Source organism: Acanthochromis polyacanthus, chromosome 8, assembly GCF_021347895.1.
Source record: "Acanthochromis polyacanthus isolate Apoly-LR-REF ecotype Palm Island chromosome 8, KAUST_Apoly_ChrSc, whole genome shotgun sequence".
Classification (NCBI taxonomy): Eukaryota; Metazoa; Chordata; class Actinopteri; family Pomacentridae; genus Acanthochromis; species Acanthochromis polyacanthus.
The window spans coordinates 38145665-38374477 of NC_067120.1; the positions used below are offsets into that span (position 1 = coordinate 38145665).

Sequence of the window (228813 nt, forward strand, 5' to 3'; positions counted from 1 at the left end):
CGCTGCTGCTGAGAAGCACTTTTTTGCTGTCTGTGGCAGGCACCGTTGCTATGGGGGCCATAGCAACCGCCCTTACACACGCGCAGGCATGCTCCCACGCACACACACAGACTCATTGGTGTGCCACACCCACCTTCACGCCCAATACCTAAACAGAAGCTGAATTTCAGCCTGAAAATCAGTTCAAACTCTCAGCTTCACACAGCCTTTAGAGCAGGGGTGTCAAACTCAGTTCCAACACACCTGATTCAAATGATCAGGCTCGTTATCAGGCTTCTGCTGAGCTTGATGATGAGCTGATTATTTGAAACAGGTGTGTTGGAAGAGGGAAACATCTAGAACATCGAAGACAGTTGACCTCCAGGAACTGACTTTGACACACCTGCTTTAGAGTAACTCCAATCCAAAGTTTGACCAGGTGAGATCTTCCTGTCTTTCCCTTTCAAAATAAAAGCACAGCACAATTTCAAAATAAAAGCCTGTGATGGGCCTGAAAACACCAGTTCAACCTCTCTGCTTCACACAGCCTTTTGAGTAACTACAATCCTCTATGTTTTAGATGTTTCCCTCTTCCAAATCACCTGATTCAAATGATCAGGCTCGTTATAATGCTTCTGCTGAGCTTCATGATACGCTGATCATTTGAATCAGGTGTGTTGGAAGAGGTAAACATCTAAAACATAGAGGATAGTGGACCTCCAGGAACAGAGTTTGACACCCCTGCTTTAGAGTAACTCCAATCCAAATGTTGACCAGGTGAGATCTTCCTGTCTTTCCCTTTCAAAATAAAAGCACAGCACAATTTCAAAATAAAAGCCTGCAATGGGCCCGAAAACACCAGTTAAACCTCTCAGCTTCACACAGCCTTTACAATAACTCCAGTCCAAATTTTGACCAGGTGAGATCTTCAAATCCCTGCCTTTCGAAATAAAAGCACAGCACAATTTTAAAATAAAAGCCTGTGACGGACTGGAAACGCCAGTTAAACCTCTCAGCTTCACTCAGCCTTTAGAGTAACTCCAATCCTCTATGTTTTAGATGTTTCCCTGTTCCAAATCACCTGATTCAAATGATCAGGCTTGTTATAATGCTTCTGCAGAGCTTCATGATAAGCTCATCATTTGAATCAGGTGTGTTGGAAGAGGTAAACATCTAAAACAGAGAGGATAGTGGACCTCCAGGAACTGAGTTTGACACCCCTGCTTTGGGGTAACTCCAATCCAAATTTTGACAGGGTGAAATCTACCTGTCTTTGCCTTTCAAAATAAAAGCAAAGCACAATTTCAAAATAAAAGCCAGCGACAGATTGGAAATGCCAGTTAAACCTCTCAGCTTCTCACAGCCTTTATAGTAACTCCAATCCAAATTTTGACCAGGTGAGATCTTCCTGTCTCTGCCTTTCAAATTAAAAACACTGCACAATTTGCCAGTTCAACCTCTCAGCTTCACACAGCCTTTAGAGTATCTCCAGTCCAAATTTTGACCAGGTGAGATCTTCATGTCTCTGCCTTTGAAAATAAAAACACAGCACAATTTTAAAATAAAAGTCTGTGACGGACCGGAAAATGTCACCAAAACCTCTCAGCTTCACACAGCCGTTAGAATAAATACGCCTGTCCGGACATGCACACATCCCGAGCCCCTCCCACGATTTCCGCGAGCGGGAATTGTCTAGTTAAACTTCTTCACGTTTCCGCCGTTTTTCGATTCGCTTCTCGTCCTAGGGCTTTGAGAAAACCAAAATAAATTATATATCAAAACGTGCGACTTCATCGGGAATAGTGTGCTATGACTTTTCTAAGAAATTCGTCATTTTTTCGCAGAATTATTCGCAAAAAACTGCGCAAAAATTCCCATAGAAATGAATGGGGAGTGAAAAAAAATCGGCTTGAAAAATGCACTGTCTTCCAAACGCCACTCCTACGCCATACGTTCACCTAGAAACTTCATTTAACCATCAAAACGCAGTGATTTTTCTTGTCTTCGCAGGAATGTAGTTTATGTCAGGCTGACATTTACAGTTTTTGATCAGTGAGTCCTCAAAAAAGTGAAAATTTTCAAATTCTGCTCTGTTTAGAGTGCGGCATGTCAGTTGGTAGAGTGGAGGAGAGGTGAAAAATTCGCCTGAAAATTTCCCGATCGCATCGCCCTCACGACCAAACCATAAGACATAGGACAATGAAATTTGGTCAGATTGTAAACAATTTTCCTGGGATTCAAATGAATCCAAGTTTGAAGATCTAGCTCTTTCTGAAGAGAAATGGCAGGCAGCAGTTTAGACCAAAGTTGCACCGTTCTCTCCATAAGAACCAATGTAAACTGAATCATCTGCCTCATGGAGGGACAGTGTTTTTTAAATCGCTGTAACTCGGTCATTTCTCACAATATTTGGAAAATAATTACATTTATGGAAAGCCACAGCCTTCCTCTCGCTCACGGTCATTTTAGTTTTCAGCTACCATTCACGGTTAGCCCACAATTAGCGCCAGAATGAGACATTGCGCGCTGCTGCTGAGAAGCACTTTTCTGCTGTCTGTGGCAGGCACCGTTGCTATGGGGGCCCATAGCAACCGCCCTTACACACGCGCAGGCACGCTCCCACGCACACACACAGACTCATTGGTGTGCCACACCCACCTTCATAACCAATACCTCCACAGGAGCTGCATTTCACCCTGAAAATCACTGAAACCTCTCAGCTTCACACAGCCTTTAGAGCAGGGGTGTCAAACTCAGTTCCAACACACCTGATTCAAATGATCAGGCTCGTTATCAGGCTTCTGCTGAGCTTGATGATGAGCTGATTATTGGAATCAGGTGTGTTGTAAGAAGGAAACATCTGGAACATAGAAGATAGTTGACCTCCAGGAACTGAGTTTGACACCCCTGCTTTAGAGTAACTCCAATCCAAATGTTGACCAGGTGAGATCTTCCTGTCTCTGCCTTTCAAAATAAAAGCACAGCACAATTTCAAAATAAAAGCCTGCGACAGACTGGAAACTCCAGTTAAACCTCTCAGCTTCACACAGCCTTTACTCCAATCCAAAGTTTAACCAGGTCTGATCGTCCTGTCTCTGCCTTTCAAAATAAAAGCACAGCAGAATTTCAAAATAAAAGCCTACAACAGACCAAAAAATGCCAGTTAAACCTCTCAGCTTCACACAGCCTTTAGAGTAACTCCAATCCAAATGTTGACCAGGTGAGATCTTCCTGTCTTTCCCTTTCAAAATAAAAGCACAGCACAATTTCAAAATAAAAGCCTGCGATGTTCCTGAAAACACCAGTTAAACCTCTCAGCTTCACACAGCCTTTACAATAACTCCAATCCAAATTTTGACCAGGTGAGGTCTTCCTGTCTCTGCCTTTCAAAATAAAAGCACAGCACAATTTCAAAATAAAAGACTGCGACAGACTGGAAATGCCAGTTAAACATCTCAGCTTCACACAGCCTTTAGAGTAACTCCAATCCAAATTTTGACCAGGTGAGATCTTCCTGTCTCTGCCTTTCAAAATTACTTTACAGCACAATTTGCCAGTTAAACCTCTCAGCTTCACACAGCCTTTAGAGTAACTCCAATTGAAATTTTGACCAGGTGAGATCTTCCTGTCTCTGCCTTTCAAAGTAAAAGCACAGCACAATTTCAAAATAAAAGCCTGCCACAGACTGGAAACACCAGTTAAACCTCTCACCTTCACACAGCCTTTAGAGTAAATATGCCTCTCCCGTGCCGCTCCGGACATGCACACATCCCGAGCCCCTCCCACGATTTCCGCGAGCGGGAATTGTCTAGTTATTAGGGGCTCGGGCTTCGACACGAGCCACTCTCCTCTCCATTGCAAAGCAATGGGAGGAGAGTGGCTCGTGGCGAAGCCACGAGCCACTATTGTTCTCCTGCTGCGTTTATTATTATCTTTTCTTCAACATTCCGCCGTTTTTCGATTCGCTTCTCGTCCTAGGGCTTTGAGAAAACCAAAGCAAATTATACATCAAAACGTGCGGCTTCATCGGGAATAGTGTGCTATGACTTTTCTAAGAAATTCGTCATTTTTTCGCAGAATTATTCGCAAAAAACTGCGAAAAAAGTCCCATAGAAAATGAATGGGGAGTGAAAAAAATCGGCTCAAAAAATCCACTTTTTTCCAAACGCCACTGCTTCTCCATACGTTCACCTAGAAACTTCATTTAACCATCAAAACGCAGTGATTTTTCTCATCTCCGCAGGAATGTATTTTATGTCAGGCTGAGATTTACAGTTTTTCATCAGTGAGTCCTCAAAAAAGTGAAAATTCTCAAAATCTGCTCTGGTTAGAGTGCGGCATGTCAGTTTGTAGAGTGGAGGAGAGGAGAAAAATCCGCCTGAAAATTTCACGATCGCATCGCCCTCACGACCAAACGATAAATGTTTAGGGAATGAAATTCGGTCAGATTGTAGACAATTTTCCTGGGATTCAAATGAATCCAAGTTTGAAGACCTAGCTCTTTCTGAAGGGAAATGGCAGGCAGCAGTTTAGACCAAAGTATCACCGTTCTCCCCATTAGAACCAATGTAAACTGAATCATCTGGCTCATGGAGGGACAGTGTTTTTTAAATCGCTGTAACTCGGTCATTTCTCACAATATTCAGAAAATAATCATATGTATGGATAGCCACAGCCTTCCTCTCGCTCACGGTCATTTCGGTTTTCAGCTGCCATTCACGGTTAGCCCACAATTAGCGCCAGAACGAGACGTTGCGCGGTGCTGCTGAGAAGCACTTTTCTGCTGTCTGTGGCAGGCACCGTTGCTATGGTGGCCCATAGCAACCGCCCTTACACACGCGCAGGCATCGTCTCACGCACACACACAGACTCATTGGTGTGCCACACCCACCTTCACATCCAATACCTCCACAGGAGCTGCATTTCAGCCTGATAATCAGTTCAACCTCTCAGCTTCACACAGCCTTTAGAGCAGGGGTTTCAAACTCAGTTCCAACACACCTGATTCAAATGATCAGGCTCGTTATCAGGCTTCTGCTGAGCTTAATGATGAGCTAATCATTTGAATCAGGTGTGTTGTAAGAAGGAAACATCTAGAACATAGAGGATAGTGGACCTCCAGGAACTCAGTTTCACACCCCATCTTTGTAGTAACTCCAATCCAAATGTTGACCAGGTGAGATCTTCCCGTCTTTGCCTTTCAAAATAAAAGCACAGCACAATTTCAAAATAAAAGCCTGCGACGGAGTGGAAAACGCCAGTTAAACCTCTCAGCTTCACACAGCCTTTACAGTAACTCCAATCCAAATTTTGACCAGGTGATATCTTCCTGTCTTTGCCTTTCAAAATAAAAGCACAGCACAATTTGCCAGTTAAACCTCTCAGCTTCACACAGCCTTTACAGTAACTCCAATCCAAATTTTGACCAGGTGAGATCTTCCCGTCTTTGCCTTTCAAAATAAAAGCACAGTACAATTTCAAAATAAAAGCCTTCGACGGACTGAAAACGCCAGTTAAACCTCTCAGCTTCACACAGCCTTTACAGTAACTCCAATCCAAATTTTGACCAGGTGAGATCTTCCCGTCTTTGCCTTTGAAAATAAAAGCACAGCACAATTTCAAAATAAAAGCCTTCGACGGACTGAAAACGCCAGTTAAACCTCTCAGCTTCACACAGCCTTTTGAGTAACTCCAATCCAAATTTTGACCAGGTGAGATCTTCCTGTCTCTTCCTTTCAAAATAAAAGCACAGCACAATTTCAAAATAAAAGCCTGTGACGGACCAAAAAATACCCCTCTCCTGCCCAGCTCCAGACATGCACACATCCCGAGCCCCTCCCACGATTTCCGCGAGCGGGAATTGTCTAGTTATCTTTTCTTCAACATTCCGCCGTTTTTCGATTCGCTTCTCGTCCTAGGGCTTTGCGAAAATCAAAGCAAATTATACATCAAAACGTGCGGCTTCATCGGGAATAGTGTGCTATGACTTTTCTCAGAAGTTCGTCATTTTTTCGCAGAATTATTCGCAAAAAACTGCCAAAAAAGTCCCATAGAAAATGAATGGGGAGTGAAAAAAATCGGCTGAAAAAATCCACTTTTTTCCAAACGCCACTGCTTCGCCATACGTTCACCTAGAAACTTCATTTAACCATCAAAACGCAGTGATTTTTCTTGTCTCCGCAGGAATGTAGTTTATGTCAGGCTGAGATTTACAGTTTTTGATCAGTGAGTCCTCAAAAAAGTGAAAATTCTCAAAATCTGCTCTGGTTAGAGTGCGGCATGTCAGTTGGTAGAGTGGAGGAGAGGTGAAAAATCCGCCTGAAAATTTCCCGATCGCATCGCCCTTACGACCAAACCATAAATGTTAGGGGAATGAAATTTGGTCAGATTGTAGACAATTTTCCTGGGATTCAAATGAATCCAAGTTTGAAGGTCTAGCTCTTTCTGAAGGGAAATGGCAGGCAGCAGTTCAGAGCAAAGTTGCACCGTTCTCTCCATAAGAACCAATGTAAACTGGATCATCTGCCTCATGGAGGGACAGTGTTTTTTAAATCGCTGTAACTCGGTCATTTCTCACAATATTTGGAAAATAATTACATTTATGGAAAGCCACAGCCCTCCTCTCGCTCACGGTCATTTCGGTTTTCAGCTAGCATTCACGGTTAGCCCACAATTAGCGCCAGAACGAGACGTTGCGTGCTGCTGCTGAGAAGCACTTTTTTGCTGTCTGTGGCAGGCACCGTTGCTATGGGGCCCATAGCAACCGCCCTTACACACGCGCAGGCATGCTCCCACGCACACACACAGACTCATTGGAGTGCCACACCCACCTTCACACCCAATACCTCCACAGGAGCTGCATTTCAGCCTGAAAATCAGTTCAAACTCTCAGCTTCACACAGCCTTGAGAGCAGGGTTGTCAAACTCAGTTCCAACACACCTGATTCAAATGATCAGGCTCGTTATCAGGCTTCTGCTGAGCTTCATGATGGCTAATCATTTGAATCAGGTGTGTTGTAAGATGGAAACATCGAGAACACAGAGGATAGTGGACCTCCAGGAACTGAGTTAGACACCTCTGCTTTAGAGTAACTCCAATCCAAATTTTGACCAGGTGAGATCTTCCTGTCTCTTCTTTTCAAAATAAAAGCACAACACAATTTCAAAATAAAAGCCTGCGATGGGCCTGAAAACACCAGTTAAACCTCTCAGCTTCACACAGCCTTTAGAGCAGGGGTGTCAAACTAAGTTCCAACACACCTGATACAAATGATCAGGCTCGTTATCAGGCTTCTGCTGAGCTTTATGATAGCCTATCATTTGAATCAGGTGTGTTGTAAGAAGGAAACATCGAGAACATAGAGGATAGTGGTCCTCCAGGAACTGAATTTGACACCCCTGCTTTACAGTAACTCCAATCCAAATTTTGACCAGGTGAGATCTTCCTGTCTCTGCCTTTCAAAATAAAAGCACAGCACAATTTCAAAATAAAAGCTGGTGACTGACCGGAAAACGCCAATTTAACCTCTCAGCTTCACACAGCCTTTAGAGTAACTCCAATCCAAATGTTGACCAGGTGAGATCTTCCTGTCTTTCCCTTTCACAATAAAAGCACAGCACAATTTCAAAATAAAAGCCTGCGATGGGCCTGAAAACACCAGTTAAACCTCTCAGCTTCACACAGCCTTTAGAGTATCTCCAATCCAAATTTTGACCAGGTGAGATCTTCATGTCTCTGCCTTTGAAAATAAAAGCACAGCACAATTTTAAAATAAAAGTCTGTGACGGACCGGAAAATGTCACCAAAACCCCTCAGCTTCACACAGCCTTTACAGTAACTCCAATCCAAATTTTGACCAGGTGAGATCTTCTTGCCTCTCCTGCGCTGCTCAGGACATGCACCCATCCCGAGCCCCTCCCACGATTTCCGCGTGCGGGAATTGTCTAGTTAAAATAATCGTTAGTTGCAGCCCTAAATTTTTGTTTCTATATTTCAGTTCATTTTTTATTTCAACAATTTATTTTGAATAATTCAGTTTAAAATTACAAAATTTTATATTTCGTCAAGCTGAAAATTTCAAATCAAATTATGAGATTCAAATTTCAATTTTTATTCATTTATTAAAGCTTAAAAAAGTCTGAAAAATGATTGCAACAATTCAAGTTCAAATGACAAAATTAATGCTCAAACCTTTATTGAATTTACCCAAATAGAGAAATTCAAATGACAAGATTCAAATTTAAACAGAGGCTCAATAAAAGAATAAATTAAATGCCCCAAACTCTTCAAACTACCAACAGTAACACGTTTTGAGCCTCCTGATAACTGCTTGTTGTCATTTTTCATGTAGTTTTAGTCGGTTTCTTCTATCTGTGGTTGTTTTTTTATCACTGTGTCGTCATTTGTAATCTCTCTATGGCTGTTTCTTATGTGTCTGTGGTCATTTTGTGGTCATTTTGTGGCAGCATCTCATTTAAAACCAGTTCAGATTCATTCTCAGCCAGCAGATGGCGCCCAAATGTCAGTAATCTTCTGCTGATTTCTCACAATCACGGTGAATGCATGAAGTTTTATGACCAATAATAGTAAAAACTGAGTTTATTTCAACCTTTAGCACCGTCATTCTGACATTTCTTATGAAACTGAAGTAAAAACAGGTTAAAAAAACAGGTTGCAGCTTCATAAATATTAAGATTTCATTTTTTTCCTCCTATATGACTCTAAACTGGATATATTTGGACAAAATGAGACATTTGAGGATGTCATCTTGGAAATTTTGGTCATTTTTCACAATATTTTGACATTTTTAAACCTTATTCAGGAAATAATGAATGAAAATAAATGTTTTTGTATGTTTGTATCTTTATTCCCTATTTAGCTTAATGCATGTAACGTGAATTCCATGATTGTAGCTTCTGAAATGTGAATATTTTCTGTTTTCTTTCCACTTTTATGACAGGAAACTGAATATATTTGGACAAAATGAGACATTTGAGGACGTCATCTTGTACATTTTAGTCATTTTTCACAATATTTTCACTTCTTTTTAGACCTTATCTAGGAAATAAAGTAATAATAAAAAATAAAGTGTAATTTTCAGTATTTTCTGGTTTATTTCCTCCTGTATGACATTTGAGGACGTTTTCCTGTAATTTCCAGCTGCTCGTGTTCTAAACGTTAAACCTGCAGGACGTTAGCTGGAAAATAAATCTGACTGAGAAAACATGACGTTCTCAGAGACAACAGCTGCCCTGAAGGGAATAAAAACACATTCAGGGAGTCTGAGAGCTCAGAAAAACAGACGTAAAACACAAAAAGTGAAGCGTTTTACTGATTAAAAGAGTAAAAGTTGTTTAATCAGCTGCACAGACGACAGATTTAAAGGTGTTTAGATGAGAAATACTAACTCTAAAGTCACATTTAGTCACGTTTCTCTGCAGATATTCCTCATTTAAAGGTAAATCTGTGCAGCAGAAACATCAGAACACAGCGTTCTTCCATCAGCTGACGGTTCAATTCAGTGTTTCTGAGCTGCAGCAGGAAAAACTGAGCTGTTATCCTGCAAGTTCAGGACCAGCTGCTGCTTTCATGACTTAATTATGCTGGAATTCTCCTTACAGTCCTCACAATGCACATGTTTTACTTTATCTCTTGTCTCTTTGTAGCCATTTTGTGTCTCTTTACAGTCATTTTTGTCTCTTTACATTCATTTTTTAATCGTTTTACGCTCACTTTGAGTGTCTTTATGATAACTTCACAGGGCTGGTTGTTATGTATCTCTTTACAATCTTTTTTGTGTCTTTACGGACATTTTTTTCACCTCCTAGAGTCATCTTTTAATCGTTTTCTGCCTAATTTGTGTCTTTATCACAATTTCACATGTTCTGGTTGTTTTGTGTCTCTTTACAGTCATTTATTGCCTCTTTATGATCATTTATTGTCTCTTTACAGTCATTTTCTGTCTCTTGGTCATTTTTTTTGTCACATTACGATCAATTTTGTCTCCACATGCGCTCGTTTGATGCTTTGTTAATTAAAAAAAAAACACTGATTGCTGCAACTTCACATACTAAATAAATTAAAGGACACCTTAAATCTACATAATATCTTGAATAATAACAATATTTTGTAGGAAATGTACTAAAAAGTAGACTTTGATTCATATAGAACATAAAAATTGACCCTCCAGTCCACATTTAGGGGAAACTGCTGAGCCTTGATGCTTTTATTTTGGCGCTGAAGATGTAAATCAACATGATTTATGGTGCAAATTTAATTTAAATGCTTACATTACACAGTTTTTAGTTTTTTGTTGTAATTTTTTGTCACTTTACTGTATTTTAAAAATTCTTTTATGCCCACTTTGTGTGTCTCTATGATCATTTTACATGCTCTTCTGGTTGTTTTGTGTATCTCTCTGCTAATTTCTTAAGTCCATCCTTCTGAAATCCGTCGTTCTGCAGCAGGACAATGGGAGTGAGGAGAGTTTATCAGAGAACAGCTGCTGCCTCCTGCTGCTGGCGACACAATGAACCCAAACAGAGACGCTGGAGGCCAAAAAACACCAGAAATCAGCTGGAAGATGCTAAAAATACCGAAATATCTGCAGATTAATTCAACAGTTTAACAGCAGAGCTGAAGGGATGTGCAGAAACCTTTTTTTTTTCACATCACACATGATCATTTGATGCTTTGTCAATATAAAAAATATGGATTAATGCAGCTTTACGTTTATAAATTTGTTAAAAACACAACATAAATCTAGCATATTACAGTATTTTGTAGAATAATGGACTAAAAAGTAGGGTTTGATTCACATAAAGATGATATAAAAACTAACAGGGGGCGGCATAGCTCAGTGGGCCGTCTCACAACCGGAGGGCTGCGGTTCTATCCCCCGGCCCGTCGAGCTCATGTCGAGGTGTCCCTGAGCAAGACACCTAACCCCTAATTGCTCCTGATGGGTCGTGGTTAGTGCCTTGCATGGCAGCTTCCGCCATGAATGTGTGAATGTGTGAATGTGACGTATCCTGTAAAGCGCTTTGGATAAAAGCGCGATATAAATACAACCATTTACCATTACAGTCCACATTAAGGGGAAACTACTGAGCTTTGATGCTTTTATTTTGGCGCTGAAGATGTAAATCAACCTGATTTAACTTCTCACTTTAATTTTGGTCATAAATACAGATCATTTCTTAATAACATTAAATAAAAACTGCAGGAAAAGGCTGCAACTAATGATTGTTTTCATTTCTGATCATTCAATTAATCAAGAAGGTTTTGGTCTCTAAAATGTCAGAATATGATCAACAATGACAAGTGATGTTTATTTTTTTTAAAAAAAGTCTTATTTTGTCCACAATCCAATAATATTCAGTTTACTGTCACAGAGGAGGAATAGAAACCAGAAAATATTCACATTTAAGAAGCTGAAGAATGAGAATTTAGAGTTGTTCTTTAAAAATGACTCAAATTAATTGGCAATTAATTAAATATTTTCATCTTTTTTCACATCACACATGCTTATTTGATGCTTTGTCAACATAAAAAAAGTATTAGTTCAGATTTAAGTTACTAAATTTGAAAAAAAAAATACACCCTAAATCAACATATCTTGAATATTAAACAATACTTTGCAGAAAAATGAAATTAAAAAGCAGGTTTTGTTCAGTGTTTAATAATTAACCCTCCAGTGCACCCCGATGCTTTAATATTGTCCTTCCAAACACAGATGAATTAAAATGTCATCATAAAACAGTCAGAGAATCTAAACACAGACAGCGGTCAGTAGTTAATTTAACTCTAATCAAATCAACATGATTCAACTACTCACTAAATGTTTCCATCAAACTACGCAAAACACATTTAGTTTATCGGCAGAATCAATTAAAACACACAAAAACTGCAAAAATCCTGTAAACAAAGATAAATAAAGACACTGGGAGCTCCAGAAGCACGTTCACACTGAACCAGGTGGAAAAAAAATCCACTCTCACAGCAGAAAGAGCAAAAAAAAAAATCAACTTTAAACATTAAAACCAGAACAATAAGTTAGAGTTTGAGGCACTTAGATGGATAAAGATTCTCCTGCAGCAGAAAATAATCGTTAAATGTGTGAGTTAAAGGGTTTATTTGTTACCTGCTGAAGGAGTAAAATGATCCAACTCTGACCAAGAACACCTGGAGGATAAAGGAGATGCTGATTCCCTGCAGCGCCCCCTGCTGTCTGGAGGTTAGAGCTGCTCAATAAACTAAACTATCACAGAAATACAGGTTTTAAATCAATAGTATAAAAAAACTACTAATATGTGACATAAAAACATTTAAATTCACTGCTGGTTTAATAAAGTTTTTAATAGAGCTCTAATCTGTAAAAATACATTCATTTGTGACTTTACTTTGCAAAATCTTCACTAGAAAAAAGTTTGTGGCAAAAAGATGCCACAAAAATCACAAATGTATTTAACGTGTCTCTATGCTAGCTTCAGCTAACAATGCTAACAACTTCAGTAAGTGATTTATTGCTATAAAAAATTTATTTGAATGTCATTATGAGTGTTTAAGTCACTAATGATGTTTCTGTGATGGTTAAAAGAGCATTTTTTAAAATAATAAACCCAGGAATATAAAGTCATGCAGAAATAAACCACCAGAGTAAAAGTAAAAGTGCTTCCTGAGCGTCTCAGAGACTCGGTCGGCCTTCAGGGACGCTGGCAGGACGCCCGGCTGAAACAATGAGCCACCAAATGAGGGGAGTTCAGATTATTTGTGCCTGACGGCGGCAGATCCACCAAACATCCTGCAGACCTGCAGAGCCGCCGTTTAAACCCAGACTCACTGTGTGCAGAGGAAAACAGAAGCTACGCAGCATTTTGAAACAAGAAAAACAAGCTCTCTGTGCTTGTCCCACAAATGTAGTTATCACATGACATTTCCAGATGAATTATTTGCATGTGAGGCCATGTGACTAATAAGGACTATAATACATTTTATCCTGGAGGTGTAACTGCAGGAACCAGCAGGTTGTTCAGAGGCAGTTTTAATCATTCCTGTAGAACCTTTTCAAAGGCTGAAAAATGTTCCTATTCCAGGGAAAGACAACAAGCTCCACTGCAACAAGCAGTTCTGGGAATCTTCTCTCAAAAATACGATCAGTAAAGTAAAATTCACAACATATTCTGATACAACATACAGCAAAAAGTCGTTTTCACTGCACAGAGTAGCAGGAACCTGCAGGAACTGTACCTATAGAACCTCTTTTGGAGCAGAAAAAGTTCCTATTCCATGTTAGGTACTCCTGATTGGCCCTGAAACTCTCTGCTCAACACTGATTGATTTAAAAACATCACAGCACCAGTATACAAGATTCAGGACTACAAACAGAAACAAAAGTTTCCATAACTTCAGAAAAGGCAGTTTTCCACTGCAGGAACTTTTATAACCTGTTTCTGAGGCAGAAAAAACACTGACTCTGAGGAAGGTACTTCTGACGAACCAGAAAGACTCAATTGTAGCCATCCGTAATGTAAAATTTACCTTTCTTTGTCTGCACTAACTTCTTGTTTGTTCTGGGGCCGTGGGAACCTGCAGGAACGGTTCCTATAGAGCCTCTTTTAGGGCAGAAAAAAGTTCCTAATCCAAGGAAGATACTTCTGAGCCACCCTAAAACTCTCTGTTCGACACTGATTTAAAATCATAACAGTACCGTTTTACAAGATTCAGGACTACAAATTTTCAGAAGAGGCAGTCTTCCACTGCAGGAACTTTTACAACCTGTTACTGGGGTGGAAAACAGTACTAACTCTGAGTAAGGTACTTCTGATGAACTGGAAAGACTCAACGCCTGCTGGTTAAACTTGGAGAAAATAAAGAAAACAGAAATGGTAGCAGTCAACCCAAAAGTAAAAGAAATAAGTTGTTTTTCACTGAAGGAACTGTCCCTATGGAACTTTTTTAAGACAGAAAAAAGTTCCTACTCCATTGTAGGGACTTCTGAATTGGTGGTTAAAAAACACCAGTTAGCAACATTTAGCTCTGCAAGTCTCATCTTTAAAGTTGCTGTACTTTCAGTTTTCCTCTGCAGGAAGAAAAAGACAAAAAAGTACCGACTCTGAGAAAGGTACTTCTTTAAAAGGGCAGGGCTGAATGCTTACTGGATTAACTAAAAGATAAAAAGCAACATCTAAAAAAACAGCAATTGTAGCCATTTTTAAAGTAAAATTAGCCTTTTTCCAACTGCACTAACTTCCTGTTTGCTTTGGGGATGTGGGAACCTGTAGGGACTGTTCCTGCAGGTTCCCACTGCACGGAAGAAGCCCTTCATCAAGGAAAGCCAGAGAAAAGCCCGGTTACTGTTTGCTGGGATCACAAGGATTGGACTGTTGATGATTGGACTAAGGTTCTCTTCAGGGATGAATCCAGTTTTCAATTGATGCCCACTCTGGACAACTTACTGGTTAGGAGGAAGCCTGGAGAAGCTACAAACCAGACTGTCTGCCCCTACAGTAAAACATGGGGGTGGATCAGTGACCATCTGGGGTTGTTTCAGTCTGGGTGGAACAGGGCAAATGAACCAGGTCATGTTTGCGGCTACTCTTGAAAACACTCAGCTGGAAAACTCCTTCCTCCCTCCAATGACTGAATTTTCCAATAAGACAATGCCCCTTAGCACACGGCTATATACCAATTGAAAACCTGTGGAAAATCATCAAATGCAAAATAGAGAACTGCAAGCCCAGAAACAACGTAAATTTGTTTGAATTTGTGCAACAGGAATGGGCTGCTGTGAGAGTAGAACAACGTCAGAAGCTGGTGGAGAGCATGAAGAGATGCATGGCTGCAGTCATCAGAAACAATGGTTATGCAATCAAGTTCTAACTCCTGTGTGGATCCTGTGACTAAAACAGACTGGAAGCTGTTTTTTGCAGAACAATGGCATAGCTATTGATGGAAGAACTTAAGTGGTTTTGGTTATTGTCAAGAAAACCATGGAACATGTCTGATATCAGCTCTGAAGAGCAACTGTTGTTATCATTATATTTGTCCAAACAAATGTACCTTTAGTTGTACCAGGCATTAAAATGAACAAGAAACTGAAGAAAACAAGGGCGGTCTGATCATTGTTTCCATGACTGTATGTTAAATGGCCACATTTTATGTTGCCGTGATTCCTGATCATCAATAACTGATAAACAAATGCTGCATTCCTAAAAATGCCACATGGGGGAATGAACAACCTTGGTAGAGGACTGTGCTGTCTGACTGCTTTTCTTGTTTACTATGCCATGCAAATGCAAAACGTATAGTTTCACAACAACACCTGACATTTGCATCTGACAGCAAAAAGACTTTTAGTCAACACCAAACTTCAACCATAAGCCTCCAGCCGGTGTTCTCTCCATTCGTACAGTGGATCAGACTGTGGTACCGGTAGAGTCTTGAGGCCGATTCATGCTTTCTGCTTCCGCTTGAAGTCCAAAATATGTGACAGAGAAAACAAATGGAGCTCAAATATGAGGACAGGTGGGCATCCAGATAGCTCAGCTGGTTGAGTGGGTGATCCATGAACAGGGGCTACAATTACTGATGCAGTGGTTTGGGTTTAATTCCCTCTTATGGTCCTTTGCTGCAGGTCTTCTCCCTGCTTTCCTGTCTGCCTCTCTACTAACCTGTCTAGTAAAGCCAAACAAATAATAACTTTAAAATATCAGGGAGAGATCACTCACAGCATGATAAATATTCTTAAACAGAACTGAAGGAGTCGATGCCAAACAAGATGAAAAGTTGTAAATTCTCCAGATATCTCGTGCTACGTCGGCCCACTGCTGGAAACCCCTCGAGAATATTTACTGACACGGTGCTGTAGGGAAATCTGAAACCTGCTGCTGTATCCTGGTAAAATGCAAAGTTACAGCCGTTCAGAAGTGTTTCTCCGAGTTACTGTATGACAGGAAATGCGACCGATTGATAAAAATCTGTTGTGTTCTGAATGGAATCCAGTGAGCGCACCAGGATGCAGAAAGCATGAACTGGCCTTTCTAGAATCGTAAAGTCGATGGAGTCAAAACAAAACAAACACTTCAGTCCCGTTTAGAGTCTTAATGTTCTATCTTTTGCCAGGACGCTGTGTTTTGGCCGGTAACCAGCTAAACTGATAAGGCTCCCGAGGCACCAGCAGATCTATGTCGAGTCTTTTCTGCTCTTTATCGCTGTTGACTGTCCTGTAGCCGAGCAGTGACATGGCGCCTTTGCACACCTCCTGGATGCGTTTGACTTTGCTGTGTGGCAGCATTGTGCGCCACGCCTGAGACACGTCGGCAGCGTTTCGTGACGTGATTTTGAACGCCTCCTTCCTGCTTCCTTTGCCCTTCCCGTGGGTCACCCGGTAGATCCATTCCTCCAGCTGCTGCGTCATCTCCAGACCCACAAACTCGTACATGGCGATGATCTCCTCCAGCGGGTTGAGCGCCAAGTCCTCGTAGCGCACCATCTTGTAGCGGCCCTTCAGAAATGGAGGCGGCTTCAGGACGGCACGCTCGTTGATGCGCACATGGCTGCGGCAGATCTCCTGCATGACCTGGTACTGCACCTCGCCGGCTGGGATGCTGCGCTGCTCCAACACCACGGCATTATCGCTCACAAAGGCTTTGGCCGACTCCTCCCTGGACCGGACCACCGCCCGGGGGTCCCGGACCAGGTGGATGATGCGGAGATCCAGGCTGGGGTCCTGCAGAAGGGGGTAAAGAGATTCCAGCTCGAAAAAGCGCACCTCCTTCAGCACCACGTGGCTGTAGGTGTTGCAGGCCTCCTCAGCTCGCTGCAGGCCCTGAGTGTCGCAGCGCTGCATGCACTGAGTCTGGTTGCTGAACTGATTTCGTGGCGTCAACATACAAGCCGGCGGTGAGCAAAGGGCCCGGCTGTGGCTCCACATGAACAAGGAGGAGACGTTGTAGCGCTCTGGCAGGTAGGCCTCCATCACGGAGAGGTCGCACTGGAAGACGCTCCGCAGCAGATCCCTCACCGCCATGCGGAGCGACCGGGCGCCGGGTTTCTGCAGCCGGGTCCAAACGTGCCACGCCGGCTCCATGAGGTAGAAGACGGATGGGTGCTGGCTGAACACCTGGCCCAAGAAGGATGAGCCCGATCGCCATGACGACAGCAGCAGGACGTGGACTTTGCCGTTGGAGGGGGCGGAGCCACAAGGGCTGAGCTGGACGTACCAGCCGCAGAACAGCACCACCGCCGCCCCCTGCAGGATGACCAGGAAGATCATTGTGCTGAGGTTTACTCTGCAGCGTGGCATCATGGAGGCTGCTGGTCGATGTCTGGGGGAGCTGAGAGTCGCCTCGGCTGCAGAGAAAACAGATAAAAACACAAATGTAAATGTTTGAGCAGACATGCAGGGTTCTACAATTCAGAATTCTACTTGGAATTCACTTTTTCCAGTATCCACATTACTCAGTTTTACATTTCTCCAGACAGAAGGACTTAAAAAGCAAACGGCTACACTCTAGAGGAAAGAAGTCACAGATTCCACAGACTGTTATTTCTGGTCACATGATCAATGTGGTCTATAGCTGAAGGGAATAAAGTGGTTTAACCCCAAAACAATTTTACAATTTTATATCGCAGAAGCTTTAATCTAAAGCAATGTACATCTGAGAGAAAGACAAAAGGTAAAACAGTGAAAATATTGACAAATATCTGTCAAATTATTAGTTTTGCTGATCCATACATATATCCATACATTCATCCACTTTCTTCCCCTAATCTGGAGCTGGGTCGCGGCCGCAGCAGACGAAGTAGGTCATTCCAGATGTTCCTCTTCCCAGCAATGCTTTCCAGCTCTTCCTGGGGGATCCCAAGGCATTCCCAGGCTAGACGAGATATATAATCCTTCCAGCGGGTTCTGGGTCTTCCCCGGGGTCTCCTCCCAGGCAGTCGTGTTTCAAAAACCTCCAAAGGAATTCTTTGCCTTGCGGCTCAGCTCCCTCTTCACCACGACGGTTTGGTACAACATCCGCATTATTGCTGATGCTGCACCAATCCGTCTGTCCATCTTGCGCTCCATTTTCACATCACTTGTGAACAAGATCCTGAGATACTGGAACTCCTGTCTTTGAGGAAGCAACTCCCCCCACCCCAGAGGGAGCAATCCACCGGTTTCTGGCAGAGAACCATGGCCTCAGACTTGGGGGTGCTGATCCACATCCCCACTGCTTCACACTCGGCTGCAAACCGCTGCTGAAGGTCATGATCTAAGGAAGCCAACAGAACCACATCATCTGCAAAACGCAGAGATGCGATCCTGACGCCCCCAAATCAGTCACCCTCCTCACCCCAACTGCGTCTTGAGATCCTGTCCATGAACACCACAAACTGGATCGGAGACAAGGGGCAGCCTTGGTGGAATCCAACACCCACTGGAAACGTGTCTGACTTTGTGCCAAGTATGCGGACACAGCTCTCACTTTGGTTGTACAGGGACCGAATAGCTCATATCAACGAGCCTGGTACCTCATACTTCCGCAGTACTCCCCACAGAGCCCCTCAGGGGTCACAGCCATAGGCCTTCTCCAGATCCACAAAGCACATGTAGACTGGCAGGTCGAACTCCCATGACCTCCTCAACAGCTCCGCAAGAGTACAGAGCTGGTCCGCTGTTCCATGGCCGGGACGGAATCTGCATTGTTCCTCCTGAATTCTAAGTTCAACAATCGGTCGGAGCCTCCCTTCCAGCACCCTAGAGTAAACTTTCCCAGCCGGGAAGGCTGAGAAGTGCGATACACCTGTAGTTGGCACACACTCTCCAGTCCCCCTTTTTGAAAATGTGAACCACCACCCCAGTCTGCCACTCCACAGGTATCGTACCCGATGCTCATGCGAATGTGTATAGACATGTCAGCCAAGACAGTCCAACAATGTCCAGAGTCTTCAGCATCTCAGGGTGGATCTCGTCCACACCTGGCACCTTGCCACGAAGGAGCTTCTTAACTACCTCGGAGGCCTCTGCTACAGATATGGACAAAGATTCCCCCGAGTCTTCAGGCTCTGCCTCCTCCACAGAGGACATGTTTACAGGCTTCAGGAGTTCCTCGAAGTGCTCTTTCCACTGCCTGACAATGTCCCAGTATGGGTCAGCAGTTCTTCACCTCGACTGTACACAGCCTGAACAAAGCTCCGTCTCCCTTTCCTGAGGCGTCGAACAGTTTGCCAGAACTTCCTTGAGGCAAACCAAAAATCCTTCTCCATAGCCTCCCGGAACTCCTCCCACACCCAAGTTTAAGCTTCCACAACTGCCGCAGCTGCAGGCCGTTTGGCCGTCCGGTATATGTCAGCTGCTTCAGGTGACCCGCGAGCCAGCCAGGCCCAAAAAGCCTCCTTTTTTAGCCTGACAGCTTTCCTCACCACTGGTGTCCACCAGTGGGTTTTGGGTTGCTGCCGTGGAAGGCACCAGCTCCTAATACCGCCTCTGTAATGGAGGCTTTGAACATTGCCCATTCAGATTCCATGTCCCCAACCTCCCCCACGATGCAGGAGAAACTCTTCCGGAGGTGGGAATTGAAAACTCCATGGACAGGGTCCTCCATCAGACGTTCCCAGTTCACCCTCACTACACGCTTGGGTTTACCAGGTCTGTCCGGCAGTCTTCCCCACCATCAGATCCAACTCACCGCCAGGTGGTGATCAGTTGACAGCTCTGCACCTTTCTTCACCCGAGTGTCCAAAACATATGGCCAAAGGTCTGATGATACCATTATGAAGTTGATCATTGACCTTTAATCTAAAGTGCTCTGGTACCAGGTACACTTATGAGTAACCTCATACTTGAACATGTGTTTGTCATGGACAATCTATTACTAGCACAGAAGCCCAATAACAGAATACCACTCGGGTTCAGATCGGGCGCACCGTTCCTCCTAAGCAACCCCCTCCAGGTTTCTCCATTGTTGCCTACGTGAGCGTTGAAATCCCCCAGGAGAACTGTGGAGTTCCCAGATGGTACCCCCTCCAGGACACCACTCAGAGACTCCTAGAACGCCGAATACTCTGAACTGCTGTTTGGAGCATACGCACAGACAACAATCAGAATTTTCCTCTCCACAACATGAAGTCGCTGAGAGGTGACCCTTTTGTTCTCCGGGGTGAACTCCAACAAAGTGGGCCACCTTATCATGGTTGAGGGGTGTGAGTGTCCCTATGATCCTGGGAGCTGTGTTGTCCCTCCCTCAGGACCAAGGCAAACTGGTCCTGAGGGAGGGACAACACAGCTCCCTTTGGACCAGACAAAGAGGGATTCAGAAAGTCTGGATGAAAACACAAAAGGAAAGCTGCCACCTCGCCCAGATCACGGAAACCGGGGCGTCTCCCTGGAGCCAGGTTTGAGGAGAAGCTTGAAAGAGAGCACCTGGTGGCCGAGCCTTGGGGCCCCATGGGGCTCGGCCGGGCACAGCCCGAAAAAGTAACATGGGGCACCGCCCAGTGGGCACACCACCCAACGGGCAAGAAATTGGGGTCGGGTGCTATGTGTACCAGGCAGTAGGCAGGAGTGGGCATCTAGGTGCACCGCCCCCTGGTGGCGTAGACTAGCTCTGGGGACGTGGAACGTCACCTCACTGGCGGGGAAGGAACCTGAGCTGGTGAGGGAGGTGGTGCAATACCTGCTTCACACACAGCAAGGGTTCCAGAATCAAAATTCTGAAGAGGGGTTGGACTCACTCCTTCTCTGGAGTTACCCCGGGTGAGAGGGTGGGTGTGGGGATACTCACAAGGCCCCGGCTGAGCGTTACTTTGTTGTTTGTTTTGCTGATTTAAATTCAGCAAAATAGTAATTCTATGGTCACACACTGTAGAAGAGCAAATTATTAATGCTGTTTCCGATGTGGACATTACTTACTGAATTTAATTTTTAAAAAATTAACCAAAATTAGACTTGAAAATGTGCTATTCTCTTAATTTAAATCAGTAAAATTTAATATTGTGAAACACAATATTTGTTTTTACAGTGCAATGTAACAAAAAAGGTAAAAACTGTGAAAACATTGACAAACATCCATGAAATTACTATATTTTGCTGATGTACATTCAACAAAACTAATGTTATGCTGTAAAACACCAAATTAATATTACTAATTTTTTATATGGACATAATTTACAATTTCTGTATATTTTTTATGGTTAACATATAAAATAATAACTATTTTTTCTGTGATTTACTAAATGTCATTGGTAATCTAACAAAATAGGACAAATCTGTTAAAAAACAGTAAAATAATGAAAATAATTACAGTTACAAGTCTTTACATTTTCCATCCATCCATCCATTCATCCATCCATCCATTCTCTATACACCGCTTTATCCTCACTAGGGTCATGGGGGGTGCTGGAGTCTATCCCAGCTGACTCGGGTGAAGACAGGGGACACCCTGGACAGGTCACCAGTCTGTCACAGGGCTACATATACAGACACACAGTCACACTCACATTCACACCTACAGACAATTTAGAGTAACCAATTAACCTCAGCATGTTTTTGGACTGTGAGAGGAAGCTGGAGTACCCGGAGAAAACCCACACATGCACAGGGAGAACATGCAAACTCCATGCAGAAAGATCCCAGGCCCACCTCTTTACATTATCCATAAATCATAATATATAAGGCCAAAAATAAATAAAAGCTTAGAGTAAAAAATATAGTAATGGTGTACTTTTTTTTTAGATTTCTCTAAAACAACAGTTTTATTTCTAAAAATTATTTATAAGTTTTATTCTTTAATATACTTATTTTTTCCAAATAACTACAAATATGTGTAGTTGTAGTTTTTGCTGATTTAAATACAGTGAATTTCCACAATTTTACGATCATGAATAACCATTTTCAAAAAGACATTTTTTTCTTAGACACTATTTACAGTGTTCTAAGCTTAACATGTAAATTATTATTATCATTTTCTGTTATTTTATTCATTATTATCTATAATTGACCAAAACAGGGAAAATGTGAGAGAGAAAAAGGAAAAAAAATGGCGTTTTTTTAACAGTAAAACCACACATTCATCATTATTGGCACTGATCTGCAGGAAGAGCTGCTGAGATATTAGAAGGAAGGAAAACCAGTCGTGACGAAGCTTCCTGCATGTCAGCTCTCCCAGTTCTAATCTGAGTTTTACTGCATTTCTGTCGCTGGATGTCAGTAAATGTTAAAAACAGCAGCAGGTGTGGTTTTGGTTGTGAAAGAAACATTCAGACGTGACGTCAGCGTTAATTCATTCCTCTCTGATGTAATCTGGAAGGAGACACCTGATGCTGGCTTCCTGCTAAACAGACGTCAGATTTAACATATTCAGGTTATTTAAGGGAATTTTTTTGCTCGTGAAAGACATTTAACCCTCTAAACACCTGGTAGTTGTTGGCTCCTGTCACATTTTTCACTACAATATAAATTCCTGCAGCTCTCTGGAAACAGAACAATGAAGAAATGTTTCTCCATGCTGAATGTATCTTCCAACAACTTGCTCCTCTGTTCACTGTTTCTGAGACATGCTGCATTTACTTTATACCAAAGAATTTTCATTTTTGTACAGGATCTGATCTCTGTAAATGTTTTATTTTTACAAGCATGTAGCACAAAGTGATTTTCCTGACATGTTGCAATTAAAGAGTTCATTTGCAAAAACAGGTAACTCTGTTTTCAGAAAACTCATTTTTTATTGTTTACTTGAGATAATAATAACACTAATAATGTATTTTTTCTCTATTTTGTCATGTATTTTACTACTGAGTCAATACACTCAACTTCAGTTTGATTGATATTATCTCAAGTAAACAATAAAAAAAAAGTTTTCTGAAAACAGAGTTACCTGTTTTTGCAAATGAACTCTTTAATTGCAACATGTCAGGAAAATCACTTTGTGCTACATGCTTGTAAAAATAAAATATTTACAGAGATCAGATCCTGTACAAAAATGAAAATTCTTTTCTGAAAATTTATCAAATTTTGCAAATGAACTCTTCAATTTTAAGCTTAAATTTAGTCCATTTTTCTAACAGAACCACATGTTCTGTTAGTAGCAGCACCAAGCCAAAGTTGAAAATCTATCTTTTCCTTACAGGATCTGGTGTAAACTGTGTATTTTTGACAAATTTGGTTATTTGGAATTGGTTATTTTTCCCGGCAGAACTGCAGGTCACACATGAAACGTTCAAGGACCGTCTGAAAATTTCAAATCCCATGATTCTTTTTTTTTTTTATTTACAGTTTCTCGTTAGATGAACTGTGCCATTTTGGTGATTTTTTTAAACAAAACACGCCTTTAAAACTTAACAGGTTTAAGAATTTTCAATGCAAATTAAGTTTTTACCTTGTTCACATGCTCATATAGTGTTTTTTTTATATGTTAGAAGACCATAGAAGAGTGAAATAAACATATTTAGGAGTATATGCATGTTTGCACATGTTCAATGTCTCTTATTGTTCCTTGTATTGTATTGAGTGTTTTTTATGTTTTTTGTTGGGGACTACGGATGAAATTTAGCATGCATGCCAATTCCGGCATATTTACATTACATCATGCATGTACTGTCCATTAATATGCACTGTCCCGACTAAATAAACCAGAAAGTAAGTAAGTAAGTAAGAAATAACCAGTCGACACCATGGTTTAGTGTTTCCACCTTGTCTCAAAAACACAGATTCAGACTTCCAAAGTTCCAAACCTACAGAACAAATCCAGTCAATGTCCACAAAATCGGTTTATTTTCATGGGGGAAAAAAACTCTAAATGTGTAATTCTAATGCATTTTTAGGAGTTAAATCAACAATCAGACAGAAGATTTTGCAACTACAACTGATATATTTTATTCAATCATGTCACTGTGCATCGCTTAGTTGTGGTCATTAAACAGCGTTAAAATATCTATAAAAATAACATCGCAGAACTTGAAATGATTGGGTAATGTTGAATTTACAGAAGCAGTTTCACTCCTTTTTTGAAATAAATGGAAATAAAATGATGACGCAGAAACATTTTAGCGAATCAGAAACAAATCTCTTTTCTGTTTCAGCTTGAAATCATTCAATTTAATGCTAATAAGTTTACTTTAATGCCATTTTTGGTGCAAAAATGCGTACCGTAGGGGTTTATTAGTGACGATATTAATGATCTCAGCTGTAACTGATGTTGTTTTTTACATATATTTTTGTTGCTGCCTGCGTGACAATGTGTACAGCACTTAGATGGCTTTAAATGTCATTTAATTATCACCTGATAGAATAAATATGCAGGTGAAGAGGAAGATAAAGTACAGAAATGAATGTAAAAAGCTGCTGTCCACATGTGCTCCGTCTGAAAGGCAGGAAACATGAAAATCCACTGTCCAGAATGATCTAATCCTCTTCATGCCTTGAAGTTTCTCAGGATTCAGTGAGAAAGATGAACATTTTTCTGGCAAAACATCTGTCAGAGAAGCAGGTTGAAAGCGCCGAGTTGTGGAAATAAAAGAGACGAAGTGTCATGGGAGATCACCGCTCAACCATGCTAGCCATGTGCTGCTCTTACCGAGCAAGCCCCGACACGAGCCGCTCACCTCCAGACCCTCGGGAGACAAAAGCAAACAGCCGACTTCGTGACGGATCCGTCCTCCTCTTTCTTTCCTCCTCCCCCCTCCTCCTCCGTCTACAGCTGCTATTGCTCACGTCTCACTCTATCCAGTTTCCATCCAGTTATTTACCCAAAACACTCCAACGCTGTGAGAGAAAACAACTCGTAAAGGTTATCGTGATCTAATCCCTAAACCAGTTTTACAGCATATCAAACACTGTCCCATGATCCACCTTTGATAAGGATACAACCTTCCAGTCAGCGACGTCAAACAACGGGAACAAAACTCATCTTATTTCTAATAAACATGTTGGCAAACAAAGACGGATTCCTCACCTGTATCCCCGCTGGTCGTAAATAAACCATCACATTAGAGATATCCTGATCCGAGTCATTTAATATTTAGTGTCTGCTGATACCAAGTCCAAAACCGACACCGTTTTCCTGGATAAGAAACACTTCACGTACTTTTGGGTTAATTCAATCTCATGTACAATGAGTGTACTGATGCAAAGGTGTTCTAAAGGAAGAGCAGGACATTTGGGATGAAAATTCTGAATCATTGTCTCAGTAACCTGCAGAATTAAGAAAACGTATGGGTTGAGTTTCAGTCTTGAGGAAGAGAATTGTAAAGTTCTGGAAAACTGTCACTATTAGGGATGCAACTTTTAAACAATTACTATGAATTAGTAATCGATCTCTAATGTGGTTTAAGTACAACTTTCTACATCCTGATGGAGGTTCTGAGACTTTTGAGGTTAACATGCCTTGATTACAACGACCTACTAGATTCTAACCGACTGCGGATCAGGTGGTAGAACAGGTTCAATCCGAAGTTTCTTGTGATTTTTTTCAGACATATTGTCAGAAACTTTGAGTACCACTATGGTGGAAATGTGCTGATCCATTCTCACATGCAGCCCAGAACTTAGGCCTGAAACCAGTGACCTAATGTACATATGGATTTAATGCATCACATGTGCAGACAGAACCACGTCCATGTTGGTTTACATCTGCTTTTAGGGCAGCAACACATGCAGCCGATGAAACGTGACTTTGCTGGTGCATCTTTGTAGGATTGAATTCAATTAAAGAAACTTATGCTGGATGGAAATTGTAAAAAATCTGCAGGTTATCTTAGCTAATTGTGCACTGTTAGCCTTTTTAGCCTAAATTAATGTTGAATTTACACAAAAAGCTAGTATTTGTAGCATATTAAATGATTTGATGCTGTTTTTTTTTTAAACTGACATGATAAGAACAGAGTGGAGCAGAGCGGTCAGTTCTGTGATACACAACATTCGTCTTTTTGAGCTAAATGGGTCAATCCAGAATTGGAGGACATTTGAGTTTCAAAATGTTTGAAAAATTAACCCTCTTGTACAGTTTTCTGCTCCATATTCATCAATAACAGGTAATAAACTATCAAAGGATTGACTGGCTCAGCTCACACATCAATGGTAGCATTTTTATTCCATGTTTTATTTGTTGTTTGCTAACCCTACTCTGATCACAGTAACAAGGTTGCTAATCCACGCTAATGTTAGCTTTTTCTCAGCACCAGAAGCTAGATATTTAGCTAGCTGTTACTGCTGACCAAGAGGACAAAGTGACTGATGGAAAACAGTCAAGAAAAAAGTAAAAAGTCTGGACCACTATCCACTATCTCTGAAGCTCGTTCCAAGAAGTCTTAAATCAAAATACAAACCAAGACCAACAAGTCTCAAGTCAAGAACAACTACTCCTAAGTCAGGACCAGCAGGTTCCAAGTCAAGACCAACAATACCCAACTATTCTAAGTCCAGAGTCAAGACCACTACCACTGAAGTTTAGTCCAAGAAGTACCAAATCAAACAGGAAACCAAGACCAGAAAGTCTCAAATGGAGTCCACAGACAAGACAAGCAAGTCCCAAGTCAAGACGAATAAGTCTAAAGTTAACTCCCAAGTCAAGTTCCAAGGAGTAATAAGTTTCTGTCATTTTGTGTTTCATTTTTGAAATATTTAGTTTTGTTTCTGTTGTTTTTTATCTTTTGTCTGACTTTTGTCATTTGTCTTGTTTTCTGTTTCCTTTTTGTGTCGCTTGTGTTGTTAGTTTATTTTTTAGTTGTTTTGTTTCTTACTTTCATTAATTTTGTCCAAGTTTTTGTCTCTTTTTGTTTTGCTTCGTGCCGTTTCTCATTTTTTGTCATTTTGTTTCTCACTTTTGTGTCTTGTTTTTGTAATATTTTGTCTTGTTTTTGTTGTTTTTTGTCTAACTTTTGTCATTTCCTTTTTGTCTCGCTTATGTTGTTATTCTATTTTTTAGTTGTTTTGTTTCTCGCTTTTGTCATTTGTTGTCTAATTTTTGTCATTTGTCCTTTTTTTGTTGCTTTCTAAGATTTTTGTCTCCTTTTTATTTTGTGTCATTTGTCTCATTTTTTGCCGTTTTGTGTCTCGTTTTTGTAATATTTTGTCATTTTGATCATTAAGTATAAAACTAAATAGTTCAGTTTCACCTTCCTGTGACTAAATGTTGTTTCTTTGTAGACACTGTGATCTGGAAGTTGTAATGTGGAAATGATAAACTGAGGATGAATGTTGTTGAAATTGAAGTTCTTTTTCTTAAGAATTTTAAAGTTGTTTGTAAGGTTTTGTAAAAAGATAATTCCTTAAATGTGAACGTTTACATGAACATGTACATTTTTGCACTAAAAAAAGGAAACATTTGGAGTTTATAGGTTATTATGCTGTGATTTTATTGGTCACTGGAGATCAAATTAGGCTGAATGTGGAAGCTGAACTAAGATGAGTTGACACTTCTCGGTTAGAACCGGGAGTTTCTATTAGGTTCAAAGGTTTGTTTCAAAAATAACCGGCAAGAAATCATTTCCTGAAGAACGCTGCTGCATAAGAAGCTGCACCGGCTGCAGACTTTTACACTTGATCAGCGTTTAGCTGGCGTTAGTCGTTGTGCTGATGTGTTCACAAACTGTCCTGCAGTCTCTCAGGGTTTGTTTCAGGATGTTGTGCAGCTGCTCACAGGAAAAATAAACCTCTCAGCCGGACAGTCCTCCTCGCTCTGTCCCTCTAGTTAAAACACTAAACACTTCAGAGTGAGAGAAAGTGACTGAATGAGAGCCACTAAAGAGACACTAAACTGTTCTTCAGAGTCGTTAGTTTCATTTAAATGAGCAGAGTCAAGAGCTTTGAAAAAGTACGAACGATGAAGTGAATTTATCAGCGATAAAAACAGTCTGAGCTGGACTGTAAATCAATACACAAAAACACATTAATTAGATTATTTGATGACAGTCAGTGCTGTAATTGTCTGATTCCAGCTTCTTCAATGTGAATATTTTTTGGTTTCGTTCCTCCTCTGCGATGGTAAACGGAATATATTTGGACAAATTAAGACATTTTAGGGCAGCTTTTTAATTTTTCTGGACAAATCAATACATTTTAGGACAGTTTAATCGGTTTTCTGGACAAATAAATACATTTTAGGGCAGGTTTTTAATTTTTCTGGACAAATCAATACATTTTAGGACAGTTTAATCAGTTTTCTGGACAAATCAATACATTTTAGGACAGTTTTCAACAATTTCCTGGCATTTTATGTTTTGATCATAAAGAAAAATACTAGAATAATCATTGTTCTTTAATCATCTTGCGTCTCATTTTTGTAACATTTCGTCTTTTGTCATTTTTTGTTTGACTTTTGTTTCATGTTTTTGTCGCTTTGTTTCTCGTTTTTGTCATGTTTGTGTCGTTTATCCACTTTTTAGTCGCTTTCTAACTTTTTGTCAAATGTTTTGATCCTTTTTTGTTTTGTTTGGTGTCTCATTTTTTTGTCATTTTGTTTCTCGCTTTGTAATATTTTGTCTTGTTTTCGTTGTTTTTTTTGGTCTTTTTTGTCATAAATTATCCCTGACATGAAGACAGGAGGCTGCTAAACGGCTGTTTCTTCGTTCTGCAGAGAGGCAGAAGGCTCCTGTAGGCTCAGAACGTTCAGAACACAATGTGCTCGAGTCGCCTCCACCACCTCGTCCTGCTTCCGGAGTTTATTATGAGCCGAGTCACCGAGTGTCAAACCTCCAGAGACCTGCAGAACCAAGACGGCTCTAAAGCTGCACGTTCTGTCGCTCTTCACTGATTTATTTAAAAATTAGTGTTTAATTCTGCACTTTTGACCGTTTAGCAGCCTCTCTGTTTGGTTGCATCTATTAGAGAAATGCATTTTCCAAACATTTACTGCAGAAAACATCTGGTGCTGCTGCAAATAACAACATTTTGAGTTAAAATTTAGTAGAGTTGTAGCGACAAAGTCAGAAATCAGGCTGTATTTTATTCTGCAAATCGCATTTTTGATAATATTAAACAAAAATGTGTAAATTAGCTTTAAATTCTTTACTTTTAATCGTTTAGCAGCCTCTCCATCAGGTTGAATCTGCTATAGAAATGCATTTATCATTTACAGAAGAAAACATCTGATGCTACTGTAAATAACAAGGTTTTTAGTTAGAATTTAGTAGAATTGCAGCTGTAAAGTCAGAACTTAGACTGTTATTCACTCTGAAAGCTGCATTTTTTAATTACGGAAGCAAAAACGTTCAAAATTAGCGTTTAATTCTGCAGTAATCCTTTGCACTGCTTCCACCAGGCTGCATTTGCTATAAAAATAGAATTCTGAAACATTTACTCAAGAAAACATTTGGTGCTACCGTGAATAAGATTTTAGTTTGAATTTAGTAAAGTTGCAGCTGTGAAGTCTAAAATCAGGCCGTATTTTACTCTGCAAGTCGCATTTTTGATAATATTCAAGCAAAAATGTGCACAAACAGCTTTAAACTCTGCAGTTTTAACCCTTTTGCGGCCTCTCCATTAGGTTGAATCTGCTATAGAAATGCATTTTCCAAACATTTACTACAGAAAACATCTGATGCTACTGCAAATAACAACATTTTTAGTTAGAATTTAGTATAGGTGCAGCTGAAAAGTCAGAAATCAGGATGCTATTCACTGTGTAGGTCACACTTTTGATTATATGGAAGCAGAAATGTCAGTTTTTGAGTGTTTAAGTTGGAAATCTTGGAAAGTATAAACTGACTTTCCTTGAAATGAAGATGCTTTGGTGCAAAATTACCATTTAGTTCTGCAGTTTTAACCCTTTACACTGCTTCCATCAGGCCACATGTGCTATAAAAAGTCAATTTTTCAAACATTTACTGCAGAAAACATCTGATGCTACTGTAAATGACAAGATTTTTAGTTCAAATTTAGTAGAGCTGCAGCTGTAAAGTCACAAATCAGGCCGTTATTCACTGTGTATATTAGATTTTTGATTATACTGAAGCAAAAATGTCAGTTTTTGGGTGTTTTAGTTGGAAATCTTGGAAACTTCAAACCGACTTTCCTAAAATGAAGATGTGTTGTGCAAAATCAGCGTTTAATTCTGCAGTTTAAACCGTTTAGCAGCCTTTCTTGACATCACTCAGTTCAGCTGTACTTCTTCATGGCTGAAAACAGACTTTAGGTTCATTAGCGCCCCCTACTGGGCTGGAGTGTTCATCAGAGTTCTGGTGAGAAAAGTGTGATTAAATGCATTTTTATTTTTTTAACGCCCGTTTTTTTCTGTAATTAATTAATTATCATAATTTAGTCGTTAAAGTTCAGCCCTACTTAAAAAAAATCTGGTTTTATTATTTATTGTTTCTGTCGACTAAAATTAAAACTAGAAAAACGGAGGTTCACTTTTTCCTGTGAGATGTGAAGGACAGCACAGCATAGAAATACTCAAGTAAAGTAAAAGTACCTCCAGATTTAAGTGCAGTACTCGAGTAAATGTACTTTTCACCGCCACAAAACGACCGCAAAGAGACGACAAACCACCACAGAAGAGCTAAACGCTGCTAAACCAGCTCTAATAATGTGTATTTTTTAAACGCACAGATGTTTTTTAGAGTTTAAACTGAGAAAAACTGCCGTTATTATTCGTAAAAGCACAAATGAACCGGAAATTGTGAACTTTATTTTTTTTTAAACTAGCAAATCTACACATTTAACGAGGCGATAATTTGAGAAATATCTTAATAAAAATTAAATAATGTGAATTTGTAAAGTAACTAAAGCTGTCAGGAGAAAGTATCAGGAAATTTAAATACCTAAACGTAGTACAAGCACCTCAAAACTGCAGTTAAGTGCAGTACTTCAGTAAATGTACTCAGATACTTTAAAACTACTGCCAACGATCCACAATATGGAACTAAAATCAATCAATCAATTAAATTTTATTTATAAAGCGCCTTCCAACAGCCAAAAGGAGCACAAGGCGCTTAACAGAGTAAAATAAAATAAATAAGTAAAAGCATTTTAAGAAACACACAGTTCTAAAAGAAGCTAAGCGTCAAACGCTACACGGAACAAGTGCGTTTTCAGACGACATTTAAAACATTTAATTTAGAAATAGACTGCAAGTGCGATGGAAGAGAGTTCCAAAGCTTAGGGCCAAGAACGGCAAAAGAGCGGTCACCAAACTTTCTATATCTTGCCCTGGGGACAACCAAAGAGATGTTGTTAGATGAGCGTAGTGTCCTGTCGGGTTGGTAAATTGCCAACAGCTCTGAGATGTAGGCAGGGGCACGCCTGTTTATGGCCATAAACACGAACAATAGGACCTTGTACCGGACTCTAAGGTGCATCGGAAGCCAGTGGAGCGCTTGAAGGACCGGGGTGATGTGCGAGTGTTTTGAGGAGTTGGAGATGAGACGTGCTGTTGCGTTTTGAACCAACTGAAGTTTATGGAGGAGTGAGTGATTAAGTCCAGTGTAAAGGGCTCAACCGCAACTACCTTCAAACAGTAAATTAATAATATTCACAATCTTAGTTTAAAATTTTATTAATATTAATAATAATAAGGCAGCAGATTTCTTCAAAAATTAATTATCTGGTAATTTCTATATTACATTAATAATAATAACAATAATGCAGATTTTTCATAAAAAATATAATTTTTTGAATTTCTATACAGGGTGGTATTGACAAATGTGAATGTCCTGCCCAAACGGTGAGGGAAATCAAAACAATAATTAAAATCAAAGTTCCTTACCTTTAACCAATCTTTTTAATATTTGTCAGACCTTGGTGCATTGTGAAACGAGCAAGCAACAAGCAAAACGCAACAGGGTTTGTGATCTCCTGGATGCCCAGATCCCTCAGAAGGACATTGCCAAGATTGTTGGCATCAGTGAGAGGACCATTCACCGCATCCAGCATGCCAGACAATCCAGTTTGGGCACCAAGAGATCTCCAGATGGTCCTGGGAGTCTTGGGCTCAGATGGCAATAAGATGCCCCCCTACTTCTTCAAGCCAGATCAGAAAATTGGGGCTGATGTGTGCTACAAAGTTCTGAGATACACCGTTTTGCCCTGGCTGAAGGCCACCTACCCTGACAACAGCTATGTGTGGCAGCAAGACGGGGCTCCTGCTCACACATCAATCAAGGTCCAAAAGTTCTGTAAGTAGAATATGGAGAACTTCTGGTCCAAAGGCATTTGGCCCCCGAGCTCACCTGATCTAAACCCCCTGGATTTTTTCTGATGGGGCGCCATTGAGTTGAGGACTAATGCCACCCCTTATGCCAATATGGATTTACTTAAAGGCTGCTTTCTCCAGGGAATGGGAGGCCTACCCCAAGGAGGATATCAGGAGGGCCTGTGCCTCTTTCAGAGCCTGTATCGAGGCCTTCATCATGGCTGATGGAGGACAGATCGAATAAACATGTTCTGAAAGCTTTAAATTTGTGTTCTTCAAGAAATCAGTTCAAAATTCCAAAGAATAAAAAAGTTATACCCATTTATAGTTGTTTTTACCTGACAGGACATTTTTGCTTCCCCGCCCTGTATTATATTAGAATTAAAAAGAATAAAGCAGATTTTTTCATAAAAATTAAATAATCTTGTAATTTCTTTGATTAGATTAATATCAGTAAGATTAAAGCAGCATTTTTTTCAAAACCATGTAATAATAGTAAAATTAGAGTTAAATGACTTTTAATTAAATTAAATTCAACCAATAAACCATGATGACTTTTAGAAATTATTTTTTCTCTACAATCAAATGTATTTTTTATTTTGAATGTTTAAAACTGTCTGAATACGTTAAAATACAGGAAGAAACTGTCATTTCTGAACTCAAGATGATTAAGTTGCCAAGTTAATTAAACTAAAATTAAGCTTTATATCAACTACTGCAGTAATTTGAGTTTAATCTGTAAACTGTGACAAATTTATGCAACATTATTATGCAAATACAAACAGATTTCAAATTAAAAGTTTACATAAATCAATACATTTTAATTTTTAATCCATTTAATTATTTTCTAAGAGTGTGCTGCTGAAAATAATTTAAAAAGTTAATAATAAAGTATTGAAATATTCAAGTAAAGCACAAGTACCTGAAGATGTACTCGAGTAAAAGTACTTAGTTACTTTCCATTACTGTTAACGACCCTTAAATAACTGTAAATACAACCAATATTCAAATTAAAAGCTGATCTAAATTTATAAATTCGACTTTTTTATCCATTTTTTAAAATGTTTAATTATTATCTTTAAAATTGTAAATACTGAAGTACAAGTACCTGAAGATGTACTCGAGTAAAAGTACTTAGTTACTTTCCATTACTGTTAACGACCCTTAAATAACTGTAAATACAACCAATATTCAAATTAAAAGCTGATCTAAATTTATAAAGTCGACTTTTTTATCCATTTTTTAAAATGTTTAATTATTATCTTTAAAATTGTAAATACTGAAGTACAAGTACCTGAAGATGTACTCGAGTGAAAGTACTCCGTTACTTTCCTGCGGTGAGGAAAGAGAATAAAGCTGCAGTTGACGATCGGTAAACGGAGAAACTCTGTTGGTTCTAACCGATTAACGGAGGTTTAACGGACGCTCCAGACCCTCCAGCAGGATCCTCAGCACGGTACCGGTCCAGTTCTAGGCTCCGTCCGGTTCTCCGGTTCTTTTCTGGACGCTTTAGATGCAAAGTGCGTCGCAGAGTTTGTCCCCAGAAAGTAGTTCCAGAACAAACGGTCCAGCCGAGGAGCACCGACCGACCGGCGGGGCTTCAGCTCGGCTCTTCCCGGTGGTTTTAACAGTTTTGTTTTTTTTTTTCTTTTCTCTGCCGGTTCTCTTACCTTCGGCTCGGTGCTGCTTCGTGCTGCCGGGACGCGGAGCCGGTGCGCCGCGGTGCTCGGTGACGCTGCTCCGGTTGAGACGTGGCCAGAGGCTGCGCACCGCCGAGCGGACTGGAAGCGGCGGGGCGGGGGCTGCTGGTCATACAGGCCGGACGGAGGGCGGGTCCCGGCGGCGGCAGCAGGAGGAGGGGCCCGGTGGAAGCTGCGGGGGTCTCCGGCTACTGAGTCACTGTCTATACAGAGGGTCTGGAGGAGGCAGCCCGGGGTCTCAGGGGCTACGCAGGGACCCCACTTTTACAGGGGCCATAGTAACGTAAAGACACCAGAGGGGTATTCCACGAAGCTGGCTAAAACAGGCTGGGCTTACGCCGGTAAGCGTGGCTTGAATAAGCGGCAACTTTAATCTCAGCTGCAAGTAGTTCCACGAACGAGGCTCAGCTGTTTTTCAGAGACGCTTATTCAAGCCAGGCTGATCCAAGCTGCGGCTGAGCGCGCGTCCGGGGGAGATAAAAAGCCCCGACGTGTCGATCGTCGAAATGATGACATTATGTCTAAAAACAGAGCGGAGACTTTCTCTTCGGCAGAGCAGAAACTTCTCACGGAGTTGTACGAGGACTACAGGGAGATTATGACAAGAAAAGGCAACACGGTTGCGATAAATAAAGCTCGAGACGCTGCCTGGCAAAGCATTCAGGGCCAGATTAACACTCCACAGTGCCCCTGGGCAACAACCTGTCAGGCATAAGTTCATCAGCAAGGGAATTGTCCAGATCTTTAGGATAAGCTGAACTCAGCTTTTCAGCTTTTTCCGGTACATCACAATCACTGCAGTCTCTCTCAAATAAACAACCAAAAAGGTCACAAACATCTGTGTAGGCATCAATCCTTCTGGAAAGGCAGGGACTGAGTCTGTCAATAATGACATAAAATGTCTCAACCTTAAATCTCTGGCTTCCATCAGGGAAAGCTACTTCACTGTCATCATCAGATTCATCAGCAAACCTCTTCCTCTTTCTCAAACGTCTGATGTCAAACTGGTAGTCTTTTGTTGCACTGATAAATACCCCCCAGATATATAGGGGCCACAGTTATACAGAGACCCCAAATTTACAGGGGCCACAGTTATACACACTTCTACAGGGGCCACAGTTATACAGAGAACCCACTTCTTCACAGTTACTAGACAAGTGACTATTTTGACCTTATCTTCGTTTCATGCGTATTTTCCAACTCCAAACAACATAAACGTAAATGCTGATTGGATTTAATTACGATTAGGTGATGTGTATTTTGGTAACGAGGGAAGGTGCGGCCCAAAGTGATCAACACCCTAGAACACGGTGTGCATAATTATCAGGTGGGCCAATAGATAATTGTCGGACTTTTAGTATCATAGTTGACAGATATCACAGCTGACAATTTGGTTGTTTTCAGGCCTAAAATCAACATGGCCGCCTATAACCAAACACCACATGACATTTTTACAGAAAGATTTTTCTAAATTTTATATATACAATTGAGTAATATTCAAAGTTAAAGAAAATTAAAGCTGCAAGCAGCGTTGAACGGGTCCTCACATCCTCACTGGTCAGCGAATCCAAGCATGTCCACCAGGGGCCGCTGCGACTGAGAGTGTATTTCGGCCTATGGATGTGATGAGGGCCGGATTCTGATTAAATATGTGAAGTTTCAGACAGATTGGAGCATGTAGAGGCAATTTAGACAGCACTTCCTGTCCATCCATCAGGTGGCGCTATCACCGTGACTGTATATTGGTCTAGTGTGGGACGGTCGGGTACGTTTTCTCACAACACTGACACAGTTTAGTGAATTTCACTGGACTTCACGACTAAAATCTATTTTTATATATCCTCCTCACTACCAGTAGTTCAAATTTGTCCTATGTGGAGGACCTTTGTAAACCTGAATATCTCCCACCCACTGTGTACTACTGAATAAACTCCTTTTGCCCTCTGTAGAGCACATTTAGGGCTTTTCAATGATACCGAATGTGAAGGGGTGGGGCTTTGGTACATTTTTCTTTCTCATTTGGGAAAATGCCTTCCGTCAGCGGAAGCGCATTTTATGAAAGAGGAAGAGTAAGTGCATAAAACTTTTGAGCTAATTTTGACTTGAAATGTTGTTGGCATGTTTTATATAAGTCTCTTAACAACACATTAAAACATTGTCTGAATTATTTTAACCGTATTTTAGGTTAGTATTTAAGTGTTTAAAAATCGTCCTCTGCAGTGGACATTTGTAGTTATTTCCTCCATTTTGTTCTGTGTTTTTTCAAATGACAAGAAAGGGAGTGGTTGTCAGAAGCAAAATGAATTGTTGATGTAAACTGAGATATTGAGTTGTCTGATGAAGAAAATCAAGATGCAGTGTTTGAAGATAATTCAGAGAGCTCTGAGGAAGGCACTGGAGAACAAGCTGTTCTTCATTTGACCAAGTGTGTTCCCAAAGGAACCCTGTTCTTTGACAGGTTCTTTATAATGGTCAACCTCCTCGACAGCCTGATGACAAAAGGACTAACAGGAACTGGAACTACGTTATTGAAATTACGCAGAAGATGGTCCAAGAAAGACAGAAGATTTGTCCAGATGTCAAGGCCACTGGCAATTGCTAAGTACAAAACCAACATGAGTGGCGTGGACTTGATTAACTTAATGTTGAGTTTCAAAAGTATGGCCTCTGGCACTCAGAAATGGAGAGTGCGTGCAGTTCTCCACTTTTTTGATCTGGAAATCACTAACTCATGGCTTCAGTTTAAGAGTGACTGCAAGTTTCTGGGGAAGACACCACTGAAGTGTCTTGAGTTCAAACTGCTCTTTGGTGAAGAGTTGATTGGTCAGGCCCAAGCAGGAATTGTAGGCGACAGAGAAGGTGACTACACTCCCCCATGTCAAAAGTGGAAAAGAAGAGGAACTGCTTTTTGAAGTATCATCCAAATAAGCACAACAAAGGCAAACAATTAAAACAAAAGTGATGATGGACAGTTATGTAGATGTTAAACTCATTGTTGTATTGTCTTTTTAGTATTTTCTTTGGGACTAAATGATTGCCATCAAGGTTCAGTTTCACATGCATGATGCTCCGATGTCCACTGTAGTGGACACACGATATCTTAAAAATCAAAATTTATTTTCCAAAAAAATGTTTTCAGTATTCTAATTACCTTATAAAGATTGGGGAATTTTTAAAAATGTGATTGAACAATGTATTTTCCTGGTAGTCAGGAGGATATAATAATAATGTAAGCAGGACAGTTTCAGTCAGCTTTATTCCGCTCGGCACACAGTCTCTGACACGCGCTCACTCCCCGTGTCTCACTCCAAAGCGGTCGTACCAGAAACAAAACAAAACCGGAACCTACATATCCTACATATATCCAATGTTACAATAATATTCTTCAGCGGGATGACGTCTCAGATCTTCCTGGTCCACTCCTGATGTTTCTCCAGAACTAGAATTTTTCTCCTGGATCTCTGTGAATAGAGTTTCATCCAGAGGAAACGGATAAGGAAAAAGGATGCAGCTGCTTCCTGTTTCAGCCAGACTCACTTCCTTCCGTCCTGCAGACCAAAACAAACGCTTTGAATGGAGGAGGAGTTTTGACGGCGCTGGCCCCGAGCTGGTACCAGAACCAGTCTGGTGGAAGAAGAGAACCAAAACCAGAACCAGTCAAGTGTGAGAAGACAAAGTAAAACCATAACTAATCAGATGGAAGAAAAGAACCAGGACCAGAATCAGTCAGGTGTAAGAAGAGAAATGGAAACAGAACCAGTCAGGTCCCACATTCTGATCCATCCAAATTTGGCTGCACAATCGATAGTGTTACTTTGTCACTGGCTGAGGACTGGGTTCAGACTGTTTTGGACTTTTTTATAATTAGATTAGATTTGGTTTTGGTTCCAATTTTGTTCAGGTTTTTGACTGTTTAGGACCGGTTTCAGAATGTCTTGGGCAGGTCTTTTTTAACCCCAAGAACACCAAACCTACCATCAAGCATGGTGGTGGCAGTATCATGCTCTGTGGAACTGGAGCTTTAAACAAAGTAAATGGAATAATGAAGAAGGAGGAACACCTCCACATTCTTCAGGAAAACCTAAAACCATCAGCAGGAGGTTGATCTTGGACACAGTTGGATGTTTCAAAAAGACAATGAGTCCAAACACACATCAGACGTGGTAAAGAAATGGTTCCATCAGGCTGGAATGAAGGTTCTAGACTGGTCTCCCCAAAGTCCTGACTTAAACCCATCAAGAACCTGAAGAAACAAGTCAGAAAGACGACAAACTGAGTTGATCTGAAACGATTCTGTCCAGAGGAGTCAAAGACAAACCAGAAGATTGTGGACGGAAATCAGAAGAACCAAACTGAGATGGAAATGGACAAATATTAGCATTACTGTATGCATATTATTAACCCAACAGATTTTGTCATATTTCCAGAGGATCTTTAATAAATTTATGAAAGAACCACAATCCAGGGTTGTTTTAGACAAATATTCATGTGTTTCAATGATTCCAACATAGAAATTTCAGAGTTGTAGGAGTCATTGGAAACTCAAGACAGACTGGTCAAGAAATGGTTCCATCAGGCTAGAATGAAGGTTCTAGACTGGTCTGCCCAAAGTCCTGACTTAAACCCATCAAGAACCTGAAGAAAATAGTCAGAAAGACGACAAGTTTAGTTGGAATGACCCAATTCTGGTTCAGAGGGCCAAAGATAAACCAGAAGATTGTAGATCGAAACCAGAAGAACCAAACCGAAGTGTATGTATAGTTTTGACCTAACAGATTTTGTCATATTTCCAGAAAACCTTTAACAAATCTGTGAAAGAACCAAAATGCAGGATTGTTTCAGACAAATATTCATGTGTTTCATTGATTCCAACATAGAAAATTCAGAGTTGTAGGAGTCATTGGACACTATAGACTGTGATGATACACAAGATGTTTAGAAGTGGATGTAAACTTTGGTTCATGACTGTGTAATATACATGCGTGTTACAGCTCGTGGTGGAGAACCAGAGTGACAGAGTGTTCTGAGGTCAGTTTTAGGTGTAGTCCAGCCAACAGGGTGGAACGGTCTGACTCCACCCGGACTGACGGATTAAATGATCTCATACATTGGTGCTGGTTCAGAGCTACACAGCAAACCGGAGTCAGAGGGGAAATGAAAATAAATAACCGAAAGCAGGACGCTTGCCCCTGAAGTCCTGCAGATGGTCCGCTCACATGTCATGAATAAATAAAATAAGGCAGATTTTATCATGTTTTTAGCCCCAAACCTACAAACCAGTGACACACAAACAGCTGCTTTCAGTTTGAAAATGGTCAGAAGATGATGAAAGTGTACAAAGTGTTTATTATTCGTCAGCCTACAGCTATGTACAGTACAAAATCACTGCAATCACTGTCGTAAACATACAAATGGCAAAAACACAGTAAATCCGTTTGTATTTGTATCTGAATGTTTCCCTCAGTAGAAAACAGTAGAAACAGCAGAAGAACAGCTGAAGCTTCGTTCGTCGAGGATCTGCGTAGAAACCTGTCCAGGAAAAAGGTGAAATATTCATGAATGCGTGTGTTAAATAAACTGAAAAACAGACAAAGTGGTCAAACAAGCTGTGAGGCGCTTTTGTTTCCTTAGTGTTGTGTTTGGTCATTTTGTTGTTGTTTTGTGTCTCTTTGTTGTAGTTTTCTATCTAGTGTTGATATGTGTCTTTTTGTGGTGGTTTTATGTCTGTTTGTTGTTATTTTTCGTCTCCTTGTGGTGATTTGTGTCTCTAGTGTTCTTTTGTGCCTCTTTGTTGTTGTTTTGTGTCTCTGTTTTGGTTTGTGTCTCTTCATTGTTGTTTTGGGTCTTTTAGTGGTGGTTTTGTCTCTAATGTCTCTTTGTGGTGGTTTTGTGTCTCTTTAGTGTTGCTTTGTATCTTTTTTGGGGGGTTTGTATCTCTTTGTTGTGGTTTTGTGAACATTTATTTTTGATTTTAGGTCTTTGTGGTGGTTTTGTGTCTCTTTAGTGTTGTTTTGGGTCCTTTAGTGGTGGTTTTGTATCTCTTTATGGTGGTTGTGGGTCTTTTTGTGGTGGTTTTGGGTAAATGTGTGGTCATTTTGTCTGTATGTACTGGTTTGTGTCTCTTTAGTGTTGTGTTGTATCTTTTTGGGGGGGTTTTGTGTCTCTTTGTTGTGGTTTTGCGAACATTTATTTTTGATTTTATGTCTTTTGTGTCTCTAGTGTTCTCTTGTGTCTCTCATTGTTGTTTTGGGTCTCTTTGCAGTGGTTTTGTGTCTCTTTAGTGTTGTTTTGGGTCTATCAGTGGTGGCTTTGTGTCTCTTTATAGTGGTTGTGGGTCTTTTTGTGGTGGTTTTGGGTAAATGTGTGGTCATTTTGTGTGTCTTATAGTAATTTTCTCCTTTTTCTGGTTGTTTTGTTTGCTTTGTGGTCACCATTTGTCTTTGGTGTCGTTTTGCTTCTCTTGGTGTTTGTTTTTTGAGTTCTTCCATTGTAATTTTGCATCTTTTTGTGTTCACTTTGTCGTTGTTTCATGCCAATCTGTGGCCGTTTTGCGTCTGTCTAATGTTTGCTTCTCTTTGTGGTCATTTTGCGTCTCTTTGTTGTTGTTTTTGTCTCTCTGGTGGGATTGTGCGTCTCTCTAATGTTGATTTGTGTGTGTCATTTGATATTTCTTTGTGGTCGCATTGCGTCTGTTAGTGGCTGTGTTGTGTCTCTGTGGTTATTTTGCATCTCTTTAATTACTGTCACAGACAAAGCAAAAACATAAAAAGTCTGTTCACATGTTATGAACAATTCCATCACAAAATAGTGGAAACAGTAAAAGAAATGACTAAAAGAATACAGAAAGCACTTCTCAGAGACAAAAGATAGCTTCTCTGGTGACCTTTGCATTAAAAAGCACCAAACCTGAAGAAGTGCAGTTTCAAAGCTGTGACATGTTGAGACGTTTGAGATAACAGAAGTTACACACGTGGACAAAATTGTTGGTACCCCTCAGTTAAAGAAGGAAAAACCCACAATTCTCACTGAAATCACTTGAAACTCACAAAAGTAACAATAAATAAAACATTATTGAAAATTAAATAATCAAAACAGCCATTACTTTTGAATTGTTGATTAACATAATTATTTAAAAAAACAAACTAATGAAACAGGCCTGGACAAAAATGATGGTACCTCTATAAAAGATTGAAAACTATTTGACCAGAGTGACATGATTAACTCAGGTGTGTCATTTAATTGACATCACAGGTGTTTCCAAACTCATAATCAGTCAGTCTGCCTATTTAAAGGGAGACAAGTAGTCACCCTGCTGTTTTGGTGAAAAGGTGTGTACCACACTGAACATGGACAACAGAAAGTGAAGGAGAGAATTGTCCCAGCACATCCGAAAAAAAAATGATAGACAAACATCTTAAAGGTAAAGGCTATAAGACCATCTCTAAACAGCTTGAAGTTCCTGTGACAACAGTGGCTCATATTATTCAGAAGTTCAAGACCCACGGGACAGTAGCCAACCTCCCTGGACGTGGCCGCAAGAGGAAAATTGATGACAAATTGAAGAGACGGATCGTTGGAATTGTATCCAAAGAGCCCAGAGCAACCTCCAAAGAAATGAAAGGTGAACTCCAAGGCCAAGGTACATCAGTGTCAGATCGCACCATTCGTCGTTGTTTGAGCCAAAGTGGACTTCATGGGAGACGACCAAGGAGGACACCACTGCTGAAAAAAACTCATAAAAAAGCCAGACTGGAATTTGCAAAAATGCATGTTGACAAGCCACAAAGCTTCTGGGAGAATGTCCTTTGGACAGATGAGACCAAACTGGAGCTTTTTGGTAAGGCACATCAACTCTATGTTCATAGACTCAAAAACCAAGCATACGAAGAAAGAACACTGTCCCTACGGTGAAACATGGAGGAGGCTCAGTAATGTTTTGGGGCTGCTTTGCTGCATCTGGCACAGGGTGTCTTGAAAGTGTGCAAGGTACGATGAAATCTGAAGACTATCAAGGCATTCTGGAGAGAAATGTGCTGCCTAGTGTCAGAAAGCTTGGTCTCAGTCGCAGGTCATGGGTCTTCCAACAGGACAACGATCCAAAACACACAGCCAAAAACACCCAAGAATGGCTGAGAGAAAAGCGTTGGACTATTCTAAAGTGGCCTTCTATGAGCCCAGATCTGAATCCCATTGAACATATGTGGAAGGAGCTGAAACATGCCATTTGGAGAAGACACCCATCAAACCTGAGACAACTGGAGCTGTTTGCTCATGAGGAGTGGGCCAAAATACCTGTTGACAGCTGCAGAACGCTCATTGACAAATACAGAAATCGTTTAATTGCAGTGATTGCCTCAAAAGGTTGTGCAACAAAATATTAAGTTATGGGTACCATCATTTTTGTCCAGCCCTATTTCATTAGTTTGTTTTTTTAAATAATTATGTTAATCAACAATTCAAAAGTGATGGCTGATTTTGATTATTTAATTTTCAATAAATTTTTATTTATTGTTACTTTTGTGAGTTTCAAGTGATTTCAGTGAGAATTGTGGGTTTTTCCTTCTTTAACTGAGGGGTACCAACAATTTTGTCCTCGTGTGTATCTAACAGAAGCAGCTGCTGGAGTTTAAAGTTTTTTCTGCTCAAAATATAAAAACCCACCAGCCTGCTTCTCCCACAAACTCAGGCTGTGTTCCACATTTAACAGTTTTTCCTTTAAATTTCAGTTCGTACTACAGCTAAATAAAAAATAACAAGAGCAGCTGCCTCATATCATGTCGGTTCTCCTCAGATTCTGGAGGAGTTCTGTGGTATCAAACTGATCCTTTAAAATCCTGGAGCTGTGAGGTGGATTAGACAGAACATCAGACACTTATCCTGCTGAAAGAGTCCATCAGGAAACACAGCCGTCCTTAGCGTAAAAGGAACGTGATTAATCCGACCAGGACACCTTCTAGGACCGTTCAGTGGACCAGTTCTGATTGATTAAAGGAGCTTTCAGAGGACAGGAGGCAGCAAAAACATTAATCCTGACCCTACAGCAAGATTTTTGTGTTTCAGTGGAGGTTGTGTGTCTCTTTGTGGTGGTTGTGTGTCTCTTTGTGGTGGTCTGTGTCTCTTTTTAATGGCTTTGTGTCCATGTGGTGATTTTGTGTCGCTCTGTAGTGGTTTCTGTCTCTTTGTGGTGGTTTGTGGATGTTTGTGGTGGTTGTGTGTCTCTTTGTGACCGTTTTCTGTTTTTTAATATCACTTTGTGTCTCTTTGTGTCTTTGGGTGTAGTTTTAAGTCAGTTTGTGGTCATTTTGTGTCTTTCTGATGTCATTTTGGTCTCTTTCTGGTCATGTTGCATGATGGTTGTTTTGCATCTCTTCTGCATCTCTGGTGTCGTTTTGTGTCGATCTGTGGTCATTTTGTGTGTTTTGGGGTAATTTTGTGTTGCTGACGCTGTTTTGTGTCTTCTTTATGTTGTTTGGCTTCTCTTTGTTGTCAGTTTGTGTCTCTTTGTTGCAATTTGTGTTTTTTGGTTGTTTTGCATCGATTTTCCATCTCTTTGGTGCTGTTTTGTGTGTCTTTTTGGTCATTTTGTGGTGGTTGTACATCTGTACGTGGTCATTTGTGTCTTTTGGGCACAGTTTTGCATCAATCTGTTGTCATTTTGTGCCTTCCTAACATCGCTTTGTGTCTCCTTTATGTCGTTTGGCTTCTCTTTGTTGTCAGTTTGTGTCTCTTTGTGCCAATTTTGTGTCAATTTGAGGCTGTTTTGCATCAATTTTCCATCTCCTTGGTGTTGTTTTGTGTGTCTTTGTGGTCATTTTGTGTGTTTTTGGGGTAATTTTGTGTTGCTGACGCTGTTTTGTGTCTTCTTTATGTCGTTTGGCTTCTCTTTGTTGTCAGTTTGTGTCTCTTTGTGCCAATTTTGTGTCAATTTGAGGCTGTTTTGCATCAATTTTCCATCTCCTTGGTGTTGTTTTGTGTGTCTTTGTGGTCATTTTGTGATTTTCTGGTTTGATTTTATGTCTATGTGGTCATTTGTTGCTCTATTTTCATCTTGTGTCTCTCTGTGTTCATTTTGCATCAATTTTTCGTCATTTTCTGTCTTTTTTGTGGTCATCTGGCATGTATCTGTGGTCATTTGCGCCCTTCTGGTATCATTTGCGTCTCTGGTGTGATTTCATGTCTCTCCTGTGGTTGTTTTTTGTCTCTTTGTACTCCTCTGACTTCTTTGTATCGAGCAGCATTCAGGTCTTTAGCAGTTTGTGTTACAGTGGTTCTATTGTGCGATCAGATCACACCCACCAGGGCGGCCTTTACTTCCTCAAGCATCAGTGATCCTCCGGTGTCAGTGACCCTGTTTCTGGATCACTGAAGTCCTTCCTTCTACCACTGCGGTTGGTTCTAACCTCTGCATACCAGGAACACAACACCTGGAGATGATCCAGCCGTCTACCATCACAGGCCTCAGGGCTCTTACATCACATTTGTCCTGCCTCCAACACCACCTACTGCTGCCTTATTCACTGGTAATGGTTTAATTGATGCGACTGAAAGGTGCATTTATTAATTATTAACCAGCTGGATTACAAAACTGCACTTTTTTTCTGGATTGGTTTGAGGCCAACAAAGCAGGAATTAGTCTGAGGCAGCTGTGAAAAATGTTAATAAGTCATTCCCATCGCAGTAGCAATGAGTTCATTTACAACCTTAAAACATAAAGCTGATGTTCTGCTACGAGACACACTTCAAGTTAAACTGCTCTTGTGTGTCTCGTGGTCATTTTGAGTCCCTTTGTGCTTGTTTTTTCTCGTATAGTGTCATTTTCAGGCTCTTTAATGTTGTTTTGTGTGTGTTTGTGGTCATTTGTTTCTTTGTGGTCGTTTTGTGCCTCTTTATGGCTGTTTTGTGTGTCTGTGGTTGTTTTTCTGTCTATTTGATGTTGTTCTCAGGCTCTGTAATGTGGTTGTTGTGTGTCTTTTTAAAGTTGTTTTGTGTCTCTGTTAGTGTTTTGTATTTCTTTGTCGTTGTTATCTCTTTAGTGTTGTTTTGGGTCTTTTGGGGTTGTTTTGGGTCAACGTGTGGTCATTTTGTGTGTCTATATACTGCTCTTATGTGTCTAATGGTCATTTTGAGTCCCTTTGTGCTTGTTTTTTTCTCGTATAGTGTCATTTTCAGGCTCCTTAATGTTGTTTTGTGGTGTATTTGTGGTCATTTTGTTTCTCTTTGTGGTTGTTTTATGGATGTTTTGTGTGTTTGTGATTGTTTTTCTGTCTATCTGGTGTTTTCAGTCTCTGTAATGTGGTTGTTTTGTGTCTCTTTGTTGTGGTTTTGTCTCTGTTCAGTGTTGTTTTGGTTGTTTTGTGTCTGTTTAGTGTTATTTTGTGTTTCTTTGTCGCCGTTTTTATCTCTTTAGTGTTTTGGGTCTTTTTGTCGTTGTTTTGGGTCAATGTGTGGTCATTTTCTGTGTCTATATGCTGGTCTTGTATATCTGTGGTCATTTGAGTTCCTTTGTGGTTGTTTTGTGTCTTTCTAAAGTTGTTTTGTGTGTCTTTGTGGTCATTTGTAGTGGCGTTGTGTCTCCATGTGGTTATTTTTGCTTTCTTTTGTGGATGTTTTCTTTGTTTCTGGGCAGTTTTAAATTTTTTTGTGTCCATTTTAGGTCCCTTTGTGATCATTGTATGTCTCTTTGTGGTTATTTTGCGTCCCTTTGTGGATGTTTTGTGTGTTTCTGGTGCAGTTTTGATTTTTTTGTGTCCATTTTAAGTCCCTTTATGATTATTTTATGTCTCTTTGTGCTAGTTTTGCATCTCTCTAGTGTCATTTTGCGTTTCTTTGTGGTTGCTTTATATCTTTTTGTGGTTGCGTTGTGTCACTTTTACAGCAGCAGGAATTTAAAAGACAAACATGGGAGGACAAACCTGTATATTTGCATCAGGACAGGTGAGGTTTCCCCACTGAGACGGTACCGTTGTCAGAACCTGGTTCTGGAAGACGAACCTCTGGATGCGTTCGAACACCCAGAGGAAGACGAGCAGGACGCTGACGTACTGAATCCAGGCCATCTTGATGGTTTCCCAGAAGCCCGGACGATAAGTGGACGAAAGTTAAGGTAGAAATAAGGAGGAAACTTCACAACAGAGAAGACTAAAAACTAGGTTTTTAATGTTCTAAAGCAACTTTCTGAAACTTGTTTAACACGAGAGAACAAGTTCTTCAAACTACAACATGGAAAGTTGAATATATTAGCGATAAAACACTTTGCCCAGAGGTTTTGCCGTTTGCTCTTTGTGGTCGTTTTGCATAGTTTTGTGTCTTTTTGGGGTCATTTTGTGTCTTATGGGTGTAGCTTTACATCATTTGTGGTTATTTTGTGTCTTTCTGATGTCATTTTTGTCTCTTTATATGAATTTTGCATCAATTTATGGTTGTTTTCCATCTCTTTTGCATCTCTGGTGTCGTCTTGTGGTCATTTTGTGTCTCTGTGGTCGTTTTTGTCTTTTTCGGGTTATTTTCGTCTCTTTCTGGTCATTTTATGTCCCTTTCTGGTCATTTTATGTCTCTTTGTGGCCATTGTACATCTCTTTGTGGTCATTTTGAATCTCTTTGCCGTGGTTTGTGCTTTTTTTTGGGTCATTTTACATCTCTTTGTGGTCATTTTGTGTCTTTTGGGGACATTTTGTGCCTTTTTGGTGATCATTTTGTGTCTATTTGTGGCCATTTTGTATCTCTTTGTGGTCATTTTGTGCCTTTTGGGGTCATTTGTGTCTTTTGGGGTCATTTGTGCCTTTTGGGGTCATTTTGCTTCTATTTGTGGTCATTTTGTGCCTTTTGGGGTCATTTTGCTTCTCTTTATGGTCATTTGTGTCTCTTTGTGGTCATTTTGTGCCTTTTGGGGTCATTTTGTGTCTCTTTGTGGTCATTTTGTGTCTCTTTGTGGTCATTTTGTGCCTTTTGGTGTCATTTTGCTTCTCTTTGTGGTCATTTTGTGTCTCTTTGTGGTCATTTTGTGCCTTTTGGGGTCATTTTGTGTCTCTTTATGGTCATTTTGTGTCTCTTTGTGGTCATTTTGTGCCTTTTGGGGTCATTTTGTGTCTCTTTGTGGTCATTTTGTGCCTTTTGGGGTCATTTTGTGTCTCTTTGTGGTCATTTTGTGTCTCTTTGTGGTCATTTTGTGCCTTTTGGGTGTCATTTTGCTTCTCTTTGTGGTCATTTGTGTCTCTTTGTGGTCATTTGTGCCTTTTGGGTCATTTGTGTCTCTTTGTGGTCATTTTGTGTCTCTTTGTGGTCATTTTGCGTCTCTTTTGGTCGTTTTGTGTCTCTTTTGGTCGTTTTGTGTCTTTTGGGGTCATTTGTGTTTCTTTGTAGTCATTTTGTGTCCCCTTGTGGTTGTTTTGTGCATTTTTGGGTCATTTTATGTCTCTTTGTGGTCATTTCGAATCTCTTTGTCGTGGTTTTGTGCTTTTTTGGGGGCCATTTTACATCTCTTTGTGGTCATTTTGTGTTCTTTTGGGGACATTTTGTGCTTTTTTGGGTTATTTTGTGTCTCCTTGTAGTTGTTTAGTGTCTCTTTGTAGAGGTTTTGTGTCTCTTTGTGGTCATTTTATGTCTTTATGGGGTCATTTAGTTTTTCTTTGGGGTCGTTTGTGTCTTTAGGGGGTCACTTAGTGTCTCTTTGTGTCTTTTGAGTGTAGTTTTGCGTCATTTCATGTCTTTTTGGTCATTGTTTGCCTCTCTGGTGTAATTTTATGTCTTTGTGGTCGTTTTGTGTGTCTGTACTGATTATATAGTTGCAAGGAATGGATGATTTATAGTTTGTGAATGTGACCAATTATTGTCTTTGTAACAAAACTTTACCATAGAGAGTCTAAAAATGGTTATTTCTGATTTTCCTCTGAGAAAAGCTTCTTTTTCCTGCAGTTTTTAAAGGATATCTGATGACCTCCAGAGGGTAACGAATCTCAGCGTTCAGCTCGAAGGGAGAACCAGCAGCTCGACCGACGGTCCAGACGGGCATCGGACAGGACAGAACTGTGGACACTGAGGCAGAAAAAACAAAGAGAGAGTTAGAATAGTATTAATAATGCAGTAAATAATGCAGGAAAACAGAATATGAGTTCCCTCACAATTTCTGTCCTGGTAGCTTCTAATTATGTTGTCGAGGTCGTAGGAACTCGCAAAAGGACTCGAACCGTTGATGACTGAAACCTGAGAATAAATACAGAAAAACAGAAATAAAACAAAAATCAATCATACTATTACAAGGGATGTTAAATAGAACAGCTATATGAGGTTGGATTGTACAGTTTTTGTGTATTTTGACGCACAAATATCAGAAAATATGTAAAAATGGACAGAGAAGAGTGTCAATAATAATATTTAAAAGTTAATCGAATGGATTTTGCAGCTCTTTAAGTGTTTAACTCTTTATCTTAAATTGGGTGGATTAAAGTTTTAAGTTCCCATAATAATTACATTTATTTACATTTAAGCATCATTGCTATGCTGAATTAACTAGCAGCAGTGGTTATTTGAAGCACACCAGTGGATTAAACCCTAAATTCTGCACCTTGTGTCCTCAGAAAATGATGTTTTTTTTGTATTTTAAATGTTTTATTTTGGCTGATTTTGCCCAGTTTTGAAAGGCGGTCAAGAAGTAAAGATTTTTTAATCAGAATTATTGTAAATATTTGGCACAGAAGTCTTCATTTCTGAAATAAACTTTAAAAAATTGCTTGTAAATTATTTTTTTAATTTGTTTTGCTTGTGTTTTATTTATGTTTTAACTGTGTGATTTTGTAGCTGTGTTTTGCATTTGCTGCTGCTAATCTCAGTGGGATTTCTCTTGGTTAAAGAAAGGTTAATAAATAATTCTGAGGAAAAGCGTGTTGTTACAAGGAGCGTCTCTCTGTGCGTTTGTGGACTTTATTTGGAGTGAACTTCAGGAGCTGCATTAAATCTCCAAGAAGGAGCATACATTTTGACAAAAACTGCTAAAGATTTCATTTAAAATCAAATGTATTTGCTGTTTCCAGCTTTTCCTCTCCCCTTTTCCATCTGCTCTTCATTTCATCTCACATCTCTTTCCAGTCACACATTTGCTCTGATGAAAACATGCGACCCACAGAGTCTCAGTGTGTCGGTAAACTTAAAGGAAAAGAAAAGGTCAGTAAAGGTTTTACATTATAAACGTTGTAGAGTCCTCGGTGAGGCAGCGGAGTTCTCTGCTGCAGCTTCAGGTCTCCGCTGATGAACAACTTGGCTCCAGGAACAGAAGATGAATGTTGGACGTAAGCTAAACTCTGCATCACCACCGTGGACATCCGCTGAGAAAACATGGAGAAAAAGTTAGTTATTTCCATCTTAATCCATCTACATATCCATATTTTATGTTTTTTCAAGTGAATCAGACCTAAAATGGTTCTAAAGATGTGTTGATTGAGACTAAATGGCCCCAGTAGCCATTAATATGCTGTATTTAACATTAATATTTCAGATAAAATGACCATGAACATAAATCAGTGGTAGTTAATAAATACGTACGAAGAGCTGGTAGCTGAAGGTGAGCAGCAGCTGGATGCTGTAAATCTGCTCATCAGGCTTCAGAGGAAGCTGCAGCTGAAAGATCAGGAGGTCCAACTTCCCGTCCTGGTTCTGGTCCACCTCTCTCACCTGCACAGGAGGATGATGGGAAAAAACTGATGTTCCAGTAAACACAGTGAGGGAACGTTGAGTGGGAACTAGAATCATACAGAAACACACTAAACTGCCTTTTATTTAACTTGCCTGCATTTAATTCATTTATTTTAAACTTTTATTTACATTTTAGAACACATGCTACATTAATAAAACCAACCAAAGACTTTTCGTGTTATTTTTCATAGTAAAAAAAACAATTAAAAGATAAAAAAAATAAATATTTTGCTGTGTAAATTTAAAACTTCCTAATAACACACAGAAAGCAATTTAATAAATAAACCACAGAATAAAATATGAGGGGAAACTAGTAGGAACTATTTTACTGTACAGTTTGTCTCTTACATGCTTTTATTTTCTCATTTCCTGTCTCTGTTTAAGTCAATCAGTTTTAATAATTTTATAAATTTGTGTTTATTTTATTTAACTGTTTTCAGATAATTAATTTTTATTACAGATTACATTTCATTTTTAAAATAAGTTGCCTGTAAAGCCTTTTGAATATTTTTCTGTGAACCTGTGTTCACTTTTACTCAACTGTTTTCGAATTATTTAAATTTCTTTTTAAATATTTATTCAATTTTTTAAAAATATTTTTTGCCTCTAAAGCACCTTGAATATTATTCTGTAAAGCTGAGTTTATTCTATTTAATTATTAGTGAATAATACGATTTTATTAAATGTTTTATTTCATTTTTTTTTTTTTACATTTTTTAACTGTAAAACAAATAAATATATTTCTGCTGTATAAATAATCTTCCTTGGAGTATATATGAGACACAACTGGATTAAAAACTCTTACTGTTTGCACCAATAAACCAAGCAGTGATCTGCTGCTGGTTTAACTGGTCAATTAATTAATTAGCTAACTGACAGAATCTACTTTTTTTTTAAACAAAATGCCTAAAAATTTGACAGTTTTCTCTTCTTCAATATGAATATTTGGTTGTTTTTCAGGTTTTATATGACTGGAAAATCAAAATTTGTGTTAATCAGACAAAAAAAATCCCTGCTAACATGTAAAATTAGGCTCCACAGGATAATATAATGAGCATTTTTACTATTAAGTTCCTCACAGATTCAGGTCAAACCCAATAAATGTTGTTAATACTGGGGCTCCTGGATGTTTATCGTCTTTAGTTCTCACAGAGACAGCAGGGATCCTCAGGTTGTTTCCCAGCATGTTGTTCAGGTGGCTGAAGCTGCTCCAGGCCACAAAGTCTCCCTGAACGCTGGTCGCTGCCATCAGGAGAGTCTCGTACTGAAACTTCACCACCGGCTGCTCCTCATACGTGCTCCTTTTAACCCAGAAACCTGAAACCAGAGCAGAATTAAACAGCTTAATTAAGACTAACTGACAATGAAAATAATCATCAGTTGCTGTTTTAATACACAGGTAAACTCAACGTGTTTTCTAATAAAAATTAATGATAGAAAGAAAATCCGATAAACACAAATAAATATTCTACATAAATATAAATAACCATTAAAGCATTAATGTACAACACACACTAACATATATATTTTTTAAAAAGCTACAAGATAGAGATTTACTATTCAATTTATCAAGTTAAAGACACAATTACAAATAAAATCTGTAAATCTGGGGGTTTCTACTGAGCAGCTTCATCCTGATGTCCCAGTAAACTAATCTTTCATCTGTCCGTATTAATGCTGGTGAACTTCTGGTTGAACTTCTGTAGTTTCCTGTTTAGCTTCAGTCCTGGTGCTCAGAGCTTCTCTACCTTGACTCCTGTAGGCGACCAGCAGCGGAGGGATGTAGGTGAGACCCAGAACCACCAGCAGGAACACCGTAGCTTTAGTACAGACACTGGTTCGGTACCGAACCACGGCCGGATGGGAATAAACCTCGTAGAAAGCCATCAGCAAACACAAACACCCGGCTAGCCCGCTAATGCTACAGCTAGCACAAATGCTAACAAGAGGCTAACGCGAGTGAACCGACGGGAAAAACACACAAAGTAAACGCGATGTTTTGGTCTTTAAGTAAAGTCCATTTAACCGCCGCCGTCTTTAAGGTCGTTTATGACGGAAAAGGTGGAGTTTTAACAGTTATCAGCCTCCCAGCTAATGAAACAGCAAACAGGGCGCCATGTTTCAGGCTAATAGCGTCTCCAGGTTACCATGGAATCGGTGGGAGTCGTGGTGCCTTCAGGGACGTCGGGACAAAGAGAATTAGAAAATAATGAGTTTAGGTGTCTCTGTGGTGATTTTGTGTCATTTTGTGTGTTTTTGTAGTTGTGTTTCATTGTTTTGTGGTTCCTTTCTGTGGCTTTCAAAATATTTTGTTGCTGTTTTGAATAGCTTAGTGTCTATTTGTAACTGTTTTGTATGTCTACGGGCATCGTTTTACCTCTTTTTGTTGTTGTTTTGTGGGTCTTTTGGGTAGTCTGGCGTTGATTTATGATTGTTTCCATTTATAGTTGTTTTGTGTGCCTTTGTCGTTGTTTTCTCTCTCTTCTTGTTTCTTTGTGCGTCTTTGGAGTTGTTTTGTGTATATTTGTAACTCTATTGTGTCATTTCGTGGTAATTTTGCATCTCTTTTGGGATTCTTTCTGGGGGGTTTGGCACTTCTTCTGCAACTTGATGGCAACACCTTTGACCAATCGCACTTGAAGCACTTTTTGCATTTACTACAGATTTTTCCTTATGTCTGAATTCTTGCTTGTGTTGTACGTCGCTTTGGACAAAAGCATCTGCTAAATGAAATTGTAGAATTGTAGAATCTTTAGGATTATTTTATTCCTCTATATAGCGTTTTTGCATCTCTTTATGGTCACTTCATGTCTTTTTGGGATTATTTTGTGTCTCTTTGTGTGTGTTTGCATGTCTTTGTTGCTGTTTTGCATCTTTTTGGGATTGTTGTATTCATCTTTATTGATGTTTCACATCTCTTCACAGCCATTTTGTATTATTTTACAGTGATTTTGCATCTATGTGTATGTTTTGCTTGTTTTTGTTGCTGCTTTGTATCTTTTTGTCATCATTTTCTGTCAAGAATCTCTTTTGGGACTCACAGAACTAAAGAAATATATATTCTACAGAGAAAAAAAGATAATTTATTCAATTTATTTGCACATTTTTCTTCCTTATTTTATGAAAAAGTTTCGTTCTGCATCCTTAACTCCTGCCTGGACCCTGAACGCATCAGTCTGCTCAGTGCAAAACACAATGACGTATATATATTGTATATACTATATTGGCTTAACATATTTCATCTCTGGCTGCACCTGAACGCACCATCCCTCCATCGCCTCCCTTCAGTCAGACGGTGACGTCACTCCGGGCTCAGACGTCCAGCTGAAAGCTCCGGTAGACTCTCAAACACACGCACACACACAGGCACCGATCGGTCTGTTTTCTGCGCTTCTGTTCGGATTTTTGCGCACATTTTCTTTGTCTTTACTCCGAAACCATCCGCAGATCAGCAGCCGCCGCTCCGCAGCCGTCACGCCTCAGTGCGGGGATCCAGCAAAGATGAAATGGATGTTCAAGGAGGACCATTCCCTCGGTAACGGAGCCCCGGGGTTGTTATGAAACCGGAGATGTTCTTGTCATGTCATGCGCCCTCCTCCCGTCTGCGCATCCATTTCTGCCTCATCATCCCACAACAGGCGCACAAACAGACGCATGTTTTGCCTGAGCATCCATCATGGCTGCATGATTAGCTGCTGATGCTAGCGAGATAAACCTGGCTCACCTTTAACATCGCAGCAAATTAGTGCGCTCCAAGTGCTGCATGCAGACAGTCCGGCGCCAAAATCCATTCAGAAATCTGCTTATTTAACGTTTCCGTGAAAATGTGTGACCGCAGATAGAAGAAACATGGAATACAAAATATTTTTATATGCTTTCAGTTAATTCGGCTTCATAAATAACCCCTGGCTGCTTGTTAACACCTTCCAGGATGCATTTAAACACTTAAAGCTAGTCGTGACCACTACTGCATGATCCAGACCTGGTAGACCTAAAAATGGTAGAATTTTGAATGGGGTTTGGTGTAAAGTTCTCCAAAGTTCTATTTAAAAATTTGCTAATTTTAATATTTCCATGCATAAATTTAACCCCTGGTCTAAAAATCTATTTTTGTAGATACTTTCAGGTAATTCAGCATCATAAAATAGCACTTTAAACTGCTCGTTAACAACATTCAGAATATAAATAAGCAGTTAAAACTAGTCTTGACCACTAGTATATGGATGCCGAATTAAAGAGCTTCTTGGCTACAGTTTGTAAAATACTCCATATATTATAAATAATTCAAGGTTCCTGTGTAAATATTTATTTAATATAATTTTGAATGGAGTTTGGTGTATAGTTCTTACATTTATGACTTTCAATGGCTCACAGATATTTCAGCACCAAATTCCATTCAAAAATCTGCCAATTTAAAGTTTGCATGCATAGTTTTAAATCCTCGTGGAAAACCATTTGTTGCAAAGTGTTTTATGGATTCTTTAATTTAATTTGGCTTCATAAAATAACACCTGACTGCTTGTTAATACAGTTCAGGATGCATGTAAACACTTAAAACTAGTCGTCACCACTACTGTACAGTCAAGACCTGGTAGCCCTAAAATTGGTAGAATTTTAAATAGAGTTTGGTTTAAAATTCTCTCCACACTAATCCAACTAGAACAGGTTGTTTCAGGCCTGCAAGTTACAAGTTTTCACTGGAAATCAAATTATTGCTGGAAAATTAAGCTTCTTTTTAACATTTCTGATCAATAAATAAGTCAGAGATGTATTTTGTCCATTGCATGCATCCTCTGCAGCGTCAAATTCCACTTAAAAAAATCTGCTAATTTAAAGTTTTCATGCATTTTGTGTGTCCTTTTTATAAATTAGTGTCTCTAATTGTTTTGTGTGTCTTATGGATTTATTTAGTGTCCTTTGTTGTTGTTTTAAATGTCTGTCATTTTGTGTGCCTTAGTGCGTTGCTTTGTGTGCGTTTTGCAGTTTTTTGTTATTTTGTGTGACTTTCAAATAGTTTTGTGTCTTTTTTGGGTAGATTGGTATCTATTTTTGATTGTTGTGTGTGTCTTAAGGCATCATTTTGTTACTTTTTGTAGTTGTTTTGTGTTCCTTTGATGTTTTGTGCATCTTATGTTGTTATTTTGTGCGTCTTTGTAATTGTTTCACAGTTCTTTGTTATTGTTTTGTGTTCTTGTAGTTGTTTTGTATCTTGTTTTGGGGGCCTTGATGCTGATTTATGATTGTTTTGTGTGTCTTAGGGCATCATTTTGTGTCTTTTTGTAGTTATTTTACATTTCTTTGTTGTGTTTTTCTGTGATTTTCAAATAGTTTGGTGTTTTTGTGGTTATTTTGTGTCTCTTTTGTGTAGTTTTGTGTGCCCTTGTGGTTGTTTTCTCTCTCTTTGTTTTCATTTTGTATGTCTTTGGAGTTGTTTTGTGTACATTTATAGATCTATCGTGTCATTTTGTGACAATTTTCCATCTCTTTTGGGAGTCTTTAGTGTCTTCATGGTTATTTCATGTGTTTTAGGACACTATTTTGTTTTGTTTAGTGTTTTTTTGTAGTTCCTTTGTGTGCCTTTCAAGAATAGTTTTGTGTATCTTTGTGGTTGTATTTTATGTGTTTGAGATTTTTTTAACAGTTATTTTTACATCTTCTTATTGTTGCTTTATGTGTATTTGGGATTGTTTAGCATCCCTCTGTGCCATTTTATGTGTCTTTAGGATTGTTTTGCATATTTTTAAAAGAGCTAGATTGCATCTTTTTGTTGTTTTAAGTGTACTTTGGATTGTTTTGCATTTTTTAACAGTTATGTTTCATCTTTTTGTTATCTTGTGCTTATTTTGGATTGTTTTGCTTTTTATAAGTTATGCTGCATTTAAAAAACATTTAACATCTTTTTAGCATTGCCTTATGCATATTTCAGATTGTTTACCATCTCTATGGGATTGTTTTGCATTTTTTAAGTTATTTTGCATTTCTTTAAAGGTCTTTCTTGTGTTTTGTGTCTCTGTGTGATTGTATTTGATGTATCTGGCCTTGTTTTTTGAATTTTTTTTGTTGTCGTTTTATGTGTTTTTGGTGAATAAAACAATGTAAGGTTCCTCCGAGAATCTTCATTTTCTGGATTTTTTTGGATGAACTTCAGTCTAGCAGCTGAATTTGTCTCTTCCTCAGCTTCTCCTCAGGCTCCTTTTCAAAGAAGCACTTCCAAAAGTAGGCCTCTTATCTGGGCTAATGAAGTCCTGAACCTAAATGGATCTCATCACCGTCACCTCCTCATGTTTCTGGATTCATTCTGCTGAACTTAACCTGCTGTTTATCCTCCTCCTTTGGCTGGACGTGAGGAGTCCCTGCAGGCCTCGTCATCCCTCTAATCTCTGACTTTCTGTCTGTTTGCTGTCTCCTCCTCAGAGCACCGATGTGTGGAATCCGCCAAAATACGCAACAAATATCCCGACAGAGTCCCGGTGAGTGGTGGAGGCTTTAAAGAGCGACACAGAGTCTGCAGATAACGAGATAGAAGAGCTGATAGAGGAGGAAACAGCTCACTGGAGCAGAGAAATGAGACGCGTCCTGGTTTATAAACACCTAGACGTCACATTTATCTATAATAATGTAGTGTCTTTAACTTACTTAACCCTCAAACGACCAAGCTATTTCAGCGACTAAAATAACCATATTTTACACAGGAACATGTCTACTTTATTGCCTCTTTTTGTGCTTTCTTACCTATTCCACTCCACTGCATTTTAAGATGGATATTCTAAAATAACCTTCTGTAATTATTCATGGATTTTAATCATTTTTGACTCAGAGCTAAAGTAAAACCATATGAACAATATGATGCATGTTAAGAACACAATAACATTTATTTAGACACGCTTTGTCTGCCACTTCTTCTAAAACTTTATTCCTTTTGTTTCCTCAATAGTAAATCAAAAGAACATAAAAACAAAATCTACACAAACATCTTGTCTGTATGTGTGCAATGTAACATGCAGAGAAGTATTTAGATTAGGGGCGGCTGTGGCTCAGACACTTTACCCACCTTAGCTCCAGTGCTGCCACTTCCACTGGTGTATGAATGTGTATGCTGTGTAATGTTGGTGGTGGTCAGAGGGGTTGTAGGAGTGGATTGGCAGCCAGTCAGTCTGCCCCAGGGCAGCTGTGGCTAAAAATGTAGGTCTACCAGCTATAGTGCAAAACACTGAAATATAGCGATTAGAGGTAGAAATAAATAAATAAAACTAAGGCCTACAATAGTGAAAAACCTATACATCTTTCTGGGGTCATAAGTGACCCCAGACAAGTTTCCATTATCCTTGTCACACCAGTTGGCCGATCTCTACAAAAAACTATGAGCAGCTGTAGGACAAGTAGATTGACAAATTCATGGTAGGAAACATTTTTCAGATAAAAGATATAAAACCGGCAAATATAATTCTATGGCTGGGGTCATAAATGACAACACTTGGTCACTTGAGGGTTAATAATCTAAATTAGTTTGGTTAATTTGTATTTTATATACTGTCCAAGGATCTTAATTACTTTTAAAAAATCATTTTTTTCAAATGATAGAAAATATAAAAATATTAGAAAATATTTTGCAGATTTAAATTCAGTAAAATTAATTAAATTTTACAGTGAAAACAGGGAAAATCTGTAAAATTACATTTAAAAACTAATTTACCATTTTTATCCTTAATATACAGATTTATTCTTTCAAAAAAGAGAAAATCGGTTAAAAATAATTATATTTTTGCTGATTTAAATACTGTAGAAATGATGTCATTTTATGGCGAAGGACAGAAAAAGAATGAATTACAGATTTGACATTTTTTACACTTTCTGCCAGTTTTAAAAAATATATATTTTACAGCTACCATGAAAATTCATTTTTTTTCTGTGATTTTAGTAGTTATCTGTAATTTAAGAAAACAGGAAATTTTGTAAAATAGCTGTTTTAAAATATATTTTAAATGATTTTTCAACCGTTATTATGCAGAATTTGTCTTTTAACGCAACATAAAAAATGCAATTATAAATGGTTGACTACTGTAACATTTAAAGCCGTAAAAAATCTATTTAAAAAATTGTAAATATCTCTAAAATATACATTTTGCTGATTTAAATACAAGAGTGAATTACTATTTGTTAAAAAAAAGATTTACAGTTTTGACCTGTTTTTTCTTTAAAAAAAACAATTAGCATATTAATTAATACTTTTTTCCTGTGATTTTACTAAATATTGTCTGTTATTTAGAAAAACTGGGAAAATCTGTAAAATAACAGTGAATACTTTCAACAAATACAGTTAAACACAGTAAGAAAACATGACTTCTGCACAATAAAGCACCACAAATTCATCACTAATGTGTATCTGCACCCTCCATGGATCCACTCAGACCATCATGCCTTGCAGCTCGTCTCTCTGTCATGACAATCAAAAGAAATGCAGCCGCTACAGACTGTTTAATTGAGGCTTCCTGCTGAGCATAAAACTCCTCAGATGACTGAACTGTGCAGCAGTTTTTATTAAAACACCCACCAGAAGAATATGTGACACTTTAGCTGTCGATGTAAACCGTAAATATGTTGTTGGAAAATAACATCAGAGCTGCTGCTTTACAGATTTTTAAGTTATTGTCAGATACAATAAACTATTTTGTCTTAAAGGGGAATCTGAAAGTAATGAAGATTTTACAGCTCTGTAAAACCACAGACAACAACATAATAATATAAATAACAACAATAATAATAGGAATGCCTGCACACAAGCACAAATGTAAAAAAGTTATTTGAATTACTGCCAGGAAAACAATTAGAAACTTAACTAATATTCGGTTAGAAACTCTTCAAAGCTGATGGAATCCAAAAATCAGCTCATTTTACTGAAATAATTAAAGATAAACCACATTAATGATGATTCATGTCAAAAATCTTCACTAAAATGCCAGTTTTTGTCATCGTGCATGCAAACATTGATTATACTGTCATTTTTTTTTGACAATATAATCAACTTTGTGTGAGTAAAACCTAATAAGCACCGGCAGCATCTAAATAAAGCGACTTCAGAGACTCTCAGCTTCACCTGCAGCTCTTTGTATTTTAATGAATCTAACAGGTGACTTTAACACTTGAGCTCTACAAACATGAAGCCTTTTGTTTGGAGGAACAAAGGACGTTAAATTCAATCCTTTGAACCAGTTTAGCTGCAGTTTGCAGCTGTTAGCTGGAGGAAGTTCTTCCTATTGTGTCGCTCTGTTTGTTGGATTTCACATCAGACTGACGGGAAGGAAGAACGGAGGAAACTTTACATTCATTTTGATGTTCTGATGCTTTAAAGCTGCGCAAATCAACATTTTCTGCAATTTCTGTGGCATCTTTCAGCTCAAATTGATGGAAAATATGATCTAGTTTATGGCTAATTCTACATTTATTCAACAAATCTGCTAAAATATGATTATTTAGTAGAAGTAAAACCAAAGTAATAAACTCTACTGATGATATAAATACATATAAAACATGTAAATCACCTCTTAAAACCACTTTTTAGGCGTTTGTTTTTACGTGATGTCGTCTTTTTAATGGTCTAAATTGGGGGTGTCAAACTCACTTAGTTCAGGGTCCCGTTCAGCCCAGTTTGACCTCCAGTGACCAGTAAAACCACAGCATAATAACCTACAAACAACCACAAGTACAAATGTTTCCTTTGTTTTAGTGCAAAAATGTTCACATTTAAGGAATTATCTTTTTACAAAACAGCATGAACAACCTGGAATTTATGAGGAAAGATAGGTTCAATTTCATCCACATTCAGCCTCAATTTATCATTTCCACATTACAACTTCTAGATCGCAGAGTGTCTAAAAAGGAACATAACATTTAGTCACAGCTACGTGGAACTGAACCAGAGAGGATTTTACTTCATGATCAAAATGACAAAAGTCAGACAAAAAATAACAAAAACAAGACAAAATGTTACAAAACGAGAAACAAAATGACACAAAACACCAAATAAGACACAAAAAATGCTTTTATTTTCTTATCTAGTCTAGGTGTATTGTTTTATTTTGAAAATCTTTTCCCGTGTTTTGCCTGGCTGGTTTTTCTGCTTCTGTTGTTCAGTGTTCTTCCTGAGTTTCCTTCTTTTTTAGGTTGTCCCATCTGTAAAGCACTTGGTAAACTTTATTTTTAAAAGGTTCTATAGAAATGAAATTATTATAAAAATTATGTTATGAAACTGTGGAATACTACATTTAAAAACAGTAAGGTTAGCCATACAGCCTACAGCGCCACCTTCTGATGAAATACTTAGTTGATTTGCTCCAAAACAGTAAATGAAATGAAACTTAATTCACATTTTTTTTGCAACGTTCCAGCAATTCGTATCACCGACAGCCGTAGATATTTGGTCACAGCAGTGAAGCTAACGTTCTCCAGACTCTAGACCTGAGAGTTAAAGCGCCACCTGTGTTGGCTGCAGGTGATCGTGGAGAAGGTTTCCGGCTCCCAGATCGTGGACATCGATAAGAGGAAGTACCTGGTGCCGTCCGACATCACGGTGGCCCAGTTCATGTGGATCATCAGGAAACGCATCCAGCTGCCTTCGGAGAAAGCCATCTTCCTGTTCGTCGACAAAACCGTCCCCCAGTCCAGGTGAGAACCACATCACTTCCTGTAGAAACATCGGTAAAGGTCCAACTGTTTCCTGTCTGACGGTCATCGGGATCGACATCAAACTGCTGCCTCACAAGTGTCAAAAGTTAGAGCAAAGTTGTGGTGGGACGCTTTTAATAAGTTAGCTCTGGTTGGAGGTCATTAATCACCACATTAGTCTTTGTCATGGTGCCCGTTGCTAACTAAACTCCCACAATGCTCTCTGCTTTAACATAAACTATAGTCTAAGTGACGCCTCCTCTGGTCTCTACAGTATTAAACAGGAAGTGGCTCCACCTGGTGGAACAACCAGGAACTACAGCAGATCTATGATGCATTTACTGATGTGGAGAATTCAGGTTTTCTACATCTGCTGGATCTTGTAGGGCCACAGTACATCCTACCCTCTAATGCTGCATTTACCCTCTAATGCTATATTTTCCCTCTAATGCTACATTTACCCTCTAATGCTACATTTACCCTTTTATGCTACATTTACCCTCTAATGCTACATTTACCCTCTAATGCTACATTTATCCTCTAATTGTACATTTATCCTCTAATGCTACATTTACCCTCTAATGCTACATTTATCCTCTGATGCTACATTTACCCTCTAATGCTACATTTACCCTCTAACGTTACATTTATCCTCTAATGCTACATTTAACCTTTTACGCTACATTTACCCTCTAATACTACATTTACCCTTTTTATGCTACATCCTACCCTCTAATGCTGCATTTACCCTCGAACACTACATTTACCCTCGAACACTACATTTACCCTCTAACGCTACAGTTACCCTCAAATGCTACATTTATCCTCTAATGCTACATTTACCCTCTAATGCTACATTTATCCTCTAATGCTACATTTACACTTTTATGCTACATTTATCCTCAAACGCTACATTTATCCTCTAATGCTACATTTATCCTCTAACGCTACATTTACCCTCTAACGCTACATTTACCCTCTAATGCTACATTTACCCTTTTATGCTACATTTACCCTCTAATGCTACATTTACCCTTTTATGCTACATTTACCCTCAAAAGCTACATTTACCCTCAAAAGCTACATTTATCCTCTAATTCTACATTTATCCTTTGATGCTACATTTACCCTCTAACGCTACATTTATCCTCTATTGTACATTTATCCTCTAATGCTACATTTATCCTCTGATGCTACATTTACCCTCTAATGCTACATTTACCCTCTAACGCTACATTTATCCTCAAACGCTACATTTATCCTCAAACGCTACATTTATCCTCTAATGCTACATTTATCCTCTGATGCTACATATACCCTCTAACGCTACATTTACCCTCTAATTCTACATTTATCCTCTGATACTACATTTACCCTCTAACGCTACATTTATCCTCTAATGCTACATTTAACCTTTTATGCTACATTTACCCTCTAATACTACATTTACACTTTTATGCTACATTTACCCTCTAATGCTACATTTATCCTCTAATGCTACATTTACCCTCTAATGCTACATTTATCCTCTAATGCTACATTTACCCTCTAACGCTACATTTACCCACTAATGTTACATTTACCCTTTTATGCTACATTTACCCTCTAATGCTACATTTACCCTCTAATGCTACATTTATCCTCTAATTGTACATTTATCCTCTAATGCTACATTTACCCTCTAATGCTACATTTATCCTCTGATGCTACATTTACCCTCTAATGCTACATTTACCCTCTAACGTTACATTTATCCTCTAATGCTACATTTAACCTTTTACGCTACATTTACCCTCTAATACTACATTTACCCTTTTTATGCTACATCCTACCCTCTAATGCTGCATTTACCCTCGAACACTACATTTACCCTCGAACACTACATTTACCCTCTAACGCTACAGTTACCCTCAAATGCTACATTTATCCTCTAATGCTACATTTACCCTCTAATGCTACATTTATCCTCTAATGCTACATTTACACTTTTATGCTACATTTATCCTCAAACGCTACATTTATCCTCTAATGCTACATTTATCCTCTAATGCTACATTTATCCTCTAACGCTACATTTACCCTCTAACGCTACATTTACCCTCTAATGCTACATTTACCCTTTTATGCTACATTTACCCTCTAATGCTACATTTACCCTTTTATGCTACATTTACCCTCAAAAGCTACATTTACCCTCAAAAGCTACATTTATCCTCTAATTCTACATTTATCCTTTGATGCTACATTTACCCTCTAACGCTACATTTATCCTCTATTGTACATTTATCCTCTAATGCTACATTTATCCTCTGATGCTACATTTACCCTCTAATGCTACATTTACCCTCTAACGCTACATTTATCCTCAAACGCTACATTTATCCTCAAACGCTACATTTATCCTCTAATGCTACATTTATCCTCTAACGCTACATTTATCCTCAAACGCTACATTTATCCTCAAACGCTACATTTATCCTCTAATGCTACATTTATCCTCTGATGCTACATATACCCTCTAACGCTACATTTACCCTCTAATTCTACATTTATCCTCTGATACTACATTTACCCTCTAACGCTACATTTATCCTCTAATGCTACATTTAACCTTTTATGCTACATTTACCCTCTAATACTACATTTACACTTTTATGCTACAATTATCCTCAAACGCTACATTTATCCTCTAATTCTACATTTATCCTCTGATGCTACATATACCCTCTAATGCTACATTTACCCTTTAATGCTACATTTACCCTTTTATGCTATATTTATCCTCTAATACTACATTTACACTTTTATGCTACATTTACCCTCTAATGCTACATTTATCCTCTAATGCTACATTTACCCTCTAATGCTACATTTATCCTCTGATGCTACATATACCCTCTAATGCTACATTTACCCTTTAATGCTACATTTACCCTTTTATGCTATATTTATCCTCTAATACTACATTTACACTTTTATGCTACATTTACCCTCTAATGCTACATTTACCCTCTAATGCTACATTTATCCTCTAATGCTACATTTACCCTCTAATGCTACATTTATCCTCTAATGCTACATTTACCCTCTAACGCTACATTTACCCTCTAATGCTACATTTACCCTTTTATGCTACATTTACCCTCTAATGCTACATTTACCCTTTTATGCTACATTTACCCTCAAAAGCTACATTTACCCTCAAAAGCTACATTTATCCTCGAATTCTACATTTATCCTCTGATGCTACATTTACCCTCTAACGCTACATTTATCCTCTAATGCTACATTTATCCTCTAATGCTACATTTGCCCTCTAACGCTACATTTATCCTCTAATGCTACATTTATCCTCTGATGCTACATTTACCCTTTTATGCTACATTTACCCTCAAAAGCTACATTTACCCTCAAAAGCTGCATTTATCCTCGAATTCTACATTTATCCTCTGATGCTACATTTACCCTCTAACGCTACATTTATCCTCTAATGCTACATTTATCCTCTAATGCTACATTTACCCTTTTATGCTACATTTATCCTCTAATGCTACATTTACCCTCTAAAGCTACATTTATCCTCGAATTCTACATTTATCCTCTGATGCTACATTTACCCTCTAACGCTACATTTATCCTCTAATGCTACATTTATCCTCTAATGCTACATTTACCCTTTTATGCTACATTTATCCTCTAATGCTACATTTACCCTCCAATGCTACATTTACCCTCTAACGCTACATTTATCCTCTAATGCTTCATTTATCCTCTAATGCTACATTTATCCTCTAATGCTACATTTACCCTTTTATGCTACATTTACCCTCTAACGCTACATTTACCCTCTAAAGCTACATTTACCCTTTTTATGCTACATCCTACCCTCTAATGCTGCATTTACCCTCGAATACTACATTTACCCTCTAACGCTACAGTTACCCTCAAACGCTACATTTATCCTCTGATGCTACATTTACCCTTTTATGCTACATTTACCCTCAAATGTTACATTTACCCTCTAATGCTACATTTACCCTCTAACGCTATATTTACCCTCTAACGCTATATTTACCCTCTAACGCTGTATTTACCCTCTAACACTATTTTTACCCTCTAATGCTACATTTACCCTCTAATACTACATTCAGACAGTATCCTAACAGAGCTCTACAACAAGGGTCATGACCATGTACAGAACAATAACTAACAGCTTAGATGTAGAAATGCATTTTTAGATATTCAGTCATTAACGAGAGACACTGGATTGTTTTTACAAACTTTAATGTACTTGAAGTACATTTTCTAGAAAAATGGTATCAGATTGGGACTTTATATCAGCAGATACTGGATAATAAATGACTGTGATTGGATGCAATTACAGGATTTTTTAATTAATCAGTTTCAGCACCGATTAATCCCAATGTTCTATATCCGCTGTCACACTGCTGTCAGAAAGAGAAAGTACAAATTAAGATGGGACACTTCCCATAAAGTACAACAGCTGTGGTACAGGGGTCATTACATAACAGGTCTTTGTCATGGTGCCCCTTCACCAACTTAAACCCCTTTGATTAAATCTGGTCATCCGCAGTAACTAGGTTTTCAGAATAAATGTTGAAAGGATATAAGCTGTCAACATGTGACTTGTTATAAGATGTAATCGATCTTCCTGTGAATCAGGATGAAGACACACCTTCACTCTCAGTTTACAGTCATCCAGAAAACCCATACGTTTCTGCTCACAGCTGCTGACGCACTTCAGAGAGTTTATCTGAAGAATCTGACCTGCTTCTCACAGCTTTGTACTGTGGAAGAATCAGCAGCAACAGTTCAGTTTTGATAACACGCTTCGTCGTAGCTGAGTTTAGTCATAAATAGAACCAAACCCGATCACAACTAGCTGTGACTTATTTTAAAAAAATACTACATTAGAAAATAGTTTTACCACAGAGTGAATCGTGTTTATTAGATGATTCTAGTATCCTCTTCGTCTTCAGCCTTATTGGTTAATATATTGGAGCAGATGTTCCTGATGAAATAATTTAAACCCATTAGGGATGTTGCATCTGCACAACTCTTTGTTTACATCTCATATGATACACGTGTCGGAATACAACCACATAACATAATCAGGACGCATTATTTACGACAAAATAGTGCCAATTGGAGGTCATTAAACATCACAGAAGTCTTTGTCATTGTGCCCCTTCACCAGCTACATGATCATGTGAGCATTAAAAATAATTACATTTATAAAAATCCCTTCAATCACAAAAACTGTCCAAATACGCACAAAACTCTGACAGAACCAAATGCAAACATACAGAAATGGTCAAGAAAGAGAGGACATAAACAAAAAAACCTCAAGAATTTGACACTTTAAAGACTTGTTTTGGATGGACGGAATGTTTTTTGCTGCATATTTGGGCCTTTGGTTTTCATATTTGCTGTATTTCTTGAATTATATTGTATATATAGGTCACAGAAGTCAGGAAATATTAAAAAATTTCCTAATATTTCTATGTTCACTTCTCAAATTGCTTTTGATCCTGTAAAGGTTCTAATAATATTTATGAAAAAAGCATTGAATTAAAGCTAAAAGCTGCATCTTTAATCATTTTAGAGGCAAAATCAAGATGGAAAATTACCAAAAAAACGGTCCAATATGTATGAAAACAGACAAAAGAGGACAAATAGTGAGGCCATAAAGTAAAAACCTTGAATATGAAACGCTTTAAAGACTTGTTTTGGGTAGATGAAGCTTTCGTTTTTGCTGTATTTGTTGGCTTTTTGTTTTTCTACTCACGGCATTTCTTAAACTCTAATGCATGTAACGGTTCTAGAAACAGAAAGTACAAGTTATGACAGGACACTTAACGTAAAGTACAACTGCTGTGGTCCAGAGCTCCTTAAGCATCACAGAAGTCTTTGTCACGGTGCGCCTTCGCTCGCGAAATACGAACGTGAGCATTAAAAATAGGATTTATATTTGTATTTGTTTGTCAGGTTGCTTTTGAGCCTGGAAAAATGGAAGAACTAAACGGATAAAGCAACATTTTATGTCAAATCCCTTGAAATAAAGCTGAAAGCTGGACTTTTAATCATCTTTAGAGGCAAAATCAAGATGCAAAATTACAAAAAAAGTCCAAAAACGTATAAAAATGGACAAAAGAGGACAATAAAATGATTTCATCAACTAAAAACCTCAAATATTAGACACTTTAAAGATTTGTTTTGGGTGGACGAAGCTGTTTCTTGCTGCAGGTTTGGGAGTTTTGTTTCAGTATCTGCAGCATTTCTTGAATCATAACAAGTTCCAGACCTCAGGTGTCAGGAAGAGAAAGTGCAAGTTATGACGAGACACTTAGCATAAAGTAAAACATGTGTGGCCTAGAAGTCATTAAGCATCACAGAAGTCTTTGTCATGGTGGCCCTTCACCAGCTACAAGAGCATGTGAGCATTAAAAATAGCACTTATGTATTTCTAAAAATCACTTTAAACAAATCTGGAGGTAAAATCAAGACACAAAATTAGAAAAATGGTCCAAATATGGATGGAAATGGAAAAAGAGGCTAAAAAAGTGAGGCCATGAACTAAAAACCTCGAATGTTGAAGACTTTAAAGACTTGTTTTGGGTGGACGATGAGAGTTTTGTTTCAGTATCTGCAGCATTTCTTCAATTTTATTGCATTTCCTGAATGTTTCTGCAGCCACTTCAGCACCAAACATCTCTTATTGGAGGTTTACAAACTCCTACTGGAGAAGCTTGATGGTTTGATCTAACTGGAGTGTGGTTTCTGTGTTGCAGCCTGACGATGGGGCAGCTGTACGACAAGGAGAAGGACGAGGACGGGTTTCTGTACGTGGCCTACAGCGGAGAAAACACCTTTGGTCTCCAGGCCTTTTGTACAGTGCAGGGTTAAAACCTCAACGGCTTCAGACACATTCGGCACCTTTATTTATGCTCAATTTTTGATACTGATAAACACAAATTTATGCTGAAAATTAACACACAGAAAACAAAAAGCCAACGACAAACTTTTTTGACAGCTGATCATCGGGCTCGTCGGCCTTTCCGTCCCGATCGCTGTTTTAAGGTCAGCTGTGGAGAGAAAATATCTTTTAACACTGCCGCAAAACCAGAACAATCATCACATGTTAGTCATTAGAAACGTTTTCTTTGTCGTCACAGAACCGCTGTAATCATGTGACTAGAAGCATCGACCATGTTGTTATATCATGTATGAAACCTTCAGTAACGCAACGTCCAGCAGCAGATCCGGGTTAAGAATGTGAGTTTAAAAGGCTGGATGCTGTATTTGCACTTTGTTTTAGCCGAATGAGCACAAAACCAGGATTCAGACTCGAGAGCAAACCAACGCTTTACTAGAAGGAAGAGTTTTACCTTCATACTGAGAACATTTTCAGACTTACAGACCCTTGAAGTACAGTAAGTTTGCACTTTTTGTTTTGTTTTACAATTTTTTAGCCTCATACTGCAGGAAATACATCAATTAATTTTTTTGGGCTTAAAACTTTAGCTTCAACTTTACATCCACTCCAGGTGTCACATTCTCCAGACAAAATTAGATTTAATTTTTTTTTAACTCTGGAAGACAAACTAATGATGACACTAAAAGAAAAACATTTAGATAATAGTCACTAAGGAACAACCTGATGATTAAATGAATCCTTTATGATTTCTTCTTAACAAATTTAGCAGCAAAAACTACAAATTAATAAATATAAAGACCTTAATGTGTCTATTTCTGATACGCTACTGTCCCTTTAAGGCCGCCCCTTCACTAAAAGCCCACTTTCCTCTGATTAGTCGACTTCCGGAAGCCTGCAGTCAATGCATGTGAGCATTGCTGCCTGTACTTTTTTGGGTGTACTGTGCCTTGTGTAGACTGTAAATAAAAGAAAGCATGTGTACTACATAGTTAAAAAAAAAAAGAAAATGAAATATTAAGAAAATCCATTTGAAAAATGGCACAAATCTGACAGCAAAGGCGCCAAAAAAGTATAATTAAAAATGGGGGAATACTGTAACTTTCAAAATGTGTAAAAATGGTAAAAATAACAGCAAAAATCTGTAAAATTATGGCATTTTTAGCTGATTTAAGTACAGTAAAACAGCATAATTTTACGGTCAAACGTTATAAAAAGAACAGATTAGCATTCATAAAAATACAGATTTTTTTTGAATGCCATTATGTACAATTTTGACATGTTTTTTCACTTTCAGCATGTGAAATGTTTTTCTTTGTTATTACTGGTTACTATTTGTAATTTCCCAAAACAGGGAAAAACAGTAAATAGCTCAAAAAATAACAGCTTTTCAGTTAAACCCCCTTAACACCTGTGTTTCCCTAAATAGAATCATAAATGACAAAAAGCTACTCAGGCTCTATTGAAGGAGACTTTAAAGTAAAACTTGAGACTATTAAGTAATTTGGAAAATGTTTACTGAGGTAGAAAATCAAGTGACAAGTCAGGTCATTTCCTCACATTTATTCAATTCCTTTTCCAAACAGGAAACGCCCCCTGCTGGCTGTTTGAAAGAATACAGGTATAAGTCACTCCCACTTGACTTTCCAGACCTGGAGGTTATGCTGTTATCATGATTATATTTAGTCTATTGTCTGAAATGAACCATATTGGCTCCTTTCTCTTTAAGGCCCCCCTCCTTAAAGCCCACTCTTCTCTGATTGGCCAAATTCCGGAAGCCTGTACCCAGGGCTTGTGAGCATTACTTTGTGGTCATACTGTGCCTGAAGGAGATGACCATATGAATTGGCATGCAAATTAGAAAAAAAAAACACAATAAACGATAAAAACAAAGCATTTAGAGGAGTGCGAATGAGGAATTGATCAATAATCACATCTTATACGGATATTGATTATTATTAATCAAAATTAGCCCAAATTTAGAATAACATGACCACAAAACTGCACTGAAATGCCTTTATGTTTTACATGTTTAATTAAAAGAGAACTTCTTTACATTTATCCTTCAGTGTTGATTGGCTGTTATTAGTGGCATGTAGCCAGTAAGTTTGTGCAGTGGACAGGGAATTATTGTGTCAGAAAAAAGACGCGCATTTTAATATAATTGATCAGAAATTGATTTAAAAAGTGAGAAGATAATCAGAAAAATTATGAATATCTGATTTAATAATTAATCAGGGCTGCTAACTGGTGAATTCTTAGCCACATGCTACATCATATTATTGAAATTTATGCTTTTATGACTATATTTGATATTAACTTCTGACGTAATAAAATGACAAAAAAACAAAGGAAAAAATATAGGTGCTTTTTAAAGTATTAAAACGATGTAATTTTAAAAAATGCTCTGTATTTTTTTAAAGTATTGGAGACAAGTATTACTTTATGAGTATTTTATTAGCAGTTGTGAAATGAAGCTAACATTTATTCATTTTCATGTACTTGTACTTGACTTTTTCCACCTTTTACTTCTACGTTACTCAATGTTCCAGACAAATGCTGCACTTTTTATTCACATTATTAATATAAAACACATATTACCTAATATAAATTACAGTATATTATTTTAAAAAGCAGCTAAAATTAGCCCCTTGTGCAATATTAGTCACATTAATAACTCATAAATATAATGTTTTCTCATTATTATAGCTAATTTAGTTGTTTTACTTGAGTAAAGTTTGAATGCAGGACTTTTTTTACAGTGTAGTTTTGCTGCTTCTTTTACTTTTCACTGCTGGTCTTGACATTTCCACATCTTGTTCAAATTTTAATGATTAAAAACACGTCAGAAACGTTTGTTAATAAAGTCAATGAACCTCTATTTTTAGCCAGTGGACTTCTTTCCTTCTTGTAAAGGAAGAAACTGTTCAGGAATCCTTGGTTTTCTTCCGGTATAGTGTTTTCAGACCTTTGTTCTCGAGTCTGAAGTCGACGTTTTGGCTACAGTTTGTGGTTTTTTCGGTGCTGAATTGGATTTAAAACGTCCGCTGTGTTTCCACCTTTTACTTGACCCCATTGAAAATGTTCACGTTTGTGCACCTCGAGGCAGATTCGGGCTTTTCAACATGCTCTGTAGATGTGTAATACATTCAGGAACGTCTTATTTCATGCGTGTTGTGTTATCGTTAAATATATCCTAAAGGAATTTTAGATATTTGACAAAATGGGGAAGGTAGCTGGAAGACCTGACCAATAAAAAACAAATGTAAAACGGATTCCAGTGTGTTTCTGTCTGTTTTATTTGTTCAGAATTTAAGGCATCCTGTGCGGTTTTATGAAGAACATTTCTTGTGAATTTCAGATAAAACCTTTATGATTCGTTGTTAACAAACTAAGCAGAAAAACTAAGAATTGTTAAATATTAACCCTAAACCTCCCTAAAGGCCCACTTTCCTCTGATTGGTGGATTTCTGGAAGCCTGCGGTTAATGCATGGGAGCATTACTGTCTGTACTTCTTTGGGAGAAAACACCTTGTTATCTCCCATTAGTCTGTGTAATACATAGTAAATAAAAAAAATCTGAAAATACGTTGCAAAAAATGGCAAAAATGTGGCAGCAAAGGCGCTCAAAATTTATGAATTAAAAATAGTAGAATACTTTCAATTTCAATAACTGTGAAAATAACAGTAAAAATCTGTAAAAATGATGGCATTTTTAGCAGATTTTTTTTTACCATTAGCATGTAAAAAAAAATCTGTAACTACTGGTTGCTATCCGTAATTTAAAAAAAACAATTAAAAAACTATTAAAACTTAGCATAATATGTTAAAACAGTCAATTGACATGTCTAACTGGGCAGAGAATTCAATTTTCTGATGAATTATTATCCGTTTAAGCCATTTTTAAGCAAAAAAACTGATTAATTCTGAATATTTGCTAGTTCAGTGTGTTTTCTATGATCGTAAACTCAACATTTCTTGTATTTTTGACTGTTACTCTGAGATTTACAAAGATGTGTTGCACAAATGATCATTTCTTCAGTTGTTCCACGCACATAGATATACAATAATGACATGTTAAAATCTAATTTCTATTCTTATACTAGAAATGCAGTGAAGGAAGTGAAAAAGACGACTGCAAGCAAGAAAGCAACTGCCAAAAAAAGGCAGATTTCTTCCGTTGTGTTGTTGAAGTGAACCCAGGGGCGGATCCAGATTAATTGCTGCCGGGTTGGGGGGGTATTTTGGGGTTTTTTGGGGGGGCGTTACACAGTGAACTACAACAATCTGTACTCTTGATCTGTGGTAAAATAATCTGAAATGTTCTGTGTATTAATGTAAATTTTAAAATACAGTAAGTAGCACTCTGTACATTTAACAGTAAACCTGAGAACAATAATAAACAGTAACAATACTCCATATTCTTAAGTCATTTAATAGTTCACAGCTCAGCAAACATCATAGTGTTCTGCATGGAAATCACTAAAAGCTGCTCTCAGTAATCTTCCACAGTGAGCAGATGTTCTTGTGCTGCAGGTCCATGGTCCAGACGTGAACATCGAACAGGCCGGGGGGGTCTGGCACCGTGGACTTCCTAGAGCACCTCCTCTTTTTGCATTCTTCATATGGGATGGAAATAAAGTAACGTTGGTTTAGCACGTCCATCAAAGGCCTGTGAAGCAGGAAGCCCTCCACAGTGAGGATGTGAGTCTCCTCCTCCTTCAGGACCATCTCTGTGTCCAGGGTGTTATTAACGCCATGAGACTTCTCAAACTTCACCGGGTTCTCCAGCCACGCATAGATCCTCCTCATCATGGCGTCCATGTCCAGAGCAGTGATGACATCGTACTGCTTAAAGCCATCTTCACCAACTTCAGTCTGATCCTGGGGCTTGAAGAAGTCATCCTGATGGACCAGCAGCAGTTGGGGTTCAGTGAGTAAGGTAAGAGCAGAAAGACAGCTGCCACTCGTACGCCGGTCTTCCACCCAGAGAGGACCTCTTTCAGTCATAATGTTTTTTGAGCAACACACCATACTATGACGTTTTACAGTGAAGGTTCTACTATGGAACCAGTTTGACGTGTTCAGGTTTTCTTTGTGTGAAAATTCAGAGATTTCAGGTTCCAGAAGGTGGTTTTCAACTTCAGGAAACGTCTTCAAAGCTTCTTCAAATCCAAACGAAAACAGTCAAAAGATCAAACTAACGTCATCGGTGCATTCAGGTGCGGTCGGACAACAAAGTTGCGTTCAGGAGTGCCGGAAATCGGAGTATCAGTAATGTAAATTTCCAACACAAATTTTTGGGGTGGCCAATCAGATCACAGGGTGGGTCACTGCCTCCCCGTGCCCCCACGGAAGATCTGCCACTGAGTGAACCAGAAAAAAAACCAAAAACAGAACCTCTAAATGTGTAAATACCTGAGTAATGACGTTAAATACTGAATTTAAAGCATCCTGCTGCTCATCGTTGACTCACTACAGGAATCTGCTGAGGTGAAGCTAAAACAGAACCATCACTGATTTGGTTTCTGGTTTCCAATGAAGGAACGACTGTTGAGCAGAAATATTCAGCTCATTTCTTATTGTTCGAGGGAAAGTATGTCCCAGACAGATCGAATTAACGGCTTGAGGAGGCAAAAACAAGCTGCTGGACTCCAGTTTACACCCAGAAAAGTTCCTCTGGAGACAGAATCCAATACTGGTAAACTGAGTGTTTAAGACATTTTTCTAAGCAAAAAGCATCTTAATTGTTAGTATTTGCTCATTTCCAATCATTTCTGTGACGATATACTGAGCATTTCTTGCATGTTTGACTGTTGCTTAGACAAAATAAGACATGAATGGATTAGACTGAATTCAGGTCATAAAAATGTTTATTTTTGACTATTTTCTGAAAAAACATTACTGTCAGATGCATTAAAAATAAAAGAATTGTTGTTTGAAGCCTTATAGTTCAAGATATGATGAAATATTTAAACTTTTTATCTAATTTTCTGAGTTAATTACTTAAATTGGGGAAAAATGATCAAAAACAGTTGTTAAAAGATAACAAAATACGTCAATTAATATGTTTAACTGGGCAGAGAATTCTATATCCTGATGACTGATTAACGGTTTAAGTCATTTTTAAGCATAAAAAGCTTCTTAATTGTGAATATTTGCTGGTTTTAGATGTTTTCTATGATTGTAAACTCAACATTTCTTGTATTTTTGGCTCTTGCTCGGACAAAATAAGACATTAGATTGAATTCAGGAGATAAAAATGAGCATTTTTCACTATTTTCTGCCAAAAAATAACTGTCACATGCATTAAAAATGAAAATAATCGGCGTTTGAAGCCTTATAGTTGTCATATGATGATATAATACAACTTTCTACCAAATTTACTGTGTTACTAAGAATCAGAAATTAGACATAAAATCAGTGTTTTTATACGTTTAGATCCGTTATCTGGAGCAGAACCTGCACAAGAGCAAGTCAGAAGTTACTAAGGAAGAAGTTAAACCTCAAAATCAAACCCTGAAAACATCAAACCCTGCAGCTTTAGTCTCAACACAGCAAATAAAAACGTCTTTAAACATCCAGACAGCAGAGTTTCCCAACAGACCAGAAAGAAAGAAAAAAAACTCCAGAGGTGGTTCATCGTTTTATTAAAAAGTCTGACATTCCTGCCACTGAGGGTTTGAAATGTGTCAGAACAACAAAAACGAGACACAAAATGACAAAAATGAGACACAAAACAACATAAAGGAGACATCAAATGACAAAAACGAGACACCAAATGACAAAAATTAGACAAAATGACACACAACTGAGACACAAAGCAACAAAAACAACAAAAATGAGACAAAACAACAAAAATAAGACTCAAAATGACAAAAATGCAACACAAAACAACATAAAGGAGACACTAAACAACAAAAACAAGGCACAAAATGGCAAAAACGAGACTTAAAAATTACAAAAACAAGGCACTAAAATGAGACAAAACAACAAAAACGAGACAAAACGACAAAAACGAGACACAAAACAACATAAAGGAGCCAAATACTGAAAAGAACTAAACTCAAAACAACAAAAAAACAGACACAAAATGACAAAAGCGAGACACACAGCAACAAAAACAAGGCACAAAATGAGACACAAATTAACAAATTAACGACAAAAATGAGACAAAACAACACTCTGAGATCGACGGCTGGTTGGACCCTCCACTTCTCACTTCCTGTCACGATGAAGTCTGTGTTTTTTGGACGGAGGATGAGGAGCGTCAGCGGAACAGGAGGAGGTTTCTGTCACTACGAGGCCACAGAGGAAAAGCCTGGAGGAGGAGCTGCTGCTGGGCCTGCTGGTACCAGGAGGACGCCTGCTTGTAATCCCAGTAGGTCTGGAGGTCTGACCGCCTGAAGAGACGGAGGAAGGATGGAGGGATGGAGGAGGGATGAAGGATGGAGGTGGAGGAGGGATGAGGAAGGATGAAGGAGGGGGAGGGATGAGGAAGGACGGAGGAGGAGGAGGAGGAGGGATGGAGGGATGGAGGAGGGATGAGGAAGGAAGAAGGGATGGAGGAGGGATGAGGAAGGATGAAGGAGGAGGAGGAGGAGGGATGGAGGGATGGAGGAGGGATGAGGAAGGAAGAAGGGATGAGGAAGGAAGAAGGGATGGAGGAGGGATGAGGAAGGATGGAGGGATGGAGGAGGGATGAGGAAGGATGGAGGGATAAGGAAGGATGGAGGAGGGATGAGGGATGAGGAAGGACGGAGGAGGAGGAGGAGGAGGGATGGAGGGATGGAGGAGGGATGAGGAAGGAAGAAGGGATGAGGAAGGATGGAGGGATGGAGGAGGGATGAGGAAGGATGGAGGGATAAGGAAGGATGGAGGAGGGATGAGGGATGAGGAAGGATGAAGGAGGAGGAGGAGGAGGGATGGAGGGATGGAGGAGGGATGAGGAAGGAAGAAGGGATGAGGAAGGATGGAGGGATGGAGGAGGGATGAGGAAGGATGGAGGGATAAGGAAGGATGGAGGGATGGAGGAGGGATGAGGAAGGAAGGAGGAGGGATGAGGAAGGATGGAGGGATGGAGGAGGGATGAGGAAGGATGGAGGAGGGATGAGGAAGGAGGGATGAGGAAGGATGGAGGAGGAGGAGGGATGAGGAAGGATGGAGGAGGAGGAGAGGCTTCATTACTGTCATGATAAACTGGGGACTAATGGAGGTCATAAAGGAGAGAATGAACCAGATCTGAGCTTAAGAAGATGCAGTTTTAGCGTTATTTTTCTAATTAAAAGTGTTTAAAACTGTTAAAAATTTAATGTTTATTGTGTTCTGAGCATCATTCTGTGTCCATTTACGTCTTTACAGCAGTTTTTTTGTGTTGTTCTTATCTCTTTGTGTCTAGTTTTTGCAGTTTTGTGTCTCGGTTTGTTGTTTTGTGTCTTATTTATGTCATTTTGTGTTTCATTGTGGTGGTTTTATCTTCGCATACTACAGATATTTCACTGTTTCCATGTTTCCAGCCTCTCCAGACTTTTCTCTCCACTCTTTTCATCCTCCATAGAAAGATGTTTCTCCATGCTGAATGTATCTTCTAACTACTTGATCCTCTGTTCACCATTTCTGAGCCATGCTGTACTTATTCTGCAATTCAACTGGAGAACTTTCAGAATTTTTGTCATGTGACTGTCGGTCACAGCTGAGTAATTCATGGCTTCACAGTTGTGCCGAGAAGCGCTAAATTTTTTGTTTTTTAGAGAATCTGGTTGGAGCAAACAGTTTATTTTTGGCGATTTAATAAACAAGACCTGTGGAATACAGTAATTTTAATGAAATATAAAGATTTCGAGGTTCGCTCTGGTTAATTTTCCAGAAGAGAACAAATCAGTTAAGGTGGAAAACAGTGCTTTTTTTACTGTAATGCTGGCTGACCTGCTGGCTGGTTTGGGGGGTTAAACTCAAGCAGTAATGAGTTTAATGCTTCCTGTTGCACCAGAACTTTATTTTTCAAACTCAGAGCTTCTGCTACTTCCTGCAGCTAATATTTTTCTTGCATAGCAGCTGCTGAGATCTGATCACATTCCATCCCAGTAAAACCTGAAGGTACACCTGGACGAGTGTGTTTCACAAATGGAGTTTAATGTGGAACCGGAGCTGCTGCTTTAAAGAACAGACCGAAGAGTTATTACCTTCACTTTCTAGAACTGCAGACGACAAACACAGTTCAGACCAACTACTGTAGTTCTACTAAATCTGGTCATTGAGCTGCAGGTATCACTGTGTTACTGTGTGTGTGTGTGTGTGTGTGTGTGTGTGTGTGTGTGTGTGTGTGTGTGTGTGTGTGTGTGTGTGTGTGTGTGTGTGTGTGTGTGTGTGTGTGTGTGGTATCAGGTTATGTGCTGATGAACAGAGGTCCAGTGTTTCCCCCTGAGGAGAGGATTCTCAGCATCAACACACTGTAAAAAATGTTCATTTAAAGCTATTCACTGCTGTTTTACTGATTTTCTGTTTTGTTTATTTACAGATGATAATAAAGAGTTAATCCTCCTGTTGTCCTCATTTACAGGCACCAAAAAATACAGTTTCCTTGTCTGAAAAAAATCCCCCAAATTTCTGAAAATCTTCAAAACCTTCAGGAAGAAAATTCCAATAATTCCTTTAAAGTTTCCCTTAAAAGTCCCCTTTGATTATTGGTAGTATTTTTACTAAAACTAAGTAATTTTTATTCGTATTATTGTATTTAGATCAGCTAAAACTGATAGTTTTGAACATGACAGTTTTTTCTGGCACTCTTGCTGTCACTTCTTTTTTTTTTAACTGTATTTTTTTACAGTGCACACAGGACTGTATAAATTCCCTGCAGGCTGACTCTAATCTTAAACCCTCACTGTGATGATTTATGCTGCAGGATTTCCCTTTTTGTTCCTCGACAGTATTCAGTTTAACAGAAGAAGATACAGACGCAGAGAAACACCTGAAGCAGGTGAACACAAACAGACCAAACATGAAACCTTCTTTTCTTTTCTTTTCACATCCACTAGACGCAGCTTTGGGCTTTGATTTGGTAAAAACTGCTTTATTTCTGCTCGTTTTCTCCTCGGTGGGATTTTAAGATTTTGATTTGAAAAGTGAAATGTTTGAGGTTTGATCCTCTGAACCCCAAAAACCTGCTTTTAAAAGCATAAAAATGTCCAAAAACACACCATTTATAGCAGAATTTAACTGTGAAAACAAAACAAATCATCTGATTTTCAACCTTTGGTGGCTCTGGAATGATTTTTTTCACCATTTTTTGACATTTGATGAATCGATTAAACCTGAATATTATCAACAAATTAGCCAAGAAGAAAAATCACAGTTAGTTGAAGCCTTATTGACTAATAATTAGTTTAATTAATGACTAATATTCAACAAGGATAATCTTCAATCAGCCCTATGAGACATTTACAGACGTCAACTTCTTCGATTTTATACAATTTTTTCACTTTTCGTCGCAGATAAACAAATAAAATCTTTTAATTTCATAAGTTTGCTGTTAAACAGCAAAAAAAAGTTTTTAACTTAAATTTGAAGGCTTTAATAATATTTTTATTAAAAAGTAATCTATAAACTACACACATTTCCTTTATTTTCTTAGTATAATGTACATTTTTACATTTTATCCTCATACTTTTCCACTTATGTTCATATTTTTTTTCTAATTCTGATTTAACATCTTTTCTTTAACTCTAATCACTTATTGATCAGTTTTCTATTCTTCTGCTGAACCAAACACAAAAAAACCACACAGTAAAAACCCCAAACACACTCTGAAACTGTTTGTTGCGTAATCTTTACACCTTTCAGGACATTTTGTGTTCGACCCCAGAATAAAAGACGAACAAAAGCACAAAAAGGTCGAACACAATAGCAGCAGAAGTGACGCGTTTCGATGAGAAAGAGTCGAGTTTCAGAGTACAATAGTGAGAATTATTCCCTAGTCTGAATGTTGTTGTTTCTCTGTGGAGTCGATGCTTTTTGGAGGTTTTTTCAGGCTGCTCAGACGCAGTTTGAGGCGGTTTGAAACCACGGCGAGGTTATGAAAGAGCCTTATGTCTGTTACCTGAGAGAGTCTGGCAGCGCTGACGGATCGGTTGCCGAAACCAGAGACAGGAAGGAACGGAAGAGCTCCAGTTTACACAGAAGAGATCTGAAAAAAAAACACAAAAATACAGAGAAACATGTCTGAAAGGTGGTTTTTCTGACCTTACTGAGGTATGATGGAGGTGTTTGAGGCTCTACCTGGCTTTAGGAGTTCCCAGGGCCTTCCTGGTGACTCCATGTTTGTAGCCGTTAGCGGTGACATCTAGTGGCTGCTCTGGGACATTACACCAGCTGATGGCTGAAACACGCAATCACCAGAAAATAAAATAAAATAAAAACACGATCAGCACAAAATAAAAAAAAATTAAAAACACACAATCACCAGAAAATAAAATAAAATAAAAACACGATCAGCACAAAATAAAAAAAATTAAAAACACACAATCACCAGAAAATAAAATAAAAAAACACAATCACCAGAAAATAAAATAAAATAAAAACACGATCAGCACAAAATAAAAAAAAATTAAAAACACACAATCACTAGAAAATAAAATAAAAAAACACAATCACCAGAAAATAAAATAAAATAAAAACACGATCAGCACAAAATAAAAAAAAATTAAAAACACACGATCACCAGAAAATAAAATAAAATAAAAACACAATCACCAGAAAATAAAATAAAAACACAATCAGCACAAAATAAAAAAAATTAAAAACACACAATCATCAGAAAATAAAATAAAAAAACACAATCACCAGAAAATAAAATAAAATAAAAACACGATCAGCACAAAATAAAAAAAAATAAAAACACACAATCACCAGAAAATAAAATAAAATAAAAACACGATCAGCACAAAATAAAAAAAATTAAAAACACACGATCACCAGAAAATAAAATAAAATAAAAACACAATCACCAGAAAATAAAATAAAACAAAAACACGATCAGCACAAAATAAAAAAAATTAAAAACACACAATCATCAGAAAATAAAATAAAAAAACACAATCACCAGAAAATAAAATAAAATAAAAACACGATCAGCACAAAATAAAAAAATTAAAAACACACGATCACCAGAAAATAAAATAAAATAAAAACACAATCACCAGAAAATAAAATAAAAACACAATCAGCACAAAATAAAAAAAATTAAAAACACACAATCATCAGAAAATAAAATAAAAAACACAATCACCAGAAAATAAAATAAAAAAACACAATCACCAGAAAATAAAATAAAATAAAAACACGATCAGCACAAAATAAAAAAAATTAAAAACACACAATCACCAGAAAATAAAATAAAATAAAAACACGATCAGCACAAAATAAAAAAAAATTAAAAACACACAATCACCAGAAAATAAAATAAAAAAACACAATCACCAGAAAATAAAATAAAATAAAAACACGATCAGCACAAAATAAAAAAAAATTAAAAACACACAATCACCAGAAAATAAAATAAAAAAACACAATCACCAGAAAATAAAATAAAATAAAAACACGATCAGCACAAAATAAAAAAAAATTAAAAACACACAATCACCAGAAAATAAAATAAAATAAAAACACGATCAGCACAAAATAAAAAAAATTAAAAACACACGATCACCAGAAAATAAAATAAAATAAAAACAATCACCAGAAAATAAAATAAAACAAAAACACGATCAGCACAAAATAAAAAAAATTAAAAACACACAATCATCAGAAAATAAAATAAAAAACACGATCAGCACAAAATAAAAAAAATTAAAAACACACGATCACCAGAAAATAAAATAAAATAAAACACAATCACCAGAAAATAAAATAAAAACACAATCAGCACAAAATAAAAAAATTAAAAACACACAATCATCAGAAAATAAAATAAAAAAACACAATCACCAGAAAATAAAATAAAAAAACACAATCACCAGAAAATAAAATAAAATAAAAACACAATCAGGACAAAATAAAAAAAATTAAAAACACACAATCACCAGAAAATAAAATAAAATAAAAACACACAATCACCAGAAAATAAAATAAAATAAAAACACAATCAGCACAAAATAAAAAAAATTAAAAAACACACGATCAGCACAAAATAAAATAAAACACAATCAGCACAAAATAAAGTAAAATAAAAACACACAATCACCAGAAAATAAAATAAAATAAAATAAAAACACAATCAGCACAAAATAAAAAAATTAAAAACACACGATCAGCACAAAATAAAATAAAATAAAAACACAATCAGCAGAAAATAAAATAAACTTTACGCTGTGTAATCTGGATTCTAACCAATAATATTTAGGGTTTTCTTTAGCAGTGTGTGACTGTAAAATTACAGCTTTACTATATTTAAATCAGCTTAAAAAAATCATTATTATACAGATATTTAATTTATTTAAAAAATGTGTCCTGATGTCAGATTTATTGAAGCTGTAACTGAGTGCATTACATTTATTTATATTTATTATATTTACCTGGACATTTTACCTGTTAAATGTCAGGTTCACCAGCAAAAACAATCTCATCTCCAAAAGGCATCGAGTCATATAATTATATCCTAATTACAGCGTGGATGCTGCTCATTTAAACAGAGAGACTGCTGTTTAAAATGACATTTTCTGCTCATTCATACCCCTCCTGTTTTCTCATTATTCTTTCTAATGTTTACCTCTGTTTACATTTTTCATTTCTCTTTTTTATTGTAAATTCAAGCACAAATTTGCACCTTTTTTTCTTCTACCAGTATGATTTACTTTACACATTTTGCTTGTGGACACTTTGACTTTCCAGAGGAGGCTGAATAAATTGCCTATCTATTTAAATGTATTCAGATTTTCTGTGGTCCTACCTGCCCCACAGGGGGAGATCCGTCCCTGTCCGTCCCGGTGCTGGAGCTCCGTTTGGGCCTGGCTGAAGGGAAACTCCAGGCTGGACTGGAGCAGAACCGGAGGATGAACGGAGAAACCAGCAGGGAGGTCTGATACCTGAGAACACCTGAGATAACAGCAGGAAAACATACAGGAACGTCTGAATCAGAAAATGTTATTTCAAGAAGCTAGAAAAGAAAACGCAGACCGGATATTAGTCAGAGAACAACCGAGAGAAGCTGGAAACTGCAATAAATCCATTTTCCACAAGAAAGTAATCAGGAGTTAAACTGTAAAAGTTACCAACAGGTTGTCAGAAAATAAACAAAAACAGCCACAGCTCCATCCCAAAGTCCAGAGAAGTCTTAGAAGTGTCTGATTTATTGTGGATCAACAGCGCAAAACCTAAAGATAGAAAACTTGCAGTGACATCTATTAATCCTCTGAAATCCACGACCAGCCGGTAGGTTTAAAAGACATTTTATCCTTCATAAGAATCACCAAAGTGACACCATAAATCAGCCAGAAATTGGAAAAGAAACAAAAGAATCTTCAGATTTACAACTTTCCAAGGTTGGATGTGCAGTTTTGTGGGGAAAATTAAAACGGATATTTCATTTAATTACTTCATTCTTTGGGTCTCATTCAAAATATTGCAAAAATAAACCTAACTACATTCTATAAAAAAAAATAAAATTACACACATTTTGGCACAACTGAACAGAGAGTTGGAGATACATTCAGCAGGGAGAAACATCTTTCTACAGATGATGAGCAGAGTAGAGAGAAAAAGTTTATAGAGGCTGGAAACATGAAGACAGATAAATACCGATAAAATGTGGAGACAAAACCACCACAAAGAGACGCAAAATGACAAAAATAAGACACAAAATGACATAAACAAGAGACAGAAAAACAAAAACCCTGAAATAAAACAACACAAAAGAGACAAAATGACAAAAAAACACACACAAAACTGAGACGACAAGAGAGACTGAGAGGAAAATCAAAGCTACTGGATGAATAAAATAGTCAGCATGGCTCAGAAACAGTGAACAGAGGAGAGAGTTGTTGGAGATACATTCAGCATGGAGAAACATCTTCCTACAGTTCCTCACCTTGTGACCAGAGCTCTGAGCATCACCTCGGGGCTGTAAGGACACCGTCCCACCACCACGGCTCTGAAGTAGAGCGCCTCCTGGAGGTAGTGGGCCAGCAGAGCTCCCTGGAAGCCCAGAACCCCCCACCGGGCCAGTTTGTCGCTGCAGGACAGGGACAGGGTGGGTTCTCCTCGGCCCGGCTTCACCCTCAGAACCCCAGTGCTGTGGTAGCCCACCCCGGGGTGCAGGGGGTCCGCCGGGCCGCCAGGGACACACTTGGCCCCGGTTCTGTGGACGTCTGGAACCTGAGGAACGCCGTCGGTCATTTCCACTAATGTTTCTGTAGAGTCGGTCCTGGATTCAGACGGTTCTGTGTCTCTGCTGTCTACTTGTTCCGTCTCTTTTAAATCCAGTCGGATCATCTTTGGGTTCTGATCTTCACTCGGTTCCTCGGCTTTTCTTTTCCGGTCTCCTCCTGCTTTATGAGCTACCTGTACAGGTGTGACCGGAGGGCAGGGCTGAGACTGGACGTCTTTCATGGGGATGATGGAGGCGTCTCCACCTGGAATAACAGACAAGTTCAGATGGATTCAGTGCTCTCTACCAGCAGTATTCACAATCATTTTGATCTACGTATGCTACACATTGCAGCATTGAAACTTCAAGAAATGATGAAAAAATGGTCCAAAATGGCTCAGAATGGTCTAAAATGAGTTCAGATTTTTAAAAAATGCATCAAAATTTGTTCAAAATGGTTGTAAAACGGTCCAAAATGAAGGTCAAAAGAGATTTTTTGGTGAATCAGATTCTGAGATGTTCTGGTCAGTCTACTGGGAACAAACTGGACTTACAGGGAGTGTGACTGGTGAAGAAGACGAAGGAAACTCCAGGTCTAAGCTTCCACTTTCCTCTCTGGTCTGATGGACAAAACACTGAACTGCTGCGACCGCTGACAGCTTCATGAAGCTGCTGGATCAGATATCTACAAACACACAAATATACACAACATTGGCAGCAGAAACTCGACTTTATTCATCCTATGACGTCAGAATGAAGCTCCAGAAGCAGTAAAACAGGTAAACACTCACCTGATGCAGCCTCTTCTGGCTATAACTTCTGCATGACTGTCATTAAGTACATCACCTGAACGAATTAGAGAATAAAAACAACAATAAATGCAACTTATAAATTAATAAAAGGCAGGTTTCCAGAGTGGTTAAAGATAAACTTGCATTATTTTACATTTTACATCATTTAATATTTCCTAAAATTAGTTATTTGCTAAGTTAATTCACATTTTATAGATTTTATGAGACATTAAGTAGAATTTCATGCAGCACTGGAAGAAAAAGTGCCTGTTTCAGTTCAATATTTAACATTTTTCCAAACCAGCTGCATAAAAACTTGCGTACAAAATATCAATCTGAGGTTCAAATTGTGTAAAGACTCACAGAGAAACAGAGAACAGTGTGAAAACTTTCTCTGCTGCCAACAGAAACTCTGCAGACTGAATGGAAGCTGTTCATAAGGAAAACCAAAAACAGGAAAAACCCACCCTTGGGACTCATCGCTCTCTGTCCAATACATTTAGTGCCGGTTCCCATGGAAACGACCTCCTTCTCAACTACAAAAGAAGGAAAATTAATTCTTCTCATCTTTATACTCTTCTTTTCTACACATTTCTACCCTAGATTCATGACTTTTGTGCACCAATCAAGGCTGAAAAGTCATTTTTTTCAAGTATTCTCTAAAAAAATAAAAGGATTGTGTAAAATAGCTGTAATTCCTCAATAACTAGCACAGTATTTTAGCTAATGGTCATTTTAAATCTTTTTTGTGGCTGTAAAGAGGAAAACTTCTAAAACATAGATCACTACCTAAGTATTTATGGACCCAGATGCACATAATAAAAGGTAATCAAGTCATTACCAAGGTAGAAGCTACACAGAAAATTAATATTCTCCTTATTTTTGCAGTTTTATTGAGACTGTATTGATTTATATACGTTTTTAAGTGTAAACTAATTGGATTGAAGGTTTCAGGATATTTATTTTATATTTGTAAAGCACTTTATAATAATAGGAGCTACAGAAATAAAGTTTATTAGTATTATAATATAATTTTATGTGTTTATTTTGACTAAAATTCGGTGCAGCTACATGCTAACTTTACTAAATGCTAATTTTAACTTTAAAATAAGCTAGCTTAAAAGTTAGCGGCAAAAAGTGAATAAAGTTCAGATAAAAGGTGAGTTTTCTGGCCGGTTATTTTATATTACTGACATTAATAAATCAAATTCACACGTCGTGGTTCTTTCTGGAGTCCAACCTAAGTCTGGGCTTTCTCTCCGGGTGACTTGGAGCACCGCCGCCAGTAGGGTCCACTCTCTTCCCGGCTCAGGCTTCCCTCTGCGGGGAAGCTGCTGGAAACGCTCGTAGCACAACCGGGAGACTTCATCCGGGTCCAGCATGTTCCACCGAACCGGTCCGGAAGACGTGCAAAGCGTTAAAAATATGATTTCAGTTAATTATAAATGTATTATAGACATTATACTAACGGTGTTGTGGTAAACTTGGACGGCTGAGCTGCTTGGAGGATTCCGGAAAAAACGACGAAGGTACTTCCGGGCCGAGCTGAGAAACGAGTCCCTTTCATAATAAAAGTCGTTTATTTACAGAGAAAATAAAATTATTATGTTTTGGTTTCATTATATTTTCCATTGATGGAGTATGATTATTTTATTTTAGTTATATTATCTTAGTTGTTTAATTTTATTTCACTCTGGTTATTTCATTTTAGTTTAGTGTGGCTTTATCTGAATTGTTTTTACTTTTGTTGTTATTTCTTGTTTTAATTTCATTTTGTATTTTATTTTAGGCATTTTATTTGTTTATTAACAAATACCTTAATTATTGAATTTATTTGGGGTTATTTTATTATTCGTTTTTTGTTATTTAATTTTATTTTTAACATTTAATTAATTTATTTATCTTTATTAGTTTTTTCTTTTAGTTTAAACTACATTTGTTTTGTATTACTTTATGCTTTATTCAGTTTTATAGCCTTTAAATTTTCCATTATTTTGATTATTTTAATATAGTTTAATTCTTTAAATGTTTTTTTATTTAGTTATTTTACTTTGTGTAGATTTTTAAAAGTGCTCCATAAGTAATGATTATTATTACAATGCAACATACATTCCATCAAAATTTCTTTCAGCATTTTTATAGTGTAACTACTGTAATTTCAGAGAACCTTGAGGGAACCTTTCCTGCAGGTTATTTATGGTAAATGTCTGCAATTCACATTTTAAAAGAAAGAAAAATGTTAATTTACCAGCAACTACAGTTAGAATTCATGTTAATTACTGTGGCAATGCCAAATATTTTCATATATATTTTTTTATACATCTTCTAGCCTTTTACACCTCACTGTGTTATATTGTGTAATGCGCTGCTTGGATACCTCAATTTTAGAGATTAATAAAGTACATTTTCATTTGATTTGATGTAAGTACACTATATTATTTTAAATCCAGTTACAGTATCTAACAGTGAAGCCCAGTGCTGTAATCCGTTGTGCAGCAATTAAACAGAAATTTAGATTTTAGAAACCAAGAAAAAAAATAAAAATTACTACAGGAAAAAAAAATGTGACCGGATTGAATCTAAAATAAAACATTTAAAAAGAAATTTAAATCTCCGTTTTTTGGTATTTTTTTTCATTGATGTCTCTTGTAATTGTGGGGACATTTTTTTAATCAACATTATATTTTAAATAATAATCATTGTGCATGGAACCGATGTACCACAACAACCCTGATAGCTTTTTTCCTAAGGAATGAGCAGAGCAAAGCTATGTCCTCTCTTCTGTTTTTCATATTTTCATTGTCAGCCTTGATTGAATGTCTCACTCTACCTCATATTATCAGAAGACTAATTCTTTTGGAGGTAGTGGCCTTGACTCTGGATTCGTCTTGTAACTAGCTGGTCCTGATTTGGGTGTGTTAGTCTTGACTTGAGATGTATTAGTCTTGACCTGGGATTTCCTTGTCTCGTCTTCAGACTTGACTTGAGAATTGCTGGTTTTGATTTGTGATTTAATTTGGTACTTCTTGGAACTTGACTTGGGAGTTAACTTTAGACTTATTCGTCTTAACTTGGGACTTGCTTGTCTTGTCTGTGGACTCCATTTGAGACTTTCTGGTCTTGGTTTACAGTTTGATTTGGAACTTCTTGGACTAAACTTCAGTGGTAGTGGTCTTGACTCTGGACTTAGAATAGTTTGGTATTGTTGGTCTTGACTTGGAACCTGCTGGTTCTGACTTTTGAGTAGTTGTTCTTGACTTGAGACTTGTTGGTCTTGGTTTGTAATTTAAGACTTCTTGGAACGAGCTTCAGAGATAGTGGATAGTGGTCCAGACTTTTTACTTTTTTCTTGACTGTTTTCCATCAGTCAGTTTGTCCTCTTGGTCAGCAGTAACAGCTAGCTAAATATCTAGCTTCTGGTGCTGAGAAAAAGCTAACATTAGCGTGGATTAGCATCCCTGTTACTGTGATCAGAGTAGGGTTAGCAAACAACAAATAAAACATGGAATAAAAATGGTATCCTTGATTTGTAAGCTGAGACAATAAAGCCTTTGATAGTTTATTACCTATATTGATGAATATGGAGCACAAAATTGTAAAATAGAAGGTTCATTTTTCCCAAACATTTTGAAGCCCAAATGTCCTCCAATAAACACTTTGCACATGAGGCTACCAAAATAAAAGACGCCGACACAGACCAAGACTGAAATCTTATTTATTTTAGTTATGTACACGAGAAAAAATGCTGAATTTCATAATGAACAGAGGAATAAAAAATAAAATCACATCTGATCTGCGTGTCCTCTGCGTGGTGATAACACTCGCTGCTCTGTCGGGTTAAAAACGTACGTCTCTCTCTGTAGATATGTCGTTATACTGCATCTGTGGGTTGCTGTGAGCTGCTGCTGACATTAAAACTATCATGTCTGGTTCTGGTGCGGTTCTAAGCAGAGGTGTGGGGGTGGATGTGCCGTCCGGTCAAACAAACGCACACCGTTTATATGCATGTACACAATGGCATTAACGTGAGCAACCACACACACAATCTCTCTCTCTCTCTCACACACACACACACTCACACACACTTCCTCCATCATCTCCACCTGTAAATGATCCATCATGACGCCCTCTCTCTCCCTCTCTCCCTCCCTCCCCCCAGGTGAGGAGCTGCAGGTGATTTCAGCCCTGTGGTTCACAAAATAAGAACAATAACAGAAACTATCGGGGTGAAGCTCCTCCTCCTCGTCACTCCTGGCCGAAGCCCTCCGTCTCCTCGATGGCGAACAGCAGCTTCTCTCTGAGCTGCTCCAGACTCCGGTAGGGAGGGAGGTCCAGACGGTTGAAGCTGCAGGAGGAAGAAACAGAACAGAGGGATTTAGAACCTTAACTTAACATGGAAACAGATTAATGGATGTTGTTGGAAAGAAGGAGAGAGAAAGAGAAGAAGAAAGAAGAAGGAGAAGGAGGAAGAAGGCAGGAGAAGAAAAAGAAGAAAGAGATGAAGGAGCTGCAGCAGGAAAATAAGGATGAAAAAAGAAGATAAAGGAGACAAAGAACAGGAGAAAGAAGAAGAAGCTGGAGAAGGAGAAGAAATAGAAGGAAGAGAAGAAGAATAACAACAAGAAAGTGAAGATGAAGAAGAGGAATGAGAAGAAGGAGAAGAAGAAGTAGTTTTCTTCACCATGTGTGGCTTCTTGGAAGCCAAGTCTCTTTCCCCACTTTGTCTATACAGAACTTCTGGGGACCGTTACTTCCTGTAGGAGACAGAAGATCAAACATCAGCTGGAATTTTTCATCATCACGATGTCTGTTTCCACAGCAGTAAATCCTTCTAGTTTTTCTACTGTTTGATATTTAAAAGATCACATTCTGAACCTTTACTGGTTCATAGATGTATTTTGGAGGTTGACCAGAACATGATTAATCTTTCTTTATTCTTCAAAAACATTTGATTTTCTTAGTACTGTACAAACTCTGCTGCCTGAACGGCTCCTTTTACCTCCTCCTTATATCAAACTACACTTTGATATACTTAGATACATGTAGATAAATGTATCCTTTCTGTACCGATGAGCTCAGCGAATCCTCCGACCGGCAGCCGGCAGGTTCCTGTTACAAACTGCAGCAGACGGATTCTCTTCTCGTTGTCCATCTCCTTCACCACCTGCAGGAACATCAGCATTAGTTAACCTGTTATAACAGGGGAGTGTTTGTGTGTCTGAGTTTCCAGGTGATTTCCTACCTGCCAGAACCAGTGGATCTGTTTGCTGTTCTTAGTGTAATGTCTGTAGATGGTGTTCTTCTGCCAGTCGGCCAAATCGATCTCCTGCATCCCGCAGAGCATCAACTGAAAACACAGCAGAGAAATAACGTATTAGTTATGAATGAATGAACCATTTTTTTAAAAAATGCTTTATTCTCCATATTTGTGTCTGACTGACTGATCAGAGGCCAGAAGAAGACGTTCACAAAGTAGATCCTCACCTCCAGCTCCTTCTCGTCGAAGTATCTCAGCCACTCCAGAGGAACCACCTCGTTGAATCCGTCCAGGAAAGCTTTGGTTTGTTCCTCGACTCCGCGGGTGAATCTCCAGTCGGTCAGCAGGCTGCAGGGAAACAACGGGAGTTTAACTTCCACCTCTGACATTTCTATTAGGGCCCAAGCCAAGGTGAATTTTTTCGGCCAAAAGAATCCCATATTCGAGGCCTAAACACGCTCAAAAACTCAAGAAAGTTTGCAAACGCTTCAGAACTGGTAACAAATTTGATATTTTATGTGAATTGTGCGTGGCAAAATGGCTGCATGGCGTTCCCTGCAATACCTGTAACGTCTACTATGGGCAGGACCAAAAAAGCCTCTTAGATTCATACTCTCAACTCAACAGGAAGTCCACCATTTCGAATTAACTGTGAGAACTCTTCCTAGGGGGTAACTCCAAGAGATCTCACATTTCACCAGAATATAAAACAGGCCTTAATGATGAAAAGTTGTTGCGGTGTTGCCATGGTGGCCCCCTGAACTTTGATGCTTCGCCATGAAACAGGAAGTGCTCTCTAACTACCCTGTACATGCTCCAATTTGCCTCAAACTTTACATGTTTGATCAGAGTCCTGCCCTCATGACATCTAACTGCCAATATCCATTCATAGTCATAGCGCCACTTGCTGGGAACAGGAAATGTCATGTTTCCCACTTTGATGGACTATTGATAGCCAGTTGACCATATTAGCCTCAAATGTGGTGACACTAGCCTTAAGACGCTGATGATGATTCATGGAGAAAATGGTGAGTTGTCATCAAACATCCTGTCTGTAGCGGTGTGGCGAATGTCAATGTCTTGCCATGACTACTGAAGTGTTTATATCTCAGCTGCATGTGATTAAATCTGGACCAAATTTCATTTACTGGAGTCCCGGTCTGAAGACATCCACGTCCCAACACTGAGTCACAGTCAAAGCGCCATCTTCTGGCAACAGGAAGTTACAGGCCGTTGCTAAACTTGCAGCTTTATTTATCCCCGTAGCTCTCAGTGCTTCTTCTGCTAACTAACCCGATGTATTCTTCCTTGTTCTCTTCGGTCACCAACACGTTCTCTCCGTCGTCCTTCAGCTGGTGGGTGGAAACTTTCCCCAGAATCTCCATGTCCTGTGCAAAGTAGAGTTCCACGCCACACTCCTCCAGGTTGTTCTCTCTGAAAAACACAAAGTACAGCAACAAAAACCTCAAAAGAGAACAGATTCTACTTTAAACTTCAGTGTGTTATTAAACACAATCTCTCAGAGTTTATGAAAGATAAAAAACAGAAATTTTCATCATGATGCTGCCACCACCATGCTTCCATCATGATGCTGCCACCACCATGCTTCATGCAATGATGGTGCCACCACCATGCTTCATGCAATGATGGTGCCACCACCATGCTTCATGCAATAATGGTGCCAGAACGATATTTCACATCATGATGCTGCCACCACCGTGCTTCATGCAATGATGCTGCCACCACCATGCTTCATGCAATAATGGTGCCAGAACGATATTTCACATCATGATGCTGCCACCACCATGCTTCATGCAATGATGGTGCCAGAACCATGCTTCACATCATGATGCTGCCACCACCATGCTTCATGCAATGATGGTGCCACCACCATGCTTCATGCAATGATGGTGCCACCACCATGCTTCATGCAATGATGGTGCCACCACCATGCTTCATGCAATGATGGTGCCACCACCATGCTTCATATCATGATGCTGCCACCACCATGCTTCATGCAATGATGGTGCCACCACCATGCTTCATCTTTTTCAAATGGTGCGTTTGTGTTGATGTGTTCAGAAGGTTAATTTTTCTTGAACTTTAATAACTGATTAAGCTGATTTGACAAGTTGTACCAAAAAACTAAATACTGATTCGTAAAAAAATGAAAAAATTAAGACCACTAATAGCAACTAAAAGTCACGAAATTAAGACCACTAATAGCAACTAAAAGTCACGAAATTCATTATCGTGATTCTTTAAGTTACAAAACTAACCGATCCACGCCATACTCCTCCAGGTTGTGCTCTCTAAAAAAAAAACAGATTTCAGCAAAAGAGTGTTTTTAAAGAGTACAGATTCTACTTTAACCTTCAGTGTGTTATTAAACACAATCTCTCAGAAATTATTAAAACAGAAATTTTCATCATGATGCTGCCACCACCATGCTTCACATCATGATACTGCCACCACCATGCTTCACATCATGATACTGCCACCACCGTGCTTCACATCATGATGCTTCCACCACCATGCTTCACATCACGATGCTGCCACCACCATGCTTCACATCATGATGCTTCCACCACCGTGCTTCACATCATGATGCTTCCACCACCATGCTTCACATCAAGATGCTGCCACCACCATGCTTCACGTCATGATGCTGCCACCACCATGCTTCACATCATGACACTGCCACCACCATGCTTCATATCATGATGCTGCCACCACCGTGCTTCACCTTTTTTGAATGGTGTGTTTGTGATGATGTATTCAGAAGGTAAATTTTTCTTGAACTTTAATAACTGATTGAGCAGATTTGACAAGTTCTATCAAAAAAACCTAAACATTTGTTAGTAAAAAGCTGAAAAATTAAGATCACTAAGAGCAACTAAAAGCCACTAAACTCATTATTGATTCTTTCAGTTACAAAACTAACCTATGAACAAGAAACTAGGCCTGAAAAGTGTCTTTATTTTGTGCTAATGTAAGTTTAAAGTATAAATATCAGTGTGCGCCAATGACGTCGGACCATCGGTCAAATCCGATTTGTGTACCAAAAGTCCGGTAAAACTTACTACATTACCGGTCTCATGTCCGGTGTAATTTTTTTCCTGTAAATCACCCTAAAGTCGCCGAGAATCACCAAGGGATAATGCAATGTGTGCAGCGGCGGCGGCGCAGCGACTTCCAATTGCTGGGCCGTTTACAATGGAACGACAGCTTGTTAACGTCGTTAGCAAGCTATCGTTAACGTCGTTATCATCTCGCGCGAGTATCAGCGACAATAAAGTGTTCAAACTTGAAATGAAATCCGCGGATCCGCGGAAAATTCCCATCCCTGAGTACAAATTCAAGTTTCTGCAGGAGCGTGTGAAAGTAGCCAAAACGAAGCTGAGAGCTGTTTTTCTGGTCAAATTGGACGTGTATGGTGAGTAATTCAATGGTAAAAGTGGATGGTGGTATGGTAGAATGGTGTGGGAGGGTGTAGTGACGGTGACAGTGCATGTAGATGGTAATTTACCAGGTGTACAATGAGAGAGAGTGGATGCTGAGCTAGATTTGGCTGTTGCTATGAGAGTATGGTAGATTATTCCATGGATTATGGTATTACATACCATAATCCATGGAATTACATACCATGGATTATGGTATTACATACCATAATCCATGGTATGGTATGCATAAAATATTCGGTCCAGTAAAAACTGTTTCGGTCCAGTAAAAAATTACTGTTTACTGGTCCACGGTCCAGTAATAAATTGTGCCCATTCGCGCAGACTGAAATATGTATGAAAGATGTGCTGCATTACTTACTTGACCCACATGATGGAGTTATAGAACTCCGGATCGATGGACTCCAGGTCCTTCAGGGTTGGTTTCTTGTCCAACATCCTCTTGTAGAAGGGCAGCGTGAAGCCGGTGTCGATGAACTTCCCGTGGTATAAAGCCTAAAGAAGGATTCATCATGTTAGACTCTCTCAGATCCACAGCGACTAGTCAGCTCCGATATTAAACAGTTATTTCATGGATTCTGGTGACACCTGGTTCAAATTAACGCTCCACAAATTGGGAATATTTTGGGCTCAGACATGATTCAGTGGAGGACCGCTGGTGCCCAGTCAGGTGTTAGAAACCAGTTAACAGCCAGTCGCTTTTACAGGAAACATGAATGGGGCTTTATTTCTGGAATCACTTATAAGAGGAGGACAAAAAGACTGAAAATTGGTTTGCTATTCAGCCTCATAAAGCTGCTGCTGTTCAAAATTACGTCTTTTATGCCATTATTTTTATGGTAGAAACATCAAGGACGAACCGTCTGAACCCCAAAATCTCACAGCGAGATTGAAAGTTGTTTTTAAATCCTCAAAATTACAGCATTTACAAGCTAGCTAGAAAACTCCAACTAGCTGCAATTACTGCATGCGTTCTGCACTGGAATACAAGCACTCACAGAAATAAATCCTGTCCAAATGGGAGTACAGTCAGTAAAATCAAGATTTCTTCTTCTATCAGGGAATATTTTAACCTTTTGTTGGATTTGTAATGCATGTTATCTTTTAAAAAAATGACCAGAATGACACTATTTATCAACCAGAAACTGTAAAAACACAAATACTAACCAGACATTAGACAATACAGTTGTGAAGCCGTGACCGATTCAGATATGTCCAACAGTCCTATGGCAAAAATTCTGAGTTTTTGATTTTTAAAGGTGCAGAATCAGAATTGTTTGATCAAACCTCATATCTATAGTGGAGTCTAAAACCTGTGGACACGTTTAAGTGACATTTCTACATCTTTCAGTAACAATTTTCCATCTTTAATGACATTTTTGCATCTTTTTGTATCATTTTTGCATCTTATAGTGACATCTTTGCAACATTTTGTGTCACTTTTGCATCTTTTATGTATTTTCTCATCAATTGGGGTAATTTTTTTCCATCTTTAAGTGACATTTTTGCATCTTTTAGTGACAATTTTGCATCTTTTAGTGAAATTTCTGTGTCTTTGAAGGTCATTTTTGCATCTTTTTTGTATTATTTTTGCATTTTTTGCAACATTTTTTCATCTTTTAGTGACAATTTTGCATCTTTTAGTGACATTTTTGCATCTTTTGGTGACATTTTTGCATCCTTTTGGGTCATTTTTGCATTTTCTATGGCAGGTTTGTACTTGTGACATTTTTGCATCTTTTAGTGACATTTCTGCATCTTTGAAGGTCATTTTTGCATCATTTTTGGATTATATTTGAATCTTTTAGTGACATTTTTGCATCTTTTTGTAACATATATTGCATCATTTTGTGATATTTATGCATCTTTTCATGACATTTTTCATAGTACAGTGACATTTTTGAATATTTTAGTGACATTTTTGCATCTTTAAGTGGCATTTTTGCATCTTTTTGTAACATTTTGGCATCATTTTGTGATATTTATGCATCTTTTCATGACATTTTTCATAGTATAGTGACATTTTTGCATCTTTTACCTGACATACTCGCATCTTTCTGTGTCATTTCTGCATCATTTGTGTAATTTTTTTTTATCTTTTTGTGACATTTGTGCAATATTTGGCATCATTTTTGCATCTTTTCGTGCCAGTTTTGTCTCTTTGTGTCATTCTAACTGTGTCACACCGACAGAAGACATTCCTTCACTCTCTCTCTTTCTTGTTTCTACAGAGCTGCAGGACTTTAGATTGCAGAGAAAAATGAAAACCGCAGTGAGTAAAGAAAGAAAGAGTGAGCTAGAGAGGGTTAAACCGTGGACAGAAATGTGTGCAAACAGCCTGAAACCGAGTCATAATCTTCCCTGGGCGAGTTTGAGCCTCATCCAGACGGAGCTGTTTAATGTAAAAAAGCCACAGAGGGCCGAGCGCTGGACGAGCCAACGACAACACAGACGCCTACCGGCTCACTGAGTCACCGTCCGTTCTGTCCGGCTGCATCCTGAACCTCCATCAGCCAGACGGACGGATTAAACACAGCCCAGGGCGGAAACCGAGAGGGAAAGGTAAGGAAAGGAGCAGCAGCTGGAGCATCTTTACAGTCAGCGGAGTGACTTCAGGGCTAAATATAGAGAGCTGCTGCTGCTGCTGCTGGGTGTTGGCTGGGTGGAGCAGTGAAGTCATGGAGGGTGGAGGTTCAGACCTACAGCTTCTTGGAGTTCATCCCAGAGAACGAGGCGTTACAACGCAAACTGGGCATGGAGGAGGAAATCTGCAGGGCTGGGAACATCTTTAAAACTAGAAAACAGTCGTCCAGCTTCACCCAGCTCTCACTCGTGTCACGAGGTTTTGGCATTTTGGTAAAGTTTCGTTTAATTGTGCCCCTGGTCAAGTATAGAAATGTATTCTTATGATTGTTAATATGGTGGAAAAATGTTGTACTTTTGATAATAAAAGACAAAAATAAATTATCAGAAAACAAAACAGTTCATTCAGGGAAAAAGCCAGATTAAAAAAAGTGTACATTAATAATATAAGAGATTTTCAGAAAGTATTTATTTAATTTAAAAAAGCTGATTCGGTTAGTAGTGATGTATTCTAAACGTTGATTTTTTACAAAAATATTGTTTTGTTGGAGCTATTTAACGTTTGATTTTAAATCAAGTGTATTATTTAGTTTTTTAACGTGTTGGTTGGTGGTATTTCAGTTGTAATAATTTTTGTGCGTTATGACTGTTTTATTACTGAATTATTACTATTACGATAGCTTTCATACAATTGTATTATTATGTTATTACTGAATTATTTTATTGCTACTACGGTTTATTTTCTTAAGCTTTATTGTCATGTTATTATGGGATTATTACTATGTTTTACCAAATTATTGCTTTATTACTGGTTAGTTTGTATTGCTGTATTAGTTCTCAACTATTGCCAAGTTACTATGGTTAGTTTAATTGTGTTTATTGTCATGTTATTACTAGATTATTACTATGTTATTATTACCTCTATATTATTGTGGTTTGTTTTCCTACGTTTTATTGTCATGTTATTACTAAATTATTACTGATTTATACTGTTATTATGGTTCGTTTCCTGACATTTTATTCTTATGTTATTACTAAATTATTACTATGTTTTACCTGATTATCAATTTATTACTGGTTAGTTTTTATTACTGTGATAGTTCTTGATTATCACTATCTTTTTATGGTGAGTTTATTGTGTTTTATTGTCATGTTATTACTAGATTACTACTGGATTTTTACTGTTATGGTTCATTTTCTGACATTTTATTCTTATGTTATTACTAAATTATTACTGTTTTACCTGATTATTATTTCATTGCTGGTTAGTTTTTATTACTATGCAGTACTAAATTACTACTGTGTTATTATTGATTTTTACTATGTTATTATTGTGTTTCTAGCGTGTTACTCCTATATTAGTGTTGGTCATTACCGAGCTACATTTTTATGTTGTTATGTATATTTTGGTAATATATATATATATATGTACAGAGAATGAAAGCTCTTATTTTCTGTACATTTTATAATAAAGGATTAAATAAACGATTTGCTAGCAGTATGTGGTTCTTGCAGAACTTTGTGTACGTCGGTCAAATCAACGTCGATGGTACATGGAGCTTCCAAAGTGAAAAAAATTGGTCAAATCAACGCTATAAATGGTGGAATCAGAAAATAAAACGAGCATCAGGTGAATCAAAAAGCGTTTACAAGTTGTTTTGATCCTACAGCTGCAATAAACCAGATTTGATGGACACATCATGTAACAGCAAGACTCCTGAGGTCCTGTCACTGATGACTAAACGAAGCTTTTTCACCTTCTTTAGATTCGTCTATCTTCAACAATTACTGGACAATAAAATTTTATCATCTAATCATCTAATATGCAAGAATTTCTCCGTTAGACAGGAAATGTTGTGAACATATTCTTAATATATGATTCAAAACTGCAGCAAAACTTCACTTTTTCAGGTTACTGCTGTTTTTCTAACCCAAACAAAAGAGGAGGAGAATAAACCCTTAAGACTTTTTAAGACTTTAACCAACATCCATTTAGTCGGACCTTCAGCTAGATAAGTTCGCTTACATGCTAATACCAGGAAGAAGTAAACATGGAGGTTACAAGTTCAGAGCTTCAATAAAATCCATCAAAAATGAGACGAGTTGTAGAAGAAACACTTCTGTGGTGTTTTAGTTTTATACCTGCTACCGTTGGCTTAATAAATGACCAACTAAGACTCAACAAATTGCTTTTTAATGTCACTAAAATGTGTCTGAGGCTGAATTTTCTTCAAAAAATTAACTAAACCAGGAAGCAGCAAAGTCTGAGAGCAGAAGAAGCGTCTCACCATGGCGATGAAGCGTCCGATGAAGCGGAAGTAGGTGAGGTGGTCGGGGTTGATGGACGACGCCGGGTTGATCTGCAGACAGTAGTTGTTCTTACCGGCATACTCAAAGAGGCAGTACATGGGGTTCAGGACTTCATGGGACAGCAGGAAGAACCACTCCCTGAAGAGCCACAGGACAGACGGAGATGTTCAAACCATCAGGAACCGATTATAGTCAACATTGTAACAACAACATGGATGATTATTGGACGATTCCGCAGTTAAACACGTCAGAACAATCATTTGGATTAAAAATACAATTAATTTCATGACTGACAAACAACAGAACACCTTATTTTTGGTCCGGATATAAGTAAAGACAACATCTTACAACAAATAATGACAAACAGCAACACAAGGTTACAGTTTACAGCAAAGCAACAAAGAAAATCAGTATTTTCAACAAAACAAAAACACTCATTGGAACAGAATCCTTGTTTTAAGTTGATCAAAAGTATTCAGAATATTTTATTCATCTCCTATTAAAGTATTTAATTTAAATTTTGGTCGATTCCAAAGATTCCAGCTTTAATACTGACTGAAGTTTTTTTTAAACAGATGATTATTTAAATCAATTATTTTGACTCCTGCTCTGTTCTAAAGGTTTACTTCATCCTCAAACAGATTTTCCCTCTGAGAATCAACTGAACAACTATTTTCTTTGTCAATGAATCCCTTATTTATCCTCTTGGTTAACTGATTAGTTGTTTGGTCGATGAAATGTGAATAAATGGTGACTAATGTCGGTGTTTACCATTGTACAGGAGGAAAGAAAACAGAAAATATCTGTATTTTACAGGCTGAAATGAGAGAATTTGGATTTTTCTTTCTTAAAAATGACTAAAACTGATTTTATTGGTAGTAGTACTGACATATTGGTTTGATCCTCAAAATTTGGTGGAAAGAAAATGCATGAAATTTCTCTTCTTGAGTAATTTATTTGTGGAAAGAGGCTTTTCAAATGTTTTTTTTCCATCATTTTAGTCTGCTTGATGGACAAACAGCAGCACAGACCAAAGAAATATCATGTAAATTTGACTTTTAACTGAATCCTGTGGATTTTTAATCAGTTTGTGGGTGCTTTAATCACATTTTTCTCCACTGTTGGCTCATTTTTCACAACAATATGAAATCCTGAACCTCTATGGAAACAGAACAACCATGAGAGAATGAAGAAAAATGTCCTCAAGTGTTACGAACAGTTGAAAAAAACATGGTCGATTTACTATCTCCATGTTTCCAGCCTCTCCAGACTTCTCTCTACTCTGCTCATCCTCCATAGAAAGATGTTTCTCCATGCTGAATGTATCTCCATCAACTCTCTCCTCTGTTCACCGTTTCTGAGCCATGCTACATTTAATTATTGATCCAATAGCTTTGATTTTTAGTTTGAAACTATTTGAAACTGGTCCAAAATGACTCAACATTGGCCCAAAGTAACAAAAAACGTTCAAAATGAGTCAAAAAAATGTTCAAAAATAGCCCAAAATGCTTCAAATTTACTTGAAAGTACCTGGAAATGCCTTTAAATCTTTCATTTTAAACAAGATTTGAATAATTAAGGTGAATTTAAGTCATTTTGGACGAGTTTTAAGCCACATTTCACTCTGCTCATCCTCCATAGAAAGATGTTTCTCCATGCTGAATGTATCTTCCAACAACTCTCTCCTCTGTTCACTGCTTCTGAGCCATGCTGCATTTAATTATTGATCCAATAGCTTTGATTTTTAGTCTGAAACTATTTGAAACTGGTCCAAAATGACTCAAAATTGGTCCAAAGTAACAAAAAAATGTTCAAAATGAGTCAAAAAATTGTTCAAAAATAGCCCAAAATGCTTCAAATTTACTTGAAAGTACCTGGAAATGCCTTTAAATCTTCCATTTTAAACAAGATTTGAATAATTAAGGTGAATTTAAGTCATTTTGGACGAGTTTTAAGCCACATTTCAGTGTGTTCATCCTCCATAGAAAGATGTTTCTCCATGCTGAATGTATCTCCATCAACTCTCTCCTCTGTTCACTGTTTCTGAGCCATGCTGACTTTATTTTATTGATCCAGTAGCTTTGATATTTCTCTCAAACTGTCTGTGGAAACACTGCCTGCAGTTCATCCTTTTGTCATGTGAGTATTGGTCACAGCTGAGTCAGTTTTGGTTTCTTAGTCGTGTCAGGATGTGGAGAATTCTTTGTTTCTTACAGAATCTCGTCAGAGCAAATAGAATTTTTTTGTGAATTTCTAGAATGAAGTATAATGATTTTAGCTTTGATTTCATAATTTTATTTATTGAATTTCATGTCACACATAATTCGATTAAGGACTGTTGGTGAAATAAAGTTGAAAATGTCATGTTTTTTTCTGTTTTTACAGTTTCTGGCTCTGATAAATGGCGTCATTTTGTTGATTTTTGACATATTTTCTAAAGATAGCATACCATTCTTTTTTGGATTGTTTTTGCTTTCAAATTTTGTTTTTTTTACAGTGTCTTGCTCCAATAAAAGCTGTAATTTTGAGGATTTCTTTTAAAAAGCCAGCCTGCAAATTTTGGGATTTGAATATTTAATCTCAGTGATTTCTTGATATATCAACACATGCAAAAAATATATATAAAATCAAAGATTAAAAATTGAAGCAAATTAGTTAAGTTTTGTCGATGATCATAGAATTTATATTTTTAGTTCATTTTTCAATAACAGATGTAGAATAAAGTCATTTTGATTAACCTTAAGCTCTTTTTTGGATATTTTTTCCTTAGAAAACACTGATGACACATTTATGACACGTGTTCAAAGACATTGAAAAGTTGAAAATATGACAATTATTTCTGTTTTTACAGTTTCATAGATCACAGAATTTTTATTTTTGGCATTTTAAAAATCACATGTAGAATAAAGTGATTTTGATTCACTACAAGCTTTTTTTGGATTATTTTTGCTGTCAATAACATCAATGCATTCATACAGTGGAAAAGCTGAAAATATGACAATTATTTCTGTTTTTACAGTTTCTCGCTCTGATTAATGATGCAATTTTGCAGATTTTTTTAAAAAGAAAACATTCGGAGGGTTAATAAAAAATGTGCATTTGTATCGTTGGACCTTGTTGACCGTCTACAGACTGGACTTTCCGTATTAAATTGCCCCCAGAAGGACGAATAAAGTAGTTTGAAGCGAACAGAAAACCTTTCACATCTTATTTTTATTTTATTAAACTACCCTGTAGAGGAACTTGGGTTAGAACATACAGTTTGAACCCAAATCTGACACAAAAATTACATGGAGACAGAACACAGGATCGATACAGCAGCAGGGCAAATTAAAAATAAAGACACAAAGGATGCATGTTAGACAGGATGAGGGACCCTCCACCAGCTGCAGAACCAGAACCAGAACTCCCCAAGGCCCCGCTGAAGGAACATGACGGGGGTGTATGGACTGACGGACGGACTGACGGACGCAGACACCTCCCAACATCCCGTCCGTGGTTCTACCCTGTGGTAGAACAGCATGATGTCACCTACCATAGGGTAAAACCACTGACGTGACACCGGAGACAGAGACACAATGCAAAACCAAAGAAAAAAAACAACAGGGAAAAATGGAAACGCCACCAACGGGAAAAAATAACAACAGAGAAGGAGGAAGACGGAGGGAGGATGGAGGGATACATGTGATGGAGGACAGGAGTGATGTGAGGAGGCAGGACAGCAACGTTTAACCCTTCAACACCGTCACACACCGCTAGAAGCCAAATATTAGTGTTTATTAACAACAACAAACACACAGAAAGACGTTTTATGGCATTTATGGAAAGTTACAACCATTTATAGACGTCAGAACCTGTGTTTGTTCCACCTGGATGAATGTTTTTCTGTCCTCTAAAATTTTTATGTTTTTGTCTTGTTTTTAAAGGCCGTCTTTGTCATCTTCATGCTCTAGTTCTGCTTCAAAATTGGTTAAAAACCCTCTAAAATTTAAAAAAAAAAAGGCCAAACAGACAAACTTCTGTATCAGTGTGTCTGAAGTTTGGGACAACATTGCCACCAGAGATTTTTCATGTTTGTCATGTTTTTTAAGAATGTCTTTGTCATCTTCATGTCCTAGTTCTGCTTCCAAGTGGCTAAAAAACTAATCTTCTTCTTCATTTTGCAGAGCTGTTCATCAAAACCCTTTTAAAAATATGCAGTTCTGCACTAAACCTGCCACCCAGGTGCTGCAGCATCATATTATGGCAAAAATAAGCGAAAAAGACAAATTTCTGTATCAGTGTGTCTGAGTTTAGGCATCAGAATTGTGGGACAACACTGCCGCCATCGGGTCAAATTGCGAATTACAACATTGTCCTCACTGATTTTCATGTTTGCAGGAAAACATCAGTAAAACAAAATGCCTTTTTGTCATTTTTTGACATTAGACCTCTGCTAAAGATACATAATTCGGGGAATACAACAGCTAATGTTATCCTGAGGCATGGAAATGAGTTTTAATGTCTTTACCACACTAATGTACCTTCAGACAAAATAAAAATATGTAAGAAATTGGTCTGCAGATAACATATTTCTTCATCGTTGCTTAATCAGTCGATTACTTTCTCAGTTAATCGATTAGTTCTTTGGTCTACGCTGACAAGGAGATATCTTCTAACGTCAACTTAATATGCTGTAGAATATTACTGTCCAAATGGGATTTTAAACTTTGCTAAGAAATCATCTAGTAATCAGAGGTTGTCTGAAAATCTGCCAATTTTTTTGCTTTATTTTCATCAACTAATGTTTATTTCCATCGTCGATTAATGTTTCCATTCTTTTCTGGACTTATCGATGTCAGAAAAAATGTGAAATGTGTCATGATTTATCCACAACCCAAAGACATTCAGTTTCACAGAAGACCAAAAACCCAGAAAATATCCACATTCAAGTAAATGTCGGATCCAGAGGAGGAAGCAGAAACAGACAAAACACACCATCACCAACATTTAAATTAAATAAAATGAGAACAAAAACAAACACAAAATGACAGATTGTGAGAAGAAGCTTCAGAAAGGTGCTTTGCTTCTGGTTTTCTCACCTGGCGATGCCTCCATAGTCCAGCCCTTCTTCTCCTCTCATGATGATGTAGAGGCGACGACGGAGATCGTATGGCTTCACATTCATGATCTGAAGACAGAAGATATCACTCATGTTTATTAGAGATGGAAAAGAAAGACAGGAAGTAAGAAAACTGTAAGCAAAAGTAGAGTTAAGTGACCTTGAGTGAGCTGATATTTTTGGGTTTGTGTGGGAGTCAGTCCTGAATGTATTCACGCGTATTTGTGTATCTAAAAGTAAAATTGTTGCACTTGTATTTTAAGTCTTTTTTTCAGGTTTGATTCCAAACGACAAACCAGAACTCAATTCTCGCACCTCTTCGAGGACTTTGAATCTTGTAGTTGTTTGAAAGTTTCAAACTGATGCTAAAGTCACCCTGAGGACCAAAAAGCAGATTTAATTCTTCATATTATCACTCTTTTCAGCCTCTGTTTTACTTATTTGTTTTATTTGTGGTTTAAATGTCCTGTTATTTCTTATTTATGTCTTATTTCTTTATTTCAACCCTCACTGTCTTTGATCTACTTTATTTAGGTACACACAATTTTCCTTCCAGATGTCTTTCTACAACAGCTTTTTATAGTTCTTCCTGGAAGATGGTGTTCCCAGGCCAGATGAGATACAAAATCCCTCTAGAAAGTTCTGTCCTACCCAACTATTTCCTCCTAGTTGCCTGGAAAACCTCCTCCTTATCTGATCAACCAATTCACTGCCGTTGATAATTCAACCAATTAAAAAAGAAGAAGGTCGTGCACGTCTGAAAATGTATTGCAGATTAACTATAGTTTGTTGGTTGTTCCACCAGGTGGCGGCTTATATTTTTTTTTAACACTGTAGAGACCAGAGGAGATGGCTACTTGGGAGGGAGCACTTTGGGAGTTTAGCTAGTAACAGGGCACCATGACAAAGACTACTGTGGTGGTTAATGGAGTCTACTCAGACAGTGGTACTACAGCTAAGTGGTCTTTGTTACCAAGTTATTTTTACAGCAAAAGTCCTGTGTCTGTGATAAAAACTAGCTTTACTAGCATCTAGAAAAACATCCACTGATGGTTAATTGCTGACTATCGATGAATTAATTTAGATGTTCAACCACCTCAGCTGGTTCCTTCCAATGAAAAAGAACAGCAACTATCCGGATGTCCGAGTTCCTACCCTTATATCTCTAAGACTAAGTCGAGCCTCCCTACAGAAAAAGACTAATTTCTGCTGTCTGTATCTTTTTGTTTTGGTCATTCTCCAGATTTCATGGCCACAGCTGAGGGTTAGAACCCAGACCGACTAGTAAATCAAAGGGTTTTGCCTTCTGGATCATCTCAGTCTGTACCATGATGATCCGGTACAACATCGACATTACTGCAGATGCTGCTACAATTAGTTTGTTCATCTCAAGCTGTCACTTCCTGTCACTCCAAAACAAGATCCCTAGATCTTTGGTTGTAGTACTTTACATCCACCAACAGGAAGTCATCTTCTCGAGGTGGAGCTACTGTGATCGGTTTGAGGGAAAGGACCCGATAAAGAGCGCCTCAAAGACCCCAAAGAATCGTCCATAAAGCAGCTTATCTGTGAATATTCATGATTCAACTGAATGAGGGAAGAGTAGTACGTGTACAGACCTGCTGAAATGAGTCTTCAAACAGCGTCTGTCTGGACACAGAGATCTTCACGTGGCTCGGCAAGGCGTTGGACTGCAGAAAAACCAACAACATTGACAAGTTAGAGGTCAACAAGTAGGAAAACATCGTAATTCTTCCACAGGTTCAAGTATGAAAAAACATTCCAGCTAGCAGCGCGCATTCACACAACAGTATAAAGCTGCAGCTACTCGTAGAATTTGTATTGTTGTAAAAGAAGCATTTGTGAAACCTAGAACGCATTGGTTAGACATGGTTTTCTGCTAATAATGAGATTTCAAGAGAGCGTTAATGGAGAGAACCTGATCAGTTAGTACTTTAGATACCAAAGATTTGGTTTTTCATTCCTAAATCTGACTTTTTATTGGTTGTTTGCTTTTTTTGTTCATGTGGACACACTATGACTTGGATATTACTGTCTAAACCCCCCCCCCCCAAGATTATCAGCAAACAGGAACAGAAAAGTTTTCCATGAAGGTAGGAATAAAACTGTACAATTGTGGCGTCATAAAGTTACGATTCTTACTTCAAATGTACAATTTATATATTAGACAATAGTGACAATTTGAAAAGCAGCTAACGAATGTCGACCTGTTTGGGCTTGGGCCACGACACTAAGGGTTGTTCCATCATTTTGTTCTTGTAAACTGCAGTAACTCACAACAACACACAGTTCGAGTCGAGGTAAAAGGAGAGTTTTATCTGTTCAACACTTACATGACACAGGAAACGGAACTGGTGATATTTCCACCTGAAGCTGCGATCGTAAGCGCCCGGTGATCCGCCCTGTCGAGACCTGCACACACAGAAAATACAGAATATTTTAAAAAAACAAACAAAAAACAAACAATCCTGACATGAGATTAATGATCTGAAACAAACAACGGAATTGACACAGAAGTGGTATTTCACGAGTCAAATATAAACCCTCGGAACCTTAAAACCGACTGACCAAAAATCTACAAAATTAACCCTTGTATCAGGAAAAAAAAACAAAAAAAGTCAGATATAGAACTTTCTAACTGTTCTTGAACTACTCATGTGTGTCCTGTCAGGAGCATTAATCAAATCTACGCTTAAAATCAAGATCTTTCGTCAAAATAATTTTATTTTAAACGTCTTCATTTGAAAAATCGGCAAAAATGAAGTGTTTGCTCTAATCAGATTCTGTAAAAAATAAAAAAAATCTACGTTGTTCAGTGCAACTAAGAAGCCAACACTGACTCCGCTGTGACCAACAATCACATGAGAAAAATTCAGAGAGTTTTCAGGTTGAACTGCAGGCAGTGTTTCCAAAGAGAAGAAAGATGATTCAGCTTTCTACAGATGATGAACAGAGCGGTGAGGATAAAGTCTAGAAACATGGAAAAAGTTAAATATCTACAGTATGGGGAGACAAAACCACCACAACATGACAAAAATAAGACACAAAACAACAAAAATTTGATGCAAAATGATCGAAAAGGAAGACAAAATGACAAAAAAAGACACAAACTGAGAAAAAAAAATCAGACACAGGATGACAAAAACGTGAAACAAACCAACACAAACTAGACAAAATTACAAAAAACACTAAAACTGAGATGTTTTAAGAGAGACAGAGGAAAATCAAAGCTACTGGATGAATAAAATGAATGCAGCATGGCTCAGAAACAGTGAACAGAGGAGCAAGTCGTAAGCTACTTTACATTAATATAGAACAGTTTTCAAGTTATTCTGGACAATTCTTTAGTCAGCTTGGACATTTTGTGTTACTTCAGAGAAATTTTAAGTGATTTGAGATGCGTTTCAAATGATTTTGGACAACTTTAGAATATGTTGGATGAATAAAATAAAGCCAGCATGGCTCAGAAACAGTGAACAGAGGAGTAAGTTGTTGGAGATAAATCCAGCATGGTGAAACATCTTTCTACGGACGATGTGCAGAGTTAATTATTCTCTTTTTTGTCATGATTTACAAGATTCCAACTTGGAAACATGGCTGTGCTGTTTCTATAGAGGTGCAGGACTTTATGTTGCAGTGAAAAATGAGTTTACAGTGACAAAAAAATAGACCAAAAAAGGAAAAAAAAACAGCCAGAAACTTCACTGTGTTCAGAGGATGAGCAAAAATTTCCCAAACTTGTCTGAAAAGCTCACATTAAATCTTAAATAAAGTGTTTTAAGAGACATTTTCACTGTTTTTTTTTTAACTTTTCAAGATATTCTACTTGATTTTTTCCTACTTTTATGCAGTTTATGGTATTATAAGTGTGTCAGGCTACACAGAAGACATTTCAGAGTTCTTTCTCGCCTTCTAGAAAGGAAAAATGAAAAAAAAAATGCTCAGAAGCTGGTGACAGCTGGGGTTCAGAGGGTTAAGACGGCCTGAGGTTCCAGTCTGCCGTCCAGTGTAAATATTAAATTCACACCAGCCGTCCTGCTCTAAATAACGGATCGGAGCGTCTGGGCCTGCAGCTGTGTTAGTATAAGCTCCACCAGCCCAACGAACACTCTGGAGATCTGCATCGTCAGCAGCACAGAGAGACACAGAGAATGAGATGACGGCAGGAGAAGAGGGAGAAGACGACGAAGAGGAGGAAGGAGAAAGACCAAAAAGAAAATAAAGAAAAAGAAAAGAAAAGAAGAGAAAGACGAAGAAGGAGGAGAGGACAAAGAACAAAATAGAAAGAAGAAAACGAAGATGAAGAGAAAGAAGACGAAGACAAAAAGAAGAGAAAGAAGGACAAGACGAAGAAGAAGACGAAGAAGAGATAGAAGAAGGAGAAAAGAAGAGAAAGAAGAAGAAGAAAAAGAAGACGAAGAAGAAGACAATGAAGGAAAAGAAGAACAAGAGGATGAAGAAGACAAAGAGAAAGAAGTTGATGAAGAAAAGAAGACGAAAAAGAAAAGAGAAAGAAGAAGGAGAGGACAAAGAAGAAGACAAAGAATAGAAAGAAGAACAAGATAAAGAAGAGAAAGAAGAAGAAAAAGAAGGTGTAGAAGAAGAGGAAGAAGGAGATGAAGGGAAAAAAGAAGAGATAGAAGGAGAAAAGAAGAGAAAGAAGATGAAGAAAAAGAAGACGAAGAAGACAATGAAGAAAAGAAGAACAAGAGGATGAAGAAGAAAGACCAAAAAGACAAAAGAGAAGAGGAAGAAAACAAAGAAGAGGAAGAAGAAGAGGGCAAAGAAGAAGAAAAGAACAAAAAGGAGAGGACAAAGAAGAAGACGACGGTGAATAGAAAGAACAAGTAAAAGATAGAGGGAGATGAAAAAAACAGAAAAAAAACGAAGACAAAGTAGAAGAAGAAGAGAAAGAAGAAGAACAAGTAAAAGAGAAAAAAGACGAAAACAAAGGCGAGAAAGAAGACAAAGAGGAGGAAGAAGAACAGGTAAAAGATGAAGAAGTAGTAGAAGAAGAAGAACAAGGAGACGGAGGCCTCTAGCTGCTAGTCACATCTCGGTTAGGAAATGGAGCACCGACCGCGGAAATACTCCTGCTGAAAACCAGCGAGGATCTTTTCAGGATCCTAAAAATACGTGCAAATATCAGCATGAAAAGCTTCACACACACACACACACACACACACACACACACACACACACACACACACACACACACACACACACACACACACACACACACACACACACACACACGGAGGCGTCTACAGCAGCAAACACACACTCGCATGCCGAGCGTTAACGCACAAAAACGGCACAAACACCCACAATGCCAGCGCAGCCTGCAGCGGCTCTGGAGCTGCACATCTGTCTGGAGCTGCACATCTGCACATTCTGCCGACTTCAAGGCAAAGATTCAGACATCCACAGGCTGAGGGGAAGAGCCGAGTGATCGAAATGTCAAAACCAGGCACAGAAATGACAGGAAGTGGGGGGGGGACAGGTCGAGATGTTTAGATCAAGCTTCAGTTTGGAGGCTTTCTGTTCCCCATTTATTTGTGTGAATTAAAAAGAGATCTGAGTGATGATTGGAGTCTACAGAGAGCAGCTCTGGGAGGAATATTTACCCTGACTCAAACCCGGGTCGGGGGTCTTTAAAGGTGGTGGTGCGCGAGTTGTGGTCCACAAAATATCGGACTCCCTCGGCGGTGTACTTCATCTCCCAGCCCGGGGGCAGGGGGTGCTCCTTGATCATCCTGCAACAGGGGAGAGGGCAGTGAGCACGGTCCCAGCCGGAGGGCCCCGTCCTGGGGATGAGACTAACAAACCTCCCCCCGCCAACCTGTGGAGCTAAAGCCGCTAACAGAGTCCAGCCTCGGCCGAGTTTAGCTCCTCTCCAGGCTGGAAATGTCATTGTTCAGGATTCAATCTGTGCAGTTTGTGCCTCTCGTGTCTGTTTTTCTGCAGAATGAACTGTTTTCTCCACATTTAGCTGCTGCTCTACAGGGTATTTTTTAAGATTTTTCAAATCATCTGAGTGGAAAATCATCAGTTTGCCCCAAAACCTGGTGACAGGTTTGAAAAGTTTTAGAAAAAAGATCCTAAAAATGACACCATTTGTAAGATAGAAACTGTAAAAACTAAAAGAATTGTTGTATTTTCTACTTACTGATAAACTAAACTTCTGCGTTCTGTCTGGAAAATGAATCAAGTCTAAGCTCAAAAGCATGACATTTTATCAAATCGTTTTATTCTACGTGTCTCAATTTGTCAGATATTCAACTTTCTGATGAAAGTTTTCAAACTTCACATGAAGTTTTGTCAGCAGAATGAACCAAATCTGAGTTTAAAATCGTGATATTACATGAAAATAACTTTTTCTACGTGTCTTAATTTGAAATATCAACAAAAATAAGCGGTTTAAACTAACTATATTTTGCAAAAAACAAAAAATTCTGCACTCCTCAGTCCAAATGTAAAGTCAACAATGAATCACCTGTGACCAACAGTGTCTTGACAAAAAAATGTTAAAAACTTTTGGAAAAAAATGACACCATTTATCATCAACTGTAAAAACTGAAAGAATCGTTGGATTTGTTGGAAAATTAACCAAATCCAAGCTCAAAATCATTTTACTCTGTGTCTCAATTTGAAAAATTACTAAAAATTAAGTCTTTGTTGGAACCAGGTTCTGTAAAAATAAAAAATTCTACATTCCTTGGCACAAATGTGACGCCACGATTGCCTTAATTGCGACTAACAGTTTTTTCACTAAAAATGCTAAAGCTTTTCGGAAAAAAAATGACACCTTTTTTTCAACTTTCTGCCAAATTAACCAGGAAAATTTTCATTAGGAAAATAAAATTGTGATATTTCATAAAAATAATTATTTTCTACATGTCTCAATTTGGGAAAAAATGGCGAAAATAAGCTGTTTGCTCTGATTAGATTCTGTAAAAAAAACAAAACTAAAAATTCTGCAGGGCACAGTGAAAAAGTGAAACCATTAGCGACGGAGCTATGACCAGCAGTGACTTTCTGGAAAACAGACAGAAGACAAATATGGAGTCAAATAAAAAAAAAATTAAGTAGCAAAATATCTATAATATAAGGAGCCACATTGTTTTTGTACATGTGAATTCCATGTTCTTCCTCATTTTTTGTGAAATAAATAATCAAATTCATCTTTTTCTGTTGTTTTTTTCAGATTTCTGTCCTTCCTGCTGCTCAGTAAACGTTTCTGAGGAGTTCTCTCTCCTTTGTGGAGCTGCAGGATTTTATATTACAGTGAAAAATTAACCTACAGAGAATAAAAATGAGACCGGAGCAACAAAACTATTTGGAGTTCGGAGGGTTAAAGGAGATTTTGAACACGACTGATGGATTAGAAGTGGACAAATGTCGTTTTGAGACATCGTCTTTGCTTTAAAATCTACTTTTTTCCACCCAGACGGTTAGAAAAAGGATGTGAAAGCACCTTTAGAGTGGCTGGAAGTGTTGAGAAGATAAAAAATTGAAGATTCCAAACCTGAAATGTGTGATTTTCACTTTGAAGTTCAACTGGCATGAGTGAGGGGAGAGTGGAATTACTTCTAAAAGCTCTGGAAGGGTTGGAATGCCAAAGAAAGAAGAGGTGATGCAAAAAAAACCCCTAAAGATCTCCACGTTTATCTGGTTGTTTAGGAGTCTGTGGAGATTTCAAACCAACCTTCAGATGCAGGAGATGATTGTTTGGTCTATTTGGAACCTAAGAACGTTAAAATCCAGTGAGTCGTTCATCCTCCATCCTGAGCAAACACCCAAAGAAAGCGACGTCTGACGAGCAGCCCGACTCATGCACACACTCAACCAACAAGACGTTTCTCCACGTCTGTCTCACCCTTGGGTCCGAGGATCGTCCCACTGAGTCGTCCTGGTGTTGTGGTTGACGAAGTACACTCTGCCATTGTCCTGACGCTTCTCTGTGGAGACACACAAAAAAAAGAACTTAGGAGGTTAAAGATCCACGAAGAAGAAGAAGACAAAGAAGGAGATGCAGAAGATGAGGAAGAGAAAGAACAAGAAAACGAAGAAGACAAAGATGAAGAACAAGAACCAGAAGAAGATGAACAAGACAAAGAAGACAAAGAAGAAAAGAACGAAGAGAAAGAAGACAAAGAAGATGAAGAAGAAGAAAAGAATGAAGAGAAAGAAGTAGAAGAAGATGAAGAAGAAGAGAAAGAACAAGAACACGAAGATGATAAAGGAGAAGAGAAAGAAGAAGACGAAGAAAAGAACAAAGAGAAAGAAGACAAAGATGAAGAAGAAAAGAATGAAGAGAAAGAAGTAGAAGAAGATGAAGAAGAAGAGAAAGAAAAAGAGCACGAAGAAGATAAAGGAGAAGAGAAAGAAGAAGACAAAGAAGAAAAGAACAAAGAGAAAGAAGACAAAGATGAAGAAGAAAAGAATGAAGAGAAACAAGAAGAGGAAGAAGATGGAGAAGAAAATGAAGAGGAAGACAAAGAAGAACAAAAGAAGAAGAGGAAGAAGATGAAGAAAAAGGACGAAGAAGGCGGCAAAAAAGTAGAAGAAAGATGAAGATGTAGGAGGACAAGAAGATAAAGAGAAAAAGATGTAGAAGAGATGAAGACAAAGAAGAAAATAAAGAAGAAAAAGCTGAAGGAGGATGAGGAGGAGAAGAAGATAAAGAAGAGTCACAGACGAAGAGAAGGAAGAAGAACAAGACAAAGACGAAGATAAAGAAGAACCAGAAGAAGATGAAGAAGAAGAGAAAGAAGACGAAGAAAAAGAAGCCAAAAGAGAAAACAGAAGATGTAGGAGAAAGAAAAAGAAGAAGAGGAAGGAGGAGAAAAAGAAGAAGAAGAAAGGAAAGGAGAGAAAGAAAAAGATGAGAAAGAAGATGATGAAGAGGAAGAAGACGGTGGCCTCCAGCCGCCAGGCACATCTCACAGAAGAAGAGGAAGACAAAGAAGATGTGAAGCAGAGAAAGAAGCAGAAGATGGAGGCCTTGTACACTAAAACAAACCCAGGAGGTTAAGTCTCGCTGATAAACTCAGAGGAATCACCTGAGTGCTAAAAATCTCACTGCTGGAGGAGAAACCCGGCGAGTCGGTGCGATATTTCACTGCAGCTCGACCGAGTTAAAGGTCAACGAGATGCAGGAGGATTTAACGTTCAGAAAAACGGAGCTAAACGTGTGGAGAGGTCTCCAGAGAGGACCTCCTCCTAACATCTGACATCTTTTTCTCATTAGCAGCAGCGTGAGGAGGTCCACAAACATAGCAGCTCCTCCTCCTCTACTGTCCACTCTAAGATCTCAGCTCCTGGTTTGTTCTTCTACATCTTTATGGAGAAAACAAACTAAAAAAAAAAACGACCGCAGATGATGAGAGAGAAGCCAGAGGAGCTTCTACACGAGTAAAAACTGATCAAGCTGTTGGAATTTAAAGCTTCAGTTGATAAAAGTTTACAGACAGTTTAAGAGTTGTTTACACTCAGGATAGACGGTGTAAAAAACTAAAACTACCACATCATTTGTTTCATGATTTTAGCTCATTTTTGACAAGTTTTAAGCCACTCGACAAATTATCAAATCCTGAAACATTTTGTGGTCATTTTTGACCATTTTAACTAATTTTGGATGAGCTTTGGAGTCATTTAAGAGATTTTTTGGTCATTTTTGCCAATTTTTAAGTCGCTCTTGACTAATTATGAGACATTCTGAGGAGGGTTTGTAGTCATTTTTACCGTTTTAATAATATTTTGGCACAATTTCACAAAAAAATGTGAGGTCTTTGTGGAGATTTATGACCATTTTTGACAATTGTAACTAACTTTGGACAAGCTTTGGAGTTATTTAAAGGAGTTTTTGGTTGTTTTTGACAATTTTAGCTCATTTTTGACAAGTTTTAAGTCGCTCTCGACCAATTATGAGACATTCTGAGGAGGATTTTTAGTCATTTTTACCATTTTAATAATATTTTTGACTATTTCAGCTGGCTTTGGATGAGTTTCGAGTTATTGTAAATCATTTTTGAATGTTCTTTGGACACATTTTAGGCAATTTTCAACAACTGAAGGATATTTTTTCATGTTCTTCATTCTACATGTATATTGGCCCAAAATAAACAGCTTGCTCTTAACAGATTGTGTAAAAAAGCAAAAAAAAAAAAAAAAATCAGAATTTTGGAGAATTTTTAAGGCGCTCTCAACCAATTATGAGATATTTTGGACAAATTCTAAGACATTTTGTGAATTTTTTGGCCATTTTTGACCATTTAAACGCAGCTTTGACAAGTTCTAAGTCACTCTCAACCAATTATGAGACATTTTTAGGAGGGTTTTAGCCATCTTTGACCATTTTAACAATGTTTTTGCTATATTTCAAGTAATTCTGGACAAATTATGAAACTTTTTTGAGGTTTGAAGTCATTTTTGATCATTGTACCTAATTTTTGAAAACATTCAGGTCTTTTTAGGCCATTTCTGAATGTTCTTTGGACACATTTTGGGCAGTTTTTAACAACTCAGGGTTGTTTTTTAACAGGTAACAACAACAATCACTATAGTTTCACTATTTCACAAGTTTGTTTAATAAACAAAAAAAAATGCTCTCAACAAATTCTGAGACATTTTGTGAAGGTTTTTGGTGATTTTGGACCATTTTAACCAATTTCAAGTCATTTTAGGCCATTTGTGAATCTTCTTTAGACAAATTATGAGATCTTTTGTCGAGGTTTTCCGTTATTTTTTTTACAATTTTAACTCATTTTTGACAAGTTTAAAATTGCACTCGACAAATTTTGAGACATTTTGGAAAAATTACGAGGCGTTTTGTGGAGGTTTTTGTTCATTTTTGACCATTTTCATGAATTTTTGACAAATTTTAAGTCACTGCCAACAAACTATGAGGCATTTTGTGGAGGTTTTTGTTCATTTTTGAACATTTTCACTAATTTCTGACAAATTTTAAGTCACTCCCAACAAACTATGAAGCATTTTGTGGAGGTTTTTGTTCATTTTTGAACATTTTCACTAATTTTTGACAAATTTTAAGTCACTCCCAACAAACTATGAGGCATTTTGTGGAGGTTTTTGTTCATTTTTGAACATTTTCACTAATTTTTGACAAATTTTAAGTCGCTCCCAACAAACTACGAGGCATTTTGTGGAGGTTTTTAGTCATTTTTCGACAGTGTTTGCTCATTTTTGACAAGTTTTAAGTCGCTCTCGACAAATTATGAGACATTTTGTGGAGGTTTTTTTCATTTGTGACTCTTTTAGCTCATTTTAGACGGGTTTTAAGCCACTTTAGGGCATTTTTGGATCATCTTTGGACACATTTGGTTCAGTCTTTTTCTGATTACCAGCAGCGTGTGGAGGAAGCAGTAGTGCTCTCATTGCAGCTTCTCCTCCACCCCCTCTTTACTATCCCCTCTCATACCCCTTCTTCTTTTTTCTTCTTCTCCTACATCTTTCCATCTTTGTGCAGAAAGAAAAAAGCGACCGCAGATGATGAGAAAGAAGCCAGCGGAGCCGAGCCAGCGATATAATTGAGGTTTTTCGTCTCGAGGCACCGCAACATGTTGAAAAAGCTTCAGTTTTTTTTCTCTTTTTCTGGAGTGTGTGATGCAGGCGGCGTTTATGAATGAACGATCCCGCCGTGGATCCGATTACGCTGCTGAGAAAACGTCCGACGACGGAGGGCCTCCCGAGGCTGTAATTTGCGGGGCTCGATGGTAAAAAGAACGGGGGAAAGTGATAAATGAGCAGCAAAGAGAAACCGAGACGAGACATAAATCAATCAATTAACAGGAGATCGGCTCGGCGGCGAAGCTTCGAATCAGGAAAAAAGAAAAATGTGAAAATCTGCAACGGATTTAGAAGCAGAGAGAAGAACCGACGGCCATTTGACCAAAAAAAGGACAAGAAACAGAGTTTTTTTGGGCTATACTGTGGCTTTAAACAGAGAAAAATGGAAAAATAAATTAAAAATCCAGCGGAAATGTTGCACGTTGATTTTCTTTCTCATTTTTGCAAAATAAATGCATTATTTTAGGTTATATTTGTGCCATTCTGCACAGAAAACATTCCTGTGTTCTCTAATAATCAAAGAAATTCAGATTTTTATGGGTTTTTTTTCGCAACTTTTCAATAAATTCTGTTTCCACAGAGGTGCAGGGCTTTATGTTGCAGTGAAAAATGAGCCCACAGTGGGTAAAAATGAGACGGAAACGGCCGTTAGATGCAGAGAATTTAACATTTAAAAGGTTGCATCAGGTAAACGGACAGAAGCAACGCCTGAAGGCATCAAAACGCCCAACAAAGATTCTAACAAGATCCCTCAGCACGACACGAGGCATTATGGACAAATTCTGAGGCATTTTGTGGAGATTTTTGGACAATTTTAGCTAATATTTGACAACTTTTTAGTCACTTTTGACCAATTATGAGACATTCTAAGGAGGTTTTTAGTTTTTTTTGACTATTTTAACAATATTTTGGCAAAATTTCAAGTTGTTCTGGAAAAAATATGAGATTTCTGTCGAGGTTTTTGGTAATTTTTGACCATTTTAGCTAAATTTTGACAAGTTTGAAGTTGTTCTTGACAAATCAAGAGACATTTTAGATAAATCATGTGACATTTTGGATAAATTATGACATTTCGGGTGAACTGAGACATTTTGTGGAGGTTTTTAGTCATTTTTGGACCATTTTATCTATTTTTTGACAAGTTTTGGGCACATTTTGAGGCATTTTGGACAAATTATTAGTAATTTTGTCGAGGTTTTTAGTCACTGTTGATGAATTCAACAAATTTGGACGATTTCTAAGAAATTTTAAAACATTTAAAAGGTTCCAGCAGGTAAATTGACAGAAACAACTCCTGAATGCATGAAAAAGTCCAACAAAGATGAATATAATGTTTGTTCTGTTGGTGAAATGAAAATGAAAATAAAAAGTTGTTGCAGCTTCATTTGATTTGAAATGAATTTTAAAGGAGAATTCTGGTGTATTTTCCCAGTAGTGTGGGGAATGTTAGCAGTTAGCATTAGCATTCGTTTTAAATGTTTATTTTCACTCTGACTGAAAGTAAATTAGCACAAAAAAGCTAGAAAGCTGCGGGCGATTATTTATTATTTTATTCTACATGTCTGCTTTTAACCGTTGACCAAAAATAAACTGTTTGCTCTGAACAGATTCTGTGAAAAACAAAAAATTCTGAGTTCTTCAACGCAACCGAGCAGCCATGATTGACTGAGCTACGATCGAAAGTCGGGTCAGGAAAATTTCTGATAAACCGCCTGAACTGCAGAATCTTCAGTGAGGTTAAAAGGCTTGTTTATAAGATGTAAAAAAAAAAAAAAATCCCCATAATTTAATTATATCAGAGCCAGAAGCTGGAAAAAAAAAAACTGAAAAAAACTGTTGGAATTTTAAGTTTCAGTTACAGTTTTACATACACTCTGATCAGATTGTGGGAAAAAAATCACATAATTTTTGACAGTTTTAGTCACTTTTTAAGCCACTTCAACCAATTATGAGACATTTTGAGGATTTTCTATTTTATTCATTTTAGACAATTTTAACAACATTTTAGCTAAATGTCAAGCTGCTCTCAACAAATAATGAGATTTTTGTGGAGGTTTTAGTCATTTTGGACCATTTTAAGTAATTTTAAAATCATTTTAGGCCATTTTTAAATCTTCTTTGGACACATTTTGGGCTGTTTTGAACATGCAAAAAGCAACAAATTACGCAGTTTCACAATTTATCAGAACCAGGTGTAATCAAATGACATTTTAATCAAATTGTGAAACATTTTGGAGTCATGTAAGGGAGATGTTTGGCTGTTTTTTTTGACAATTTTAGCTAAATTTGGACAAATTCCAAGTTGTTCTCCATGAATTGTGAGACACCTTGATGAGATTTTTGGTCATTTTCACAACTTTAACAATCTTTAGATGAGTTCTGACACATTTTGAGCAACTTTCAACAGTCGAAAGATGTAAAAATAAAAAATAAAAATCTCTATTTCTCAAAAGCAGACATAATTGTCAGACGTTTAGATTTCTGACGGTCCTTGAACCCAGCACGTGTGATGTACAGAATCTTATTATGAGACATTCTGGACAAGTTTTGTGGAGGTTTTAAGTGGTTTTTTACAATTTGAACTAATTTTGAATCTCCTTTGAACACATGTTCAGCCACTGAGGGCCGTTTTCAAGTCGTAAAAAGAAAACAAATCACTATTTAACAGATGTAGAAATATTTGTCAGATATTTAATGGTAAATGGACTGGTAAATGGACTTGCTCTTATATAGCGCTTTTCTACTCATCAGAGTACTCAAAGCGCTTTTTACAACAATTGCTCCCATTCACCCAGACACACACACATTCACACACTAATGTGCAGGTTGCTAATCAACCTGCAACATCAGTCAGTATACATTCACACACCATTTAACACCCTGATTGCTGCTTCTGGCAAATTATGAGACATTTTGAACAAGTTTTGTGGAGGTTTTAAGTCATTTTGGACACATTTTGAGCTATTTGCAACTCCAGAGGGCTGTTTTTAAGACGAGAAAAACCCAAATCACTATTTACCACAGCCAGAAATAACAACTTTAGCAAATTTTAGACAAATTTCAAGCCATTCTGGATAAATTGTTAGACATTTTGAGGAGATTTCTAGTCATTTTTTGCTATTTTTATTCAATTCAGGATGAGTCTCAAGTAATTTTGAACCCATTTTGAACAATTTTGAAAACCCGAGGGCTGTTTTTAAAACAAAAAGAAATAATTGTCAGATATTTTACTTCCTGATGATTGTTTTTGTGGAGGTTTCAAGTCATTTTTCATAAGCTCAGTGAATGTGGGATTAGTTTCAAGTTGTTCTCAACACATTTTGAAGCAATTGTGGAAGTTTTTAGTTTTAACCGATTCTTGACGAGTTTTAAGTCATTTGAACCCATTTTGAAAAATTTTAAACAACTGAGGGCTGTTTCTAAGGTGCAAAAGGAAAACAAATCACTATTTATCAGAGGAGAAACAATTGTCAAATAATTTTGTGGAGGCTTTTAAGTCATTTTGACAATTTTAACTAATTCTGCATGAGTTTTAAGTTGCTCTCGACAAATTATGAAGTATTTTGTGGAGGATTTCCATCATTTTTTACAAATTTATCTCATTTTCGACGAGCCTGAAGTCATTTTGGATCCATTTAGAGGCTGAGGCTCGCTTTATTTCCATTCGGTGCAGTTCAGGAGTGTTTTCACGCGAACTTACCCCATCCAGGAGGCAGCGCGCCCAGAGGGTCATTTTCCACCGGAGCTCCGGACGGCTGAGGGGGGAAACAGAAAGAGAGACAAAACAAATCCGGTTAGGTCACCTTTTCCTTGCTTCTCGACGCAGGAGGAGGAGGAGGCGTGAAAAGTGTCAAAAAAAACATGTCTTCTGAGCTCCGGGATGCAGCCTCTGCTCGGCGGTACCTGAGGCTGCAGAGCGTGGAGGGATCCGGGGGTTGGTGGGGGGTTTGTGGAAGGTTTGAGGAGGTTTTGTGGAAGGTTTGCGGAGGGTTCGGCTCCTCTCTGCTGCAGCACTGAGGGGCGACTGAGGGAGCTGGCCGGCCGGCGGCGTCCAAAAACTACACGCTCGGTAGGAGGATAAAACAACAACGCTGTTCCAATGAGCTCACTGGCTGGACGGAGGCCCCACCTCCCCTCCAGCTTCCCGCTCACCTCCTCAAATACTCCCCCCACCTCCAGCGCCTCCGCCGCCCGACTCCACCCCGAGCCCTCCTCCTCCTCCGCCTCTTCTAGCGCTGCTGTGAAACCAGGCAGGGAAGTGCGATGTCTGAGGGAACTGAGGGAACATTCATGCTTGTTCCAGACTGGACGCCCACCTCCCCACCCCAGGCCTGACAAAAGGCACCTTTATTCACCCTGGGCCTGGAAACCACTGTGGGGTTTACTCAGCCTGCTGCAAGGAGAAAAAAAAAGGTGTGTGTGTGTGTGGTGTGGAAAGTTTGTCAAACAGGCAGTCAATGTTCTAATGTGGGAATAGAAACACACACTCCGTTACAAACACGCATGAATATATTAGCTGGAGTGGAAAAGCAGCTGAAAAAGACGCTTGTTGGGAATTAGTTTGTCAAAAGGGCCGATTTAAGCGGCATCATTAGCTGGACCAGCAGCAGCTCTGACGACTATTTGCAAGAAAAAACAACAAAATACTAAAAAAAATGGGGGGAAATGTCCTTTTGGAAAGCTTCCAGTAACCCACTGAACCCCAAAACTTGCAAAAGCATGTGATTTTTTTACAGAAATACACAATTTGTGAAGCCAGTCACTGGAAAAACAGAAAAATTGTTGGAAAAATTCACTGAATCTAAGCTTAAGATCGTCATATTTTATCAAAATCACTTTATTCTGCACGTCTCGTTAAAAAAATGGCAAAAAATACCTGTTTGCTTTAAACAGATTGTGTGACAAACAAAAAATTTTGGGTTCATAGGCGTAATTTCGAAGCCATGACTGACTCAGCAGTGACCAACAGTCACGTGACAAAAATTCAGAGATTCCCATTAACCGTCTGAAATTCAAAATCTGCCGGCGAGTCTAAAAGGCACATTTTTGAGGAGTTAAAAATAAATAAATTTACCAAAATTACACCAGTAATCAGAGACAGAAATGGTAAAAACAGAAATAATTGTCAGATATTTAACTTTCTGACAGTCCTTGAACCTAACATGTGTGGTGTACGGTTCAGTCGGGAAAAATCTGCAAATAAACAGCTTGAAAAACAAAAATTCAGAGAGTTTTCAGGTGAACTGCAGGCGGTGTAGTGTCAAAAGTTTGTCAAACAGGCAGTCAGTGTTCTAATGTGGGAATAGAAACACACATTAAGTTACAAACACGCATGAATATATTAGCTGGAGTGGAAAAGCAGCTGAAATTAGCATCATTAGCTGGACCAGCAGCAGCTCTGACGACTACACCAAGAAAATACTTTTTAAAATGTGGGGAAACGTCCTTTTGGCAGCTTCCAGTTACCCGCTGAACCCCAAAACGTGCAAAGGCTTGCTATTTTTTATAGAAATACACAATTTGTCAAGACAGTAACTGCAAAAAACAGAAAAACCCGTTTGAAAAATTCAACAAATCTGAGCTTAAAATCATCATATTGTGTCAAAATCATTTTATTCTACACATCTCGTTTAAAAAAATGGCAAAAAAAGACCTGTTTGCTTTAAACAGATTGCGTGAAAAACAAAAGATTTTGGGTTCCTAGGCATAACTTCAAAGCCATGACTGACTCATCTGTGACCAACAGTCGCACGAGTAAAATTCTGAGTTTCCAATTAACTGTCTGAAACTCAAAATCTGCCGGCGAGTCTAAAAGGGACATTTTTTGAGGACTTCCAAATAAACAAATTCACGAAAATTGCACCGGTTATCAGAGACAGAATCATTAAAAAGAGAAATAACTGTCAGATATTTAACTTTCTGACAGTCATTGAACCTAACATGTCAAGAAAAACAGTCCAAAAAAAGCTTAAAATTGTCATATTTTATCAAAATCGCTTCATTCAGCATCATTAGCTGGACCAGCAGCAGCTCTGATGACTATTTGCAAGAAAAAACAACAAAATAGTCAAAAAATGTGTGGAAATGTCCTTTTGACAGCCTCTAGTAACCCACTGAACACCAACATTTGCAAATGCATGTGATTTTTGATAGAAATACACAATTTATCAAGCCAGTAGCTGTAAAAACAGAAAAGCTGTTTATTAAATTATCCAAATCTAAGCTTAAAATCATAATATTTCATTAAAATCTCTTTATTCTACACGCTTCATTAAAAAAATGGCAAAAAAAATCCTGTTTGCTACAAACAGATTATGTGAAAAACAAAACGATTTGAGTTCCACGACTGACTCAGATGTGAAGAAAAGTCACGTCACAAAAATTCAAAGAGTTTCTCATTAAAGGTTTGAACCCCAAAATCTGCTTGGGAATTTACAGACATTAAAAAAAATATTAAAATTGAAAAAAAAAAAATTGACCACAACAGTAGCTTTTTTCAAAAACAGAAAAATTTGTCAGGTATTCAACTTTCTGACGGTCCTTGAACCTAACATGTGTTATGTACCGTTCAGTCAAGAGAAATAAAAAACTTATATTTGTTGTGTTTCCATAGAGGTGCAAGACTTTATATTACTGTTGGTGCTCAGGTACAACCGTTTTCCAAATTAAAACCCTTCAAAGCTTTTTTTTTTAGTTTTTGTTGCACCACAGAAGTGATGATGGTTTCCCACAGAAGCCATAAAATGTGGTCAAATGTCGTTTTGGCAGCTTCTAGTAGGATTTTGATGGTTCAGTTGGAAAAAATAACCAAATCTAAGCTTAAGATTCTAGTAATTCATTATAAATGCAGACATTTTGAGAAGCTTTTTATTCATTTTAACAAATTTTGGACAAGTTTTAAGTCATTTTAGGCCATTTAAAAAAAAATTTTGGGCAATTTTCAACAACTGAGGGTTGTTTTTAAACCCAAATTACATAACTTTGAACAATTTTTAAATCACTCTCTACAAAATCTGAGACATTTTGAAGAATTTATTAGTCATTTCTGACTATTTTAACAATATTTTGGCTAAATTTCAAGTAACTCTCACCAGATTATGAGATATTTTGAGGAAACTGTTATTCATTTTTGATAATTTTAACAAATTCTGGACAAGTTTCAAGTCATTCTAGGCCATTTTTAAATCCTCTTTGGACACATTTTGGCCAATTTCAACAACTGAGGGCTGTTTTTAGCACAAAATTTGACAATTTTAAGGAACTCCCAACAAATTATGAGACATTCTGTGGAGGCTTTTAGTCATTTTCCCCCATCTTAACTCATTTTTGGGAGAAGAAAACCTGCGTGAGAGTATGAAATGAATAAAATAATAATATCAATAATAAAAATAGTAAACCTGAGAGTTTCATTGGGACCATTTGGTGCTCGGACTCCAAATATATTAAAAAGCAAACTTGAAAAAAATCACTAGAACTGCAGCATTTGTCAGAGACAGAAACTGTAAAAACAGAAAAATTTGTTTTACATTTAACTTTCCAACAGTCCTTGAACCTAGCATGTGTGACGTACAGTTCTGCCAGGAAAAATGGTTCAAAAACATTTTTTTTGTGTGTGTGTATGATGCCGCAGAAGAAATTCTCTCTACTTCTGTGAATATTTGTCCATCGAGGTGCAGGACTTTAAATTAACCTTTAAGTTCCGGTGGCTGTACAAGTACAACCGTTTTCCAAGTTAAAGCCCTTCAAAGTTTTTTTTTTTAAAGTTTTTTTGTTGCACCACAGAAGTGACGATTGTTTCCCAGAGAAGCCATAAAGTGGAGCATTATCCTCCCGATGTCAGCGTCACTTTAAAGAGCGTTTCTACCCAGAAAAGAAGGAGAAAAAAAGCAGCTCTGTCATGGAAACTGTGAGGGAGTCGGGATGGAAAAGGGCTGAAGCTCCAGAGTGGGCACAGAACCGGGTTAAAGGGTGGCGTGTCGCCGCCGCCGGCAGCCAATCTGTGCCCCGGAGCCCCACCCTGCCCGGCTCTCTGTGACTAAAAAAGGTAAAAGGAGAATATAATGATATAAAGACGTGATGACTTCATCCTGGCCCCGACCATTCAGCTCCTCGGCAGGAAAAGAAAAAAGGCAAAGTCTGAGAAAACAAGGGAGGGAGAGGAAGCGAGGGGGAAAGCGGCGTGTTGGCAGCGACGTGTGAAATAAAGGCTGGGTGTTCTGGACGGAGAACGCCGTAAAGACGCGCCTCCGGGCTCCGCAGGTGAAAACGGCGATTTCAGCCGGTCGCCTCTGACGTCAGACGCGAGCTGAAGGTTTAATTTTTGCCCCGGCGAGCAGAAGGGAGGTCACGGAGTTCATCGGTCATTCACACACGGCGGAAAACTGCTGGCTCATCTGTTCTTCAACGCCACAGCTCCATTTACAGGGAAAACACGCCGAGACGAGCACCCTGCTGCTCACAATGAGCTTAATATTAAAGACTAAAATAGAACAGGCTTAATTTGACTCAATAAAACCACCTCAGAGCCGTTTGTGAAGATATTTTCCCAATTGTCAACCCACATTAGATGTTTTTCCTGAACTTTAAACCGTATTTTGAAGTCACGTAAAACACACGTACTCCAAGGCAGGGCTGCAACTAACAGCTGTGATTGCAAGGTTTTCAATTAAAAATAAAATCACCAAAATTGCACCATTTATCACAGTAAAAACAGAAAAATTTGTCACATTTTCAGCTTTCCGACAGTCCTTGAACCTAGCATGAGAGACGTATGGTTCAGTCAGGAAAAAAATCCTGTTTTTATACTTATGTCATTCAAAAATTCTCCCAAAATACAGTGTTCACAAAATGAGTTTAATTATCTGAACAAAAAATCTGATGAAAAATACGTCATTTACCAGAGCTACAAACTGTAAAAAATTTTAAAAATTGGCAGTTTTTAACTTTCCACCAGTCCTTGAACCTAGCGTGTGGGACGTACAGTTCATTCATGAAAAACAGCCAAAAAAAAAATAGATTAACATTGTGGTATTTCACCAAAATTGCTTGTTTTCTACATGTTTTATTCAGAAAACTATCAAAAATTAAGTATTTAATGCAGGTCCTGTAAAATTTTTTAAATAAAATTCTGAAAAACAACTATAAAAACTTTAAAAAGTGTCAGATTTACAACTTTTCAACAGTCCTTGAACGTAGCATACGTGACATATGGTTCAAAAGGAAAAAACAGTCCAAACAAAAAGAGCTTAAAATTGTGGTACTTCACCAAAAATGTTTGTTTTCTAGTGTTTTATTCAGATAATCGCCCAGTACTGAAAGTAAGAAAAAATCTGTCCTTCTCAGCATAAGTTAATCATCTAAACAAAAAAATCTGAGGAATTTAAAAGGCATATTGTTCATATTTGTTAAAAATCACCAAAATTACAGCACTTATCAGACTGTAAAAACTAAAAAAAAAAGTCAGATTTTCAACTTTCTCACGGTCCTTGAACCTAGCATGTGGGACATACAGTTCATTCAGGAAAAACAGACAAAAACAAAGCTCAAAATTGTGCCAATTCACCAAAATTGCTCATTTCCTACATGTTTTATTCACAAAATTGGCCAACATTGAACCTAAAAAAAACTGTGTCCTCCTCCCTCCTTCCTGCCTTTCTGATTAATCATCCAAACAAAAAAGTCTGACGGATTATAAAGGCATGTTTTGGATTTCTGATAAAAATCACTAAAATTACAGCATTTATCAGAGTCACAAACTGCAAAAACAGAATTTTTTTTAAGATTTTCTACTTTCCGACGGTCCTTGAACTCAGCAGAAGCGAGTTAAGGTTCATTCAGGAAAAATGGTCCAAAATAAAAGGCCTAAAATTGTGATATTCCACCAAAAATCCCATTTTTTCTACGTGTCATTCAAAAATTCTCCAAAACTACAGCGTTTACAGCAGAACTAAAAACTCATCGATCAACTGAAAGCAAAATGTGACCCGGTGGAGGAATACATGTCTGCTAGAAGACGCAGAGGAGAAGAAAACGATGCTCCCAGATCAGCTCTGCGTTTGAAACGGTTTAAACTTTGGTGCAAAAAGGAGGTTTCCTTTCAGCATCCATTCATTTCTTTCATTCATGGCATAATGTTAGAAAGCGCAGCATCGATCCAGTTTAAATAAGTTTCGCTCGCTGTGCTTTCACGGCGTAAAATCTACGGAAATACGAGTTTTCTGCTAAAACACAGCAGTGATTCAGGAGCTGCTTTAAGGAGGCCTTGTTCCAGAATGAAAAGAGGGAGGAAGGATTGATGGGAGGATGGAGGGTGAGGCAGATACAGAAAGAGGAAAAAGAGGCAGAGGGAATCTGAAAAGAGGCGAGACAAAAATACAGACGTGGACAGAAGCAGAGAGAATTCAGAAACGTCTTCTGTGCAGCAGGAAACACTTAGAATACAAGAAACTACATGAAAATAGAGAAAAATCTAGTAGAGTTTCTTTGAATATTTGGAAAAAAATATTTAAAAAGTCAAGCAAGTAGAATTATTTAAATTATTTGTTTTGCAATAATAAAAAAAAACAAGAAATCAACATGTACAACATTTACAGCTGTTAACACTACTGAGATGTTTCTCCATGCTGAATGTATCTCCAACAACTCTCTCCTCTGTTCACTGTTTCTGAGCCATGCTGACTTTATTTTATTCATCCTGTAGCTTTGATTTTCCTCATTTTTGAATATTCTTTCCAACAGTTCTGCTCAGGTTTCTGCCATTTTAGATCATTTTTGAGTCATTTCATGTGAGTTTGTGTAATTTCAGACAATTTTAAGTCATTTTTTCACAACTTTATGTCATTTTGGACACATTTTGAGTCAATCTGAATATTAATAATAACAGTCATCATCATCAGTAGAAAGATGTTTCTCCATGCTGAATGGATCTCCATCAACTCTCTCCTCTGTTCACCGTTTCTGAGCCATGCTGACTTTATTCTATTCATCCTGTAGTTTTGATTTTCCTCTTGTGATCATTTTTGGACCGGTTTTGAGGCATTTTGGAATGTTTCTTTCCAACAATTCCTCACAGGTGTCATTTTTCAGTCATTTTATGTGAATTTGTGTAATTTCGGACAGTTTTAAGTCATTATTCCACTTTTTTTTGCACAACTTTGTCATTTTGTACAGCTTTTGAGTCATTCTGAATATAAATATTTCCATGTTTCCAGCCTCTCTAGACTTTTTCTCTCTACTCTGCTCATCATCAGTAGAAAGATGTTTCTCCATGCTGAATGTATTGCCAACAACTCTCTCCTCTGTTCACTGTTTCTGAGCCATGCTGACTTTATTTTATTCATCCAGTAGCTTTGATTTTCCTCTCAGGCTAAAATTGTACAAAATAATTTGAAATGTGACCAAAATAACATAAAACTCGTCCTAAATTACTCAAAAATAGTCTAAAATGAACCGAAAACTATCCAAAAATTACTTGGAAAATCTTTGAAATTACTCAAAATGTGTTTAAAATGCAGCTGTAGAAAGGTGTTTCACCATGCTGAATGTATCTCCAACAACTTACTCCTCTGTTCACTGTTTAAAGGGCCATGCAGCATTTATTTATTGATCTAGTGTATTTAAATATTTAACTATTTACGTTTGTCCAACCTCTACAAACTGAGCTACTAATAAAGAAAAGACTGGAAGAGGAAGAGGAGGAGGTTTTCTGAAATTAGCCGGGATAAAAACACATGTTGCAGAAAAAAGGGGGGGATTTTGGGGACGGAAACAGGAGATTCTGGGGGGGTTAAAGGAAAGGGGTAAATAAAGAGGAAATGGGCAGAAACGGCAGCAGTTAATGACTGAGGAGCTGCTTCTCTCTGGAGTTCATAATGAGCTGCAATTACTCTGAAAACACATATCTGTAGTTCTGTCTCTGTGAGGACCAACGGGCATTCTACCTGTTGATTAATGTGAACGTTACGCAGTGTTCTTGTTCATTTTAAATCCCTTTGTGGCTGTTTTGTTGTCATTTTGAGCCCAACTGTTGGTTTTATATCTGTTTATGTTCATCTAAAATCTTTTTTTGTGTTTTTTTTCTCATTTTGAGTCTAACTGTTGATGTTTATTTCCATTTTAGTTCTTCTTAAATCTCTTTGTGGCTGTTTTTTCATCATTTTGAGTTGAACTGTTGGCTTTTAATCTCCATTTATGTTCATTTGAAATATTTTTATGGCTGTTTTTTGTCATTTTGAGTCCAGCAGTTGGTTTTTTATCTCCATTTATATTGATTTTAAATCTTTTTGTGGCTGTTTTTTTGTCATTTTGAGTCCAACTGCTGATTTTATCGATGTCCATGTTAAATCTCTTTGTGGCTGTTTTTTTTTTTTTTTTTTTTTTTTGAGACCAGCTGTTGGTTTTTATTATCTCCATTTATGCTCATTTTAAATCTCTTTGTGGCTGTTTTTTTTTTAATTTTTTTTTGAGACCAGCTGTTGGTTTTTATTATCTCCATTTATGCTCATTTTAAATCTCTTTGTGGCTGTTTTTTTTTTTAATTTTTTTTGAGACCAGCTGTTGTTTTTTTTTTATCTCCATTTATGCTCATTTTAAATCTCTTTGTGGCTGTTTTTTTTTTTAATTTTTTTTTGAGACCAGCTGTTGTTTTTTTTTATCTCCATTTATGCTCATTTTAAATCTCTTTGTGGCTGTTTTTTTTTATATTTTTTTGAGACCAGCTGTTGGTTTTTTATCTCCATTTATGCTCATTTTAAATCTCTTTGTGGCTGTTTTTTCGTCATTTTCAGTCCAACTGTTGATTTTATCTCTGTTTATGTTCATTTAAAATCTTTTTTTGTGTTTTTTTTTGTCATTTTGAGTGTAGCAGCTGCTTTATATCTCCATTTATGTTCATTTGAAATATTTTTATGGCTGTTTTGTTGTCATTTTGAGCCCAACTGTTGGTTTTTTTATCTCCATTTATCTTCATCTTAAATGTTTTTGTGGCTGTTTTTGTCATTTTGAGTCCAGCAGTTGTTTTTTTTGTGTATGTGTTCATTTTTCATCTGTTTATATTTACTTCTGTCTCTCTGTGGTTCATTCGTGTCTTTTTTCGGTTTTTTTGTGAGTGTTTTTTTTAATGATTTTTTGAATGCGTGCAAAACTTCAGTGTAGTATTTTCTTCCATGTAGTTTACTGACTTTAATTTTGTCTTTTCAAAATAAAAGAGAGGAAAAAAGCAGCCAAATTGTCCTCACTGAGCTTGCATCTGAAAGCATCCACGTCTAGCTGGTGTTTGTTTCTGAGCAGGTTTTACAGTTGGTGAGTCGAGGCCTCCTGACCTGCTCCGCTCGTCATGCGCTGCACGGAAGAATGTGGCACCTGAGCTCCACATTGCAGCCTCATGAACACATCTGCACAAACACGCCGTAGCAGCAGCTACACAACCACCTCCACCAGTTACTCTGCTTTATTAACAATCTGCAGCACCATCAGGTCACTTTATTTACTCTGCAACACTTCCCTAAACAGGCTGCACCCTCTGATCATCAAAGCCACCCTAAAAACTGAGTGTGTGATTCTGAGCATGAGGTAGTCTTACATGGTTTTGTGGTGATTTTAAATCTTGTGTTGATTTTGTATCTTTTTGTAGAAGTTTTACATCTTTCTGTGATGATTTCGGATGTTTTTATTGCAGTTTTATGTGTTTTCGCTGTACCTTTTCATTGTGGTTTTACATCTTTTCATGGTGATTTTGCATCTTTTTGTGGTGGCTTTACAGCTTTTTGTGGTAGTTTTAAATCTTTTTGTGGTTATTTTACATCATTTTGTAGTAGTTTTACATTTTTTGTTGTGGTTTTACATCTTTTTGTGGTTATTTTACATCATTTTGTAGTAGTTTTACATCTTTTTGTTGTGGTTTTACATCTTTTTGTGGTGGTTTTACTTCTTTTTGTGGTGGTTTTGTATCTTTTTTGTAACTTTACATCTTTTTGTAGTAGTTGTACATCTTTTTGTTGTGGTTTTACATCTTTTTGTGGTAGTTTTACTTCTTTTTGTTGCGGTTTTACTTCTTTTTGTGGTGGTTTTACTTCTTTTTGTGGTGGTTTTACTTCTTTTTGTGGTGGTTTTACTTCTTTTTGTGGTGGTTTTGTATCTTTTTTGTAACTTTACATCTTTTTGTAGTAGTTGTACATCTTTTTGTTGTGGTTTTACATCTTTTTGTGGTAGTTTTACTTCTTTTTGTTGCGGTTTTACTTCTTTTTGTGGTGGTTTTACTTCTTTTTGTGGTGGTTTTGTATCTTTTTTGTAACTTTACATCTTTTTGTAGTAGTTGTACATCTTTTTGTTGTGGTTTTACATCTTTTTGTGGTGATCTTGCATCTTTTTGTGGTAGTTTTACATCTTTTCATGGTGATTTTGCATCTTTTTGTGGTAGTTTTACATCTTTTCGTGGTAGCTTTGCACCTTTAGTGGTAGTTTTACATTTCTTCATGGTGATTTTGCGTCTTTTTGTGGTAGTTTTACATCTTTTCATGGTTATTTTTACATCTTTCCGTGGTGGCTTTGCATCTTTTGGTGGTAGTTTTACATCTTTTTGTTGATTCTGAGGTCAGACAGAGGAGATATATACTTTAAAAACAAGGAAATTACAATCTGTACAAAATCTGCCCTCTGATGACCATAAAATGCCCTAAAAACTGAGTAAAAAGGTGTGATTCTGAGCATGTGGGCTGGTTCACAGTGGAGCTATCTTGTGTTTCCTCGTTCACACACTGCAGCCATAAATAGTCGCTGCTATCAGCATTCCAGGACGGAGCGCCGGACGATCAACATGGAGGCCGGAGCTGCTGTTCTCACAGATTCAGACCGACGCCGTGGCCGCTTTTAGCCGTCATTCTGTTTGTCCAATTATTTTCACATCGCTTATGTAATCTGACGTTGCTGGAAACGTTTAGAACAGCTCAGCTGGTAGCAAGAATCCCTTCAGGCTCCTGATTGTAGGATCACTGAAGCTGTTTATTCTTGCTCCTGTGTCATTTTTAATCACTGTGGGATCATTTTTCACTGCAATATAAAGCCCTGCACCTCAATGGAAACAGAACAACCACGACTAGAAGTAGAAAACTTAAATATGCCTTCTGTGCAGCAGGACACAGAATGAAAAAGAGACAAAAATGTCACAAAAAGATGCAAACATGTCATTAAAAGATACAAAACTGACACTAAAAGATGCAAAAACAACGCTAAGAGATGCAAAGATGACAGTGAAAGACGCAACAATGACACTAAAAGATGCAAAAATGGCCCAAAAAGATGCAAAAATGACCAAAAAAGATGCAAAAATGTCATTAAAAGATACAAAACTGACACTAAAAGATGCAAAAATGTCATTAAAAGATACAAAACTGACACTAAAAGATGCAAAAATGTCATTAAAAGATACATAACCGTCACTAAAAGATGCAAAAACGGCCCAAAAAGATGCAAAAACGGCCAAAAAAGATGCAAAAATGGCTCAAAAAGATGCAAAAATGTCACTAAAAGATGCAAAAATGTCACTAAAAGATGCAAAAACAACACTAAAAGACGCAAAAATGAAACTAAAAGACGCAAAAATGACACTAAAAGACGGAAAAACGACACTAAAAGATGGAAAAATGACACTAAGAGATGCAAAGATGGCAGTGAAAGACACAACAATGACACTAAAAGATGCAAAAATGACCCCAAAAGATGCAAAAATGACCAAAAAAGACACAAAAATGGCTCAAAAAGATGCAAAAATGTCACTAAAAGATGCAAAAATGGCTCAAAAAGATGCAAAAATAACACTAAAAGACGCAAAAATGACACTAAAAGACGCAAAAATGACACTAAGAGATGCAAAGATGGCAGTGAAAGATGCAAAAATGACCAAAAAAGATGCAAAAATGGCTCAAAAAGATGCAAAAATGTCACTAAAAAAATGGAAAAATGGCACAAAAAGATGCACAAAAGACGATTGTCCATTTTTTCATAGTACTTCTACGTCTTTCTGTGGTTGTTTTGCACCTTGTGGCATTTCTACATTTTTTGTTAGATCTTTTCATGATGGTTTTACATCTTTTTATGGTAGTTTTGAATCTTTTGCTGTTTTTGCTTGCTTTTGTCTCATTTTGATGGACTGTAGGTAAATTTTTCACTGCAATATAAAGTCCTGCACCTCTATACAAACCGAATGATAAAACGGTTCATCACCGTCAAACATCTCTGTGGTCAGAATGTCTAAAAACCTGCAAGATTTTTCTTGGTTTTAAACTATGTATCTGACCTCAGAATCAATGAAAAGATGTGAAACTACCACAAAAACATGCAAAATCAGTACAAAACGACGCACAATCATCTTAAAAATATGCAAAATCACCACTAAAAGACACAAAATTAGCATGTGATATTGCTGTATTTTCATAAATCGTGTGCATACATTCAGCTTGTCTTTTCCTGGTCTGTTCTGATCATTTCAGTAGAAATTAACCAGCCTTAGATGCTTTAATCTGCTGCTAATCTCAGCTTTTCATGTAGAATTGGCGCTAATTTATGCTAACGTGGCTGCAGATGGAGTCACTCTGGTTGATTTAATTCATCTACAGATAACCTATGATTAATTCGGTGTCGACTAGGATCATCTCTGGCTCTGTTTTCTGTATATTTTTCCTCTTTTTGCCGCCTCTCCTGGATCGTAAACCTCCCGCGGTGTCGCACGTTACTGCCGGTTAGAGTTTCTGCTGGATCTGTTTGGGTTTCAGCGTCGCTCTCGGTTCTCTGTGGGGGGTTGAAGACGTTATTTGAAACCCGTTTATGGTATTTTTCCGTCCTGACAGTGAAGGTCAGACTGCAGCCAGACAGTAAAGACTTATGGGGCTAAAACAACACAACTCTGTGAATGGACCATTAGTAGAAACCAGCCTTAAAACCCTAGCGGGCCTCAGTAAAACCTCCACGTTCTGCTACGAGCTACATGAAGCTGCTGCTGGTTCTTTGCTTTTAACGGCGTTCTTTTGTTGTCGGTCGTCTGTGGAACAACCTTCACTGGTTTTTATGGTTTCTTCTCTTTATTCTAAAGCTGTTTGCAGATTTCACACCTAACTCTCCTCTTTACGCTCCAACACGACTTCTTTGTGAGGAAAATAAAAAGCCAACAGGTGGAAAGTTCCCCTGATTTATCGTCAGTAGCTGCTGGCAGGTGAACATCTGTGAGATTGTGTTTTCTTTACTGTAACTCCAGTTATTATTACTGGAGCCGAACACACGAACAAGTCAAACATTTCTGTGGTTAAAATGTCTGAAAACATGCATGCTTTCTCTTGTTTTTAAGCCATATTCATCTGACCTCGGAATCAATGAAAAGATGTAAAACTACCATAAAAAGACATAAAATCACCACAAAAAGATGTAAAAGTACAACAAAACGACGCAAAATCACCACAGAAATATGCAAAATCATTATGAAAAAATACAAAAACACCATGAAAAGACGTAGAGGAACCACAAAAAGATGTAAAACCACCATTGTGGTAGTTGTACATCTTTTCGTGGTAGTTTTAAGACTTTGTGTAGTTTTGCATCTTTTCATTTTGCTTTGCATGTGTTTGTGGTAGTTCTACATCTTTTCTTAATGATTTTGCATCTTTTCATGATTTTGCATCTTCATGATGATTTTGCATCTTTTTGTGGTAGTTTTCAGTCCTTCCAGGATTTCGCGGGCGTTTTTGTGATAGTTGAGGCTGAAAATGCCTGAATTCACGGCAGCTTTTCTAAAAAATTGCGATAAAAGTTGCAATGTTTTAAGCTTATTTATTGTGATGAAATTGCGGGAGACAGTGACAACTGCTAAAAAGTTGCATTTTTCTAGCTTGTAGAACATGTTTCAATGCTGTAATTGACAATATTTATTCCGAAATTAATTATTTTGCATTCCAACCCATTTCCACAAAAGCTGGCACACCACGGTGGGACGTTAGCAGCAGCCAGATACTGGTTTAACATGATGTGGTTGGTAGATTTGTGGCACAAAATGGTAATTAACTATTGAATGAATCATATGTGTACATATCTGTCAGTGGCTTAGAAAGTTAATTTCACTTCCTGGCACACACGTGTTCACAAACACACGCTCACAACTTGTTCTCAGAGATTGGTTAATTTCGCGTGAATTCGCACGATCGCAACATCGCGAATTCCTGGAGGGAGAGTTTTGCATCTTTTCATGAGGATTTTTCATCTTTTCATGATGATTTTACATTTTTTCATGATGATTTTACATCTTATCTTAATGATTTTGCATCTTTTCATGATGATTTTACATTTTTTTCATGATGATTTTGTATTTTTTTCATGATGATTTTACATCTTTTCTTGATGATTTTACATCTTTTGTGGTAGTTTTACATCTTTTCTTGATGATTTTACATCTTTTGTGGTAGTTTTACATCTTTTCTTAATGATTTTGCATCTTTTTTCTTAATATTTTGCATCTTTTCTTAATGATTTTGCATCTTTTCATGATCATTTTACATCTTTTGTGGTAGTTTTACATTTTTTCTTAATGATTTTGCATCTTTTTTCTTAATATTTTGCATCTTTTCATGCTGATTTTACATCTTCTTGTGGTACTTTTACAGCTTTTCTTAATGATTTTGCATCTTTTGATGATGATTTTGCATCTTCATGATGATTTTACATTTTTTCATGATGATTTTGCATCTTTTTGTGGTAGTTTTACATCTTTTTGCGATCATTCTGCATGTTTTTGTGGTGACTTCATATCTTTGTATGGAGATATAAACTAAATCAGGCTCAGGTGATATCTTGGGTGGATTTTGTGTTGAAGGAAGCTCTTAAACTTCACTGTCTGAAAACCGTCGTAGTGAGTGGATGTGGACCAGTTTGGTACCTGGTAGAGGAAGCGCTGGCTGAACTGGTGCATGGCTCCCTGCAGCTGGCTGCGCTGGCTCTGCCACTGCTGGTAGTTTCTGACGGACTCGGCCGTGGGTCGCTGCCATGTGGTGGTTCTGGTGTTGTGGTCCACGTAGTAGAACCTTCCCCTCTGGTCCACTCGCTTCTCCCAGCTGGAGGAGGAGGGAAAACAGGAGGAGAGCAGCTTTCAACAAGAGTTTTATTAAAGGACATCCAGAGTGGGCGGCTGCTTCAGAAAGCTGCTGATTTATAGAGACGAGGAAAAAGAAACGAGATGAGAAACGGGAAAAAAAAAACAGAGAGAGGAGGCGACGGAGAGCTGGGAAAGGATGAAAGAGTAAAGATAACACAAGAGATCAGAAATTATACAGCAATGATGGTTAAAGCAGACAGTTATTGCTCAAGTTTACATACAAACTTACAATAAAATCTCGTTAAATGTCTCCCACAAACCAGTTTTAACTCTCTGAATGCCCAAACCTCCCAGTTAGTGTGAAAGACATCTTTAGTTCCATTTAAATCGACAACATTCAAACAAAAATCACCATTTATCAAACACAAAAACTGTAAAAACACAAAAACAACAGGAAGGTTTTCAATTTTCCAAAGGTCCTGGTAATAAAATTGATTTGATGACTTTTAGCTCTTTGCCATTTCTTGTCTGTTTTGGTCATTTTGCATCTTTCGGGCAGTTTTTACATCTTTCTGTAGTGAACTTGCATATGTTTATAGCAATTTTACACTTTTCGTAGTGATTTTGGACCCTTTTTTGGTGATTTCACATCTTTTTTGTGATCATTTTGCATCTTTTCCTGGCGATTTTACATCTTTTGTGGTGATTTGACAGTTCTTGTGGTCATTTTTTATCTTTTCATGGTGATTTTAGATGTTTTTGTCGTGACTGTACATCTTTACGTGTCAACTTTTGAGTCTTTGCGATGATTTCAGATCTTTTAGCGATCATTTGACATCTTCTCGTGGTCATTTTGGATCTTTATGTGGTGATTCTGCGTCTTTTTGTGGTCATTTTGCATGTTTTTGTCATGATTTTGCAACTTTTCATAGTGATTTTTGAGTGTGGTGATTTCAGATCTTTTGGCGATCATTTTGCATCTTTTCCTGGACATTTTACATCTTTTGTGGTGATTTGACATCTTCTCGTGGTCTTTTTCGATTTTTTTGTGGTCATTTTGCATGTTTTTGTCATGATATTACATCTTTTCATACTGATTTTTGACTTTTTGTGGTGATTTGACACTTCTTGTGGTCATTTTTTTATCTTTTCATGGTGATTTTGGATGCTTTTGTCGTGACTGTACATCTTTAAGTTTCAACTTTTGAGTCTTTGTTGCGATTTCAGATCTTTTGGTGATCATTTTGCATCTTTTCCTGGACATTTTACATCTTTTGTGGTGATTTGACATCTTCTCGTGGTCATTTTGGATCTTTTTGTCATGATTTTGCAACTTTTCATACTGATTTTTGACTCGTGGTGATTTCAAATCTTTTTTGTGGTCATTTTGCATCTTTTTGCGGTCATTTTGCATGTTTTTTGTCATGATTTTGCAACTTTTCATACTGATTTTTGACTCGTGGTGATTTCAGATCTTTTGTGGTGACTCTGCATGTTTTTGTCATGATATTATATCTTTTCATACTGATTTTTGACTCTGTGGTGATTTCATATCTTTTTGTGGTTATTTTGCATCTTTTCCTGGACATTTTACATCTTTTGTGGTGATTTGACATCTTCTTGTGGTCATTTTGCAACTTTTTGTGGTCATTTTGGATCTTTTTGTCATGATTTTGCAACTTTTCATGCCGATTTTTGACTCTTTGTGGTGAGTTCAGATCCTTTTTGTGGTCATTTTGCATCTTTACTGTAATATCTCCGGTTTGGCTCAGACATCATCGGACAGTTTATCCATTTTAAAGCAGCTCGCCGTGACGAAGCCGAGGGAACCGATGGTGGACGTCGGGTTTGTGACCGACAGCGAACACGGCTGCTCTGGCTGCCTGCAGCATTACTCACAGGTTTAAGTATATCTCCCCCTGAGACGAGGGTCTGGACGAGAGCTCAGATACCGACGGAAACACAAACACACGACGGACACGAAAACACACACATGAACAAAGCTGCAGCGCTGCTATTCTCACATCTGTGACTCAAGCGCTGCAGAATTTGGAAGAGAAAACAGCGTCCACTTCCGTACGCTAACAAAAACAGGCTGTGCAGATAGCAGCAGGCTGAAGACATCCACGTAGAGAATAAAAACCGCTGCAGTCCAGCTCGCTTTGCTCTGATTTTTAAGTTTGCTCGACCCTCCCAGCGGCCCAAAACCTCCAAACAGACTCAGTGTTGTTGCTCCGGAGCTGCTATTAATGCAAACATTCAGAGTTCAGGAGGAGCTGCGTGAAAGAACGACTTCAGCCTGAAACTGGGAGCTTACCGACATGAATGCATGTTTATTTAAAGCTGCGATAAACGCCAGCATATTTCATTAGTTTGAGTATTTTTGGGTACGAATTGACAGGAGAAAAAATTCTTCTTTATAGAGAAATTAAACTAAATAAACAATAATTTACAAAGACAGTGGATTTAAATGCAAGAAAAGGACAATAAATAAATCATAGAATTGTATTTTAGGCTGATTAAATCTATTTTTTCCACAATAAAGAAGCATAATATTGTCAAGCATCACATGCTTTTAGTTATTAAAACTGTTTTTAAAGGTAACACGACATAATATGTTTTGCTTTCATCAAGAAACACACCAACTTAATGACAAAACAAGACAATAAACTCATTTTTTTTTGCTTCTATTCTTGGTATGATTAAACAATTATCTTCCAAATTCAAGCTAAGGGTAAAAAACAGGTTGGGATTCACAGTAAATCCTAAATTAAACTGAAATATGAGTCAAATATTGTAGATTTTAGCTAATTTTATGACACTATAAATTAATACAGATATTTTCTTTCAAGTTCCATTACAAAATATTAAACTGAGGTGAATTTAAAGTCCAATTTAAAAGATCTGCTACATGAATTCCTGACACTCAGTTGGTTATAAGTGGTTAAACTTCACTAGTTTTGAGGTTAAATTATTTAGTAATCGCTTAGTTTTTATGCTTGTTCCCAGAAAACCGCTAAAGCCTCTAGTGGATTGCTTTTATTTCTTGAAATTAGCAATTTTCATATGGAAAATGTCAACATTTTTTGTTGGTTTTGGTGGTAAAAGTTATTGCAGTGGATGAAATGAATAGACTTCTGGTCTGGCTTTAATACATTTACTGTTGCCAGCTTTATTTTTAATAAATATGATAAAGATCATCAATGAAAATAACTTTGTGTGTCTTTCCAATAATTAAGAACCCCACTACATTAAAGTAAATCGCCATTTATCGGAGTCACAAATTGCAAAAACACAAAAAGAAAAGGTAGATTATCAAATTTCCAACGGCCTTTGAAGGCATCACGTGACAAACAGTTCTGTCTGGAAAAACAAGCAAAAATAAGCTTTAAATTTCAATAAATCATCAGAATTATTTTAACAATCCCAAAAATTACACCAAAAACTGCAGAAACAGAAAGAATTCTCTGATTTTCAACCTTGTGACACTTAATTTTTGAGCTCAACATCATGAATTTAATTAAAATCATTTTATTTGTCAAAAACAAAGCATTTAAAGCAGAAGTTGCAAAAAAAAAAATCTAAAAATCGGTGCTCCTTTATGGAACAAAGAAGTCATGATTGACTCGACTGTGACCAACAGTCATGTGGCAAAAATTTACAAAGCTTTCAATTAATCTTCTAAAGTTTCAACTGCATGTTTTATGCTTTTTAAAGTCTGAAAATTAAATCATTAATCAGAGACAGAATTCTCAGACTTTGAACTTTGTGATCGTCCAATTCCATCAAAATACTTTTGTCTCATTCAAATAATTTTAAATCCCAAGAGATTAAAATAAATCACCATTTATCAGAGCCACAAACTATAAAAACACCTAAAGAAAAGGCAGATTATTACATTTCCAACGCTCTTGAAGGTATCGTGGGTGACAAACAGTTCCGGCTGGAAAAACAACCAAAAACAAGATCTCATCAAAATCACCTCAATCTGTTTCTTTAAAAAGCCCCCAAATTACACAATTTAAGATCCAGAAACTGTAAAAATAGAAAGAATTACTGGATTTTCAACTTTGTGATGGTTGATTTTGGGCCTTAAACCATGAAATCTGAGTTTCAACTGCATGTTTTGTAGGGACTTTTTAATAAATCTTGAAAATTACACCATTAACCAGAGCCACAATGCTCAGATTTTGAAGTCTCTGATGGTCCAAGTCCATGAAAAGCACTTTTTTAAAAAGCATTTCTAAATGACATGCTGAGACGCCTAAAATTAAAAGACTCAAAATCTCATGTTGACAGATTAATGACCTGGATAGATCTTCTAAATTCAGAAGGTTGGGAAGCTCTTCAACAATATCTTCAGTAACACTCTGGTAAACCTTCAAAATGTTCTCGGCAGTTGCTCGTGTTTATTCAGTCTTTTAGGTCGATTCTTCTTCTTCAAGGACACTTCAGGACGACTGCAGACACAGGGAGGTATCTGGTCGACGGATCGTCTCTGTGACCGCTGAGCTGCCGTTAAAACGCAGAAAAACTCTCTGATATTAGCACCAGCCGCTTATTTAGTGGAGCCGGAGAAAACCCCAGAACCCACAGAGTCTCTACTTAGTTCTGCTGTCTGACTGCGACTGTTTGTAACCGTCATGTCATCAAACATCTAATCCGTCTATTTCCTGGAAATAAGGTCATACGGGACGTCTCGGTCTACTTTTAGACATTACAATGTTGACCAACAACAGACACTACCAACTCTGTTCTTCTATCTATTTTTAGTTTTGAAGTTTTGAAGCAAAGTTGACTTAAAAGTAGAAAACAAAAGTTTCAGAGAAGTTAGAAATGTGGATCTTAATGATTTTCCGAAGGAAAACATTTGTCAGACGATTGGAAGAAACAGATTCTCCGGCGTTTTGACGCATAACTTCACTCCTAATGTGTCGTCAGTTTAAGCCGATTCTTCAAGTAAATCTGCTGATGTTTTTACATCAAACTTGTCGGCAAAATTTTTCAATTATGTCATACATTTTCTGTTATTTGTTAGCTGTAGTACTTAACCCTCCTGTTGTCCTCATTTACGGGCACCAGGGAATACTGTTTCCTCGTCTGAAAAAAATCTAAAAATTCAGCAAATTAAAAAAAAATCCTCAAACTTATGAAAATTTGCAAAACCTTCAGGAATAATATTCCAATAATTCCTTAAAAGTTTCCCTTAAAAGTTTTATTTTAAAAAAAATCCCCCAAATTTGGCAAGAAAAATCTTGTAAATAGTTTCAAAAAATGAGTAAAAATCTTCCCAAAAAAACTAAAAATATCTAAAATGATTACACACATATCAACACAACTTCTAGTATTTTCATTAAGAACATTCACAAAAAAATCAACCAAAATCCAGCGAAATTTGCTGGATTTTGGTTGATTTTTTTGTAAATGTTCTTAAAGAAACATTTTTTTAACATTTCTTTTTTTCCATCAGAAATGTTCAGAAGTTTCCAAAAAATGTTGAAAATGTGGACATCAGAAGTTCCACTGTAAAAATAGATTATTTTTCCACATTTTGAAACTTTAAAACGGGTCAATTTTGACCCGCAGGACGACACGAGGGGTTAAATGCAGCAAAAAAATTGTGCCCTTTAATGCTCAAGCAATGCAAAAGACTACTATTAATAAAAAACAGGATTTTTAATATGGATGTGTTTTTACGGCTGACGTGCATTAATATTTTGGTTTTTCTGTGGTTTTATGAGATATTTTATGTATTTTAACAAAAAAATGCAAATGAACAGTAAAAGGTCAAAGAAAAATGCTAAAATCTTTTAATAGTGATCTCATTTGCAGCTTCTTCTGCTCATTTTATTACAGTCGTGTGTAACGTAGCCTCTAGCGCCACCTAGGGATGCGATCTACAGCCTCATTTATTCACTTGAAAGCAGCTAAAGGAAAACAAGCCTGGTGAATGTCCAGTTTTTGTTCATTTTTTGCAACATTTCAAGAGATAGCTTCAAATTCACTTGACAGTTGTATGGAAAAATTATTATTATTTCAAGGAAAGGCGGAGTTATGCCATGATCGGCTTACGTTTGTCTGTCTGTCCATCTGTTAGCAACTTTACTCAAAAACGGACTAACGGATTTGGATGAAATCTTCAGTGAAGGTCAGAAATGACAAGGACCAAGTGATTAGATTTTGGCAGTGATGCAGCTTATAGTCTGGATCCACGGATTTGTTAAAGATTTCTGTATCATTATGAGTAGCAGCACAGCGTCACTGCAACCATGACAACAAGTGAACACTACATGATCAGCTGACTATGATCCTACTACAAATCCACCTCTGAGAACTTATCGGGACTTATCCATAAGAAATGATCCAAGGAACGATTAAACTGTGGTGGTGTTTCTGAGTCCCATCATTCCTGCCGCCTGCTCCATATTTAGGTCACGTGATTCGGTATCCGTACATAACGTACACATGCAGAACACACGTCTGTGCTCATGCTTGTTGGTACGTCTACATTAACTGATCACATTTTATGGTGCCGTGATTTCTGATTATCAGTAACTAATAAACAAATGCTGCATTTATTTAATAAAATGCTGCATTTCTGACAATGCCACATGGGGGAACGAGCAGCCTTGGAGGAGTTTCTTTTCTGGTTTCTCCGGTTGGTCGATGCTAGTGCACTGAGCAATGTCCACAAACGGCAGCTGGCGATATTAGAACAGGAACAGAGGGAAAAATGAGACAAATAACGATGAGATCTGTGGTCTGTGGAGGACAAAAAACTGTCTTAGAAAACACTAAAGGCAGCTACAATAACAAAAGCGGCATTTAAACAGACGTACACAGTAAAGATGTGGCTTTGCGGAGTGTGGAAAAGCAAAGTGATTATTCAAAAGATGTGTTTTGAACCCAAACCAGATTGATTTGGCACAATTTCCCGTTGGTGTTTCTTTCTAACCTTAACCGGTGTTTAGAAAATGAAACCATTTTTTGTTTTCAAATGCAAAATGTTGCTTACAGCCTCATTTCTATTGACAGCTAGGTGGCTGACTTTACACAAACAGAGCATCAGCTTTTCTTCGTCCGAATACGAGATAAAGAGCAGCGTGACTCAGCAGCTCTCCTCACTCTCCTTCGGATGGTTTTCATTATTCCGGCTTCCAAACCTCGATTGCCCAACTGCCTCTAAACAGTTCCCGGTGCCTACATCTGGAGCGTTAGCCGGGTATTAGCTTGCTAATTGATCCTCTGAAGGGCCACGGCGGCCGACAGCCAACGCGCTGGTGGATGGGAGTACATATGTGGCGCTAAGAAAGGACTTTTGTTCTCCGGGAACCCCACGCTCGGCTTCCTCGTGTGGAAAAAGTGAGATGGGGGGAAGGCAGGGAGGGAAGCAGCGGGGGGAGGTGACCTTTCCCTAAAAACAGCCTCTGTTTCTCTTTGTCACCCTGTTGCACTCTCTGGAAATCAATAAATAATCGCTGCGAGTAGGAGTGTCATAAAAGGGTTGAATTCTGGCTCAGAAAACGGCACATAAACACAAAAACCTGCAGGATGAAGAAGAAAGTTGCAGCTAAATATCTGCAGAAATGTAAGAAAATCGTAATAAACTCAGGCTAGCAGCTGAGAAGAATGAGGAGGAACTTCATCTGAACATATCTGAGAAAGTTTAGCTTCATAGGAGTGGCTGCAATCAGAGGGCTTTCTTACAGGGATTTTACGCCCTACTCGCGGTCTTAAAGGCATCAGATCAACATGAATGTACATTACCATTGGGGCAACTGAGAAATGTCCTTATTTTTGAAAGAAAAGCAGTTTTCCCTATGAAGATACCATTAAGTGAATGATAAATTGTCAATGTGGTAAAAGACTAATCTAGGTGGAAACGGCTGATTAATTTGAACGGTGGTGTACGTCACCTGAACCGTCCTTCCGTCCTGCTGCACCTTTATTTAATCTCGCTGTAAATGCTGATTTTCATTCTGTATTGTTGTTTTGTGCTAACGTAAGTTTGAGCTAACACTTTTGAATCAAATTTAACCAGTTTCTCCCAATAAACAACTATTTTTTGCCTCCATTTTACAGTCAGAGGAGTCGAGAAACACAGCGAGAAAGATGCAACAAAGAATGCAGACGCTGCTCGTCAATAGTTAACTGTCTTGAAGGTACTACATGTAAAAATGTGACGTTCATCAGTATTAATCACTTGTTTACCACCAGTATGAGAATTGATTGCACTCTCTGTCAACTGAGACGAATTTTCAAGGTATAATCCAACATTTGTGTTCCTCCAATCTAACGTTAGCTTAAAAACGGCAAACATCAACAAACTCCCAACTCTCAGTGCAACAAAGACTCCAACACAAGCTCAATGTAATAGATTCATTTCTACTCAATTCACTGCTATTAATAATTTCAGTGGTGGTGATTTTTCACATTTTCATAATGATTTTGTATCTTTTCGTGCAGATTTTTCATCCTTTTACGAGGATTTTGCAGCTTTTCGTGGTAATTTCACATTTTGTTGTGGTGTTTTTGTATCTTTTCATGATGATTTTGCATCTTTTAGTGGTACTTTCACATTTTGATGTGGTGTTTTTGAAACCTTTTTTATGATCTTTTCATCTTTTCACAGTTGACAACTGATTGAATAATTGAGATGCATCGAGTGTATTTTTGTAGAAATCACTGGTAAAATCCAGGTTTTCTTAACAATTTGACTCCTGCATTGTTTACGAGCAAAGTGTCTTTATTTTTCCTGCCTTTGCTGCCATAATGCTGCCATATTGCGGCACTTCTTGGTGTATTTCTACCCCTTGTACATCAGTGGAACACTGTTAGCTGTTTGTATTTCATCCACTCCCTTCCAGCTGTCAGAAACTCCTCTGGGTCCCTTAAGCTTTAAAGAGCTGCTTTCAGAATAAACATTTCTGTCACATTTTTGTGGCAGAACCATTGTAATAATTTAGAGACTCCTACCCAGCGGGGAGAGAGTCGGTGGCCGACTCTGTGCTGCTGTTTCCGGCCGGCTCGGTGCTGGAGGTGGCGCTGGGGCTGGGTTCTGCCGGGGCGGCCGGGCCCAGAGCGTCCTGACCCGGAGACGGGCTGCTGCCGCTGCTGCTGGCGGCCGGAGACCGACCCGACGGGGAGGACGGAGGAGGCGTGTGACGGGCGACGCTGCTGCGACTCTCCAGATTAAATTCTACTCAATTCACTGCTATTAATAATTTAAGTGGTGGTGATTTTTCATCTTTTCATGATGATTTTGTGTCTTTTAATAATGATTTTGCATCTTTTCATGATCATTTTGCATCTTTGAATAATGATTTTGCATCTTTTCATGATCATTTTTCATCTTTCATGCAGATTTTTCATCTTTTTATGATGATTTTGCATCTTTTAGTAATAATTTCACATTTTGTTGTGGTGATTTTTCATCTTTTCATGATGATTTTGTGTCTTTTAATAATGATTTTGCATCTTTTCATGATCATTTTGCATCTTTTAATAATGATTTTGCATCTTTTCATGATAATTTTTCAACTTTCGTGCAGATTTTTCATCTTTTTATGATGATTTTGCAGCTTTTCGTGGTAATTTCACATTTTGTTGTGGTGATTTTGCATCTTTTCATGATGATTTTGCATCTTTCGTGCAGATTTTTCATCTTTTTATGATGATTTTGTATCTTTTAGCAATAATTTCACATTTTGTTGTGGTGATTTTGCATCTTTTCATGATGATTTTGCATCTTTTAATAATGATTTTGCATCTTTGAGTAATGATTTTGCATCTTTTCATGATCATTTTTCATCTTTCGTGCAGATTTTTCATCTTTTTATGATGATTTTGCATCTTTTAGTAATAATTTCACATTTTGTTGTGGTGATTTTGCATCTTTTCATGATGATTTTGCATCTTTTAATAATGATTTTTGCATCTTTTCATGATGATTTTGCATCTTTTAATAATGATTTTGCATCTTTTCATGATCATTTTTCATCTTTCGTGCAGATTTTTCATCTTTTTATGATGATTTTGCATCTTTTAGTAATAATTTCACATTTTGTTGTGGTGATTTTGCATCTTTTCATGATGATTTTGCATCTTTTAATAATGATTCTGCATCTTTTCATGATGATTTTCCATCTTTTAATAATGATTTTGCATCTTTTCATGATGATTTTGCATCTTTTAATAATGATTTTACATCTTTTCATGATGATTTTGCATCTTTTCATGATGATTTTGCATCTTTTAATAATGATTTTACATCTTTTCATGATGATTTTGCATCTTTTAATAATGATTTTGCATCTTTTCATGATGATTTTGCATCTTTGAATAATGATTTTGCATCTTTTCATGATCATTTTTCATCTTTCGTGCAGATTTTTCATCTTTTTATGATGATTTTGCATCTTTTAGTAATAATTTCACATTTTGTTGTGGTGATTTTGCATCTTTTCATGATGATTTTGCATCTTTTAATAATGATTCTGCATCTTTTCATGATGATTTTACATCTTTTAATAATGATTTTGCATCTTTTCATGATGATTTTGCATCTTTTAATAATGATTTTGCATCTTTTCATGATGATTTTGCATCTTTTCATGATGATTTTGCATCTTTTAATAATGATTTTACATCTTTTCATGATGATTTTGCATCTTTTCATGATGATTTTGCATCTTTTCATGATGATTTTGCATCTTTTAATAATGATTTTGCATCTTTTCATGATGATTTTGCCAAGTTTTGCAACCGATTATGGTAACACTTTGAAAAAGAAATTCTGCTTAAAAAAGGTAATCCCACTTAGGTGAAAGAAAACATATTGAAAATGATGTTTTTTGTACTGTTGGAGAGACAGAAGCTTCCCCTCTATGGACAGAACTGGTTGATTTTTTCTTTTATCATCTGCTAGCTTAAACTTGAGTGCGAGCATACGTACCCTGGAGGCAGTGGTCTCTCCCAGGTGGTGGTTTTGGTGTTGTGGTCGACGTAGTAAACTCTGCCATGAGGCAACACCCTCTGCTCCCAGCTGCAGAAACACAAAAATACTCATTTAGTCTGTCAACACTTCACATAAACAAGTATTTTATAAGATGCTGTAGTAAATAGCGGGCGACCAACAAAGACAGAGAGCAGCATTGATGCAACAATCCCAGAGGAAACACCGGTTCTCTGAATGCATCGGCAGCTATTAACTCATATTTAAGCTGTTTAGAAGGAAAAACATCACTTCTCTGAGTTGTTCTTGGACTCGTCCTGCTTTGCTGTTTCATGTCAATAAAACTCATCTGACCTGAACTGAGAGAGAGACTAAATTAACTGCAGCTGTTTCCTCTAAAACTAATGTCCTGAAACTAACCATTCACATGGTTCAGTATGGGATCAGTGCGATCATATTTCATCAAAAACTGAATAAAAATTACTGTTTTGTTGTTTTTTCTGGGTTTGTTCAGATGATAACATAATGTTTCATAAAAGATGTTGTCATAGCAGATAAAATACAAGTTTAATTGACCCTCTGAACCCCAAAACCTGCCAAAAGGTTTCACAGACATGTTAAATTTTCAAAAAAAAAAATCACAAAAATAACACTATTTATGAGAGAAAAAAAATGTAAAGACTAAGAAATTTGTCATTTTTTAAAGTTTCTGACAAGCTTTTGCATAAACTTCTGCGACATGCTGTTCTGTCTGGAAATTTTATCAAAATAAAACCTTAAAATTGCAAAAATTTCGCGAGGAATGTTGTAATAGCAGATAAAATAAAGGTTAAATTAACCATCTCAATCCCAAAACCTGCCTAACAGTTTGAAAGATATGTTCAAATTTAAAAAAAAATGGCAAAATTACACCATTTATCAAAGACAGAAAGTGTAAAAACAAAAAAAAATGTCATTTTTTAAAACTTTCTGACAGGTTTTTGTCTATACTTCTAAGACATGCGGTTTTGTCAGGAAAATTTACCAAATCTTAGCTTAAAATAACTAATTTTTCACTAAGGATGCTGTCATAGCAGATAAAATACAAGTTTATTTAACCTTCTGAACCTCAAAACCTTACAAAACATTTGAAAGATATGTTACTTTTTTTTTTTAAATGCCAAAATGTCATCATTATCAGAGAGAATCTGTAAAAACCAAAAGAATCGTCACTTTTTAAAATGTTTGTCAGCCTTTTCACTACTCACCTGTGACAAGCTGTTTTAGCGTCGCAAATCTAAACATAAAATTAAATTTTAAAATTTTAAAAATTGATCAAAAATAAAACATTTTCTCTAAACAGATTTTAAAAATTCTGAACTCCCTGGTGCAACTGAAAAGCACTTAATCAGTTGATTACTTTCTTTAATAACTGAGTAGTTATTTTGGTTTGTTAAAAAAAATGGTGAAAAACGTTGATCTAAGACGACAAATGTCTTGTTTTCCTGTTATAAAGGAGGAAAGAAACCATAAAATATTCATATTTAAGGATCTGCAATCACAAATTTTAGCTTTTTTCCTTTAAAATGACTGAAATGTATTAAGTGATTATCAAAACATTTGACAACTGATTGAATAATTGAGATGCATCGAGTGTATTTTTGTAGAAATCACTGGTAAAATCCAGGTTTTCTTAACAATTTGACTCCTGCATTGTTTACGAGCAAAGTGTCTTTATTTTTCCTGCCTTTGCTGCCATAATGCTGCCATATTGCTGCATTTCTACCCCTTGTACATCAGTGGAACACTGTTAGCTGTTTGTATTTCATCCACTCCCTTCCAGCTGTCAGAAACTCCTCTGGGTCCCTTAAGCTTTAAAGAGCTGCTTTCAGAATAAACATTTCTGTCACATTTTTGTGGCAGAACCATTGTAATAATTTAGAGACTCCTACCCAGCGGGGAGAGAGTCGGTGGCCGACTCTGTGCTGCTGTTTCCGGCCGGCTCGGTGCTGGAGGTGGCGCTGGGGCTGGGTTCTGCCGGGGCGGCCGGGCCCAGAGCGTCCTGACCCGGAGACGGGCTGCTGCCGCTGCTGCTGGCGGCCGGAGACCGACCCGACGGGGAGGACGGAGGAGGCGTGTGACGGGCGACGCTGCTGCGACTCTCCAGACCGTTAGACGTCAACTCCACTTTATCTGAGAGCAGAAAAGTTGAGTCACCGTTACACAAGTTTTACTTTGCAGGCAGAACTATTCCTCCTGAAAACATCAAACAAACTCGCAAGCAAAAGACGAAATAAGTGTTTTACCAGAATTTTACACACAACTCACAGACCTGCAGTCGATTTATTTCTATGTAACATTTAATTATCTTTTCTGGATGTTATTGCACTTTATCTATGGGTCATTCCATAGATGGCAACAATGCGTCTAGATGTTGGTGTTCATAGAGGTCTAGATGTTCATAGAGGTCTAGATGTTCATAGAGGTCTAGATGTTCGTGTTCATAGAGGTCCAGATGTTGGTGTTCATAGAGGTCTAGATGTTCATAGAGGTCTAGATGTTGGTGTTCATAGAGGTCTAGAACCTGGTGTTCATAGAGGTCTAGATGTTCATAGAGGTCTAGATGTTGGTGTTCATAGAGGTCTAGATGTTCATAGAGGTCTAGATGTTGGTGTTCATAGAGGTCTAGATGTTCATAGAGGTCTAGATGTTCATAGAGGTCTAGATGTTCATAGAGGTCTAGATGTTCATAGAGGTCTAGATGTTCATAGAGGTCTAGATGTTCATAGAGGCCTAGATGTTGGTGTTCATAGAGGTCTAGGTGTTCATAGAGGTCTAGATGTTCATAGAGGTCTAGATGTTGCTGTTCATAGAGGTCTAGATGTTCATAGAGGTCTAGATGTTGCTGTTCATAGAGGTCTAGATGTTCATAGAGGTCTAGATGTTGCTGTTCATAGAGGTCTAGATGTTGCTGTTCATAGAGGTCTAGATGTTGCTGTTCATAGAGGTCTAGATGTTCATAGAGGTCTAGATGTTGCTGTTCATAGAGGTCTAGGTGTTCATAGAGGTCTAGATGGTGGTGTTCATAGAGGTCTAGATGGTGGTGTTCATAGAGGTCTAGATGTTGGTGTTCATAGAGGCCTAGATGTTGGTGTTCATAGAGGTCTAGATGTTGCTGTTCATAGAGGTCTAGATGTTGCTGTTCATAGAGGTCCAGATGTCCATAGAGGTCTAGATGTTGCTGTTCATAGAGGTCTAGATGTTGGTGTTCATAGAGGTCTAGATGGTGGTGTTCATAGAGGTCCAGATGTTGGTGTTCGTAGAGATCTAAATGTTGATGTTCATAGAGGTCCAGATGTTCATAGAAATCAAAAACTTATACTATTAAACTTCATTCCTGAGTTCTGTCTGGATCAGCATGGACTAATTCATGTATAAATCATGTTCCATAATGCTTTGATACCTGCACTGTTTCCTGGGCTGCTGTGGCTCTTGGAGGACCGACGACGGCCCGATGATCCTGGTCCAGGACTCTGCTCCTCGGTCAGGTCCCCGTTAGTCAGGGAACTTCCTCTGGAGCCTCCTGGAGATTCACTTTGAGAACCTCCAACCGAATGCCTGTTGCTCCTGGAAACAGACAAAAAAAGAAGATGAAGATGGACAGAGTAGAAATATCAACATCTGCATTTACTGTACAATTATCTAATCTCAGATCGTCAGGGTTCTTCTGCTCGCTCATCTTTGATTTGCCTAAAGCTTGTTTTTTAGCATAAATTATAGATATTCAAAATGGCATCTGTAAAATATTTACAATGATGTACTATCTGATATTTTCATTTTTTTTAAAAAAAAATCATACTTTTAGCCAACTAGTTCAACAATTTATTCTCCACTTTCATCTTTTTAAAGCTATCTTTATATTTAATAAAATTGTCCACTACTTTTAGCTGACTAATACATTTTTTTCTAGGTTTCAGGAACTATTCCAATTATTTTTACATTTATCCGGTAGCTTGAGTCATCTACTTAAGATATTTTTTATTCTTTTATTGTTTTTTACATCTATTTTTATCTTTCTCTAAATTCATCAATTACTTTTAGCTGTTTTCATGAATTCTACACTACTTTTATTTGCCGAGTTCAACGATTTATCCACTATTTCAAGTATTTTCAACTTCAGAAATGAATTTATTTTCCTAAATTCACTCGTAGAACCATTTTGAAACTCCAGAACTCTCCGAATATTTTTGTTTTTGGGGTACAATTCGTCAAACCTGCTCAATCATTTATCAAAGTTCAATTAAAATCAAGCTAAAATTTCACAAACATCTTCATAAATATCCACATTTTATGCTATAAAAATTTCAAGTAATTCACAGATGTCAAATCCGATGATTGGATAGAAAAAATACACTCGATTGCTGCGTTTTTGCATCCACTTCCTTTGTTTTAACACTTCGTTGCTCTTCCTGACTCGGGTACCAGTTTTGTTCACCAACATATTTAAAAACTGCTTTTCCTCGCTGGATACAATTGTATTTTCCTAAACGCTAAATATAACTTTGCTTTTCTGACAAAAGGAAAAAACGCTGTCTCCCCAGGACTGAAGAATGCTGAGGCTGAAACACAAAAATCTGCAGTTTGGGTTTGGAGTTTAGTCGCCACAAGAAGAAGAAGAAGAGGATGAGGAAGAAGCATTAGAAGATGAAGAAAAACAAGATGAAGAAGATTAAGAAGAAGCAGAAGAAAACACAAAAGAAGCAGTAGCAGAAGAAGGAGAAGTTACAGAATGAGAAAAAATAGAAGGAGAAGAGGAAGATGAAGAAGCAGTAGCAGAAGAGGTAGTAGAAGAAGAAGAGGAAGAAGAAGACAAAGTAATAGCAGTAGTAGAAGAAGTAGAGGAAGTAGAGAAAGAAATAGAAGAAGAAGACGAAGTAGTACAAGGAGAAGAAGTAGTAGAGGACATAGAAAGACGAGAAGTAGGAAAAAAGTAGACGAAGTATTCAAAGAAGTAGTAGAAGGACAAGAAGTAGTAGAAGAAGAAGAGGATGAGGAAGAAGTATTAGAAGATGAAGAAGATTAAGAAGAAGCAGAAGAAAACAAAAAAGAAGTAGTAGCAGAAGAAGTTATAGAATGAGAAAAAGCAGAAGAAGAAGACGAAGAAGCAGTAGCAGAAGAGGTAGTAGAAGAAAAAGAGGAAGAAGAAGACAAAGTAATAGCAGTAGTAGAAGAAGTATAAGAAGTAGTAGAATTCAAAAAGGTAGAAGTAGAAGAAGGAAAGAAGTAGTAGAAGGACAAGAAGAAGCAGTAGAAGAAGATGAAGAAGAGAAAGAAGTAGAAGAGGAGGAAGAAGTAGAAGCAGTAGTAGTCGAAGATGATGATGAAGAAGTAGTAGTAGAGGACAAAGAAGTAGAAGAAGTAGCAGAAGGAGAAGAGAAAGAAGTAGTAGAAGAAGTAGTAGTAGTAGAACAAGAAGAAGGAGAAGAAGAAGTAGGATACGAAGGAGAAGAAGAAATAGTAGAAGGCCAAAAAAAGTAGTGGTAATAGACAAAGATGAAGAAGAAGTAGGAGAGGACAAAGAAGAAGTAGAAGAAAAAGAAGTAGTAGAAGTAGCAGAAGAAGAAGAAGAGGAAGAAGAAGTAGAAGAAGAAGAAGAAGAAGATGTAGAAGTAGAAGATGTAGTAGTAGAAGCAGCAGCAGCAGCAGAGAAACTGTTATCCATCCTTCCTGACTGTTTGGACGTCCAGACGGTTTGTAGATGTTGATGCTTCTCCATGACAGCGGCGGTCTGGGCTTTTGGCTGAACTGCCCTTAATGCCCCCCCACAATGTTTGGAGGGAAATACCAGCCGACCCCATGCACTCCTCAGCAGAGCTTTGAAATAAACGCAGGCTGCTCCACTATTTATTATCCCGCTGCCATTCTAGCCGGACTCCAACCACACTGAGGGGAATAACGGGCTGGCAGCGACCTCCTCCACTCCATCCTCCTCCGTTTATTTACATTACAATTATCATTCTCATTTCTGCAAACAGCGCTTCAGAAAAAAAGGTTATTATTGTGCTATTATACTTATTATTCTACCACAACATCTGCAGGGTTTTGGAGAGTGGTGGCGTAAAGAAGTGTTCTCTGGACTTTCTGCGTCTGCATGGTCATGAAATGTGGCTGAGGTCTTTGTGTATGTTTTATTAAATTATTAGGTCACCGTCCAAAAGCCTCATGAGCACAAATTTCACTAAACAGAAACCAACTCCAGCTGGATGTTCCCCAAATAAAATTACCTTTTCGTGACAAACACAAACTTAAAAATGGAGTCCAAACCAAACAGCTCTGTTTGGAGAAAGTTGGACTCAACATTCAGTATTCTGTGCAGAATAAGGCTTGAAAATCAGAACTCATATTTAAAAAAAAAAAACACAATTTGGGTTGGATAAATCTTTAAACCTCTAAGTCATCTGTTACAAAGTACTTTTTGTGAGGAATAAACCTTTAGAACTACATGTACGTGGACAGAAAAGCTGTACTTTGAGTGGAATAAACATTTAAAACCATACCTTGTTGACAGAAAGCATTATTTGGGCAGAATAAACCTTTAAAATCGTATTTAATTAGTTTAAAAATACTATTTGGGTAGGACGATTTTTAAACCTATAAGTTGTCTGTTAGAAAATACAGTTTTTGTGGTATGAATCTTCAAATCTATCAGACAGAAAGTCATACTTTAAATAAACCTTTCAAACTACGCTTTATTAAAAAAGTAATAAGTTATGTGAAATAAGCTTTTTAATCATCATCTTATTGGGTTGGTGGTTTTGTCCCAATAAACAAGAGTCCTGAAACTGCAGTAGACAATAAAATAATACTGGATAAACGTCTAAACTCTAGATGACTTTATGATTCTTTCTCTGGTGTCAGATCATTCCTCTTTTCTCGATACATATCGTCTGAATCTGAAGCCGTGTTGCGTTCGCTGACCTGCTGTGTGAAGCTGCTGTACTGGGAGTCTCTTCGCTCTGCGTCCTCCTCAGGTTTGGTCGGTCCGACTGAAGAATCTCTGCAACACCAACGACCAAACAACGTGTTCAGTTTGGTAATCAGAGGTGGAAACAGTGAGGAAGAAGAAGAAGACAGTGTCTGCTGATTAAAAACAACAATACGTTTGTTTATCTGGGTTGAATACGTGCATTTATGTTTACAGTAAAAGAAAACATCAAGCATCATTGAGGCACAGACCTCACAGTGAAAGAGTCTAGAAATGAGGTGGAAATGGTTCCTGTTGGACAATGGTTTTAAAAACCGACTTGCAGAATTAAGAGATTTTGGCCAAATATTACAATCTTAAGCTTGGAAAGTTGAAAATTTTTCTGTTTTTACAGTTTCAAGCTCCCATAAGAATTTAGTGTTTTCTACTGGATCTGCTGCAAACAAATAATTTTGGGGTGAAATTTTAAATCAACCATTTAGGATAATGACATCTTTGTGAATAATTATGATTTTAAGCTTAGATTTGGCAGATTTTTCAAGATAGAACTTGTCAGACATGAGTAATTCACAGACTGTGGGAAGGCTGAAAACTTGTTTATTTTCTCTGTTTTTATAGTTTGTGGCCATGATAATGTGGTAATTTTGCTGATTTAGGTAAAGATAGCATGTTTTTCTACCCCTGCCGGTGGGTTTTGGGGTTCGGATGGTTCACCATAAACTCTTTGGATTTTTGCCATGATCTTCTGTTTTTTGTGTGAATTTATAAGTAAAACATGTAGAATAAAGACACTTGTAGAAATATTGTGAGTTTAAATTCAGATTTGGTGAATTTTCCACATGGAACCACACCTCATATAGGAGTAGTTCAAGAACTGTTGGAAAATTGAAAATGTAACGATTTTTTCAGTTTTGGCGATGACAAATGTGGTGTGGTTTCGGTAAAGATGGCGTGTCTACAAACTCTGCTGGTGGATTTTAGTTAAGCTCTCTGGATTTTTGTCACTATCTGGAACAAAATGATTATTTTTGGTGAATTTTTAAATCAAATATTTAGAAATAATACATTTAATTGAAATATTATGTTATTAAACTTAGATTTGGGAAATTTTCAGATGGAAGCACATGTCACACGAGTAGTTCAAAGATTTTGGCTCTGATAAATGTGGTCATTTTACAGATTTTTTTAACAGATTATATGCCTGTCAAACCCAACGGCGTATTTCGGGATTCAGATGGTTAATCATCGAAACTTTTTAAATTTTTGTCATGATCTTGTGGGGTTTGATTGTGAATTTTTTAGACTGAACCACACGTCAAATTTGAGTAGTTCAAAGACTGTTGGAAAGCTGAAAAGTTGCAGATTTTTTCCGTTTTTACAGTTTCTGGCTCAGACAAATGTAATTTTGCTGATTTTTGATAAAGATAACATGTCGATAAACTCTGCCAGTGGATTTCGGTTAATCAACAAAAAGTCTGGATTTTTGTCACAATCTGGAGCAAAATGGTTCATTTTTGGTGATTTTTAAAAAAATATGATATGTATAAGAAACACTTTGTGGTGAAATAATACAATTTAAAGCTCAGATTTGGTCAATTTTCCAGGAACCGTATGTCACACGTGTAGTTCAAAGGCAGTGGGAAAGCTGGAAATTTGACGATTTTTTCTGTTTTTATAGATTTTGACTCCGATAAATGTGGTCATTTTGCAGATTTTTTTAAATGACAACATGCCTTTCAACCCCTGCCAGTGGTTTTTGGTTAATCATTGAAAACCTTTTAAATTTCTGTTGCAATCTGGTGCAAAATTATCTTTTTTTTTGTGAATTTTCAAAACGTGTAGAAAAAACACTGTGTGGAAATATTACAATTTAAAGCTTGGATTTGGCTAATTTTTCAAACAAAACCGCAAATCACACATGAGTAGGTCAAAGACAGTAAGAAAGCTGAAAATTTGTCGATTTTTTCTGTTTTTATAGATATTGGCTTTGACAAATGTGGTCATTTTGCAGATTTTTTAAAAGACTATATGCCTATAAAACCCCGACTGTGGATTTGGGGTTCAGATGGTTTATCATCGAAAACTCTCTGGATTTTTGTCACAATCACTTTGTAGTGAAATAACACAGTTTAAAGCTTAGATTTGGTCAATTTTTCAGATGGAACCCAATGTCACACATGATTACTTCAAAGACTGTTGGAAAGTTGAAAATTTGGCGATTTTTTCTGTTTTTACAGTTTCTGGCTCAGATAAATCTTGTAATTTTGCTGATTTTGGTAAAGATAAACCCTGCCGCTGTGTTTTGGGGTTCGGAGGGTTAAGGTAGACTTTTTTCCAGGAAAGACTGTCAGTTAAAAACACTTTGGTAGCCTGGGTTGCCCTGATTGGCAGCATCCCCAGTCTGCTCTGGGCCCTCTGCAGCGAGTCATTCCCACCTCTTTTCTCTCCAGTCATTCCTGGCATCTCTCTGCTGTCAGCGTGTAATTAAGGCATAATATGTCAAAAAAAAAAAAGCAGTTTGCCAATGTGACCTTTAAAAACGCTGGCTGAAACTTCAAGCTGAAGCTCTCTAAGCAACTCCTGGGAGGATTTATGCAGAAAATGTGATCACAGCGAGGCTCAGTCCGCTCTGTGTCTGTGAGAAAATAATGAAACCCACACTGGGCTGCAGTCAGAGGTTTAATGGAGACCATTCATCCCAGTTGGTGCTGCTGGTTTGTGTGGTCTCGGCGGTGTGAGGGAATGTGTGACCGTACAGCGGCGACTGTGATGGAAAACCACACGCCTCCGACATGCTTTTCATTAACACTCACTTTCTCCTTCACGAACACGCCGCCTCGAACGGCGTCCATGTTTGCGAGCGTACATTCGGCGCTATCTAAAGCAAAGCAAACAGGTACTGACTCACACTCGGGGCGCTGTTTGGAGGCTATGAAAGGGGTTCTTGTGCGCGGACCCGGCGGACATGCAGAAAAATAAACAGTGGTGTTGAGGAGAAGCCATTGTGTCACAGCCCCGCTCTGAGTTCATCACCCCCCTCCCCGGTAATGGGTCGGTCTAATTACTGCTCTGGTGTGTGTCGACCTGCAGAAACGTCGCAGCGACCGAACGACAGTAAAAACAACAGACGACACGTTCGAGTCCTGCAGCTGCTGCACATGATGCGGACACTCTCAAGCTTTAAAATGCATTCATAATGCCACATCGGTTTCTTATTATTTTACTCATTCAAGTATAAAGTGTAAAAGTGCAAAACAACGCAGTAGCAATCTGCAAAAAACAGGAACCAAGTACAGTTTTGGGTGGAACAAACCTTGAAATCCAAAACTTGTTTGTTAGAAAAAGTGTAGAAAAAGCGTAAATAACGTAAGTACAAGTACATAAAGAAGTACCGTGGATGACAAAACGTTTAACCCTGGTGTCGTCCTGCGGGTCAAAACTGACCCAGTTTAAAGTTTGAAAATGTGGGAAAAAAATATTTTCACAGTCAAACTTCTGATGTCCACATTTTCAACATTTTTGAGAAATCTCTGAACATTTTTGGTGGGAAAGAAAAGAAATGTTAAAAATGTTTCTTAAGAACATTCAGAAAAAAAATCAAGCACAATCCGACGAAATTCGCTGGATTTTGGTCGATTTTTATGTGAATGTTCTTCAAGAAAATGTTAGAAGTTTTACTCATTTATATTTAATCACTTTAGATATTTTTAGGATTTTTTCTGGGAACATTTTTACTCATTTTTTGAAAATATTTCCAAGAATGTTCTTGTCAAATTTGGGGGACTTGCAATTTTTTTCCTGAAGGTTTTGCAAATTTTCAGAAATTTGGGGAATTTTCTGGCTGAATTTTTGATTGTTTTTCAGACAAGGAAACAATATTTTTTGGTGCCCTTAAATGAAGACAACAGGAGGGTTAAAACAATAAATTGTTAGCTAGAAAATGTGATTTTTCTAGACTATAGAATATAAACTAGAAATACTCCAATAGAAAATAGTATTTTAGGTGAAAAAATCCTTTAAAACCAAAACTCATTCATTTAAAATTACTAACAGCATAGAATAAATATTTCAATCTGTAAATGGTTGGACAGGAAGAGACATTCTGGATGCACTGACCTTCGAAACTAGTACTTGGACTGAAAGTTTGGGTTGAATAAACCTTGAAAACCATCAGTCGTTTGTTAGAGATTACTGTCTGAGTGGAAAAAAGCTTGAACAGTTTAAGTACTGGTACATAAAGAAGTACTTTGGGTGACAAAACCTTGAGAACAATAAATTGTGAGTTAGAAAAAACAACATTTATAGACAGTGATGTTCTCGTTGGCAGTATTTCTGTCGCATACGGCTACGATTCTTTGGCATATCCAGCCTGTAAATGCACAGAGTTGAGCATGGAGTGTCCTGGATGTAGCATGGTGAGAGTTTAGCTAGCAAGGGGCACCATGACAAAGACTTATGTGGTGGTTAATGATTAACTAGAGCTATCGGACTTGATAAAAAGTGCACCATCACAAATTGTGTACAGCATTTCTGTGACAGCAGGTGCAAACAAGAGATTAGGATTAGATTGGTGTCGACACCGATCAGTTAAAAAATCCTCTCGGGACAAACTTAGTTCATCTTTGACTTGTGCTTAGATTAGATACCGACATTTTTCTTGCAGGAAGCTCCCACTGTAAATGAAGTCAAACGAGAAAAACACTTTCTCATTCAGTAACGACCTCGTCATTTGCAGCATTTCTGTGACATTTGGCTACGATTCTTTGACACATGCAGTCATAGCATTGTGGGAGTTTAGCTAGCAAAGGGCACCACAACAAAGACTTATGTGGTGGTTAATGACCTCCAGCTAAAGTTAACAAATTGTACACAAAGTGTCCTGTCGCAGTAGATGTATATAAAGGATTGTGCTCACGTTTTTTGCTGAAACTGATCTTTGCCTTCCAGTGTGCTGCCACTTTAAATGAAGTCTAACCAGAAAAACACCTTTTTCATAGCAGTGATGTAGTCATATTTCTGTCGCATACAGCTGCGATTCTTTGGCATATCCAGCCTGTTCATACTTAGAGTCCATGGTGACATGTCCAGTGTGGTGAGCGTTTGTCACTGGGCTGGATCTGTCAGAGCTCTCTCCTCACTCCATTCCTATCTGGCATCCCAAATACCCCATCCTATCTGTCTCCCTCCTTTTTCTCTCCCTCCTCAGTGCTTCACCTGAGTGGAGTGCGGCTTCACAGCTGCCACCACTCAGGTGATTAGCCTCACCACGGGTCCCAGTCAGCTGCTGCTCATTTCCATGATTACACCAACTGCAATAAAGACCGGCTGAACCTTCCCCACCCTGACAGATTGTTAAACCAGACTCTGCAGTCAGTTTGCTGTCTAGCCACTCTGATTCTCAGAGATAAGCAATTCTAACATGTATTTCTGCTCTCTTCTCCATTAGAAGACTCAGCTGGCCGGAACCCTGTCAGATCTGCCAGGCTCCACGGAATCCCTCCAAACCCCTCCTGGACTCCGTCGGCACCCAGCCATCCTCCTTGGACCCCCTACTCGGCCCGTTTCCTGGATCCTACAGCCAGTCTCCAGCTTCGGCCCGTCGCTGGCCCCCACTGGCTCCTTTTCCCCTCCGGCGTTCCCCCCACGAGACCACGAGACGTCAGCTGCCGCCTGGCCCATCCACCATCACGGCCCCTCAGACCGGCAGCGCCTGACGGTCCCCACGCCGCCTACACCTGTCTCCCCATTGGCTCTCTGCCCTTGTCTGTCACCAGCCACCAGGAACCCATCCACCACTACCCGCCGCACTCAGTTTCCTCTCACCTCCCTCCACTATTCACCTACTGAAGCAATAAAAATCACTTTCTTTCACCCAGCCTTGGTGTGCTCTCTGCTCGGGTCCGACCTCCTAAACTCGTGACAGGATCAGTGTGGCAAACATGTAGCATTGTGAAAGTTTAGCTAGCATCGGGCACCATGACAAAGCCTTATGAGGTGGTTAATGACCCTCGACTAGAGCTATTGCATTTAATAAACAAAGGATTGGGCTTAGATTAGATACTGGTCTTTGTCTTCAAGTGCACTGCCACTTTAATTCAAGTCTAACGACAAAAACACCTTTTTCATTTAGCAGTGAAGTAGTCGCTGGCAGCATTTCTGTCGCATACGGCTACCATTCTTTGGGCCTTTGACACATCCAGCCTGTTAATTTATAGAGTCGAGCGTAACGTGTCCGGGATGGTGAGTGTTCGTCACTGGACTGGATCGTATCAGCATATATCTCGCATTGTAGGAGTTTAGATAGTAACGGGCACCATGACAAATACTTAAGTGGTCGTTAATGACCTCTAAATAGAGTAATCTGAATTAATAACGGATTTAATAAACAGAGGACTGGGCTTAGATACCGATTTTTGTCCGCCAGCTCATTGCCAGTTTAATTCAAGTCTAACGACAAAAACACCTTTTTCATTTAGCAGTGATGTAGTCACTGGCAGTATTTCTGTCGCATACGGCTACCATTCTTTGGCACACAAAGCCTGTAAATGCACAGAGTCGATCATGACGTGTCCTGGATGGTGAACGTTCATCACCGGGCTGGGCGGCCTGAATGTGGCGTACATGTGGGTCCTGCTTCTGCGGGATAGGAAGTGTGTCCGCGAGTGTCCAACAAAGTGTGCCAATATTCCCAGAGTTGAAACGCTCTGGCTTCTGTTTCTCACCATCGTTCAGTATAAGGGTTTGTTTATGAAGGCCGCCACATGCTAGTGTGTGTGTGTGTGTGTGTGTGTGTGTGTGTGTGTGTGTGTGTGTGTGTGTGTGTGTGTGTGTGTGTGTGTGTGTCAGAAAGGCTGCCAGGGGAAATGAGTAAAACCTCCAAACTAACAGAGCAGCGTTCAGAGCGAGAACACAGAGCGCCTTAACACCGACACACTCCCACCTTTATGCGCTTTATATATTCAGGCCTGCTGCACACGCTGGCTGCAGAATGTAAAACACATGTACGTCTGCTGCTGCACTCGTGAGACCATAAAACACACAAAGACAAGTGGCTCGGCGTGGTTTTGGAGGGCACACTTCAGCCCTCTGTGCACTAACCTCGCCTCCTCCCCCAACCAGAGAAAACACACCCATGCACACGTTTGGACAGGAAACCCCCCCCGCCGCCGTGCACGCTGCTCCGGGATCACAGGAGGCGATTGTGCTGCCGAGCTGCAAGCAATGAGACTCAATTACGCAATTCTCAGAAACAAATTAGACAAAAGCGCACCTGATGTCTGTGATTATGTGAGCGCAGAGTCTCCAAACAACGGGGAGGGAGGCTTCTGTTCATTGTGTGTTAACCTCTGACCCGCGCACACGCTGAAATCATAGACGTAAGTTTGTTTAACTGCACTGTGAGGGCCTCGTGTTTAGCACAGGTCCGTCCATGAGAGACTATTTTTTTGAGCTTTGAAACCCAAAACTAAAATCTGTGAGATATTTTGAGATCGTTTTCAGACCAGGACATACAATAACATATGGACCCCTATGCACACCAGTTTTTGTGCTCTACCAATGAGTCCACATCAAACTAGCAAAAAACTGGAAGCAGCTTGTAACTCTGTAACACCAACATCTAGACCTCTATAAACATCTAGACCTCTATGAACATCTAGACCTCTATGAACACCAGGTTCTAGACCTCTATGAACATCTAGACCTCTATGAACACCTAGACCTCTATGAACACCAACATCTAGACCTCTATGAACACCAACATCTAGACCTCTATAAACATCTAGACCTCTATGAACATCTAGACCTCTATGAACACCAGGTTCTAGACCTCTATGAACATCTAGACCTCTATGAACACCAGGTTCTAGACCTCTATGAACATTTAGACCTCTATGAACACCAACATCTAGACCTCTATGAACATCTGGACCTCTATGAACACCAACATCTAGACCTCTATGAACACCAACATCGAGACCTTTATGAACACCTAGACCTCTATGAACACCAACATCTAGACCTCTATGAACACCAACATCTAGACCTCTATGAACACCTAGACCTCTATGAACACCAACATCTAGACCTCTATGAACACCTAGACCTCTATGAACACCAACATCTAGACCTCTATGAACACCAACATCTAGACCTCTATGAACACCAACATCTAGACCTCTATGAACACCTAGACCTCTATGAACACCAACATCTAGACCTCTATGAACACCAACATCGAGACCTCTATGAACATCTAGACCTCTATGAACACCAACATCTAGACCTCTATGAACACCAACATCTAGACCTCTATGAACATCTAGACCTCTATGAACACCAACATCTAGACCTCTATGAACACCAACATCTAGACCTCTATGAACACCTAGACCTCTATGAACACCAACATCTAGACCTCTATGAACATCTAGACCTCTATGAACACCAACATCTAGACCTCTATGAACACCAACATCTAGACCTCTATGAACACCTAGACCTCTATGAACACCAACATCTAGACCTCTATGAACACGAACATCTTTACCTCTATTAACACCAACATCTAGACCTCTATGAACACCAACATCTAGACCTCTATGAACACCAACATCTAGACCTCTATGAACACCTAGACCTCTATGAACACCAACATCTAGACCTCTATGAACACCAACATCGAGACCTCTATGAACATCTAGACCTCTATGAACACCAACATCTAGACCTCTATGAACACCAACATCTAGACCTCTATGAACATCTAGACCTCTATGAACACCAACATCTAGACCTCTATGAACACCAACATCTAGACCTCTATGAACACCTAGACCTCTATGAACACCAACATCTAGACCTCTATGAACATCTAGACCTCTATGAACACCAACATCTAGACCTCTATGAACACCAACATCTAGACCTCTATGAACACCTAGACCTCTATGAACACCAACATCTAGACCTCTATGAACACGAACATCTTTACCTCTATTAACACCAACATCTAGACCTCTATGAACACCAACATCTTGACCTCTATGGACACCAACATCTAGACCTCTATGAACGCCAACATCTAGACCTCTATGAATGCCAACATCTAGACCTCTATGAACACCACTATCTAGACCTCTATGAACACCTAGACCTCTATGAACACCAACATCTAGACCTCTATGAACACCTAGACCTCTATGAACACCAACATCTAGACCTCTACGAACACCAACATCTAGACCTCTATGAACACCAACATCTAGACCTCTATGAACACCTAGACCTCTATGAACACCAACATCTAGACCTCTATGAACACCTAGACCTCTATGAACACCAACATCTAGACCTCTATGAACACCAACATCTAGACCTCTATGAACACCTAGACCTCTATGAACACCAACATCTAGACCTCTATGAACATCTAGACCTCTATGAACACCAACATCTAGACCTCTATGAACACCAACATCTAGACCTCTATGAACACCTAGACCTCTATGAACACCAACATCTAGACCTCTATGAACACGAACATCTTTACCTCTATTAACACCAACATCTAGACCTCTATGAACACCAACATCTTGACCTCTATGGACACCAACATCTAGACCTCTATGAACGCCAACATCTAGACCTCTATGAATGCCAACATCTAGACCTCTATGAACACCACTATCTAGACCTCTATGAACACCTAGACCTCTATGAACACCAACATCTAGACCTCTATGAACACCTAGACCTCTATGAACACCAACATCTAGACCTCTACGAACACCAACATCTAGACCTCTATGAACACCAACATCTAGACCTCTATGAACACCTAGACCTCTATGAACACCAACATCTAGACCTCTATGAACACCAACATCTAGACCTCTATGAACACCAACATCTAGACCTCTATGAACATCTTTACCTCTATGAACACCAACATCTAGACCTCTATGAACACCAACATCTAGACCTCTATGAACACCAACATCTAGACCTCTATGAACACCAACATCTAGACCTCTATGAACACCAACATCTAGACCTCTATGAACACCTAGACCTCTATGAACACCAACATCTAGACCTCTATGAACACCTAGACCTCTATGAACACCAACATCTAGACCTCTATGAACATCTTTACCTCTATGAACACCAACATCTTGACCTCTATGGACACCAACATCTAGACCTCTATGAACACCTAGACCTCTATACTATACTATACACGGTTCTTTCAGATGACGGTGGTTACATTTGGTGGTTATACGCCATCTTGGATTGTGCTACATTCATGACTTTTCCAAAGAACTGATGAATATTGTGATGCACGTAACGGCTTTGTTTACATTTTCGCTGGAGTTCCATTCCTATGGATCGATTCAAGTCAATATAAGACCCCTGTATTCTATCCTGTATGCAAATGTTGGACCAAATGAATCCCACTTGACTCTATTTTGAGGCAACACTCACTTGTGATTGGTTTGAAAAAATAAACAAACCAGCCAGCAGAATGATAGTGAGATGTAACCAGACTATTATGGACTACAGAATGGGCTGGAAAAGCCAGACTACTGCAGTGAGAACGGGTTTGATTTCTGTAAACGCCACCGAGTTCCTGCAATTAAAAGCCACCTAAAAACCTAAAACCTCTTCCACAGTGACCCCCTCATCAATCACCGGTGTTTTACCAACAGACCTGGCCATCCAAACCTTTGTGTATCCGACTGTAACCTAAATCTAAATCCTACTCGGCCTCTGCCTGAGTGAAACCTCCTTTCACTCTGGCAGAGGGCGAGTTAGATTCTCTTTTTTTCATCTTGCCGTCTCGGTGCAGACATGTGTTACTACAGCATGCACAAACACACACCTCCTCTTAACCTCTGCTCACATCTGAGCGGTCACAAAGAGGCACATTTAGGGCGGCCGGGCCGATACTGCAGCCCTGTGTCCATTCAGCTGCACACACTGCAGCTCTGTGAGGCCTCTCTATGGAAAGCCTTGTGTGGACGTTGTTGTCACAGCGAGCAGATGGAAGCACGGGCCGGCTTTAAGAACAGTGTATTTGTCAAAACCACACCTCGCCCTGCGCTCTCCAAACCAAAAAAAAGGAAGGCAGAATGTTAGCGGAGAGCCTGGAAGAGGAAAGCACTGAGAGAGTCAATAAGAGCCTGGAGGGTTTTAAAATCCCTCCTCCTGCCAGCTATGAAATGACTTTTATATAGTTTATAGTGACATTTTTGCATCAACTGCGGCATTTTAGCATCTTTAGGTGACATTTTTCCATTTGCAAGTGATATTTTTGCACCTTTTTTTAAATCATTTTTGCACCTTTTCGTGTCATTTTTGCATCAACTGCATCATTTTAGCATCTTTCAGTGTCATTTTTCCATCCTTTGGTGACATTTTTTGTCTTGTTTTTGCATCTTCTAGTGACATTTTAGCATTTTTTGTGATTTTTTTTGTGCATTTTTGGTCATTTTTCCATCTTTCAGTGATATTTTTGCACATTTTCTGTCATTTTTGCACATTTTAGTGCCATTTTTACAGATTTTCTGTCATTTATCCTATTTTTGGTGACATTTTTGTATCTTTTTTGCACATTTTTATATCTTTTTTGCACCTTTCAGTGTTATTTTTGCAGCTTTTTTTGTCATTTTTCCATCCTATAGTGACATTTTTCCATCTGTTAGTGATGTTTTTGCGTCCTTTAGTGATATTTTTGCACCTTTTTGTGTCATTTTTTCATTGTTTTGGGTCATTTTACATCTTTTTGAGTCACTTTTGCCTTTATAGAGTCATTTTTGCATCTTTTTGCGTCGTTTTTGCATCTTCGCATCTGTGTGGACGTTGTCACAGCGAGCAGATGGAGGCAAGGACTCCGCTTTAAGAGCAGCTTTAAGAACAGTGTATTTGTCAAAACCACACCTCGCCCTGCGCTCTCCAAACCAGAAAAAGGAAGGCAGAACTTTAGCGGAGTGCCTGGAAGAGGAAAGCACAGAGAGTCAATAAGAGCCTGGAGGGTTTTAAAATCCCTCCAGCTATGAAATGACTTTTATATCGGTTTGGGAGCAGTGAACATTGGTAGAAACATGCAGCTGGTCGATTCTGTTGGTATTAAGTTTAACAATATTCTCGACATGTTATTCTTGGCGGGACGGAAAAACCTCTGGCACGCTAAACACGCTCCAAACTCTCCGCTAAAACTCGGGCTTTTGCTGAAATGAATAAATACACGTATAGGTTTTCACTAAGTGTTGTCAGGAGTGACACGATGCAGCAGAGAAACCGAAGCTACGGGCAGGAAAATACTCCAATGTTCCACTTTTCTGGCCTTTTTTTACACTTTAATCTGGGAAAGGAGCTAAAGAACAAGAGTGGAACATTAAAAAAATGACTGAACTTTGAGGAGCTGCGTCCAAAAGGTCAACAGCAAATGTACAGACAGGCTCTAATTTAAGGTTTCTCTGTGAAACAACTTTTCCCAAAATAGTTTTTAGTGCCATTTTGCCATCTTTTTGTGACATTTTCCCAACTTTAAGTGACATTTTTCCATCTTCTAGTGACATTTTTGCATATTTTTCTGTTATTTCTGCACCTGCTCGGTCATTTTTGCATCTTCAACTGACATTTTTGAATTTATAGTGTATTTTTGCATCTTTTAAGGTAATTTTTCCATGTTGTAGTGACATTTTTCCATCTTATAGTAACATTTTTGCATTTTTTGCATCTATTATGGACATTTTTGCATCTTTTGGAGTAATTTTTGCATCTCTTGCATCTTTTTGGGTAATTTTTCCATCTACAAGTGACATTTTTCCATTTTCAAGTGAGATTTTTCCATCTTTTACTGAAATTTTTCCATCTTCAAGTGACATTTTTACATATTTTTCTGTTATTTCTGCATCTGTTCGTTGATTTTTGCATCTTCAACTGACATTTTTTAATTTATAGTGTATTTTTTGCATCTTTTAAGGTCATTTTTGCACCTTTTGAGTCATTTCTGCATGTTGTAGTGACATTTTTTTTAATCTTATAGTAACATTTTTTTGCATTTATAGTGCATTTTTTGCATCTATTATGGACATTTTTGCATCTTTTTGGGTAATTTTTGCATCTCTTGCATCTTTTTGGGTAATTTTTCCATCTTCAAGTGACATTTTTGCATTTAAAGTGACATTTTTACATATTTGTGGGTCCTTTTTGCATGTTTAAATGACATTTGCGCATCTTTTAGTGTAATTTTTCCATCTTTTTGGGTAATTTTTGTATCTTTAAGTGTCATTTTTCCGTCTTCAAGAGACATTTTTGAATTTACAGTGATATTTTTTGCGTCTTTGTGGGTAATTCTTGCATCTTATAGTGACATTTTTGCATTTATAGTGTGTTTTTTGCATCTTTTAAGGTCATTTTTGCACCTTTTGGGTCATTTCTGCACCTTTTGGGTCATTTCTGCATGTTGTAGTGACATTTTTTTTAATCTTATAGTAACATTTTTTGCATTTATAGTGCATTTTTTGATCTATTATGGACATTTTTGCATCTTTTCGGGTAATTTTTGCATCTCTTGCATCTTTTTGGGTAATTTTTCCATCTTCAAGTGACATTTTTGCATTTAAAGTGACATTTTTACATCTTTGTGGGTCCTTTTTGCATGTTTAAATGACATTTTGCATCTTTCAGTGACATTTGCGCATCTTTTAGTGTAATTTTTCCATCTTTTTGGGTAATTTTTGTATCTTTAAGTGTCATTTTTCCATCTTCAAGAGACATTTTTGCATTTATAGTGTGTTTTTTGCATCTTTTAGGAAATTTTTGAATATTTTTGGGTAATTTTTGCATGTTTTTGTGAATTTTTGCATCTTTTAGTGACATTTTTGCAATTTTCTGTTATTTCTGCACCTGTTCGGTCATTTTTGCATCTTCAACTGACATTTTGGCATTTATAGTGCCATTTTTACATCTTTTTGGGTCATTTTTGCATCTTTTTGTGTCATTTTTTTAAATATTTAAGTGACATTTTTGGATTTTATGTGTCATTTTTCCATCTTTTAGTCTCATTTTTGAACCTTTTCTGTCATTTTTGCATCTTGTAGTGACATTTGTTCTTTTTTTTTTGGTGTCATTTTGCCATCTTTTAGAAAAGAAGAGTCCTAAAGCAGTGATTTCTGGTTTGTTGATCAGCTGCTCCATCACATGAATATTCTTTTTTATTGTAAATTACAAGAGATGGTGGGTTAGATGTTCCCATCTAAGCTTTTTGAAATTATTACATTTTTGGTCCAATTTCTCCTCAGTCATCTCTGATTAGCTCGAAGAAAAGAAAGAAGCAGAAGAAGAAGAAGAAGAAGAAGAAGAAGAAGTAGTCTGGCTTTTTCCAAGTGAGGAAAACACTCATTATGAGGGTGGAGAGACACACAAACACGGACTGAACAAACACATGGACGTGAGAATAAACAGCTTGTGTGGTTTCTGGCAGCTGGACTAAATATTAAAGAGAGACAGGAAGGGAAAGAGTGAGAGAAAAGCTCTAACAGTGTGGTCGACTCTGCTAATAAACCGTCTGGACGTCTGTGTGTGTTCACGGTAACATCACGGATGAAACTCTCTCAATGCTCCGTCTATTTACTGTGACTGGATCTGTGGTGGAGTACTTTCACTCAGGACTGGTTTTAGGTTCCGATCCGAGGTACTTCGACTTTATTATTTACTGCTGCTTTATATTTCTACTCCACTGCATCTCACAGGCAAATATTCTACTTTTTGTTCCTCTAACTTTGTCTGACGGCCTCATTTTCTTCCAGATTACGTTTCTTTTTATGCCCTTCTTACTCAGTTTAAACCATATAGTTCAAAATTAGGTGATTTTGAATTAGATTTTTTCTGCCAAACCGAATAATTCAGTGTTTAATTGTGAGTTCATGAGGAGCATGGGTTCCTAAGACGTCGAACCTTTTTACAGAATCTATATTTGTATTGGAAAACTGCATTTTTTCATAGAGATACACAGACAGCGCGACGACAAACATGATGATCGTATGGAACATGATGCATTATTAGTAAATTAAACTACATCTACAGCAGTAGGAGGCAATATTCACATAAATACAGCAGGCATAATAATTCAAAAACATATTTAAGAGCATTTTACTTTTTTGTGTCATTTGTGTATCTTTTAGTGACTTGTTTCTTCTTATAGTGACATCTTTGCATATTTTAGTTACATTTCTGCATATTTTTTTGTCATTTTTGCATCTTTGTGTCATTTTTACATCTTTGTGTAATTTTTGCACTTTTAAGTGTCATTTTTGCATTTTTTAATAAAATTTTTGTATCTTTTACTGTCATTTTTGCATCTTTGTGTAATTATTGCACCTTTTAATGTAATTTTTGCATCTTTTAAAAAACATTTTTGCATCTTTTAGCACCATTTCTGCATTTTTTTATTGTTATTGCATCTTTTAATGACATTTTTGCATAATTTACAGTCATTTTTCCATCGTATAGTGAAATTTACACAGGTTTTAGTGTCATTTTTGCATCTTTTAGAGACGTTTTGCATCTTTTTCTGTAATTTTTGCATCTTTTAGTGACATTTTTTGCATCTCTTAACATTTTTGCATCTTTGTCATTTTTGCACCTTTTAGTGTCATTTTTGCACCTTTTTCTGTAATTTTTGCATCTTTCAGTGACATTTTTGCATCGTATAGTGACATTTTCACACCATTTAGTGTCATTTCTGCATCTTTTAGTGACATTTTTTGCATCTTTTAGTGTCATTTTTGCATCTTTTTCTGTAATTTTTCTGCATCTTTCAGTGACATTTTTTGCATCTATTAGTAACATTTTTGCATCTTTGTCATTTTTGCACCTTTTAGTGTCATTTTTGCATCTTTTAGTGACATTTTTCCATTGTATAGTGACATTTTCACACCTTTTAGTGACATTTTTGCATCTTTTTCTGTAATTTTTGCATCTTTTAGTGACATTTTTTTCTATTTGCCATTCTACCTGTGTCGTACTGCACAGCAAACATTTCTGGGTTCCCTTTACTTCTAATCATGGCTGTTCTGTGTTCAGAGAGCTGCAGGACTTTATGTTGCAGTGAAAAATGAACCACAGTGAGTTAAAAACAAACCAAAAATCACCCTTAAACTGCTTCAGGTCCAGAGGGTTAAGTTAAAGTTTTAAATGTAACATTTTCACTTGTATTTTCTCCACTTTTCCTTCCATAAACCACATTTCCTAATATTTATAATTCGTTTTTCTGTGCTGCAGCCCACTTTCAGCCTTTAATCTTAATCTTTCACTCCATCTTGGGGTTTTTCTTTGCTCCTCCGGGCCTCAGTGGATCCATAAACCATGAGAAGGAGCAGCGGCGGCGTGATGTTCTCGTGTTTTTACCTCCACCTCTGAGAGCGTTAGTGTGTGCTGAAGGCGGGACTCACTGTCGGCCGCCGCGCTGCCATTGGGCAGCGAGCCCAGATCAACAACCATGCCGTCCAGACAGACGTTGAGTTCTCCTCCCGCCACAACTGAGCCTTTGTTCTCCGTCTGCAGCACCAGACTGAGCTGGACGTTCTCCACTAGAGGGAAGAAGAACCGCAGAACCGGGAGAACCGGAGGGAGAGGAGAGAGAGGAAATCATCTGTTAGTGATCTTAGACAGGAAAACAGAGAGAAGCCACACAGTTTATTATTATATATATATAGATATCAGAAAAAGAGTCTGAGAGGTACTTAAATAATAATGGGATATATTCTGATGCTTTATTATAAAATCTGAATATCTAATTATATTTTATTTACAGTTTTAATAGCATTTTCTTAGATTTGCTCTATATTATTATTATTATTAACGGCATTATCAATATTATAATTAATAATAATAACTATATTATTAGCATTATTGTTGCTATTATTGTCATTATAAATAACAATAATAAGAGCATAATACTTATAAATAATAATAATAATAACAATAATAAATGAGCAATATTAATAACAATATTTATGATAACATTACTATAACAAATATTATTAATCATAATATTTATTATAATAAATATTATTATCAATAATAACATTAATATTATTAATATTGTTATTAATAATAAGAATAACATTAATAATACCATTATTTTCAGCCTGGTATTCATGGTTTTGTCTCCCATTTAATGTTAGATAACACATGTCCAAATGTTCATTTCACATATTAAATATATGCCAACATATGTTTATAAATATATTTTTGTATTGAATTTTATATTGTTAAGTTATTTTTACACATTATACACAATTAACGTCTTTATTTTTGGCCAAAAAAATACAAATTGACGGAAAACTGTACTGTTCAAAATCTGCAAGAATTCTGTCAGATAATTATGTATTTAGCATATTTTAATGTGGCAAAGCTGTGTAATTTCAGCACAAGTTAGTCTTTGTAACAACACAGTATTATATTTTATATTTTTGATGTGAACATTATTTACAGTTTGCCCTTTTCCCCCCAGATATTGTTTTTGTTCTTGTCAGTTCTTTTTCCAGCTGAAAAACTGAAAAATGAACCACACTACCTTTTTTTCCCTCTGTGTACTGTTTGTGTCATTTTTCCACTTTATAGTGACATTTTCACATCTTTTTTGGTCATTTTCGCATCTTTTCGTGATATTTTTCAATCTTGTAGTGAAATTTTTGCATATTGTAATGAAATCTTTGCATCTTGTTGTCATTTTTCCATCTTTTTGTGGCACTTTATAGTGACATTTTCACATCTTTTTGTGATTTTCGCATCTTTTGGTGCAATTTTTTAATCTTATAATGTAATTTTTGCACTTTTTATTGACATTTTTGTACCTTTTAGTGACATTTTTGCATCTTTTTATGTCATTATTACATCTTTAAGTGTCATTTTTTAATTTTTGTGGGATTTTTCCACTTTATAGTGACATTTTCACATCTTCTTTGTCATTTTTGCATCTTTTAGTGACATTTTTCAATCTTTTTGTGTCATTTTTTTAATCTTTTAGCGTCATTTTAGTTATATCTCGTCTTCTTATGCTATTTTTCGGTGTGTTTCCTTACTCTTCCCATCGTGGGTCCTCAGCGTGTCGAGCAGGTCGATGGTGGCGCTGCCCAGGAGCTCCTTCCTCAGAGTGTGGCAGCTCCACAGCTTCAGATCCAGGCGGCTCTGAGGCGTCACATTACTGACAAACACAAAGAAAACACACAAACACAGCGGCGGCATTAAAAATACACGACGGGCTGCATATCTAAAAAACACACCAGAGAGCCGCTGAGACGAGCTGGTTTATTCTCCTTACCTGCTGAAAACAGCTTAAAATCAGCTTTTTAATGTTCTATAAAGCAGATTTTTGCGATATTTTCTGTTGTCTTTCTTCATTTAATCAGTAAAAGTCCAGCTTATTTATACTAAAGCTCTTACAGGGTGAGGTCTTCGTTCCACTGCAGCTCCAGGTGTCCGCTGCGTTTGCCCGTTTTTTTGGTTTCGCTGGTCAAACCGTCGGCCGTCACCTCGACGAAGGAGCTCAGCCGAGAGTGGCGGTTCGGCAGCTTCGGAGACTGGGGCTTCGCTGACACCACTGTAAACAAACAAACAAACAAATAAGCAAAAAAGGAGAGAAAATGCTGCGGCTCTGCTGTTAACAATGGGATCCAAATTCATAAAAATGTCCTTAAAAGAACAAAAATGCAATTTACTATCATATGTACAAAGAAATAATCAAATATTCACATCAGAGAAACTAACGAGAACCGGAATATTTTTGGTGTTTTTGCTCCCAAAAATGTTTAAAATCTTGACTAAAAATAGAGTATTTAGATCTATAATCCATTAAAATAATAACTTTATTTGAACAGGACCTTTTGAAAAATGTGCTTTAAAGTAAAATAAATGTTTAAATTAACAAATAAACAAATAAGGAGTGAAAATGCTGTGATTCTGCTGTTGAAAATGGGACAGAAACTTCTAAAAATGTCTTAAACCCCCCCAAAAAATGCAATTTACTATCATGTGTGCAAAGAAATAATCAAATATTCGTGTCAGAGAAGCTGAAACCGGAATACTTTTGGTGTTTTTGCTTCTAAAAATGTGAGAAATCTTGACTAAAAAGATAGAATTCAGATCTACAATTCATAAAAATAATAACTTTATTTGTATAAGACCTTTTGAAATCAAACCTACAAAGTGCTTTACATTAAAATAAATGCTAAATTAAATCAACAAATAAACAAACGAGTGAAAATGCTGTGGTTTTGTCGTTAAAAATGGGGCCGAAACTCACAAAAATGTCTTCAAAACACACAAATATTCAGTTTACTATCATGTGTGCAAAGAAATAATCAAATATTCACATCAGAGAAGCTCAAACTGAAATATATTGGGAGCTTTTGCTTCCAAAAAAAAGGTGAAATCTTGATTATAACATACAAAACATGCATCTATAATCCACAATTACACTAAAAACAATCATTTTATTTGAAGAGGACCTTTTGAAAAAAGTGCTGTACAATAAAATAAATTTTAAAAATCTGTTTTTTTATAAATGATCTCGGTATTATTTTGATCCTCCGCAGCCGGATTCATCTAAAACGATGAATCAGAGCGGCTGTTTTATCTCCAGCTAAAGTCCAAATATTGATTAAACCTCAGACTGTGCTTCAGTTAAAGTTCAGCTCATAATAAACACCGCTATAAAAAGTGTCACAGTGAAAGCAGAAAGCTCTCTGAATTAAATCCACACCTCATGATACGCACTTTAAAGTAAAATTAAAAGATTCTGTAAATATTTTACAAAAAAATCTATTAAAAATGACTAAAATTACACCATTTATCAGAGCCAGAAACTGTAAAAGAGGAAGATTTTCAGCTTTCCAACAGTCCCTGAACTAATCCTGACATACGAGGAAAGTTAATCAAATCTAAGCTTAATATTTTATTAAAATCATTTTATTCAACATTTAAAAATTCACCAAAAATCAACATTCTGCACGAAGCAGAATCATGTAAAACACTAAAAATTCTGACCTCCGTTGCACATCCAGAAAGCCACAGTTTACTCAGCTGTGACCAACAGTCACATGACTAAAAAATAAATAAAATAAATAAAACACACCGGATCAATAAAGTAAACAAACTTAACTCAATCTGCAGATAACAGCTGATTATGTCAGAGCAGGTAAAGGAAAAGTATAATTAACTCTGTGAGCACCAAAAAGTCATCAGAAGGAATGAAAAGCATGTTTAATTACAAATAATTATAATAAATAAACAAACTGACACGCTTTATCAGCCAGAGAGTGTAAAAACTGAAAAGAAAATCACTGGAATTTTCAGCTTTTCCTGAACAGTCAGGAAAAATAACCAATAACAAGTTTAGCTTTACTCTACATGTCTTTTAAAAATTCACCAAAAATAAATCATTTGATCTAATCAGATTCTGTGAAAAATAAAAAATTCTGTGCTTCCGGACACACACGTGAAGTCAAGAATGACTCTGCTGTGAGCAACAGTCAGGTGATGAAAATTCAAAGAGTTTTCAGGTTGAACTGCAGGCAGTGCTTTCACAGAGAGTCTGAGAGGAACATCAAAGCTACTGGATCAATAAAATAAAGTCAGCACGGCTCAGAAACCGTGAACAGAGGAGAGAGTTGTTGGAGATACATTCAGCATGGAGAAACATCTTTATAGAAATGATGAACAGAGTAGAGAGAAAAGTCTGGAAACATGGAAATATTCATATTCAGAATGACTCAAAACTGGTCAAAATTACATAAAATTCTGCAATAAAAAGTGCAAAAATAACTTAAAAACCATCAAACTCATATAAAATGACTAAAAACAATCTAAAATAGCATCAACCTGTGCAGAATTGTTGGAAAAGAGAGAGAAAAAGTGTAGAGAGGCTGGAAGTGTAATTATTCATATTGAAAATGACTCCAAATTGGTCAAAAAGGGCTCATAAAATTTCAAAATGATTACAAAATTCCTAAAAATACCCCAAAATGGCTTATATTTTGTCCAAACTGACTTTAAATTGCACTTAAAATTGACTTAAAAATGATTATTCTCCAAAATGATTGGAAAAAAAATGTCCACAATGACTCGAAAGTCGTGAGAAATCATTTAAACTCAGAGAAATCATTTTTAAAAAGTGTCCAAAATGGCTCAAAGTTTGTCAAAATGACGGAAAACCAAAAACATGTTTAAAATTACTGAGAAAGCTGTTTAAAGTGACTTCCGTATTTGTCCAAAGTAGCTCAAAATGGTCAAAAATTAGTGAAGAAAAATGTCCAAAATTACTTAAAATTATCTGAAAGGCTAAAAAACAGGAAAGAAAATGATTCAAAGTGCATCTAAAATGACAAACTATTCCAAAAATGGTGGCAAAATGGTAAAAAAAAAATTAAAAACAAAGTCCAAAATGACTCAAAATTTGTCACAATGACTGAAAATTATTGAGAAAGTTGCTTAAAGTGACTTCAGAATTTGTCCAAAGCAGCTCAGAATTGTCCAAAAATGATTGAACAAAATGTACAAAAGGGCTCAAAATTAGTCCAGACGTTTCTCAAAATGGTACAAAATTAGTGAAAAAAATGTCCAAAATGAAACTTTTCTGAAAGGCTAAACAAAATAGCAAAGAAAATGATTCAAAAGTCTGGAAACATGGAAACAGTTAAATATCTGTCGCAGGATTTTATATTACAGTGAAAAATGAGAGAAAATTTGAAGTAAAAACAGCCAGAAACTGCTTTAAGCTCAGTTGGTTTTCTGTATTTTTCAGTTTCCAGCTGCTGTGACTGCAGGCTGAATGGATTCTGGGAAAACAGACAAACACAAACATCGCCCTCTAGTGGCAGGAAGACAAACGTCGTTTATTTTCATTAGAAGTCGGTCCAGGAAAATAATGACGATCAAAATGAAGCATCTTAAATCTTTAAAAAATTAATCTCTGCCCAGAAACCAGAGTTCAGACACTGGAGGAAGTGTTCACGCTTCTGGAAGCTTCCAGGACTTTTCCAGGACTTTCTACACCTCCATCATTCACAGCTTTGTAAAAAAAACATTTTAAAAAGATGGACTGTTTATTTAAGCAGAGCTCCAACTGGACTGAAGTGATCTGCTGAAGTAAACTGACCTTTGGGAAATTTACCAAGCTTTAGCGCTTTCTTTTTTTTTTTTAAATCAGTCAAAGCTCTACTAGTTGGGCGAAAGCTGCACTGTAAAAACTTATGTTTTTAACGGCTTTTCACACTTTTTTTTTAACAATATCCTGGTATTTTATTTACAGATTTTAAAATAACAACTCAGGAAATCATTGACATTAAATCTAAAAATAATAATAAATAAATCAGGCAAAAAATTGTAAATAACATCCACATCAAACATATATATTTTGACTAATAATTATGACTTTAAAATTATACAATCTTTTAGTGTAAATCTTAAAATCAGCACTAAATGTTATTTTTTCATTACTTGAAGAACACAAATAAATATATATATATATATGAGTGTTTAATGAGCTGAAAGCGATAAATATTTTAACTCGTATTTTACAAAATTTCCCTGTTTTGTTTATAACAAATAACTGGTAAAACCACAGAAAAAAATAAATACATTTATGACTGAACTGCAAAAATTTAAAAAAAAATGACCAAAATGACGTAAACGTGTCTGAAAGATGAAATAAAACTGTAAAGAAAATGACTCCAAATTTATCCAAAATGACACAAACTCCACATCTGTAAACAGAAATATTACTGATTTTTAGAAATAGTTTTTTTTAATTTACAATGTGTGATCATAAAATTTACAGCTTTTCTATAATTAAATCATAAATTTAATTGATATTAATGATTATTTAAAAGGAAAATTATGTATTCTAGGGATTGAAAAATGTTGTAAAATGTTATTTTATATATTTTGTTTTTATTATCTGTTTTGGCAAATTACACATGATTATAAAAAAAACAATTTATAATTTACAGTCAAAAGTTTAAAAAAACAACAGCTCAAAACTGTTAAAAAACTTTAGAATTAGTTAATTAGCTTTTATTTTTACAAGGTGTGACAATGAAATTACAGCTTTACGACACTGAAATGTGTCTTTTTTTAATTTAACTGATATTTCGGGTTATTTAAAAGGAAAATTTAGTATTTGTGATTTTAAAAAAAAGTTTAAATTGTTATTTTGACCTGTTTTGTTGAATTACAGATGATTAAAAAAACATAGAATTTTTTTTTTAAAAATGCTCAAAATTGTAAATTTCCACATGAAAAATTTTAGAAAAAGTAATTTATGATTTATAAACAAAGTGCAACCATAAAATTAATCATAAACAATACATTTAACAGATATGTCTTGTTATTTCAAAGGAATATTATGCTTTTTACGCTTTTTTAAATGTTATTTTACATATTTTACCTGTTTTGTTGAATTACAGATGAACAGAACAAAAAAATGTCCACCTTTTTCTTTGTATTCCACTGTTTCTTACGCATTTTTTCTGCCACATTTTCTACCAGACTTCCTGAATCGTTTTTTTTGTTGTTGTTTTTTTACAGTGCAGACGTTAAATTCCCGCTGACAGTTTTGTCGCCGCATGTGTCGGTCGCTTTGTTCTCCATGAATCACTGCAGGATGAGGAGCAGTCGCTGTTTCTCTGATGAATAAGTGATGAGTGTTCTGTTCTGTTTGCCATCGCAGATCAACCGACCGATGAGCTCCTGAACATCTGGAGCAACAGAACGTGACTCATCGTCTGTTCTGTGGAAACCAGAGGCGGAGCGGCAGAAATAAAGGAATCAAAGAGTAAAAGGGGGTTTGCCACGGTTTGAGGAGGAGGACAAAAGATAGACGGTAACTGAGAAGGTGAGTCAGAGCAGAAACCATCAGCAGAGAATAAGAAGAAGATCAGGAAGACGATAAAAGAGCAGAAACTAAAGGAAAACATGTCATCCTGGATCTACTGTAAATCCAGCTGACTTTTCTGCTTCATGTAGAATTAACTGATGTTAAAGTATAGAGCACAAAATCTTCTTAAATACATACAAAACATCACAAAAACATGCAAAAGAACATGAAAAAATTATAAACTACCACAAAAAGATATGAAAAGACAACAAGGATGCAAACATCATCACAAAAAGACACAAATTCACCACAAGAAGATGTAAAATTACCACAAAAAGACCCAAAATCACAATAAAATCATGCAAAATTACCAAGAAAAGATGCAAAATCACAACTAAAAGACATGAAGTCACCGCAAAGACATAAAATCACCACAAACAGACAAAAAAACCCACAAAAAGATGCAAAATTATCTTGAAAACACAAATAAACATGCAAAAGAGAATTGAAAATAACAAGAAAAAAGATAATGACCGCAAAAGATATTAAAAAAAGAACAACAAAGATGCAAACATCATCACAAAAAGACACAAACTCACCACAAGAATATGTGAAATTACCACAAAAAAGACCCAAAATCATCATAAAAAGACAAAAAAATCACCACAAAAAGATGCAAAATTATCTTAAAAACACGCAAAAATGTGCAAAAGAGCATGAAAAGATGCAAAATTACCACAAGAAAATAGAAAATAACCACAAAAAGATTTTAAAAAGACAACAAAGATGCAAATATCATCACAAAAAGACAAATTCACCACACGAAAATGTGAAATTACCACAAAAACTACCTAAAATGACCATGAAAAGATGCAAAATGACGGCAAAAACGAATGAAAAAACAACAAAAACATGCAAAAATCATCACAAAAAGACACAAACTCATGACAAGATCATGTGAAATTACCATAAAAGATGCTAAATGATGACAAAAAGATATGAAAGGGCAGCAAAGGTGCAAACATCATCACAAAAAGATGCAAAACTGCAACAATAAAATGCAAAATTACCACAAAAAGATATGAAAAGGCAACAAATATGCAAACATCATCATAAAGAGATGCAAAATTACAACAATAAAATGAGAGATTATCACAAAAAGACCCAAAATCACCACAAAATGAAGCAAAATCACCATTAAAAAGATGCAAAATTACCACAATAAATGGAAAACTATCGCATAAAGATACAAAATGACAACAAAAACATATGAGAAGACAACAAACATGCAAAAATGATCACAAAATGACCAAAAGAGAAAGCGAAATTACCACAAAAAGACGCAAAATGTCCAAAAAGTGAAAACTGCCACAAAAAAGACTTGCAACCACCAGAAAAACAAATGAAACCGCCACAAAGACTCAACAATTAGCAAAAAAGTAAGGAATCCCCACAATAAAAATGTGAAACTACCACAAAAGAAGGACAAAAACAGCCATCTAAAGATGAAAATTCACCACAAAAAGATGTAAAATCACCACAAAAGCACGCCAAATCACCACAAGACACAAAATCACGACTAAAAGACACAAAATCACCACTAACAGATGTAAAATGACCACAAAAAGACAAAGAATAACCACAAGAAAATATGAAATTGCCACAAAAAAAGGGCAAAAATGACCACAAATAGAAGCAGAATCATCACAAGAAGACAAGTTCTCCGTAATGCAGCATCAGCGTGAATCAACCAACCCTGACTTCTTGTTTAATATTTAAATGCTGTTTCCTCTGAAGCTGTTCTTTGCAAGGCTGTCGGTGATTTCACTTCAGTTTTCTGTGTAATTATTCAGTCTGACGCCTCTGAGCTCCTCACAGCTGCAGATTTAAAGCAGCTGCTGGACTTAAGATGGATTTATAAAAACATAAATCCCATTCAGGACGACAGGAGGGATGCATTTAGACAACTGGAAATCATTTGTTCTGTAGCAGTTTCACTATTTCATACTGTATTTAAATAAGGAAAAATATAATTATTTTACAGATACCTGCAAGCAAGAAAAAAACATGTAAACGTTTAATTTAACCCTTGATCCCAACAACCAGATTAAAAAGGCATGCTACCTTTAAAGAAAAATCACCAAAATGACGCTATTTATCACAGCAAAAACACTGAAAAACCGGGGAAAAAATCTGCATTTTCAATATTCCGACAGTCTTTGAATGAATCGTATGTGAATCAATGAGGAAAATGAACCAAACCAGAGCTAAAAATCTCCTTCTACATGTCTCATTTAAAAATGTGACCAAAAAAAAGCATTTAGTGTGACAAGAGTCTGTAAAAAAAAAAAAAAAAATAAATTCTGCATTTTCTGACACGACTAAGAAGTCAAGACTGTCAAAAATAAAGTCAGCATGGCTCGGAAGCAGTGAACAGAGGAGCAAGTTGTTGGAGATACATTCAGCATGGAAAACATCTTTCTATGGAGGATGAGCAGAGTGAAATGTGGCTTAAAACTCGTCCAAAATGACTTAAATTCACCTTAATTATTCAAATCTTGTTTAAAATGAAAGATTTAAAGGCATTTTCAGATACTTTCAAGTAAATTTGGAGCATTTTGGACTGTTTTTGAACAATTTTCTGACTCATTTTGAATGCTTTTTGTTACTTTGGACCAATTTTGAGTCATTTTGGACCAGTTTCAAATAGTTTCAGACTGAAAATCAAAGCTACTGGATTAATAAATAAATACAGCATGGCTCAGAAACGGTGAACAGAGGAGCAAGCTGTTGGAGATCCATTCAGCATGGAGAAACATCTTTCTACAGATGATGAGTAGAGTAGAGAGGAAAAGTCTAGAGGGCTGGAAACATGGAAACAGTTAAACCTGTATGATATGTGGAGCTTCCATTTTCTGCTCAGAGGACATTTCTTCATTCTCTCTCCTTCTAGTCAAAGTTGTTCTGTTTCCACAGACGTTCATAACTTAACAAACAAACTGTTCTTGTCTGTAATGAATTCGTCTTTCAAACATTCTCAGTGTAGGCTGGAGCAACTATGTGAACTCTGACTTGTACAAACCTAACAGGAGCGAATAGAAGAAGCATCTGCTGGCTGGAAGCACCATAACCCTCAAAGAAACAGATCTCAGAGGACTGACAATAACCGTCACTGATTTCCATAAAGTTAGAAAGAGTTACAAAGTCATCTCAAAGATATTCATCAGCCTACAGTGTGACAAACTTGTTCTTACTAGGAGTGAGCTTCCAGCTAAAATGACTCCAGAAGCACAAACAGAACAATCAAGGAAGTTAATCACCAAAAACAACATCACTGACCTCCTGATGTTTCCTGAAGACTTTCCACACATCAATAGAATCTGATGTGTGGAAAGTTTGACCAGACAAGTTTACAGTTTTTAGATGTTTAGACTAAATGTTGATGTGGACTCATTGGTAGGAAACAGAAACTGGTGTCCATAGAGGTCTAGATGTTGGTGTTCATAGAGGTCTAGATGTTGGTGTTCATAGAGGTCTAGATGTTGGTGTTCATAGAGGTCTAGATGTTGGTGTTCATAGAGGTCTAGATGTTGGTGTTCATAGAGGTCTAGATGTTGGTGTTCATAGAGGTCTAGGTGTTGGCGTTCATAGAGGTCTAGATGTTGGCGTTCATAGAGGTCTAGATGTTGGTGTTCATAGAGGTCTAGGTGTTGGTGTTCATAGAGGGATGTTCATAGAGGTCTAGATGTTGGTGTTCATAGAGGTCTAGATGTTGGTGTTCATAGAGGTCTAGGTGTTGGTGTTCATAGAGGGATGTTCATAGAGGTCTAGATGTTGGTGTTCATAGAGGTCTAGATGTTGGTGTTCATAGAGGTCTAGATGTTGGTGTTCATAGAGGTCTAGATGTTGGTGTTCATAGAGGTCTAGGTGTTGGTGTTCATAGAGGGATGTTCATAGAGGTCTAGATGTTGGTGTCCATAGAGGTCTAGATGTTGGTGTTCGTGTTCATAGAGGTCTAGATGTTCATAGAGGTCTAGATGTTGGTGTTCATAGAGGTCTTCATGTTGGTGTTCATAGAGGTCTAGATGTTGGTGTTCATAGAGGTCTAGATGTTGGTGTTCATAGAGGTCTAGATGTTGGTGTCCATTGAGGTCTAGATGTTGGTGTTCGTAGAGGTCCAGATGTTCATAGAGGTCTAGATGTTCATCGAGGTCTAGATGTTGGTGTTCAAAGAGGTCCAGATGTTCATAGAGGTCTAGATGTTCATCGAGGTCTAGATGTTGGTGTTCGTGTTCATAGAGGTCTAGATGTTCATAGAGGTCTAGATGTTCATAGAGGTCTAGATGTTGGTGTTCATAGAGGTCTAGATGTTCATAGAGGTCTAGATGTTCATAGAGGTCTAGATGTTCATAGAGGTCTAGATGTTGGTGTTCATAGAGGTCTAGATGTTCATAGAGGTCTAGATGTTGGTGTTCACAGACGTTTGGTGAATTAATGAATGCAACTAACACAGAAACCAGGTGATTTATTGGAGCTACAACGTCTCCTGTTAGTCTTTAATTCGACTGTTTGCTCGATAATATCTAAAAATCTCTACCTTTCAGGGTGAGCTGGGACTTCTCGGTGGTCTGGACGCTGCCAGGTCGACTCACACTGGCTGCCGCCATGACATCACAGCTCTGCAACACAAACACAGACACACAACGTTACAACACAATGTTACAACACAACCACAGACGTAATATATCTGTACGTAAACGGTCAAAGGCAATAGTTACGTTCCATCAAGTGGTGGAAGAGTGTTTCTTTCTGCAGCAAATCTTCTTTTTAGCATTTCTCTCCTGATCTTTGTTAATCTTTCTGTGTCCACGTGGATCCTGCATGTCAACAAACTTCACGTCTTTAAAGAAAGTTTAAAAATTACCCTTGAAATTGCAGTAAATTACGATTCAACACACTTCTCTTGTAGATTAGTCGTGGAAAATGAGACCTGCATGAGTTTTCTTCTTGCATCAAGCAGCAGAACAAGTTCTAGCATGAAGAGTTTGAGTGAATCTGAGGTAATTCTCCTGCAGTCATAGAAATATTGTCACTGCATGAACCTCCTGTGAAAAGGAATTTAAACTTCCCAAAAGCAGCCACAGAAACAGAGGAAGTTTGATCATGTTAAAAGTGAGTTTTCAGCAGAACCTGTTTAATTTATTCAGAAAACTGCTCCTGTGAGAACTAAACTGTTGCTGGGATTAAACTATTGATCAGAGCTGCACAGAATCTGGTTTTTATTATGTAAAAATCCTGATTAATGATGTAAAAATGAAGCAAAAACACATCAGAATAAATATAAATACTAAAAATGGTCTAATTTTTCTTGTCTGAACTAACAGAGGAGCCTGATAGAAGTTTATTTACTCTGATTTAAGGCTTCTTGAATACACAAACTTTTTTTTTTTTAACTTTCTCTAAAAGACAGAGTTTGTTGATGTTCAGACTCCACATGTGAGCGTAGTACAGGCCAGTTTGAGTCCTCTTCAACAATTTGTGAGTCATTTTGGACAGAATTCCAGTCATTCGGGGCAATTTTCAATCATTTTGGCAGTTTTCAATTCATTTTAGACACATTTTAAAGACATTTTGGACAAACTTTGGTCATTTTGGTCAATTTTGAGTCCTTTAGGAAAGTTTTAAGTCATTTTGGGCAAGTTTCAAAGCATTTTAAACTGCTTTTTAAGTTAATCTATGACATGTTTTAAGTTACTGAAGGCGATTTTGAGTCCTCTAACAATTTTTGAGTTATTTTTGACAGGATTCCAGTAATTCTGGGCAATTTTTAATGATTTATGGCAGTTTTTCATTCATTTTAGACGCATTTTAAGACATTTTGGACAAGCTTTGAGTCATTTGGAATGAGCAAGAAACAGGAGAGAACACTGAAAAGGGAAGATTTAGTTGCAGAAATAAACTTAAAATCAGATGTTTGAACATTTAAATCAGCAGGACAAAGCTCTGCGTGAGTGTAGAAACAGATCTGAATGAAAAAAGACAGATGAGGATGTCTTTATCAGTGGTTCATGATAAGAAAACTACTTTTTTTAAGCTTTACAAAATTACTTTTCAGTTTTAATACCCTAAAAAGTCACCCCAGTCATTCTAGAATAAATAATTCTTTCCAAATAGAGTTTATTGAGTTATTTGCTGAAAATTTCTGCATTTTTTTCTTATATATATGTCAAAAAACAATGTCAAGATATCAGTTTATTCCCTTTCCATAAGCAAAAGTTGTGCATCAAAAAATTCAGCACAATCTAATTAAAATTAATCTAAAAGAGATTTACAATCTACAAGAGAAGTTTGTCTGATAGATCATAATTTAATCTCATTTTAAATTTTGTTGAGAGTTTGTTGACCTGCAGGATCCACACGTGAAATAAGCAAGAACATGAAAGCAACACTGAAAAAGGAATACTTAGCTGCAAAAAGAACCTTAAATCACTTGTTTGACCACGTAAATCAGCAACACAAAGTTCTATGTGACGAGTACAAAGATCTGAAAGCAATCCAAAGCAAAAAAAACAACAAAAAACATTTTAGATGTGAGGGTTAAACCATGGATTTCAAAGTCAGCTTTGCAAAATTAATTATCCACAATACAAACATTTTCACCTACAAAATTAACCCTAACCCTAAAAGGATAAATAAATCTTTCCAAACAGACATGTCCGAGCCATCTGGTTTAAATTCCTGCATTTTATCCCAAGAATGAGCACAGAAAAACTAAATATCCCAGCTTCAGTTTCATCAACATCATGCAAATATTCCATCACAGGTAAAATTTGTTCATTTAAAATGTCAGAAAACTGTACATTTACCAACATTTCCTTGGAAAATGTTAAATTATTAAAGATATTTTTGTCTTATTTGGATTTACAAAACAATTTAGCGACTAGCAGCTGCTACTTTTTGTCAAAGCGGTTATTTTAAAAACTTTTCCAACAACTTGTGCATCATATTTTTATCAGATTGTAGCATTTCTTTCTAATATCTTGTATTTTCTATACTGTATATTTAATTTTGCACATTATATATTTTACATACTTTATAAACTCACTCTAAGTGTCCAGAGATTTTGATTATTGACTGATTCTAGCTGCTTTAGTGAAGTAAAATTACTGCAAAGGATTTTATACACAGACATCATTTATTTTACCTTAAACACAGGTGTGTTTCATCGTCTTTTTTCTTGGTATGCGCAGCTCTACTGCAAAAATTAATTAGTCAAGCTGTGCATTGAAAATTAGAAACACAAAACTTTCTATTTAGCAGTAAGGTCGCATTTTATTACAAAAAAATGAAAATAAATGTTGTGATGGAGGTTATTAGTCACCATATTACGAGTACATTAACAGGGATTTATGTATCACTTCAGTGGTCATTTTTAAGCTTTTTTCAGTGAAAAACTACAAAACAGATGATGTGAATCTTGCTGCAGTCTGCACCAAACAAACGCGTTCCCTCACAGATAAAGCCAGGTAGATTTCAGGTGGATCTGACCTCATGAAAGTCACGGCAGCAAAGATTTGTTCCCCCAAAGAGAAGCAGCCAAAAAACATCACCTTGAGCAAAGTCGGAGATGATGGAAGCAAAAATAAAACCACGAGAAGCTCAGAAACACTCAGCTGTAGCCTCCTGTCTGTAGTTATGATGTCTGCTGCACATTTTGAGGTGTAATTCTGACTCTGAAGCTGCTTCCTGGAGCAGATTGTGTCACTTACTGCAGCATCAAGGTGACTGCAGCTCAGCCTGAGATCCACATTGACCTCAGAGCTGCGTGTCACCTGCCCACGATCACAGCCAATAATCAGCTGTTTTATCCACCGGGCGAGCAGCTGATGTCTGCAGACCAACAGCTGAGAGCATCACAACAAAAGCATCTTCCCCTCAACCTTGTGAAGCGGCTGCGCAGAGATCCGTGACTCCGAGTGTCGGCGGGTTAAACTCTAAAGAAGCTGGCGAGAAGCAGGATTAACCTCAGAGGACGCCGAATTTACTGCCCCCGGGGTAAATACCCTTGGCTGCTGCGCACAAAACACAAACACGGAAGATGATCAAGGTGTTTCTGCATCGAAGTCAAGAACGGCGGAGAACGCAGCGACACATCCGGTCGCGATTTCAAAAATAAAACCACAACATTGAGCCATTTCTCCTATGACGAATTAATAGTGATGTAACGACAACAAATATGGCAAAACATCCTTAATCATTTAGCATATTGCACTGTAATTTTATTAAATGTCCTGTTTGCAACAAAAACCCAAACACAAGCAAAACACTACATAATACGACAAAGAAATGCATGAAAATCTCAAATTAACGACAAAAGAACCAAATTAAACCATGTAATTTTGCTTTAAAGTTACCTAACCACCTGCAAAAGTAAACTTGCATCATTTCATTTTTGAATTAACCAACTGTTCAGGCGACTTTTAATTTAAAAAGACAGCAGTGGGCAGCTCATACTCACTATAAAGGGTGAATAATTAAGGGAAACATGTAATTAAGTCTTTTTTCAAACCATAATTAAATCTGTAATAGTGTTTGATAAAGGCTCAGCTTTGATTCAAGTTGTAATCTAAAACCGAATAATTGTCCAGCCCTGCCTGCTTCCCTGTCACTGTCTTCATTTTGAAGGAGACGTCACGACGTTTCCACTCCGCCGCAGCTAAATGCCGCTAGCTTGATCTATCAGAAGCTAACTGTTAGCCACCGAGCTCCGAAAGGGGATTTTATAAAAGGACAAGCCGATAAAACGGGTTCTAATCAGCGGACAGCGACTAACACCGCCTTGGTAGCTGCGTGGTTCCCGTGGGAACCCGCCGTACGCGTTGACACGCTCACAGCGGAGGCTCTAACGGGGTCTTTGCCGTACCTTTTTCAGCTGTGCTCCGCCGCTGTCGCTAGTGAACTTTCATTTCCGCCTCAGTGACGAAACCACGTGACCCGGGCTACGTCTTTCTCTGCGCACAAAGGATTGTGGGTCAGAAACTTAAACATCATATTTAGTTTTTACTTTACTGGAAGACACAATAAAATCTACAGTAATATATAGATATCAAAGCAGAGAATAAATCAGAATGATCAGAAATTACGTTTTATCGCGCAAATTCTCCAAAAAAATCACTACAATCTTTACCCTTTTTTTAGCAAAATATGGCAAAATAAATAGTAAACATGATAAATATTACTATTGCTGTTCTTATCACATAATTGCCGATGTTAATAGTAATAATTATCCATTGTAATAATATTTTTATTAATAAGAATTCTATAATATAAGTCAAACACTGAATAATATTTTATTGTTTTTATTACAAACAAAAATAATAAATATTTACAATGAATAATTTATTTCTGTCATTAAATAAATGCATAAATATAATAATCAACATACAATGTATTTATTATTGTTTCAGAAGCAATCATATCCACAGTACTGTATAGTTATCAAAGCAGAGAATAAAACAGAATAAAGCAGAAATCACATTATGAAAATCACATTTAATTCTGCAAATTATCAAAAAAAAACACAGAAAGCTTTTACAATCTTTACCCTTTGTTAGCAAAAATGTCTGGATAAACTAAAAAAAAAGAAAAAGATATATAAATAACTTACACTAACTATTTAATAGTAAAATTATAAACACTATTTTGTTGTTAATATCATATGATTACTACTGTTAATAATCAGGATGAATACTAACAGTAATTATAAAGTTTATTATTAATAATTTATAAAATAATTCAAACATTTAAGAATATTTAACATTTAATAATTAGTCATGTATTTATTTTATTACAAACACAATCAACATAGCTTACAGTAAATAATCTATTGCTTTCATTAAACAAACACGTAAAAATAATGAACAACATATAATAGCTATATTATCATTATTAAGAAGAATAAATAAACATAAAAGTAAACATAAGACCTAGCATAAATATATTATTACTGTTAATTCTGGTGTTAAAATAAATACATATATGGTAATAATAAATAGATTAGCATTTGTTATCATCATTACTATTAATAATAATAATCATAATAATAACAATAACAATAATAAAACGTTTTGTACAGCACTGTCCAAACACAGGCAACTCAAAGTGCTTTAATATTAAAAACTGAAATAAAATACAAATTAAACAATAAAGGTTTTGAAAAAAAAGAAAAGTAATTCTCAACAGCGCTTGTCTTGATTATATCTTGATATTTTGATGATGATGATAATTTTTGTGTTTATTTTGTCATAATTACATGAAAAACTTGCAAACTGGACACATATTCAGTCTTTGTCTTCAGTGGTGGAAAGAACATTTAGTTATATACTGTATTCAAGCACAGTTTTGATTTACTTGTACTTTACTGAGTGTTTTTTCCATTTTCTGTTACTTTTTTCTCCACTCCACTCTAATCCAGAGACAAATATTCAAATCCCATTCACCCACCCCACAAATTAGCTGAACTATTTCCACAGCTGGGTTGTTTGATGTGAGCTGTGAGAGAAACCTCCAGCCGAGCAACGTCCAGACGGACTCTCTGATGCTCTTTGATGCGTGTTCAAACGTCACATATAACTTTTGAGCACACATGACACACGTCTGTTCAGGTGAGCAGCCAACACTCACACCTTTGTCTTCTTCAAACAGAGGAGGAAGTTCATCTACAGCTGAGAGGAACTGCTGCTCGACAATACGTTACATTTATTTGGCATTTTTCCAAAGCAGCTGACATTAAATGTGTTCAACTTCTGTTTCATTTCAGATTATTGTTGTTTTTCCTAAATTTTTAAAGAAATGGGGCCGAAGTGCAGAAGTCCTGCATTCTGGAGAATCTTTATGCAGCAATTTGCATCTTTTCTGAATCAATTTGGGGTGGAAATGTCTTTATGTATGTAAAAGAAATCACAAAATTCAGACGCCAGGTGGCAAGTTAAAATATAATAGAGTATAATGCACTAAGGCTCTCAGGCATTCTGTATCACTTTCAAACATTTATTCTCCAATCCGTCAGCTTTTTAACATTTTAATATCTCTGCTGAGTCAACAGAGGCATCGTCTCTCCTTCTGTCCTCTTTAAAATACATGTGGCTCCTGGTCCTGTCAATTAAATTAAATTATCGGGAGCTCAGACGTGTTTCAGCAAGTTTTTTTTTCTGCTTAGGATCAAAACTCTGCACATTCACAACATACCATGAACTAGCAGCCATGAGCATCTCAGTTGTGGAAGCTTGATTGATTAATAAAGAATACAACACATTTTGGCCATAACGGATTAAAGCATTGATCAAATTCATTTGAGATTGCAGCTTTGTCAGAGGCAGTTGAAGTTGTTTGCTAGCAGTATGGCTAACAGTTGAAATTGTTAGGTTAACAATATTGCTAAGCTAGGAGTATGGATAGTTGAAATTGGTAGCTAATATTATGGCTGGTAATTGATGTGGTTAGCTGAAAGTATGGGTAACAGTTGAAACTGTTAGCTTACAGTGTGGCCAACAGTTAAAATTGTTAGCTTACAGTATAGCTAACAGTTAAAGTTGTTAGCTTACAGTATGGCTAACAGTTAAAATTGTTAACAGTATGGATAAACAGCTGAAATTATTAGCCAACTGCATGGTGAACAGTTGAAATTATTAGCTAACAGCAGGGCTGACAGTTGAAGTTATTAGCTAACAGCAGGGCTGACAGGTGAAATTCTTAGCTAATACAATGGATAAACAGCCGAAATTATTATCTAACAGTAAAGGTAACAGTTGAAATTATTAGCTAACCATATGATTAGCATTTGAATTTGCTCACTAACAGTATGGATAAACAGCTGAAATCGTTAGCCAATGGCATGACTAACAGTTGAAATTGTTAGATAACTATATGGCTTGCATTTCAGATTGTTAGCTGACGGTATGGATAAACAACTAAAACAGTTAGCTACCAGTATGGCTAACAGCTGAAATTTTGAGTTAACAGAATGAATACATATTTGAAATTGTTAGTTTATATATACATATATATATATATATATATATATATATATATATATATATATATATATATGGAGAGAGAGAGAGAGAGAGAGAGAGAGAGAGAGAGAGAGATTGTATTTTAAAAAATCATCTGTATATAATGTTCTCTCCAGTTTTTGAACCGTGTTTATCTATTCTTGTACTGCCTTTATACTTTTTGTTTTGTTTTGGAGCAGCTGTAACGGTGAACTTTTCCCACTGTGGGATCAATAAAGTTTATCTTTTACAGTGTGGATAATCAGTTGAAACAGCTGAAAATTGAAAGTAATGGATAGATGCTAACTAGATTAAACTAAGCTTAAACAAATAAATCAAGAACTCCAGCCAAAGAGATCTAAGCCTTGAAAGTGTTACTGAATGAAAGTAGATCCAGTTCAAACTGAGAGGAGGTGCTGTTAAAGTGGTTTTTGAACGGGCCTGTGAGGTTACATCACTTGAACCGCTGCTTTAAATCATTCCACACAATCATTCCCTGTATTTCCTGATTGGAGCGTGTCCACGGAGCTTACGGTAAACTTATCTAAATGAGGGCCTCTTAACCGCATGTTGAGTGGGAGTCCAGGAGGAAACCTTATCTTCTGAGCAGCTGAATCATGTCATTAAAACCAGATTGATCACAGCAACCAGAGCCTTTACTGACTAACCAGATGAAATTCAGCCCTGTGAGGCAGCTGCAGTTCATCTGTCGGTCACACTCAGAAAAAACAAACAAAAAAAACAATAAATCACTCGGTTATTGCCATAAACATTCACCAGATGTGGAAGTGTGGTGTGGTAGCATCGTTGATTGAGTCTACAGAGGTATATAGATTTACAGTGCATGTATTGCTGTTGGATATAACTCTTATCTTGACATCAAAATGCATCCTCGGTGAACATTTCCCTGTTTTAAACACAGCGCTGCAGGAATTTTTTCCCACGACTAGCGGAGCTGCAGGAAAACTCTGTGGTCTGGTTTCAGCGGCGAGGCCGAGTGATGCAGATGGAGGCCGATGTAGTGGTCGTGAAAGTAGGAGGTGGCGGCCAGCGGAGGCCCCAGCAGCAGGCACAGCCACACCAAACCGTTGCCATAGTTTCCCTGGAAATAGTTTCCAAGGAAAACTGCAACCAGGAGCTAAAAAGAGAGAGAACATAGTGTAGCTTAGCATTTATAATAGATGGCATCAGCAGTGAAGGACACAGCTGATGTCGACCTGATTGTGTTGCACGTTGCATAAGAATCATAAGTATGTTTATTTGATCTAATACGTGTAAATGTGCATGAAAATGACCCTAATATCAATAAACTGTTAGATTCCTGAGCCGAGTCTGACATTGCTTTTGTGTTCTGCAGTGTTTTGTGGCTCTTCGCAGGTAAATAATGAACAGCTGCCACATTCTCACCTCAAACACCATCATGAGGAAGATCCACAGTCGACAGCTGTGCAGAGGCAGAGCGACCAGATACTGTGCAGAGGAGAGGGATAGTATTATTATTATCTTCTTTCATTTATAACAGTTTTTAATGATAATGCAGGCAACGAAAATTGAATTTTTTAACATAATTTTTTCTTTGCAGCATGTGAACGAATTATTTTGCTTTGCATGACTTCACTCTTGAAGCATTATTGTCACACACTGAAGCTAACTGGAGCACATTTTACCAACAGCTGTCTGAAGCTAAATGAGATAATCCTTTATCAATCCCACAGTGGGGAAATTTGCAAATTTCCAACTGCACATGGGATGCTGTAAAAATATCTGGTTTATAAAAAAAAGGAAATAAATAAACAAGAAGTACACATAATAGTGGGCAGCTGGAGCTAACAGGAATCAAACAGACTAAAAAGAAGCTAACAGGAGCCAGAAGGAGTTAACAAGGACATTTGTAGCTACTAAAAGCTAACTGGACAGCAATTAAGCTAATTAGAGTTAGCTTATTTGCAGGACCTAAGCAGAACTGACTAGAGCCAAGTGGAGAAAACTGATTATTTTTGTTTGCCCTGTGGCTTGAACGGAATCCAATTCTGTGTCGTAATTATATTCCATGTATTCTGAGCTCACCAAACACTGAACCATAAACAAAAAGCACCCTTCAGGTCAGTATTTACTTCGTGCAGTACCTCACAAAGAGCAGCAGACATCAGGAAGACCAGCAGCTCAGCTTGTGATGAAGAAACTCTCCTCTCCACCAGCTGACTGTAAACATGCCTTCATTCACATAAAGAGGAAAGCATGTAAGAGAAACTACTTGTTTCTTATTTAAGTCCTCGAAATAGGTTAGAAACATGAAATACCTATGAGACCATTTCTGAAAGGGAATGCTCCAGTTCTTCCAGAATGCGGCCAAAGTCGTAGCGTTCCTGTCAACAAAAGACCATCTGCAGTTATCCAGCGATGCAGCGCACATCTAATGCCACAAAGTACTGAAACTGTTGTGTATTACTGACCACCAGTCTCCGTAAAAGTGTCGATCACCGAAGCACAGCAGCTCAGCGCAGAAATTCAGGTAGGAGTGGCTCAGAAAGAAGAAGAGCAGCCAGAGAAATGGGTCGGCGCCTGACAAGGAAATATGTATTAATGATACTGACATGAGGGGCGATCAAAAAGTTCTGAGACTGTTTACAGTGCCCAGTAATGTTTTTTAAATAATTTATAAGGCATTCCAGGGAGCGTTACAAGCGTTGCAGGAGCACTGGGAGCTGCGCAAGAAGACTTCTTCAACAAGCAAGGCAGCAAAAATTAAATCAAGTGCTGCGACTTTGAACGTTTTGATTGCACCTTGTACATCACACATTCAACAACAGCCTCTGCTTTCTCATTTCACAATATTTTTGTGTCTGTTTACTAAGTTTTATGTGTAATTCTAATGCCTGAACATACTCCTCCACCTGCTCCTTATCCTCATCATTATCACCACGATCTGTGGCGACTTTCTGCACTAAGATTCCATCTGTTTACATCCTACATAGAGTAGGAAATCCTAACTGAAGCATCGAAAAACAGTGTTAGAAATCACTCACCACCAGCCCGACCAGGTGTTCCACCCTCATAGCGATGTCCATACTCTGTGTACAAGAATAAATATGTGAATTCCTCAGGGCTGGAAGCAGGCATTGTTTTAATATTCAAAGTTAAGAGGGAGTACTTTGTGTTACACTCACACAGAATGAGTTTTCTGATCTCTGGAAGATGGGTTCAATCCACTGGAAGGACACAAAATAAGACACAGGGATCAAGAAATTAACAGAGAACAGAAATGGAATTAGAATTCTTCTGCAATATTTCAATTTTGTTCAGTTCGTTCCTGTGCACCCATTATGAGATACAATATTTTGCTATACGACATCAGTGCACAGAAAATATGAATACTACAATGCAGAAAGGAGTTTAAGAAGCTGCTGTACCTGCTGCACAATGCCAACCATGATCTGGACAATGACCACCTAAAGCAGAACATTCAAAAATTTGTATGAGTTTCATTTATCAACCTTGAGGGAAATACATCTACATACCTAAACCTGAATGGGCCACCAAGATATCAATGACTCCTCTGAAGGAGTTACGAGAAAGAGATAAGTGGAGGAGGCCACCAAGATATACATGATACCTCTAAAGGAGATACAAGAGACAAGTGAGGGAGGCCACCAAGACACCTATGACTCCTTTGAAGGAGTCCATACTTTAGGCTTTAGATCTTTAGACAAAATGCTTTGTGTGCTGGACAACAAATACTGCACATCATCCCCAAATTGAAGCATGGTGGTGGCAGCATGATATGACGCATGGTGGTGGAGGCATGATATGAAGCACGGTGGTGGCAGCATCATGATGTGAAGCACGGTGGTGGCAGTATCATGATGTGAAGCATGGTGGTGGCAGCATCATGATTTGAAGCACGGTGGTGGCAGTATCATGATGTGAAGCATGGTGGTGGCAGCATCATGATTGAAGCACGGTGGTGGCAGTATCATGATGTGAAGCATGGTGGTGGCAGCATCATGATTTGAAGCACGGTGGTGGCAGCATCATGATGTGAAGCATGGTGGGGCAGCATCATGATGTGAAGCACGGTGGTGGCAGTATCATGATGTGAAGCATGGTGGTGGCAGTATCATGATGTGAAGCACGGTGGTGGCAGTATCATGATGTGAAGCACGGCGGTGGCAGTATCATGATCAGATTTATCACTTTTTAATGAACTTTTTCCATCATTTCTGAGCCTCAGAACTTCATCAGTCCAGCAGATAGAACCATAACATTTAGGAGGAGAAACACATCTGAGTTCTGGTAAAAACTGACACCAGATCAGTTCTACATCCATCCAGGTGTCTCAGTCTAAGCACTAAATCTGGTGGGAGGCCCTGATTGATGTTAAATGGAACGACACTTTGGGGAAGGAGATAACGTCCAAAATAGGTCTGTATGAGTCAGGATTTCTGTCTCTGTCAAATTAAGTTATTTTTTATTAATGTTCCATCTCTCCAGTAAATTATCCAGGTTCACTTAGTGTCTGAAGATATAAGTATAATAACTCTGATGGCGCCACAGTTCATCTCACCATTTCCAGCAACCTGTGCAGCAGCTTATTGATCCGGATCTTGGAGTCGTCGGGAAGCTTCTCTGGTAGCACAGCGTGGGAGCGAGGAGGAAATAATACAGATCTGAGAACGCAAACACAGAATCACAAAGAAGAAAAGGCTTCAGGCTGAGTTATTCTACAGGAATCCTGTCAGGAATGTTGAGCAGTTTCACCTCGGAGTGTCTGATTTTCACTGTGGTCTGGCTGTGTGACTGATCCGTTCTGGTCTTTATCTATAAAACAGGTAAAAGGTTTGGAGATTAATGTGTGCTTTGTTGTTAAAATGTGGTCTTTAAAAGCTCATGTTGTTGGAGAATTACCTGAACGAGCCTGACGGTACCAGAGATTAGTCTCCTGGTACGAGTAAAGCTTCATCCCTAGAACAGTGTAGAACCAGAGAGAGAAGAAGGCGCCACCTGGTGGATGATAAAACACAAACGTCATGTCTTCACAACAGGCATTTTTACATGCAGTAATGACACACACATGTAAATCTGTTACCTGTTGATATTGTAGGTTCATGTATGATAACTGCAGCAGGAAACAGGACAAGCAACCCCAGATTTACGAGATGCAGACGGTGAACGCTGGAGGCCGACAGCATTCCCTGAGAGGATGTTTCATTTTTACTTTACAGGCTATGAATACATTTTAAATTTAAAAGAGAAATATTAAGTCCTACCTTCTCTTTGAAATCTCTCCAGGAACAGAGCTGCCAGAGCAAACATGTTGGCAGCTGAAAGAAACAGAAAACAACAGGTTTAGAGTGTTGTTTATGTGTAAAGTTTTGTTTATTTTGATGGCTCCTGTTGAAGTCCTTAAAGAGTTTCTCACCCAGTATGAGGTAGACAGACGGCCAGTTGCAATTGTCCTCAATCAGATGTCCCAACACCTTTTTTACATCTATCAAAAACCATGTCTGTTTAGAAAAGAAAAACAAAGGAGTTAACTTGCTTCCCATCATGATGCTGCCACCACCGTGCTTCACACCATGATGCTGCCTCCACCTTGCTTCACATCATGATGCTGCCACCACCGTGCTTCACATCATGATGCTGCCACCACCGTGCTTCACACCAGAGCCGGCCCACGGCATAGGCGGCCTAGACCGTTGCCTAGGGCGCCATCTGGTGAGGGGGCGCCAAATGGCAGTCTCCCTCTCAGTCTTTCTTTCCTTTTTTTTTAAATTTTTTTTTATTCACTTTCTTAATGCACCATTATGTTTACTCTCAGTCTCTCAACCTATAAATAACTACAAATTTTGTGAAACTTAAAATAAAACTCGTTTCACTAATCATGACTCACAACTCTCGCGAGTTGTGAGTCACGCATGCATCCTTTTCCATCTGATCTGCGGCGCCGCCGCCGGGGCGGCGCCCCGCGCTACTACAGCATGCTGTTGAGTTTACAAGGTGAGTGAGTGGGGGATGGGCAGCGCATCCCATCAGTTTATTGATGAGATGGTCGTCGTCGTAGCGCTGTCATTTTTGTAAACATAAAACTTTTATCATGAAAAGGCAGTCCAAGCCTTCGGGTGCTGCTTTCAGAAAGCGAAGAAGAGAAGAGGAGGAGAAACGGGCTCAAAGTCGAGGTATATATTCTTTGGATAATGACATAATTCGACCTTTCATCTGGATGTCAATTTACGATTGTGCTAACGCTAGCTAAGTCAAATGCTACTTATTATGTGCTATAACCTACCTGTATTTGTTGAAACATCATACATTCTTGCCTGTGCCAGTTTATTTAATAGAGCAGACGTTTTACCTCGTTGGTTTAGTCACTTTTGTGCATAATCCACAAATTCATGTAATGTGCAAGCATGTTTCTTTTGATCAGATGCTCTGAGAAAATATCTACAGCCACGACAGGGGCCAACTGTAGAAGCTGCTGCAGAAGAGGCAGCAAGCTCGGTCTCACAGTTACCTTCTCCTGTGGCTGTTAGTGACAGTGACAGTGAACATTGTAAGTTGAAAGGATTACTAATGTTTATGTAATAGTTTTGTTGGAGTGGTATGAGATACTCCACTGTCTATGACTTATATATGTTATTATGTTGGCTCACCAAAAAGTCAATAATCTATTATTTGGTGTTTTACACAGCATCTCAAGCATTAAGCAGAAGCACAGCAGTGATTGAGACACAACTTCAAAATGTTGATGCTGGTGAGCATTACAATAGCAAAGTAGTAGCAATGTAATTATACGTCTTATATAAGATTTGAATCAAATCCATCCACTTTATGTTTTGTATTATATAATTTTCACAAAAACAATTGAGGAAAAAAAGTAATTCTTAAAGATCTATATGTTTTTGCTTTGTACAGGAGCAGTCAGTGAAGCACCAAGCAGCAGCACTGTAATTCTTCAGACACCACCTCAAACGGTTGAACCAGGTGAGTATTATACATTTTGTATTATATATAGGAATATACATTCATTCTATTATATATATATATATATATATATATATATATATATATATATATAAACTCGTGAGAAAAGCATACACAATTACTTAAACAATCAATACATCATGTTATGGTCATTTGTTGGCAAATAAAAGAAAGAGTAAAAAAAAAAATCTTGGTGTTCTTCAAAAATATGGTACAATTTAGTGTTTTAGTTTGTTGCTCACTGTGTGCATTATCTTTATTTAATGCCAGAATGCAAATTATGCATACTTATCATACTTTGAAAAACAAATATATTTTCTGCATTTTATAGAAATATTTGAATCACAGTAAAAAATAAATAAATAAAATTTATTTGTCCTGTCATTGACATCTTGTGTATTTTAATCTCTTACAGAAGGACCCAGCACCAGCAGTCTCAATACAATCCGCCAGCCTACAGGCGCTCCATCAACATCAACAGATGTATGTGAGCCCATCTCAGCAGCCCCCATTGATCCCGCTGATTGGCCACCCAACTTGTCTGATTCAGAGAGGACTGAATTGGTTAGTCGAGGACCACCTGTAATAAGGTCAGACTTCTCGTTCCCCAAAAAACAGGATGGAAGAAGTTGCCATCACCGCCATTTCTTCAGACTGTTGACCAATGGGGAAAAAATCAAAAGGTCATGGCTCATGTATTCAAAAAAGAAAGATAGTTTGTACTGTTTCTGCTGCAAGCTCTTCTCACAGAAGACTTTTAAACTTAGCAAGGATGGCACTGATGACTGGAAAAACTGTGGTGACATACTTAAAACACATGAAAACAGTAAAGAACACACAAATAACATGGGAAGCTGGAGAGAACTTGAAAGTCGTTCAAAAAAGGGTCAAACAATTGACAATATTGAGATGGCCATAATACATGCTGAAAGGAGGAGATGGCGGGAAGTTCTCACCAGACTTGTGGCAATTATTAAGTCACTGGCAGAGAGAAATATTGCACTCAGGGGTTCCACAGACCAACTTAATCAGCCAAACAATGGAAATTTCCTTAAGGAAGTGGAGTTAATGGCTCAGTTTGATCCTGTGCTGAAAGAGCACATTATTAAGATTGAAGGAGGAGCCAGTCACACAACCTACCTGGGGAAGACCATTCAAAATGAACTGATTGACTGCCTTAGTGAAAGGATTTTGCATGCCATTGTAAAGGAAATCAATGAGTCCAAATATTACGCAATCATTTTAGACTGCACACCTGATGTGAGCCATGTGGAGCAATTATCAGTTATAATTCGCATTGTCTCTGTTGAAGGCACTCCACAGATTAAAGTGTATTGGATTCGAAGGGGGGGGGGGGGGCGCCGTATTACTATTTTGCCTAGGGTGCCTGTGAACCTAGGGCCGGCCCTGCTTCACACCATGATGCTGCCACCACTGTGCTTCACATCATGATGCTGCCACCACCGTGCTTCACATCATGATACTGCCACCACCGTGCTTCACATCATGATGCTGCCACCACCGTGCTTCACATCATGATACTGCCACCACCGTGCTTCACATCATGATGCTGCCACCACCGTGCTTCACATCATGATACTGCCACCACCGTGCTTCACATCATGATGCTGCCACCACCGTGCTTCCCATCATGATGCTGCCACCACCGTGCTTCACACCATGATGCTGCCACCACCGTGCTTCACATCATGATACTGCCACCACCGTGCTTCACATCATGATGCTGCCACCACCGTGCTTCACATCATGATACTGCCACCACCGTGCTTCACATCATGATGCTGCCACCACCGTGCTTCACATCATGATACTGCCACCACCGTGCTTCACATCATGATGCTGCCACCACCGTGCTTCACATCATGATGCTGCCACCACCGTGCTTCACATCATGATGCTGCCACCACCGTGCTTCACATCATGATACTGCCACCACCGTGCTTCACATCATGATGCTGCCACCACCGTGCTTCACATCATGATACTGCCACCACCGTGCTTCACATCATGATACTGCCACCACCGTGCTTCACATCATGATACTGCCACCACCGTGCTTCACATCATGATGCTGCCTCCACCGTGCATCACATCATGATGCTGCCTCCACCGTGCATCACATCATGATACTGCCACCACCGTGCTTCACATCATGATGCTGCCACCACCGTGCTTCACATCATGATGCTGCCTCCACCGTGCATCACATCATGATGCTGCCTCCACCGTGCATCACATCATGATGCTGCCACCACCGTGCTTCACATCATGATGCTGCCACCACCGTGCTTCACATCATGATGCTGCCACCACCTTGCTTCACATCATGATGCTGCCTCCACCGTGCTTCACATCATGATGTTGCCTCCACCGTGCTTCACATCATGATGCTGCCTCCACCGTGCTTCACATCATGATGCTGCCACCACATGCTTTACATCATGATGCTGCCTCCACCGTGCTTCACATCATGATGTTGCCTCCACCGTGCTTCACATCATGATGCTGCCTCCACCGTGCTTCACATCATGATGCTGCCACCACCATGCTTCACATCATAATGCTGCCACCACATGCTTTACATCATGATACTGCCTCCACCGTGCTTCACATCATGATGCTGCCTCCACCATGCTTCACATCATGATGCTGCCAAAACCATGGATGGTGTGTATGTGATCATGTTCATTCTTTGGTGTCCAACAACTACATCATCTGGCCTGATGGGCACAAAGCTCCATTCTGGGCTCCTCAGACCACAGAACCTTCTACTAATTGACTTCAGAGTCTCTATATGTCTTCTGGTGAGCTCTACAAATTTAATTTGAACTTTTTCTAACAGAGTCTTCCTCTTTGCCTCCCATAAAAGTTTAAGTAGTGAAGTCCAGACAACAGTTGCTGGATGAACAGTCTCTAACATCTCAGCTGCTGAAGCTGGAACTCCTTCAGAGGAGTCATAGGAGTCTTGGTGGCCTCCCTCATTAGTCTCTTTCTTCTCAGTTTTTCAGGACGTCCTGCTCTAGTCAGATTGATTCATGTTCCATCTTCCTTCTGTTCCTTAATCATGGATTTAACTGGACTCCAGGAGATATTCAGACTTAGAACTTTTCTTTTATCATCTCCTGACTTACACCATGTTAGAGTTAGCGTTTCATTTTAAAGGTGTTCACACGTTCACCATGTTTTCAGTCATGTATGACCAGAGAATCTTTCTTTTCTTAAACCAAATGAGATGTGGAAAACTAAATAAATATCTAAATTTAAACAGAAAAAGTGCAGCAGATGTCTGTAGAATATACATAATAAGGTATTTTTCTATTTTCACTCACTGTATGAAGTTCTCCAGGAACAGGTGAGCATGAGTCAGGACCTGCAAAGCATGGAGTTAATACATGAAAACACATTTTAAATGTAACCTATTGTCTGTTTTTTAATGTGTGAGGCGGTGAGAAGCTGACCAGCAGGATGATGACCCAGTTGAGGATTCCTCTGTATCTGGTGAAGCTGCTGTTGGAGCTCAGCAGAGAGTCCTGGACGCTGTGGCAGCTGCACACAAACACTCGATTTAGTCGATATTCAGTCATTTTATCCATAGAAATAACTTCAGGAATTTTTCTATATGCAGGCTCGGCGCTCATTTAAAAATGACCGATTTAAATCTGTTTTCTCTGAGCAGGTAAATCACAAAACTTAGCTCCATTAAATTTTTTGTGTGCATTGAAAGGTGAATTAAACATTTTAACCTTCGTGAGGCCCATCTAGAATGAAGAATCACTCATTTGATACTTTCATTAAGATTTTTTCAGCACTACAAGCACACAAAATACTTGTATTTGCATGAAAAGGAGTGAAAAAAATCCTCATGTGATGGAGGCAGCAGATAAACTCACCACAGCAGAGATGCATACGGATGTTCCTCTTCCCCGGTTGAATCAGAACCAGTATCTCCAGCGTTGTCGAAGAAGTTTATACCGTCTTCTTCAACAGAGGATGAGGAGAACCTCTTCCTCATGGCAGCCATCTCTGAGCCCAAGGCTTTGTCCACGAGGGTGAAGATCAGAGACGGTCGAATCCTCTGAAACAGACAGAAAACATTTAACTAGATCAATTCTGAAGCTGAAAGTTTAAAATCAGAGCAAAAGCTTGAATGTCTTTGTTTTCATAACATCACCGTCTTTAAGGTTTAATATAAGACATTTAAATAATGATTATAGTTTTCTACAGTTCTCTGTGTTTTTATGAATGGTAATTTGTTCGTTTACAACATTTGACAACAAAATGACGCAATTTTTACTTTCTTTTTTTGTAGAAAATCTGAAAAAAATGTTATTATACAGATATTTGAAAGAAAAATTGCACATATTAAGGATTGAAAATGATAAATACTTTTTAATCTAATGCTTTCCTTGCTTAGATAAATTACAGATGATATCCAGTAAAATCACCAAAAAAAACACAACTTCGACTGTAAAATTACACATCTTTTCATTGTATTTAAATCAGCAAAACATTTTTACTTTATATATATTTGCTGATATTTGAGAGAAAAGAAACTAAAATATCAAGGCCTGAAAATGGTGACTATTTTTAAAAAGTATTTTAATATATATATATGTATATATATATATATATATATATATATATATATATATATATATATATATATATGAATCCCTGTTTTGGTAAATTACAGATGTTCTAGTAAAAACAACTTTGACTGTAAAATAACACTACTTTTTATTGTATTTAAATTAGCAAAAAATAGTATTTTACAGATATTTGACAGAAATCATAAAGGCTTTTTTCACTGGTATTTTACAAATTTTCCATTTTGTTAATTTGCAGATAATACTGAATAAAATCACAGAAAAAAATTATTAATTTACAAGTTTACAAATAATATTTTGCTCTTTTACCATAATGTATTTAAATCAGCTAAAAATTATTTTGCAAACATTTGCAGTCATTTTTTGTACAGTTTTTGAATGTTATTGTATTGTAATGTTTTTTGACACTGCCAGACACTGCATTTTCTTATGAGATTATTATCATTTCTTCTTTTTAAAAATTATTATTATTATATTTTTTTAACAGTGTGAAGGTTATATTTGTGCGTTTTCTCAATTCAAATGTGATGTATAACCTTTTCTTCTTTTTTTAACCAGTGAAACAGTGGTTCAGGCTGTGCAGGATAGAGAACTGATCATTTACATGCAGGCTGCATCTTTGTAAACCCGGACATATAGACGACCTCTTGTCTTCTCTCCACGGGGGAAACTCCAACTAAATCCCCGTAGTGAATCGTCAATTTTACGGTTTCTTGCATAAATTCAGACGTACAGATGTAATAGGACAAAATTTTATACTTTCCCGTGCATTATGTAAACATTGGGTAAATTCGGCACACATGTTGTGTAATAATATAGAATTAATTTAATAAAAATGGCAGTTTAGTTGCCGTTTCCTCTCTAAAACGGTCGGTGATGGGCGCTACGTTGTGACAATTAAAAGTTGAGGGTTTTTTGAAAGCTGTTTGGTGGGTGAAATGTATGCCGAATTAAGAACCTACACCAGATATTAAAGTTCGGATAAATTCAGAATTTAAAAAATGCATTTTACTCTCGCTAGTAATATAATAAACTTTAAATTGGCAGAAATGTGAACGGGGTTCGGTGTGACCTTCTGCAGCGGCTCACCTCGTCATCCTCCGCATGACAGCATCTCTGTCAATTCCACATCTCTCAGCATCCACAGCTTCTTTGTTAGTGTCGGAGAACATTTATCATATGTATTCATAGAGAAGCAGGCTGACCTCTGCGTCCATGTGATGGGATGACTTCAGTGTCGCGCTGAATAAACGCCACCAGAATAAATAAAAAGCCCTTTTATATTGGAAGCATTCGGACAAAAAGCCTCCTTCAGGGACCTCTCTGCGACACCAAAATAAAGGCTGGGTATCCCATATTTTATTTTTTTTTTAATTATGTGCTTCAGTTATAGCAACATATGGATTTTTAATATTGCTATTTTAAAGTGTTTCTGAATATTTTACTTTAATCAGGTTTTCTCAATAAGATCTTGTCAGTTATTTATTGTTCCACTCTTTGCCAATAGTTTCTGAGATAAATGATGTAGAGATGAATGTAAAAGTTGAGCAAAAATATTTGCTTTAGTATTTATTTCCCTAAAATGCCATCATTGTCGTTGTGTAAAAATATAGTAAGTTTTTATCTTCTTCATCCACTCAATGGTATTGATTTTGTTGCAGCTCTCTTGCTTATTTGAGCTAACAATCCAATTTTAAAAAGTCATGCTTAGGTAAATATATATATATATATATATATATATATATATATATATATATATATGTATATAAAATTTTTCTTAATCCAGTAAAATTACATGAATTTCACTGGAGTCAGAGGCTGCAGCTACTGCTATGACTTAGCTAAACCATGCTGCTTAGCTAAGCAGCATAGTGAATGTAGGTTACTTAGCAAAAAGCTAATCTTTGGTTAGCTACTTGTCACAAGCCAAGTGAAAGCTAACAAATGTTTCTTTGATTGTGTGTGTGTATATATATAGAAGACTTAAACACTGCTTACTGAAATAAAATCGCAGATCACATCTAAGCTAGGGTACTTAGCTAAACCCTTTATCCAAACTAGTCCAAACTAGCTGCAGATACGTCAAAGTTATGTTACCTAGCTAAGCGCTAATTAGCCTAGCGTCTGAGTTGGGCAGCGAGTTAGTAAATTGCTAACATGCGGCTGCATTAAAGTAGTTTTTAATGGAAAAAATGAAAAATAATAATAGGTTTGCTTTATTTACATTAGCTCATAAGCTAGCAAAAATTAAGCAGCTTTCTCCTTGTCCCATTTTTCACCACAAAGAATACCACTTTCTGAGCCATTTAAGTGTGATGTGTGTGTGTGTGTGTGTATATATATATATATATATATATATATATATATATATATATGAAGCAAAGAAAATGTTAGATGCCAATATTTAGTCATTCTTGGCCAAATATGTAGCTGCTGCATTTTCTACAAGCTCTACAAATGCAGATTTAAAGATGTGTTAAGTTTTAAAGTCATGTTTCACTTATTTTCCACATTTTTTCTGCCTATGGAGCATGTTTTAAAATCTAAACCTCAGCTCAGTTGTAGCTGGTTTTAATCTTTCATTTGTACTGAGGGACAAAAATATACTTAATAAAAGAACACAGTGTTCCTCAAAAACAGATTTATTGAAAAAGGAACACTTAACAAAAATAATTAACAGTTTTAAGTGTTAAATTCTTATCAGACAAACTGTCAGACAGTGACCTTCAGACATGGGCACAGCTTTTGTTTCAGTTACTTCTGATAAAATTTTACACTTTTCCTAACTGAGACACTGAAAATAGTTATGATAAATGAAACTTAATCCATTATTACAGATCATTTTTAACAGTAATATTGAGAGATGCTACATACAGAACACAGATCTGAGGCCAGTATGCAGATAAAAACAGAGCGGCTCTGTTTTCTGACTGACGGTCCTGCAGTTAGAAAACACTCTTCAGTTGATGGTGAGGACGTCGCTCTGGATCTCGTGGCTCAGTTGGGTCTGCAGGTCGCTCAGCTTCTTCTTGAGGACAGCGAGCGCCGACATGACGATGGTCTCTGGTCGCAGAGAGCCGCACGACTCCACGTTGTAATAGAACCTGGACATAGAAGAAATACCACAGATTAGCCTATTTTCTTAGGGTAAAATATTGGTAATTTCACTTTTAAAAACATGCCATTGATGGGAAACCATGTTAAAGGTTCATTATCTCCTGAAATAAAACCTCCACAGTCATGAAATTTGGTGAGGACAAGGATGGAATACTTTCCAGCTGATCGAAATGACTGAAGGACTCCAGCAGAGGACAAATTATTAACAATTCTTCCTTGTAACTCTGCACATCTAACACCAACATCTAGACCTCCATGAACACCAACATCCAGACCTCTATGAACACCAACATCCAGACCTCTATGAACACCAACATCCAGACCTCTATGAACACCAACATCTAGACCTCCATGAACACCAACATCTAGATTTCCATGAACACCAACATCTAGACCTCTATGAACACCAACATGTAGACCTCTATGGACACCAACATCCAGACCTCTATGAACACCAACATCTAGACCTCTATGAACACCAACGTCTAGACCTCTATGAACACCAGTTTCTGTTTGCTACCAATGAGTCCACATCAACATTTAGTCTAAACATCTAAAAACTGGAACTTCGTCGATTCAAACTTTCCACACATCAGATCCTACTGATGTTAGAGCCTCAAAAGTTGGTGAAATGTCCAACAGAGACTGTGCTTTTAGTTGAAAATATGGTTTCTGGGACAATACCGCCCTGGTTTGAAAATTTTGCACTTTTTTCCATTTTGAAGCTCCAATAATTAAAAATGTGGTCATTGATAGAGTAATTCAAACATTTAAATCTGCTGTAAACACTTTTGTCTGTGTCCTCATCAAATGTCATGACTGTGGGAGTTTTATTTTTGGAGATATTAAAATTGAAAAAGAGCAAGGATGGTAAGAAGTTTTTTTTAGGGTGAAAACAGAAAAATTAAACTCTCAAAATTCAGCTACAATATTTTGCAGAACTCAGTTTTGTGCCAAGTAACAAATGAGTAAAGTGAGCAACACTGCTATCTGAAATGACACAAATTCACTCGATTAAAAACACCATGAACCCATTTGCTCACCTTTCTGGCTTCCCATTGGGGTCATAGGGAGCCTGAACTTCATCCTCTTCAATCTCTGAGTATTCACTCTTCGGCCTGAGAATCACAGTAACAGCTGATCATTGAATCACTGATCAATACTGGTATTAAACACTGATGGTACTGAAATGAGAACATACCACTCCTCAGGTCGTGGGTAGACCGTGTGTCTCAATGCGTTGTCTGGGTCGTACTCGAAGGACACCCCCGCTGTCGGGTTCCACTTGGCGTGTTCCTTACCGAAGCCTTTCTTGGCATAAGCTCTGAGTCGAAGCTCCTGACCTTTACGAAGCTTCACCAGCAGAATGTCTGTTGTTTTTAGTAAATGACAGGAGGATTAAAGTGTGAAGGAAAGGCAGACATCTGATTAACAGCCAGAGTTCTACCTCCAAAACTGCCTCAAACTCACCGTCTTGTTCTACGTAGTCATTTGGATCATTGTCTCTGTTCCTGGAAGTCACCTGGAAAACAAAATACACCACTGTCAGCTTTTTGGTCTCACTGAGGATACTAAATAAACAGCCATTTTTAAAATCCATTGATGCTGCCACCACCATGATTCACATCATGATGCTGCCACCACCGTGCTTCACATCATGATGCTGCCACCACCATGCTTCACAGTGGGGATGGTGTGTTTGTGATGAGTGCATTTCAAAAGACTTACTGGGATAACTCTGGGGTTGGTGGAGAACAGGTCACGTGATGTGACGTGACGTGTCTGGTCTTCGGTACATCGGACGTCCAGCGTGAGCTCCACCGAACACTCCGGACAGAAATCATCACAGGTACAATCCTGAAGGATGACCAGAAGGTGGAATGATTGACCCCTTAGGTTTTCTTTTATACAGAGTTGAGTTCAGTTCTTGTTAAACGCTTGAAGACCCTGAGGAACCTTGCTTATAACATTTAGGAGTAACTGAGCTTCCCAGCAGTCTACTTACTCTTGAATACTGCATTTTGTCCACGATGTCGTCGCTGGTGAGCGGTATGAGGCCTGACAACACAAGAAACACAGAGTTTGTTACAGCAGCAGCCTTTACACCTGTTTGGTCAAACTTCAGCACTGATAAACTGCAACCATCAAGGTAATAATAAAGCTTGATACAGACCAACTCTGTGTGCGATGAACTCATCGTGCAAAACTGACGAATTGGCATCGATCTGGATCCAGTCGATTGCTGGAAGTAAAGCAATGTGAGTTATTTATAGTCGTCACACAGCATCATTTTAATGCCAAAGCTTTCAGAAAACAGCTATTCAAGTTTACAAGATCCTTAATGGAAACAGTGCAAACAAATCATTACTGTACCTATTGTGGGAACTTCTGACATGAAGACACGACGGAGAGAGTTGGCAACCCTGAAAAGGAGGGAAAAAAAGCATTTTGAGACAAGAAGTTCAAAATGTTTTCTGGGATGTTTCAGCTTCACTGTACAAAACGATATATGCTGAGACTTTGACAGCAGAAGGTTGTTTGAAAATTTTGTCTGCTAAAAGTGTCAAATAAATTACCTGACAGAAAATTATTCAGCACATGTTTGGGGGATTTATTGATTGATTGATTGATTGACTTGGTGACTTTTCAAGCTGAAAGAGTTCAGGATTGATTTTCTTTGTAATGTATCAGAATAACTCCATATCTGTGGGTTCTGGACTGTTGTTTAGACAAAATGCAACACCTGAGGCCTGGCCCATAATCAGATTCAGATTCAGATAAACTTTATTTATCCCCGAGGGGCAATTAAGGTATCCAGTACTAAACATCTTCCCAGTTATCTGTCTCATAATTTTTTTTTAAACTGAAACTCCACACTGAGGGATAAGTTAGCTTTTAATTCAGAATATGTAAAAGATAAATATAGGCATTTCAACAAAGTGTTCTGTTGGAGTTTGTCAAAAATTTTGGTGTTTTAATACACCGAGTTGTGTTTTAAACTGTCTTCTTTTAAATCCTGATAAATTTATGACTCTTCAGTTTTATTTTATTGCCTTGTGAAACATGTTGTAAGTTAGGTTATTTGAAAAAACACTCCATAAATAAAGATTATAACACACAAAATTGGATATTATGGCACAAATATGTCAAAACCTAGAAAATAAAGGACGAAACTGGTAAAAAAAAAATTGATATTACTACACAAAAGTGTCAGTAATGTAGAAATTAATGAACAAAAGTTTGAAAAACTTGGATATTAATTGAATAAAGTGTCGCACATTTCTGCACAAATCTGTCATTATTACAACAATACAGATATTTTTTGTCAAACCAACAGTTAAGACTATAAACATGTATGCTCTATTAAAACCTAAAAGAAAAAGGGCAGTTAATTCTGAAAGTATTTGATTATGAATTGTTGCAGCTCTAATTTCCGTATTCAGATTGTACATTAGGGAGGGTTGGCTGTAATTTTGGGAGATTTCTAGCCTCCTAATTTAACGATTTATGAAAGGAAAATCATATCAGAAATCATTATTCAGAGGATTTTGTACATCTTCAAACGTTTCTTGATATGTTTATTTAATTCCATCTAAACTTCGATTCAATAACTAATAAATATAAACTGTACAGTAGCTGATCTATTTGTGTCCATTTCTAAAGTGAGCTGACTGCATTTAGCTTCTATACATACACAGTCTGTTACAGAAGTGTTCTGCTATAAATAAAATTATTATTTCAGAACAAAAACGTGGTTTTATAGCAGCAACTTTAACGGTTTGTTCTGTACTATGTTCGTATGTTTTGGTTGTCAGAACAATAATGGCCGCCCTCACGCTGTATGGACGGGCAACTAGGTTTAATACTTACGCCAAATCTGTGTTCTCAATGACGAACTTGACATTTTCGTCTGTCAGTTCTGTGATTTTCACCGTCGGCTGGTTCGCATACGGCATTTTGGGAGCTAAATAAGACGAAAACTAGCATAAAACTGCACGCAAACAGACACTCTATGCCGCTGCCGATGCTTGAAGGCTTCCACGGAAATGTTTCCCGATCGCTGATTGGTCAGGAGATGTAACTGAGGTCAGTGATTGGCTGAGGCGGGTGGAGGCGGGTCTTAATTTAACATCCGGGTCAGAGATGCCACCAGTTTAATTTTCAAAATAAAACCATTTCCTTGTTACAGGTCATAACAAATATTTTAGTCGTTTGTTTGTTGTTAAATATTGATTTGGACTAAAGATAAAGTAGTGATCATCTATTTTGTAGAAACTTTTAAAAAATCTCTATAAACCTTTTACAAAATAATAAAATAAGTAACAATTCAGTAATTCATGACAAACCAAACTATGGGAGACGCCAGCGTGTCGTCATTTGCTATGGTCACGTGGTACAAGACTGCTACTGGTTGGCAAGAACAGGCAGTAACATAACGGCTTGCTACGAGAACGGTATCGGGTTTGAAACAAATACGTAAAGTTATCGCTTTTCATGAATGAAATTGCTCATGTATTTACCACAGTGGTAATAGCGTGTGTAGTTGTTGGTTGTACGAAGCGTTTTGAGAAGGGATCAGGCTTGAAATTTCACCGAATACCGATGTCAGGAGAGAGAAGATGGCGGTGGCTAAAGCCATCAACAGGAAAAATTGTACCCCAGTAAGCAGCAGAGATCGTGTTTGTGGCTCCCACTTTTCTTCAGGTAAACTATTCAACAGTTTAGCATGTTTAGTATGTCTAACTTTGAGCGTATTTACCAAAAGATATTGATTTTGTGTCGCATCCTTCGCGTGAAGCGATCTCTACACTTTTGGTTTGGTTCAGTGTTGTCATGTGTTACCGATCGCTTTTTAGGCGATGAAAGTATACTAAAGTCGAATGAAGCATATTCAATAACATCTCCTTAAGCCAGTAGCCTCCTATTTGTAACCATATGTGTTTCTGTATGTGTCTAGCGATCGTTTTTTAGAATTGTCCTATTTTCGATCACCAATGCTGTGCGTCTGTTACTGTTACATAGAAGCCATACTGGAGACAAAAAATACAGCAACTTCTTGACGTTTCTTTGACATCTTGTTGAAGATTAACAGAAGATATATTATTTTTAATTCATAATTATATATTTTTGGGTGGGTGAACTGCCCAGCGGTGTCAATCAATCAAAAATAAATGTCGGTGAAGGAAATGTCCGGCCAGAATGAAGGATCGTCAACCCGCCCAGTCTTCAAATTGTAGGGATCTGGCAAGGTTTTACTGTTTCCCTGATGTCTCAGCTTACTCACGTATATTTGTCGGGCCTCAGGTGATAAGGATTGAGCATAATCGGACAATTTCACGAAAGGATAGTTCGCATTGCTATCATCAGCCATTGTTCCTCTGGTTCCTCTTGCCAACCAGCGCCGTAATCACGTGACTTCGTGACGTCACTATTTGTAAACACTGGCGTCTCCCATAAATACACAAGTACGATTTTATTGAATTAGTTGATTGAAGATTTCACGTTTCTGTATTTTTTTAACCCCAGGCAACAAACTACTATTTTGGCCTACACATTGTTCCTTTAATTTTTTTTTAAAAAGTAAAACATCACATTAAAAGCCTGACGATAAGTCTGCCACCAATGAAATTTGAGATGGGCGTGGTTTTGACCTTTGGTCTGGGGCAGGGGCAGTCCTTTTTGGAGCCAAGCCGGCTTGGACACGCTGCTAACAGAAGGTAAGATAAATTTAACTTTTTAACATGCTTAAATTTAAATAACTTTGTATAAAAATATCTGTGATGTGTATTAATATGCAAAGAAGCATATTTAATTAAGTAAAGACACTTTTTGTCTTTATTTATACATACTAAACTGGTAGTTTTTCATTCGTTGCCTCAGGGCAACATTGTGCAGTTGGACCACTTTTGTTTGAACAATAACATACTCATGGATGGAGATGTGCTGGGATGCATAGTTATGACCATTATCATTTTTTTGCTGTACTGTCTACTATTACTCACAGTAAATGGATGCACGGACATTCTAATGGTGTAAGGAACAACATTGAGCAGTTAGGGTCATTCGTTCCAATAGTGAGGACAGTGACAGTGAGGAAGAGTCCATCCATCCATTCTCTATACACCGCTGGAGTCTATCCCAGCTGACTCGGTGAAGGCAGGGGACACCCTGGACAGGTCACCAGTCTGTCACAGGGCTCCATATACAGACACACAATCACACTCACATTCACACCTACGGACAATTTAGAGTAACCAATTAACCTCAGCATGTTTTTGGACTGTGGGAGGAAGCCGGAGTACCCGGAGAAAACCCACGCATGCACAGGGAGAACATGCAAACTCCATGCAGAAAGATCCCAGGCCCAGGCCGGGATTTGAACCGGGGATCTTCTTGCTGCAAGGCGAAAGTGCTAACCACTACCCACTGTGCATCCCAGTGAGGAAGAGTGGACCCCAGAATTAGGTTTCAGGCAGAGTTAGCAGATCAGGGTTCAGTCAGTAAAGTAACATGTAATGAACATGTGTGTGTATGTGTGCATCAGTGTATGATCTAATTTTATGCTTCCTGGATTCTTTTGAAAACAGGTGGTCTGTCTGATGAGAATGAGTCAGTATATGAAGAGGAAAATGAAGATGACAATGATGATGTGCCACGCTTACCCCGGTGGAGAACACCCCACAGTGCCGTTTGTTGAAATAAAACTTCTCATGAATTTATTTCTTGTTTGTTCCTCATTCCACTTATTATAATATAGGAAACCTTGGTGTTTTAGTACCCTCATTGCATCTTGTTGCCCTGAGACAACAAACCAAAATGTGGTGGGGGGATGAGGGGGGGGACATGTTTTATGATTGATATATTACCAAAGACCTCCAAGCTCCCACAAACTAGAGTGAAATATTTTTTTCCTCCAAAATTAAAAATTCATGCCATAGAGGGTTAAAAGAAAATACCAAAAACTGAAAATAAAAAATGCAAACCTGAGAATTTTGGTTTTAATCATTTCAAATTAGAGCAAAACAAACATTTTGCTTGAGCTTTATGATTGTTCATAGATTCTTTAAAGAAACTAATAATCAATATAATGATGGATTTCCTGCATTTATTTTGCAGTAAATGGTTGTACTTTGTTCCAACAATTCACAACAAATGAAATAATGAAGACACAACTCCTTTATTAACATTGGTGGCTCATAATAAAATAACTACACTGAAAATAAATTTCACATTGAGTAATTTTTCAAGTAAAGTGCCAAAAAGTTAGTTTTATGTTTGCAAACATGAATTTTATTGCTTTATAATCATCTTATGTTTGACTTAAATTGTGATTTTTCAGGGATTTCTGCTGTTTTTCAAGCTAAATCGTCAAATTAGGAAGTAAATTTAAACACTTCTTATTAGTTATTTAACAAAACAGTGACTTACAGCAGGAAACTCCTTACACTGCAGGGTTTCAATTTAACTTAATAATTCAAGACCACAAATCGATAAATATACAATAACTACTTTATTGAACTCTTATTTGATTACAGATCGACGCATCCTTCTGTACAAAGGACGAAAAGTGAAATCTTGGACAGTGAAACAGTTCAAAGCCACTGTGGACCTGTGACGTCCGATAACATGTTCTTGCTCAACAAAAAGCCCAAATTCAACAGCTTAGAGGCATTTATGACAGTTAATCAGAAATAGGAGCAGAAGGAACATTGATCTTCAGCTCAGCTTGTGGGTTCAGATGGTCGGTGTCAACGCGACAGAGTTTTCCAGATCATCGCCTCTGGTTCAACCCTGTGAGGTTCTTCAGCTGGAAAACAAGACATAGAAAATATTGTCATGAAGAAAGACTTAGAATCCATTTTTAAAAGCATTTTCACTTTTATACACCTCAGTTTGATAACAGCCCTGCACAAAACAGCTAAACATTAAAACTATAGGAGGCTCATTACATCTCACATCGTTCATTTTTTAGAACGAGTTCTGCTCAAACATTTCTGATTCACATTATTTAATACAAGGGGTCCTCGGTTTACGACGTCCTCGACCTACGGCGTTTCATCGTTACGTCAGAACTGGTTACATGAAGCTAGTTGGCGACCAGAGCGGATGAATACGCCGTCACGCGGTGAGCGGAGCCTGCTTTGTTTCCACTCTCTGGTTGTACGCCGCCTTGGATTGCGCTACATTCTCTAACTTTTTGATCTTCATTATGGCTCCCAAGCATAAATCTGACTCTTCTGATGCTTTGTAGAAAAGGGAAGCTGTCTCCATGAAGGTGAAAATTAGAAAGAATAAAACGCTCAAGTTGCAGAAACAGTGCAACATATTTTGCTCTCTTTTTGTAAAATGACTCCTACATGCATTAAAGTCGCTGGTATTCATGACTTTTCCAAAGAACTGATCGATATCGTGATGCATGTAACGGCTTTGTTTACATTTTGTATTATTTTTATAGGATAAAAATGGATACTTAAAATGGAAATGAAATCAATTTTAGCTTTCTAAATCAAACATTTTCTAACCACTTTGAAACTCCAGAAATCGGGTCTTTTTTATTAGACTATCCAGCAATAGTCTTGTTATGAAAGTTCAATAAAAACAATTTTATTTTTATTTTTGTTACCACATACTTCATATTTAATGTATTCTACATGTTTAGTTTTGCATTATTGTGATGTTCAGCTACATATAGTTCAGAAAATATCACTAGTTGACGTCTGCTTTATCAGTTTTTTAATTAATGTGAGCTTAAAGATAAAACTTTTCATGACCACGTCTTATTTTCCATATTTCAACTCAACCATAATCAGAGATTGTTTGATCTACCTGTCTAATAGTACAGACTTTGAATCACTGACATGATGAGAAATAACAGAGAATATTTCAGGTTTTTGTCTTTAATAGTTCCTCAGATACTGTTGTTCAAACATAACCTTAAATTTCAACAAAGAGCATGATAATGCCACCACCATGCTTGAGGGTTGGTTTGGTGTTCTTTTGATTAAACGTTTCATCTTCTCTCAAATGTCAATGTACAAAAATAAATAAATGAATAAATAAATAAAGCATGCTGAAAATTATTTTGACATCTTCAAGCTCTGGTTCTGCTTTAAAATGATCTGATTTATGGAAACTAACTCCTCAGGTTCATCCTGTTACTGTGACAATAATCCAGACAGACAAACTTCTGTACCAGTGTGTCTGACAGTAAGCATTAGATTAGTGGGACAACACTGCCACCATCAGGTCAGAGTGGAAATTACAACACTGGCTTCTATAATTCTCATCCACCAGATTCATAATTAACAAAATTCTGGATAAAAAAACATTAAAAATCTAAAATATCTTGTATATTTTTTGAGATTTTGACATCAGAATCTTATCATAAAAACAATAAATTTAAAGTTTTAAGTGCAATGTTTTAAAAAGAAGGATAAGTTGAGGTTAAAACTGAATTTAAAGATGAAAACCAGTCATGAACTCACTGTGACAGCAGCTCCCATGAGCCCCTGCACCACTGCTTCACCCGTCGACTGCACCTACACAACACAGAAACAGGTAAAAAGCCATCTGATTGGGCGTTTCCACTCCCTTTATTCTGCCCTCCTCGTGTTTTTTTGTGTCAAATGCATCTTCATCTCTCAGTCTCGAGGTTTATTTTCTATTCAGGACGATACAGGCAGAAGTAGCAGCAGAAGGAGGTCGGTTATGTGTCTAATCCACAGATTAAACTCGGGTCTTCCTGCTCTCTACCTGTTTGGCTGAGCTGGCCATGTTGACCACGTCCTGGATGCGATTGTCGAGGAAGCTCCAGGTGTCCTGGAAGTCTGGGGAGGAATCCTGGAGCATCACCAGCTCGGTGGTGTTATAGATCCCCGTCAGCACCGCCCGCTTGGTGTACCAGTTCATCTACAACACAGAGAGGCTTCACATAGAACAATATCTCATTGTTTTACTGCAATATAAAGCCCTGCAGCTCTGTGGAAACAAAATGAAGAAATGTTCTGTTCATCATCTGTAGAAAGAAGTTTCTCCATGCTGAATGTATCTCCAACAACTCTCTCCTCTGTTCACTGTTTCTGATCCATGCTGACTTTTTTTATTGATCCAGTAGCTTTGATTTTCCTCTCAGTCTCTCTGTGGAAACACTGCCTGCAGTTCAGCCTGAAAATTCTCTGAATTTTTGTCATGTGGCTGTTAGTCACAGCTGAGTCAATAACTTCACATGAGCATCGAGAAATGCAGAGTATTTGTTTTTTATGGGATTCATTTCGTTTAAATGATGTAATTTTGTCACATTTTTAAATGACTCAAGCAGAATAACAAGCTTGTGAAGAAATAGCCCAATTTTAGACTTAGATTAGATTTTTCTCATAGAACTCCAATTTACACATGAAATGGTCAAAAACGGATTATTTTTTCTGTTTCTACACTGTCTGGCTCTGAAAAATGGCATAATTTTAATAATTTTCTTTCTAAATAATATGCCTTTCAAATCCAGGAGTTGGCTTTGGGGTTTAAAGGGTTAACTAGTCAGAGTCTGTGCAGCATTAAACAGCTTCATGTCAATAAAATTCACTTTTAAGTTCTTTTTTTTAAAACATCATTTAATACATATTGCTGAATAACATGGATGTTGTATTGTAATGAGATCTGTTGTTTAAACTTTGGAAAGTTTTGTAAAATTGTCCAAAATCCCCCCACAAATGGGGGAAAAAAGTTATCTTGGTTGATAACATCTATATAAGAATTAAAAAACAGTAATATGAGAGCTACAATAAAAATAAATTGTTAAACTGCATTTAAAAATAGAAATTACCTTTAACTGTATGCTATACGATAATAACGCTTGTGCTTACATACTTTTAATTTGAAATATAACGAAATTTATCTTCAAAGCAGGTGAAAAGTGATGATAAAGTGTCTTAGAGTAAATAATACAACATTTCAGTTATTTTTGGTGCATTTTGGTGAACTAAAGAAGAAAAACATTTTTTCTCTTGACTGTTTCCTGGTTAGTTTAACAGTATCGTTGTCGCTGCTGCTCCAGTCGATGTTTAAACTGTTTAATGGAGCTTTTCCTCAGAAACGGGTATTTTATTTTTTCCATGGCCGTGCTGCTGTTGTTGGAGGGGGGCGTAACCTGGGAGGCAGCGGGTCGTATATTAAGGGAGGATCCACTCACGTCTGTGGACCGGTCTCCAGCGTAGTACCAGATGTCGTCCACCATGGAGGACAGGTGCTTCAGGCAGTCGGGGATGTTGTGGGGAAGGAGAAGGATGCTCATCGCCTGCAGAATCAAAGTTTAGCATCATGTTTTACTTTCAGTTCACCTGAAACTGAATCTGTTCTACCTGCAGCGCTACTTTACCTGAGGCCAGGTTTCTATGTAGGGGATGTACATCCGTAGTCTGGTCTCTACTGCCTCTCTGAGGAAGTCAGCAGTCTTCTTTGGTCTAAAAAAAAAAAAAAAACACAAATCAAAGAGTAATTTGGACTCGATTTCAACATCTGACTATCCTCAAGTTAACAGACTGCGTTGAAAACTGAGAAATCTAGCCCTACAGCATCAGTTATCATTGAGATCTAGCTCCACAGCATCAGTTACCATGGAGATCTAGCTCCACAGCATCAGTTACCATGGAGCTCTAGCCCCACAGCATCAGTTACCATGGAGATCTGGCCCCACAGCATCGGTTACCATGGAGATCTGGCCCCACAGCATCGGTTACCATGGAGATCTGGCCCCACAGCATCGGTTACCATGGAGATCTCGCCCCACAGCATCGGTTACCATGGAGATCTGGCCCCACAGCATCGGTTACCATGGAGATCTAGCCCCACAGCATCGGTTACCATGGAGATCTGGCCCCACAGCATCGGTTACCATGGAGATCTAGCCCCACAGCATCGGTTACCATGGAGATCTGGCCCCACAGCATCGGTTACCATGGAGATCTAGCCCCACAGCATCGGTTACCATGGAGATCTAGCCCCACAGCATCGGTTACCATGGAGATCTGGCCCCACAGCATCGGTTACCATGGAGATCTAGCTCCACAGCATCGGTTACCATTGAGATCTAGCCCCACAGCATCCGTTACCATGGAGATCTAGCCCCACAGCATCAGTTACCATGGAGATCTAGCAGGTTAACAGACACTATAAACTCTGGATCTAGGCTCAGCATACCTGCTAACACATTAATTCCATTTCATTTCTATCAGTACTGTGCTATTGTGCAGTAAATCCATGTCCAGGTGACTGTCTGTCTGTGAGGACACGTACTCAGTCTGACCCAGCTGGACCTGCTTGTGTTGTTCAGCCAGAATCTCCGTCAGCTGTGAGTTGCAGTGAGCGATGAAGTGAAGAACCAGATCTCCAGCTCCGTTGTAGAACATCCCAGTGGAGGCAGAGGACAGACCCAGAGTCTGGAGCAACAACAACAAAAACAAAGAAAAAGGTTGAAGTTCTTAGATTATTTGTTTTACAAAAATGTATAAAAACACTTTGTCTCAACGTGTTTAACATTTCTCCAAATGCACGCAGATGATACTAATTCGAGGATAAGATGACAGATCTCCATGTTTTCAGACTTTTTCTCTCTATTCTGCTCATCCTCTGTAGAAAGATGTTTCTCCATCCTGAATGTATCTTCCAACAACTTGCTCCTCTGTTCACTGTTTCTGAGCCGTGCTGCATTTATTTTATTGATCCAGTAGCTTTGGTTTTCCTCTCAGTCTCTCTCGTCATCTCAGTTTTATGTTTTGTTTGTCACTTTATGTGCATCACTTTATGTCTAGTTTTTGTCTTTCTGTGTCTGTTTTTCCTCAGTTTGTGTTTTGTTTTTGCTGTTTTGTCTCATTTTTGTCATCATGTTACTTGTTTGTCAATTTGTGTCTCATTTCTTGCCTTGTTGCTGCTGCTTTTGTGTCTCGTTTGTGTTGTTTTTGTGTTTTGGTTTGTTGTTTTGTCTTATGGTGGTTGATTTGTCTCCACATATTAACGATATAAAACTATTTCTGTTTCCAAAACAATGTCTGCAGTTCAACTTGAAAACTCTCAGAACTTTAGTCGCCTGACTGTTGGTCACAGTCGAGTCAGTCGTCGATTTCTAGTTTCACCGAAGAGCTCAATATTTTTGTTTTTTTTAGAGGATCTGGTTACTGCAACAGTTAGTTTTTTTCGCAAATTTTGAAATAAAACATGTAGAATAATATCACAATTTTATGTTTAGATTTTTTGATGAATCTGAACGCCACACATGATCTGACATTTTTAAAGCTTTTCTGGCCGGTAAATGGTGTCATTTTGCTGATTTAAAAACATGTCGGTTTGTTTTTCCCACTGCTGGTTCTAAAAGACATTACAGGGCGAGACCAGAGATTTATCAGGTTTTACTTCATTACTTCTGAATCCAAAAAACATTACAGCCTTGTGTACTATTTTCAAATACATCAGCGATTAGCAGTAGATGGGACAGCACCTCACCTCGGCTCCGGCTGCGATCGCCTCCATCGACCAGCCGTGCAGTGGAACAAACTCCAGAGCAGCCGTCAGGATCCGAGACTGAAGCTGCTCCTCGGTTTCGTACTCTTCGCCGTGTTCTCCGCTCTGGTCCTGGTAGCTTCACACACAAATGGTCAGGGTCAGTAAAGCTCCTGAAGCTCCTCTGCTTCTTCTAAACACTTCTACTAACCTGGTGTTTGGCCGTTCAGGCTGCTCTGCTGACGGATCAGACGCTGAGTCATGCTGGGAAGCTTCTGCTGCTGTGTCATGTTCTGCAGAGTGAGCCTGGTAGTGCTCGTGGTAGGTAGTGGATGAAGAAGAGGAGGAGGAAGAGGAGGACGGAGGTTTGTCAGATTTGTACTCGTCCTGCAGCCTCAGAGCTGCTCTGTGGAAACCTCTGTTCAAGCTGCTGCACTGAGGGTTCACTGCCGACGGAGCAGCAACAACTGGAGCGAAGAAACATCTGGATTAGCTTCTAAAGGTTCAGGAGACTGACTCTGACTATTGGACAGAGCTACAAAAATAATAGATTTTCTACTTTATAGATCAAATAAGTAATCAACTAACAGAGAAAACAATCAACAGATCAGTCAGTAATGAAGATAGTCATTGGTTGCAGCTGCAATAATGAGTTAGTTTGCAACTTCCACAGTTACAAAGCTAAAAAAAAAGAAAAAAGCATCAAAAATTCACATTTCTGCTTTAAAAAATGACAAAAATAATCATTTCTGATCAAAACAATATCGACAGTTAATCTAAACAGTGAAACTTTAACATGAATTTACTCCTACATGTAGAAGTAGTGTGTAAATGTCCTGACAGTTTACAAAAAAGCTAAATATACAGTAGAGCTGGTTTATGAAAAACACTGACTGCTTGCATAACAGTCTCCAGCTGCAGCAGCCTGTTTACATATTTAACCATCAGTTTATCTGTTCAGAGTGAGCTGCAGCAGACCGATAAACTCCTCTAACTCTCATTTAACCTGCTAATAGGTTAGGTTTTTAAACTAGTGCAGAGCTATAGTCTCATATTTCTGTCCTTCATGATCACCTTCTCTGTGCTGACATTAGCACCTAAAGCTAACACTAGCTCTGACCTACGAGGCTAAAACCGGCAGAACGGACGGTGCAGGAGTCATTTAACCATTTAACGGGCTATCCGTGACTAACGCGGCTCCCACACCGGCTCGGCGGCCCGGTCTTACCGCTGCTCAGCCCCCGGAGGGTCCTTCCAGCCCGCAGACCTCTCAGCAGCGCCGCCATGTCCAGCTGCACCGAGCGGTCGCGTCACTCTGCTGCGCCATGGCCGAGCTGCGCCTCGACGTCACTTAACTGCGACTCCAACAGAAAACAAAAACAGGAGTGTCGCCTTCATTCACAAATGCAGGTACTTTAAATCTAGACCCTGTTTTACTCACTGGAAGAATGAGTTCTTACTTTTTTGTAAATCTTTAAAATTAATTGAAAATAGGAAAGCCCTTCACTTGTTTTCTTTATTAGATAAATTTGATTTAATTTAAAAGTCCCTTCACAAATTTATTTTTTATCTATCTCTTTCTCTGTTTCTTCTTCCTTCTCTCTCCCTCCTTTCCTTTTCTATTTGGAATTACTCTGATTGGTCGATCTGTGATGGAAGTTCGTTAATGATGATGATCATACGTGTCTTGTTTGTTTGTGTATACTGTTCTAAATAAATTTAAAAAAAAAGAAGTGTCGCCTTCAAAATAAAATTCGTAGATTCGCTTCGTGTAGAAGCAGTAGGGAAAAAGAACTTGATAGAATTGACTAATATCACTCCTATTATTATTATCATTGTTATTATTATTCTTACTACTACTACTATAATGCGCAAAAATACAGAACTTTATGTCCATAGCTAATAGCAGAAGTTTGTTTTTGTGAGAGTTCAGCAATTTAATAACCAAATAATTGTTACCAAAGATAGTGGTTTGTTATTTCGCCTTGCAGCAAGAACATCCCTGGTTCAAATGCCGGCCTGGGCCTGGGATCTTTCTGCATGGAGTTTGCATGTTCTCCCTGTGCATGTGTGGGTTTCCTCCGGGCACTCCGGCTTCCTCCCACAGTCCAAAAATATGCTGAGGTTAATTGATTACTCTAAATTGTCCGTAGGTGTGAATGTGGGTGTACTGTGTGTCTGTATATGTAGCCCTGTGACAGACTGGTGACCTGTCCAGGGTGTCCCATGCCTTCACCCGAGTCAGCTGGGATAGGCTCCAGCACCCCCCCGCGACCCCAGTGAGGATAAAGCAGTGTATAGAGAATGGATGGATGGATGGAAAGACAAGTGTGCAGTTTATAGCATAATCAAGCATTTACATCATTGGCAATACTGTGGTATTTTGATGATGACATGTCTAATATCCTTGTTTAGACTGTAAATAGCATTATTTAGGGATGGTTTTCATAAATAAAATAACAAAATCATCGCTTTTGCAATTTTCCTCAGAGCTAAAGTCCTTAAAATAGTCTTTTTGATGCATTAATAACATTTCACTCACAAAGTAGGAGCTGTAGTCGTTTTTTTGGTAAGTGCAGAAATGCATTAGATGAGTTGAATCGGCTCTTTAAGGCTTTTTTTACTGGTAAAAACAAATGGTTTGATTATAGTCATGCCACACAACAGGTAATATAATACAGAGATGTCCAAATAATTGCTGGAATTTGCAATGCGGGGGCAGCAGTTTATGTAAATCACAAAAACATATATACACAACGGGATGTTTATTTTATTTTGGTTAATTATCCCATGTTTAAACCAAATGTAAGCTAAATGTTAACCCTGTTTATTTAAATAATAATTCAAAACCTAAAAAGACGATTATTTGCTTCAATAATCAGCGATCAAAATCAATTGTAATATTATCCAAAACAGCACACTAGATTCTCACTAATGTTATTTTGAAACCGGAAACCGAAAGTAGTATTTACATTGTGTAACTTGAAACGCAAACTGCCATCAGTTAGCAGGTGAGTCGCTGAGAACAATCTCTTCCAATTTGCGTTATTCCCATTATTTAGCCTTCGCATGCATTTTAGAAGAATACTACAGTATTGTGAGTGTATTGTGTTACTGTGTAGCAGTGTACCGGCCTCTCACGGTGCTTTTTAACGGCTTTAGGAGCCTGATAACCGCCGACAACCGGCTCCTGCGTCACGCTGTTTGTCCTCAACGAGCTAACCGCTAACTGCTAATTAGTCTGCTAGCTAAGTTAACTTTAACCAAACATCACATTTCTGGACTGTTACATGTAGAAACTGTGATTATATGACAGAGAAACTTCGAGAACATTCTCCAGTTTAGAGCTACTGATGTCATATTTAAGCTAATTTAGAATAATATTAAATATTATGGTTATGAAGTGTTAGCCGTTAGCTTCAGTGTGTTTAAAACAGCAGCTTAATGTTGTCGCAGTTCTGCTGATTTATTAATGTTGTAAGTCAAAGGCTGTGGCTCCAAACTGTGTCCTTGTTTGACTTTTTGTGAGGAATGGAAGAAGTATTCAGAGTAAATACTAAAGTTTAAAAAAGCAGTTATGGCTGCAGCTAACGACTGTTTTAATTTGTAGTTAGTCTGCTGTTGTTTTGTTTTCCATTAATTGATTAATGGTTTGGCCTATAGAGTATCAGAAAATGATGAAACAATGTTTATTAGTGCTCTAGATGATTATAAATGTGTTGTTTACTGTCACAGAGGAATAAAGAAACCAGATAATATTCACATTTAAGATATCAGAAACTGAACATTTAGGCTCTCAATTTAAAAAAAAAAACTCAAACGATAATCAAAATATTTGGTAATTATTTTTTTTGTAGTTGTCAGTTAATCTTTTCAGCTCTATTTATTAAAATGTTTTACGTCAAAGGTTGTAGTGTCTTATAGATGAACTTAATTCATGCAAACAGAGTGAAAAGATGTTTTTAGACAAGTTTACCAAACATCTTTCGTCTACAAACATGCTCAGATTCTTTTCCCGTTTGTTTTAATCCATGAAAAATGCAGAAAAACACCCAAAGCTTAGGCAAAACCCTGACAGTCCTTGGGTGGTCCAACCGAAGCTCAGACTTAAACCACCTAAAGAACATCTCTGTAGAAACCTGAAGGTGGAAACTGAGACATTTCATCCAGTCTGAGGGACTTTAAGAGGATCTGTCAGGAAGAAAGAGATAAACTTCTCAAACTCCAGCCTGTAATCAGGGTTTTCTGCACACAACAGTAATCATGATCCGTCTGTGTACAGTAAAAACAATGAATCTGTTACTTTATTTAATAGAAAACTCTGCATTTTCATGTTATTTCTGACCATTTAAATCACAATAATGTCTATTTTTTGAGTAAATGAAACTCAAATGAACAAAATGGGGATTTTTTTTCCTTAATTTGCTTTATTTTGCCGCACTGCCTGAGATCTCTTTAAACGAGGGAGGACAAATCTAAACTCATGCCACCATAGGAGCTTCTAAAAGGCATCGAATCAAAGGTCTGAATGCTTTAACGAATGATAAATTTCACTTTTTCATGTTCAATAAACTCGTTTTCACTTTGTTATTGTGGTTCACTGTGGTGTAAGTTTACAACTCGGTGTGCAAAAAAGTGAAGTAGTTCAAATAATTATGAATAAACTGTATTTCATACTTTTTCTCTTTCTGAATTGTCAGTTTGGCCTCTTTACAAGCAGTCTGAGTCACCAAATTACACTTTTTCTGGGTTGTATAGAATCACAAACAGCAAAGCAGGTGTTTGAACACATTTTAAACTGTCTGCCGATACCTTTTTTTTGTATTATTTTCAGTTCAAAGTGATATAATTTGCTCCAGTTTAGTCTTTTGTGAGCTGCTCGTGTTGCACAACTCCATCCAAAATGGTTGAACTTAAACTGGGCCCCATTTCCTCTGTCGTTGCCAAATGAAACTGGCTTTTGACCTTCTGTTGCTGTAGTTTGAAGCCAGGATCAACCTTTAACCTTCATATTTACTCTCCCAGTATTATTATTTTCAGAATGTAGTCATATAAACGCTCTGCTGCTTTGTTTTGTTCCAGTCAGAGTGTCCTAACTGAGGCTGCAGCAGTCAGCTGTTTGTTCTGCTGAGTCACGGTGGTTTCATTCCTCTCTGTTCTTGTTCGGTTCCTCCAGTCGTAATAACATCCTGTACTTCCTCCAGGTGATCATGGCCGACCTTGGCGTCAGACCGGGCGATCAGGTGATGCTGGTTTGGACTCAGCCTTCAGATCCAGAAGCTTTGAAGAAACATGCAGAAGAACTGGGAGCTGCTGTCGGATCAAACGGAAAAACGTCGGTGGAGAACCTGGAGAGGCTGCTGATATGTGAGTTCAGCTGATTTAAAGCTGTGGTCCAGTAGCAAGACTCTGTTTTTGTTTGGCTTTTTCTATCTCACATGAAGTTAATTATAGATCCAGATGAATATCTAATGGAAACTGCTGGGATTTTATTCTTTTATCATGAAGAAAATTCTGTTAAATGTGAACTTAGAACACTGTGAACTGCTCTTGTTGAATTTCTCTTTAATATTAGTACATTTATGAAGAATATTAGCATTATTTGGGAGCGTTCTGCAGTGTTTAAGATATTTACTTCTACCCGCTACATCACATATCAAACCTGTTTGCCCCCTTTACTTTTCCATGTTATTTCACTTTTAAAGCATATTTTCTTGACTTGTTTTTTGGTTGTGCTCATTTTCAGACGTTATCTTAGGCTCTGGTTTTGTTGTTTTTGTTCAGTTTTTCATTTTTACCTTTATGATACGGTGGCATGCCTGAAATATATCAAATATATATATAAAAAACAAACTATCTACGTGTCAAATGTGCGGTCTTCCAGAGGGTCCAATCCGGCCCTCAAAGTGTAAAAACTCCAGAAAAGAGATTAACTGCAGATTGTAAATTAGTAAAACTATACATTTAAAATAATTTCTAGATCATGACAAGTTGTCTTGATTATAAAGTAAAATACTACTCTCATTTTTGTAATATTTTGTCTCGTTTTTGTTGCTTTTTTTTTTGTCTGACCTGCCGTTTGTTTTTGTTTCGTGTTTCCTTTTTGTGTCACTTGTGTTGTTTGTCTATTTTTTTGTCGTTTTGTTGCTCGCTTTTGTTTTTTGCCTCGTTTTTGTCTATTTTTTGTTGCTTTGTAACTTTTTTGACTAATTTTTTTCGTCTCATTTTTCGTCATTTTGTTTCTCGCTTTTTTTCATTTTGTGTCTCATTTTTGTAATGTTTTGTCTTGTTTTTTGTTTGTTTTTGTCGTTTGTATCATGTTTTTGTCATTTTGTGCTTCTCTTGTCTGGCTTGTGCTATTTGTCAATTTTTTTGTTGTTGTTTTGTTTCTTGCTTTTGTAATTTTTGTCTCGTTTATGTCGTTTTTCCATTTTTTTGTCACTTTGTAACTTTTTGTCTAATTTTTTCTTTTTTTAAATTTTGTTTTGTGTCATTTGTCTGTTTTTTTTCTTTTGTGTCTCATTTTTGTAATCTGTTGTCTTTTTTGTTGTTTTTTTTGTCTTTTTTTGCCTGAATTTTGTCGTTTCAATGATAAAGTAAAATCCTCCGTCATTCAGTTCCAGATATGTGACTAAATGTTGTTCCTTTGTAGACACTCTGTGATCTGTTAGTCGTAATGTGGAAATGATAAACTGAGGCTGAATGTTGCTGAAAGTGAATTTATTTTTCTTAATAAATTTCAGGTTATTCATAATGCTTTATAAAAAATTGAATTCATTAAATGTGAACATTTTCAGACCGTAGTTTTTTGCACTAAAACAAAGGAAAATATTTGGAGTTTATAGGTTAGTATGCTGTGAGTTTTACTGGTCAAATTGGGCTGAATGTGGCCTCTGATCTGCCCCTGATCTACAGTTTTTAGGGTTAAGATCTGCATGTTTTAAACATAAAGAGACTGACTGTTATTCTAAGTGTTAAAAGCTCCAGCAGAGACTCAGATCTCCTGCTGTATCAAACTCTCCTGCTCTTTCTTCAGCCTCTCATCCAGCCTCCTCCTTTGACTGGGTTCTTTCCTGCCTGCTGGCCGACAGTTCGTCCGTCCACAGCTCAGAGACTCTGGCAGAGATCATCAGAGTCCTCAGACCTGGAGGGAAGCTGGTTCTGGAGGAGCCGGTTACTGGTACGTCCACATTCTGCTTCTTACATTAAATACTGGATAAAAAAAATAGAGGCTGTTTCTGTTTTACAAACTTCTACCACACTTGTAAAGACCGTGTTTGTCATGTCAGTCTGTGGTGTTCAGTGACTCCTGGAACGTCAGAAAATCCAATCCTTCATTTTGGTTCTCTTCTCTTAGGCTTTTTGTTGATGTTTTTCTTCCTCATTGTCCTCTGTTTCCCGTCAAAATGTTCTAAAACTCTGTTTTTAATAGAAACTGTGTAAATTATGTTAATATTTTCACACATTTTGGATTGAAGGATGATTGAAAAGTTGGAAATACCAGTTTTTAGCTCTGATATGTATGGCAATTTTATTTTTATTTATTTTTTAAGACCATATCTTTCAAGCCTGCCAGCAGTTTTGGTGTTCACGTGGTTAAGTGACAGTTATAATTATCAGAAATGATCTTTGAAAGCTAATTTTTCCCCAATATAGAGCTACTAAACTATAAAAACACTCCAGAAGCTTTACATGCTGTTTAACATGGATACAATTACCTCCAAAAATGGAACAAAAACAGACTAAATAAACTCTTCGGTGCTTATTTTTGAATCCCCTTTGTTTTAAATAGCAGATATACGTGTGCAGCTCCGATTGTTTTCTGTGTGTTTCAGTTACAGAAGCTCAGACTGTTAGAACGGCTGAGAAGCTGATGTCGACTCTGAAGTTGTCCGGATTCATGTCGGTGACAGAAGTGAGTGAACGTGTTTGATAAAGTCTGATGAAAGGAAAACTGAGCTGTGAGAGTTTAACGAGTTTATTTTGGGGTCTAATGAGAGAATATGGAGCAGCACCGGCTCAGAGTTGTTTTATTCTATATTAATTAATAACTAAGTTCTGTAGATTGTTTTGGCTGAATTTTCTGACCTGAGAATTCTCAAAAAACATCTAATGTGGAAACACGTTTTAAGAGTTCAGTACATCAAAAATGAAGATCCTCCTTACATGATCTTACCGTCAATTTTAGGGCAAATATCTCTGAAACGAAACGTTGTCAGCAAATAAAAAAGTTCTACATTAAAAGATTAAAGCCTCAAGAGTGTTTAACTGTTGATTATTTCTGTAGAAACGTGAATGTTGAAGTAATGATGTTTAAAACTCTGTTATACCGAAGGTTCCTGTTCTTAAAAGTCAGAAAAATACTAAATAAAATCGACTGTTACAGATATAGGTGGAACTTTTTGTCAGATTTTTTTGTCTCTCTTTTGTTTTGCTTCGTGTCTTTTGTCTCATGTGTTTGTCGTTTCCTTTTTGTCTCGCTTGCGTTATTTGTCTGTTGTTTGGTTGTTTTGTGTCTTGTGTGTAATTCTTTTCTCTTTTTCTTTTGTTTTGTGTCGTGTGTCTCATTTTTTTGTAGTTTTGTTTCTTGGTTTTGTCGTTTTATAATATTTTGTCTTGTTTTTGTTTTTGACCTTTTTTGTCTGACAAGGGACGTTTTGTTGTTTGTCCATTTTTTGTTACTTTGTAGCTTTTTTGTCTATTTTTTTTATCATTATGTTTCTCGTTTTTGTCATTTTGTCTCATTTTTGTAATATTTTTTCTTGTTTTTGTTCCTTTTTGTCAGACTTTTGACTTTTTTCTCATGTTTTTGTCATTTTCTTTCTAGTTTTTTTTCATTTTGTTTCCTTTCTGTCTTCGTTGTGGTGTTTGTGTTTGTCTGACTTTTGTCATTTTGATCATAAAGTAAAATACTATATTGTGTCTGGGTTTTCTGCTGCATGCGTTGACTTGTTGCAGCATCACAGCTTTGAAACCACATTTCTATCTGTGCATCAAAAAACAGAAGGAACAACATCTAATAATAATAATAATAAAGACAATAGTGTGTCTGGTTTCAGCAGTTTTTCACTTAAAAGTTGTTAAAGGATGTCTTCAACTGGTGAATTGTATTTTTGTGAAATTTAAATTGAAACATTTGTTAAATATTTGACAAAAGTGATTTTTTTTTGCACCTCCGTTTGTCTAAATATGAATCAGAAACACATTTTAGTGTGTCTTTGTCTTTATGCCAGTCTGAGCTCCACTTGTCTCCTTTTTGTTTTCTCTCTCATCAGCTCAGTAAAACAGAACTCAGTCCTGAAGCCTTAAACTCCCTCCAGACCTCCACCGGTTACCAAGGAAACACTCTGACTAGAATGCGCATTTCAGCCTCCAAACCCGACTACGAGATGGGATCGTCCAGTCAGATCAAACTGTCCTTCGGGAAGAAAGCAGCAAAGCCAGGTATGAGTTCTGCTGTTTTTAAAGAGAATTATTCTGGAATTAGTTTTCTGATGTTTGTGGACGACTAAACCAAACTTACTGAACCGCACATCTGTGTCCAGCAACCTAAAATGTTCTGAATATAACAAAAAAAATAAGAATTTCTTGTTTTTTCCTATTTTAGCTTTTTCTTTAAAAAATGTATATTCCTCACCTACAGAAACCAAAACCCTTAAAATCAAAATTTAAATCTGGATCAGAAACTCTCAACAGAACCTTCTCCAGACCAGGTTTGCACCGCAGCATCCGTTACTATGGAGATCTAGCCCCACAGCATCGGTTACCATGGAGATCCAGCTCCACAGCATCTGTTACCATGGAGATCCAGCTCCACAGCATCTGTTACCATGGAGATCCAGCTCCACAGCATCTGTTACCATGGAGATCCAGCTCCACAGCATCTGTTACCATGGAGATCCAGCTCCACAGCATCTGTTACCATGGAGATCCAGCTCCACAGCATCTGTTACCATGGAGATCCAGCTCCACAGCATCTGTTACCATGGAGATCCAGCTCCACAGCATCTGTTACCATGGAGATCCAGCTCCACAGCATCTGTTACCATGGAGATCCAGCTCCACAGCATCTGTTACCATGGAGATCCAGCTCCACAGCATCTGTTACCATGGAGATCTAGCTCCACAGAATCCGTTACCTTGGAGATATAGCCCCACAGCATTCATTACCATGGAGATCTAGCCCCACAGCATCCGTTACCATGGAGATCTAGCTCCACAGCATCCGTTACCTTGGAGATTTAGCCCCACAGCATTCGTTACCATGGAGATTTAGCCCCACAGCATTCGTTACCATGGAGATTTAGCCCAACAGCATTCGTTACCATGGAGATCTGGCCCAACAGCATCCGTTACCATGGAGATCTGGCCCAACAGCATCCGTTACCATGGAGATCTGGCCCAACAGCATCCGTTACCATGGAGATCTAGCTCCACAGCATCCGTTACCATGGAGATCTAGCTCCAAAGCATCCGTTACCATGGAGATCTAGCTCCACAGCATCCGTTACCATGGAGATCTAGCCAGGTTAAAAGCGAGTCACCTTCCTGACACTCTAAACTGTGACTTTCAGCTCAACCTGCCTCACCTACCCACTCATCTGGCTTTGTACTTCATCCCTCTGGTCTGTGTTTTATTTCCAGAGTTGACTTGATGCTAATATTCCCTAAATTCTGTGTTTTCAGCAGAGAAACCTGCTCTGGATCCAAACACGGTCAAAATGTGGACGCTGTCAGCCAACGACATGGACGACGATGACGTGGTGAGTCATGGATTAAGAGTCTGTTAGATTTGAAGTGAAGTAGTGGAATAAGTAAAAAAAAGACATTCTCTGTCTTTTATTAGACACTTTTCATTGACTTTGATGGAAAATATGAGATTTATGAACGAGAATAAACAAAAAGACAACTGTGATGCTAAAAAAGATTCAGAAACAGATGAATAAATACCCAAACTATGAAATAAAATAGTAAAACATCTGTCTATAATAAGTTGCATTGAAATAAACACTACAGTTGAATCTGCATCTCTAATCTCAACAAAAACTCAACATTTTGACCTTCAGAAATGTAACTGTATAAATATCAGTGAGGTTTATCTAATAAACCGTCTTATCTTCAGGATCTGTTGGATTCTGACGCTCTGCTGGACGAAGACGATTTAAAGAAACCCGATGCAGCGTCTCTGAAAGCTCCCAGCTGTGGAGAAGGAGCCGGAAAGAAGAAGAAAGCCTGCAAGAACTGGCGAGTTTAACACCGAAATGTTTGATTTTTATGAACAGAACAGTGTCTGGAGTTAGCTCAGTCACTGATTAATCATTAAAACTCAATAATTAGTCATTTCGTATTTATTTTCTACTACTGTTGGCTTTTATTTCATTTTGTATTGTGTGTACTTTGTGCAGCACGTGTGGTCTGGCGGAGGAGCTGGATCAGGAGAGTAAAGCCAAACAGAAGACAAACCTGCCAAAGTCTGCCTGTGGAAGTGTGAGTATTGTTTATTTACCACTTTGTTCTGGTATTTCTGCTGCTGTTAAAGTCAACTGGAGAGTAAATATTGTTGTTTGTTTATCAGTGTTACCTCGGCGACGCCTTCCGATGCGCCAGCTGCCCGTACCTGGGGATGCCGGCCTTCAAACCCGGAGAGAAGATCCTCCTGGACGACAAGACGCTGACGGACGCTTGAAATGTTAAACGTCTGCTGCTCCAGATCATTCCGTTCCTTCATCTCGTCCTCCTGAAGATTAAAGCCGAGATTTCACAGCGAACGTGGTCGAGACGTTCAGAGATCGGTGAGAAAACGACGACTCGTTGCCCAGAAGTTCACCAGAATCACCATCAGATGCAGTTTAGTTTGAGAGTTTGAGGAAGAATTAAATGAAAACGTTCCACTTTTCCTCCTGCTGATGTTAAATATGCAAAATGTGTTGAGATTTTAAAGGATAATTCTGCTGTTTTTAAACCTGGACCTGAATTTTCCAACTTTTTGTGGCTCTAAATGATTAAAAAATGTTTGAATTTGGTCGAATATTGAGCAAAAACCAGCAATAGTTCTTGTTTCCGTCCAGTCACGCCAACAGAAAAACCTTTAGAGCTGATGATTGGTTTCAGTGTTACTGTGAAATATGCAAGTTATGATGTGGGAATCTAAAAGATAATTCAGTTGTTTTTCAGCCTGAGCCATAATTTTCAGTCTTTTTGAAAATTATGGAACACAGATTTCATTTAACAACTCGTAGAAATAAGTTCAAAGTGTTGTTCCACCTTCTCAGATTTACCTCAGAGTTTAGTTATTTGGGACTCAAAACTAAGTTCTGTGGAATATCTGGGTCAAATTTGGATCATTTCACATTTTTAGAAGTTAAACTTTTGTATTTTTACCCTAAAATAAACCTGAAATCTCTCATTTTCTAAAATGTTTTCTTTTTTTCACACGCTGCAATTTTAACTCTTTTTCCCTCAAAAGAGTGACAGATTTTTTGAAATAGTTTAATTTAGTAGTCGACAGCTAATCAATCGTTGCAGCTCTACAGTTTTGCCTTCTTTAATTTTTAGAGCCATGAAAGACAGAAAAATAGGAATAAAAAGATTTAGAACGACCAGAATTATCCTTGAAGATGCAGTCATGTTTCATCAGCAGGAACAAAAACAATCTGTTGCCCACAAACGTTATTTGAAGTATTAAAAAGCACTGAAATGCATTTATTGGTCTTTATTTACATACGGAGCCTAGTAAAGATGAAAACTTTGGGAGAACGATGATTGTAAAGCAGATTTATTTACTCCAAATAAACAATTTTAACACAGTTTAGGGTGAAAATGCTGCAGATTTAACAGAATTCAGAGATGTTGTGACACCCTGTGATGCATTTATTGACTGATTTCCAACAGCATCGAGCTTCTGGCTGTGATATCGGGTTATTTTTTCTGGTTTTTGTGTCCAGCGAAGGGAAATAATTGGATTAGCGGGCATGTTGAGGCTAAAATCTGCCTGTTAGCTCTTCATGCTGCACATATAACCCTCTGTAGATGAGGTTTGGAGTTTAAATCACTTGTAAGATTTTAAAAATGAATAATAATCAATGCGTCTCATCATCGCTCTGTTTCCCTAAACTGCATCGGATGGAAGTAAAACACTGAGGGGAACCGTAAACTCTGACCTTCATGTGTCTCCATGGAGGAATCCACAACAACATGATGTTCACCGTCTACGATTCAGCAGCAAACTCATGCTTATTTATGTATATATGAAGACAAAGGAGTGTTTCTGTCGCCATGTTTCATGTCTTTCAAATAAACCGAAACCAGATTCCAAACATGTCCCTGTGTCACTGTGTCACTAGTCCGTCCATCCATCCGTCCATCCATCCATCCATCCATCCATCCATCCATCTTCTTCTGCTTATCCGGGGCCGGGTCACGGAGGCAGCGGATGTTTGGTAGTTTACTATCAAAACGAAGTTCTGTTAAATATTTTGGTTGACTTTTGAGAATTTCATGCCTCCACACTTGGAAATTTTTGTTTCTTCACCCTCATAAAAACTAGAAAGCCAGTTTCAGGGTTCAATATCTCCAAACTAGAAAAGCACTCAGAGTGCAGACCTCCGCCAAGGATAGAGGAAAACAGGAAACCCATGCAGTAAAGGACCATGAGCTGGAATCAAACCTGCGTCTCTGACACAGTTGTGTTTATGAATCACCTTCTTAACCAGTTGAGCTATCTGGACACCTTGTTCCCATTTGTTGGACGACATACTAACCTATGATATTTTCATCATATTTTGGACCACATAGTAAAACATACTAAAAAATTCAAAGTGATCCAGAATCCAGGATCCTTTCTGGATTGCCACCAAAATTAAATCAGCTCTTCCTCTTACCATAGTCTACATCCCCTCAACATTTCATCTGAATCTGCCCAGACGTTTTTGAGTTATCTTGCTAACGGACAGACAGACAAACGCTGGGTGTCACATAACCTCCTTGGCGGAGGTAATAAAACTATAACGGCCATGAAATGTGGTGAGGACAGAAAAGTTTCCATCAGATCAGATCCCGAGAAAATGGGGAAAAGTATAACATTTCCAATTGCCAAAGGGACAA

General features: G+C 37.7%; 9 protein-coding genes and 2 long non-coding RNA genes across 20 annotated transcripts; 3 read left to right on the top strand and 8 right to left on the bottom strand.

Annotated features, from left to right (window-relative positions):
- Nucleotides 1–11291: 11291 nt before the first annotated feature.
- Nucleotides 11292–33883, bottom strand: LOC110966676 (carbohydrate sulfotransferase 6-like). Of its 2 annotated transcripts, none has more exons than XM_051951828.1 (2): nucleotides 33765–33883; nucleotides 11292–17332 (listed from the first exon to the last, which is right to left on the bottom strand). In XM_051951828.1, the coding sequence occupies exon 2, from the start codon at nucleotides 17286–17288 to the stop codon at nucleotides 16089–16091; it is 1200 nt and encodes a 399-aa protein (XP_051807788.1). In that variant the 5' UTR covers nucleotides 17289–17332; nucleotides 33765–33883; the 3' UTR covers nucleotides 11292–16088. The 2 variants fall into 2 exon arrangements, with proteins under 2 accessions (XP_051807788.1, XP_051807789.1); XM_051951829.1 differs by lacking the exon at nucleotides 33765–33883 and adding an exon at nucleotides 33389–33740.
- Nucleotides 33884–39120: 5237 nt separating this feature from the next.
- tmem231 (transmembrane protein 231) lies at nucleotides 39121–51669 on the bottom strand. The gene is made up of 8 exons (XM_022216109.2): nucleotides 51227–51669; nucleotides 50629–50795; nucleotides 49329–49457; nucleotides 48968–49111; nucleotides 47912–47993; nucleotides 47720–47825; nucleotides 45707–45881; nucleotides 39121–39323 (listed from the first exon to the last, which is right to left on the bottom strand). Exons 1-8 carry the CDS (start codon nucleotides 51363–51365, stop codon nucleotides 39255–39257), a joined length of 1011 nt encoding a protein of 336 aa, XP_022071801.2. The 5' UTR covers nucleotides 51366–51669; the 3' UTR covers nucleotides 39121–39254.
- Nucleotides 51670–52753: 1084 nt separating this feature from the next.
- Nucleotides 52754–70370, top strand: LOC110966675 (gamma-aminobutyric acid receptor-associated protein-like 2). The gene is made up of 4 exons (XM_022216110.2): nucleotides 52754–53013; nucleotides 55893–55948; nucleotides 59968–60140; nucleotides 66953–70370. The coding sequence occupies exons 1-4, from the start codon at nucleotides 52980–52982 to the stop codon at nucleotides 67065–67067; spliced, it is 378 nt and encodes a 125-aa protein (XP_022071802.2). The 5' UTR covers nucleotides 52754–52979; the 3' UTR covers nucleotides 67068–70370.
- A 3358-nt stretch (nucleotides 70371–73728) lies between these two features.
- adat1 (adenosine deaminase tRNA specific 1) lies at nucleotides 73729–84795 on the bottom strand. 2 transcript variants are annotated; one of them, XM_051951821.1, is made up of 9 exons: nucleotides 84485–84795; nucleotides 83712–83780; nucleotides 83245–83299; nucleotides 83008–83138; nucleotides 82175–82718; nucleotides 81038–81183; nucleotides 78370–78469; nucleotides 78191–78277; nucleotides 73729–74498 (listed from the first exon to the last, which is right to left on the bottom strand). In XM_051951821.1, the coding sequence occupies exons 1-9, from the start codon at nucleotides 84624–84626 to the stop codon at nucleotides 74366–74368; spliced, it is 1407 nt and encodes a 468-aa protein (XP_051807781.1). In that variant the 5' UTR covers nucleotides 84627–84795; the 3' UTR covers nucleotides 73729–74365. The 2 variants fall into 2 exon arrangements, with proteins under 2 accessions (XP_051807781.1, XP_051807782.1); XM_051951822.1 differs by having other exon boundaries at nucleotides 84439–84625.
- A 2148-nt stretch (nucleotides 84796–86943) lies between these two features.
- On the bottom strand, nucleotides 86944–183474 carry wwp2 (WW domain containing E3 ubiquitin protein ligase 2). 7 transcript variants are annotated; one of them, XM_051951795.1, is made up of 26 exons: nucleotides 183367–183474; nucleotides 179041–179122; nucleotides 169013–169169; nucleotides 168652–168773; nucleotides 167017–167154; nucleotides 150550–150628; nucleotides 147035–147198; nucleotides 145524–145764; nucleotides 143593–143682; nucleotides 141615–141815; nucleotides 132483–132657; nucleotides 117270–117324; nucleotides 109857–109938; nucleotides 107605–107733; nucleotides 104311–104389; nucleotides 103576–103647; nucleotides 101937–102025; nucleotides 96834–96993; nucleotides 92324–92457; nucleotides 90781–90813; nucleotides 89795–89935; nucleotides 88729–88849; nucleotides 88487–88591; nucleotides 88312–88408; nucleotides 87926–87998; nucleotides 86944–87589 (listed from the first exon to the last, which is right to left on the bottom strand). In XM_051951795.1, exons 2-26 carry the CDS (start codon nucleotides 179108–179110, stop codon nucleotides 87490–87492), a joined length of 2907 nt encoding a protein of 968 aa, XP_051807755.1. In that variant the 5' UTR covers nucleotides 179111–179122; nucleotides 183367–183474; the 3' UTR covers nucleotides 86944–87489. The 7 variants fall into 7 exon arrangements, with proteins under 7 accessions (XP_051807755.1, XP_051807757.1, XP_051807756.1 ...); XM_051951797.1 differs by lacking the exon at nucleotides 183367–183474 and adding an exon at nucleotides 182468–182492; XM_051951796.1 differs by lacking the exon at nucleotides 183367–183474 and adding an exon at nucleotides 182213–182422.
- A 98-nt stretch (nucleotides 183475–183572) lies between these two features.
- On the bottom strand, nucleotides 183573–189531 carry LOC127530239 (diacylglycerol O-acyltransferase 1-like). Its single transcript, XM_051951847.1, has 6 exons — nucleotides 189523–189531; nucleotides 188950–189058; nucleotides 188797–188862; nucleotides 188623–188710; nucleotides 187904–187966; nucleotides 183573–187634 (listed from the first exon to the last, which is right to left on the bottom strand). The coding sequence occupies exons 4-6, from the start codon at nucleotides 188641–188643 to the stop codon at nucleotides 187443–187445; spliced, it is 276 nt and encodes a 91-aa protein (XP_051807807.1). The 5' UTR covers nucleotides 188644–188710; nucleotides 188797–188862; nucleotides 188950–189058; nucleotides 189523–189531; the 3' UTR covers nucleotides 183573–187442.
- Nucleotides 189527–192321, bottom strand: LOC110969948 (uncharacterized). Its single transcript, XR_007943687.1, has 8 exons — nucleotides 191916–192321; nucleotides 191583–191817; nucleotides 191402–191497; nucleotides 191255–191314; nucleotides 191061–191163; nucleotides 189907–189945; nucleotides 189664–189705; nucleotides 189527–189567 (listed from the first exon to the last, which is right to left on the bottom strand). It is a non-coding gene; the product is annotated as an uncharacterized LOC110969948 (long non-coding RNA).
- Nucleotides 192322–200731: 8410 nt separating this feature from the next.
- On the bottom strand, nucleotides 200732–205280 carry polr2c (RNA polymerase II subunit C). Its single transcript, XM_051951845.1, has 9 exons — nucleotides 205093–205280; nucleotides 203596–203645; nucleotides 203396–203464; nucleotides 203228–203280; nucleotides 202951–203079; nucleotides 202693–202744; nucleotides 202424–202592; nucleotides 202266–202340; nucleotides 200732–201209 (listed from the first exon to the last, which is right to left on the bottom strand). Exons 1-9 carry the CDS (start codon nucleotides 205176–205178, stop codon nucleotides 201065–201067), a joined length of 828 nt encoding a protein of 275 aa, XP_051807805.1. The 5' UTR covers nucleotides 205179–205280; the 3' UTR covers nucleotides 200732–201064.
- A 1547-nt stretch (nucleotides 205281–206827) lies between these two features.
- Nucleotides 206828–207941, top strand: LOC127535046 (uncharacterized). The gene is made up of 2 exons (XR_007943688.1): nucleotides 206828–206939; nucleotides 207810–207941. It is a non-coding gene; the product is annotated as an uncharacterized LOC127535046 (long non-coding RNA).
- A 772-nt stretch (nucleotides 207942–208713) lies between these two features.
- coq9 (coenzyme Q9 homolog (S. cerevisiae)) lies at nucleotides 208714–216063 on the bottom strand. The gene is made up of 9 exons (XM_022220132.2): nucleotides 215939–216063; nucleotides 214922–215177; nucleotides 214714–214849; nucleotides 213511–213653; nucleotides 212594–212678; nucleotides 212408–212512; nucleotides 210976–211131; nucleotides 210708–210761; nucleotides 208714–209029 (listed from the first exon to the last, which is right to left on the bottom strand). Exons 1-9 carry the CDS (start codon nucleotides 215994–215996, stop codon nucleotides 208994–208996), a joined length of 1029 nt encoding a protein of 342 aa, XP_022075824.1. The 5' UTR covers nucleotides 215997–216063; the 3' UTR covers nucleotides 208714–208993.
- On the top strand, nucleotides 215995–228030 carry ciapin1 (cytokine induced apoptosis inhibitor 1). 2 transcript variants are annotated; one of them, XM_051951837.1, is made up of 9 exons: nucleotides 215995–216120; nucleotides 219915–220077; nucleotides 221747–221890; nucleotides 222546–222625; nucleotides 223986–224154; nucleotides 225397–225473; nucleotides 225833–225954; nucleotides 226116–226197; nucleotides 226286–228030. In XM_051951837.1, exons 1-9 carry the CDS (start codon nucleotides 215995–215997, stop codon nucleotides 226394–226396), a joined length of 1074 nt encoding a protein of 357 aa, XP_051807797.1. In that variant the 3' UTR covers nucleotides 226397–228030. The 2 variants fall into 2 exon arrangements, with proteins under 2 accessions (XP_051807797.1, XP_051807798.1); XM_051951838.1 differs by lacking the exon at nucleotides 215995–216120 and adding an exon at nucleotides 217667–217721.
- Nucleotides 228031–228813: the final 783 nt, after the last annotated feature.

Coding starts and splice junctions, on each gene's coding strand:
- LOC110966676 (XM_051951828.1), bottom strand. CDS start 17,288: ATGATGCCACGCTGCAGAGTAAACCTCAGCACAATGATCTTCCTGGTC.
- tmem231 (XM_022216109.2), bottom strand. CDS start 51,365: ATGGCTTTCTACGAGGTTTATTCCCATCCGGCCGTGGTTCGGTACCGA. Junction 47,826..47,911: donor AAGCTACCAGGACAGAAATT/GTGAGGGAACTC, acceptor TTTCTGCCTCAG/TGTCCACAGTTCTGTCCTGT. Junction 45,882..47,719: donor TACCCTCTGGAGGTCATCAG/ATATCCTTTAAA, acceptor ACTTTCGTCCAC/TTATCGTCCGGGCTTCTGGG.
- LOC110966675 (XM_022216110.2), top strand. CDS start 52,980: ATGAAATGGATGTTCAAGGAGGACCATTCCCTCG. Junction 53,014..55,892: donor CAAGGAGGACCATTCCCTCG/GTAACGGAGCCC, acceptor TCTCCTCCTCAG/AGCACCGATGTGTGGAATCC. Junction 60,141..66,952: donor AAAACCGTCCCCCAGTCCAG/GTGAGAACCACA, acceptor TCTGTGTTGCAG/CCTGACGATGGGGCAGCTGT.
- adat1 (XM_051951821.1), bottom strand. CDS start 84,626: ATGCTGGACCCGGATGAAGTCTCCCGGTTGTGCTACGAGCGTTTCCAG. Junction 83,139..83,244: donor GCCAGAAGAGGCTGCATCAG/GTGAGTGTTTAC, acceptor GTGTGTTTGTAG/ATATCTGATCCAGCAGCTTC. Junction 78,470..81,037: donor GATCTCCCCCTGTGGGGCAG/GTAGGACCACAG, acceptor TGCGTGTTTCAG/CCATCAGCTGGTGTAATGTC.
- wwp2 (XM_051951795.1), bottom strand. CDS start 179,110: ATGGCGGCAGCCAGTGTGAGTCGACCTGGCAGCGTCCAGACCACCGAG. Junction 96,994..101,936: donor GACTATGGAGGCATCGCCAG/GTGAGAAAACCA, acceptor GTGGCTCTTCAG/GGAGTGGTTCTTCCTGCTGT. Junction 92,458..96,833: donor TCGGACGCTTCATCGCCATG/GTGAGACGCTTC, acceptor ATCCTTCTTTAG/GCTTTATACCACGGGAAGTT.
- LOC127530239 (XM_051951847.1), bottom strand. CDS start 188,643: ATGTCTGCTGCTCTTTGTGAG. Junction 187,967..188,622: donor TGTCTGCTGCTCTTTGTGAG/GTACTGCACGAA, acceptor TCCTCTGCACAG/TATCTGGTCGCTCTGCCTCT. Junction 187,635..187,903: donor TCCTCATGATGGTGTTTGAG/GTGAGAATGTGG, acceptor CTCTCTTTTTAG/CTCCTGGTTGCAGTTTTCCT.
- polr2c (XM_051951845.1), bottom strand. CDS start 205,178: ATGCCGTATGCGAACCAGCCGACGGTGAAAATCACAGAACTGACAGAC. Junction 203,080..203,227: donor ACAAAATGCAGTATTCAAGA/GTAAGTAGACTG, acceptor GTCATCCTTCAG/GATTGTACCTGTGATGATTT. Junction 202,341..202,423: donor TACCCACGACCTGAGGAGTG/GTATGTTCTCAT, acceptor TGTGATTCTCAG/GCCGAAGAGTGAATACTCAG.
- ciapin1 (XM_051951837.1), top strand. CDS start 215,995: ATGTCCAGCTGCACCGAGCGGTCGCGTCACTCTGCTGCGCCATGGCCG. Junction 221,891..222,545: donor TCTGGAGGAGCCGGTTACTG/GTACGTCCACAT, acceptor TGTGTGTTTCAG/TTACAGAAGCTCAGACTGTT. Junction 225,474..225,832: donor ACATGGACGACGATGACGTG/GTGAGTCATGGA, acceptor TCTTATCTTCAG/GATCTGTTGGATTCTGACGC.
- coq9 (XM_022220132.2), bottom strand. CDS start 215,996: ATGGCGGCGCTGCTGAGAGGTCTGCGGGCTGGAAGGACCCTCCGGGGG. Junction 212,513..212,593: donor ACATAGAAACCTGGCCTCAG/GTAAAGTAGCGC, acceptor TTGATTCTGCAG/GCGATGAGCATCCTTCTCCT. Junction 210,762..210,975: donor TGGCCAGCTCAGCCAAACAG/GTAGAGAGCAGG, acceptor TGTGTTGTGTAG/GTGCAGTCGACGGGTGAAGC.